Source organism: Phyllopteryx taeniolatus, chromosome 15, assembly GCF_024500385.1.
Source record: "Phyllopteryx taeniolatus isolate TA_2022b chromosome 15, UOR_Ptae_1.2, whole genome shotgun sequence".
NCBI lineage: Eukaryota > Metazoa > Chordata > Actinopteri > Syngnathiformes > Syngnathidae > Phyllopteryx > Phyllopteryx taeniolatus.
In genome coordinates, this window is record NC_084516.1 from 18,259,242 (window position 1) to 18,547,599 (window position 288,358).

Here is a 288,358-nt window from a genome sequence, read left to right on the forward strand (position 1 = left end):
ACTCGCACTGTCATTCCCATGTTGCCAAAATCAGCCTTGCAAAATAAAAACTCCGCACACAGCTCTCTAAACGTCTCAAAGGACAGGAAGTGAAGTGTTAGGCCAACACGGAAGGGGCCGTCGGACTCACTTAGCCCATAACGTACTTGTATGTTTGCATGTGTGTGTGTGTGTGCGTGAAACGATGAGATACAGCCTGGGGAATCCAAAGTGCCAGTTGACTTTTTAAAAACTGTCTTCTCACCTCACTTCTCATCCCTCCTTTGGCTTTCATTTCCCTCCCTGTTGTTTTTACAGTCCATCCTCCATCTCGTCTTTTTCTGCATTCCCTACTTTCCTTTCTGATGCTCTCCCATGTTCCCTAAATGGCCCTCTCTTTACTTCCTGCACCTCCCCTCTCTTCACACATCAAACCACATTTGAGATACAGACACATCTATTCCTTCTTGCCTGCATCTTACTCTTCATTGTATTCCTTCACTTATTTTCCTCTCCTGTTCCTTTCACACTGCGCATCCTACATTTCTTTCTTTCCATCTTCACCTTGGTATTATAAAATTTTGTAAATGCTAAGGTTATTGGCCTGCACTCTGTATTGTAGCTACAGGTGTTTTATTCTATCTTAATTTGTGCATGTGTACCTAATTTTATGATGGATGAGTGAATATTCAATATATTATTTATGTTTTACAGTGGACTTACCGTATTTTCACGACCATGAGGCGCACTTCAAAGTGTTACATTTTCTCCAAAATGGACTGGGCGCCTTACAATGCGGCACGCCTTGTGTGTGCACCGAGTTCCAAAATCTGTAAATGTTGTTGTGAGACTTTGATGAGCGCTCCGCTTGACTGACTGGGAGCATTTCCTGCTGACATGCTGCTTATATAGAAGAAAGGCGGACGTGAATGAGGACAGGATGCGGACATTAAAGGGGGACGGGTGTGCGTGAAAGAGGACGCTAAAGGCATGCCTCCAATAGGTATATATTGGCTCAGGACCCCTAAAAACGGCACCTACGGAGAGACACGCTTACGAAGCACAGTTTAATCTGCAAGCTATCAGTTACGCGGAGGAACATGGGAATCGAGCAACCGCGAGAGAATTCAGGATCAACGGATCCATGGTTCGCAAGTGGAGGAAGCAGGAAAACGCCGGTATCATTGCTGAGGAGCCGCACGGCAACGAGACTGACTCCGACAATGACGAGAGGGAACCGGGCGTGTTTGTTAAAGAACTTGCCCAGCTGTTCATTTCGGATACAGAAGATGAGGACTTTGATGGATTTGTACATGAGGATTGATCAAAACATAACGTGAGCACATTGTTAAATACTTCAATAAAGTACAACCGAACTCAGTTTTGCGCCCGCTGCCTTTTTAAAAACATTGTTTTAGCGTGCATGCATGCTAGCGTATGTTTTAAGCTAGCGTATGTTTTACCATGCCCGCGCCCAATAATACGGTGCACCTTATGCATGTGTTAAATACAGAAAGAGACCCCGTAACTGAGACTGCGCCTTTTAACACGGTGCGCCTTATGTTCGCGAAAATACGGTACTATAAATATACCAGAATATGTCTCCTTAGCAACCACTGCAAGAAGAAGAAGAAGGCCATGCTGGATTTTCTTTTCAAAAAGTACAGAGATAAGCCACAGAAATTCCGTGAAGGAGATTTATAGACTGATGAAACAAAAATGTACTTTTACCAAAGTGATGGAAAGGATGTTTTGGGAGGGAAGGAAAGTTACTGGCTCATCTGTCAAACTCATTGCAGGCCTTTCATGGCTTCTTCTGGGACAGGCTCACTCATCTTCATTGATGATAGCAGGGGCAAAATGACCTCTGATATCTACAGAAACATTTTGTCTGTCAATTCAAAGAAAGACACATCCAAACGGATCGGGAGATCGGGGATTGGGGGGAAAGAACTGGAACGTTCGTCTCTACAATGAAACCCTCTACAACATGCATTTTACCTTCTAGAGGAGTCGAAAGGGAGACACCCCCCCCACCCAAACAAACAATAACTGAAAGAGGCTAATGTGAAAGCATCACAAAATAAGAATCCAAAATGTGATTTCAATGGTCACAGACTTGATGCAATTATTCCAAGCAAAGGATTTGCACCTAAATGAATAATTCTTAGACTATAATCTATTTGTTATCTGTTAAAATACTTTTGCTCACCTAAAACTTGGTGTTTGTTATGAATAATGCTATCATTCAAGTTGTTTATTTAGCTCCAGATGGAAATAGCTCAAACAAGATGAAATGATGATTGATCTCTGATCTAAGTGTCATCTTCTGATGATAAGGATCGTATTCAGTATTTCAGTTTTCATTCGTAAAAACAGTATTGATGTCAAATATTTCTCCAGTAATTGTAAAACCGTCACATCAAAATAAAATGACATTTTATCGGAACTTACAGTTGGGTCATTTTTTTCTTTGTCCCCTATCTCATTCTCTTTTTTCAAGTGTCCAGTTCTGCGTCTGAGCTGCGAGACTATTGATCCGTCCACTCGCACCAATCTCCAACCTTAACCAGTCCATGTTCCCGCCAGTCACATCCTGCTGGCTGCCGTTGCTCCCGCCGAGGTTCTGCGTTTAATAGACCTGAGGTATCTGCTCAACAGAGATTTAGTGGTTTGAGGTGACAAGCTTATGTTTCTACTTTGTGCCTGTGGACACGGACGTTTGTTATTTGCTGTTTATTGTTTTTGTTGTTGGTTCTTATACTGTATTTGCTCTGAGGGGAATATTACGGTCTATGATTTATTATTATTATTATTTTAATTTTTTTAGGAGGTGGTGGCATCGCATAATTTTTCATTTATCTGTTGGAACTTACAATAGACTGTATATCATATATACTGTACATATGACCCTTTTTTTTTTTTTTTTTTTTTTTTACAAAATTGACCTTTTTTTTTATACTTTTGGTGTAATGCAAAATCTGACTGTCAAAATTACTATCATACATAAATACAACCATACGAGTTGTATTTTACAGTGGTGTTAAAATACTCGATACTAAAACTAAAATAGAAATAAGCCAATTGGTGCAAATTCAGATAAAAATGCCGAAAGACAAATTTTGTGATTTAAAAAAAAAAAAAAAGAAAAAAAAAAAAAAGAAATGACAACAGACCAGTTCCTCATGCTATTGACTAAAAAATGGTAGACCAGCAAGACAAAAAGTAGCATAGAGTAACAATACTGTGAATGGCAATTTCTTCCACTTATGTTATGTTTTCTTTCTTATGTTTATGTGACACATCCATGACAAATTGTGCAGATCTTTTCCATTTTTTGAATAGTTTTGATGCATAAAAACAGTTGCGTCTCTGGGGAAAAAAATCCCCCTCATTTAGGCGCTACAGAAAAAACACAAAATTGTTTGACTTAGATAATTAGCGGGTGCCGTGGCTCCTTGTGCCCAGGATGCTAGATGGTACCGACTTGAATAATCCGCTTCTCTGCTCTTCACTAATTGAAAACTCACCCCTACGGAACCCCTACACGCACACGCACACGCACACACACACACACACACACGCACGCACACTCCTCAATTCCCCATCCTCACCAACTTCAAGAACAAACTCCAAGCTTGTCGGAGCTACACGCATACAGTCACGTTTTTGATCTCCCTCTCGCCCGGCACTTAACATCGACTTTCTTTTCGTATTTGCTTTAAACGTTGACACACAAGGACTTTGTCCCACGCTTAAGTATGCACAGATACTTTCTCGGGATTAATGAGAATTTAGCAGGTTGGAGGCTGCCATGTTGAGATGTGTCAGGAGGCGCTGAGAAAAGATGCGGATGGATAAGGGCAGCACTTAAAACCGTTTGTAGGGATGAAGATCTTTAAGTGGGCGGGGTGAGTGTTTTAGTCCTGAAATAAAATTCAAACAAGTGGAAATGAGAAGTGAAATGCGTGATGTACTGTCGGCTATTAATTTAGAATTTTAGTAAAAGAGTAAAGGGAAAGTGCAAAATAAAATAAAACTGTTTGGTTGTATGTTTTAAAACTGCCAGTATAAACCTGAAAGTAGTACATTTGAAAAAGGATCTGTTAAAAAAATAAAATAAAATAAAAATAAATAAATCCTTCCTCTCTGGCCTCATCTTGTACCTCAAATTAGATTTTTAGGGAACCAGCACATCGGATGAAAAACAACCAATCAGAGACAGTAGTTGTGACCAACAAGCACGTGCACTCGCAGGCAAACCCCTGCAGCCTCGCACTGACTAGTTTCGTTGGGCTATTGGAGCTTTGCTGAAACTCTTCGCCTAAAATCCACCTCAAATAAGGAACAGAAGTTAAAAAGAAGGATTTGGACAGATGCTGAGACAAAACAAAAGTGATCATAGGAGCTGCTGATGCATCTTGATCAGTTGCTTCAGACCAGAGGATGCCCCTCGGTTGTAATGCAGGGAGAGCCTCAGCCCGTCCAGTACCCTGGACAGTTCTCTCGGGCGTGCTGGTAGGCTGGTGGTGGACTACAAGCTGGATATTCTTGGTTGAACTAGTATTTTAAAGTGCCCAGGGAGCAAAGATTGACTAAGACATCAATGGCCAGATGAAAAACCAAAAAGACAAAAGCTTGAGCTGCTCACAGGAAGTTTACGCAAAGCTTTGAACAAACAGAGAGCAGAGATGTGTGAGGTGTTTTGTATTTTAAAGATGGTGGTATTGAGGAACCAAGAGGAAAGCTGAGCACGCCATCACGGCATGTGACTAAAACGGACCAATCACGAGAGACTATCTCCGCGACGTTCTGTGCGGTGTGCGCGTCAAGTGTCGCACAGGGGCCGCTAACATTCAATGATCCAGTCACGCACGGGTCACCGAGTCCTTTTCCGCATATACTGTATGACATCACAATGCAAGACTATTTCTGGCGCTTTTAAAGGGTATGTAATAACTCCATTGGACAGGATTGAAGTCAGCTCTAGTGACGCCTAAACTACCAGAGATGTGCCATTTTAAATGCTCTCGGGGTACGCCGGTCCACGAAAGTACCAAAACCGGGTCTAGCCTGCCTCCTCGCAGAGCGGGAGTAGACTAATACGCGAGCTCCGAGGACATGTAGGGTGGATCAGACGGATTTGCTTCATAAATATGTGAACAGTGGATATCGAACCCTCTTAATCCTTGTCGAAATCAGTTCACTGAACACATCATCATTATTAGCCCATTTTTATTTCTTGAAGTCACCCCACAGCACGCAGCTATGGGGGCGGGGGGCACATGCCCGAACGATCGTGCATTGCTGGGGAATCACCAGCCAAATCAATTTAATGTGACAATGCGTCGCACACGGATCACTCTTTCAATGCATGCGAGGCCGTCAGTGCGCCTCACTTAAAGGGAATGGATGAATTAAGCCACTTTTAATTGGTGGCGAATAAAGTTGGCTGTGTTTACGCCCACCGGCACAGACACGGCCCCTTTTTTGTTAAATCCGCCGGCTGCACGCGTCTGCGAGATTACGACAAGTCGGGTCTACGCGCCGGATTTGTGTTCGTCAGGAAAATAGAGCCCTGAGCGTCATACTAAAAAAAAGCACACTATCACTTTATGTGCATATCAATAACATAACCCGGTCTTGCTTGCTTCCCTCTACGCTATGCCGGTCCCCAGTCTTGTCATCTCCCATAGCGACTGTTGCGACCCTCTTCTTGTGGCCTTCCGCCACAAGTCCCTTCGTAAGCTTCAACTGGTCTGGAGCTCAGCAAAACCCCCCTCATTCCATCACATTACCCCCATCCTCCGGGAACTTCCAATGCTTCCCGGTCAAAAGGAGGATTCAATTCAAACTTCTTCTTTACACCTTCAAGGCCACTCACAACACAGCCCCCTCCAAGTTTGTCTGACCTCCTCCACCCTCTCTAACTTTCTGCCACCTCACCTCCACAACTCAGACTCTCCAATAGCCTTCATATCCAAACTTAAAACACTCGTTCGCTTAGGTCACCCTCCTTTCTTCAACTTGTTCCACCTCCTACCCGTCTGATCACCACGAGGTTCAAGAGGCTTCGGCTGCTCAACCCCCAAACTTTGGAAAACTCTCCCACCTCACATGAGGAACTCGGATTCTCTCATCGCATTCAAATCATTACTCAAAACGCATCTCTTTAAACAGGGAAATGCTTTCTTACTGGTTTGGTTTTATCTACTTTTATATTGTGTTGATTCTTGTGTTTTGTGCCAATCTCGAAATCGATGGATTTAAGACACTAACAGTGAGGTAAAGATAAAAGAGAAAAACGTTATTGGTAGTCACTGATGTCGTAGCGGCACATTCGCCTGACTTCGGTACGGGCAGCGTGGGTTCACTTCCCACTCAGTGACGGTGTGAATGCGAGTGCTTGTCCGTGTCTGCGGCTGACTGGCGACCAGTTAAGGGTGTAGTCTGCTTTACGCCCCGAGTCAGCTGGAATAGGCACCCCTGCGACCCTGAACAAGATAAGCAGTATTGAGTTTTTTCACACCACAATTGCACAATATTCCATAAAGTAAAAGTTGTGCGTCTGTGTGTACATGCACCGCCGTGGCATTCGTATTTTGTAAGTCATCAATGTGTGTGTGTGCGTTTCAGCCTTCAAATGTGCCACCCATGCCCGACCAAATGCCCATTCATTGGACTCGGTCTGGCGCTGACGCTGCTTTTAATGTAAGGTGACCTTGAGTGACATAAAAGGCGCCCCAAATAAATGCATTACTGTTATTATTATTTTAATTGAGTTGTATTTTTTTTTAATTTGAAATTGTTTAACCAAGAAAGCCTCATTGAAATATAAAAATCTATACAAGAGTGTCGTGGTCCAGGACAACAGGTAGTCATGCCACACAAACAAACAATACATCCATCCATCCATTTTCTGAGCCGCTTCTCCTCACTAGGGTCGCGGGCTGCTGGAGCCCGTCCCAGGTATCTTCGGGCGGGAGGCGGGGTACACCCTGAACCGGTCGCCAGCCAATCGCAGGGCACATAGAAACAAACAACCATTCGCACTCACATTCACACCTACGGGCAATTTAGAGTTTCCAATTCATGCATGTTTTTGGGATGTGGGAGGAAACCGGAGTGCCCGGAGAAAACCCACCCAGGCACGGGGAGAACATGCCAACTCCACACAGGCGGGGCCGGGATCCCCAGAACTGTGAGGCAGATGTGCTAACCAGTCACGGCATAAACAAAACAAAATAAGTAAAAAGTAAAAAGGCACATCAACATACAGTAACATGACAATCTGCACTTCAGTGTGTTAATACACTTTGTCACCAACTTTGACCTCCAGAGTGAACCTCCTTTTCTTCTTAAAATAAATAAATAAAGGGATGGACCATGGATGGCTGAATACTCCAACCCCACACTCTGATTTACTGAGATTTTCATTTTGACAAAGGTCTTCACAGCTGATAATTTCATTTGGTTTCAAAGTTGTAATATTTAGAATAATTCCCCCCCTCCTCATTTGTTTTTTTTTCATTTACTCAATGGTAGGGTCAAGTGCTTAGGGCGTGACTCTCATAAGAAGTGAAGAACAAAATATGTGAAGGAACAGACGGGTTGTTTTTCTACAGACCATGTCAGTCACTCCTCCTACACGCACACGCGCACACACACACACACACACACTATATGCCCTGACAGCATAATGAGCAGGTCACAGGTCAGAATCCTGACCCAAGGGGATACAGGGACGAGCGTCAGAGCAGGTCGGTCTAAAAAGACAACCCCAACCCCCTTCCCCCCTTTAATTCCTCATACCGCTAATGTGCTCAACCTGCCTTTGCACCTAAACACTTGACCCATTATCATTTGTGTTACTGCAGACCATATCAGTTCTTTGACAACATGTAATAACCCGCAGAACCTCTTTAAAAACGCATCATCTCCTCCATAGACCCACAAATTCCAGCACCTTAAATGCTGTTAGTAACGTTAAGCCGACTCTAAGCTGCAGTGTGGCTAAACAAAGAATTGATAATTGAAAGTAAAGCGGCAATGATTATTTTTTGACAGCACGGTGGTTTTAAAAAGAAGGCAGCGCCTTCTTTACGGAGGCGCTCGCGTACTCCCAGCAGTTGATGTGAGAAACCCTGGTGAATCAAAGCTCCGGCTGGGCTCTCGGGGTTTCTACCCGTCCATCCTCCATCGCTCGGCTAGGTTTTAATGCCCACCTGAGGGACTAGAGGGGAGGGAAGCAAAGGGAAACCGAGGTTCTCTGACTCCACGTCGATACTTTTGCTTTCCAGCTGAGCAGAATCACAGCCTCTCTGCTCTTAACTAATCGAAATCTAAAGCCCACCCCCTCCACTTCTCCCATCTCTTCTTCCTCTCGCTCCACTTTCTCTTCATCCTCACCAACTTTAGGAACAAACTCCGAGCTTGTTGGAGCTAAACATACATACAGTATCCTTTTGATCTCCTTCTCGCCCGGTACTTAACATCGACTTTCTTTCGAATTTGCTTTAAACGTTGACACGCGAGGTCTTTGTCCCACGTTTAAGTATGCACAGATTCGTTCTCAGGATTAAAGAGAACTGAGCAGGTTGGAGGCTGCCATGTTGAGAAGTGTCAGGAGGCGCTGAGAATGGCAGATAAGTGCTGCACTTAAAGTAGTTTTAAAGGTCTCCATGTAGGCTGCAATGAGTCTGTTAAACCTCAGGCTGAGTCCAAAACACAGCGCAACACTGTGCTTATTTTATAAAAATAAAATAAAATAAATCAGTGGAACCACAGTCGAACGCCTCTAAGGTCGTACAATTTGGAATTCGATGAGTTTTCTGGGGGGGGGGAAACAAAATGCCTGTAAAAACAGATTGTCACATGCAACTTCATGCATCTCATAAAACCTCAGTGTCAAACTCAACCAAGTTTGCACGTGCATCAACTATAAACTGGGGTTACTAACTTATTTTGACACTTCAGTCTCACCATTTGTATAAAAAACAAACACTGTATACAGCTCACTTTCAAAACAACAGTATAAAAATTACGTATTTATTTCATATGAAAAGGTTTTGAAACAGACCTGCCTATGAAAATTGTCTTCCATAAATATTCCCCATGCAAACCCCTGTAAACCATCAATAGCTGTAAGATAGTATTGATTGACAGTATATCCTTTGCTAATCTTTTTATCTTCACAAAAAAATAAGTCGTAATGCTGCAACTTTGGGAATATCAATAATTGAAAAATACACTCTCTCAAACAACTTGCCTTTTGGATTTGAACCAAAAGTCTGTTCCGAGTCCCATTGAGAGAAGGAGGACAAAAAATAAAAATTCTTCATGGGGAGTGCTTTAAAATAAGAATGAGAAAACAGTGCAACTGGGTTGGGTGCTACGCAAAGCACACATCATCCAGTGCTTGCCAATAAAAGGCAGTACAGTGCGATGAGGAACACTGACCCTGTGAACCTCTTTCATTTAACACCCTTTCAAGTCAAGAGCCTACATGTTGTCTACACTTAGTTGTGTTGTTCATTGCATGCCTGCATGATGGAACGGATACACTTGTGCACTAATCCATATATGTTGACACTGGGCTGCACAAATACGGGAAGCCTTTAACTAAATAAGTAGGGAAACCGAGAGTACTTCTACTGCGACAACCCACATTTAGTTTGAACATGCTTTCTGAATTACACTACAGGTCACGTGGTCATTCTAAGTGTTCATACATACAATAAATAAATGCATTAAACACTGTCTTCAATTAATAGTTTCTACTCAACTGGTTCACAATTTTACAAATTTGAAAAGAAAAAAAAAAGACATTTAATTTCTTGCAGTGTTCCTCACTGCTCTGTACCAAGTAAACATGTCATCTTGGCGCCCGAGATATCGCCCACGGCCAATCAGATCAAAGCTGTTTTCTATATTTAAATTGAGAACATAAGTGATCCAATCAGTGCAAAGCTTATTTACATGTCACATATTAATGAGAAAGCCGGATGTCCCAACTGCGAGGCATAAAAGACCAACGGGAATAGCTTGAAAAAGGACTTTCTGGGCATTTCCAACCCAAATTATCTTGCAACCCTGACAAAAGGAATAAGTGGGAGACAGCATTGTCCTCCTTTTTCGAGGAATTAAAACAAGCAGCAACAACAACAACAACAAAAAATCGAACTAGCGTGCTATGCTGCTTTTCATATAACAAATAAGAGCACGAGACACCCAAAAGCTGAACCGGTGACTCATGAGCCGCATGCTGGCCACCCTTGGGTCAAAAATATGAACCGTAATAAATAAATAAATAAATAATGTTACCCAGGAGACGTCCGGCGTCGTTCAACCATTAACAAAAGTGATTTTGTGCTCCTTTATCTGTATGTTAGCAGGCCACTTTCAGGTTGATGGAGCTTGACATTAGGTGGTAGGAACATACCAGTTTCGATTCTGATGCAGCACTATGGCAACCCATTGTGACTCAAATGACAAAGAGAGACATTCAAAATTTTTTGGGGTCTTCTTTTGCCTATCTGCATGCAAGTTACCAGGCTACTTCCTGGTTCACACATGACCGGGGGAGCATCTCGCAAGAATATCCAGATGCACAAAGACGATCTGTCTGATGTCCATCTTTATTAGTCACATGGTCAAAACAAGAACACAGCTTAGCACTACACATTTGATACACAGTGGATTCAAACTGTTTCAGAGAGGGTCACAACATGCATGCACTATACACACACGCAAGTTAATATTCTTACAGCACATGAACACGATAGTCACGAGTCACTTAATAAGGTACACCTATACAGTATAATACAATGGCCCTAAATGAATCCTCCCTTTACAATATGTTTGTTACTCTCAAACACGTAACAATAGCAACTGAGGCAAGGTGATTAAAACTAAACATTAAAATCCTCATGAGTGGAGGCCATTATATTTTACTGCACTCTTATTACTTATTTGAAGAGGAAGGTCAAAGATGACATTTTGATTATGTAATGCAAATCTTTTTTTTTTGGGGGGGTCTTGACAATTGAGCTGAAGGTGAAGAAGCTGTCAAACAGAAATAAGTTGCTAAAAATGGACTTAAAATGTTCATCATCTTTGCCAAAATAATCCAGTTGAATGTCATAAAATGATGTTGTATTAACCCTGACGATTTCTACCACATTGCATCATGCCACTTAAGCTTTTTCGGTTCACCACCTTCACCAAAGAATGTTTTCCTTTTTTTTTTTTTTTTTTTTTGGATGACTGATCTTCCTCACTTGTTACTTACTCTTCAGCTTTTGCCTTCGTTTTCTCACCTTCGCTCCCTTGAGAGGCCGACATAAACAGCTTTTTTCCAAACCTTGAGCATGCTGGAGAAAACCGAAGAATGAGATCTCAATGCTCTTTGGACCTACCGTCGATATAAAAAGTCTACACACACCTGTACAAATGTTTTTTGTTTTTGTGAGCCCCAAAAAACGAGAACAAGATTCATATTTCAAGACTTTTTCCACCATAAATGTGACCTATAATCTGTACGACTCAATTGAAAAACAAAATAAATCAAATACTTTTTGGTAGGGGAGTAAAAATAATGTGGTTGCACAAGTGCGCACACCCTCTTAAAATTAGGGGTGTGGCTGTCTTCAGAATTACCCAATCAGATTCAAACCCACCATTTAAACTCTCTGATTAATACAGTTCAGATGTTCTAGTAAGCTTTTCTTGACAGAAATTACTATTTTGATCATTTTTTGACATCACAAAAACCTGGCATTTGAACAAGAGTGTGTAAGACTTCTTATATCCACTGCATTGGTGAGGAGGTCTCAAGCGCAGTCTGATGAGCTACTGGATGCCCCCACCCCCCCCTCCCCTCTAAATTGAGAAGAAACTTGTGAAAAGCTTTAACACTTGTGTTTACAGGTGTGTAGCACTGTTAGAAGCTTTCTGACACCACCAATGAAAACTGACAGGAGATCGAGGAAGGAACAAGGACAGTAGGGAGAGTGGAAGGGTAAATGAGCCATATTTCCAAAAACTAAATTCACACTGCTTAAATTGGATTACAATTAAAACGTAACCATCACTTGATAAATCGATCGTAAATCCATGAATATATTCCTCTTTGTGCATAAAACTGCATGTAACTGAACTGTGAGGCAAATAGATCCAGACCATAATGATTTGCCCCACACCACCCAAAAAAGCAAAAACATGCATGTCATTGCATGCAACACGTGTCACAGGATCATGGTGAGCATTAATCAAAAAGACATTTGACTTTCTTTTATGTGCTTCATGCACCAGGTGTGGTGGGAAGGCTGCCAGTAGCCCACCGTGAGAAGCAATGCATGTGGAGGGCCATACTTCAAAAGCTGGATTACTTTCTTTCCAATGCATAACCAAACTGACTGACTTCGGTGTGTGTACCATTTTCATCTTTCCGTTGTAGGCTAGTAGTATTAAGCAGCAAGTATGCCGAGTAAAGCTGCATTGGCAACTGACAAAGACATGGTGAGAAGCTATTTTAAATGTAATTATGTAGTCCAATTAGTGCATTTGTTTGTTTTAACGCAGAAACTCACTGATTACAAGTAAATGTAAGGCAGGCGTTCAGACAATCACATATACCACAAGAGACAAATCGGACACTGTGCAAGATATATACTAGACTACGTTACAAGGCAGCTCGACTATAAATACTGTACATGTAGAGATTTAATCTACTGAGCAGAACGGATGCCGGTGCAATGAAAAAAATGAAGTGGGAACAAGGGGAAGTATGTGCCATCGGCATCATAAAACACCATCCCATTTCCTTGAAATATCTGAACATCCAGCAATATTTGTATACCATTGACATGCTGTTAACTGTGTTTGTTTGAGGGCTGGTAATGTACTAAAGTCAAAATGACTTTTTTTTTGGTTTTGTTTTTTAATACGGGCTAATATGCAAATGTGTTAAACGGCAAATATTCCTGTAGGATGCATCTCACTCATGTTTTGACGGCTTGCCATGAAATGTCAAATAACGGTAACATGGACTCGACGTGTTATGACAATGCTTTCTCAGTTACACGACAGTGACAGTTTTCACATTAACGTGCCCTATCAAGAGCAACTAGGGTTTAGTTTACATGACTTTAAGAGATTTAAGAGATGACCACGCTACAAGCTGACCCATTCTGCTCCATTGAAGAAGGCGCAATGATAACCAAAGCAACGGATGATGCCATGAGAGGATATGGCATCAAACCACAACTCGTATTTTAACAGCACCCACTTGCAACGAACTGTATCTACTCGCATATGTCAAGTGAAATGATTTATCCAGTTATAAAATAAAATTGCTTCCTAAAAATTCAACACAATGAACCAAACATAATTTGCTAGTATAATCAAGACTGACATTAAATAAATAGCAATGAATGCCGGGACCCGCTAATGGCTCCAATTGTGACTAAGGGGGGAAACAAACAAATAATTAGGAATGACTAGAAGTTATAAATAATTAAAATGACATGGATGCAAATTAGAACGTAAGCGTTGTGTTTCAGTAAATACATATATCAAGTGAGTTCCTTCATGAGTATCACTGTGGGAGATAAAACAATACTATATACACAAATAAACCTACATTTAGAGCAGGATCTTTCTTTTTAAAATGGTTTGGTTGCTTTTATTAAGCCTTCAATCTAAGCCTGATTCTACATGATTTTGAAAGTAAAACGTCAGTGCCCAGAGTAATCGCTTCTTCACAGTAGGTCCACAATAACCATGAAGCTAGACGCTGGATGTTGGTGTGATCCATACAAGAACTGGAGCTAAACTTCACAGTATCCCATTCAAACCATGAAGCGGTGCTCCTTGCCGTCATGTGCCATCAGGATGACGTTCCGGTTGGACGTCCAGATCAGGCGGGCGAGCTTCAAGTGATTTTGGGAGCCAGGAGATGCCGGCTGGACCGGAGGCACCTGGTAGGTCTTAATGCAGCGCAGCTGAGGGGCCGAGTTCAACATCCCGATGCTGCCCAGCAGACTGGTGTTCATCTGATGTGGGCAATTTCAAAACGATTTCTGCTTTAGGTCTCCTAAATGGCAATTCTCAAATAAAAGGTTTTGCCTGCCTCTTGGAGGAGTAGCTGTTTGTCCTTATTGGAATGTCGTTAGGGTTTGTATGTACTTGCTTTTGACACGCTCTAGAGCAAGCAACTAAAAAAGAATATAGATCAAGATTAAAAATACCTTAACTTTTATTATTGTCATTAGCAAATTATTATTAAATATTGTCATTAGCAAATAATGATATAACTTCACAGTGATAAAAATAAATATTTATACCCTCGTTGAGAAATAAAACTTTAAAGTCCAATTCCTATGAAAGAATTTTCTGAATTCTTATTTCGGTTGAACACTTATGCATTTCATAAACAGTGCCGTACCATACACGCAGTCCCCTTTCTCAAATTCTTTTGTTTTTGCATAGCTTTCCTACTTAAATGGTAAATCATCAAACAAATGTAAATATCAGACGGTTATAGCCCAGGTGAACTTCAAAACGTCACAACTTACAAAAGCCATTTCTAAAGCTTTAGGATTCGAGTGAACCATAGGGAGAGCCATTATCCTCACATTGAGAAAACCAATGAACTTCCCAGAAGTGGCCGGCCTACAAAAGATTTTCCCAAGAGAATAGTAATGACTCATCCAGGAGGCCAAAAAGGAACTCAAGACAACTTCTAAAGAACTGCAGGCCTCCCTTGCCTCAGTTAAGCTCAGTGTTCATGACAACAATAAGGAAGAGACTGGGCAAAAATGGCATCCATGGCAGAGTTTCAAGGCAAAAACCACTGCTGACCAAAAACAAAGACATATTATATGGACTGACGAGATGAAAGTTGAGCTTTTTGGAACATGTGTGTCCCGTTACATTTAGCGTTCATGCTCAAAAACCCATTTTTGCTGAATTCAAACAATTCTGCAAGGAAGAGTGGGCTAAAATATCGCCACAGACATGAAAGACTCATTGCCAGTTATAGAAAACAGTTGATAGCAGTTGTTGCTGCTGAGGATGGCCCACCAGTTATTAATTAATCATTACTTTTTCACACTGGGCCAGGTAACTTCAAATAGTTTTTTTTTTCCCCTTAATACATGAAATCACCATTTTAAAACAGCATTTGAAGTTCACTTGGGTTATATTGGTCTGACATTTACATTTGTTTGATGACCTTAAACAAAGTGAGGAAACAATGCAAAATTCATAAATAATAATAGAAAATACAAATTTTCACGGCACTGTATAATAGTGCACATTATTAGGTTGTTTTTTTTTTTTTTTTTTTTTTTTTTTTAGACATTCACTGTTGCGGATTTATTTTTGCAACACTGCAGCATTAAATGATTTTGTTACTTTTTATTGCGTGCGCACCTCGACAAATCTCTTCATGCCCATGTAAAAGCAAACAATTTGTACATACCTGCCAGAAGGAGATGTGACTGTCAGCGTTGGAGTATGTTGCCAGGTAACGCCCATCAGGGGCAAATGACACCGCTGTGATTGGGCCCTTATGACCATGGATATTCTAGAAACAAACAAGAGATGAAGTCACAGTTAAGAATGGAAGATGTAACACTTGTGTAATATGTGCTACTAAGTAGTAATTTCAAATAATTCAACCAGGTAATGGTGGGGGACTTTTTATTGAAGTACCCTTAATGTACCCCTATTCCATCCCGTTGTGAAAGGTAAAATCTTCTATCAGGAAGAGACTGAGTTGAGAATAGGACATTGTATAGTCAAAAGTGTTGTTTTACAAAAAATTTCTCTCACTCGCTAACATGTAACACAATTTACAAACAATTTCTTTGTGTTTTGGACATTGTCACGCCATCTTAACTTCACACTTGAATAAATTCGATTTTGCTATAATAAAGATGGGCCAAAGAACAAATGTTGGCCCTTGCTCAAATTCCATTGAGACAAAGCAGAAAATCTCAGGTATTTTTCTTGACAGTAAATGTTTGGTTTGAGCGAGATAATTCCATCAGGTGAGTGGCAGCTTCTGGTCCAACAGATGCTGCCATTCGCCACCAGAACTCACGGGACGAAATAAAGCAACGCTGCACTGTGTGTAACCAAATAAAGTGTCCCACCATATGAAGGGTGCGTAACGTAATAAAGGGTACTCGCAGAAATCTCCATCCCGACCTTGCCTGTGACTGGGATTAGAAACGCTCACCACTAGATGAGATTAAGGTACGTCGCCTTGGGCGCCGACGACCTTGAAATTATAGCCCATCTGTGACAATTAAAGCAGAAAAATATAATACCACAATAAAATAAAAATCTTATATTTTTACTTGGTTCTCTCCCTCATATTGGATCCCAGTTGTGTTGGCTGAATTATTAGATTTTTTATTTTTTTTCCCCAGCCTTCCAAGCCAATGTTTGTCTTGCCAAACAATCAATTTTTCAATCTTTTCATGTTTCAGTCTTTGGCTTCCATTGCCTGCTCCTAGGCAACATCGCAATCCCTATTTCTCATGGCTTCATCCCTTCAACGCTTCTACATTATCATTTATCAGTTATGTCAAAACAGCTGAATGCACATAAAAGTCTTGAACTCAAGTTGATTTTTCTCATGTTTGTAAAATTATTTTCTCACAACAGTGCTACATTTTGTGGTGTTGGGGGTGAGTTAATAGGCTCTGATAAGAACACTATGTTATCTTCAACCCTGATGAAATATTAAAATCAAAAAGGATTTGGCTAACATTAAGGCCTTTACGCACTGCATTTAGCAGAGCGCAGCTCACCGATGACAAACCTATTCATTGTGTGTGTGTGTGTGTGTATGTATATGGGCTTTATCCATCGCAGTGCCAAGCCTCAAATTGAAAAATGTTCAATTCGGGAGTGGGATCGCTGTGATGTCAGACGGCGCATTCAAGAGGAGAGTTGTGGGCGCAGTGATTTTAGAGTTATAAAAGCATTACATTTTGGCAAACTTGTACAGTCAACGGCATGGAGAAAAGGGAGGAAGTGATAACAAATGCAGTGACACAAAATTTGGGACAAGAAATGACATAAGGTCTACTTCACATCCAAACCAGTGGGAAAAGCCTCCAGGCTACTTTCTGGTTGGGCGCTAAGCAACACCTCAGCCAAGAAATATAATCATTTGCAGATGTTTTCACATTAAAATCCTTGTTGACACAATACAATCAATCAATGTAGCCTTTCTCAAAACCACTTTTAAGGTGTTTGAAAGTTTGGATTAAGGGTAGGACTGAAATTAACCATTTGTCCCAGTTTGAGTTTCTTTTCACATGGTACAAAAATGAAAGAATGCATTCCAATAAATCATGAGAGATTGCTCTATTCTGTTGTTGGTTGGAGTAAGCTCTGATTGCGGCGTGAGTGAAAACAGCACAATAACTATTATCTGGGCAATCTTCACTTTAAGGTGAATAAACTGATAGCAAATTATCATCCTTCTACACAAGCAGCAGCGACCAGACACCATGTAAACAATCTCTTCTCTGCGTTCTTGGACCACTTGATTTGGCCTACAACAGGGTTCAATTACGGTCTTCACACTGCACTGAAGGAACCAAGGCACCGAGGGTGAAAATGAAATGGATTTCTATGAAATCAGATTTTCATGGTTCTTTAGATTGGCATGAGGAGGAGCGTAACCCTGGGAAATACATATTTCACTCAAACTTGTAACTGAAATGGGTGTAAAATCAACTCGCAAAGCAGGCATTGTTGGTGCAGTTATGTATATGTTACTTTTTTCTTTTGCATGTTTGTGTTTGCATTCATCAAAAATAAATATGTACATGTTATTCTGTGATTCATTAAATGCAATTAACACGTTGGTTGACAACGGTGGCAATATCACAATCAGAATCAGCTTTATTGGCCAAGTATATTTGGAATTTGTCTCTGGTAGTTAGAGCCACTGAAGTATGACCCAAAAACACTATATAACAAAATATACATTTAGGACATAAAAACACGAATGTGGATAGTCATTGAGCAATGAAAGTGTGCCACTAGTGTGGTGATGCTGACATAATAGCAGTTGTGCAAATTATGCAGTCCTCAAGGAATTTAGAGCAATTTAAAGTGACTAATAGTGCAATGATCTGGTACAGTGACAATTGTGCAAATGGTGCAGAGCGTTCTCAAACACAAAGTGGCCAGCAGTAATCAAAAACAGTATGCAAATAGTGCAGTGTGATAAAACAGGGCGTGTATGACTAATTCCCGTTCCCAATTACACGCTTCCATTAGAATGTACCAAGTACTTGTATTGACGGGTAAAGCCTGAGTATCACTGAGTGTGAGTTAACAATAAAAACTTTTTACCAAATGATTTGGAATGGGTTTCTTCCTATCTGTGAATTTAAAATTGGATGAGGGGCTCAGTATCGAAGATGAAAAATAACTGTTGATTGGCTGTCTTACAATAAGTGTGTACAGAAATAAATCAGCCCATTAACAGAGTATAGTGAAACCCAAAACATCTGAAGCGCTTCGTACTTCAATACACATTACGTTTGTGTGTGTGTGTGTGCGTAGCTGCTAGTCACTGCATGGCCATCTGCCACCACTTTGATAAGCTTCTGTAACCAGGCCTTTGTCAGATACATTACTCTGCATTTGTGCATGTTTGTGTCCAGCTGCTTCTTTAACCGATTCTTCTCAGTCTACTTCCCGTTCTCGCTATCCGCTTTATTTTTAACCTTGTCGCGTTGTCTTTTGACGTAGTACTGCAAATACCTGACCGGCAATCAAGTTATTTTAAAAAAAGAACATGTCAGCGGTGTGGGACAGACAACAAATAATGCCTGGATCAGACAAAAAGATGTTTCAGGATTGCACTGTCAGACTACTGCAATAAAATCTTGTATTCCGATACCACCGCATCCCGTCTTTTACGATCCCTGGGCTTTATCCTGTCAACTCAAACGCGACAGGATACACTCGTTACCATGGCCACCGTCAACAACAATGGATCGCGTAGTGCATATTATAAGAACAAAATGGGGAAAAACTTTAATTCAAGGATGGCTTGAGGTATGTTCAGGTACTTTTAATACGATACGGCTCGCAAGCAGGCAACAAAACGTCATGTTGCCTAGCAAGCTAGTGCTAGCACTAGTACGTTGTACGGAAAAATGCAGGCGTTCTATCGAATCATGCTCTAAAGATTCGGTGTGTGTGTGAAGTAATTTAATTACAATTAAGTAATTTAATTACAGTAAGTTAGCCCCCATTAATTCTGTCATGTTGTAATGTTGGTTTGACCTGACTGATTAGAATACACGACCCGAATAGAGAACAATTCAACACTATACAGTACACAAGTATATACAGGAAATGAACAAGTCATTTAAGAAGACACACTGCTCCATCTTGTGATCGGATTGGTGTTCGGTTATTGTTTTTTTTTTTAAACTCGCTGATCGGCCCCAAAGCCAACTGCTTACAAAAAAGAACACAAAAGTTAATTTCACACTTGACAAGAAAAATGATTATCCCTGACATTTTTTTAGATATTCTGTGGACTAGCAAGTCAAAATGTTAATTTTTTGGAAGGTGTGCGTCCTGTTACATCTGCCATAAAAATAACACAGAATGTGATAAAAAAGAACAATATGCCAACAGTCAAACATAGTGGTGGCAGTGTGACGGTAAGTGGCTGGCTGCTACTTCAGGACATGGACCACGTGCTGTGAAAAACCTGCAGGCGAACCTCTGGCCATCAGTTTGTACCCTCAGGCTTAAGCGCTTTTGTGTAATATAGCAGGACAACAACCCGAAGCATACCAGAAAGTCCACCTACTATATGAATGGCTCCCCCAAAAATAAATAAATAAAATAAAAATCAAAAAAACGTTGGCGTGGGAAAGTCAAAGCTTGACCTTAAATCCAAGCTGTGGATTGACCTTAAATGGGCAGTTCATGCTCAGAAACCTTCCAAAAGGACTGAGTTAAACCAATTCTGCAAAGAAGAGTGGGCCAAATTTCATTCACAGTGCTGCGAAAGGCTCGTCATCTGATATCGCAAATGACTGATTTAAATTATTGCGGCCAACGGTGGCACAGTGTGGTACTTTTCCACATAGGCGAAAAAAGTTGAAGTCCATTAATAAATACAATCAAGTGATCAAAACAGTGCTCACAGTCATCTCTGTATGAAAAATACATTTAAAAAAAAAAACAACCAGTGGAAAAAGTGAACATATAAAAGATGATGATTTATGAAAACAGTCAGAAAAGGACCAAAGCCAACATCCACTAATTTCAAATATGTAATGAGGTAATAGATGTGGAAACAGCTTGATTAAATTGATGGACGAATTGATGGATATGTCGAAGAGGCGGAAGCTTGATTGGGTCTTGGATGTTTATTTTTATGGTCTAATTGTGTGGGGCACAGGTCTCTTAACGTACCTGGCATTTTCCAGTGCGAACGTCGTAGAGGGCCACTGAACCTTGACGAGCTCCGACAGCAATGCGGTTACTGCGGTCGCAGTAACCCACCATGTAGAACCTGAAGATGTTGCCAATAATCGAACATTAACACCCTGAAAGTGACACTGAAACAAATGCGTAGGCTTAGTTCACTCCCAACCCAACTTACTTGCAAATAGCAGGAAAACACTCTTGTAGCCCTTTCTTCTTTACCAGAGAACCTTCAATACAGTACATGATTATATCCATCACCTGAGGATGAGAGGATAATGTAAGGTGGTGAGGAGGTGCTATAAACTGTGTGCCTTTATATAATGGACATGAAAATTAAATAACCCATGATAGGCACAGCAACCTAGAATTTTTTTGTTTTTTTTTTTTTTTTTTAAATAAAAAAATAAAAAAAAATCTAGTCATCTTGTGATAAATATCACTGTTCACAAATGAAAACGGCTTAATATGATTACCTCAACAAGCAAGTCGACAACATCTCCAGGCATCTTCTCTATCAGGATGTCAATCACTCTCAATATTTCAGTCTTGGCTCGAGCCAGAGTGGTGGTGTGAACGTTCTGCTGTGACTGAGAGTTAGCCTGGGCTGCATTGTATCGGTGGACCTGCAAAAATAAGACATAATAATATATTTATTCTAACAAAACTAATAATGCCATTGCAAAAAGAGAAGCCATTTCTAGGATAACAGTTAGTACTAGATAATTCCAATACATATATTTTATAAACATTTCTTCAGGCATTTTGGTTTCATTTGGTTCACCTCTCTTGCAATGGTGGTGATGAAGGCAGGCGGCCGGGCAGTTGCAATAAGAGAGAGGGCGTGTCGGGCTGAACGAGCCGAATCTGCTGGTGGGTTGAGCGGCAAACCCATGGTAATACTACAGATGGAAAGAGAGAAACAGTTTTGATTGCAATATTAATACTGGGACAGTTTTGTTGAGATTGTGAAGATGAAAAGCAAAAAATTTAAATTCTGATTTTTTGGGAATACAACAGGATTTTGTACGAAACAATTACTTGTAATCAGCAGAAAACTGACATGGGCTTTTTCTTAATGAAGGATTCTAATAAAAAAATTAATGGATGGATGGATGGATTATATATTGTACATAATTATAGCAGCATGTCCATATCGCTGGCATCTCCAAACCATAATTTTTCAGGAAACCAAAAAAAATTAAAAAAAAACAACAAAAAAACAGCATGTTTCTTGAGCCAATAACATTGCATCACCGAAGAGTAAGCCATTTCACGCACTTCAGATTGGTCAATAATTTGTAGAAATAACAGATTTACATGGTGATTGACCAATAGTATCAATTTGTGAAAAAATATTAAATAGAACAATTTTGGACATAGGCGGTTTCTGCCTGAAAGTGAGTCTATATTTGTATATTGATTGATAATTGTGGACTGTTTTTATGAGCTGGTTTATTTCATAGTGGATGCTGCTACAGCAGGACTGTACAGTTGAGTGAAGGAGACTTACAAATATATGAAGTGAAGCGATTAGTGGGTAGCTTCTAATGTCAAGGCTGAGTCAATGGAAGCCATTCACCAGACAATGGCATAATAGACTCCCACAATGCAACGGGAATTAGACACACAAAACACTCACACACTAACAGCTGGCCACTCACCTCTCCAAGTATACAGTGGGTAGAGCAAGTATTCAGACCCCCTTAAATTTTTCACTCTTTGATATATTGCAGCCATTTGCTAAAATCATTTAATTTCATTTTTTTCCCCTCAATGTACACACAGCACCCCGTATTGACAGAAAAAAATATAATTGTTGAAATGTTTGCAGATTTATTAAAAAAAAAAACTTAAATATCACACAGCCATAAGTATTCAGACCCTTTGCTGTGACACTCATATTTAACTCGGGTGCTGTCCATTTCTTCTGCTCATCCTTGAGATGGTTCTACACCTTCATTGGAGTCCAGCTGTGTTTGATTATACTGATCTGACTTGATTAGGAAAGCCACACCCCTGTCTATGTAAGACCTTACAGCTGACAGTGCATGTCAGAGCAAATGAGAATCATGAGGTCAAAGGAACTGCCTGAAGAGCTCAGAGACAGAATTGTGGCAAGGCAGAGATCTGGCCAAAGTTACAAAAAAAATTCTGCTGCACTTAAGGTTCCTAAGAGCACAGTGGCCTCCATAATCCTGAAATGGAAGACCTTTGGGACGATCAGAACCCTTCCTAGAGCTGGCCGTCCTGCCAAACTGAGCAATTGGGGGAGAAGAGCCTTGGTGAGAGAGGGAAAGAAGAACCCAAAGATCACTGTGGCTGAGCTCCAGAGATGCAGTAGGAAGATGGGAGAAAGTTCTAGAAAGTCAACCATCACTGCAGCCCTCCACTAGTCGGGACTTTATGGCAGAGTGGCCCGACGGAAACCTCTTCTCAGTGGAAGACACATGAAAGCCCACATGGAGTTTGGAGATGAGACCAAGATAGAACATGGAGATGAGACTTTTTGGCCTTAATTCTAAGCGGTATGTGTGGAGAAAACCAGGCACTGCTCATCACCTGTCCAATACAGTCCCAACAGTGAAGCATGGTGGTGGCAGCATCATGCTGTGGGTGTGTTTTTCAGCTGCAGGGACAGGACGACTGGTTGCAATTGAAGAAAAGATGAATGCGGCCAAGTACAGGGATATTCTGGACGAAAACCTTCTCCAGAGTGCTCAGGACCTCAGACTGGGCCGAAGGTTCACCTTCCAACAAGACAATGACCCTATGCACACAGCTAAAATAACGAAGGAGTGGCTTCAGAACAACTCCGTGACTCTTCTTGAATGGCCCAGCCAGATCCCTGACTTAAACCCAATTGAGCATCTCTGGAGAGAACTGAAAATGGCTGGCCACCAATGTTCACCATCCAACCTGACAGAACTAGAGAGGATCTACAAGGAGGAATGTGTGAAGAACTGCTTGCATCATTCCCAGAAAGACTCAGGGCTGTATTAGCTCAAAAGGATGCTTCTACTAAATAGTGAGCAAAGGGTCTGAATACTTATGGCTGTGTTATATTTCAGTTTTTCTTTTTTAATAAAACTGCAAAAATTTAAACAATTCCGTTTTACCGTGGGGTGCTGTGTGTACATTAATGAGGAAAAAATTAACTTAAAGAATTTTAGCAAATGGATGCAATATAACAAAAAGTGAAAAATTTAAGGGGGTCCGAATACTTTCCATAGCCACTGTATATGTCTGACAGAAAAAAAGGTGAGGGATTGCGAACAAGGCCATCTTGTTAAATGAGTTGGGGAGGAAAGAGTGAGCGAAAGCTCGATTCATCTCCTCTGATTACGGATCGTAATATATTAGCAATAAATCAGCAATGCTGAAATGTTTAATTTCATTTATAGTGTTGGCTGTAATTGGAAACAGTCACAATGTTGATATAAAGCAGCAGTGCAAGGAGCTAATTGTAATGAAAACCAATGAGGTTAATGACCAACATTAAGTACATGTAATGAAATAATCAGAATTGTCATTACCATTGGTGATCACGTGATCTCACACACGCGCGCACACACACACACGCACACACTGATGTCATCACTCATGGTACACTCCAACACTGAAGGAAGAATAAAATATGTATTTTTACAGTTTGTCTTGATTATCCATCCAACTGTCAACAATTTCAGACTTATTTAGAGCAGAGGTACTTACATATTTATCATACATTCAACTAATGTCTTGGAACATCACAACAAAATTAATACACGTCCAACCCTTGACAAACTCAGTAGGAGTAAAGTGAAAGGTGACACACACAATAACTGTACACACTAAGTACCGCTACACAGCGGCTGAAATAAGCATTTAACATCACCATTTTTCCTCAAATATATTTCCGAAGGTGCTATTAACATGACAATTTCACCAGATGTAGGAAACACCCCAAGTAATCCATACATACAAAGAAAGTAGAACAAATAAGCTCAGAAATTAAGTTACGTGTAATAATGAAAAAGTATTGAACACGCCAACTGGTATTTAATAAAGAGGACCACCAATTTAACAAATAATTTGTAACCAAACAAAGATGAAAACATGTTAAATCTGGATGTAGTTTGTGAGAACTTTTATCCACTTGATTATAACTGAGCGTCGTAACGCTGTTGCCGCTTCACCACCTGCCATGACGTGGAAAGATTCCTAAATCTCCTTACAGCCATCGATCACTGGTGACATACAGCTGAGGTCAGGAGACGACACGAAAAGCATGATTGAGATACAAAAAGATGAAGAGCAGGACGACAGGCGAAAAACATCTTCCACATCATCCACCTCCACGTGATCAGTTTCAGATCAAAAGAGTATGAGACAAAAGTTCAGAATTACAACTTTTATTTAATGGTATTTACATCCAGATGCGTTAAACAACTCAGGACAGAGCACCTTTTTTAAGCCACCCAATTTTCAAGTGAGCAAAAGTATTGGAAGAAACTATTAAATTAACTTAAAGTGAATAACAATATTTGGTGGCATAACCCTTACTTGCAATAACTGCATCAATCCTGTGACTTTACTGCAGCCTCTTTCAGTTCTTGATTGTTTCTGGGGTTTCTATGTTTAGTCTCCTCTTCAGGTGGTAAAATGGATGCTCTATTGGGTTAAGGTCCGGTGATTGACTTGGCTGGCAAAGACCTTCCACTTTTTGCCCCTGATGAAGTGTTGTGTTGGCATTGTGTTTTGGGTCACTGTCTTGTTGCATGATGAAGCTTCTCACGATTAGTTTGGATGCATTTTCTCTGTAAATTGCCAGAAATTTTTTTTTTTGTAGACTTCAGAATTCATTCTGCTGGTACCATCATGAGTTACACCAACAATAAAGACTAGTGAGCCCGTTCCAGAAACAGCCATGCAAGCCCAATCCATGACATGACCTCCACCATGCGTCACAGATGAGCTTCTGTGTTTTGGATCATAAGCAGATCCTTTCTTTCTCCATACTTTGGCGTTTCCATCACGTTTGTGAGGGTTAACCTTGGTCTCATCAGTCCATAAAACTTTGTTCCAAAACGTTTTTTACTCATCTCTGTACTTCTTTGCAAAATCCAATCTGGCCTTGCGATTCTGTTTACTGATGAGTGCTTTGCATCTTGTGGTATGGCGTGTATATTTCTTCTCTCAAAGTCTTCTTCAAACAGTGGATTGTGATATCTTCACTCTTGCCCTGTGGAGGTTGGCAGTGATGTCACTGACTGTTGTCTTTGGGTGTTTCGTCACAGCTCTCACAATGTTTCTGTCATCAACTACTGTTGATACTCTTGGCCGAACCTTTTCGATGTCTGTTACTCACTAGACCAGTAGTTTCTTTCTTTTTCAGGACATTCCAAATTGTTGTATTGGCTATGCCCAATGCTTGTGCAACAGGTCTGATCGATTTCCCCTCTTCTCTCAGCTTTGTTTTGCTTTCCTCCCATACAGCTCTCTAGTCTTCATGTTTGCTAAATAGCAAATGCAGTTTTCACAGGTGAAACCCAAAGCCAAAAACAAGCACTGTTTAAGCAATCAATCTAAATGGCAACACCTGAGCAACCTGAAACACCCATCAGTCACACGTTCCAATACTCTTGCTCATTTGAAAAGTGGGTGGGTTCAAACAAAAGGTGCTCTGTTCTGAGTTATTTAACACATCTAGATGTAAAAACCATGAAATAAAAGCTGGAACTGATTCTGAACTTTTGTTTTATGTTCAGGTTTTGATCTGAAACACAAATGTCTTCAGAATAGAACAAAAAGAAAGGAATTGACCTTGCCATTCTAATACTTTTGGAGGGGACTGTATATTCACCCGCGAGGGGTTCGGAGACGGGGAGACTGAGACAGTTGGACTTGGCACAGCCTACGTCATATCGAAGCGACGGACCGCTTTGTTGTAATGCTGAATTCCAGCATTAGGGGCGCCAAAAATCACGGATTATAGCTTTAAAGTGTGCTTTTAATTTTAATCTATGACACATAATGTTTTAAATGTTAAATGGCTAACTATGATTGCTATTTATAAAGGCTTGGATTCCGTGAATTTTTTCCCCCACCAACCTGACACGGAGTGATGACGGGCAAGGTTGCAAAGCTTGATGTTTTTTTGTGTCACATGAACTCAAAAAACATTAACAGAAACCTATGCTAGCACAATTTCAAAAGCACATTTAAACCACTTTTTATGCTAAAGATTAAATTCCAAATGTGAGCGTGTCTTATTTCTATGTGCTGAGGTGAGAGGCTTTCGTTTCAAGTTGGTGTGTCTGGAAGTGTTCCAAAAATATTACCAAAATGGCATAGCCTTTTTCTAAAAGGTCTTTTTAAAGAAATGAACGCGGTAGGTAAAGCGTCAGTCTGTAGACTAGTGGCCTGGTATTGACAATGTATAAAATGAGTGCAAGTCTTCCACAACAGGGGCTTTCTCTGCGTACTGAAAAAAGGATTATCACTCTCACTCACACAAGGAGCTCTGTAAGGAGTGTATTGATGACTAGTAGTGTGCAACAGGGACAAAGAACCTCACTGCGATTCAGCTGCATGGAAATACAAGCTTCTGTGTGCACGTGCACTTCCTTTCAACCGGTTGCACAGTCAAGCCCTTATATTTTGCCTTCTCCTTTTCCTAGTTCAAATTAGAGGAATAGTGAGAGAAATTAACCAGGTACACCCATGCCTTAAAAACGGATTGCAAATGGCCACAGTATTCTGCTAAAAAATGTATTTTTCAAACTAAATTATGTATAACCTCAGTAATAATGCACAGCAGAGTGCTGTAAGTCTGTGTACCAGATGTAAAATATTTCTATTCAACAACTTTATGACAAAACACTAGGAGGAAGAGGAGTACAAATACTTTTGACTCATTACATTATTATATTATGGCAGCATGTGGCTAGGTCTCCCTCACAGTTAAAGGAGTTTGCAATAGTTCCTATAATTCTCTGGATCAGCACCCTTCCCCACCACTAAATTGGCTATTGGTGTGAGTGAAGGGTTGTTTTTCCATGTGCTTGACGTTAGGAAATGCATAGATGGACGACAAACGATATCTCAAAGAATCCTCTGCAGTTTGTATATAGAACTAAAAGCATTACTTGAGGAAAATAATTTAAATCCAGGCATTTATGTATTTTTTGCTATATTCCTGGCTTTTAAAGCGGTCCGTAGTTTGAAATGTAATAGACAAACTGATTTGTGCACGCACGCACGGACACACGCCCACGCCCCCCCACGCGCGCACACACATACACACACTCTCTCACACACACACACACACACACACACACCACAGACATATCCATACTCATTAAACCAGACTCGAGGATCTTGGGTTTCAGCCTTAACAAAATCAGTTCTTGGAGACTATAGTGATTTCTGACACTGACTTATCTTATGTATGATGCACCATACACAAGATGAGGCTTTGTAAAATGCATTCCTTTCCAACTGAAAATTGAATTAATTAATTCATTCATTCATTAATTTTGCCTGTCTAGAATGTTAAGTCATCCAGGTCATGGTAATCCGCAAAGGTTAAATCAAGGCAACAGGACTGTGCTTGTTGTTTAAAGACGTTTCACCTTTAATTCAAAAGGCTTCAGTTCTTTTTAGGAGTGGAGTTTCTCTATTTATGACTCAGTAGTTGTGTCCCCTGGGGGTGGGTCAACAATAGGGTGTTGTTGTTGTTGCCCGGCATGGTTAGTGAAATGACCATCCTGCATACGAGTCAACCGTTCACTGGTCTTGTGGTAAAACAGCTCGTTGGGACTACTCTTCCCATTGAATAAGCCAATCTTTGGGGGGGGGGGAGATGTTACTGTTTTCTGTCAACATCAATATTGAGGTTTCTGGCCTCCCCTGTCCAAACCTTCGCAGTCCAAAAGGGACACTGTGCCGTATTTGGACTACAAGGTGTGGACAGGGAAGCACTGATACATTAATTTTCTACCACTTATCCTGTTCAGTGTCACGGCAGAGGTGGAGTGTAGATGACTTTGGGTGAGAGGCAAGGTATATCCGGCAATGGTTGCTAGTCAATCGGAGGGAACCTATCGACAAACAACCATTCACACTTCACACCAATGGCAAATTGGGCACCAATGGGCACTTTTCAGTAAATCTAACGTGCATGTTTATGGAATGTATAAGGAAACCAAAGTACCGTAATTTCTCATGTATAATACGCTCGAGTATAATGCGCTCCCCCAAAATTGACTCCAAAAAACAGAAAAACCCTTCTTCCTATGTATAATACAAACCCATGACTTTCTATGCATTGATGTTTTTCTGCAATAAATGGTGGTGGTGATGCCCTACTAATTTGATTTTCAAATTAGGTCTGTGTAGTACTATTATTAATACTATTTTTTGCTTGTTTTTAGTAATGTTTGTATTACTGTGGCATACGATAATGTTTCTTGTAACCCTGCAGCTTTAAGGAGGTATTTTCCACCTCCCGTGTGACCACTGGCACATCAGCCCTAAACCTGCAGTGTTAAAACTAAACATTAGGGTGCACCACAGTAATACATACATTACTGAAGAACTTGTAACCCTTACTATTAATAATAATACTGCAGTGTCAAAATTATACACAGAGTTGCATCACATCCGCAATACTTACACACAATGAAGGAGTAGATAAATTATAACATTTTAAATGTGAACCTAAATAATGTGAATTTATAAATCATATGATTTCAAACTAATTGATGGCTTTTCTAGAACATCCACTCATATATTTAATTTCACTGTGAAGGAATTTTCTTTTACTATACCCATGTATAATGCGCACTATTGTCTTTTGAAGATTTTTTTGGGGTGAAAAAATGCACAATATACACGAGAAATGACGGTACTTCAAGGAACCTGCTTTATTTTAACCATAAACTGATTGCTAGTCGGATTGACATCCTCTCCACCACTCTCTCACTTGACACTACAAAAATCCCTAATCATACTTTGTCCGACAACAGTTGTTTAGACAGATTTGTACAACACTGATAGATGAATGCCAGCTTCAGAAAATTTCTCCATCATAAAACCATGTGCATCATTTGAGGAAGTGGTCTTTTAACTAAGACAGATGAACACCGAAAATGGCTGACATGTCAGTGCAATGCAGACAATGCAACATCACTGTAATGTCCTGCAAACAGATTAACGTCTAGAGCCAATGTTTTAGTGTCAGCTATATGTTGCTGAAGTGTTGTGGGAAGCTAGTCACTATACCATATCACACAACACCACATTATACTATGCTCTATGCAATTCAGTCAAAGTAACAATGAATGAAACACTTTGATAAAGGTCATGAAAAAGTATCCAAGACAATGGTGTGTATGTTGTAATCCATCCATCCATCCATTTTCTGAGTCGCTTCTCCTCACTCGGGTCGCGGGCGTGCTGGAGCCTATCCCAGCTATCATCGGGCAGGAGGCAGGGTAAACCCTGAACCGGTTGCCAGCCAATCGCAGGGCACATACAAACAAACAACCAGTCGCACTCACATTCACACCTACGGGCAATTTAGAGTCGTCAATTAACCTACCATGCATGTTTTTGGGATGTGAGAGGAAACCGGAGTGCCCGGAGAAAACCCACGCAGGCACGGGGAGAACATGCAAACTCCACCCAGGCGGGGCCGGGGACTGAACCCCGCACCCCAGAACTGTGAGGCAGACGCTCTAACCAGTCGGCCACCGTGCCGCCTGTATGTTGTAATGTATTTTTTTATATTTTTTTATTCTTATTATTATTTACTGCATAGTAAAGGGAAAACCAGGGTTGAAGAGCATTGATTTTAATTCTCCAAAATTAGTGAGGACAACAATGTCTCTAAAATCAATCAGAAGTAAATTTAGACCAGCTCCAGCGCATGTTTTAAAACTTATACCGGTAATTGCAATTGGAAGTGTGTAAGGTCAAGTCCTTGTTAAACTAAGTATTCAGAAGTATAGGCATGAGAGGCAGTCATACATCAAAACTGTAAGTGAGGGGAGGGAAGCTAAACCAACAAGTTGGTTGAGTCTTGAAATGCCCTACTGACATTTATCAATGCATACAAAAAAATAAAAATTTGAATTTAAACAAATTGGAATCACCACTATTAAATCTAAAAATAAAGCACTTTGGAAAGAAACAGTTATGAAACAGTGAAATTAATAAAGTCTATAAGGAAATGTCAGCAAACGCTCATCTCTAATGTGAATAAAGAATTGTTTATGTTTAAGAGTGCATGCAAGGACTCACTTGGCCAGCTGCTTCTCTGCATCAGCACAGAGCTCCAGCAATCCCATGAGCACCGCGGACACGTCCATGTATGGCTCCCACACGGTGAAGCCTCTACCGATCAGATCGATGGCAGTGCGGCGGATTGTGCTGTGTGGTGGCAGCTTTTGGCTGGGGGGCTGCAGCAACAGGAAGGTCAATGCTTTACCTGAGATAGTAAAACATTGAAAATTATTATTTCATCAGTGAATAACATGAGTTAATATTCCAGTAAAGGCAACAGGCCATGTTATTTGACTTAGATGAGTAAAAAGCATGTCGTTAGAGTGTCTGGCACACAACCGAGAGGTTCTTGGTTTGATTCTCGGTTCTGGCTTTCCTGTTTGGAGATTGTATGTTTCTCCTGGTACTGGTAACATGCATGTTAGGTTCTAGACTAAAAAAAGCATTTTTTTTGGCCTATTTTTTTATTTTTATTTTGAAACTACTAATATTGTACACAACGTTTAAAACCGCCAACAAATCTGAAACTATTGAAAAATGTAGTGTTTTCACCAAGCATCCATTATATGTGGAGAGTGTGGCAGCAGTACTGCCATTATCTTTGAGTCAAAGGGACATTACTCCAAAAACGAACATTTTATAATTGATAAATGACAAATTACCTAAGATTAAATTGATGTGCGAGTAGAAATATAACATGCTCACACAGGATGAAGCAACTGAGTGAGATGGAGATTATTTCATAGCTGACCTGACATTTGAGCCAGTCTCTGTGGGGACGCACTGACCATTAAGGTTCCAAAAAATATCCCCTAACCTTCAATAACGTCCTCCTCCCCCAAGCACACATAACACACCCCATTGGCTATCTCCCAGGTGACTGTCTGTCGATCTCACCCAGTGAAGCAGAGCCCTGGCAAAGTGATATAGAGGGGATGTAGACAAAACGTGGCAGCTCAAACACCAGAAGCTGGTTTTATAGTGCTGGTAAATGTTAACAGAAAACAGAGTAAAATACCAACATAAAAAACTTTTCTAACTTGAGAAGGCAAGATAATTCCGCAGAGGGGCCAAAGCCACTGCTGCTATCGTCGTCAAGACAGTAATTTCACTTAAACCAGTGGTTTTATCAATATAATAACTGGGACACTCTAAATATGTGAACAGATATATCTTCACGTGATTACACATGGTCACAGATCAGGTTGGTTTTAATCCATGCTTTCAGAGGCTTTTTACATGTCATAAAGATGGGAGATTCTCTGAATGAGAGTGGTAGGCTGTTCCAAAGCTCGCTACCTTCATACGACATGACATTTTGTCCAAATTCAGTCCATCTAAAAGGCAGTTCACAATCATCTCTTGAGGGGCTCTGATATTTCAAGTTTTAAAGAAGTTAGTTATTTTCTGCTTGATGAAGTCATTCAGTGGCGGATGTGCTAGTCCACCCAAAACTTTGTATGTTGTGCATGCAATTTTTAATATTGACATTTTTTAAAAACTGAGCAGGTTGTACTTTGAAAGGATGTTGTACTGAGGCTGAGAGAAGGATTTTCTTTCAAGATTTTCAAGGCTTTTGTGGATCGGGGGAGTGAAGAATCATTTAATGTAAAATGGGTCATTTAGTTTCAAGATATAATCCGCGATTTCTGGCGACCCCTAATGCTGGAATTCAGCATTACAACAAAGATATGACGTAGGCTAAATGCTAGTCCGGCCTCCTCCTCCTCCTTCCAAACGTGCATGCTTTTTCCTCTCTCTATGGTTCAGTCGACCTGCATGCTGTCAAAATATAGGCCTGCCCATTCGCAGGTAAAATACGTCATTTTACTGAAAATTCAGGCATTTTAGAGCACCACCAAGTGATGCAGCGCGGGAATGTATAGGATAGTCACTAAATATAAAAAAAATAATATTGAAAAATATAGATGTGTCAGAAGCTAATGGGCATTCTGTCGTTTACTCTTGTAGTGGCTTGGGTGAACATGACTTTATTATTTTTTTTTTTTAAAACAAAAAACAGTTGTTGATTCTAGATTTAAGTATGAATTACTTCAAAAATGGATGTAACTGTTATGATACACAGAACCAATGTAATCAGCTGTATGTCCTGGCATTCCATCATAAACCTGACCTAAATGGCAGAGGACCTTCCTTATTGGTTTACATCCATACACAGGCCGTGGGGATATATGGTAAGCAAAGATATAGCTGGACAGAAACCACATTTGCAGTGCTCAGTTCAACAGTTATATCATACCTCATTACTGATACGTACAACCTTAACAGCTTTTGTCCTCTTGTTGTGCTCATGTTGATGAGAATGTTAGACAGCAGCATGAAGATTGTCAGCAGTGTTACATTAAGCATGATGTTAAGACTGCTGAGGCTAAATAAATATTTCATAGAAGAGGGCTAAAATTCTAAATCAGTGGTGTAAAGTAGAAATAACCTAACTTTTCTCAATGACTGATTTAATTAATTCCAATACTGACTAAACTAAATTACTCATACATCAAGTAGGCATTTTGATACTGAAAAATATTAAAAAGGCTGTGATTGTGACCACAAATCTCCTGAATTACTTTGAAACTTACTTCTGTACTGTAATAATTGAGGGTATATTCAACATCATGGGAGTATAATTATGTTTCTTTGAAATGCAGAACTTTGATCCAATAGTGAGAATTTGCCTTTTCTGATGCATTTTTGTTCAGTTCCTACAACTAAACTCAAAATCCTCATCAATGAATCATTCTGCAAATGTATTCTGAAGTCACCCTACTTTCACAGAAATATTAATTTTAAATTCCTTTGAAACGTGTATCTTAAACCGGGCTTCTTTATTGAGCCATTCCTGGTCATTAACATTTAATTCAGCCAGCCACAATTTATGACTATTTTGGATTCACATGGCAAAAAACATGGAAATGTTATAGTAGTAGCTAATAACCTCTTAGTTATTTGTTGATAACAGGCAAGATGAAGACTAGCCTAATCTTGCAATACATAATTAAATAATTGTGAAACAACAAAACCAAAACTAATAAGCTCTTTAAACAACGAGCAATTTTGTTCAATGCCCATGTAGTTTGTGTGTTAAATATGCAAACATTCATTTGCTAACTTAATTGTTCTCCTGCTACTGACAGGAAATCAATGTGAACTCCAGAGAGCGATTAGTTTCACATAAACCGATAACCAGTATATAAACTGGATGGTTGACAGTGTGTGAGGCCTTGGGGGTAGGAGCACAACGTGGAGGTCATGGAGCAAAAGATCACTGGTCAAAGTCAAATCCCTGATGTGAATACGTATGCGGATGCTCTCCTCATAGTGAAACAGAAGAACCCACCATGCCACCACAAACATAGTAGAATAACATGATGTGATTGATGAAGGTGGTGGGTGGGCGGGGTCTATGTTTGTATCTACATGTACATAGCTGCAGAAAGTTTAATCTGATATTCACTTTGCAGCCTTTTTTGTTGAAACAAACAACAAAGAAGACTAGAGGCTCAATTAGAGCTTGTCTCCTGACATCAGTGTAGAAAAGGTGAGAGTAGTATACACAGGTCCATTTCTCTCAGTGGACATCTTTATTTAAAGAAAGGCTCTAGATTCAAATGACTTAATATCTATTGACAAAGCATCAGTTGGCCATTAATGGGCTGTTCGTTAGGGTAATAAACATGTCACATTAACACCAAGAGGGTAATTAGAGCAGGGGTTTGGTAGGAGGAAACAAAGGGAGGGAGGAAAGAGTGAAAGAAGAGACTGAAATAGCAACAGATTGGTACATTTTAATTTACAGGGCCAACTCAACTGCCTACACAACAGGGTTTTAACTTTTTTTCCTCCACCTGCCACCCTCTCTTTGTCTGTTTTACTTGAGCGAAGGTAAATCAATGTTAAGGACTTAGTGGATTAAGGCTGGATCAGAATGCCTGCAAGGAGTGAAGGTCTTGTCTTTTTATTCATGTATAACGCTTCATCCTCAAATGTTATGACATACATACGACAAGTGTACACCTGATGAAAACTGTTGCATATTTTTTTTAATGTGTTTTAAATGATCAGAATTAGACAAGATGAGCTAAAAATTCATTTCAGTTATATGTAACAATATGATCTCAAATTACTGATATGCAATTTAAATGATTAAAATATACTTTTACAGTATTTTGTAAATGTATTTTTATTTTTTATGGACTGTGTTGTACACCCCCACCCCTCCCACTGTCCCCCCCAAAAAAACACTCAATTTCCAATCAGCTCTCATGAATGTTTCAAAATGCCACCATTCATGATGAATGGACCCCTGCAGGGACTTGCAGTATTTTGACATTTACGGCAGAGATATTTGTCCAGAGAAAGAACACAATAGACAGTTTGTCTCTTGTATCCCATCCAACCATTCCTTTGTCATCATCTGTCCGTCGTTCTTTCCATCCTATACATTTCTTCTCCCACCATATGAAAACATAAATCTATACACTGCTGTGTAAACTACTGTACCCGCCTTCTCGCTGGGTAGACAGCTCTCATTTATCACATACACACACACACACACACACACACACACACACACACACACACACACACACACACACACACGCACACCACTGTATGTCAACAACACCAATCCATCTTTCAATTTCATGACAGAGACAGGTGAAGTAGGAGATTGGGTGGACAGAGAGAGAAAAACAACAGACTGAATGAGAATAGGCTGAAGGACAGACAGAAAGAATGAGGCTAAAACTATCGATGAGCCCTTAAGAAAAATCTAGAAACAACATTTTCACATGCATTCACAGTTTTCTGTAACTATTTTTGAGAGGAATTTACTGGAATTTGATTGGAAACATGGACATTCTCTGGGAGGAGACAACTTTACTACTCTAAAATTACGTTTACTCTGTGACGATTTGTCGCCAATCACGTTTTAGGCTTTAGGAGGAGTCAGAGGAGCATGAAATTCGTCCATCACTGCAGTAAAAGGGGCTGACTTATGAAACGACCCCACAGTGGATGAGCGGATCCCTTAGCTTGCTAGCTCGTTAGCTCCTGGACTAGGCAGCGTAATAAATTGTTAACTTTCCCTTAAGTGCTTCTGTTGTGTGGATGGACACGTAGTGCATGGAGCAAGTTTTGCGGAGCATTGGACGGAGCCAATGCCGGTCTGCCGCTGGTCCAATAACTATTAGTGTAGCTGCTAGTAGCAGGCCACTTCACAGTAGAGCACCGTCCAAGTCGCCGGTGGCTCGCTGCGGCTTGTAGGCGTAGCTTCATAGCTAAATGCTCAATGTAGTGGTGGTAGAAATGGGTCAAGCTATGATTACTAAGTAACTTGAAATACTGGCGAATAGCATTAGACGGCACTCGTTAGTTACAATGGGCTAAAAAAGTATTTAGTCAGCCACCAATTGTGCAAGTTCTCCCACTTAAAAAGATGGGAGAGGCCTGTCATTTTTATCATAGGTATAGCTCACCTACGAGAGACAAAATGAGAAGTAAATAAATAATTTTAAAAAAAAAATCCAGAAAATCACATTTATTTTCAATTTATTTATTTATTTATTTTCAATTTATTAGCAAATTATGGTGCAAAATAAGCATTTGGTCAATAACAAAAGTTCATCTCAATACTTTGTTATATACCCTTTGTTGGCAATGACAGGTCAAACATTTTCTGTAAGTCTTCACAAAGTTTTCACACACTGTTGTTGGTATTTTGTCCCATTCCTCCATGCAGATCTTCTCGAGAGCAGTGACGTTTTGGGGCTGTCACTGGGCAACACAGACTTTCAATTCCCTCCAAAGATTTTCTATGGGGTTGAGATCTGCAGACTGGCTAGGCCACTCTAGGACCTTGAAATGCTCCTTACGAAGCCACTCCTTCACTAGGTCCCCCCGTGTGGTTCTGGGATTTTTGCTCACCGTTCTTGTGATCATTTTGACCCCACGGGGTGAATCTTGCATTGAGCCCCAGATCGAGGGAGCTTATCAGTGGTCTTGTATGTCTTCCATTTTCTAATAATTGCCCCCACAGTTGATTTCTTCACAGCAAGCTGCTTACCTACTGCAGATTCAGTCTTCCCAGCCTGGTGCAGGTCTACAATTTTTGTTTCTGGTGTCTTTTGACAGCTCTTTACTCTTGGCCATAGTGGAGTTTGGCGTATGACTGTTTGAGGACGGGTATCTTTTATACTGATAACGAGTTCAAATAGGTTCCATTAATACAGGTAACGAGTGGAGGACAGAGGAGCCTCTTAAAGAAGTTACAGGTCTGTGAGAGCCAGAAATCTTGCTTTTTTTTTTTTTTAGCTGTCCAAATACTTATTTTCCACCATAATTTGCTAATAAATTCTTTAAAAATCAGAAAATGTCATTTTCTGGATTTTTTCTTCTTCTCATTTTGTCTCTCATAGGTGAAGTGTACCTATGATGAAAATTACAGGCCTCTCATCTTTTTAAGTGGGAGAAATGACTAAATACTTTTTTGCCCCACTATATATAGTCGGGGAGGACCTCATGCCTGAAAGTATACGCCGCAGCCCTCTTTTGTCACAGGGCTAGAAAATTCAGCCAGCTGAGATGGTGAAGGGTTTTAAGCTATATCTCAACAATTCAGTAATAAATCGTTCTTATTCTTTGCACGTTTTCCACACTTACCTTCAAACACAATGTATTCAGAAACAAAACACGAAAATAAGTGCGACTTTAATTGATTTAAATTTACTTCAACTACTGAATGTGCAGCTTTGGTAAGTGAGGGAGAACCAGTAAAGGGGGCGGGGGAGCGGAAAGACTGGCTTGAGCAGTAATTTGGGCATTTTTTCAGGCCACATTACCAAAGTGGAAGGAGAGTGGGGAAGTTTTTCTAGTGGACACTAAGAGGCCCATGATTATTTTCTAAATATTTGCAGAACTAGATACGGTGGTAGGCCCCGAACAACAGGTTTCCCCTTTGATCAAGTTGTGCACGTTAGCGGTAAGCACATCGAGAGAGAGAGGATTTTTTTTCTCTGGCTGGAAATACCGTCACGCGCCAGTGGATGCCTTCACCCAGTCCATGCTCCTGTGAGTTCGTTCAGGTAAGCTAACCACTGTGTCCACTATGGATCACAGCCTATCAGTGAGCAGACAGGCACAGTCTCTGGGAGGATGCCCCCAGAGACAACCAATCCTAACTCAGGAGTAGCAGGATGGAAGAGCAGCTCTACTTAGTGTAGGTTTGTTGCCCACTGAGGTCCAAGCGCCATAGGCACAGTGTGGCACAGGCTCAGATCAATCTGTGTGCGTGTGTTTATTGCCAAGCTCGTTAAAGTGTCAAGCTTGGCAGATTAAAATCACTCTCTTTTCTCCCCCTCGCCTTTAATCCATCTGTGATTTTGTTACATTTGTTCTGTATTTCTGACGAAACTGTTATCGTATCATATAAAAGGAGCTGTTCGACGTTCGACCAGCATCCCTGGTTGGATTATGGTTGAATTTTTGTGCTATTGTAAATAATTAAATAATAATAATAATAAAACAATAATTAAATAATGATTTCTTTAACACTGGAAAAAAACAGTGCCACATTTTAGCTAATTAAAGAAGTGTCCCAGTTGAGTGAAAACGTGAGTGGAAGATGGTATCACCAGCGATAAAGCTTTAACTGCTAACTGAATCTTTGCTCAATTTATCACAGGAACTGGGTCCATCTTAGCACATAAGTTGTATTTTAAGGTCCAAGCTCCAATTCAATATAAACAATTCTTACAAACTCCAGCTAAACTTTGGATTTGATGCACCACACAGCTCTATGAGAATGGTAACTTTCAAGGAGGGAAAAGGCATAATATTACAACGGTTTATCCCTACACTCATGTTTGTGGTTTCAGTTACTTACATGTGTGTCTTGCAAGGGAATAGTTTGAGGAACCGCCACTTGTTGGTCCAAAGCCTTCAGGGACCTGTCCGCCGGCTCGAGTACGTGCTGCACCTTTTGGAGGTTCAATCTCGGCCCCAAACTCAGCCCCGATGACACCCAGCAGCACAATGGCAGTGGCCTGTTTCCGCCGCTCCTCATATGAATTTGAGATCTTCTTGGCATTCGGTGGAAGGTTTGAGAGGCAGCCTTGTAAAGAGAGACAAATGGAACTTAATTGAGTTTCTGGGCAAACGTAGCCTTTCTTAAATTTAGCAGAACTCTTCAATGTTTTGACTTCAATTTATATATTACATAGATGCATTTTGTTTCTTGGGGACTACAGAGGAGTTATATGTAAACTGCTTGTGGTGAATCTTTATCTTTCTGAAAACAGTCTCACTGTAAAACAGTACAGTGTTCCCTCGTTTTTCGCAGTTAATGGGTACCATAACCCCCCCGCGAAAGGTGAAAAACCGCAAAGTAGGATTAACACCCCCCCCCCCCCCCCCCCAGGGATTTTCGTGGATGCGGGGTACCAGAATGTTTGAAATATGTAAACAGTATTTATACTTTACATATATGAGACAAAGATTATACCAGTACACATTTACTTAAATCTTTAATTCTAAAACCTTATACAGTAATTAATATTTATTATACAGTAATTAACATACATCAACATTGCCTTCTGAGAGGCAAATACAGGCCATACAGAGGCACGCTTCTGAGGCCGTATCTTTCTTGAAAATTTTCAAACCAGCTTTTGCTGGCTGAAAAGCCTCGTCCTCGATGAGGCGAATCACTCCTGGCAGCGCTAGTACTGGCTTGAGGTTCCGCAGCACCTTCTTCAGCCTCTTCCTTGTCGTCACCGGGCAAGATTTAGTCGTAGAAAGCATTGGCCTTTGTCCTGCTAATATTAGTGTCCAAACTCACAGTCTTTTCCCTGCAATCAGCAATCCACAATGCCAATGTGGCTTCCATTTTCACAATTCTCTTATTACGTGAAGTTACCACACATTTCGCTTCCTTATTAAAGGTTATTGAAGCAGTTTTGCGGATGTTTGCTTCCTCTTCTTTATATACCGCACTGTAGATTCATTAACGCCATAATGGTGTGCCACAGATGCATAACTTCTGCCCTCTTTGATCAAATCTAAAAGTTTCACTTTTTCTCTGATGGTCATCTTCTTCTTCCTCTTGGGCGCCCCGGAGGAAGCTTTCGCAGGGGCACAGCGCTTCGGCGGCATTGTAAGGGCTTGGTTAACTAATCAAAAAAATGATGGCTTAAACCAAAAAGGTTATTGCGAACACAACAGCGTGGACGAGACTGGCGAGACACAACAAAGGAAGATGCTGGGTGAGGCTGCGATGATGTGCAGCCAATCAGCTCACAGGATAAATCCACTCGTGCTCTCATTGGTCGATGTCGCGCCGGGAACCAATCACGCGCCTTGTATGAGTGCCCGTACAGTACAGGCATGTACAAAGCCTCTGAGTCAACTCATCTCTTTTTTTGGCATGTAGGGAAACCTTCTCTTGCGCGCATCAACATGAAACAACGCGTCTTTCCACAATATGGCTGCAGATATGGCTGTATTTTTTATTTTTTTTGTAATGAATATTTTGGAAAAACCCGCGAAGCACTTTAGCCGCAAAACGTGAAGCGCGAAGTGGCGAGAGAACACCGTATAAAGAATATATAATGACAAATCTGCTCCGTGTACTCACAATGTACATGTTCATTAACAAGACTGAACTAATCAGTTTCAGCAAAATTTAAAAATATAAATATTTTATATTCGACAAATGCTTGAAATCTGCCTTTACTTTTCATTTTTGATTAATAAACATTCATTTACATAATAAAACCATAAAGCCGCAACTAAAGGACCATTGTTAACATTTTCAAATTCTTCTCGATATGAAATATGTTAAAAATAATAATCTGCAGGCCTGTGAATCAGCATGACGCTGATAATAGATTAAGGGGCACACTTCTATTTGCAAGGCATTATCCATTATTTATACCCATCAAATGGAGGCACACACATTGTTCGAATGAAAGCCTTTTGTTACAGTGCATAATCTGCATACATGTTTATACAGTAATTTATTTTATTTTTATTTTATTTTTAGAACTGTGTAAGCGTTTTTGGATGCGTACGATTGGGGACATTTTTGCAATTTCTGTCTTGAATATTTGTGTCCCTATATCATTCACAAACACCTAAAAAAAAAAAACAAAAAAAAAAAACGTGTGCATGTGCGTAAAGTATATAACAGAGCCTGCACAGCGGGGAACTGCAGCAGCCTCGTATGTGTGACAAAATCACAGTGGGAGGTGAGCGCTTTTGCAAAGCTCAAATGCCCAATAAAGGCAACATATAAATTATGTGTGTGTGTGTGTGCGTGCGTCTGTATGGACTTGCTTATTACCACTAACACATCTGATTTTAATGTCTGATTTTCTCTGTCTTTGGATGAGTGAGCAAGTCACTGCAACAAATTTGTGTTGCAGAGAACAAAGCGCCTGCTAACCACACCCACCCACCCACACCCCACCCTCCCTCCTACACTATCAGCAGGAGGTTGTAAAATGAACATACAAAGAGAGGTACCCACTGTTTACGGTCTTGCTCTTCACCTTCCTGGATTTGTTGCATTATTCTGGAAACTATTTATTATACGGCTTGGAGATTATAATATACAGGAGCTTCTAATTTCTTTAAACTGATAAAACAAGAAACACAAAGCATTTTAAATTGTAGACGTGGCAAGCTATAAAACCAAAAGTATCCAGAGTGCGGGAGAAATGGTTTACCTCACCTATGAGAGACAAAATGAGGGGGGGGGGGGGGGAGAAAAAAAGAAAGAAAGAAAGAAAATAAAGAAAATCACATCGTCTGATTTAAAAAAAATTATAATTAGCAAATTATGGTGGAAAACAGGTATTTGGTCACCAACAAACAAGCAAGATTTCTGGCTCTCACAGACCTGTAACTTCTTCTTTAAGAGGCTCCTCTGTCCTCCACTCGTTACCTGTATTAATGGCGCCTGTTTGAACCTGTCAGGATAAAATATACCTGTCCAAAACCTCAGTCAGTCACACTCCAAACTCCACTATAGCCAAGACCAAAGAACTGTCAAAGCACACCAGAAACAAAATTGTAGACCTGCACCAGGCTGGTAAGACTGAATCTACAATAGGTAAGCAGCTTGGTGTGAAGAAATCAACTATGGGAGCAATTATTAGAAAATGGAAGACATACAAGACCAATGATAATCTCCCTCGATCTGGGGCTCCACGCAAGATCTCACCCCGTGTGGTCAAAATGATCACAAGAACGGTGAGCAAAAATCCCAGAACCACACGGGGGGGCCTAGTGAATGACATGCAGAGAGCTGGGACCAACGTAACAAAGACTACCATCAGTAACACACTACGCCGCCAGGTACTCAAATCGTGCAGTACCAGACATGTCCCCCTGCTTAAGCCAGTACATGTCTGTCTGAAGTTTGCTAGAGAGCATTTGGATGATCCAGAAGAGGATTGGGAGAATGTCATATGGTCAGACGAAACCAAAGTTTTTGGTAAAAACTCAATTTGTCGTGTTTGGAGGAGAAAGAATGCCGAGTTGCATCCAAAGAACACCATACCTGCTGTGAAGCACGGGGGTGGAAACATCATGTTTTGGGGCTGTTTTTCTGCAAAAGGGACCAGGACGACTGATCCGTGTAAAGGAAAGAATGAATGGGGTCATGTATCATGAGATTAGGAGTGAAAACCTCCTTCCATCGGCAATGGCTCTGAAGATGAAACATGGCAGAATGACAATGATCCCAAACACACCGCCCGGGCATTGAAGGAGTGGCTTCGTAAGAAGCATTTCAAGGTCCTGGGGTGGCCTAGCCAGTTTCCAGATTTCAACCCCATCAGAAAATCTTTGGAGGGAGTTGAAAGTCGGTGTTGCCCAGCGACAGCCCCAAGACATCACTGCTCTAGATGAGATCTGCATGGCGGAATGGGCCAAAATACCAGCAAGAGTGTGTGAAAACCTTGTGAAGACTTACAGAAAAGATTTGACCTGTCATTGCCCACAAGGGGTATATAACAAAGTATTGAGATTAACTTTTCTTATTGACGAAATACTTATTTTCCACCAGAATGTGCTAATAAATTCTTTAAAAATCAGACAATGTGAGTTTCTGGATTTTATCCCCCTCATTTTCTCTCTCACTTGTGAGGTATACCTATGATGAAAATTACAGGCCTCTCTCATGTTTTTAAGCGGGAAAATTTGCACAATTGGTGGCTGACTAAATACTTTTTTTGCCCCACTGTATTTTATTCATATTTCAGTTTCAACTATAAGATTTAATTGAATGGATTTTATTAAATAAATCCGTCTCTCATCAAGCCTTGTCAGTGCATTACACGAAAAATCTTATTTTCCTCCCTACTAGTGCAGTTGTGACTTTACTGTCATAATCGCCCTCGGTACAATAGAAAACATGCATTTGTTCACTGGCAAGTGTGTGTTCAGTAGCAAAAGAAACCAAGCCAATTAATTGAATGTTACACTATCACGGGATGACTGTGAGCAGGGCATCGAGTAAGAATCTGTAGCACATCAGAGGCCCAAAATTAAAATATATCAACCACTCCACACCAGGGTGGGATGCTAATACACAACTAGAAATGCAAACAACGGTAAAATTATCAATCAAACATTATCTCTTTGAGGCAGAATTTTTGATACAGCTCCAATGATAGTTATACATTATATTACCATGTTGACATCAAGTATTGATATTAACACACATTTGAATTGGATGGAAGTAAAACTGTGACGTGTGTTCCCCTGGGATTACCCCGATGGCATATAATTTTAAAACCAATCTGTGTTATCATTCTAAAATGAACTGACAAATTGTTATTTACAGAAAAGTTCAAAGAACATTCAACTATGGATGGTAACAGAATTAATGATGTTGATCGACCAATACCATAAACCGGCTTGACATGGTAATTAAGAGAATTTGTTGACCTTAATTACAAGACATTGTATTTATCCAAATGATTATAAATAATGAAAAAAAAAACACAATTTGCTGAAATTAAATTCCATGAGGACAAAACTCTTCATACAAATACACTAAATGAATATTGAAATAAGAAACATCAAAGAAATTAAAATGGCCATCTAAAAGATGTGGTTCATTTAAATGTGGGTGAGTAGTCATTTGACCACTGTTTGTAAGTTACTCAATTTTTCAGACCCTCAGAACCCCCTTCCCCCATATTTTCATACTATATCCTGGTGCTCTTTATAATGAGATTGCTCAAGGCCAGCTGTCATTTGGAAGAAGGCCCAGTGGCTGGCTCTGATAAATGGATTACAGATGGCATCCATTCCCTGGGCCAGACTGGGCCAGTAGATAACAGAATTAGAGATAGACTTCCAACCGGAATCACAAAAAAGTTCTGATTTACACAAACAAAAAAAAGTTATGGCAGCACCAGAAAAACAAAAATCTGATAAGTTTATCATAAAGGTTTCATAACACAATATATTTCAAGGTATGGTAAATTAAAGAAAACATGACATTGGCTTGATTAGACTGAAGTCTCCCCTTCACTTACAACGTACAGTTTTGACTTGTCTTTTATGATGTGCTGAAAATCTCCCCTGAAAATGTCCCCTGACTGACCAGCTGCAAATTTGATTTCATTACATTAAGTTTTACGATGCAATCAAAATATAACATGTACGGCGGATGACTAATTATTGACAGTCAGACTTTTATTTTTAAAACTTCAATGAGATTCAAAACTTTACAGTTGTGTCTATGGTGACCATAAAAAGAAAAAAAAAAAAGAAAAAAATGATAACGTAAAAGCTTTTTTTTTAGACTGGCAGAGGCTCTGAACTTCACTTATGAAATGAGATGTCTGCGGACAGTCGTCGGGTGAATCACATGCTACCTGTGGCCTCTCCGTCCGTGTGGAAGGAATGATTGATTTTTGAAGGCCATCGATCTCCTTCCTTCACGACCAAAAGATCTATCATAATGACATTGTATCTAAATCCTATTTGTTGGTCAACCTGCTCCCAAACTTAACCCAATAAAGTAAAGAGGGGCACGAATACGCTCTCCTCTCCGTTTGGCTAAGTCGTCAACGAGAGAGGGATTGGAATTTAAAAAAACAAACAAAACAAAAAAACCAAAAACAAAAGCTATTTAGCTAAAAAAAAAACATTATCCTGAAGAGAAAGATAATTATTTAATGCAACAATATTTAAGGTCAGACGGACGGAGAACGTGAGGGAGAAAGGGCAAGGATGGATGGGTTAATGAAATTCCAGGAAAGGCTGGGATGGGGATTTCAAATATATTTGAAAAAAAAATAGTTAATTTTGTGCTATTGTATAACAAATACTGAAATTTACTTTAAGACATCCATTCATGACTTCACATTTAAAATGCGCACAAATTAATCTTTAATATCAATTTGTTCCCAAGTTAATGCAATTCAGTTATACTTTTCTTCCGGGGTCAAATTGAGAGGGCAGCCTCAGCAGGCAAAGCCAGACTTCCTTCTCCCTTCATCCAGCTCTTCAGTCTCTCCAGCACCTCCTTGGTCTTCCCCTGGTCCTCTTCGCAGTGGCACATGACCTATACACCTCACAAGGGAGGCGTCCAGGAGGCATATCCTAACCAGACACCCGAGTCATTTCTTCTGGCTCCTCTTGATGCGGAGAAGCAGGAGCTCTACACTCAGTCCCTCCTGGATGAGCTTCTCTAAGTGAGACCACGGACAAGCTACCGAGGAAACTGAATCCGGCCGTTTGTATCTGTGATCTTGTTTTTTTGTTCACTACCTACAGCAGCGCCCAGTCGTCACTATAAACAGTGTTGATTGTGCACATAGTCTCTCCAGCATGTCTTGGCTCATCCCCGGGGTCTCCCTCCCAGTGGGACGTGCCCAGAACACCTCACCAGGGAGGCGGTCAGGAGGTGTCCAAATCAGATGCCCGACCCACCTCATCTGGCTCCTCTCAATGCAGAGGAGCAGCGGCTCTACTCTGAGCCCCTCCGGGATGATGAGCTTCTCACCCTCTCTCTGCGGAGGAAACTCATTTCGGCCGCTTGTATTCGGATCTTGTTCTTTCACTCATGACCCACAGCTCGTGACCATAGGTGAGGGTAGGAACGTAGATCGAGTGGTACATTGAGAGCTTCGCCTTTCGGCTTAGCTCCTCCTTTAACACAACGGACCGATACAAAGTCCGCATCACTGCAGAAACTGCACCAATCCGCCTGTCGATCTGTTCCATTCTTCCCTCACTCGTGAACAGGACCACAAGATACTTGAACTCCTCCACTTGGGGGAGGATCTCATCCCCGACGCGCAGAGGGCATTCCACCCTTTTCCGACTTAGGACCATGGTCTCAGACTTGGAGGTGCTGATTTTCATCCCAACCGCTTCACACTCGGTTGCGAACCACTCCAGTGAGAGCTGGAGATCACGGCTTGATGAAGCCAACAGGACCACATTGTCTGCAAAAAGCAGAGATGCAATACTGAGGTCACCAAACCGGACCTTGCACACCAGGTCGGGCTCCTTCCCTGCCAGAGAGGTGACATTTCACGTCCCTAGAGCCAGCTTCTTTGGGGTTCGGATCGCCAAGGTCCCTGCCTTTGGTCACCGCCCAGCTCACAATGCACCCGACTCCTATGGCCCCTCCCACAGGCGGTGAGCCCATGGGAAGGGGGACCCACGTTACCCCATGGGTGCAGGCGTGGCCACCAGGCGCTCGCCTTCGAGCCCCACCTCCAGACCTGGCTCCAGAGGGGGGCCCCGATGACCCGCGTCCAGGTAAGGGCAAACTGAGTCCATTTTTTGTCGTCATCATAAGGGGTCTTTGAGTCGTGCTTTGTCTGGTCTCTCACCTCGGACCCGTTTGTCATGGGTGACCCTGTCAGGGGCACAAAGCCCCAGACAACTTAGCTCCTAGGATCATTGCGACACACAAACCCCTCCACAACGATAAGGTGACTGCTCAAGAAGGGGCCATTAGAAACTAATTACTGCAAAACATAATGGCATTGGTTACAGGCACATATCTAAGCTTCTGAATGTTCCAAGTGAGCATGATTGGGGCCATAATACGTAAGTGCAAACCCAATCATACCACCATAAATTTGCCTCGATCAGGTGCCCTCCAAGATTTCTGACAGAGGAGTGCAAAGAATAATCAGACGACTTGTTCAAGAGCCAAGGACCACCTGTGGAGAGCTTTAAATAGACCTCGAATTAGCAGGTACTGTTGTCACAAGGAAAACAGTGAGTGCACTCCACCGCCATGGTCTGTATGCACGCTCACCACCAAAGACCACATTTCTGGAAAAAAAGCATGTCAAAGCTGGTTTAAAGTTTGCTGAACAACATTTGGATAAGCCAGTTAAACACTGGGAGAATATAGTCTGGTCTGATGAGAGCAAAATTGAACTGTTTGGATGCCATAATGCACACCAAGTTTGGAGGAGAAATGGCACTGCACATCACCCGAAAAACACCTTACCAACAGTGAAGTTCGGAGGTGGGAACACAATGGTGTGGGACTGCTTTTCAGCAAACAGCGCTGGTAAACTTCACATTACTGAAGGAAGGATGAATGGGCAAATGTACAGAGATATTATTGAAAAAAATATGCTGCCATCTACGAGGATGATGAAAATCAAATGAGGGTGGACATTCCAGCAGGATAATGATCCAAAACAGCCTGCCAAGGAAACTCTCAATTTGGTTTCAAAGAAGGAAAAAAAAGCTCATAGAATGGCCCAGCCAATCATCTGACTTGAATCCAATTCAAAATCTTTGGAAAGAACTCAAACTTAAGGTCCATAAAAGAAGCCCACGGAACCTTCAAGATTTGAAGACTGCTTGTGTGGAGGAATGGGCCAAAATCACACCAGAGCAATGCATGACTCGTGTCTCCATACAGGAGGCATATTGAAGCTGTCATTGCAAACAAAGGCTTTTGTACAAAGTACTAAATAAATACCAGTTGGCATGTTCAATACTTTTTTACTGTCATTTCACATGATTACAGACAACTTAATTTCTGATCTCATTTTTTCAACTTTCTTTGTATGTATGGATTACTTTGGTTGTTCCTAACATCTGGTGAAATTTTCATGTCAATAACACCTTTGTAAATATATTTAGTGAGGAAAATGGTGAGGTGTTAAATACTTATTTCAGCCGCCGTATAGGATGAGCACATTAGTCCAATAACAAGCAACACTCGGATTCAGGTCTGGGGGGCCGTTCCTCCCAATCACGCTCTTCCAAGTCTCACCGTCATTGCCAACGTGAGCACTGAAGTAACCCAGCAGAACGAGGGAGGCCCCAATGAGAGCTTTCCCCAGCACCCCTTCCAAGGACTCCAAAAAACGTGGATGTCAATGTCAGTGTCATGTCAATAGCACCTTTGGAAATGTATTTGAGAAAATGGTAACGTCTTAAATACTTATTTCTGCCGCTGTATTGACCATAATGAACATCATGTTCAAGTAAAAGGGTGCCAATATGTGCTTTTGGCACTAGGACACCCGAGGCCGCAATATGATAATCGACATTGTGGTCGTGTCCTTGGACTTGTGGCTACATGTCTTGGAAACTCTGGTATGGAGAGGGGTGGAGCGTCAACTGATCACCACCTGCTGGTGTCTTGGCTAGGATGGTGGAATGCCTACCTGGCAGACCCAAATACATTGTGAGGGTCTGCAGGGATTGCTGGTACACACCCGTCAGGAGGAGTTTCAACTCTCACCACCCAGGTCATCAACTTCAGTCACCACCCACTTCACATGTCACCCAAACCCTTTGGCCCCTCCCACAGGTGGTGAGCCCATGGGAAGGGGGACCTGTCTTGCCTCTTTGGGCTGTGCCTGGCCGGGCGCATTGGGTGCTCGACCACCGTCAAGCCTGCATCTCCGCGCCTGGCTCTACATGGGGGCCCGGTGACCCACATGCAGGCAAGGAAAATCTTTAATAATTATTAGTCATCATAGTAGGTTCTGAACCATAGCTGGTTATGGACCATGCTTTGTCTGGTCACTGGGTGACCCTACCACAGGCATAAAGCCTCCAAAAGCTCCTCAAAACATTGGGAGACACAAAGCCCTCCCCCGGTAAGGTGGAGCAGTAAGGAGGGGCAATTCAGTTATATTGGACCAACGGAAAATATTCATGGAATGTTGCGTAAAATGTACCTGTGTTAGAAAAGAACAGACAATTTATGGACATATGATGATACAACTGAACTATCTTCCTTTTTTGGGAATCCTGAAGGGGAACTCATACTAACACGCTTCCCAAACCCCACTTCAAAAGCAGTAACCCTATCAACCTCCAATCCTAAACCATGGCTCTGCATCCTTTGGTAATCAATAGAAGGCTGGTAAAACTTGATCACTCGGGACTCAGGGAAGGGGATCAATATCAGCAGGAAACTGATGTGAGAATGAAAGCAGGGAGGAGGCAAAAGTAAACAGTAGACAGAAAAGTCTGTGGAAAATATTCTAGAAAAGAAAATACAATCTTTAAACAAAAGTGTGCTTGTGCTAAGGGATAAATGGGTGGTCAGTGGTCAAGGATACACGTCATCCTTAGATTGAATGTCAGGAGACAGTAAAGCTTGGGAAATAATTCAAAACACAATTATAATAATCATTTTAAAAAAAAAAAGCGCCACAGGAAAAACAATTGGAAATACTGAAATGGTTACTACCCTTCGAAACTGCCTCGGTCAGTCTAAAGGTTAAATGCATTTCATTGTCTTAGGACATAGTAAGTAGTATCCATTATGATACAGGTCAATGGGTGGGGAGTGGAGGATTTGCGATACAACCGAAAATCAAGACAAAACAAAAATAAAAACAGCTAAAAGCTTGAAAATAAAAGAGTCAATACAAGGACATTTTTTGGTTTGATGTCTGATAAGTTTTAAAATGATCAATTCAACTGTTTCTACATTACAATTAGAAGGCATCAATATTTGGTCCAATGGTCAACAATCCAAAACAATGGCAAATCCTGCAGTAAAATAATCCACAAATATGTCAAACATGGCCTACATGTTGCCATAATCTGCTATAATGCCAACAAAAGTCCATATTGGTTGTTTAAATTGACTTGTTTTGTTGGTTAAATTGTGTGGGCCACTTTATACTGACTTTCACCAATATGCAATTGTGTAAATAAAATGTATTGACTAAATGTATAAACATACTCTTTGCAACAAAAGCATTAGATACTCTTTTGGGGATGGCCCAAAATATTTTAACATTTGTGCAGAGGGAGAAGAAGAAGAGATGTAATGTGTCTCAATACACGGTCAATATACAGTCATGGCCATGAATATTGGGACATTGACGCAATTCTCACCTTCCTGGCTCTAAACACCACCACCACAATGGATTTGAAATGAAACAAACAAAATGTGCTTCAACTGCAAACGTTCAGCGAGAATTTGAGGGTATTTATCCAAATTAGGTTAATGAAGTAAGAACAGTTTGTATAGATGCCTCCCACGTTTTAAGCCAACTAAAGTACGGGGACACATTAACAACCATAAATCAAACCTTCACTTTTGAATACTTGGTTGATTGGACTGTGCACACAGTTCCCTTACTCAAGACAAAACAGAAGTGAAAATGCCCTCAGAACAAGCAGGAACTAAAGACAGTTGCTGTAGAGGCCTGGCAGAGCATCTAGATGGTGATGAAATCCAGGATCTAGCCATGTCTATGCATTCAAGAGTTCAGGCTGTAATTGACTGCAAAAGATTTGCAACCAAGTATTCAAAAGTGAACATTTTATTTATGATTGTTAATTTGTCCCATTACTTTTGGTCCCTTAAAAAGTGGGAGGCATATACTGCATACAAACTGTTGTAATTCTTACACCGTTAACCTGATTTGGATGTAAATACCTTCAAATTAAATCTGAAGGTGTGGTGTTTAGAGCCAAAGAGATGAGAATTGGGCCGATGTCTCAATATTTATGGACCTGAATTTACAGTCCCATACCATGTCCATCATTAAATTATTGAGTATATCACCCATAGCAAATAACAGGGTTCTTGTTATTAGTTGTCATAAACGAATAACGTTAAACTGAGCTTTGCTTGACAGGCTCCAACATAGTAATACAACACCGACACATTGATGACGACAGAACTCTCTCTCACTGCACTCTCCTAATCGTTGCCTCCTTCCATGATACTTTATTAAAGGCACAATGGATATTATTTAGAGACAGATCTTATTTTCCAATCCCACATTTCCAAGTACGTGTTTGTTTTTTAATTTATCCATAATCAGACAGTTTTTGTTTTTTTTTCCCCAATACAACCAATTATTTTGGCACACTGTGGTTGCCACATTGTAGCCGTACATCTATAAATTATATACAGCTGTTGGACAATGGCATTGGATGTTAATTTCCCTTATGCAGACACCGAAGACCGCACTTGAATATTTGCACATTTAATAAAATTCAACATCTCAGATCATCACGCCAATTTTAATATCTCACAATGACAACCTGAGTCAAGATAAAATGCAGTTTCGAAATTATGATTTTATTCATTAAGGGGGAAAAAAACAACAACATCCAAACCTATGCGACCCTACACAGAAAAAGAAAATTGCCCCATGAACCTAATAACTGATTGTGCCACCCTGAAATCAAGCGTTTGCAATAACTAGTGATTTATCTTTTGCATTGCTGAAAAGCTATTTTGTCCCAATCCAGACTTGACTTTGCCACTACAAAATCTTCATTTTGTTTGTCATTCAGAGGTGAACCTCTTGGTTTGTTTCTGGTCATTGTTCTGCTGCATAAAACAATAGTGCCCAGGACTGAGAGCACAAATTGATGGCCGGACGTTTGCCTGCAGGATTTTCTGGTGGACAGCAGAATCCATTTTTCCATTGATCACAGCAAGCCGGCCAGGTGTTGAAGGAACTACACAGGCCCTGACTATCACACTGTCACCGCCATAACTGACTGTAGGCATGAGGATGATGATTTTGTCAAATGCTTTGTTATATTTATGCTAGATGTAAAGGGCCACACACAACTTTTGTCTCATCAGTCCACAGAATATTTCTCCAAAAGTCTTGGGAACCATCAAGATTTTTAGGGGCAAATGCGAGACCAGTGATTGTGTTCTTTATGGTTACTGGTTTTCACCTTGGAGGTCTTCCCTAGATACCTTTTATGCCCAGTGTCTTTCTTATGGTTGAGTGGCTTGTAAGGCTTGCAGCTCTTTGGATGTTGCTCTAGGTTCTTTTGTGGCCTCCTGGATGAGTGACCACTCCTGTTTCAAGTTTTCTCCAATTGTGGATAATGGCTCTGATCGTGGTTCGCTTGGCTTTGCAATGGTTTTTCAGACTGGTATACTGTAGATTTCAAACGCTTTGTTTTTCATTTGTTCTTGAATTTCTTTGGATTATGGCATCATGAGTTTCTTTTTTTAGATCTTGTAGCCTATTTAAATTTGTCTGACAAGTATTATTTGAATGATTTTCTGATTCAACTATTCTAATCAGTAATCAGGCCTTGGTGTGTCCAGTGAAATTGAACTCCGCTGTGCTAAAAACTCGAGTCATCACAGTCAAGGAGTGGATTACTTTATCATACAGGGCCTGATAGGTTAGGATTTTGTATTCACTTGTGTTGTCTTTGAGATATTAAAATCTGATTGATGATCTGAAAGATGTGCGAATAATAAATAAATACACTAAAACAAACAAATAAATAAATCTGACCCAGCTGCATAGAGGCGGGGTACACCCAGAACTTTTCACTAGTCAATCGCAGGGCATATAGACAAACAACCATTCGAACGCACAGAGAAAAAACTAACTGTTCAAACAGATTCAATTTAATTTTAGTAATATCATACTTTTCCAACGCTGTCTTAGAAATAAAAAGTAACAATATATGATTTTGACTTTGACTTCTCCCCACTGCAAAAAAAAAAAATTGTAAAAAAATAAAAATAAAAAAGCAAGCTGATTTAAATTTGGAAGTGCACATTGAATGCACATGAATGAATGAATAATAATAATTTTAAAAAATTAGACAGCACCTTTGCAAGGACCCAAGGACAAATAATAAAGAGACCACAATGTTCCACTAGTGGCAACAATGAGTCACTGGAATAGTCTGTACACTCACACAAAGAGATGATGTCCCAATTGCCAGTTATGTAGTCTCTGTAATATGATATAACACAAGTATCCATTAAGTATACTCTGTAGTATAGTGTACAACACAATATTCCACAAGTGTTGTGTATATTCGGGGAACAACAATCCTACACGTTCACAAGTAACATTTTTAGAACAATAGCTCCTCTTTCAAATATAAGAAAAGTCCCATAGAGCAATGGTGTCCCTCAATGTGTAAAAGCTACGCAAATCCAATCATCAAAAACAATCAAGAGGGTTTAGCGTCACCACTCTGAACATGCATCTCTTCGTAGATTCAATCTGTGCTGAAGAGAAATGTGAGCTGACCCAAACAACCTCCAGGCTCAGATATTAGATTAGCAGGGGAGGGTAGCATTTCGGCTAACCGAATCACAACTGGGCTAATGACACTGAGAGGTGAGGGTCAGCTTGATCTTTCACCTCTGACCTCTATCTGTGCCACCGCAAACCCTCTCAAGGGGTGAAAGGTGGAAACGGGAAAATGAAGAGTTGAGAAAAGAAATGCAACATTTTCTTCTTTTCATTCATGTTCCTTGATTAGATTGATGTAGAATTAATGGTTTATTAACTCGTACACAAAATGCCCTTCAAAAGAGAGTACAGTAAACAATTATGATCTAATAAAAGCATCAACACATTTTCAAGTATTTGTTAATACACTGATCACTGGCGAACTACTGTGCATCTATGTCACGTGGATAAAAGCTTTTAATCTGAATCTATCTATAAAATATTTGAAAGAAGAGGAAAACAAAGGTGTGTTTATATTTTGTTCTAGGGTGTCAGGTGATGGGGTGATGAGGGCTTGTGTATGGTGGAGACCTTTGACCTCCCTGAGGTACCACCCATCAACAGAGACGGAGACATGATGCCCTCTTAAGGCTTCTTCATACTCGCGCGGACGGCGACCGCGCTGACGTCACTGCGGCTGTCCCACGGGTAGTTTGCCTTTATACTCGAGCGCAACCCACACGCGCTGTTTTGAAAGTGTGCTGCAGTTCTCCGCCAAGCCGGGGGTGTCGCTACGGCTGGTATTGGATAGGACACCACAGGGTGGAGTTTCCTCTGTATTTTTTTTTTGTGCCATTTCCGGTACTTACGTAATGGAAATCAGCATTATATAATTACTGTATTGAAATAATTTAAAATACAAAGAACAAAACAAAAATCCAACCCTGTTACGTCAATAAATTACTTGATAAATGTAGAACACTATTGACTCTATAAATAGTTGTAATTTCTTGAATAAAGATGTACAGTACATGATGTTAGTACCGTATTTTCACGACCATAAGGCGCACTTAAAAGTCTTAAATTTTCTCCAAAATGGACGTGGCGCCTTATAATGCAGCGCGCCTTATGTGTGCGCCTTAGATGAGCGCTCCGCTTGACTGAATGGGAGCATTTCCTGCCGACACGCTGCTTATATAGAGGAAAGGCGGACGTGACTGAGGACAGCATGCGGACATAAAGGGGGAAGGGTGCGTGTGAAGGAGGACGCTAAAGTCACGCCCCCAGTAGGTATATAGTGCCGGGGTGTGCATTGTGCAAAAAAACATCGGTTTGGCTAAGGACCCCCGAAAATGGCACCTATGAAGAGACATTCTTACGAAGCACAGTTTAAACTGCAAGCTGTCAGTTGCGCGGAGGAACATGGGAATCAAGCAGCCGAGAGAGAATTCAAGATCAACAAATCCATGGTTTGCAAGTGGAGGAAGCAGGAAAACGAGCTTCGCCAAGTCAAGAAGACAAGGCTGAGTTTCCGCGGAAACAAGGCGAGGTGGCCCGAGTTGGAAGACCAACTCGAGCAATGGATTAATGAGCAAAGAACAGCCGAGAGAAGCGTCTCTACCGTCACCATTCGACTGAGGGCAATAACACTTGCAGAAGAAATGAAAATCGAACATTTTCAAGGAGGTCCGTCTTGGTGCTTTCATTTTATGAAATGGCGCCATCTATCCATCCGGGGAAGGACTACCATGGCGCAGCAACTTCCGGCGTATTACAAGGAAAAGCTGGCCATCTTCCGCTCCTACTGCAGTAAAAAGATTGCCGACAAGCACATCCAGCCCAACCACATCACCAACCGAGGTTCCGCTCACTTCCGCACACTTTCGACATCCCGGTGAACCTTTAGAGAAGAAGGGGACCACCACGGTAGCGATACGCACAACGGGGCACGAGAAGTCGGCTTTTACTGTTGTGCTTGGTTGCCATGGTAATGGACAGAAACTCCCACCTATGGCGATTTTTTAGAGGAAGACGCTGCCTAAAGAAAGGTTTCCAGCCGAAGTCATCGTTAAGTCCAATCAAAAGGGCTTTTTTCCACGCGTCACCGTCCCTTTTGATCTGTGACTCCATGCGCACCCATCTCACAGCCGCTGTGAAAAACCAAGTGCAACTAAGACTGGGAGGAAACGCCGGCGAGTTACGCTACCATATGTGAATGGATTGTGGATGCTTAGGCTAAGGTATCTGCTTTGACTGTAGTCCGAGCTTTCACGAAAGCCAGCAACATTGCTGAAAAGCCCCCCGGCAACGACACTGACTCCGAGAGTACGAGAGGGAACCGGGCGTGTTTGTTGGAGAACTTGCCCAGCTGTTCATTTCGGATACAGAAGATGAGGACTTTGATGGATTTGTGGATGGGGATAGATCAAAAAATAACGAGTACATTGTTAAATACTTCAATAAAGTACAACCGAACTCAGTTTTGCTCCCGCTGCCTTTTTAAAAACATTGTTTTAGCGTGCATGCATGCATGCTACCATATGCTTTAAGCTAGCGTATGTTTTACCATGCCTGCGCCCAATAATACGGTGTGCCTTATGTATGTGTTAAATACAGAAATAGACCCCGTAACTGAGACTGCGCCTTTTAATACGGTGCACCCTATGGTCGTGAAAATACAGTATTTTTGTCGGGTACGCAGCAAGCGGCGCAGATGTGCTGCGTGGGGCAATTCGTCGTTCATGTGATGCAATGCGGGCGTTGTCGGCTGCACGACCACGGGAATATAAAGAGGCCTTCACTGTCGGTAATACGGTAAGTGCCACCGCACACGGACCGATGCGGCCAAAACCGACTGAACTGTCAAAATGTAACTTGACTTATGTGGTTTTTGATTGAACTAGTTTTTGATTCAGTAAATATAACCTCCTACTGTGAATTTCACTAAATGACTATTTTTAGGTCTTTATAACCTGCCAAATGTCTTGAAACTCTATTGTGCGTAATTTGTAACACTGCATTTTAAGTTTCTTATTTAAAAAAAAAAAAATACCGTTATCAATGGTGGGTTTATCAAAAACATTTGACTTGCCTGTATATTTTGATAGTTGTTGACTTGAAAATTATACCATTTGTATCAACTATTTTGGAAAATCTGAGAAAAATATAATTTGGAATACAGTGTATTTTTTTCATGATTGTCCAATTCAGTCGCTTTTTAAAATGGCTTAAAAAATGACCCTAAAAGTACTGTAAGTATGCAATCAGTGTTAGCTTAAAGGTGATGTGACCAACCAGGAAAGCCAGAGAAATGAACCTCAAGAGGTGGGTGGGGTTTGGTGTTCGATGCCTTGCTCAAGGGAACCTCGATAGTTGTCAGGATGCACAACCATTTGCTAAAACTAGATCGAATTTCTAACATGAGCAGACATTTTTAATGTATGACGATGGTATCCAGCACAAATAAGTTAATACTAAATGGCACTTCGTGTGCATATGAATGCCTTCATCGATGCCACTGATTCAAATTACATTCCTTGATACTGTTGGGGACAACTACAACTCTTAGACAAAACAAGTGTGTTTGTGTGCGCCTGGGGGATGGCAGAGTAGACTCAGGTGCTGTGGTAACAGCCCGAAGCCAAATCACTCTGTTGGTGTTGAGACTTTTTCCCCTCGTCTTCTCGTCCTCGTTCTTTTTATTTTCCGTTTTTGTTGCTCTCGCATTGGCTTTTCCCTTTCCTTGTCTTTTTAACACTTCTTTCACCTCTAATTGACCTTCCTACCCTCCTCTTCTGTGACAGCATTTCTATCACTGCCTTTTTCTGCTTCCAAGCTTTGCCACATAATCTTGAATTCAGTGTTCAATAGAAACAATTATTACATTATATTATAGGAGCTTTCAAGTCGTGGAAATGTTTTTTTCTTCCTCAAACTGGACGCACCCTCTGTTTTATTTTCTTGTTGCACTATTCAGAAATTAGCGCGAATATGCGACAAAATTAATCGTACTCTTGAGTCCTGCCACGTCAAAAAAAAAAAAATAATTCATGGTGGATATCCAGCACCACGCCAGAGTACTAAACCATAGCACTGGATCAGAAGACGCAGACTGATCGTATTTTATGCCTCCCTGCAAATTTTTGTTTGACATGGGACGCACATCAAACGAGATTCCTAGGATATTACGAATATTAAAAGTTGAAAGTTTTCTTAAATTTCCTCAACAGAATATTTCATTCTTTGTCTTTGAACAATTTTGAAGAGTTGATGCTACACAGAAAATGAAAAATACTGCTGTCAATACAGGAAAAAAAAAATAAAAATGACCTGCGTGAAATGACAAATTGTTAGCTGTGCATGTTATATTGATTGGTCTGGGGATGGGGACAAAAGAAGGAAGGGAGGAAAATGGGACGGTAAAGGTGTCAAACCATTTTTTAAATCATAAGGTTGGATGTATGAGGTTGTTTTGCAAAAAAATATACGTCATCAGAGAACTGTAAATGTGTGGAAAGTTGCAAATGTGCATGCGCCTAAATACGCCTAAAAGCAGAAATTGTGTATGGAACAGTGGGCGGCACAGTGAATCATAGATGTGTATCCGCTGTTGTTCTAGCCATGATGTAATGACCACGTAAATATTGTTTTGTAAAATACAACCAAAATACTGAAAAAAAGATTATAGTAACTAACATTAAGTATGACTTCTCTTACATTTAAATGTAAGCAGGCTGCAACAATCTTACACCAAATTGTAAAACAATAAGCAGATGGATATACCCTAGGTAAAAAAAAGAAAAATAAATGTGATGGAAAATGTCATTAAAGAAGTGTATATGGCCAAAAAAAATGAACAGTACTGTAAATGTGATACTGAACACAACAACAAAAAACATTTAAAATATTTTGCTTCTGCAATAGCGTCATTCTTATCCATCTGCCCATTAGTTAAGAGCGTATCATGAAGGAACGTGATAGAGGAAATATGTATACTGAGCTGCAGTAGTCTGCTGTTTGAAGGAATTTCATTTTTCACATTCCTAAATGAGTTTGGGTGACCATTTAAAGGCAATACTGCTCTAAAACAAACAAAAAAAAACTGCCGCCCTAAAATGATAAAATTTGCTTCAGTCGTCCACTAAAGTTCATTTAAATTAAACCACGTTGCTTTTTAGGACAAATATTGTTATACAATGAAAACGATTGATTGAGATTAATTCATTACAAAGCCTCTAATTACTTAATTTTTTTTAATCGAGTCCCAAACCTAAAAAAAATGAAATAAAATAAAAGATTTTGAGGAAACAAAAATTACAGTTTTTACCTGATACTTTCTTGTGTAAATGAACCCATAAACCTCCACACACATATCTTGATATCTTGAAAAGGCATGCGTATAATGTACTTCTATTGAATGCCTCATGTACAGTACATTGGATCCCTAACCAACATTTTGACTATACAAACACGTGCAATGAGTACCTTACCACAGATATTGTGAGGTTTTTTGTTTTTTTTTGGTTAATGTTGCATGATTATTAGTACCTGCAGTGATGTCGTCGTCAGTTACGTCCATTTCTTCTTCAGGAGCCTTGACCTCAAGTGGCTGAGCTTCAGTAGGGGGCTGGGCTGGAGTTGAGGGTTCAGTAGATGTGCCAGCTACAAGACAGAAACCAGACTTAATTAAAATGCAGGGGTCTGAGTTGTCAGAGTTTGTGTGGCCGTTAGTATTATCATCACAACAGATTTCACTTTGATTTTTATTGTCCTGGTTAAGTAGCTAATAAAGGTTTATTGGACCTCCTCGTTATCAAGAGAATTAATAGAAACACACCCCAATACAAACACACATGCTACACTTAGTGCCTTCATGAAACCCTTATCGTTCCATTGCCAATTAACAGTGCTTTTCATTAGCCAGGCTAATGAATGATTATTCCGTAATGAATGGACTGACAAAAGGTAATGGAACTGATGCTGGGCTAATCTCTGGTTAAACAAATTAATTAACGAAATCCACACAGGGACTCACAACACAGTGCAAGAAAACAATCATCGTTCCCATATGTTAATTGGAGTAAAATGAGACAAACACGACAGATAGGGACAAATAATTATAAAAATAATGCAACACAATGACGTTATCTCCTTCGGTAGAAAACATTACATATATTTAGAGTTACAAGAGACAACACCTGAAACTATATTACTACATCACCTCCACAAAATTACATTATATGTATTAATAGAAAAAATAATTACACTGTTTTTGATTACAGTAATTCATCCTAGTTAAGACTCGGCTGTTCCAATTAACTCGCTAACGCACAGTGCTGGCTGTTCTTCATTCCGAGTCTGCAAAGCTTTATATTACAAACATGAATACAGACTGACAGAAAGCTGATACACAACCCTTGGTGCATATATTAAAGTGATAAAAATGCAATTGGACTTAATTAAAACACAATTGCTTCAGTGTGATGGAAATGAAGGCAGAGCAATGCTTTTGCATTAACAGAACTCTCACTAAATTCAATTAGATGGACTAATCTTTACGGACATGAAAAACATGGGACGCACATGTGAAACAGTCACTGTAAGGCTGTTTTCTGACAATCCTAAACAATGCCAGGAAAATCAAAAATGCCCATTTTAGGTCCTGGTTTAGATTACTATCTCACCACCATGGCCAAGACCAGATAGCTGTCTATGGACACCAGGGACAAAACTGTAGACTTGCACAAGGCTGGGATGAGCTACTCTACAACAGGCAAGCACCTTGGTGAAAAGAGATAACAGTTGATGTAATTATTAAAAGATGGAGTAAATACATGGCAACTGACAATCTCCCTTGACCTGAGACTCCATGAAGGATCTCACTTTGCGGGGTATCAATGATCTTGAGAACGGTGAGGGATTAGCCCAAAATTACATGGGGGGGAACCTGTTCAATGGCCTGAAGAGAGCTAGGACCACAATTACAAAGCTAACCATTCGTAAGACATAATGCCATCATGGATTCAAATCCTGGAGCACCCGAAAAGTCTCCCTGCTTAAGCCAGCACATGTTCAGGCCCATCTAAAGTTTGCCGGTGACTGTCCGTGATCCAGATGAGGAATGGGAGAAATCATGTGGTCAGATGAGACCAAAATAGAACTTTTGGTATAAACTCCACTCGCCGTGTTTAGAGGAAGAAGAATGGTAAGTGTCATCCCAAGAACACCACACCCACTGTGAAGTATGGCGGTGGAAAGAAAAGGAAAAAAAAAAAAAAAAAATATCATGCTTTGGGGGGGGTTCTTCAAAGGGGACAGGACAACTGCTCCGTAATAAGTAATGGATGAATGGGGCCATGTATTGTGAGATTTTGGGCAAATATCTCCTTCCCTCAGTAAGAGCACTGAAGATGGAACAAGGCTGGGTCTTCCAGCATGACAACGACCTCAAACACACAGCCTGGGCAACTAAGCAGTGGCCCTGTAAGAAGCATTTCAAGGTCCTGGAGTGGCTGAGCCAGTCTGCAGACCTCAACCCAATAGAAAATCTGTGGAGGGAGTTGAAAATCTGTATTGGCCAGCGACAGCCCCAAAACAAGACAGATCTAAAGAAGATTTGCATGGAAAAGTGGGCCAAAATACCTGCTACATTGAGTGCACACTTGGTCAAGAACTACAGCAAACATTTGACCTTGGATATTGCAAATTTCATTACAAAGTATTGAGTTAAACTTTTAGATTGTCGGAATATTTTCCAAAGGAATATACGAATACATTTGAAGTTAAAAAAAAAAAATAATAAAATAAATCATACAATTAGATTTCCTGGATTTTGTTTTTGTCATACCTCTTGGCAATACTGTGGCGCAAGACTGTAGTAGAACAGTGAACATTGAAGAATTGAGTTAAACAATGTTCTGATCATTAAAAAAATTGCATTTATTGAAGGTTTAGGAAAACATATTTAGCTGGGATCTTCAGGAAGGGAATTTAATCCATCTGATATACAGAACCCCTTTCCACTGGAACTTCCACACCGTTACTTTTCACATAGTTACAAAACGTGACCAACCAGGCTTATGAACTATAAGTCAGCTGGTGGAGAATGAAAGCGTTGCAACCCGCTGCGGGAGAAAGAAGAGGGGGTTGCTTGGTAGAATGGAGGACTGAAGGTGGGAGGGGGTTAGGATGGATGTGAGGTGAGGGGGAGTGGAAGGTATTCTAGCCTACTCCAAGGTCAAGCTTGTCATGTCAGCCATGACACATAGCTCCCAGCATGCCTTGTTAACCTCCTGGACCGTTTCCTCCTACTCTATTGTGTCCGTTGCTCTCTATTCCTCTATTTAAAACGCATACTTCCTTTCCTGTTAAATTATAGTGCTCAGCTATTTTGTTATCTCGACTCATCTTATTGTGACAATTACTATATTTGTAATCAATAAAGACCTTTCTAACTACTAAAACTACTTAACTTCCAAAAACACAAACAAGGGGGACAAAAGGAAGAACACAGCAGCAGGTGAACAATATTGGGGAAAATAGAAAAGAAATGGTGATTACTATTCCGTGATCAAAGAAACAGCTTGCACACACACAGCTTGGAGGGGGAAATTGTGTGTGGGCATGAGTATGTAGGTGTGAATAATGCTGGTGATAACCTCTCTTTCTTGCTCGCTGAGTCCTTCTCAATTCGCTTGAGTAGTTTCTACGTTTTTGTGAAAAAGACATCTTCAGATCATATACAATCCCCTCCCAATGTATTGGAGCGGCAAGGTCAATTCCTTTTTTTGTTGTTGTATACTGAAGACATTTGGGTGCACAGTAATTCGGTGCCCTCCAAAAGTATTGGAAAGGCAAGGTCAATTCCTTTGTTTTCGTTGTATACTGAAGACATTAAGGTTCCAGATCAAAAGATGAATTTGATACCTGATTTCATGGTATTTTCATCGACGTGTGTTAAACAGCTCAGGACAGAGCACATTTTGTTTGAAGCCACCCACTTTTCAAGTGAGCAAAAGTATTGGAACAGACATTAAATTAACTTAAAGGGAATAACATTTAATATTTGGTGGCATAACCCTTACTTGCAATAACCACATCAAGCCTGTGACCCATTGACTTCACGAGACTGTTGCATTCTTCATTTGAAATGCTTTTCCAGGCCTTTACTGCAGCCTCTTTCAGTTCCTTCTCAGTTTGTTTCTCGGGATTTCTCCCTTCAGTCTCCTCTTCAGGAGGTAAAATGCATGCCCAATTGGGTCACATTACCTTCACCATGCTCCACAGATGAGCTTGTGTGTTTTGGATCATAAGCAGATCCTTTCTTTCTCCATACTTTTGCCTTTCCATCACTTTGGCAGAGGTTAATCTTGGTCTCATCAGTCCATAAAACTTTGTTCCAAAAGATTTTTTACTCATCTCTGTACTTCTTTGCAAAATCCAATCTGGCCTTCTGATTCTTTTTACTGATGAGTGGTTTGCATCTTGAGGTATGGTCCTTATAGTTCTTCTCTCAAAGTCTTCTTTGAATAGTGGATTGTGATACCTTCACCCCTGCACTGTGGAGGTTGGCAGTGATGTCACTGATTGTTGTCTTTGGGTGTTTCTTTACAGCTCTCACAATGTTTCTGTCATCAACTGCCGTTGATATCCTTGGCCGACCTGTTAGATGTCTGTTGCTCAGTACACCTGTAGTTTCTTTCTTTTCAGGACATTCCAAATTGTCGATTTTCCCTCTTCTCTCAGCTTCAAAATGGTTTGCTTTTCTCCCATAGACAGCTCTCTGGTCTTCATGTTTGCTTAACAGCAAATGCAGTTATCACAGGTGAAATCCAAATCCAAAAACAAGCACTATCTAATGTTTAAGCTATCAATCTGAAAGGCAACACCTGAGCAACTAGAAACATCCATCAGTCACATGTTCCAATAATTTTGCTCACTTGAAAAGTGGGTGGGTTCAAACAAAAAGTGCTCTGTCCTGAGTTGTTTAACACATCTAGATGTAAATACAATGAAATAAAAGCTGGTACTCTGAACTTTTGTCTCACATTCATCTTTTGATCTGAAAACTTAATGTCTTCAGTATACAACAAAAACAAAGGAATTGACCTTACCGTTCCAATACTTTTGGAAGGGACTGAATTACTGTGCACTTTTATCCCCATTCAGCCAATGTTTACATTCGTATGTAGTACCTCCAAAACACTATTATTGCTACTGCAATAATCATGTCATGCTCACAATAACGAAAAAGTGCACTGAGAAATTGTTTCACTAATTTAACAGAATTTACTGTCATATTTTTTAAAGTTATAACATTAGAAATTGCTGCTACTATATCATTAAAATTACTCACTACTAACAGTGAACTTCGAGCCTTGGCTGCCGCAGTAGTGGGAAATGGGAACAACACAATCTCTTTAACATTTCCTTTTTATCAAAAGCTAATAAGTTCAGGTGTTCTGCTTCAAACTTCAGCCATGCAATGCTCAGGTGGAGGTGGCGCTGAAAGAGGGACAAGACAAGGGAACAAGGGAGAAAGCTAGCGGTTAGGTGGGGTTGTGTGGAGGGGTATTATAAGGAAGACTTGTGTAATACAAATGGACAATTAGATGTGTCAACAGTGTCCCATATCTACAACTCCACTTACGGTACACTCATCCCACATTAAGGAGATGCATTACACTTTTATAAGGGAAATATTTTGGATGATCCTCAACAAAGCAGTGTCTTTAGACTGACACATACTTGCTAACATTGACCTGAAAGTTTCATGTGAGGGCCAGGAGAAATCAGGAGCAAAGCTTGAGAGTAGAACAAGTTAGACATTATTTTACAGGATGAAAAAGGTTTGAATACATTTATATTGGGATTTAGGAGTTTTTTTTTTTTTTTTTTAAATAGCTGACGGCTACCAGCACATGATCGTGTGTAAGAAGCATTATTTGACTTTCTCATAATAACCCAGCATTTCCAGGACTGGAACAACCCACTTTTTTTTGTCTGCTTCAGTCTTGTTGTGCTGTGCATAAATCAAATTCAATGACCCTATAACCTCACTCTATCTTGCCCTCTGAGTTCCCTCCCCCATCTGTCCTCCCTCTTCCCCTGGGGTCACCCGTCCATCACTTCCCTACCTCCCCCGCCTGCGGTACTGCTGTGGTAACACAACACTGACTGTTACCCATTTCCATGGCAACTGTTCCCCTGAGGAACACCCCCCCCCCCCCCGCCCCCCGCAACTACAAGGCAACTCCTGAAAACAGATACAGTACATATACAGGCATGGTATTTTAGATGGCCGTTTCTAGTAAATGAAGGTGAAGATCAACTTTTCTTCCCATCGTAAGGTGTAACTATGGACGGGGAGAGTGGTGAATGCATGGGGAAGAAAAAGAAACAGGTGGATAGGATAGTGACAGCACAACAAAAAGGCAATGTTATCTGATTTCTGATGAGGTCACTGATGCTGAATAAACTTGATCAATCAGGTCTCAGTAGGCACCATAAAAAATAATCGCAAAAGAAAAACTGAACGCAATGGCAAGAAAATTTGAAAAATTGCATTGTTCGTGCAACTAAACTATGTCCATTTAATTGTAATTTATCGATGGTTAATAAAGATGTAAATATGCATGTTGCCGCCATCTCACCCAGTGCCGTTGCTATGACCACAACACAAACAAACCCTCTTTTCCAACTTCACAGGACGAGGTACAGAACCTGGCGAGAAAAAACTGTTCTCCATTGCTCCCCCATCCCTCTGAAACTTACTTCCCCAACACATCCACAACTGCACATAACTAGACACCTTTAAATCACAACTCAAACCCACCTGTTCAAAATCACCTTAAATTCTTTACTTATTATTATTTTTTTTAATGCTATCTAAAGCATATCTGGCAGTAAGTCGGACTCGTTTCCGGTGAGGGTTGGACTCCGCCAAGGCTGCCCTTTGTCACCGATTCTGTTCATAACTTTTATGGACAGTATTTCTCGGCGCAGCCAAGGAGTAGAGGGCGTCCGGTTTGGTGGCCTCAGTATTCCATCTCTGCTTTTTGCAGATGATGTGGTTCTGTTGGCTTCATCAAGCCGTGACCTCTAACTCTCACTGGAGCAGTTCGCAACTGAGTGTGAAGCGGCTGGGATGAGAATCAGCACCTCCAAATCTGAGACCATGGTCCTCAGTCGGAAACGGGTGGCGTGCCCTCTCCAAGTCAGGGGTGAGATCCTGCCCCAAGTGGAGGAGTTCGAGGAGTTCAAGTATCTTGGGTCTTGTTCACGAGTGAGGGAAGAATGGAACGGAGCTCGACAAGCGGATCGGTGCAGCATCTGTGGGTCGTGATCCCGGATACAAGCGACCGAAATGAGTTTCCTCCGCAGGGTGTCCGGGCTCTCCCTTAGAGATAGGTTGAGAAGCTCGGTCATCCGGGAGGATCTCAGAGTAGAGCCGCTGCTCCTCCACATCGAGAAGAGCCAGATGAGGTGGCTGGGGCATCTGATTCGGATGCCTCCCGGACGCCTCCCTGGTGAGGTGTTCCGAGCACGTCCCACTGGGAGGAGACCCCAGGGACAACCCAGGACACGCTGGAGAGACTACATCCTTCGGCTGGCCTGGGAACGCCTCGGGATCCCCCCGGAAGAGCTGGATGAAGTGGCTGGGGAGAGGGAAGTCTGGGCGTCCCTGCTAAAGCTACAGCCCCCGCGACCTGAACTCGGATAAGCGGTAGAAAAAAAATGGATGGATGGATGGATAAAGCGATTTTGAACACTTTGGAGCTCTATATAAACCTAATCTATTATTACTATTTCGATTATGATGATGATGATGATCATTATTATTATTTATGTCATGTAATGTCTGAGTACTTACGGGAGCTGACTGTGTCCACATATTGAGGCAGGTAAGGTGCCCACAAATCAATGGTGTCCTTACGCCCTGATTGGCCGATCCTTCTCAACTCAGCCAACAGTAAAGCTTGTGCTGCTTCGCGCACCTTTGCAAAAGAACAGTGGTTTCAATTGGTGTGCAGATTGATGCTCTCACATATTTCAGTTTTCTGCAGAAGTTTAAGATTGTATGCATATTATAGAAGTTTTAGTATTCTTTTTTACAACAGTGTTATACCTCCAGACAGCGGTCCTGCCATCTCCTGGCCAGCATTTCTAGTAGCGGAGGTCTAAACTTATCCAGACCCAAGAGGTCAGGCAGCATTACACAGTGCATTGCTGCCAGCTGGCTCCAACCTGCAAATACAAGCAAGGTAACTTCTTGGAATTTTTACTGGCAGGCGTGGGACAAAACATTACATCAAATGAACAAACATTTGCTCACAAAAAGACTTGCTGTTCATGCATGGTCTGCTTTTTACATTGCTATAATGTCAGACAAGACAGATGTTAGACCAACTGAATACTTGGAAATACCAAATATAATTACATTTTCCATTAAAATGTAATTTTGTCAACATTCTTAAACACCCCCACGTGAATGTGAAACATCATTTTGAAGATGCCCCTTCAGTGTGACAGTTTTTTTACATGACAGCAATGATGCGCTCACATCCTTGAAAACACACACACACACTGACACACCCGCCCACACAGGTAAAGTTGATTAGGAGGGATTCCAACAAACTATCAGCGATACCTCAGGGAGAGTTTTGCTATTGTTTCAACGTGCAAACAACAGACAGAATTTTTTTTCCGATAAGTAACAGTGCAGTATCTTTTACTTGAAGACATCATTGAAGTGGATATTTTGAGCAAATCTAAACCCCTCAAACTAACAATCAATAGGGCTCCATACTGTCACAGTCTTTATTTATCCATATACTGTACATTTACAAAGCCAGAAAACTTCGTAAGTATGAAAGGCGTCACTGATACCGAACATGCACAAACCACCTTATTTATCCAAATATATTGTTCCAATGTATGGTTTCTGGAGATTTTAAAAGCTGCTTTGTCAGGAACACAAACGTAAACTTACCTCCACCACTTAAATACACACAAAGGCTAAATTGTTAGTAAAAGAACACTGTACCCACTGTGAAAGATGGAGAATATGCCATTTTTAAATGAAAATGGAACTTCTCTACAGAGTGGTTTACAGAGTTGAATTTCTTTAAATAATTCATATATTTATATCACACACCAATGCTAAAATCAACAAAATCAACCACCTTAAAGCTATTGAACATCAAATCAATTGCAATTAACACAGTTAACAAAATAAGGCAATTGGCTTGTGTTTATAGGAGCTATTTCTATGGCCAAATCATGGTGGTTGCAAAAGTAATTTCCGTGTAGATAGGCTCTTGATATGGTGATAGTCAAGAGGAAATGTACTCAAACTTTTCACAATTTGAATTTGTTCTGCAAAACTACATTGCACTTGCAGCAGTGTTTATGGTAACTGTATAAAATGTGGTGATTCCCCTGTGTCACCCTACTGAAATGAAAACCACACTTTGCAATGTGAGCAGGATTTAGCATCTGCTCTGAATCAAAAACATCTGGTGATTGGTTGTGAGGAACATACAGTATGTGGAAAATGTTGACATTTGAGTGACCAAAATATTTCATGTTTAGGAAGTCTGAAGAAGACTGAAGACCTACAGAAACAGGGGACTAGGGGCAAATCCTGCCTTGTCTATAGCCTACTCCTACTGAAATTTGGAAACCGGATGGTATTTAAAAATTAAAAAAAAAACACTTAAATGCTGACATTTTAAAAAAGAGTGCATGCATTGGGTTGCTCAAACAGCATTTGGACCATGTCAAAGAAGCACCGATTAAGGAAACAGTATCCTCCACATCCTTAATTGCTAAGTGAGTCCACAATTAGTCAATTACTTCTGCTGACACTGTCTGGTGAAAAGAAACATGCATGCAAACTGAGCAAAAAGAAACAGAAAAGGTCCAACATGCAAAAGACAGAAAGAGAGAAACATCACTTAATAACAGTACACTCACTGTGCCTTAACAACTAAACACAAAACACCAGTCAACAGAGACAATGGTCAATCCACTCTCAAATAATGTCAAGAAAAGTTTTGGTTATTTGCAAGTTCTCCAAAGCTGGGAATTTGAAAACAATAGCATGAACACATTTGAATTCTTTATTAGTACTGCATTTTGATCGCTACGCAACTGAGTGGACTGAAAGTGAATTGAACACACCTACAACAGACTCAAACAGGTAGACAATACAGTTCGGCAGACACAAACAATGACGAAGACGGGGGGGAATGACCGAGATGGACACTCGAGAAAAGCAGGAGGTGAATGGTATAGCTTAGACTGAGACGAGAGAGGCAGAAAGGTGAACAGTAATGATGGATGGAAATGGATTCAGGGGATGTCAATAACTAATGGCTTTAAAGGACAAAAGTTCAAATTACACCAAATAAAACAGGACATGCTAGTTTAAAAAAATAAAAACTATATATGAGGGAGAATACAAACATCAGAAAAGGTACAGAAGGGAGGGGACAATAGGAAAGGAAGAAGAGAATCTCCAAGGATAAGTGGGTGAATAAAGAACAGGGCTGTCAAATTTCCTGTAAGTTGTACCCATCAGTTCAGTCAGTACCTTCATTGACTGAGGGGATGCTATGAGAAGCAGGACCAGGGCTGGGGGAGCCAGGGGCCCTCTGAGGAAGAACCCCAGGGGCCCCCGGAGGCCCAGCAGTTGTAGCGGCAGCAGAAACGGTGCTGGCTGTGGTGGCTACAGCAACTTGTAAAAGGAAGAAAAGGAGAAAAATAGTGAAGAGTGAAGGAAGATGTTAGAAAGATGTTAACTGTATACATACAGACACAGAACATAGAGGGAGGAGAGAAGCAGTCAAGTAGCGTGGATGAATATATTAAACTCAATTACAACACAGCAGCAACAGCAAACAATGAAATCGAGCAAATTACATATAAACTGAAAGAAAAGCTGTTGATCCAGTCTGGGAAAAAAAGGCCACATTGAATCAGATACTGTAACTCTTATTTGATTAGGAAGTACAGAGCAAGGCACAGAGCAGACAGGCGTCAGGAATGTTGGTAACAGTTTTCAGAATGCTTCTACAGTCCCATCCAAAAGTATTGAAACAGCTAAGCATTCCTTTATCTTTGCTCTAGACCAGGGTTCGGTCTGCAACCTTTACGAAAAGAGCCATTTGGACCAGCTCCCATTTGGACCATCTCCCACAAAACACTGTGAGCCACAAAAAACGTCTGACATCGAAGGTGAGTTGACATCAAAAGTGATAATAAAAGTATCACTTGTTTTATTTCCATCTGTATATAACAAACTATAGTGTTGTATTTATGAAATCAAGTGAACTGCATGAAACAAAAACATTTTGAACCAAAAATAGAGCTTGGTTGAACTTTATTTTCAAATAAAATAGTCAACGTCTATTTGAGTCTTCCTTGTATTAATGAAATAAAAGCACAACTTAAATTATCCACCTGCAGCAGACCAAAAATTCTGTCTGCTTTTGTGTTCTGTCATTTTATCGCTTATTGAGTGTGTAGTCAGCTGTCAACTGGAATTAAAAAGGACTATTACACTTAATGATATAAAATAAGTAGCTGTAAAATAATATGTAATTAAAATATTTATTTTACCTGGTTAATGTGATTTTTGTTCCTGAACCTCAGCACATCACGGCAGTAAGACATATGTCGCACGTAGCATAAATGTTCTGTTTTCTTCAGAAACTCTTATTTTCTTAGATTTATCCACGCTTTACCTTCCGGGGGTCAAATATACCTCAATAAATCTTAGTACCAGGTGTCTCTGTGACACATATTTTTTTTTTAATATAATAATAATAATCACATTTAGAATTAAGTTTGAAAAAACGAACTAAAACAAATTGAAATTAAATATTCATTACTTATTTTCTTAAGTCACAGGGAGCGTGAGCAGAAGGATGAAAGAGCCACATGCAGCTCTGGAGCCACGCAGGGTTTCCCACATATACATTTATTTGTGGCAGGATGCCACAAGTGAATTTTGGCCACCACCAGTAGATTTTGCCAGTATCTTTTTGTCCTTGCTGTGAATATAGCGTGTCATTACACGTCGCTCAGTAGGTGGCGATATGCATCGCCTCCGCGAAGACGAGCGGTTTGGGCAGCAAGAGAAAGCAAGCCGACAGCTGCCAGCAGAGCCTCCAGTGTGAATCGCGAGGGACACGAACACGCGAAGGTAAACAAGTAACTCAATCACAAAAAAAATAATTTAAAAAAAAATTAAGAGGGATAAGAGGTCTATGTGGTTGTTTTTGGCACAACTGTTGGTGGGGGAGGGGACATTAATTTCTGTATTTCATGCTCCACACAATAGACATACAATATATACAAAATATATAGGTATGTTATGACCAGTGGCATTTGTATGCCTATTTTACCAGGGCTTCAGAGTATTAGGCACCATTTCCTCAACATTTTCAACATTTAGACCATAACCAGGAAGGAGAAATCTTCACTTTTTACAGTTGAGCTGAGTAGCTTGGCAAAAGACTCCCCAATCATTTGGCCAATCACAGTGGCGATTGTTTGATTGACAACCACGTGACCAATCACAACCAAGTCGGAATCGATTACCGGCTGCCTTGCACTTGATTTAGTTTTCATGAGTGGGAAAGGTAAGAATGAAACTATTTTTTCTAATCAACAGCACAATAATTCCACAATACGAATTGTGGCAAGGCACAGATCTGGCCAAGGTTACAAAAAAAAATGCATACAGATATGGATTGACCATTCAGGCACAGGACGTGAAACATGTCTTTAAACAACAAAAGATCAACAAAGCGGCAGGCCCGGACAGTATGTAAGCCTCTAGCTTAAAAGTCTATGCGGACCAGCTCATTCCAGTTTTAAACAGATCTTCAATAGATCTTTGGAACTGTGTCCCATCCCGTCTCAAAGGCTTCATCCCAGTCCCTAAGAAACCTCCACTTTCAGGACTGAATGACTACAGGCCTGTCGCCCTGACATCTGTGATCATGAAGTCCTTTGCTATGAACGCCTCATGCTGGACCACCTCCAGTTTGCCTATAGAACAAACAGGTCTGTGGATGACTCAGTCAACATGGGACTGCACTTCATCCCAGAATACCTCGACGGCACAAGGACCAAAGCGGGGATCCTGTTCTTGGACTTCAGCTCTGCGTTCACCAACATCAACACCGAACTCCTCTCCTCCAAGCTTCTCCAGCTCAACGGCTCACCTGGCACCTGCCAGTTGATTTACAGCTTACTGACGGGCATGTCACAGCAGGTGAGGCTGGGGGACACCACCTCATCCACACTCACCACCAGCAGAGGGCCCCCCCCCCAAGCATGTGTCCTCTCGCCGCTGCTCCTCTCTCTCTACACGAATGACGTAACCTCAACCCACCCGGCTGTCAAACTCCTGAAGTTTGCAGACAACACCACAGTCATCGGCCTCATCAAAGACTGTGACGAGTCTGCTTATTGACAGTAAGTGGAGCGGCCAACACAACCTGGAGCTGAACACGCTCAAGACGGTAGCGATGATTGTGAACTTCAGAAGGCATCCTTCGCCACAGCTGCGTCTCACACTGTCCAACTGCCCTTTGTCAACTGTCGCAAATTTCAAGTTCCTGGGAATTACGGTCTCTCACAACCTGAAGATGGAGACCAACATCAACTCCTTCCACAAAAAAGGCCCAACAGAGGATTTACTTCCTGCGGCTTCTGAGGGAGCACGTCCTGCCACAGGAGCTATTGAGGCAGTTCTACACAGCAGTCTTTGAATCGGTTCTGTGTTCATCCATCACAGTCTGGAAGGAGGACAAGATCAGACTGCAACGGATAGCCAAGGCTGCGGAGAATATATTTGGTACCCACCTATCCACTCTTGAGGATGTGCACGCTGCCAGGACCAAGCCAAGGGCATGAAAAACCCTCTTGGACTCTCCACATTCTGGTCACCACGTACAGTGGGTACGGAAAGTATTCAGACCCCTTAAATTTTTCAGTTTGTTATATTGCAGCCATTTGCTAAAATAATTTGAGTTCATTTTTGTCCTCAATGTACACACAGTACCCCATATTGACAGAAAAAAATGTGCCCTGCGATTGGCTGGCAACCAGTTCCAGTGTGTACCCCGCCTCCTGCCCGACGACAGCTGGGATAGGCTCCAGCACGCCCGCGACCCTAGTGAGGAGAAGCAGCTCAGAAAATGGATGGATGGATGGATGGATGGAAAATTAAATCCTGAAATATCACAGAAGCATCCAGACCCTTTGACACCTTCATTGGAGTCCAGCTGTGATTGACTATACTGATTGGACTTGATTAGGAAAGCCACACTGCTGTCTATATAAGACCTTACAGCTGACAGTGCATGTCAGAGCAAATGAGAATCATTAGGTCAAAAGGAAGTGCCTCAAGAGCTCAGACACAGAATAGTGGCAAGGCACAGATCTGGCCAAGGTTACAAAAAAAACAATTTTTGCTGCACTTAAGGTTCCTCAGAGCACAGTGGCCTCCATAATCCTTAAATGGAAGACGTTTGGGACTACCAGAACTCTTCTTAGAGCTGGCAGTCCGGCCAAACTGAGCAATCGGGCGAGAAGAGCCTTCTAACTCCATGCTTAATGTGGGAATGGTGTTCTTGGTGTCAGTCTGAATTCCTCTTCCTCCAAACAAGGTGAGTCAAATTGATTCCAAACAGCTCAATTTTTGTCTCATCTTTGGGAGAAGGTGATGTGGTCACATTACCTTTTCTCAAATCATTATTATTATTTTTTTTAATCATTCAGGTGTTCATTGGCAAATGTGGGACGGGCCTGTACATGTGTCTTCTTGAGCAGGGGGACCTTACAGGTGCTACAGGATTTTAATCCATTACGACTCTAGTGAGGATAAGCGGTAAAAAAAAATAAAAATGGATGGATGGATGGACAACGTAGTGTGTTACCACCTAAGGCTTTCCGTAAAAACAGCCTGGAGAAAAGGCATTCAAATCCATAAATATAGCCACTGTGTTTTCAGATTGATACAACTTGGCATAGTAACCTATATATAATTGATTTAATATCGAATGACAATATTGCAATGGGATCTTTCAATGCAGCTGTAGATAACACAGAACGTGCTTAACAGCAAAAATCAACAGTTTTGTGACCCTACCATAGTTACCATATAGAAGATGTAGCAAAGGGCAAAACATTTACTGTTGTTGCAGAGAAAACAAGATAATACAGAGGAAGATAGAAAGTTGCACATATGAACAGAATAGATTAAATGAAAGTGCAGTGAAAGAAACACTTAAACACTGTACAATTAATACAAAAAATAGAGATGGCCTAATACATTTGTAAAACACATGGATAAGCAAGGCATAAGACTGTCATACGTTTATGTGTAAACCACAAAAACTATTGAAGTCAATGTGAGGTACTTTTGTTGGCCAATCTACTGATTGCTGGTAATTCCTTGCTTAACCTTTGGCAATCAGGACAACACTGAAGAAAATGTTTTGGAATAAGTGTCTCTGTGGAATATGTTTAGAAAGTACTAAATGCAAGAAGTAGGAAGAAAAATCACTGTTCTTTAACTACTGGTTGAAGTAGGACTTTAGGGGGCTTTTTTTCACAGGAAGATTATGAGCAGTTATTAGCGCGCGCGCGCACGCACGCACGCACACACACACACACACACGCACACACACACACACGCGCACACACACACACAATTGATTTGAGTAGACTCTCTGAGCAGAGATCATGGCCAAGTAGTCCCTCTGATTGGACACGAATAGGAGTGTGGGGCGAACCAGTCCACGCGCTAGTCACGCTTCACCCCATTAGAGCATGACAATAGCACAAAACCCCATTCCCTCCCACCAAAAACACAAGTGTGCCCTCCAAGGCAAGTGTGTGTGTGTATAAACAAATGTGCAGGTATTGTGCTAGACAAGTGTGCATATGTGCACGTGTGGTTGGCAGATGGTGACAGATGGTTACAATGTCACCTATAGTGAACCAGAAAAAAAGTTAACACTTTTTCTTTTGTAAATCACTGTTTTGCAGTTTTTGGGGGGTAATTCTTCCTCCCAATAAAAATATTTATAACAAAATTCTTCTCCTAATACACTTAAAAGACACCTAAATTATAAGTGACACAAATTTCAAATGTTTTATGTTTTGTCTGTGGCAGACTTGCGTCATGACAGACTCTCGAGGCAGAAGAATGCCAACAAAATATTTTCTACACATTTGTTGGCAGACATATAACCATACAAGTTAAATGTGAAATGAAAAATAATATTAGAGCTGAGCTTTTGAGATGAAAAAGTAGTTATGAACAGTACTTTACTGGTTTGGTGAATAAATACAATTAAGAAAAGCATGCGTTCAATAAAAATGTGGTGCACAAGAAGACTTAGATGTAAATTTTTGAGTGGTTTGGTTTATAATTTCAGATTTTATAAGAAAAGCAATTGATGGTCCAAAAGGCTTTCTCAGAAATAATTTTTAGGAGGTTTAAACTCCAGCTGTTAGACCTCTAACATGTCAAAAATGAGAAGAGTATTTAAAAAGATCCACTGAACAAGAAAAAACCAGCAGCTTCCTTCTGTGATATTTTTTTGAAGTCTCTGTGGGATTTATTGCCAGTAGCTACATTCTGAGCCCCAGCCTCTCTCCCAATGTCCCCGCAGGGCCCCATGGGTGTGCGAAACAAGCGCCCCCTCCTTTTGTAGTTACCTTGTTTGATCTGGGCTTGTAGCGCCGGGTTGGAGGGCTGAGGGGGTGTGGCCGGCGTCCTACGAGGAGTCTCCGGGGTTCCTCCTGGTCTGGGAGGCCTAGAGGACGATCACAAAGACAAGGCATGAAATATTAAAGGAACGGGCAGGAGAAAGGTGGGAGAGCACAAAAAAACGGACGCACACACCGTCCACACACACACACACACACACACACACACCCAAGAGGGCATTTGTGTGCTCAGTCTACTGAATTTTTAATGAGGGCACACTCCTGTGCCTGAACATACCAGAGGAAACTAACTTTTAGAGACATACAAATATCGAGTATGACGATTGACGAACAAGGATGTACACATCATATTAATGCAAGTCGAGTGATGGCAAAACCTATGAAAGACATTTATATATTGCACATATTAAAATATTTCTTTTTTTTAAAGTAATTGAAAAACCTGAAATCATTATAACATTATAGTCCTGTGACAAAGAGGATCCAATCAGGATTTGTAGCTCAGATAAGTTTTCATGTGGACTAAAACAGGAAAAGAAACAGTGTCTAGATACAGTATGCAACGACTTTGCCTCATTGCCTTTAAAAATAATCATCCATATTAAAATGTTTCTTTTCATTTGACTATGAATGACATTTCAATATGATGGTAAGAATAACAAGGCGTGGTGAAGTTCAACCAGAAAACAGGTCTTTGTTTTTGATATACAGGAGGTGTCTTCCAGATCAGAAATTTTGACATCAATATTATAAAAGGACCACTGATGAGAATCTGGAAGTCTGAAGATAGTCTAATTTTGTATCTCTTAAAATAATTGAGACTGAATCTTTCAACAGTAGTCAGAGAAGCTAACCAATTCTTTTTAAAACAAACAAAAAAAAAAATTCTTGTCCAAAAATGTTATGCTTCTTTTGTTTCCATTTTTTTTTTTTTTAAATAATAATAAATGATATTGCGCAAGAAAACATTATAATTTGTATTGCTTTTCCAGAAGCTGTAGTGTTCGCGTCCTACCACCTCACACAATGCATTAAATGGTTAGGGCTGTATGTAATCTAAACAAAATCAAAACAATTCAATCAAAAATTCCACCTAAACGCAAGAGGTAAAAAAAAACAAAAAAACATAGCAATTATAGCACTAAATACAGTTTAGTGAGCAAATCAAGAGCTTTTTTTGTCAAACTACAAAATTGATCCTCAACTTAGATTTGTGGGACAGATGGTAGAGTAATGAACATTCAATTCACGGGCAACAGCTCTGGTGGACATTCCTGCAGTTAGCATGCCAACTGCACGCTCCCTCAGAACTTGCAACATCTGTGGCATTGTGCTTTGTGATAAAACTGCCCATTTCAAAGTGGCCTTTTATTGTGGCCAACCTATGGCACACCTGTGCAATAAACATGATGTCTAATCAGCATCTTGATATGCCACACCTGTGAAGTGGGATGCATTATCTCGACAAAGGAGAAATGCTCACTCACACAGATTTAGACAGATTTGTGAACAATATTTGTGGGGAAATTAACTTTTGTGTATGAAGAAAAAGTTTTAGTTCTCGGAGTCCAGCTCACGAAAAATGGGGTGTTGCGTTTATATTTTTGTTGAGTGTATGTGTACAGCCTCCTGTGTTTATGTACTATGAATCCAGTGTTTTAGCAGGAGTGAAAGATTTCTTTTTCCTTCTGAAATGTAATCAGTGGTGTAGACTGCTTGCCTGTTGCAGCTCTACACCTAACTCACATCCCCAGCATGCAAGACACTGCTTCAAGTAATCAGGTATAGTATTTGTTTGAGAGCGTCATTTGGGTTTCTTTGCGTTACCTGGATGGTGCCTTCTTCATGTGCTCGCCAACAAAGGTGGCATTGGTCATGCCCATCAGAGTGTTGGCCAGAGAGATGACAGACAGGAGGTGCTGCGTAGTTACTGCCCTTGACACACCGTATGTCCCCTTGCCAACAATGTCTGACAATGTCAGCTTCTGACCTGTTGCAAGGGACAACTGCTGCAGCAAAGACTCCTAACAAATGGAGAACAATAAATGAACCAAAAGCAGGTAGGTGATGGTGAGAGCAGATCAAAGGTTATTTTATCAGCTCCCAATAGCGCGACACTTTCTAAATAAAAAAAACACTGGTTACACTTTAGACTAAACCTTATTCAAGATCACATTTTACATATAAAATACGCACGAAACATTTGCAACCTTTAACAAGAATTTTGTAATCATAATTTTCCAATCGGGCCTAAAATGGAGCAGCACTGCGGTCAAGTGGTTAGCACAGCCACCTCACAGTTCTGAGGAACTGGGTTCAAATTCAGACTCTGTCCTTTTTGTGCGGCGCTTGCATGTTCTTCCCATGCTTGTGTCACACTTACAAAAATCATACATCTTAGGTTCACTGAAGACTAAATTGTCCTTAGCTGTGAATCTCAGTGTAAATGGTTGGTTGTTTACATGTGCCCTGCGTTTGGATGTTGACAGTCCAGGGTGTACCCTGCCTCACGTCCAAGTCGGCTGGGATAGGGTTCAGCTCAACCTGCGACATAAGGATAAGCAGTATCGAAAATGGATGGGCCTAAAACTTAGTTCTACCATTGTTGCAGTCAGGCGGCATGGTGGAAAACTGGTGAGAACATCTGCCTAACAGTTCTGAGGACTGGGGTTCAAATCCCGGCCCCGCCCATGTGGAGTGTGCATGTTCTCCCCGTGCCTGCATGGGTTTCTCAGGGCACTCTTGTTTCCTCCCACATCCCAAAAACATGCAGGGTAGTTTAATTGAAGACTCTAAATTGCCCGTAGGTGTGAATGTGAGTGCGAATGGTTGTTTGTATGTATGTGCCCTGCGATTGGCTGGCGACCAGTTCAGGGTGTACCCCGCCTCTTTCCCGAAGATAGCTGGGATAGCCTCCAGCACGCCCGGGACCCTAGTGAGGATAAGCGGAACGGAAGATGAGTGAATGAATGAATGTTGCAGTCAATTACCGCATTATGTGATATAAAGTGATTATGTACTATAAATTTGTCGACACAATTTATGTTCTACCAATCCTGACCAACATAAGGGCAAGTAATAGTTGGTGTTTCTTGATGTTTTCCCAACATAGGACCATTACACAAACAAGGGGTAGACTGCATGATTGAATAATTTATCAATTTATTGATCAATTAATTGATTGTTTAGGATGTGAGTTGAAATTGTTGATCAATTGCGTCTGGAAGCAATTTGAGAGCACTACTTGGTTGCAACCAGCAGATGCATTGTTTATTCAGTCAACTGTTAAAACATTTAACAACATCCAAACAGACTTCTGTTATGGAGTAACATTATCTTGCTCAATACAACACTGGCATTTAAACAGGGGTTGGGACAAATGGATACCATATGAAAAAAAATGTATTCCTCGATTGCTTAATGGTTAATTTTCGCATAATCAATCCAGGATATTCAGTCAATTCGATCATGTTAAAAACCCATCCGTAATGGGGGGAAAAAAAATGTTAACACCGAAAACAACGTTTTTCAAGGAAGATTTGCCCGGTGTTAACTACACAATGGGACAGATTGGTACATACCTTAAAGGTGGGCAGCATGAGGGACATGTGACCTCCTCTGGAGATTAGGCCAAAAGAGATGGGGCAGTGTGGCCTGAGCATGCCGAGTCTCTCCAGACAGATACCGTCCAACCGCTCGTTTAGGCCCCAGGCATGCAAACAGGACATGAAGAGTTTGGCTGTGTCCATTGTCAGGTTGTACTCTAGAAGACTCAGAGACTTTGATTTCTCCTCGCGCCTCCTCATCTCCTCCTCCTCTTCCTCATCTTCGTCCAGCAGGTGCTCCTTGATGGTCTCCTTCATTGTTTCCTTTACCTATTTTTTTTTTTTTTTTTTTTTTTATATATATACACATCAACACAAGTGTTTTAAACCAAGTCTTTAAAGGTCAAGGTACTTATTTGTCGTATGATGTAAGAGGTCTGCTCCAGACAGTATATGTAGCTCCAACTAGTCTGGATTAAGATCCATTTATTCATTCCATCTTTGTATTTGGTGATTCATGAGACCTAAGCAGTGCCACTTAAACTATGTAGTTCATATGCAGCCAATTGGCACTTATGCACCTTAATTGGCACATTGTGGCGGTCAGTACACTTGTGAATTAGCAGTTTCGCTAAAATGGGCATAGGTTCACTTTTACTTGTGTATTTTGTAGTTGTTGTACAATATCCCTGCGATTGGCTGGCAACCAGTTCAGGGTGTACCCGCCTCCTGCCCGATGATAGCTGGGATAGGCTCCAGCACTCCCGCGACCCTAGTGAGGCTAAGCGGCTCAGAAAATGCATGGATGGATGGACAATATCCCCAGTCTATTTTAAACAGATGATGTGTTTACTTGATATACAGAAATGTGATATTTCAACATGAAATTTTAAGCTAGAAGTCAAACATAAAATTGTTGAAACTGTAAAATGTTAACAATTCTGGATTGTTGCGCGTCTCTTCCTGACCTGCTTGAAGATCTTGTTGGCCAGGAAAGAGCCTCCCTTGTCAGCCCCAGCCTGGCTTTTCTGAAGCGTCTCAGGGGACACCAGCATGGGATTTGGCCTCTGAGCTTCTTCTGTCAGCAACTGGATGATCACTGCTTCCACGTCAAAGAACAGCACATGCATGTCTGGGTCCGTGAGGTTGGTCTTCATTGCCTGGACCACCAGTGCGTTATGGGAGTATTTGGGTAGGTTTCCCTAAAGAAAAGGAAAAGGTTGAAAAATCTAATATTTGTAAAACCAGTGAATAGGTGAGACATAGGAGATAAATCTTTAAATGAGTAAGACCATATTGCGGTCACTCGTCTGAAAACCCCAAACAAATGCTCAAATCGAGAAACTGTTTCCATTACATTTTGAGGAGGTACTGTTGTCTTAAAAGCATGTTATTTATTGCTTACTCACAATCATAAACCATAACTGGCACAATACACACACAACCTCGAGTAGACTCTCTTTTCCCAGAATTCGGAAAATGATGAATCCGTAAAATCAGCAATCATACAGTTATTACCCATGAAAATATGTATTTTTTTAAAAAAAAATAGTTATTTTAGGCTGAAAGAACACACAAAAAAATAAAACAGCATTCTCTTCCTGGTGCCTGTGTCAAAGTCAGTGTGTTCCAGTGGATGAACATTACCACCTAAAGGCGGAGGGTCCTATTGCACACATGTATGGACATAACGACGCGTACAAATGAAGAATACATAATTGGGTTTTGATGGCCTTTTTTCATTGTATTTATTTTGTGCACCAGAAACCAGAAGAAACTCTATTGTGGTATTGTAGTAATGTCGTGTTGGTTAGGTATCAAAAGTCACAATACAATCAATAGTTCACATTTAAAAAGCTCGGTCATGACACACTTAATCAAATATTATCCATTTTCCATGCACATCCTCATAATTAGTGTGCATATCAAATGATGAATTACAGATATTTAAAAAAATTGTATGAATAACTCTGACATTAATAAATGGATGATTAATGAATCAATTGATACTTTATTTTTACATTGCCAGTACTTGCAGATCTCCACCTGTGCCATGACTCTCTCTGACCTCTGTAGGATGTCTGTTCCTTATGTTTAGGATGTATGATCATTCTTATGCTGTTTTACTCTTTGACTGTTTTGAAAATCCCACATGGCCCTTCAAAGATCAACAGCTGCAGGTGTATGCAGGAAACTGAGCAAATGTGGTGGAACAGACAGTTCTCAGGACGTTTTCCAAGTTCCCCCTCGAACAATGCTACCACTGTTTCATGGGGGAAAAAATCCACACATTCATAGCATGTACAGTTTCAACATTGCCACCATTACCACACTTCTGCTTGGTTGACACACACTGGTAAATCTAAAATCCATTTTAGTAGCCAGTGTATACAGACTTTGTAGCACCAGCACAAATGCATTACATTTTTAAGTATTTTCATTTTTGTGTATTTTGGTTAATTTTACGAAAAGTTATTACATTTCAGGGTGAAAAAAAGATATTTATTGTATTTTAAATCACTGCTCAATGTCAAAATGGGTCAAATTTGACCCAAACAGTACATCGGTGTTAAATGTGGTAAGTTATCAAAAAGTATTCTTTTAGATAACATGTGAAAAGCGCATAGGTGGGACTTATAATGAATTAGTTATTTAAAAATGATTTGTGCATGGGCCCATTATCCTACTGAGTCCTTGTGATACACAGCAGACAGAGAAAACATCCAAAAAGAGAATTATGTCCAACTAGTTAGTGTGAAAGTGTCTCTGAGATATCATTTATTATTTAGGTTAAAAACTGTAATAAACTCCAACTTAGAATGTGAAAATGTGAAGCTCTGAGAAAAGGAGAGCCAAACACAGTACGGTTCAAGTCCCACCAACATGGTGTGCCAGTATGATTAACAGATTAATTGAACTATACAATAAATATACAACTATACACTGATTTTTTTTAACAAGCTCATAATCAAGGTTTACACACTTTGCTCAAACTAATTTTCAATGATGTGACTAACTCATGTCCATTTGACAGTAACAGAGAACTAAAACAGCATAATCAACCATAAGATGATTAAACCCAGACCAAAAAAATAAAAATAAATCTATTGATTATCTTATTCCCAACTCTAGCAATACTGTACTTCCTTCAAACAAAAAGAAAACAAAAACACAGTTCAGCAGAAATACCAGAGGACAAATTCAAAGTCACATATTGACTTCCTTATCCCTGAATAAAAGGTATAACTGTAAACACAGATGATGGCTTGCAGCTGACTGGGTGTAGTGTTTGTGTTGATAGTATGACATTTCATCTTTCATCACACAGCAGGGGAGCACACACAGCCACTCACACGGGGGATGGTGGATGGTTTTGACCCATGATGTTTATAGTTATATGACAGAAATGACCCTGGGGTGGGAGGCAACAGCAAAAACAACAACAACAAAAAACTGATGTATTTCTGATAGAGCAAGGCATGAAAAATGCAGCTGTTGTGCGCTGGCCTTTTCAGAAAAGAACTGTGATTATGAGGTGTTATAAGAGGAAAATCCAGGGAGCCACCTCCAATAAACATACAGTGGAAGGAATATGAAAAAGATACCCAGCAAAAGGAAAATAAAGGACAACCCAGAAGAGGAAAAAAGCCTATGGTAAAACAAACTGTACATCGAGGTAAATGAGTGCAATAATAACAGGCAGCCGAAAACAACACTGTATTCCTGAACAATTTCCAGAATTTGTTTTCAAAGCACAAAAGGTCAACCTCTTCATCAGTAAATTATCAGGGGTTGTGTGAGACCCAAACAGACATTTTGGACAATTCTCTGCTGAACAGACTGGAGAATATCTTGTTTTGTGTCAGCATTTGTGCCACAATAAATGAAAGCTAGGCCCACAAAGGCATGCTTGGATGAGTTTGGTGTGAAACAACATTGCTGGCCTCCACAGATGCCTAAACTCACACTCATTGAACACCTTGAGGGTAAACTAGAATGGAGATTGTAGAAAAGGCCTTAAATAAGCAAATTTTAAAATTGTCCATATCGTTAAGTTTATGTATGTGTTCCAATATTTTTGTCCTGAGTGTGTATCAGGGACTTGCTTTGTGGTCAACTACTTTGTATTTTTAACTATATAAAAAAATAACAGCTATATGCTGGCTAGTACTGGGAACACATCATCATATGATGAGTTCTGTAACAGACGTGTATCATATACCATCTAGCTAACTCTGGATCTAGCAAAAACTACTTTATGGTGGAAAATTAGGGCGACCTCAATACACTGTTATGTTTCAAAGTGTTGCAACGATATACAAACAACAACAACAACCAGCATCTCTCTTGAAATTGTTGAGAGCGCTGCTTTCCGAAAGGTCAAGTTCTTGGATATCCATCCATCCATCCATTTTCTGTACCGCTTATCCTCACTAGGGTCGCGGGCGTGCTGGAGCCTATCCCAGCTTATCTTTGTTCGCCAACCAATCGCAGGGCACATATAAACAAACAACCAATCACACTCACATTCACAATTTAGAGTCTTCAATCAACCTACCACGCATGTTTTTGAGATGTGGGAGGAAACCGGAGTACCTGGAGAAAACCCACGCAGGCACGGGGAGAACATGCAAACTCCACACAGGTGGGGCCAGGATTTGAACCCCGTTCCTCAGACCTGTGAAACAGATGTGCTAACCAGTCATGCCGCCAGTTCTTGGAGATGGGCTTCACAATTGATTGATATGTAAGCGTGACTTTGGCTGCAACAATTCAATGAGCCTGATCGTCGGTGATTTTTTAAAATGAGGCCCTGCTGCATATGGAAAGTGCTTTAAAATAATAGCTTTTATTTCCATCTCAGGACGTTAGTAGAGAGCCGGCGGGCTTGTCAAGGTAAGATACTATTAACAATCGTCGTAGCGGCTGGTTTGACTTTTTGGCTTGACTGACCGCAGTACAAAAACACTAAAAGTAAATACAGAGGGAAATCACAACTGTCAAGTTCTTTGCAGTTTGTGACACAACTGATCAATCAAGCAGAACAACGGAGACGCACCCTTCCTTGACAATTCACTCTACTGATGGGGATTTTCATATGAAAAGTCAGTAGTTACAGCCTAATGTTTTAGCGTTTTATGCATTAACTGTATTTGCTTGCATGAAGTTGCAATTTGTGATTAAAACTCCCATTACATTGACTATTATTCTCCTCTAACATGTATTCATTTAGTATCCTCTATCATTTATTCTTATTAATTTTGCACTGAAAAGTGCAGAGTTGAAAAATAATGCAATAAAAATACAATATTTTTCCCTAACATCAACAATAATCGTGACTAATAATCGTGATTACAATATGGATCAAAATAATCGCAATTATTATTTTGGCCTTAATCCAAGACTGCGCCTACAAGGTGGACGCCTCGGTAACGTAGTGTCCTTGCTTTTGTCTTTTTCGTTCGTCTTAGGAGACATTACGTGACTTCCTTACATGAGGCAAGACTTGCTAAGAACTGGGGAGTACACTCCAGACCTTTTTCTGCCAACTTTCATAAATCAAGGTTTTTTTTTTGTTGTTTTTTTGTTTTGTTTTTATAAATCGGAGTTACTCACCAGCAGAGTGACTGCACTCTATGGTGCATGGAGAAGGCATCGACGCGGCCACAGAGGGAACAGTGTCGGAATGGAAGTTACAGTAATTTCTCGTGTGTAATGCAATATTTTTCCCCCCAAATAAACTTCAAAAGTCAGCAGTGCCTATTAGGGGCAGCATGGTGGAGGGCTGGTTAGTTCTGAGTTAGTTTTGAGGACCTGGGTTCAAATCCGGCCTTGCCTCTGTGAAGTTTGCATGTTCTTCTCGTGCCTGCATGGGTTTTCTCCGGGTACGCCGGTTTCCTCCCACATTCCAAAAACATGTATAGCAGGTACAATGAATGCTTAAATATGAGTAGGTATGTGTTTTAATGCAGCCCAATGGGGGGCACAAGCCAGTGCAAACTGTAGGCTGGTCACAAGCCCGGATAAATGCAGAGGGTTGCGTCAGGAAGGGCATCCGTCTTAAAACTTTGCCAAACAAATATGAGCGTTCATCTAAAGAATTCCATATCGGATCGGTTGTGGCCCAGGTTAACAACGTCTGCCCCCAGCACTGTTAACCTGCAGGGGTCCGGTGGAAATTCAGCTACTGTAGGTTGAAGTTGAAGACGAAGGAGAGGTGGAAAGTGGGTTCTTTGGGAGAAAAAGAGGAGGAAAGCACAGAGCCTAGAATTCAATGTGGGGACTTTGAATGTTGGGACTACGACAGGAAAATCTCGGGAGTTGGTTGATATAATTAGGACAAAGGTTGATATATTGTGTGTCCAGGAGACCAGGTGGACCAGGTGCAGTAAGTCTACAAGTTTAGGGGTAGGCTTTAAATTATTTTACCATGGTATAGATGGGAAGAGAAATGGAGTAGGGGTTATTTTAAAGGAAGAGTTAGCTAAGACTGTCTTGGGGGGGAAAGGAGTATCAGATCGAGTGATGAGGCTGAAGCTTGAAATTGAGGGTGTTATGTATAATGTGATTAGCAGCTATGCCCCACAGGTAAGATGTGACTGAGAGTTGAAAGAGAAATTCTGGAAGGAGCTAGATGAAGTAGTTCTGAGCATCCCAGACAGAGAGAGAGCCATGATTGGTGCAGATTGTAATGGACAGGGGTGATGAAGAAGTGATGGGTAAGTACAGCATCCAGGAAAGAACCTTGGAGGGACAGATGGTGGTAACTTTGGAAAAAGGATGGAAATGGCTGTAGTGAACACTTTCTTCCAGAAGAGGCATGAACATAGGGTGACCTACAAGAGTGGAGGTAGAAGCACGCAGGTATATTGCATCTTGTGCGGACGATGTAATCTAAAGGAGTTTACAGACTGTAAGGTAGTGATAGGGGAGAGTGTGGCTAGACAGCATAGGATGGTGGTGTGTAAGATGACTCTGGTGGTGGGGAGGAAGATTAAGAAGACAAAGGCAGAGCAGAGAACCATGGGGTGGATGCTGAGAAAGGAAGAGTGTTGTGTGGCTTTTCGGGAAGAGCTGAGACAGGTTCTTTGACAGGAGGAGCTTCCAGAAGACTAGACCACTACAGCCAAGGTGGTCAGAGAGACAGGCATGAGAGTACTTGGTGTATCTTCTGGCAGGAAAGGAGAGATGGAGACATGGTGGTGGAACCTCACAGAACAGGAAATCATACAAGGAGAAGAAGTGGGACACTGAGAGGACCGAGGACAGGAGAAAGGAATACACTGAGATGCGACGTAGGGTGAAGGTAGAAGTGGCAAAGGCCAAACAAGAGGCATTTGATGACATGTATGCCAGGTTGGACACTAAAGAAGGAGAAAAGGATTTATACAGGTTGGCCAGATAGAGGGATAGAGATGGGAAGGATGATGGTTAGGGTGATTAAGGATAGAGATGGAAATGTGTTGACTGGAGCCAGCCCAGCAGCGTGCTGTATAGATGGAAACAATACTTTGAGGAGTTGATGAATGAGGAAAATGACAGAGAAGGAAGAGGAGAAGACGCAAGTGTGGAGGACCAGGAAGTGGCAATGATTAGTAAGGGGGAAGTTACAAGGGTGATGTGCAGAGCTGTGGGAACTATTGAATAAAGTTGATGAGCCACACAATGAAGTTATGGGAAAGAGTCGTGGAGGCTAGACTCAGGAAAGAAGTTAGTATTTGCGAGCAACAGTATGGTTTCATGCCTAGAAAGAGTACCACAGATGCATTATTTGCCTTGAGGATGTTGATGGAAAAGTACAGAGAAAGTGAGAAGGAGTTGCGTTGTGTCTTTGTGGATCTAGAGAAAGCCTATGACAGAGTACCCAGAGAGGAACTGTGGTACTGCATGCAGAAGTCTGGAGTGGCAGAGAAGAATGTTTGAATAATACAGGACATGTATGAGGGCAGCAGAACAGTGGTGTGGTGTGCTGCAGGTGTGACAGGAGTTTAAGGTGGAGGTTGGACTGCATCAGGGATCAGCCCTGAGCCCCTTCCGAGAATCCCCGTGGACCATGATTTTGCAGATGACATTGTGATCCGCAGTGAAAGCAGGGAGCAGGTGGAGGAACAGTTAGAAAGATGGAGGCATGCACTGGAGAGGAGAGGAATGAAGATGAGCCAAAGTAAGACAGAATATATGTGCATGAATGAGAGGGGTGGAGGGGGAAGAGTGAGTCTACAGGGAGAAGAGATAGCAAGGGTGGAGGAATTTAAATACTTGGGGTCAACAGTCCAGAGTAATGGTGAGTGTGGTAAGGAAGTGAAGAAAGGGGTTCAAGCAGGCTGGAACGGGTGGAGGAAGGTGTCAGGTGTGTTATGTGACAGAAGAGTCTCTGCTAGGATGAAGGGTATAGTTTATAAGACAGTGGTGAGGCCAGCCATGATGTACGGAATAGAGACAGTGGCACTGAAGAGACAAGGAAGCAGAGCTGGAGGTGGCGGAAAGGAAGATGTTGAGGTTTGCTCTAGGAGTGACCAGGTTGGATAAAATTAGAAATGCACTCTTCAGAGGGACAGCTAAGGTTAGATGTTTTGGAGTCAAAGTGAGAGAGAGCAGACTTCGATGGCTTGGATGCATCCAGAGGAGAGACAGTGAGTATATTGGTAGAAGGACTCGTCACATAGGGTGTTGTTTCACCAAATCACTTATTTCAATGTTTTGCAACAGTTTGTAACTATAGCTTAGCAATGAGCATGGCTTTGACATGCTCTTCACCTATCCACTCCTCGTCGTCCCTTCGTGACACTTTTGTAAGAAGCATGTTAAGAAGTGTAGCTGATTCGCTACCATGGAGACTTACCATTGCATTGACACTGGACGCAAAGAGAACATTTGCCTACGCGCCTTGGCAGTCAGGGGGGCGTATTAAAATAGCATGCACCATCTGTACAATGTGGCCGCGCTGGTAATGTCAGAAGCTGCATTTCCCCCCCCCCCCCCATTATCCGGAACAATCAGTGTTACGGCCGTAACAAGTCAACATTCAGTATGTTCCATAACAAAATACAGACATTCCATTACATTTTGTAGCTCTGAAAATTGTGTACTAATGAGCTCAGCACACATTGCAGCGCAGACTTGGAGTCGCTGTTTTTGAACTGTAGTCGCCACGCGAGATTGCTTCAATCACACTCGCTGGTGTTTACATCCCCCACAGGCTAACACAAACTGAGCCCTGCAAATGCTGGCTGACCAAGTAAGCAAAAAAAAGCACCCACATTCACCCCTCATTATTCTTGGGGACTTTAACAAAGAAAAACTCAACCATGAACTCCTTGAACATTTTTGAACCATGAATTGACTGGTAAAGTCACCAGGGAAAGCAACATTCTAGACCACTGCTATACCACGCTCAAGGACACGTACCGTGCTATTCTCCATGCAGTTTTGGGCCCATCTGATCACGGTCACTGTTTTTCACTTAAGAGCAACATACAGGCACAAACTTAAAAGTGCAAACAAAGCCTGTGGTGAAAACAGTAAAGAGGTGGACGAATGAAGCTAAGATAGAACTTCAAGGGTGTTTAGACGGCACAGACTGGAGTGTCTTTGAAACTTCATCTGGCAGCTTGGATGAATATACGGACACTATTACAGCCTACATCAGCTTCTGTGAAGATGTGTCTAGTGACTTGTCAGAGCAACCCCCCACCACCCTAACAACTTGATAAACGGCATTCTTCCAAGCTGCCTCACTGCGCAAGACGACCACAAGAATCCTTAATTTATCTTACCAGGACCTTAAACTAATTAACAGCTCCCCAACAAATCTGGATTCCAGTCATCAAATACCCTTTTGATGTGGAGAACTGATAGTAACCAAAAGGTTGGGAGATTCTCTGTCCACTGGAATGCAGATGACACCCACTGGCGGTTGAGAGTTACTGCAAACCTGTGAACTCTCATTCGAAGTTTCTTTAACTGAAGATAAATGTCTGTTTTGATATTTTACGAACCCTGCAGTAATATTCCAAATGTATGCCTTGGTGTCTGTGTCACCTTTACAGGTTCAGCTGCGAAACCTTGAGAACTGTTCGTCTTGATTTGATGCCGAACAGTACGAAATGTTGGATTGAATAATAAGACTAAAGTTTAAACATTCATTCATTATGCTTGATCAATGAGTAAGAGTACAAAGTTGGGAGTATTTTATATTAATATATGATTTTTACATAATTTTTATGGCTTAATTGTAGACCAAAATTCAAGTCAATGGGCGTGGTCTTCTCCAGTTTCCCCGTCTCTTAGACATGCCCCCTGGGTATTGAACTCGCGCCTCCTCTTCTCTGTTGTCTCTGGCTTCTTGGCTCCTGTCCTTCATGCTGAGGGTTACCTAGGCACAGCTCTCCCCCCTCCCCTTTTCTTTGTTCGAACACGTAGTTTGGCCAACACGAACCTGGGATGTAGACTTGGCTTTCCGGCCTACGTGGGTCACCACTAGGCAATCAGAGCAGCGACTACTAAGAGTACCAGGTACACTCCCAGCCAAGCGTGAGCTATCTGATGTGCCAGCGGATCCCGAAAAAGTCAGGAGGAGGAACGGTCGTATTCTCCCACCGAAAGCGTGATGAACAACTTCCCTTTTTCTTCTCCTGCCTGTTTTTGTTTTATTTTGTGCATCCTTTTTTCTTCAAACAAAACTGCCTCAGTTCTCCTAAGATGCAAAGAGAAAAACCATCCCCCATAGACCAGCAGATCTACAGTCTTGAGTAACACAACAATGGTTGTCAGAATGTATAAGATTAGTTCCTTATAATTTTGGGGAAAATACTATCTTCATGCAAATCCCAACTTTGCTCTCTCTCGCTATGCCTCAACTCATTTCACGGTCACATTTTCATTTTTAGCCCAGCAACACGAAGTCCTATTTCCCTTTTGGTATGCCTATTTTTCTTTCTGTTACCAATGTTTGCCTGTCCTTTGTTCTGTAGTTAAATCCCTCCGTGAAGATTTCCGTTTAGATATAATTAAATCTATAAAATTCCACTTCTTGTGTTTTGCATGTGTTTCGAGTTAATAATAAACCTCTGTAATCAAAGACTCGTATTTCATAAATGTAGCAGCCTTCTAGATTATGAGACTGATGAAGGTTTTTCATCCCGTTTTCCTCAATTTTACACGTCTAAAAAGAGACGTGGTTCCCCTTTACGAGACAGAGAGTTTGATTCTAATGCTAAACGTAAATCAAACTAAACCGGAAGTAACGCAGGCGTTAACCTCTGGCTTATTCTTTGTCCAAAATTAATTACGTTTTTGTCCAAAACCAATATACGCTACACGTGGGCACAATACTTTAAAGAAAACATGAAGGGCCAGGTGAAACACATTTTATTTTAATGGGATTCAAATTAAACTGTCAGCTTTCAGAAAAGCATTATCATTAAATAAAACACAACCATAAAAAAAATAATGCTGGTTGTTGTTCAGTCATCAGTCGTATTTAAAAAAAACAATATTTCAAAAATTCTGCCTGGGGATGTATACTTATAATGAACACAACTCTATATACTCTACTTGATATACATGTGTATATGATGGCTGTTTGCCTTAAACTTCTTCATTAAACTGTCAGGTTTACTTTTACACACCCACGGTGTTCAATTCCACTGCAAAGTTCAATACTCTCACGGTTGAATGGCTAGTTCAAAGTTTCAACCTGGACCTCTATGTACAAACATGATAACTTGTAGCTGCTCTGCATGAGCATCAACTACTGGGGAGAGAGCAATGTGTTGGATTCACATACCAAATTGAAATCTCTTTAACAGCGCAGGGCGAGCGTTTTCATTGTTTCGAAATGGAGTAACAATCAATGAACTACCGTATTTTCACAACCATAAGACGCACTTAAAAGTCTTAAATCATCTCCAAAATGGATGGGGCGCCTTATAATGCGGCTCGCCTTGTGTGTGCAGAGTTCCAAAATCTGTAAATGTTGTTGTGTGACTTTGATGAGCGCGCCGCTTGACTGACTGGGAGCATTTCCTGCAGACACGCTGCTTATATAGAGGAAAGGCGGACGTGACTGAGGACAGCATGTGGACGTTTATGCATGCTAGCATATGTTTTAAGCTAGCCTATGTTTTACCATGCCTGCGCCCAATAATACGGTGCATCCATCCATCCATTTTCTGAGCCGCTTCTCCTCACTAGGGTCGCGCGCGTGCTGGAGCCTATCCCAGCTATCATCGGGCAGGAGGCGGGGTACACCCTGAACTGGTTGCCAGCCAATCGCAGGGCACATACAAACAAACAACCATTCACACTCGCATTCACACCTACGGGCAATTTAGAGTCTTCAATCAACCTACCATGCATGTTTTTGGGATGTGGGAGGAAACCGAAGTGCCCGGAGAAAACCCACGCAGGCACGGGGAGAACATGCAAACTCCACACAGGCGGGACCGGGGATTGAACCCGGGTCCTCAGAACTGTGAGGCTGACGCTCTAACCAGTCGGTCACCGTGCCGCCACGGTGCACCTTATGTATGTGTTAAATACAGAAATAGACCCCGTAACTGACACTGCGCCTTTTAATACGGTGCGCCTTGTGGTCGTGTAAATACGGTAAGTGAAATCGCAGTCCCAATTTCTCGTCTAAAAGTATTGAAAAAACTTTACAAGAAGAAATGTCAGTTGAAAAGGTGGGAATGTCTATTTCAACGAAACAAACCAAAACGTCCTAAAAAAGTAGACTTTTTTTCTAGGTTTGAATACTGTACATTTACATATAAATAGATTTTGAGCAACGTTAATAGGTGTTGAAAAGGTAAGGATTTTGCACATTTAGTATTGGAACAAATCTAAATGATCAGTATACTATCTGCTAATTGTCTGAATGCCAGTCTAATTACTGTACAATACTAATTACTCCCAAGTTCCTACTCTGCTGTACTTTATTGAAATGTAACCGTACCTTGTCAGCATTGTCTGCCGCCAGCAGATTGGTGGCAAGTGTTTGCAGTTTGTGCTGAGCCATGTTCTTTAGTGCCGCCAGGCTCCGGCGAGTCATTGCCTGCTTCAGGTTCACTGCCGAATGGCTCAAGGCGTCCACAGTGGCCGGAGCCAACTCATCACAGGCATTGAGAATCTCTACAGCAGTTATACCCATCACACAGCGATCCAGGGCCCCTGCAAACATTAAATAAGATTATAACAAACCAAAGAGACTTACTGTAGATTCAGGAAGCTTAACAGAACATTGAAAACATAAGAAGATGAAGACCCTTGTTTACCAACATACGGGATCATTTTCTATCCAGTTATGCAAAGACAGAATCCTGGGTAGAAATTTAGATTGCAGTGATTTTGGATTTATATACCTAAAATGATTGTTGGATCAAAAACATTTGAGTATCTTTTCAGCCAGTCTAGTGTACTTTTGGGTTGTATATTTGTTAATTTTAATCCAATAATCATTGTAGTAGGGGAAACTTTCTTGTGTCTGTTGTTTGTGTTTCTCTCACCTCATTCCTGTCTCACACTGTTGTTATCTGTTATAGTTATCCATCTCTATCAATCCTTTGTTTCTATCAATACCGAATTTTATTTCAGCACCCATACCTCGATTTAGCTCATCATAATGCTCACTATCATCATTTACTGTCTTGAATGTGATTCAGATAACACTTCTCTCTGGCTGCAACAATCCTCTGCCCTTACAAAAGAGAGACGTTTAGAGGAGACCCCATTAGCTGCAGACAGACCTGTTATCAGGATTGGCTTTAAGTATTGAGTGAGAAGTGGCACCATTATGCTGTGTGTCAAATAGAGTGAGTGTCTGTCTGTGTGTGTGCGCGCGCGCATATACTCAGGCAGCAGACATGTAATGGTAGCATGCCTCACAGACACTCAGAGTCAGAAAGTCTCCCTTTCTGACTGCACTCTGCCTCTCTCTTTCTCTCTCGCTCTCTCACACACACACACACACAAACACACACACGCGCGCGCGTACACACACAGTCTTTCTGAGAGAAATAATTACAACCCCAATTCCAATGAAGTTGGGACGTTGTGTGAAACATAATTAAAAACAATGATTTACAAATCATGTTCGACCTATATTTAATTTAATACACTACAAAGACAAGATATTTAATGTTCAAACTGATGAATGATCATTTGCTAAAAACAACCAAGTTTAACTTAGAATTTTATGGTTGCAACACGTTCCTAAAAAGCTGGGACAGGGTCATGTTTACCACTGTGTTACATCACCTTTTCTTTTAACAACCTTCAATAAACGTTTGGGAACTGAGGACAATAATTGTTGAAGCTTTGTAGGTGGAATTCTTTCCCATTCTTGCTTGATGTACAGGTTCAGCTGTTGAACAGTCTGGGGTCTCCGTTGTCGTATTTTACGCTTCATAATGTGCCACACATTTTCAATGGGAGACAGGTCTGGACTGCAGGCAGGCCAGTCTAGTACCCGCACTCTTTTACTACGAAGCCACGCTGTTGTAACACGTGCAGAATGTGGTTTGGCATTGTCTTGCTGAAATAAGCAGGGGCGTCCATGAAAAAGACGTTGCTTGGATGGCAGGATATGTTTCTCCAAAACCTGTATGTACCTTTCAGCATTAATGGTACCTTCACAGATGTCCAAGTTACCCATGCCATTGGCACTAACACAGCCCCATACCATCACAGATGCTGGCTTTTGAACTTTGCTTCCATAACAGTCCTGATGGTTCTTTTCCTCTTTGGCCCGGAGGACAAGACGTCCACAATTTCCCCTAAAAAATTTGAAATGTGGACTTGTCGGACCACAGAACACTAGTCCACTTTGCATCAGTCCGTCTTATATGAGCTCGGCCCCAGAGAAGCCGGCGGCTTTTCTGGGTGTTATTGATGAATGGCTTTTGCTTTGCATAGTAGAGCTTCAAGTTGCACTTACGGATGTAGCGCCGAACTGTATTTACTGACATTGGTTTTCTGAAGTGTTCCTGAGCCCATGTGGTGATATCCTTTACACATTGATGTCGGTTTTTGATGCAGTGTCGTCTGAGGGATCGAAGGTCACGACATGCAATGTTGGTTGTCGGCCTTGCCGCTTATATGCAGTGATTTCTCCGGATTCTCTGAACCTTTTGATGATATTATGGACCGTAGATGATGAAATCCCTAAATTCCTCGCAATTGTACGTTGAGGAACATTGTCCTTAAACTGTTCGACTATTTTCTCACGCACCTGTTCACAAAGAGGTCTTTGCTTGTGAATGACTGAGCAATTCAGGGAAGCTCCTTTTATACCCAATCATGGCAACCACCTGTTCCCAATTAGCCTGTACACCTGTGGGATGTTGCAAACAGGTGTTTGATGAGCATTCCTCAACTTTCTCTGTCTTTTTTTGCCACCTGTCCCAGCTTTTTTGGAACGTGTTGCAGCCATAAAATTCTAAGTTAATGATTATTTGCTAAAAACAACAAGGTTGATCAGTTTGAACATTGAATATCTTGTCTTTGTAGCATATTCAATTAAATATAGGTTGAACATGATTTTCAAATCATTGTATTCCGTTTTTATTTATGTTTAACATCGCGTACCAACTTCATTGGAATCGGGGTTGTATAAAGCGACATTCAAACCAAAGTTACATTTAGGCTGACATGCACATTAAACTGTGAGGGCATCCAGGTGATATGTTGAACTAAAATAATTTCCAGAAGTAGCAAAATTCAGTTTGAAGAATAATTCTAAAATACTGGAAGTCCTCGATTTACGAACGAGTTCCGATTTTCCGCGTCACTCAGATTTCACCATTAAAGTAGAATTTTACGGCGAAATACTTCTGTTACAGATATTGTCCCACGTAATTGTGACAGCAAGTTCAGTGTGTGTGGGCGTGTGCGTCGATGTGTGAGAGAGACGGGACTGCGAAGGAGGAAGGAGTGCGCGCCGGTGTGAGTGTGTACAGTAGCAAGTGTAGTGACGGCGACCGGGGAAGAGTAGCGATTAGCGGAGGACCCGTTGACGTTGAATGTGCAGAGGAGCTAATAAACCCATTAAAGCAGCAAATCGGTACTTTGTGCCTTCTCAGCTGTGCAACGAGAGAAGGGAGTTAACCCCCTGCGCCTCCCAACCACGGTCAGGTAACCATAGCAGGAAAGGTTAACACTTTGTATAAAGAAACTAAAATACATTAAAATAAAAAATTAAGATGCCGCACTTACCATTACTGCTGAGAGTGTGAAAAAAGGAGGGCGAAAAAGGCAAAGATACTCCCGGTGCGCAAACACAGACAAGCACTATGCACGAGCTAAGCAGAAACACTATGGTGCTAGGACAAATTGGCGGACGAGGCACCGGCGTCGTAAAGTCGAAACATCGTAGGGCGAGTGTGTCAAGCACTGTAATGGCATGGGCATCAAACCAGGTTTTGGTGCTTCTGGCGGAACGGGCAGGGGCCAGGTCCTGCTGGAAGATGAAATCTGCATCTCCATACAGATCCTCATCAGAAGGAATCATCAAGTCCTCTAAAACATTCTGATAGACTGTTGTGGTGACCTTGGATTTAAGAAAGCAGAGTTTACGAACACCTGCACTGGACATTGCACCCCAAATTATGACTGACTAGATATTTCACACTGGACTTTAAGCAGCTTGGGTTCCGTTCTTCACCCGCCTTCCTCCAAACCCTTGGACCTTTATTCCCAAATAAAAGGCACGCTTTACTTTAATCTGAAAAGAGGACCTCAGAGCACTGGCCAACAGTCCAGTCCTTCTTCTCCATGGCCCAATTGAGACGCTTCCTACGTTGGCTCAGGCTCAGAAGTGACCCGAGGAACGAGACAGTTGTAGCCCATCTCCCGGATGCATCTGAATGTGGTGGTTTTTGAAGCTGTGACTCCCGCCTCATTCCGCTCTTTATGGATCTCTGCTAGAATTGGAATCTTCTTTGTTTGATAATCCACTGAAGCCCACAATCATCTCTTTTGCTGGTGCATCTTCTCCTGCCACATTTTGTCCTTCCACTAGACTATCCACTGATATGCTTGGACACAGCACTCTGTGAACAGCCAGCCTTCGTAGCTATGAACTTTTATGGCTTACCCATCCTATGGAGGGTATCAATGATGGTCTTCTGGGCAGTTGTCAAGTCTGCAGTCTTCCCCATGGTGAACCCAACTGAGACAATTGAACCAAACTGAAGCAATTTAATGACGCTTCGCGGACATGGAATACTTTTTTTTTTGCTTGTTGTCCTGCTCTGCTTCCTCTTTTCCCATCTCGATCATGCTTTTCGTGTCACGTCTCCGGACCTCAGCTATATCTCACCGACGCTCAATGTCTGTAGGGAGATTCAGGTTGGCGCGGGAGCCAGCAGGGAGAAACTGCATGTCGTGATAGGTGGTGAAGCGGCAGCAGCATTATAATGCTCAAAGTTATAATCAAGTGGATAAATGTTCTCACGAACCATATCGCTGGGTCACTAGCAAGTTAACGTGCAAACACGTAAAAAGAAATGAGACAAGGATCAACAAAAGCAATAAAAACAGACCAGTAAGGACGAGAGGCGTGCTGGGTCGTGACCACCCACACAGTAACTGGGAGGCAACATCTACCTCAAAAAGAGGTAGATGTTGCTCGCTTGCTGCAATTCTTCATTTACACAGCAATTATTGTCTATCCATCCATCCATCCATTTTCGATACTGCCTATCCTCACTAGGGTCGCAGGCGTACTACTGGAGCCTATCCCAGGTGACTTCGGGTGAGAGGCAGGGTACCCCCTGAACTGGTCGCCAGCCAATCGCGGAGCTATTATTGTATGATTATTTTAGCAAGATGTTACAGGAGCTGACAGGCTTAATCAGCATTGGGCCACCTCCTCTAGTAGTGGCAAGGGTGAAAATTACTTTTGTTTTTTTTGTTTTTTAAACAAAAATAGCTGTGGATTGCAGGTTTAATCCTCTTCTGTTTTGTGTCCATTTTACAGTAAACAACTCGAAGTGACAAATAGCTTTGCCTCTCTGTTGGTGAATTGTGCGAGCTAGAGAGTGAGAACAGGCTCTAAGAAAAATGTGTGCAAGCGATGAAACAATTTTTTAAAATGTTTTAAATGGTCTCTCTATATAGCCGACTTTCACCTACTGTCTGGAACATATCACTCGCGATTAAAAGGGTTTCACTGTAAGACAACACTCACCTGTATCCATCTGCCAGACATAAACAGAGCCATCAGAGCATCCAACAACAAGGTAGTCATCTGTGGGGCGCCACTTGATGACTTGGATTGGGAACAAGTGCCGCGATGCAAGCATGATGCATTTCCTTTCCCTAAGACTGAGCAGGCCAACCGAGTGGTCGCTGGCAACAGAGCAGACGCAGTGTTGCACCCGAGTCTGCAGAGAAAACAAGGCCAAAGTTGTTTCAATTATTGACAACAGTGTCTGACATCAACGGTGGCCCAGTGGCCCCGGGACCACTACGCCGCTGTGTCGTGCCACCATCTACAAATACATACCCTTTCCGAAAGATTAGAATATCATGGAAAAGTTCATTTATTTCCATAAATCTATTCAAAAAGTTAAACTTTCATAGATTATAGATTCAGGGCCCCCGATTTAAACAATTTATTTGTTAATTATTACATAATTTGGACTACCTGCTCATAAAAACAATGAAATCAGGAATTTAAAAAATTTGAATACTATGAAGAAATCAGCCCAAATTTTGCAGGCCATAGATGTTTTAAACTGAGCGTCACACACTAATCATCTACTAAACGCAAAGCACCTGCACAGGTTTCCCCAGGTGTCATTAAATTGCTTCAGTTTGGTTCAATTGTCTCAGTTGGGCTCAATATGGGGAAGACTGCAGACTTGCCAACTGGCCAGACGACCAGCATTGATACCCTCCATAGGATGGGTAAGCCACAAAATTACATAGCTAAGGAGGTTGGCTGCTCACAGAGTACTGTGCCCCAGCATATAAATGGAATGTTTAGTGGAAGGACAAAATGTGGCAGAAGATGCACCAGCAAAAGAGATGACTGTGGGCTTAGCAGATTATCATACAGAGAAGATTCAAAAATCTAGCAGAGATCCTGAAAGAGTGGAATGAGGCGGGAGTCACAGCTTCAAAAAAAACACCACATTCAGACGCATCCGGGAGATGGGTTACAACTGTCGGGTTCCTTGGGTCAAGCCACTTCTGAGCCTGAGCCAACAAAGGAAGCGTCTCAACTGGGCCAAGGAGAAGAATAACTTTTGTCCAGTGGTCCAAGGTCCTCTCTTCCGATGAAAGTAAAGTGTGCCTTTCATTCTGGAATCAAGGTCCAAGGGTTTGGAGGAAGATTGGTGAAGAACAGAACCCAAGCTGCTTGAGGTCCAGTGTTAAATATCCAGTCAGTCATGATTTGGGGTGCAATGTCCAGTGCAGGTGTTGGTAAACTCTGCTTTCTTAAATCCAAGGTCACCCCAACAGTCTACCAGAATGTTTTAGAGGACTTCATGATTCCTTCTGCTGAGGATCTGTATGGAGATGCAGATTTAATCTTCCAGCAGGACCTGGCCCCTGCCCATGCCACCAGAAGCACCAAAACCTGGTTTGATGCCTATGCCATCACAGTGCTTGACTGGCTGGATCTAAACCCCATTGAGAATCTTTGGTGTATCATCAAGAGGAAAATGAGGGGCACCAGACCCAAAAACGAAGAAATCGGACTTCCATAACTCCCAGGCAATGCCACAGGCTGATTGCATCAATGCCACGGCGCATAGAGGCACTAATTATAGCAAAGGGATTCCCAACCAAGTATTGAAGATTAACATATTATTTTGAAAGTACTATATTTTGATTGATTTAATGTGACCCTAATGTCTTTTCTTTTTTTTTCGTAATTTTTTTTTAATTACTGATTTCGTGAGTTTTATGAGCTGGAAGCCCAAATTATGTAAAAATAAACAAATAAATACTTGAAATTGTTTAAATTGTGGGGCCTGAATCAATAATCTATGACAGCTTAACTTTTTGAATGGAAATATGGAAATAAATAAACTTTTCAATGATATTCTAACTTTAATTTGGAAAGGGTCAGTCGATACTGGCTCATCTGGGCCAGTACACATTTCGGAGTCACCGAAAACTGGATTTTCAGTGTCAGTCTGAAATTTGTGTATCACTGAAACATCCCATCCAAGACAGGATGATGTGATGACAAGGATAAACTGCGACCAGCACCGTCTGACTGGATAAGCGTGCACAAATTTGGGTGAGCCTCAAGACGATAACCAAAGCTAACGCCGGGAGCCTCATACACCAGCTCGTATTTTGCAGCCTGTAAAATGTTAATCTGCCATCACTGAGCATGCTTTCAAATGTTTATTAACACCCTAATTGGAGTTACCTGTTAAACTAAGCGCACAAAAAATATATATATCGTTATAAAAATTACCAGATACATTAATTAACAGTCAATGGAAAACCCTATTGACAGGCTAGCTAATATGAGCATTTGGTCACTGGAGGGATTTACCTTCAAATAACAAATATTCACACAAACGCCGTAGTAACACGTACAGGCGGGTAATATAACAAATCTCACAGGCATATATTCTTCCTAATCTGTGAAAAACGAGTGTATTAATGACATTATGTTATGACTTTCTTCTTCTACTCTTTCTTAGCTTACAGTAAATGAGTAGCTCCATTCATGCATTGGAAAACACTGCCCCTAAGAGGCCAAGGCGCACACAGCAGGAGCAACAGATACAGTCTTTGACTGTATAAAAAGACGTGCTTTTTCCTGACTGTGACATGAAATCAGACCAAACTTTTCCTGTTTTAGGTCAGTTGGGACAATTTTAGCCATGAATGTATTCATTTTTCTTCGGTTTTCTATTATTTCCAATTTCTATTATTTTAATATATTATTATTGTACTTCTTACTAATTTATTTTCTGGTTGTTCTTTTACGTTATATTTGAAGTTAAGTTTTTGGAATGTCAGTGCTAAGTAAATATTTCAATTTTTTAATTGATTTATTCTTTTCAGCATTATTATTAATTTTTGCAATTACAATGCCTTGATTTTAGTGAGGTTCGTCCAGAGTCATTGCCATGAATGCAATTGTAATAATAATTTCTTAAAGTGGTTTAAATGCAAAATCACAAAAACAAGGTATTTTATCTGGAATATATGGGGCCAGTACAAGTTCTGACAGGGCCACCTCAACTTGGCTCATGGTGACCCGACAGGGCCACCACTCAAAAAGGCTTAACGTCGGACCGTGGACGAGATCCTTTTTTTCAGAATCAGAACCCTCTTTATTTGCCAAGTATGTCAAATACCACTTTCCTGTTTAAGACTACACTGGTAGTGGTATATGCTGCTGCCTTTTTTGTAGACAGCATGGGTTTGATTCGTGGCCGTTTTACATGGGTTATGAGCAGAAACCGAACCAGTGGCAGCTGCATGAAAGTCAGTAGTTGAACCACTACATTAACAATGACCCTCAGAAGACCATTCATTAATTTTAAAGGCAAACAGAAATATGGGGGATAAAGAAGTAGAAAGCTTAAAATATTAAGCACTTTAAAGACAATTTATTTTCTATATTATCATGGGGAGACTGAAAAGCATGGGTCTGTATCTTATGGAACAAAAAATTAACTGAAGGACTCACACTGCAGTTTTCTGGTGGGACAATGAGCTGAGTAATCTCTCCTCCATGGACGCAGAAAATGTGCTTCATCTCTCCAGTGAAAATGTCCCACACAATGACAGAGAAGTCTACCCCTCCTGACACCAAAGAGCGCTGGTCGTAGCGAGGAGATATCTGGTACGGATACAGGACACATGTCACCTTATTCCTATGACCTCGGAGTGTACGGTGGGGTGGCCATCCTGCAGAGAATGTGTAAACAAAGTTTAGAAAGGTAGAATTGTTGCCTTTCCTAATAGAGACCTTAGATTTGAGAGGAGTTAATGAAGAAAAACGGCTATTACATCTGCCAAGAATATTATGTTATAATCAATGCTTTTGTTATGGTTAGGCTTAACACAATTACCTGAAAACTAAGGATTGCCACAGAATGTGGGGAGGATGGGTAGGACATGGACCAAGGAAGAATTTCCTAAAGACAAAATACAGACATATGCAGGAGCTGAGCTTCTATCCATCCATCCATCCATTTTCTTTATAGCTTATCCTCACTAGGGTTGCGGGCTGCTGGAGCCTATCCCAGCTATCTTCGGGCGGGAGGCGGGGTACACCCTGAACCGGTCGCCAGCCAATCACAGGGCACATAGAAACAAACAACCATTCACACTCACATTCATACCTACGGGCAATTTAGAGTCTTCAATCAACCTACCACGCATGTTTTTGGGATGTGGGAGGAAACTGGGGTGCCCGGAGAAGACCCAGCTGGGCATCTATGAAGTTCCAAATTAGTAGTGATTGTCCTTGGCAGAGGTTTGCAATCAACCAAGTGTCATTCAAGTCAAGTGTGAGCAGTCTAAAAGGGCTCCCAATTATCTCTCTTGCTTCTCACCTCTTCTAAGCATGTGTTCTCCCTGTAGCAACTGAACAATGGCAGTCTGAGTAGCAGGAACCAAAATAATGCTGCCATCTTCTCTTCCACACACTAGTCGACCCTGGGAGGGGATGTACACACTAGCCGTCACCTGAAGGAGGAAAACATGAGCATTTTAATGGAAGGCAACGTAATTATATTCCAGTGGATATTAAAACGTAAAACACTTGTGTGTGTGTGTGTGTGTGTGTGTGTGTGTGTGTGTGTGTATATATATATATATATATATATATATATATATATATATATATATATATATATATATATATATATATATAAGTATTCTTGCATTAACTTCAACCTTAATGGGTTCCTCTTTGCTAGGCAGGATGCTGAGCTGGTCAATGATACCAGAAGAGACAGGAATCAATTTATCAAAAGCCTCTTGGAGGCTGATGGTGGATGAGACCTGCAGTTCTAGAGAAGGGGGAGATATACATTGTGAGTTTCGATAATCTCAGTTGGCTAATACAGTTGCATAAAGCAGTGGTTCTCAAACTGGGGTCGACGAGCCATAACTTGGGGGTCCACAAAATAATCCATCCATCCATTTTCTTCCGCTTATCCGAGATCAGGTTGCGGGGGCAGTAGCTTTACCAGGGAAGCCCAAACTTCCCTCCCCAAGCACTTCCTCTAGCTCTTACGGGGATATCCTGAGGCATTCCCAGGCCAGCCAAGAGACGTAGTCTCTCCAGCGTGTCCTGGGTCGTCCCCGGGGTCTCCTCCCGCTGGGACATGCCCGGAACACCTCACCGGGGAGGCGTCCAGTAGGTATCCTGGCTCCTCTCAATGCGGAGGAGCAGCGGCTCTCCTCTGAGCCCCTACCGGATGACTGAGCTTCTCACCCTATCTCTAAGAGCGAGCCCGGACACCCTGCGGAGGAAACTAATTTTGGTCGCTTATATCCGGGATCACGACCCACAGCTCTTGACCACAGGTGAGGGTAGGAACGTAGATCGACCGGTAAATTGAGAGCTACGCCTTTCGACTGAGCTCCTTCTTCACCACAAGGGACCGATACAAAGTCCGCATCACTGCAGATGCTGCATCGAGCCGCCTGTCGATCTCCCGTTCCATTCTTCCCTCACTTGTGAACAAGACCCTAAGATAATTTAACTCTCATCCCCGACCCAGAGAGGGCACTCCACCCTTTTCCGACTGAGGACCATGAACTCAGATTTGGAGGTGCTGATTCTCATCACAGTTGCTTCACACTCAGCTGGGAACCGCTCCAGTGAGAGTTGGAGATCACTTTACTCCGCAGCGCAGTCGTCTTTGTTTGAATCCAAAAGCCAGTATATTTTTAGCCTTCGCACGTCTTGTGACGTAGTACTGTCAATAACTGACGGCCAATAAAGTTCTGTTTTTAATCTTGGTGAAAAAACATGTCGGAGGTGTGGGACTTTTTCGCGGTGTCTGAGACAGACAACACGAAAGCCATTTGCAATCTGTGCAAAACTGAAGAACCTCGTGGGGGAATGTCCTCTAAATGCTTCAACACAACAAAATTGATCAGACCCCTGAAGAATGTACACAAGGAGGAGTATGCTGCGTTCAAACAACGCAGTATGGAAAAGGAAAATCTAACAACCAAACAGACGCTAACGCAAACAACGCTGGACAACACCTGTCCATATCGCCGGGGCAGTGGGAAAGTCAGAGTTGGCACGTGGAAGCTGATGGAGTTCATTTTGCTGGCCGACCTCCCTTTTAATGTTGTGGAATTTTGACAACTCATTTACCCTGACCTGCCGGAGTGGTCAGTGGGCATGGAGGCGAGGAGTCTGGCATGCTCCAGAGAGACAGTCGGCCTGCAGAGTCTCCCTGGATCAGTAGCTTATAGAAGGGCTCCCGTCGACCAAAGAAGAGGCGAGTCACAGGAGGACAAATCAGGAGCTAGAAAGTGGCAGAAGGTGGAGGAGACTTCTGAGGCCCTGTGTAACCTGGTGCTCCAAAGCACATTATTGACACATGCAAAGGTTAAGGAAGCTGAGCCCATAACTAATCAGACGATACACCTCGTATTTAGTTATTTGAACAACATTTTGGCCTGCTGAGATACAAGTCTGTGGGCCCTTGGGACATTTTCCATCTCATGAGCATACTATAAGTTTTTCTATCCCAATATATTTTACCATATGACTGACCACCACTTTGATTTATACAGGTATATAGAGTATTATACTTGATTTACATTGTGTTCCAAATTATTAAGCATATTCTGTTTCTGTTCAGTCAATGCAATTTACAGCAAATGCATGTTTTGATCAACAATTATTATTTCTAATTTCTTAATTTTCTAAAATATGTGGATTTTATTGCACAAAACGACCATAAAGTCTTATTCGGTACAAAATTACTCAGAATACAGTGCTTCAAATTATTATTATGCACAGCCATTCCAAAAAAATAACAAATAAATTCTGGCATGGCATAGATATACAGTATATACCACTCAAGTTACATTAAGATAGGAACCTCAAGTCGATGTCAGCTTTAACAAACTAATTCCATGGAAACTATGGTTTCTCTCCTCTATCTCATTTAAGGATGCGTCGCTGCTGCTGGGCACGGTGTGTGTGGAGTTCTGCCCGTGCCCGCGTGTGTTTTCTCCTGGTACTCCGGTTTCATCCCAAATCATACATAATAGGTTAATTGAAGACTCTAAATTGCCCGAAGGTGTCAATGTGAGTGCAAATGGTTGTTTGATTATATGTGCCCTGCGATTTGCTGCCGACCAGTTCAGGGTATACCCTGCCCCACGCCCAGAGTCAGCTGGGATAGGCTCCAGCACACCCGCGACCCTAGTGAGGATAAGCAGTACGGAAAATGAAAAGCAAGAAAGACAGAAGAAAGAATTAAAGAAAGAAAAAAGAAAGAAAAAGAGACCAAGAGAGAGAGTGGGAGAGAGTGAGCGAGAGAGAGAGAGAGAGAGAGAGACACGGCAGCAGTGTTAACTCGTGAGGAATACAAAACAAGTCTGTGGAGTCTGCAACACGCTATTTTTGGTACAGTAAAATATTTTTGTCAAGCCGTTCGCCTTTTGCAACACATTCCAAACTAGGAAGCACACTAATTCCTCGCAGCTCATGAAAGCGACTGGATATAATAATTTGTAACTGTAGATTTACATGTCTGGAGTTAATAACTGATTTAAACAATAGTAATAACCAGTATGTTCCTTTGCAGCAGAGATGTTTTCAGTACAATTTCTATACATGGGCACTTAAAAGCCATAATAATCATCATTTCGTCTATTGGGATGCGGTTTAACCTTTAGCAGGTATGAAACAATACCTTCGTAACTGACCTGTTTGTCTGTTAGATTCTCTAGGCTGTAGATCAATGGCGGAATTGAGCCTTCTTTTTTGCCCACATCACTTCGGAAATGTACACTAGCAGGTAGACAGCTGGGAAACAGATAATATAAAAAAAATAAGAATAATAAATTAAATTATAAATCAATAAATAATATCTGATTCTGAATATTGTTGGTCTAGAATGATCTCATATGGCTTTTGTTGGGCTATGTTGATGATGGTAATGATGATGGAGTTTGGTTACTTGGAACTATACCTGGCTGGTAGGTTGTAGATGTAACTGCAGCCGTCTTCAGTCCAGATGATGACTTTGTCTGCTGCAATGAACTCTCCCCCAGCCCAGGCCTTGTCAATGTCACTGGGCACGGAGCAGAGCAGTGAATAGTCAACTGCATCAAAAACCTAACAGACACAAACATATTTGGGATTCAATTTAAAGGCAAAGTGGAGCTGTGCTGCACTAATCTGCAACTACTATGATCAGCACTTAGTTAGGTCGTCAGCTCTTACCCTCCAGAACTTGGAGCAGACAACCAGCAGGCTGCTCTGAGTGAAAGTACAGAACGAAATACTCTGACAGCCCTGACAGTAGATGGGCTTGGACTCCTCTTCAAACACCGGGTCCAGGTCCTGAGGGGATGTTTTTTCTTTTCATTAACATACTGTATTTATCATCATACGTTTGTGGATACAAAAAATAAAGATGTTCTCTTTTTCTGAATGACCAATCACCACTACCTGCATCCTGTTGACCTCTGCTGTGATCATCCAGACTTTTAAAATGCCTGTCACTGACACTGCCACGACTGTGTCCTCTGCAGAAAAAGACTCCAGTCATAATGTATGCTTGGATCCCTCTAATGAAATAGCTGATGTGTGTAGTGTTAGTTAGCCCTACTGTTGTGCAAATTAATTTGAGTTTCCAGGACATCTAAAGACCATTCATAGCACGGATACACAATTGTAATCACGATTCTATTTTAATTCAATTTTAGTTGTGATTGCAATTTTAGCTGCTACAATTAAATGAGCCTGATCATCTGCGATGTTTTGACATTTATAATGCAGACACTGCTGCATAATTATGACAAGTGCTTCATATGCTGCAGTGCCCGCAACCAAGTCAGCCAGCCACCACGGGGCGAAAATATCTAAAGCGTCATTGAGCACAGCCAACGCGCTACAGGGCCAACTTCAAGATAAAGGCCAAAAATGGCATTGATGTCCAATGAAGTAATACATGAAGCTTTTATTTTGAAGTTAGCCCTCTCAGCACGTTGCCGGAGAGGCTGTGTGTCACGGTAAGACACTATTAATCGTTGTAGCGGTTGGCCTGACCGCAGTGGCGGAAAAAAAAGCACGGGAGAAAATAGAGAGGGAAATCACAACTGTGGAGTTCTTTGCAGTTTGCGACTGTGACCGACTAACCAATGATCAAGCAGAACAACAGAGACTTAACTGTCCTTGACAATTCACTATATTGACGGGGATTTTCAAATGAAAAGTTCTTGCTTACAGACCAATGTTATTGCCTTTTATGCATTAACTGTATTTGCTTCCATTAAGTTGCAATTCGTGACGGCACTTTTTAATGGCATATTTATTCAGTTAGCCCTTGCCCTTGGTAAACGAGAATTTTTTTGGTGCATTTATTTTATTATAATCTATCATTCATTATTATTTCAAGATTAATTTTGCACAGAAAACTGTTGCATATTGTTTGTTGAAAAGTACTGCAATAAAAATAAAGATTTTTCCCGAACATGGGGACTAATCGTGATTAATAAACGTGATCACAATATTGATTAAAATAATCAGTATTATTATTTTGGCCATAATCGTGCAGCCTTAATTCATCACAAGCAGTCCGGATTTCAGTCTATCCAAGTAAACATCACTGAGGGCAAATATTGGACAATGTAGTTCAAGGAAGTCTAACAATCCTAAACAATAATTTGCATGCTTAAAGTGCAAAGTCTTGCAACACAGAAGGAGTAAACAAAAAGTATAGACCCATTGCAAGTTTGCCCAGAACATTACATTAGGGGAAAAAAGATAATTAGGAGTTAAACCTTGTGTGCGGTGTGATCGGATAATGCTCATGGAACTGATCCAGTCAGGGGAGATTTTGGACACCAGCGAGTACAGCACCTCCAGACTGGTGGCATCTACCACAAGAATCTCAGGGTAATGGCCATTACAGAGCAGACGACCTTCTCGCTGAGTGCCAATAGTGAACTGATAGAACTATGGAATCACATGGGAAAACAAACGGGGAAACCAGATTCAAAAGGTGATGAAAGCTGGCAACAGAAGTAGTTCAATCAAATTAATGCTTGCCAGTCATTTCAACACAAGTGTCTTCCATGGTACATTACATGACAATCTATGTTAATTGTTAGAAAGAGACTTACGTTTCTATTTACAAATAAACAATATAAAATGGACAATATCAATTAATTTACCTGTATGCCAGTGTGAGCGCAAGCCAGTTTGGTAAATTCAATACAGCGACCATCATTTACATCCCATAAACACATCTCCCTGGAGACACAAAAAAAGTGATTATACACAAAAAAATGGCAAGATTTCTGAATGCAACTAAGGCGCTCGCCAATGTGTTCTCCTTTATTGTTGATTTGCCATCTATGACCTAAATGTCTGCAAAATATTAACACTTCACTGTATGAACTAAAATACTTTCTTGTACTAACTAACCAGTAGAAAAAGCTCACAAATTAGCAGAGGTGGCAAACGTATTCACATTGGGCCTCCTTCACTCATTGTGCATACGCACAGATTTGCGCTTAGATCACGCATACGTACGTTTGACGCACAAACCTATGATTTATCAATATGCTCGTACTTGTGTTCATACTCTGCAAACCAATTTAGAACATCCTCAGGCCATGCTTACGCACAAATAATGCAGGATCAGCCATCATAAATATGTCAAACATATTTGACCCATGATACACAACATATTGGAACTCTAGTCATTCATAAAAACAATAGTAACAACTTTGGCAATAATATCGCAAAAAAACAGAACTTTGCTAATGGGTTGACTGTCTTAAATACCAAATAAAAGAACACTTTATCACTTATCCTCATCCGGTTCAAGTGTTGCGTTGTACAGTTAGGATTTGTGCATTTATGTGTCACTCGCCTGCGTGCACTGCTGACGTTTTTACGCAACGAGGAAGTGCGATCAGACCGGACGCATTTCCTAGTTTTTCCAAGGCTTCAGTATTCTTTCTAATCCCTGCGATAATCTTCCTTCCATCCTTCCATTTTCCGGGCCGCTTATCCTCACTTGGGTCGCTATCCCAGCTGTCTTTGGGCGAAAGGCGGGGTACAACCTGAACCGGTCGCCAGCCAATCATAGGGCACATATAAACAAACAACCATTCGCACTCATATTTTTCAGTGATTTTGCATGTGCAGATGTCATGCAAACTGCAAACTCATTCACACACATACACACAAAGATGCTGGCGCCAATTATGACGCACTCTGGTCGACATATGTGTCTTGTACAGAGCTGCCAAGCTATAGAAATTCACTCCCAGTACAATTTATCCAAATTTGTCTGAATTTCGGAGTCACTGATGGTGTAGTGGTCCGCTCACCTGACTTTGGTGCGGGCAGCGTGGGATCAGTTCCCACTCAGTGACGGTGTGAATGGGAGTGTGAATGGTTGTCCGTGTCTATATGTGCCCTGCGACTGACTGGCGACCAGTTCAGGGTGTAGTCCGCCTTTCGCCCGAAGTCAGCTGGGATAGGCTCCAGCACCCCGTGACTCTAACCAGGATAAGCGGTGTTGACAATTGATGGATATCTGAATTTCCATATTTTCAGAATTTTGTCAAGAACATTAGCACAAGACAGTTATTGCAGTATATTATGTAATCCGACAAAAAATATTCTGCATACTATTCAATAGCACTAGATAATCATGACTCTATAATCGTAAAAGTTATTAAATTATGGCTTCAATATTTGTTATTTTAGTGTTTTTATTGCATCAAGCTTGTAATGGCGGACGCAGTTGCAGTCTGAATCAAAGTATCGTCAAAATTCGCATTTACTAATTCTGTTTTGAACCTACTCCACACACACCGAACCTTTAGAGCATGCTTCGACATAACGCCGGCATGTTTACGTACAACCGTTAGTGCTAGCACTAGCTTGCTAGGCTACGTAACATTTTGTTGCCTACTTGCGAGCCGTATCATATTAAAAGTACGTGAACATACCCCAAGCAATCCTTGAATGAACGTCCTCTCCCGAGCACCAGCGACCACCAGCACACATTTTCCCCTATTGAGTTCTTACAATACACATGATGCGATCCATTGGTGTTGTCATCGCCATGGTAACGAGCGTATCCGGTCGCGTTTGAGTTGACAAGGTAAAGCCCCGTGATCGTAAAACACGTGATGCGGTGGTATCGGAATACAAGATTTTATTGCAGTAGTCTGACAAAGAGCAGTCGTGAAAGAACAACTTTGTATTGTCGTCTGATCCACACATTACGTGTTGTCTGTCTCAGAGGTGTTGTTTGTCGCACACTGCCGACGTTTTTTTTTTTTTTTTTTTTTTTTTTTTTTTATAAATCACTTTATTGGCGGTCAGATATTTACAGTACTACTTCAAAAGACACACGACAAGGCTAAAAAATTTAGGTGAATTATGACAAAGCCGATCAGCATAAAATGATTAATTATCGGCTGATACCGATCAAGCCGATCAGATCTGTGTAAAGTCTTGCTGTCAGAGGACGTTTCCAGTGATATATTAATTCATTTCCGTTTGAAGGGGCGTCTTGTGACACCGTGAATTATTTTACATTTATATCTCCATATATATTATATATCTATTAATTGGCTTGTTAATTTGTTGTTCAAACTTGGTTATTCTCCTACAACGCGATTCCAGCCAGAGCTATGTGACAAGTGTATTGTATCACCCAATCACTTATTTCAGTGTTTTGTGACTTCATGACACAATAGTTTAGCAATTAGCCTCATGCTTTTTCGTCTTTGCCTACCCACTCCTCACCCTCCATCCGTGATAACTCAAACAATACAAAGAAGCATGGTAAGAAGTGTAGCTTATTTGCTACCATCGAGCCGATGATTCGTGACCTACAATGCGTTGACGACGGACTCACAGAGAACTTTCGCATCCGCGCCTTGGAAGCTGGGTGTGCGTGGTGGGGTGTTGTGTAATAGAATAATATATCCCTAAGCAGCTTTTTTCCCTCTCTTCACTGACAAGTTAATCTTGGACGCTGGTCTTTCAGCGACCTCTTGAGGGGGGGAAAAAACTCTCCTTTTAAAAAAGGAAATAGGGGCGGAGTTCAATGCCCGTAGAATGAATTGTTATTCATCAACATATGCACATGGGTGTGAAGAAAATTGGCCAGTACACACGTGTCATAAATCTGACGGTAACTTTGCGTATATATTTGTGCGCAGAGTGATAACATTTCTACGCATTTATTAGTGAATGAGGCCCATTGTGTACTTAAGAATGAGTACAGATACTAATGTGAATAAAGATTCATGTAAAGTATTGATTCAACCCCTGTGCTTAAATAATCATTAAAAAAAATTAAAATACAGACTGAAATTTATACAAGTACAAAATTAAAAAGTAAAATACATATTAACTGTAAATTATATAAACTACTCCTTTTTATAACTTGGCACAACGGTGGCGGGGGGGAGACTGCACACAAAATAGTTTCCCTCTTTAATTGACTTACATTGTGCTTAAATTGAAGGAAAAAAAACATGTCGCATGTTGTTTAAGAGCTAGCTATGATTGGCTACACTTCCATGCTATCAAAACAATCTCTTCCCATAGCTTTGCTAATGTTGTAAATTGAGTAAAAAAAAAAAATAATTAATTAGCTAATGTTTACAACTGAAAAATACAGTCCCCTCCAAAAGTATTGGAAGGGTTAGGTCAAGTCCTTTGTTTTTGTTGTATACTGAAGACATTTGGGTTTCAGATCAAAAGATGAATATGAGACAAAAGTTCAGAATTCCAGCTTTTATTTCATGGTATTCACATCTAGATGTGTTAAACAACTCAGGACTGAGCACCCACAAAAGAGCTTGACCTTGCCGTTCCAATACTTTTGGAGGGGACTGTACATCTAATTTGTATGTGGCTTTTCAGATAAGATGGAGATTTTTTTTTTAATGCCATAAGTAATGTTTTTAAGGCTGGCACAAGATAAAACATTTGCAACAAAAAATTCATAGAGCTGACAAAAAAACAATTGTCTTAAATAAGGTCATGGGTTGGAAACATTTTGCTTCTCCGAATCTGTGAACGTGAACTGGGAAGCATTAACAAAGATTTTATTATGTTGCTCTTTGCTAATGTTTCGCAGTTCACAGTCCTCCATGTCGCTGCTGTCCCTGTTTTGTTTTGTTATGAAACCCCAAGATCTTAAACAATCAAGATGGGGTAAAAAAGCAAAAACAAAATTGAAAGAGTAACAATCCTATTTTGTCATGAGTATAAAGTACATACATCTGTTTTCAAATGTAAGGAGTAAAAGTAAAAAGTCGTACTAAATAAATATTCAAGTAAAAATACCTGAAAAATCTACTTCAGTACAACCAGATTGGATTGTTTTTTGTAGTCACATCTATAAGACTCAGATGATTCACCTCACAAACCCAGTATTGTTTCCTTTATGTCCATCCATTCATATTTACTTTTATTTGTATTTTTTTTGTCCAGAAGTCACGTTATGACTTGCGTTTGTGCGTGTGGTAATGATGCTCCTTCACACGAAGTTGCTGAGAGATTAATGAATTTATTTAAATTTGATTCAATATTTACGGGAATGAAATGTATGTGCCTATTTTTTGCTGGTGGTTGTTTTACAGCAATTCTAGAGGCACATGCACAATGGGGGGGGGGGGGGGGGTGACCCCATCTAAGCGTGCACGTGACGGGTGAGAGAAAGGTGCTGAATTGTTTTCTTGGATGCACTTTTGCATTGACAGAAATGCTAAGGTTTAATGGTTAAAGTAATAAAAACTATATTGAGGCCTCGAAATACAAGTACTGCCTGTAACAGAACAACATTTTGCTTCGATTTATTCATATCGCCCGTGTGAATCAGAATCAGAATCATGGAACTTAAGATATAGTATTCTATACTCACCCACTCTCTGATGCGCTGACAATGTACTGTTTATCACTGCAGGCGCTGGCTTTAGACAGACAGGTGATAGAGGCTGTGTGACCAAATAACATGGCCCTGGGACAAATCTGGGAGAACGGAAACATAAAAACAATTAAAGCTGCAAGCAGCGATGAATGGGCCCTCGAACCCCCAATGCCTTTGGGGTCAGCAAAGTTCTGGCTATGCAGCGGAGGACCGCTTGCAAATCTACAGCTTTTGAAGATTAGAGCCTCCAATGTGGAGTTTTGATACATTTCTGTCAGTTGGGCACCTCACTGAAACAACTGTAAATGAGTGACTAAGATCATCCCAAATAGCAGGCGCCAAATTGTGTGTTCACTCACTCTAACAGAATATGCACACTGTTGGCACTAGGTGAAAAAGTGGTGGAGGCTGTCCTATTTAAAAGAGGGTTTTGCGCTTTTAGGTAGCTCTGATGGTAGAACATTTAGGAGAGACCTGCAAGTGCAAAATGAAGTTTGAGGTGATGAAATTAGAAGCGTTCGTGGAAAAGGCAAATATATTATTGAATTACAGAAAAGAACTCGATCACCCGACAATTTTAGGGAGGCCAGCAAACACATTAAAAACATGTTTTATATGATTTAACTTGCCCTGAGTGTCTAGTAAGGTATGTGGCCATCCTGGGTAACATTGCATTTAAAACTTGGGATGGTACACCCAGAAAACTGCTCTGAGAGGCCAGCAACAACTGCCACTGTGGCCTGAAAAGAACCAGACAGGAAATGCAGACTTAAAAGGGGTTTTGCAAGGTGGTATGGTATAACTGTTCCTTGTGACTTGCTCCAAGTCAGCCATTAGATCATTCAGAAGCTCCAAAATTGCATTTCTGAATAGATATGTCGCAATAATTTTCGGGTTTCAAAACTCTTTACACGAGCAGAAAAGGTCAACCCGCTGCTTCTATTGTGCCTGCGCTATGTTGATATCATTTTGCGCGCTCCCTTTCAGACATGGTATTTAAATTCAGCCATCGTGATTCATCTCAGATTTGATAAATCATATTGTGTGTGCTAAGTTGATCTATGTGCATATGCTCATCCAAGAATGCACAAAATAAACTGCAAAGTAGACGGGCGGGTATGCCCAGTTAGTGAATCTAGTAAAGCTTCCGCATCCGTTTGCGTGAGCAATCATGTTTGCACCCATTTTTGCACATGCAAGCCTTGAGTAAATCAAGCCAATAGTCCTTACCCACAGTATGAAATTTAGAGAAAACAAGAACGTAGTTGACACCATGCTCTCCCATATTCATTGATTAAACTCACTAGATTTAGAATCTTTATTAGCTTGTCTCCTGTCCTCAATTTGTATTATATACACTGTCAGAATCTTAAATTGTAATCAAATAAACCTTCTTGAAGGAGTGGCTCACTGTATAAGGCCCGTAATTTTTTGATTTGATTAAGATCTGACCGTGTGGAGCTGTATTATGAGTTTTTGCTATTAGCCATTTGCCATGCCAATGATACACACAACCATGAACAACACCTATGCGATCTCATCACTACCTGCAGCTCCGATGTCATGTCCCAAAGGCAGATTTGTCCATCATGGCAGCCAGTGATGATTGTGCTGAAGTCGTCCATCACCAACAGGCTGCTGATACAGTGGGTCGGAGCCGTGCGGCCCCATAGAACAATGGGTAGAACCAGATTGTTCCCTGACATTGTGCTAATTTGTCTGGTTGGGGTTGAAATAAAAAAAGGTGTGAGTGAACACTCAAAAAAAATTCACATATTTCATTGTACAGTACTGTGTTCCAACATTGTCAGATATAAATTTAAGTGATATCCCATTCTTAACCCATAGGGTTTAATATGACATCATCAGTACCCCCTTGGCAACATCTTGAACTCTTCTGGAAAGGCTTCCCACAAAGTTCAGCAGTGTGTTTATGAGAATGTATGACTATTTTTCCAGAAGCACATTTGTGAGGTTACACACTGACGTTGGACGAGAAGGCCTGGCTCTCAGCCTCTGCTCTAATTAATCCAAAAGAGTTCTGTAGGGTTGAGGTCAGGATTGTGCAGGTCACTCAAGTTCATCTCCATCAAACTCTCTCAACTGTGTCTTTATGAACCTTGGTTTGTGCACAGATATGTCGGAGGAGGAAGGGGCCATCTCCAAACTGTTCCCACAAAGCTGGAAATGTCCAAAATATAGGCCCCTGAGCTCCAGTGAAAGGAAGTCTGAATGCTTCAGCATACCAAGAGATTTTGGACAGTCAAACAGTTTGGGGATTAACCCTTCCTGTTCCAACATGTCTGTACACCGGTGCACAAAGCAAGGCCCATAAAGACATGGATGAGAGAATTTGGTATAGCTGAACCTGACAGGCCTGCTCAAGAGTCAACCTCAAGACCTTTGAGTTGATTTCAAGTGATTTCAAGCCAGGCCTGCTCGTCCAACATCAGTGTGTGACCTCACAAATATGCTCCTGGACATCCTCCTTGTTGAAAGCCTTCCCACAACAGTTGAAGCTGCTTTAGCTGCAAAGGCTCGACCAACATCATATTAAACCATATGGATTTAGAATTGGATATCTCTTTAAATCATGTGTGAGTCAAGACAGGTAAGCTAATACTTTTGGCAATATAGTGTATGTTGACCAACATATATTTTGAACACTGTACAGGCAATTGCCTTATATAACAGCATTTGAAAAGATTACTTGCAAATCCAAAGATCGTATTGTCAAGGAACTTGTCATTACCATGAACATTTTTTTAATTCTTACGTTCAGATGACATCATTTTGATGACATTCCCATGGGGGTTATGTCAATGCTGTTTTTGTTCCAAGGTAACTTGATTTCATGACATAAAGGGATGGCGTACACCAACAAAAGCTTGACAGTCGCGTTTGGTTATTTGGAAAATAGCGTAGATGCAAAAACTTGTCGTGTGTTCCCAACGTGACCAACAACGGCGAGAAAATGTGTGCTGACATTTGCGATCACGCTCAAACGTTTACATGCAGCATATATATAACATTCCTGTATTCCCCTCTCGCCACGCACACCACCCAAAGGACTTTGATCATTTTGTCATTTGTGCAGACCTGCACAGCAATGAACTTAAGAGATAACACACAGCATATCGTTAAATTGAGATGTTTTGTTTCGGTGTTGTAGTGACGTACGATTAGTTCCATTTCAATTGCGCAGAGCCGTTACGTTACGTTACGTTACTAGAAGGGCTGAATTTAATTGACCGACTGGGAAAGAAATGTTGAATCTTCCCGAATTAAACCGAAATGTCAGCGATTCGTTTACGATGAGGATAGTTTACGTGTGCAGCAGTGATCAATGAAGTGCAGCTCAGGTACAAGTGCGTATGAATGACTCAACGAGCTGCCATGGGTGATTCCGTAAACTATACATGATTGCATTTTCATTATCCCCGTATTTTTCTTTCGCGTTAGACATACAAAACCCGATCGCTTACAAAGACGCTTTGCGTCACCTAAAGCCAAACAACTGTAATGTCGGGACTTCCGGGATGCTAAAGCAGCTCATAAGATAAAAATGTCACGCTTAAAGTCGTGGATACGCACCCAAAAAAAAAAAAAAAACGGCAGATCACTGTAGCATCTTCTTCGTGTTGAGTGTAAACAAAAAGATCTCAGTCGGTGATAAATAAAAACAAATACGCAGCTTGTTTTGAGCTTGTAGCTCAATCAATCCGTTGGGTGACGATCTGTCGCCATATCACGAGACATAGTGTTGATGACCCCCCCAATAACATCCGGGTGTTTCTTGTCAAAGTAAAAGCACACGGCTTGCACCAAAGCCGTATAAAAGAAAGTCAGGAGATTGCCAGGAGAGGGCGCCATCTTGTTACCCAGTCTGACATAACGTCACATGACAAGGCAATGCAACGCAACTAAACTGGGCTGGAATTAACAAGACAAGTTTTCTTGATATGGATATATTTAATACATGCTACAATTCATTTATTACAAGCTCACAATCAATTCATTTTCTTAAGATCTATAAAAATAAACACATATTTCCCAGGATATGTAGTAGATAATTCAAAATGTTAACACTATTGTCATGACACTGGAAAACAAAAAAAATTAAAATAATCATCAACAACAAAATCAATGACTTCCTAATTTAAAAAAAATGTCTATGACAGTTGTTTCACTACTGACCTCATGCTCGTTGATTTGCTGCCCATTTTGCCACCTTTAAGATTCACATTTACTAGTTATTGAGTTATTTGGGTACAACTTTTGTGTGCAATATATTTTTATTACTGTAAATCATTATTTTAGTAGTACTTTTAATTTTCCTATAGTTTCCTATATATCCATGTTACAGTGGCTTACAATAATTAATATCTTGGGAATACAACCTCTGCCTCATTTCTGATAAACATTTAAACATAATAGGCGGCACAGTGGCCGACTCGTTAGAGCGTCAGCCTCACAGTTCTGAGGACCCGGGTTCAATCCCCTGCCCCGCCTGTGTGGAGTTTGCATGTTCTCCCCGTGCCTGCGTGGGTTTTCTCCGGGCACTCCGGTTTCCTCCCACATCCCAAAAACATGCATTCATTGGAGACTCTAAATTGCCCGTAGGTGTGACTGTGCGTGCGAATGGTTGTTTGTTTGTATGTGCCCTGCGATTGGCTGGCAACCAGTTCAGGGTGTACCCCGCCTCCTGCCCGATGATAGCTGGGTTAGGCTCCAGCACGCCCGTGACCCTAGTGAGTTGAAGCGGTTCAGAAAATGGATGGATTTAAACATAAGTCACAGTATTTTAATGTTGGTCATTATGGTGGTACTTGGAGAGCAGAGTATTTTTTAGGTGGTCTTTTGGTGTAAACATTTTGAGAACCACTGCTATAGTGCTGTATTAGAAATTCATCTTTTCCTCATTTTCATGACTGAATAATTTAGTATCTCAACATCTATTTGGTTGTTGCATTCTTCATTTGAAATGCTTTTCCAGGCCTTTTACTGCAGCCTCTTTCAGTTCTTGTTTGTTTCTGGGGGTTTCTCCCTTTAGTCTCCTCTTCAAGAGGTAAAACACATGCTCTATTGGGTCAAGGTCCCGTGATTGACTTGGCCAGTCTAAGACCTTCTTCCACTTTCCCCCCCTGAAGAAGCCCTTTGTTGTGTTGGCAGTGTGTTTTGGGTCATTGTCTTGTTGCATGATGAAGCTTCTCCAAATTAGTTCAAATTTCTGTAACTTGCCAGACAAAATAGTTTTGTAGACTTCAGAATTTATTCTGCTGCTGCCATCATGAGTTACATCATCAGTAAAGACTAGTGAGCCCGTACCTCCACCATGCTTCACAGATGAGCTTGTGTGTTTCGGATCATAAGTAGATCCTTTTTTTTCTCCATACTTTGGCCTTTCCATCACTTTGGGAGAGGTTAATCTTGGTCTCATCAGTCCATAAAACCTTGTTCCAAAACTTTTGTGGCTCATCTGTGTACAACTTTGCAAAATCCAATCTGGCCTTCCGATTCTTTTCGCTGATGAGTGGTTTACAACTTGTGGTATGGCCGGTATATTTCTTCTCTCGAAGTCTTCTTCGAACAGTGGACTGCGATACCTTCACTCCTGCCCTGTGGAGGCTGGCAGTGATGTCACTGACTGTTGTCTTTGGGTGTTTCTTCAAAGCTCTCACAATGTTTCTGTCATCAACTGCTGTTGATACCCTTGGCCGACCTGTTCGTTGTCTGTTGCTCAGAAATCCAGGAGTTTCTTTCTTTTTCAGGACATTCCAAATTGTTCTATTGGCTATTGCCAATGTTTGTGCAATAGCTCTGATCGGTTTTCACTCTTCTCTCAGCTTTTAAATGGTTTGCTTTTCTCCCATAGACGCTGGTATTCATGCTTGCGTAACAGCAAATGCAGTTTTCACAGGTGAAACCCGAAGCCAAAAACAAGTAGTCTGATGTTTAAGCAATCAAACTAAAAAGCAACACCAGAGAAACTAGGAACACCCATCAGTCACATGTTCCAATACTTTTGCTCACTTGAAAAGTGGGTGGCTTCAAACAAAAGGTGCTCTGTCCTGAGTTGTTTAACACATCTAGATGTAAATACCATGAAATAAAAGCTGGAATTCTGAACCTATGTCTCATATTCATCTTTTAATCTGAAACCCAAAAGTCTTCAGTACACATCAAAAACAATGGAATTGGTGTTTGCGTTCCAATACTTTTGGAGGGGATTGTAAATTAACAAAATAAAAGCTAATGCTACTAGTGTTTACATTTTCAACTCAAACACTGAATCTGTCTTTTTGTGGCATTTTAAATTGTATTTAAAAAGAGGCAGAGTGTCTGTGGCCTCAATGTTTTGAAAACAGAAAAATCTTTTTGCGCATACAATGTTCTGTGATTCTTTGGTGAGTTGCTTAAAACCAGGTGTGTCAGCTATTGTTGGAGATCCCTGAACTAACATAACCTTCTTTGCCTTCTGCAAGTAGTGCAAGATTTTAATTGAAGGAATCGAAGACAACAGTAAAAAAACAAGGAAATTTGTTTTTGAACTATTTATCGGCATTAAAAAAATGTATGATGTTGCTACAGCTAGGAGTTGCCATAAAATCAGAAAGGACACACATGCCTTTGAAAAAGGACTGTTATTTACAGGGATTTTAATTTGAATTACAATACAAATGATTTATAGACTGAGAGTCTCCAGAGACTGCTAATCCTGTAAATCAGGAGTGTGTGCGTTGTGTGTGTGTGTGTGTGTGTCCATGTGGTGTGTGTCAATGTCTGCTTGAAGTGTGGCAGCTTTGGCAAAGGGAAAAGTCCTTCAATGTATCTGCAAGCTCCTCTTTCCCCCATTTGTCCCGACTCAGTGACTCTCTCCTTTCTTTCCCACAACCTGCATGAATAGACCATCCATTTATTAGTACAACAACAAAAAAACACTTAGATTGTTTTGGTAGATTCTTACCCTTTTGAAATCATTCATGTTGGTGGCCTGTACTGGAGTACCAATGAATGTCAGGTAGTTTATTTTTGTTGTCTCTTCATCTCCTTGGTTTGATTTGATGAACAACTAGTGAATGAGGAAACAAAAGAATGAAACTAAGATACTGATATGTTTTTTTTTTTTTTTTTTAAGCCAAGTGAGGCACTACACTATATGTTTTTGTGAGGCCACAAGCGGCAAACAATACTGTTCTTTATGATGGAATGAAAAAAAATATTGATTATATATTATTTATAACCACACTTTATTTATAGTGTTTTAATATCATACATCAGACTGGAAGAATATTCTTCATTCTCAATAATCTACAGTGGGTACGGAAAGTATTCGGACCCCCTTAAATATTTCACTATGTCATATTGCAGCCATTTGCTAAAATCATTTAAGTTATTTTTTTCCCCTCAATGTACACACAGCACCACATATTGACAGAAAAAAACAGAATTGTTGAAATTTTTGCAGATTTATTAAAAAAGAAAAACTGAAATATCACACAGTCATAAATATTCAGACCCTTTGCGGTGACACTATTCTTTAACTCGGGTGCTGTCCATTTCTGCTGATCATCCTTGAGATGGTTCTACACCTTCATTGGAGTCCAGCTGTGTTTGATTATACTGATGGGACTTGATTAGGAAAGCCACACACCTGTCTATATAAGACCTTACAGCTCACAGTGCATGTCAGGGCAAATGAGACTCATGAGGTCAAAGGAACTGCCTGAAGAGCGGAGGGACAGAATTGTGGCAAGGCACAGATGTGTCCAAAGTTAAAAAAAAAATTATGCTGCACTTAAGGACGTTTGGGACGACTAGAACCCTTCCTAGAGCGGGCCGTCCAGCCAACTGAGCAATCAGAAGAGAAGAGCCTTGGTGAGAGAGGTAAAGAAGAACCCAAAGATCACTGTGGCTGAGCTCCACAGATGCAGTCGGGAGATGGGGGGAAAGTTCTAGAAAGTCAACCATCACTGCAGCCCTCGGGCCTTTATGGCAGAGTGGCCCGACAGAAGGCTCTCCTCAATGCAAGACACATGAAAGCCTGCATGGAGTTCGATAACAAACACCTGAAGGACTCCAAGATGGTGAGAAATAAGATTCTCTGGTCTGATGAGACCAAGATAGAACTTGTTGGCCTTAATTCTAAGCGGTATGTGTGAAAAAAAAACAGGCACTGCTCATCACCTGTCCAATACAGTCCTAACAGTGAAGCATGGTGGTGGCAGCATCATGCTGTGGGGGTGTTTTTCAGCTGCAGGGACAGGACGACGTGTTGCAATCGAAGAAAAGATTAACACAATTTGTCGCTACATCTACAAATTTGGCCGCACGGTGGACGACTGGTTAGCACAGCCGCCTCAGAGTTCCGAGAACCCGGGTTCAAATCTGTAGAGTTTGCATTTTCTCCCCGAACCTGCGTGGGGTTTCTTCGGGTACTCTGGTTTCCTCCCACATCCCAAAAACATGCATGGTAGGTTGATTGAATACTCTAAATTGTCCATAGGTGTGAATGCGAGTCCGAATGATTGTTTGTTTATATGTGCCCTGCAAGTGGCTGGCGACCAGTTCAGGGTGTAACCCGCCTCTTGCCCGGAGTCATCTGAGATAGGCGCCAGCACGCCCACGACCCTAGTGAGGATAAGCGGTATAGAAAATGCATGGATGGATCTACAAATGCAAGTTGAAACTCTACCATGCAAAGCGAAAGCCATATCTCAACAACACCCAGAAATGGAGCTGGCTTCTCCGGATTCAAGCTCATCTGGGCCGGAGCTCATCTGAGATGGACTGATGAAATTGGAAAAGTGTTCTGTGGTCTGACGAGTCTACTTTTCAAATTGTTTTTGGAAATCATGGACGTCGTGCCCTCCGAGCCAAGGAGGAAAAGGACAAGCCGGATTATTATCGGCGCAAAGTTCAAAAACCAGCATCTGTGATGGTATGGGGGTGTGTTAGTGCCCATGGCATGAGTAACTTGCACATTAAACCCATCCGTTTAGTGCCACGGACGTATTAATACGTTTTCAGTGTTTTTTTTAATACATTGTATTAGAGGGTTTGGCGCAGCTCCACAACAAGTATCTAAGGGTTGGGAAGGATTTTAGTATGTTAAATCGACACCAGAGGGCAGCAGTGGCTTTGATCAGAATTTTGTCAGCACGTCAGAGGAAGACTATCTCCCTCTGACTGTATTACTGACTATATTTGACGGTGGAGCGTTACAGTGCCGTGGTTGAGAGAGAGAGAGACACGGTGAGCCAGTTAGAGCGTAAAACAATGGCTAAATAAAGACAGTTTACTCTAAAACAGAGTTTTGCTAACGTAAAAAAGGATAATGTACCATCATCATTCTTTTCCCCCAAAAGAAAGAGATGACAACGAACGGCGTGTAACGCTGGTCGCGTCAAGCATTCGAAGGCCCGCGGTGAGATTGCGACCATATCAAAATTGTCAAACATGGTTGGCACCTGGCTCTCACAATTTCAGAAAAACGGCTAGCATTAAATGCGTTAAACATCTTGTCTTTGTATTCAGTTGAATATCGGTTCAGTGTTCATGCTGCCCATTCGCCACCTCACCTATGGCTAAATACGCGAATATGTTAACGCTAGCAAATCAAAATCATCCACTTCAAAAGAGCAGCCTCATAAAAGTTAAGTTGAACGCTCTCATCCTGATGTGTGTTGCCAATGTTAGTGGTTTAATTTTTCCCCCGCTACCCAAAATGCTTCAATTTGTCACCGAGTGCGAACTCGGGATAGCTCCCGTCCAGCCGCTGCTCACTAAGCAGACATGCTCACGGGGTTTCCCAGCAGCAGGGTGCGGCACATCAGGGAAGATAAGACCTGATTCTGTTTGGCGCCTAATTGAAGCATATTACCGTAACGTACGTTTGAAATGTTGTTGGTCAATGTGTCCTGCAATTCACATTAGTTCTTGCAGCTAGCTAGCTGCCGTCTTCATCAATGCACGAGCCATTAATCCGACTTTGGTTGTCATGGCCCCCCACCCCAACATCAACATTAAATTTAGTTCCATTTGGACAAAAAGTGAGTTACGTAATTTAGACCATGTTGTCCTGCTACTAATATTTATCACCAAAGATTTAGAATATTAATATCTTCAACTAAAATTCTTCCATTTCATGAGCTAGATAAACTCTTTAAAGTCCTTCTTGAGAATGACTAAATAAAAAGTGAATCATCTCAACAGGTTTACTGTTGAACAGAATTGGTGCCTTTTACATACTTTTTCAAGAGATTGGTGCAAATGTGACCCAGCATCTTAAAATCCCCTTAAAAGTATTTCTTTATTCTGTCTGCAGCTTTATTATGGCATAGAAGTACTGAGAGTGTTCTGATCCTTACCGTTACACTCTGCACATTCTGAAACTTGACGTAGCGCAATGGAATGATTCCATCATCTTTGTAGTCTTCCTCTGTCAGCTCCAGAGTTTGGGTGGCCTCATTTCGCTCCGCATCATCGAAACCCAAAGAGCGCGGGAGATTGATAAATATCTTCACCACTTTAGGAGCTTGGGCTGGTACATGAACAAGAGATGCAACATGTAGCATGGGTGGAAAGAGAAAGGAGAAACAGAAAAGAAGACAAATAGTTATCCAAAAAAAAATAATGTGGACCAGTCTTATGAACAGATTGAATGAAGTAGTGCAAAAATTCTCACCAAAGTCTGAGGACTGCAGTTTCATGGAGAAGAGCTTCACAGGCTGGTTGAAGGCGATAGTTATCAGCAACTGCAAAGAATATATAAAAGCCATTTTTTTTAAATAATGAAGTAGCTTAGCACACACAACTAAAATATTCTTCAGGGGGAAATTAAATCAAAAACTGAAAGTTTTGTTCGTTATTATTGCTTGCCTATAACACATTGAATTTTATTTTTAACCTTTATTATTAAGTTACTCAGAGTAGAGATTTGGCGGCAGCTACATCCACCAAAGGTTTGGGCCACCTCCGGCTCTACTTATCATTATCTGACCATCATTGAACTTTTGGATGGGTGGGTGAGTTTTAACAGCAAATGTGGTATTCAGGGCAACGATATACCAGAGAAAGTTGGAAGCCTCTCTTAAACCCATCAAATATGAAGAGAAGAGGCAGAAAAGACAGATTATCCTTCCTACAAATGTGTGGACTATTTCAGGGCCCGACATTAACGGTGGCCCGATGGCCCTGGGCCACTAGGGGGCGGTGTGGGGCCACCCATACTTTACAGACGCTGGCACGACCGTGCCAGTACAGATTTCATAAATAAATAAATACAATGAAATCCGGCGGCACGGTGGCCGACTGGTTAGAGCGTCAGCCTCACAGTTCTGAGGACCAGGGTTCAATCCCCGGCCCCGCCTGTGTGGAGTTTGCATGTTCTCCCCGTGCCTGCGTGGGTTTGGATGGATGGATGGATGGATGGATGGACAATGAAAATCCATCCATCCATCCATTTTCTGAGCCGCTTCTCCTCACTAGGGTCGCGGGCGTGCTGGAGCCTATCCCAGCTATCATCGGGCAGGAGGCGGGGTACACCCTGAACTGGTTGCCAGCCTATCGCAGTGCACATACAAACAAACAACCATTCGCACTCACATTCACACCTAGGGGCAATTTAGAGTCTCCAATTCATGCATGTTTTTGGGATGTGGGAGGAAACCGGAGTTCCCGGAAAACACCCACGCAGGCACGGGGAGAACATGCAAACTCCACACTGGCGGGGCCGGGGATTGAACCCGGGTCCTCAGAACTGTGAGGCTGACGCTCTAACCAGTCGTCCACCGTGCCACCTAAGTGAAGCATACATAAGCTTAATTGTATTTTTAAATATTTTGGTTATCATCAAGAAAACCATTGAAAATGGCTAGAGCTTGATACCAGCTCTTGTATTAAGCTCTTATGAGCTATTTTTGTTGTCATTATATTTGTCCAAACAAATGTACTTTTAGTTGTACAAGACATGGGTCTATTTTTTACCAAACCAAATTATTGATTTATATTTACACAATTTGCTTTACTCATACATAATACTGTATAAGTTTTTAGTGTGCAGTAATCTTGTATTTGACTGCATTAGATTTCTCCCATTGGAAACAATATATGTGCACCCACTCACTGGCCAGCCGGCCAGTGCTGTTTTTCATTGCGTACGGCGCCACGACACTGAAAAGTGGACCTTCTGGTTCCACTTGGATAGTAAGTAGACTTTACACCGATCTGATCGGCTTAATCGGTGTCGGCCGATAATTAGCATTTTATGCTGATTGGCTGATCGGCTTTAATGTCATAATTCGCTGATCCGATTCATGACGTCATTGATCGGCTCTGCAATCATTTACTCCGCGTCGCCATCGTGCACAGTATATTTGAATGCAAAAGCTGGTTTAATTTTTAGCCTTGTCGCGTGTCTTTTGACATAGTATTGTAAATATCTGAAAGCCAATAAAGTCAGCGGTGTGGGACAGACAACATGTCTGGGACAGAAAACACATAATGCGTGGATCAGACAAATTCGGTCTTTCACGACTGCACTATGTCAGACTACTGCAATAAAATCTTGTATTCCGATACCACCGCATCCCGTCTTTTACGAACACTGGGCTTTATCTTAACTCAAACGCAACCGGATACACTTATTACCACAGCGACGACAACAATGGATGGCGTCGTGTATTATAAGAACAAAATGGGAAAAAAAATGTGTGCTGGTGGTCACTGCTGCTCGGGAGAGGACTTTAATTCAAGGACTGCTTGTTCACGTACTTTTAATACGATACCACTCGCATGCAGGCAACAAAACATTATGTAGCCTAGCAAGCTACTGCTAGCACTACCGGTTGTATGTAAACATGCCGGTGTTCTGTCGAATGAAGCTCTAAAGTTTTCGGTGTGTGTGTGAATCGGTGTGTATCGATGCTATCGATCTCCTGCTTGCAACGCCAACTCGTGTGCATTGTGTTTGCCTAACAGCACAGGAAAATCCTGAATGCGCATTATACACGAGAAATTACAGTAACACTGACTTTGCTTACAGAGCCTTGTGAACTACGGACTCTGAGGTTACGTCCCGGTGGCTAACGCTAACACATGCTAATGTGTCTGTAGGAGGCAGGATCTAGTCAGCAGTTTGAAGCCAGTTCATTCTCCCGGCTCCCACACAGTCAAAAAAAAAAAAAAAAAAAAACGATGGAATAGTGTCTTTAAATTTCCTGCCTCTGGCATTTTGTATTTTAGTACAATTTATAATTTGAGGAAAGGAAAACAAAGAACTATAAAATACACGTAAATTAAAAAAACAAGTAATTGTTTGAGCCAGTGGGGGAGCACAGCATAAGCACATGTGTAAGTGATCACAATGGTGCCACCTCTGCCTCAATTTAGGCAAGGAGAACATGCTGCAATGGAATAAGCACTGGTACCAATTACAAGCTGCTGCTTTCTTACATCTATCTTCAGTCAATATCTAAAACTGTGTAGTTAAAATATGTTGTCAATATCACTGTAAACCTAACCAGTTTAAAAACTACAGGTGCTTATCAATAAATTAGGATACTGTAGGAGAGGTTATTGTATTTCAGAATTGAAATTACAAAAGTACATTTCATAAATTATACAGATTCATTCAACACAAGAAAATACTTTTTAGACGGCCAATTCCAACAACCTTGCCATATTAAAATCTTTTTGACTGTTTCTTATGAGACATTCTAATTTCTTGAAGATGGAAACATTTTGATTTTTCTTAGCTGTAAACTGAAATCGTCAAAATAATAAAATAAAAAAGTGTATTTTCTGTAGTGAATCTATGAGTTTTCAAAGTTTTTAATGATAATTTGTTGAGATGGACCTATATACAGCTGCAATGTTTATAATAATACAAATTCCTAATAGCAGCCACACCAATACAAAACGTTGCTTGTTGATGGCTGATTTTGGTTAATATCCTGACAATGTGGAATTATTCCTCTGGTTATTGTTTGTTGTTATGTACGTTACCTGTTCATCACAGTCTGACTCCAGGTAGGAGGAGTCTTTATTTAAACAGTTGTCAAAGCCACAGTCATCGCTCTCGTTGAGGCACTCGCAGCCGGCTTTGTTTACAAAAGGCACAAGGTCCATCTGGAAACAAGATCGAGTACTGTATTTCAGATTGATTTTATAGTCAAAATAAATGCCTGCATTCCAGTAAATCCTGCAACTTTGTAACAACCATTTCTATGTATGACAATGATGCCCACTTACATATCCCTTTGGAATGTCAGAATCCTCGCTGTTTCCTGGATCATTCTCTGTGAACTGCTTTATCTTCTCCTCCAGGCCTGCAGCGTCTGCCCCTTGATACTGGTCCAGCCGATCCCGGTTCCTGAAGAATAAGAATGTCGGTGTGGCTGATATGTTGTTGGCTGCCTTTGTTGCCTGGGGAAGATAGAGATAAATGATTGCCTTTCATAAGCACAATCCACAACATGTGAACATCTAAACAGTTTTTCCAAAACTTGTTTTTTTTCTCAATAACAGTATGGCAACTTGGGTTTAATCTACATATTCATCTCTTTTATAACATTCCTTTCTGTCCTTTGTAATGCAAGGCAGGATATTTTTAGTCCTCAATTTCCACAAGGCTATGACTTGTATGATACCTGGCAAAAAATAACAGCCTCTTTTATGATACTGCATTTATCTCGTACTCTCAAACAAAAATGGCTTTACTGTAGTAGTGGTTTCAGTACGCCTTAAAAATTTACTTTTACTTAATTTTGTGGGTAACAAATTGACAGAATAGTAACTTTAGAAAATAATGCAGGAAACACTAAATTATTTCATGCATAAACATCACAGATTAAAAAAAAAAAAATAAGCCATTACGGTTGGATGAGAAGGCAAAACTGTTTTACAGATACATTGTTTTCAAAACACATTTCTTCAGCTCCTTCAATTATTTGCAAATAATTTCATTTTATTAAAACAAATTAATTACAAATATGCAATATGTTTTTTTTATTTCCCCCTCCCCTGCACATGGTGTGTTTGAGATCAGACTGACCGGACAGACATGTACATCAACTTCAAGGAAGACAACCTGAGGATACTTGTTACTCAACATGTTGAACGCTGGAGCTATTCTGACACACGGCCGGCACCTGAGGGACAAGCAAAATGTACTATTAAATTAAAGGACTATAACCTTACTTAATACAACAAAATATTTTGTCTTGCAAATAGCAGAGCTATATTTTGTTCCGGCCTAAATAAAGTTTGGCTGTCATATTCCAGATTTGAGTACCTGACCGATATAACCACAGTTCATCATTAAAATATAACAACTCTGTCAACAATTGAGTTAGATTGAACTGACTAACTACAATATATACAAGAGGCAAGAGAAAACGAACAATTTCTTATACGAGATACCTTTTCAGTGATGATGCAAGATCAAGTCTTTATTTCTACAATATATATTATATCAGCCATCCCACCTTTGGATATCATTTTACAATGCCAGAACGCCAAATCAATGTAATAGTGCTATGTCATTGTAAGCAACTCAGCTACAAAAGCTAACGCTAGCATAATGCTAACCTACAAATACAAGCTATTGTTTTCAGGTACAGGTCTACAGCGTTAATGGAATTTCTTCAAAACAGTTGATGACTACTCTTAACTATACAATCTGCGTAATGAGACATAGTTGTAGGACGGCCTCCAAGGTGTGTCTTACCCGGCCATTGTGAACTTAACCACCGCAAGCCTGGAGCTGGCGGCCGCTAGCTCCGGTAGAAATTCCGGATCACTCCCGATCACTTTAACGCCGACCATGGTAGACTTACAGAAGGACGATATAGGCAACGTGGCCTTGTTACTCTGGATATATTCTTGGAAGAACACTATTATACTCAAATAATGTAAATAATATTTGTTTTGTTTTTAGCTTTCCATCAAAAGTAGCTAAATTCGTTGTACTCCAGACACCGCAAGTGAATCGACATGTGACGTTCTGATTGACCAATAGCAGTGGGTAAAGGCGTGGTCTGTGTTTTATTGCAGTCATATAGTTAAGAATTCTCATTATCGCCATCTTACGCATTGGAGGAGGAACATTTCAATACATTTTTCACTTCTGCTTGATTGTGACCGTGTTCAGTTTTTCTGCAACTTCAACTGCAAGTTCAATACAGTCAATTGAATTCCGAAGAAAATTACGATGGAACCAATCAATAAGACAATTTCTGAGTATATTTTCTGGAGAGGTATCAACATTTCATTTATAGTAAAAAGGCTGACTTTGGAATTACTTTGTCATGTAAAATTTTTTATTAGAGTAAGGGAACCCCCATTTATCACAAAGGATATGTTCCAGACCAACCTGCTGTAAGTGAAAATCCGCGATATAGAGGGAGGCCATACAAATTTTTTTTTGTATAGTTCTACACCTCACACACACACACACTTCAAACAAATTTAAACTTACACTATTAAAACACATATTGTAAACATATTTGGATACAAGCAATCGCAAGCGTACATGTTGTACTGTCTATAAAATACTGTAGCAGTATAAGTGGTGTGTACTGTGAATACTACTAGATGACTGTCATGCATGCACAAGGTATGGCGTTCCATAGCAGGTTATGTTAAATTGAGTCGACACAGTCAATGGCAGTTTTCGGTATGTGCATATGGTAATTTTTGATGTAATATTCATCCAGGTTTTAACAATATGCATACTGCAGTAAATATAGCACATATGATTGACATGACAATTTAAAACACCATACAAGTTTATCGCATTCACTTTAAAAAAAGTAAATAAATAGTGGAATACCAAATTACATGCTTTATATTGTTGTCCAACCAGTGGTGGGAAGTAACAAAGTACAGATACTTAATGTACTTTAGCAGATTTTTCCAGGTATCTGTACTTTATTTTCATACTTTTCTGACAACCTTTTGTTTCCCCTACATTTGAAAATATCTGCATTTTCAACTCCTTACTTCGTCAAAATAGGCTTGTTACTTTTTTCAACCTTTGCAGATGACGACATGCCGTGAGAACGACTTAACTAGAGAGACGTAAAGTCAACCGCAGTTGAGTTCATTGAGGTCTTCTAAGGCAGAAAAAAAACTGCGACAGCAGTGACATGGTGGAATGTGTGGCACAATTGGTTATAGTCTGATGTAGGACTGGACCCAAAAGCAGGCGGAGGTGGAAGGAGTAGATGGAAATGGTTTATTTGGAGGAAGCTCAAGGTGTGCATTTCCGAGGCGTGATGGTGGCTCGCGGGAACAAGGAACAGTCAGGAGACTGTAGCGGGAGCAGGTGGCAGGACTTGATGGCACGGTTGGAACGGGCATGGACCCCCATTCAACAGAAACCTTACCGGCTTACGCATTGAAACATGAAATGTCGTGTGGATCTTGAGAGATAGGGGAAGTTTTAACTGTACCGAGGTGGCATTGATGATTTTACTGATAAGAAAAGGGACCAATGAAGCATGGAGCGAGCTTACAGGATTCAGTTTAGAGGGGGAGATCACAGGAAGAGAGCCAAACCATTTGCCCCACCTTTTATTCAGGCGCGGGAGAGCCAAGAAGATCTGCCAGCCGCTTATTCTTTTCAGCTGATCGCATAAGAGCAGCCCTGACAGCCTTCCAGACAGCTTTGACTCATCAAAAGGTTCTCGCTTATGCTGGGAACAGCCACCGTATGTTGTTGTTCCTTAAACAGAGGTTGTTGGAAAGCATAACATGCCATGAAGGGAGACATACCTGTGGTGGCGCTGGTGTGGGAGTTGTGGGCATATTCCACCCATGGGAGAAAGATGCTCCAGGAGGCGGGATTGCAAGCAGCAACACAGCGAAGAGCAGATTTCAAGCTTTCATTCTCCCACTCCATCTGGCCGTTGGATTGGGGGTGATTCACCACGACGCTCCTGGGTTGTGGTGAGCACGGTCTTTTCGGTTTGAGGGTGCAAGTGGCGATGAAGTGACCTGGCTGACCACAATAAAGACATAACTGTTGACGTTTCAGGGGATTTAGTCGCATCAGCCCCTCCAGTCTGGTGGGAGGTAAGGACGTTCAGCGTGACACAGATTGGCTGGATTTGCTGTGCCTGCAGACGGTGTCAAGCTGCACGTTTCAACCCCCTTCTCTCTATTTCTTGGAGATGATTGTCTATCTTAATAGCTACCGAAATTAATTCCTCCAAAGAGGTGGGCTCATCCCGGGCTGCGAACTCGTCTTTGAGCCGTATTTCCAAAGGTGTGATGATGGCCCGGGGAACAAGGAAGAGTCAGGAGACGGTAGGCGGGACCAGGTGGCAGGACGTGACGGCGTGGTTGGACCCGGCAGCGAAGCTGGAGACACGGTAGGAATCCTGGAAGCGGAAGAGCACATATGACGGTAAGTATCACTGCAGATAGTTCGGAAACAATTAGCAACAAGAGATGATGCCGTGAGAGCAGAGCTGTGTACCAACAATAGCGAAATAGTCTGGCGCTGGAGTTCTGGGTGAGGCAGGCTTAAATGCAGGCAGAAATCAGTGTTGCTTGAAGACAGGTGTCCAGCCCAGGTGATGCTGATTGCTGGGGAGAAGAGGGCGGGAGAGGTAGCGACAAGGCGCAAGGTGCCACCGAAGCTCCAACAGAGGAACTGCAGGGCATGGATCATGACAACGTGAACCGGCAGCATTAACTGCGACGGTAACAAATTTGGAAAAGCAAGATATTCCCCATCCAGGGTCTTAAGGAGTGGATGCTGCGGGCTACGGCTCATAAGATGATTCGTGGCTCGTGTCAGCCTAAAAACTACAGGCTTCTGGAGTTCATAAATTATCCGTCTAATCAGAATCAGAATCATCTTTATTGGCCACGTACAGGTATGTTAAAACACACAAAGAATTTGTATCCTGTAGTTGGAGCGGTGAACGACTGGTTAGCACATCTGCCTCACAGTTCTGAGGACCGGGGTTCAAATCCCGGCCCTGCCTGTGTGGAGTTTGCATGTTCTCCCCGTGCCTGCGTAGGTGTTCTCCGGGCACTCCGGTTTCCTCCCACATCCCAAAAAACATGCGTGGTAGGTTAATTGAAAACTCTAAATTGCCCATAAGTGTGAATGTGAGTGCAAATGGTTGTTTGTTGATGTGTGTCCTGTGATTGGCTGGCAACCAGTTCAGGGTGTAGCCCGCCTCTCGCCCGAAGATAGGGCTGGGATAGGTTCCAGCACGCCCGGGACCCTAGTGAGAATAAGTGGTACAGAAAATGGATGGATGGATAGTTGGAGCTACTCTAGCATGACAACAAACAGCCACTATGACAAAATCTAAATTTAGTACAGCTATGCAATTAATACAAAATAAGGCACCAGCAAGAATGAGCGTGGAAAAAATGTTAAAAGATTATTATTATTATTTTTTAAATGTCACAACATAGATGTGCAAAATTGGCATTACATGTCACAGTGGAATGGAAAGTCAACTGTTTAAGAAGTTAATGGAAAGAGGGAAGAAGTTGTTAGAATGCCCGCTGGTTTTAGTCTGCATTGTTCGAAAGCGCCTTCCTAGGGAAAAGAGCTGGAAAAGGTGGTGACCAGGATGTGGAGGGTCCAAGAGAGCCTGACCTTGTCTGAGTTGTGTCAGCGTGCAAGTCCCCAAGAGAGTGTGTGTGTGTGTGTGTGTAGCTTTTTGTGTACCAAGTTATCAAAATGGTTAATGTATATAATTAACAGTTGACAAAACAAAACATTCATTAATTTTCCATACCACTTATCCCAGCTATCTTCGGGCGAGAGGCGGCATACACCCTGAACCGGTCGCCAGCCAATCGCAGACAAAACAAAACACATTTTTTTCTTCATATTTTCTCCAGAAACTCTGGAATTCTGTATGTTTCGCTGGATCACCTGTATGACAAATGCCAATGTAAAGGGAATGCTTCTTCAGGCCCTACTCTGACCACTATTACAACATAGGTTTGGTGTAAAGTCACAGCGGAGGTGCAGCAGGAGTTTGTATTGAAGAAGTACTGTATATTTTATTTAATGCAGCCCTATGGGGGGCACAAGTCAGTGCAAACTGTAGGCCGGTCCCAAGCCCGGATAAATGCAGAGGGTTGCGTCAGGAAGGGCATCCGGCTTAAAACCTTGCCAAACAAATATGAGCGTTCATCCAAAGAATTCCATACCGGATCGGTCGTGGCCCGGGTTAACAACGTCCGCCACCGGCGCCGTCAACCTGCAGGGCGCTGTTGGAAATTCAGCTACTGTGGGTCGAAGTCGAAGTCAAAGAAGAAGAAGAAGAAGAGGTGGAAAGCGGGTTCTTCGGCAGAAAGAGAAGAGGAAAACACAGAGCCTAGAACTGAATGTGGGGACTTTGAATGTTGGGACTATGACAGGAAAATCTCGGGAGTTGGTTGACATGATGATTAGGAGAAAGGTTGATATATTGTGTGTCCAGGAGACCAGGTGGAAAGGCAGTAAGGCTAGAAGTTTAGGGGGAGGGTTTAAATTATTTTACCATGGTGTAGATGGGAAGAGAAATGGAGTCGGGGTTATTTTAAAAGAAGAGTTGGCTAAGAATGTCTTGGAGGTGAAAAGAGTATCAGATCGAGTGATGAGGCTGAAATTTGAAATTGAGGGTGTTATGTGTAATGTGATTAGTGGCTATGCCCCACAGGTAGGATGTGACCTAGAGGTGAAAGAGAAATTCTGGAAGGAGCTAGATGATGTCGTTCTGAGCATCCCAGACAGAGAGAGAGTCGTAATTGGTGCAGATTGTAATGGACATGTTGGTGAAGGTAATAAGGGTGATGAAGAAGTGATGGGTAAGTACGGTATCCAGGAAAGGAACTTGGAGGGACAGATGGTGGTAGACTTTGCAACAAGGATGCAAATGGCTGTAGTGAACACTTTTTTCCAGAAGAGGCACGAACATAGGGTGACCTACAAGAGCGGAGGTAGAAGCACACAGGTGGATTACATCTTGTGCAGACGATGTAATCTGAAGGAGGTTACCAACTGTAAGGTAGTGGTAGGGGAGAGTGTGGCTAGACAGCATAGGATGGTGGTGTGTAAGATGACTCTGGTGGTGGGGAGGAAAATTAGGAAGACAAAGGCAGAGAAGAGAACCATGTGGTGGAAGCTGAGACAGGACGAGTGTTGTGCGGCTTTTCGGGAAGAGGTGATACAGGCTCTCGGTGGACGGGAAGAGCTTCCAGAAGACTGGACCACTGCAGCCAAGGTGATCAGAGAAGCAGGCAGGAGAGTACTTGGTGTATCTTCTGGCAGGAAAGGAGAGAAGGAGACTTGGTGGTGGAACCTCACAGTACAGGAAATCATACAAGGAAAACGGTTAGCTAAGAAGAAGTGGGACACTGAGAGGACCGAGGAGAGGCGAAAGGAATACATTGAGATGCGACACAGGGCAAAGGTAGAGGTGGCAAAGGCAAAACAAGAGGCATATGATGACATGTATGGCAGGTTGGACACTAAAGAAGGAGAAAAGGATCTATACAGGCTGGCCAGACAGAGGGATAGAGATGGGAAGGATGTGCAGCAGGTTAGGGTGATTAAGGATAGAGATGGAAATATGTTGACTGGTGCCAGCAGTGTGCTAGGTAGATGGAAAGAATACTTCGAGGAGTTGATGAATGAGGAAAATGATAGAGAAGGGAGAGTAGAAGAGGCAAGTGTGGTGGACCAGGAAGTGGCAATGATTAGTAAGGGGGAAGTTAGAAAGGCATTAAAGAGAATGAAAAATGGAAAGGCAGTTGGTCCTGATGACATTCCTGTGGAGGTATGGAAGCATCTAGGAGAGGTGGCTGTGGAGTTTTTGACCAGCTTGTTCAATAGAATTCTAGTGCGTGAGAAGATGCCTGAGGAATGGAGGAAAAGTGTACTGGTGCCCATTTTTAAGAACAAAGGTGATGTGCAGAGCTGTGGCAACTATAGAGGAATAAAGTTGATGAGCCACACAATGAAGTTATGGGAAAGAGTAGTGGAGGCTAGACTCAGGACAGAAGTGAGTATTTGCGAGCAACAGTATGGTTTCATGCCTAGAAAGAGTACCACAGATGCATTATTTGCCTTGAGGATGTTGATGGAAAAGTACAGAGAAGGTCAGAAGGAGCTACATTGTGTCTTTGTAGATCTAGAGAAAGCCTATGACAGAGTACCCAGAGAGGAACTGTGGTACTGCATGCGGAAGTCTGGAGTGGCAGAGAAGTATGTTAGAATAATACAGGACATGTATGAGGGCAGCAGAACAGCGGTGAGGTGTGCTGTCGGTGTGACAGAAGAATTTAAGGTGGACGTGGGACTGCATCAGGGATCAGCCCTGAGCCCCTTCCTTTTTGCAGTGGTGATGGATAGGCTGACAGATGAGGTTAGACTGGAATCCCCGTGGACCATGATGTTTGCAGATGACATTGTGATCTGCAGTGAAAGCAGGGAGCAGCTGGAGGAACAGTTAGAAAGATGGAGGCATGCACTGGAAAGAAGAGGAATGAAGATTAGCCGAAGTAAAACAGAATATATGTGCATGAATGAGAGGGGTGGTGGGGGAAGAATGAGGCTACAGGGAGAAGAGATGGCAAGGGTAGAGGACTTTAAATACTTGGGGTCAACCGTCCAGAGCAATGGTGAGTGTGGTCAGGAAGTGAAGAAACGGGTCCAAGCAGGTTGGAACGGGTGGAGGAAGGTGTCAGGTGTGTTATGTGACAGAAGAGTCTCTGCTAGGATGAAGGGCAAAGTTTATAAAACAGTGGTGAGGCCAGCCATGATGTATGGATTAGAGACAGTGGCACTGAAGAGAAAACAGGAAGCAGAGCTGGAGGTGGCGGAAATGAAGATGTTGAGGTTCGCTCTCAGAGTGACCAGGTTGGATAAAATTAGAAATGAGCTCATCAGAGGGACAGCCAAGGTTCGATGTTTTGGAGACAAAGTTAGAGAGAGCAGACTTCAATGGTTTGGACACGTCCAGAGGAGAGAGAGTGAGTACATTGGTAGAAGGATGATGAGGATGGAGCTGCCAGGCAAGAGAGCTAGAGGAAGACCAAAGAGAAGGTTGATGGATGTCGTGAGGGAAGACATGATGGCAGTTGGTGTTCGAGAGGAGGATGCAGGAGATAGGCTCTCATGGAAAAGGATGACGCGCTGTGGCGACCCCTAACGGGACAAGCCGAAAGGAAAAGAAGAAGAAGAAGAAGACTGTATATTTTATTTAGAAAACACTATTTAATTGGTATTCTTTTGCTTTCATCATTTTAATTATTTTAAACTATTTATTGTGTTTAATGGGGGCACGGTGAATTACTGGTAAGTACATCCGCCTCACAGTTTATAAATAGTTTGGCGTTGCAAGATTTTGCATGAATTTGCATGTTCGTTTTGTGATTGTGTGTTTTCTCAGTGTTCTGCAGATTTCTCCCACATTCCAAAAACATGCATGTTAGGTTAATTGAGGACTTTTAATTGTCCCTAAGTGTGAAATGTGAGTTTGAATGGTGTTTTGTGTACATGTGCCCTGTGATTGGCTGGCAACCAGTCCAGTGTGGCGCACGCCTCAAGTTCGAAGTCACGGCTCCAGCACACCAGAGTGACTTTAAGAGGATATAAGCGGTTCATGAAAATGTATGGATAGAATGTGTTTTATGTTTGATCTTTATCACTTTGTTACAACTTAGGTAGCTACATTTCAGATCTGTACTTAAAAAAAAAAAAAAAAAAGCAAATTAGTTGAATTAAAACTACTTTTACCAATCTTTTTTTCCACAGGCATATGTACTTTTATTTTTGCCATCACGTCACCAGTGTATGGTTGTATTTTTACTGTCATAAGAAGAGTATTTATTCATTCATTCATTCTTTTAAATGAACGACCAAGTCTACAGACAAATTACTAGCTTATTATTATTTTTATTTTTTTTACTTAACTAAAAATAGAAATACAATACAAGAATAATACACAACACTAAGAGAAGTCAGCACGTGAAATTAAATAAAATGAAAGCAAAAGGCACATGAAAGAAATGAGCTCTATATTATTTCTCTAATATGTATATTACATTCTTTACATATTCTTTTGGTCCGAACCGCCAGATGCAAACAATAATGCAAATTTCCTAAATTAGACAACAGTAACATCCTGAACACAACATATGATTGCTGGCTAACTTGCAAACTTTATACAACGACCATGAAGCCAAAATTAAGATAAGGTTGACAACATACTATACAACAACAACTGTATTTTGTCAGCTCAAATAGTACATGTGTAATCGTATTTTTCATGGAGGTTTGAAATTTGGAATAGTAATTCATGAGGTCCGGGCTACCACGTGACGTGGTTAATACACTTCGTCACCTACCTGGCCAGTGCTGACTTCACTTCATTCCGAGAAAGCTGCCCGTGCAGTCCCTGAACGCAACGCTGCTTTTTAAAAAATATTTGTATTTTTTTTCCTCTTCCTTTCCACGGGCCAAGTGTTTGTAGTGTGGAACGTGTTAAACCGGTCGTGTGGCTTCGTGAGGGCCGGACAGGTGAGGCTACGGTGGGGTGGAGGAGGAAGGGCGGAGTGCTGTGGTGTCAGAACAACCAGGAAGGAAGAAACATGGTGCGGTGACACAGCAGCCGGACACCCACGGACAACAGTATTCATCCTATTTTTATCAAGTTGTTCCCACCCTTCAGCAAAGAACACGTTGTAAGTACAGTTTAAGATAATCTAAGACATTTTTACTTGGTCCGTTTCAGTTTTGTGTTAAAGAGTTTTTTTGTTTGTTTGTTTAAACACCGTCAAGGGAGTGTCAGTGCCTCACCTGGCGACTGCTCTTGCTCCATCAACATATTTACCTTTTGTCAGTAGTAAAGTATAATGTGTGTGTGTTTTTTTTTTTTTTTTTTGGTATCTATGTCCCACTGTATCTGAAATGTATTCTCCCTATCAGAACTGGAACTGTGTGCTTAAGGGTTGTAACTGAGCCAAAATTGAACAAAAAGTTCTAAATCTGTTATCACTTGTCAAGCCACCAGACAAATGTATTTTCCAACACTGTTCCCAAACAGTCCAAATATTTTAATTTTTTTCCCCCCACACTGGTTGAGCGCTTTCCTTGCAATAAAAGCACACACATGGGCAAATGTTCGTATTTGATAATATATGCCAAATCAAAGATTCCAATGCACAATTTAGGAATTCAACAATGTGTTTATTATTATTATTATTAGGTTGCAGTGGTGCAGCATACTGAGGCAGATCTAATTTCTGACGAGTTTGGTTACCTTCTTTAGCTACTTGACACTAGCAAAATGTATGACCCTGTAAAGTTGCACACCACTGCAAAATGCAACCACAATAACTAATTAAACTAATTGTTGATTTAGAAACACAGCACTCTTATACAAAAAAAAAAAGACCAAATTTAGTTTAGATACAGCTAATCTATTGGACCCCATTAGCCAATTGTTGCCCAGTGAGTGTCTATACACACATACATAAGGTGAAACCAATTCCTCTTTAAAATATTTGAACCTTTTGTAGCATTTAAATAGTACTGTATATAGTTAGACATTTTACCTGAGAATAATCCTCAAATCCTTTCATTCAAGTAGTGATTTCTAATTAATCTTGAACTGTGATTAGTGAGGAGTTTCCACTCTGAGCAGAACGTGCAATTACTTAAATAGGCTCTTTCTTCGCTATCTAGCTACAATATATGAGCAATATTTTGGTGATGTACACCATAAACTATCAGAACTGAACCCCAAGTTCCCCCAGAATTTTGACTCTTTATTTTAGTAAAAAATGCTGGCTATGTTGTGTTAACAACTTGGAGAAGGCCCTTTTTGCGTGTGCACAAAACAAGGCAATATCCCTTAAGGCATGTTTCAGTGAGTTTGTTGTGGAAGGATTTGCAAAGAACCCTGATCTCAAAAGCCCATTAAACACTTTTGGGTGGACTAGAAGAGAACCAGGTAAACCAGGTCCTCTCTCAGGTTTAATGTCAGTGACCTCACAAATGTTCCTCAGGATGAATAGACATAAGTTCCCACAGGCACTCTCCAGCACCTAGAATGTCTTCCCAGAAGTGTTGAAGTTGTTATAGCTGCAAAAGGTGCTGGGTAAGGGTCCAACTCTACATCGTCTTCTGATTTAATTTGCTGTATTAGTATTGTTCCAATGCTCCAGTACTGTTGTGTTGGCTTACAACTAGCCTGTCTCTATTAGCCTGTGGTGCCTTCCAATACAAATCTTTCAATAACCTATATGAAGTTAGTTAAAAAAAAATAGTTTTTCATTTTCATTGTTTTTCGGAAGTCTCAGTTGGTCACAACATGACAGTGTAATCAGCAATCAGAATCACTTAAGACATCACAGCACACGCCGAAAATGGCTTTACAGTACATGCTTCGAAAGCTGTAATCTTTAATTGTTGAACTACTACTTTGGTTGAGGAGGATGTTGTATCTTAACACAGTGTGGACTAGGTCTTCCAAGCTGCCCCACTGTTTATCGTATCCCTTATCATTAATTAGAATGGAGATGAGCTAAATTAATCTTCAGTGTTTTATAATTCAATTCCCACTCAAAAATGGGAAATCAATTAATCAAACACAACATTTTAAGCAGTAATTAAACTGTCAATTTAAGGGATGTGCTTAATCAATGTTAAGAGTTCTGTAAATTATGTTGAATCAATTGTTGCTCAATCATGCACAGAAGTAAGGTAAAATGGATTTCACTACTTGGCTGCTGTATCATCTAAACAGGAGTTAACTATTATTTTCTGCTATCGAAAGTCAACATTAATGAATTGACAGTTTTAAAAGACTATTTCTTATTTGTAATCCGCATTGCTATTCGCATGTTCAGACACTGGTTTCCTACTTGTCCTGTTTGAACCCTTATGCTAATAGTGTTATAATGTCAGTAAATGACAGTTTGACTACCTGATCAATAAGGTTTGTCGCTGGAAATAGACTTCTCTTTGTTCGCTGAGATGAACATGCAGCGCATAATAATTTCTTGGTGCCATGCATGGGAGACCAGGCAGCATCAGGTCTCTGTGGACTGACATTAAGTGGATTTTATTAGTTTGATTCCTGCTGTGAGAACAACTAGAGAATCTCAATTATGACTCGACTCAAAGTCAACAGCCTTCATTTGACACAAACACTCAATGGACTGGAATAGTCACCTTCTCTACCGTATCACTTCAAAGGTACAACTATTTTTCAAACATAGCACACTGAACAGTATTTGGTTTATTCAATGAAACCTTACCTGTGGGGGGGGGGGGGAAACACATTCATCCTAACTGAAATGAGCAAATCACAATAGTCATTTACTAAAATTAGATGGCTAAATTGATAATTTTCCAATTGTTGTGCTTTATAAAAGTGGAATTTTTATTTATTTATTTTTTAAAAAACAACTTCTGTAACCAATTTTCAATTTCATAGACAAAAAAAATGTTACTTTTTTTATAAGGGGGATGAAGAAAACAAATATTAAAATGTCGCCTGTGACTGTCTGAACCAATTTCCACTTGAAAACCTTTTCTGTTTTGTGAACTTCTCATTCAGTGACAAAGACGGATTGTTGACTTCATTACTTGACAGTTGTTTTGTCATGTAACTGCTGTGGTTTAAATTGTAGAAGTGTGAGTGAGGCCATCTATGTAAAGGTTGCGAAACAATCTCTAAACAGTGGAGAAAACTTATAACACCACCTGTCTCCCACATACAGTATAATGCGGTCCTTTCATCCCTCCAAAAGATATTAAATAATTTACCCTCTAAAAAATAAACGAAGAACTGTATAGATTATTAACGAGGGTGATTCCACCTAAAAGACTGTCATTGGCTGGCAGAGGCCCCTCTAAAATCTATTTTAATGTGTCTGTGTCTGTTGTTTAGCATCCCAAAAGGGTGAAACTTTTTTGGGGGCGTGCATCTTATTTAGAGGATTAATACTTGGGTTTCCACACCAACACTCAAGCTAGCGATGTCCTACCTTGCCTTATTGCATGAACTGATGAAACCTGCTTGGATGAGAGGCAGATAGTCTTGTCAGACGATCAGAATAATCAAGTTGGGATCCATTCAATGCGAGAAGTTGTCGACATTTTTCTTGTCGCACAATGAACGTTCCTTCAGGAGTTATACTTCAGTTTGACAACACTTTTAACCTCCACCAAGCACAAAAGTACAAAGACAAGTTCAGTGGCACATTGACGCAAAGAAATTGCAGTTTCCATGAAAATTTGTGAACGGATTGCACATTTAAAATTTGTTACATTCTGCTACAAATTTTGGTGTGGCAAGAGAAAGTTATTTTCTTTTTCTTTTCTTTTTTTTTTTTTACCATTAGAGTCACTATGGAAGCGTTCCCATGCCTCAGAATGGAAATAGTAGTTCCTATCCATCTATTATTAATAAATACAAACTTGCGGACAGGCATTTTAACACAAATATGGCGCTCCACAATTCATTTTTTATGTGACACAGATTTTCTCTTTTTACCCTTGTCTGAATATAAAATCAAATGGGTAAGTCATTTCATGTCCTCCTCTGTGAATCAGTCAGTGGCCTGCTAATATAATGAGAGACGAATAAACACAAATATAGTGCATGAGTGTCATTCACTGCCATCTAGTTTCTGTCCATCAACTAAGATATCACCGCTCAAGAAAAAAAAAAACAGAATTGCTGCTCACTTGGTCACTCTTTTAGAATGGCTTTGAAAGTTTGGAAAATGATTTAAGTGTAAACTTGAAGAGCCGAAACACTGTCACTGGTGTTTATTTGATTAGTAATTTTGCTTTATAATGTAAGTCGTCATACAACTCTAGCTGTAGCAATAGGAATGAACCTGTGCAGTATAAATTATTTGCGAGCAGGTTTATACTTGCTTACAAAGTTCCAGAATAATTTCACTCATGACAAGTGGTGAAAAGTTCAGAATGGGCGATCTGGTGTGGTGGGATTAATGTTGTCGATTTCTGTTGCACTTCCAAAAAGAAGTAACCATTGTGTCTTTTGTTTTCTCGTTATTGATTTAAAACACTGACAAAAGACCCTCCGGTATTACAGAGATGGTCTGCGTCGCCCTCACTGCTACATTACTCTCAGTTGTCACAGGCCAGAGGCCTCGTGCAGCCACAACCATGCATACCATGGAGAGCCTCCATTGCGGAAGCTGACTATTATTGTGTGCTGTTCTATGATTCAATCAGTATTGAATCATTGATAGAATATAATTGGGATCTAATTTAAAGCCTATTTATACATGTATCTGGCTGCACATTTGTATTTTAACTGGTATCTTTTGTTGGTTTCTATCAAAATTGTCTCATAGTGCCACATTTTATGCATGTCAGCTGGCAACTGATTCCTTCTGCCGTTATTTGTTTGCTGAGTGGCACCTTATCTGTGTCACTCCTTGTGCTAAGTTTCATTTTTCTGCTCTTCGCCTTACCTGTCTGAGCAAGAGCTGAGCCCCCCCCCCCCCCCCCCCCCCCCCCCCCCCCCCCCCCCACTATCAGGTTTCATTGTCGTCATCACGGTATGCTCTCCTCTGTCCCACTCTGGAGATAACTTACCCCGCCCTCCCTCATTGTTGCCATAGTTACATCCCATAGCCAGATACCACCAAACCTGTTTTCTGAGTCGGGTGATGCTACTGCTGAGGTGGTTTTTCATCTAGGATGTTCTCAATTATTTTGTATCAGTATGTTGTCTCAAGCAATGCTGTTAAACTACCGGTAATTCATTTTCATTTCTAATTCATTTTAGGGGGAGATTTAAAGTTAATTTAGTTAAACTTTAAATCTCCCCTAAAACAACACCAAAAAATGCTACTTCACACCTCTTAATAATTTTTACGAGTTTTTTTTTTTTTTTTTTTTTTTTGCATTGTCACACCAGGTAGGGCATATTCTGATGGTACCGTCCATCAATTGTCTGAATTGACTGTATCATCACATCAAATTTATTTGACACTGCAGGTAGACGATATATAAAAACAATGTCACAATGCCACTGGGTTCTAGTGTTTTTTGTTTTTGTTTTTTTCTTCAAATCACATTCAAGGAAGAATCAGTGTTGATGTGTGCGTGATAACTTATTTCTACAAGAGTATTTAAGGGTTGTTTAGTCCTCACATGTGCGATGTTGTTCAACTGGATGATGACGTGGGCTCAATTTAAAAATACCTTGCATTTTCAAGTCACCTTTGTCCACCTCTGTTGCCACACTGAATACAATAAAACATGCAGGTATTTTGCCCTGAAAAGAAAATAGGCCGCCCTCTTCCTCAGTTCCATAGTTCAATTATGACGCCCATGTGTCAATTGTAGTTTATGGTGTTTATGGTGTATCACTAACACTCCGTCTCGTCTGTGGCAACATAGCCCAAACCAATAGTCAGTAAAAGCTATGAGCATCTGCAGTATGTTTGTAAGCTTTTCTTTCTAAAGGAACAACTTGTTACGTCTTGCTCATGCAATTGCACATCTGTGGGGAAGGAAGAAACAGGTTATCCTTAAGTTTAACAGTGAGCTATGCCCATTATCCCGCTCGACGTCTTTCCAATCCAAAACTACTTTGAGTGTTTACCTGTTGCAATTTAGTGCTTTTACTTGCTGGGAGCACATCAGTGTAAATGATTCTAAAATCGGAATATTTCTTCTTTCTCAGAAGTACCTGCGGTGTCATAATGAGTATGCGCGTGGGCACCCACGGGTCTGTGGGGCCCAACGATGAGGTCATGCCATACAGTGATGATGAGACAGATGATGAGCTGGACGTGAGCACAGACGAGGAACAAGAGGAGACGCCAGGAGCCCCGCAGCCCGCTGTGGAAATCAGACCAAGTGGTGAGGCACTAGAGACCATCCATCCATCCCATCCATCCGGTCGACGAAATATCAAATACTGAAAATAAATGAAAAATAAATCAAATACTGTTCGAGGAGTTGACAGCCTTAATCAGCATTGTGTCGTATCGTCTAGTAGTGGATTGGGTGAAATTTGTTTTTAATAAACAAAAAAAGTTACGGATTGCAGGTTTGTTTTTTTATGTCGTCATGTTTAAAATTCAGTATAAAAACAAAAGTGTTTCACACACCACCTTCAGGAAAAGTAATAATAGTAAAAAAATATAATAGTAAATATATTATAAACTAAATTTTCAAGATACTTTTCAATACTGTTATTCAATATTGTGGTTGTGTAGAAGTGTGATGGGTACAATTGCTTGATTAATTGTTACTACGAGTAACTAAATGAGACTCAAGACTATTAATTTTTATTAATAATTATTAATTAATTTTAACTATTTTATATATTTCCATGACCACATTTTGGACAACCTTATACAAATATGGTAGCAGGAATAGCTGACATTTTGTGATGATACTCTTTCTTCTCTTTAGAGATTGGCTGGAAGGTGAAAGCCAATGACCGACCTTACCACCATCTGCCAGAATTTAATAAAAAAGTATTCCTATGCATCAAGAAGAGCAGATACTCTGTAAGTGCTACATTCAATGAATCATGAATTTATCTGGCCAATATATTGTGAAACAAAGAGAGAGCTTCATTATTTGTCAAGTATTCCACATTATAATTAGTATATAGTCCTCAAACCTTCTTGTAAGTCTTTTACTGTAACGTGATCGTAAAAAACCTGATGTTGTCACTGTTGCATGCTTTTGGATATTTCCTCTTCCTGGCTTTATGCTCATCAACATTCGCCGTTGTTTCAGGGGAACGCCATCAAGACATACAAATACAACATCCTTACATTCCTTCCCCTCAACTTATACGAGCAGTTTAAGAGAGTTGCCAACCTCTACTTCTTGGCTCTTCTTATCCTACAGGTAAATATCCCAAGCAATAACATAGTGTCATAATTACAGTAAATGCAACCCCAATTCCAAAGAAGTTGGGTTAAACAAAAATAAAAACAGAATACAATGATTTGCAAATCATGTTCAACCTATATTTAATTGAATACACTACAAAGACAATATATTTAATGTTCAAACTGATGAACTTTATTGTTCTTAGCAAATAATCATTAACTTAGAATTTTATGCCTGCAACACGTTCCAAAAAAGCTGGGACAGGGTCATGTTTACCACTGTGTTACATCACCTTTTCTTTTAACAACATTCAATAAACCTTTGGGAACTGAGGAGACTAATTGTTGAAGCTTTGTAGGTGGAATGCTTTCCCATTCTTGCTTGATGTACAGCTTCAGCTGTTCAGCAGTCCGGGGTCTCCGTATTTTACGCTTCATTCATTCAGACAGGTCTGGACTGCAGGCAGGCCAGTCTAGTACCTGCAATCTTTTACTACGAAGCCACACTGTTGGAAGACATGCAGAATGTGGTTTGGCATTGTCTTGCTGAAATAATCAGGGGCAACCATGAAAAAGACATTGCTTGGATGGCAGCATATGTTTCTCCAAAACCTGTATGTACCTTTCAGCATTAATGGTGCCTTCACAGATGTGTAAGTTACCCATGCCATTGGCACTAACACAGCCCAATACCATCACAGATGCTGGCTTTTGAACTTTGCGTCCATAACAGTCCGGATGATTATTTTCCTCTTTAGCCTGGAGGACACGATGTCCACAATTTACCCAAACAATTTGAAATGTGGACTTTTCCACTTTGCATCAGTCCATCTTAGATGAGCTCGGGCCCAGAGAAGCCGGCGGCCTTTCTTGCTGTTGTTGATAAATGGCTTTTGCTTTGCATAGTAGTTTCAAGTTGCACTTACAGATGTAGCGCTGAATTGTATTTACTGATATTGGTTTTCTGAGATGTTCATGAGCCCATGTGGTGATATCCTTTACACATTGATGTCGGTTTTTGATGCAGTGCCGCCTGTGGGATCGAAGGTCACGGGCATTCAATGTTGGTTTTCGGCCTTACCGCTTACATGTAGTGATTTCTCCATATTCTCTGAACCTTTTGATTATATTATGGACCGTAGATGACGAAATCCCTAAATTCATTGCAATTGTACGTTGAGGAACATTGTCCTTAAACTGTTCGACTATTTTCTCTCGCACTTGTTCACAAAGAGGTGAACCTCGCCCCATCTTTGCTTGTGAATGACTGAGCAATTCAGGGAAGCTCCTTTTATACCCAATCATGGCACCCACCTGTTCCCAATTAGCCTGTTCACCTGTGGAATGTTCAAAACATGTGTTTGATGAGTATTCCTCAACTTTCTCAATCTTTTTTGCCACCTTTCCCAGCTTTTTTGGATCGTGTTGCAGCCATAAAATTAGTTAATGATTGTTTGCTAAAACAAAGTTTATCAGTTTGTAGTGTATTCAATTAAATATAGGTTGAACATGATTTGCAAATCATTGTATTCTGTTTTTATTTGTTTAACACAACGTCCCAACTTCATTGGAGTTGGGGTTCTATAAAGCAAAGCAAATTTATTTAAATAGCACATTTCATACACAAGGTAACTCAATGTGCTTCACATGATCAAAAGCATTTAAAAACAAAGGGAAAAAAGTAGAAATGCTCTACTGTCGCAGTGTAGCGACTTTAGAATTGGAGTAATATGCTCTAAGCTATTTGTTCTGGTCATAACCCGAGCAGCAGCATTCTGAATGAGCTGCAGTTGTTTAATGCTCTTTTGGGGGGAGTCCAGTCAGAGGACTATTAGAATAGTCAAGTCTGCTTGAGATAAAAGCATGGATGAGCTTCTCCTGGTCTTCTTGGTACATGCAAGCCTTCACTCTGCAAATGGTAGGAGGCAGTTTTAGTAATTGATTGGATATGACTGTTGAAAGTCAGGTCGGAATCTATCAGTACACATTGTTTTAAGCTTACGCATTACACAATTTCTGCCCCAGAGAGTTGTTCAAAGTAATGATTAGCAATCCAGTTGCATGCCATTTATGCTCATCTTGAGTGTGTATAACTTCACCACAACTTTACATTATCTCCTGCTTCATTTCATGCATTTCATTTTTGAAATGTAGTCCAACGACCAACAAATCACCACAAATATTTTTGTCTTCTTAGAGTATTCCAACTATTACGACTCTGCCTTGGTACACCACTCTGATTCCTCTGGTTGTGGTTCTGGGAGTAACTGCCATCAAAGACCTGGTGGACGATATTGTAAGAAAAGCAACTTTCATCCTGTTCCTACTGAAACAATATAGAATTTAACATTTACATAATGTATCTGTGATTAGATAGCAACTACTTGACATTCAGTATTTTCAGATGATGTCTGAAAACCGTGACACCCTTAGAAACGTTCTGTTGAGGGGGATAAATGGTGCTCATTTTTAAGATTTATATTTTCTAAATCTTGGAAGATTTGGTTATTCCATTTTATTCTCTGTTTAACTCACGGTCCCTTCTGCTTGCATTTGCCTTCCAGGCTCGACACAAGATGGACAAGGAGATTAATAACAGGAAATGTGAGGTCTTGCTCGATGGCAGGTCAGAAATTGTTCAAGTTAACTTGCCATTAACTATTTTACTTTTTGATGTTTGGTGAATATTTAATAGAGAAACTAATCTTAAAATAAAAAGCCTGCTGTAATCTGTTCCGTTTGGTTCAGTTGTTAAGAATACCAGGGTCATTTTTCTCAAAAAGATGTAATTCATGCATGTTGAGTTTCATCCATTTGAGATCTAAATATGTTTTTGTTTTTTTCGATTGACCTATTGCAACAACATTCTGTTTTTATATTCATTGGCTCAGATTTCAGGATTCAAAGTGGAGACACATCGAGGTTGGAGATGTAGTTCGTCTGAAGAAAAATGATTTTATTCCGGTACGTGCAAATTGCAAATAGGTGTGAATGTGAGTGTTGAATGATTGTCTATAATTTGGCAACCGGTGCAGGGTGTACCCAAAGTCGGCTGGGATAGGCTCCTGGTAATCTGGGAACCGAATGAGGACAAGCGCTATAGAAAATAGATATGGATGGATGTCATTATTTTATTCATACTGTAATAATTTGTCATGGTATTGTTTTTAGTTTCGCATTGATGCAAATGGTAATTGATTATGATTGCCAGAAGTAGTCAGTGTGCTGTTACATATAACTGTATTCCCACATGCTCAACAATTAGTTTGGAGATTTTGTAAGCAAGGACGTGCTATGCAATTTGAAATGTTTACAGAAAGCGTTGTCATTGGTATTGGGGTTATTTTTGAGCTTTTGTTGACCTATAGGTAAGGTCTACAGTATATTGATTTCATAATGCTATAATTAGATTATAGACGATTTCAAAAAGGTCAAGTGTAGATACACTGAGAGATCCTCTGCAAAAGACCATTGAGAATAGTGTTTCTGTGATCTGATTGAATTTAACGGTGGTAGGAAGATTTAGATTTAGATTTAGGTTAAGCATTTTGCTACATTAGAAGAGGTACTGTGTAAAGATGAGACGCCGTGTAGGGTCCTGTATTCCATTTAACAACCATTTTACCCCGTTTGTTAAATTTAAGCATTATAATGGACTGACTAGAAACGGTTTTGTACAGGCATGTTGGATGACTTGACCAGTGTCTCATTGTATTGTTTTTTTATTTTTGTTTGTTTTCAGGCGGACATTTTGCTGTTATCCAGCACAAACCCAAACAGCCTGTGCTATGTGGAAACAGCAGAGCTTGATGGGTGAGGCCCCTGTTTTTAATTTAAAAAAAAATTGTATCTCCTATTAAAAACATCTGCAAGATGCATATGCAAAAATACATACTGTAGTGAAGGCACTTAAGGCTATATTCTCCCATTCGTGTGCAAGTTTTTTTTTTTTTAAACACATACTCTCCTGTCCAGACTTCTGGCCCATCCACTTGTGCATAAACGTGAAACGTGTGCGCAAATAGCCCATTGAAGTCTGAGGCTGGCTGTAAAATCATGGAGCATTGAGTTTTCCTGAGACTTAAATGCCATAGAAATCCATTTGGAACACTTTATATCTGAAATTAACTTCAATAGCGAATATATGTCATCGCCAGTAAGACTTGCATGCTGTTCTTCAAACACATAACACTTTGAAGGAGCCTTTTGTGTGTTTCTGAAATAAATTAAACTACTTTAATCAGAAAACTGTGCTTATAACTGCCGGTCCATATCAGTTTGTGCCACAGACCGCGGGTGAGTTACTTGCAGTATTTCCCAACCAACATAAATCTAATTCGCCATTTTGCCATTACGACGACTGAAGTTGAGTCATGCATCTTCCTAAAAAACTCCAAGCCACCAGCAGCATGTACGATTTTATAGGTTGACGTTCTGTAGTTGGTGTAATGTGGTAGACACATTAAGGCCGTTGGGCAGACAGTGAGCATAGGCGAGTGTTATGGGCCAGTTGTGCCCCGCACCGTCAGCAGACTCAGCCGTCGCGTCAGGCTGTTGACGGGCAGTTAACTGAATCAAAATATGCGATGTGATGTTTCACCTGTACGAGACAATAGACTTAACAACAGCCTCTAAAGTGTGGAAAAGGTGCTGAAGTCTACAGGAGACTGCGCGCATAGCCAGAATTGCCAGAGAACGGCCACATTTTAAGGTTGCTCCACTGAGAGTGCGTACATGGCTTGTGGGTGAGTAAATGACAGATTTGAGTTGACGGGTGAGCACGCGCAGCCAGAAAAGGGCACAGTTGTGCGCCTTTCCTGACTTTTATTCAACAATTGTAGTCAAATCAGAAATGCTCAAATATCTCCAATGGATACCAAGTAGACGAAAAGAACTGTTGCAAGCCATTCTTTTCTTTTCCGTTCCATTTTGCTCATCACTGAATTCTCGTTAGTAACCATCAGTCTTTCTTGGAAGTTTGGCAATACATTTTTGTTTATTGTTTTTTTCTGTTCAGAGAGACCAACCTAAAGTTTAAGATGGGACTGCGAGTAACTGATGAAAGACTACAGGAAGAACGTCAATTGGCTCAATTTGATGGTAACTCGTGCACAATTCTTTGCAGTTGCATGGTATACATTTATACTGTGAGGTTTTATACGCAACCTTAATCTTTGTCAATATTAAATTTCATCAGGTTCCTAAACTTATATTTAATGTAAATCAGTTTAGAAATAAAAATGAGTATGTTTAAGCTAAGAATGAATATCTATTTATTTTATTTTTGGTGTTTGTGCATTTTATGTAACAGAGCTGTACAATAACTAAATGGTTTGTAGGATTATTATTTTAGCCATAGTCCGAAAGTCAGCATTTACGTTTTAATTTAAAAATAGCTGTTTCCTAAACGCAATAGAAATACAGTACTATTTATTTTGCCCACTTCTCTTTAATAGCTCTGATTGAGTGTGAAGAGCCCAACAACCGTCTGGATAAGTTCACAGGGGTGATGCACTGGAAGATGGACCAATATCCCCTGGACCTGGACAACATGCTGCTCCGAGGTTGCAAGATCAGAAATACTGAAGAATGTCATGGACTCGTCATCTTTGCAGGTCTGGATGCTGGTCCACACGATACATCTTCTAGCAGTGGAATTTCAATTTGACAAGAATATTTCTGGACCTGTATGAAGGGCATTAGATTGGTGTTACGCTGAAGAGTGAACAAGGTTCACCATTTTCCTATCTTTTTTTTCTTCCTGAAGGTGCTGACACAAAAATCATGAGAAATGGTGGAAAGACAAGGTTCAAAAGGACCAAGATTGATGAGCTAATGAACTATATGGTGTACACTGTGAGTTAAAGTTTAATACACTTATGATTGAGTTTATGATTTCATACATTGAGACATAGTGTGCTGTCTCAATGTGTGGGATGGGCATTTTTATTGATGATGAAATGACCATGTGGGATTTATTGTTGATTAATATTCTTGATGGCATTAAGGCGTAATACTGTGGATTCCCCTACTTTGCCGCAACCTGTAGAGGCACTGTGGATTCAGTCTCAACTCCTTTCTGGTGTAATGAAAAAGAACATTAACAATGCCAAGTTAAACTCCCCCAAGCACCATTATTCACTACTATACTGTACAAAAAGGCATCAAAAGAGAAGTTCCAAATCTTTAGAAAGATGTTCTTTCAGCCCTTAAAAATGAGGCATAATAGTCCATTTATTTTCACCATATTCGAATAATGTAAAGCCATCTAATTACATCTTAAGATGTGCTGCTTATAAAGAGATACAAGTACTTTGAGACAAACCCTGTGAAAACAAGACAAGGTCACGAGTTCAAGCAAGAGAATGTATTGCTTTGGCTTTTCAAACCAAGCAGCCAAACTCACTAATTATTTGAACACTTCCCTGAACCATAAGGGACATGCAATTGCATGATCTTCTGTGTATTTTTATTGAGCCCAAGTTAAAAATGTGTTTTTGTCTCTCAACTTTGTAGATCTTTGTCCTCCTGATCCTGGTGGCAGCAGGACTTGCCATTGGTCACAGCTTCTGGTATGAGGAAATCGGGTCCAACGCCTGGTATATCTATGACGCTAGAGATGATAGTACCTCCTACAGAGGATTCCTCAGCTTCTGGGGCTATATCATTGTTCTGAACACCATGGTGCCTATTTCACTCTATGTGAGGTTAGTAAAAAAAGAATGTTAGCATTAATTCTTTGTTTGAAAGCAAACTGTTTCATTGTGCTAACAAGACCACTAAAAGAGTGCATGATTATGGTGAAACGATATAACCTTTTCTCAATAAACAAAAACAAAAATGAAATTGAGTATAGTTTAGTGGAGGGGTGGGCCATGGACCAAGGATGAAACCATTACAATATATTTTGCATACGCTCTCAAATCCCTGTGAGCTAGAACGAGAGCAGACCTCATTAAAAGTCAAGTGGACTTTTGGTAATACCAGAACCAAAGAAGCACAAAAGGTTATAGACTCATGAACCCAAGCTTGTCGAAACTCACAGGTACTGTAGCCATTTACCTCAAGAACACAGTATATGCTATTGTGTCATTTATGTTTCTGATCACATCAGTGGAGTGCTTGCCCCTACAGTATATTTCGGTTAATTGATAATTGTTTTGGCCAGTGAATTTTACAGTATGTTACATATTGGGAGGAATGAGAGCCACAGTCGCCGTTTAATTAACGCCAGGAGAACAGTAAAACACAGTGAGCAGACGTGCAGATGCTGCTGTCGGCCACATCTTTCACACACAGACTCAAGCAGACTATCTGACGTCAAGCAATTCAGCCATGCTTCTCTCTCCCTGCCAGTACTCTATGTACAATAGACAATAACCATCATCACATGGCTGCCACGTAGGCACGGGACGTGCGTCGTTGGGAATTGGATCTAGTAATATTGTATATCTGTGACCCGGAAATACATCAGTCCCATTCTCTGCATGCATTGGGCCATAGCACCAGTAAACACTAGCGGCCAATTCTGGCCCTAACAGACTGTGTCAAATGACATTTTAAGTGATAAATTGAAACTATTTTTGGACACATTGTTTAGTCCCCAAGGTCCGTTTTATTCGATATGCGTTATATTGGGGTCCATTTGATCAAGGTTCCGCTGTGTGTGTAAATATATATATATATATATATATATATATATTTTTTTTTTTAGATTGTCTCAGTAACGCGGATTTCTATCTACTGCGCGTGTGTGGAATGTGTTCCCCATGGGGGTTCCCTATATTTCAAAGTGACAAGCTCTACAATAAATAATTGTTGATGTAAAAGTTAACACACCAATGTGTAAAACCACTCTTTTGTTGATCTATGTTCAGTGTGGAGGTGATTCGTCTAGGCCAGAGTAAGTTCATCAACTGGGACCTGCAGATGTACTATGCAGAGAAAGACACACCAGCAAAGGTACACTTGTAGTGCATGATTAGCCGACAATTGAAACTTGTTGGGAAATTATTTTATTCCAGTAGGTGTAACCTGAAAGTTTGTTATGTCTGAAACTATGCATGTTTACCAAAGGTGTGGAATGGCCCTTTACTCTTAGGATTAGTTTCTCTCTCCTGAGCCTCAATAGTGACGATCCCTTCTGAACCAATTCTTGACAGGCTCGAACCACCACCCTGAATGAGCAGCTTGGACAGATTGAATACATCTTCTCAGACAAGACAGGAACGCTGACACAAAACATCATGCAGTTCAAAAAGTGCACCATCGCCGAACGCAGCTATGGTAACTGTAATATTTCAAGCACATTACATACACTTTTGTCATAAAATTATATTACATTGACATTTTACCTTAATCTCAACAGGTAACCCAACTACTGCTGAGGGAGTGATTCTGGACCGCGGAAAGGTAACATAATACTAAAACTTGTTAGCTTTAGCCATTAAATTCCACTGTCCAGAAATACATCAAACTATCGTTGTCAACTTTACTTTCCTAAAAGCCAGTGGACTGGAGCTGGAATCAGTATGCTGACAAAAAATTCCAATTCATGGATAATTCCCTTGTTGCCTGTTTGCGATCCAAGAAGGATAAAGATGCGCTTGAATTCTTCAGACTCCTCTCCCTTTGTCACACTGTCATGGTGGAGAACAAGGATGGTAATGATGACTTATTAAAGATGACTCTTAGTTTAAGGAAAATGGTAGCAGCACTTATGTTTTGTATTAATTCAAATTATAAAAATGTAATTATCAGGCATGTATTCTATCTGAAATTATTTTCCCTTATTTCTTTTAGGCGAGTTGGTGTACCAAGCAGCGTCTCCAGATGAGGGTGCACTAGTGACAGCTGCTCGGAACTTTGGCTTTGTCTTTCTTTCCCGAACTCAGGACACCATCACCATCAGAGAGATGGAACAGGAGAAAACCTACCAGATGTTGGCGCTGCTCGACTTCAACTCTGATCGCAAACGCATGTCCATCATCTGTACGAGTACTCACGCAAACACATAATTTTGATCACTACTGTTGTAGTTACTATGATAGTACTGTGGTACTAAGCAGAGCAATTTGAATCTGATTAAATGTTTATCTCTTACCCTTTCAGTGAAGTTTCCAGATGGTCGTATTCGTCTATACTGCAAAGGAGCTGACACAGTCATCTACCAGCGACTTTCGCCCAATTCTAAGCACAAGGAGTCTACTCAGTCTGCGCTGGATGTGAGCTCATTTTGCTTAACTCTCATTCCAACAAGTAACATGTATTTTCCGTCTAATATTGGGTATTTGAAATGCTGAGAAGTGTTGTGAATACTGTGCTATTTCCCCTGCAGAAATTTGCCAGAGAGACCTTGCGGACACTGTGCTTGTGCTACAAAGACATCAGCAGTGGCGAGTATGAAGCCTGGTCCAAGAAACACATGGATGCTCAGGTGACACTGGTCAACAGAGAGGCTGCCCTGGATCAAGTTTATGAGCTGATTGAGAAAAACCTTTTGGTGAGTGGAAAATGTTGAAGCTTTTGTTTGAATAGTGAATCCATTGTCTAAATTTATTGGCTCTTTATCAGTACAACTGTAATTGTATTGCCACCCATGTAAATTCTCTCATCTATGGAAATGGTATCATAAAAGTTAAACCTGATTCTATTCCCTTTTGAGAAACTCTACAGTAGTTCAATGCAAGTATATTTCTTTCCATTGACCCCCCCCCCCCCCCCCAAATCCTCAATGAAACGCTTTGCTTTTTCATAAAAATCGATTAAAGTAAAATGTTGTCGAAAACATAACTGTGTCTTTCTGTCCAGCTGATTGGAGCGACAGCCATCGAAGACAAACTGCAGGATGGCGTACCAGAAACCATCGCCAAACTAGCCAAGGCCGATATCAAGATCTGGGTTTTGACTGGAGATAAGAAAGGTACAGTGGAACGTCTGGTTACAAGCGCCTCTATTTAAGAACAATTCGGGTTACGTAAAAAAAAATGTTCGTAGAAAAATTACTTCTGGTTATGTATTATTTTCGGTTTGCAAACGGTCTTAGAATGGATGACTCTGCATAACGCTTGGATGTAAGTTGAAAACCAAGTAGCCTGCCCCGCCGCGGTGTAAGGTGGAAATCTGTTCTAGGCGGAAATTCCGCCTCAACATCCTCGATCATCCAATCACAAATCTAAATGGTGTTTGTGACTGACATGGTAAAGGAAGTCCAGAAATTATTTTATTTTTATCAAAATATACTATTTACAGTATGTATGTTATTTATTGAATTGTAGCGTATCTTTAATTAAAACAATAAAGGGTTAATTTTGGCGTAATCACATCAAAATCGGTCTTTATGGAAGTTCCACCTATACGCACATTCAGCCAATCAGATGGGACCATCAGCCACTGCATTATCAATGAAGACTGAAGGAGGTGGACTATCGTCGTGCAGATTTGAATAGCACCAAAGATAAAAAGAGAAACTGGTAAAGATAATGTTAGGTAGCGCTTTTCATATATGAGCAGAAAGATTTGTCTGTCATGTCATGCAACTAAGGTAGGCACTGTATCTTTGTTGATTTCTTTTTAAAAACAATTTTTGATGAAAATGAGAAGGCGCTTGCTGGTGATAGCATGAGTGAGGTGAGGCACAAAAAAAAAAGGATCAAAATTATTGGAAAAAAAAAAGTGCAGCAAAGTGGCCAAATGACAATGTGACGTCCTGCTTTCTGCCTTTTTTTTTTTTTTTTTTTTTTTTTTTTCTCGGTACAGATTATTTATTAGAAATTCAATAGGACACGCGGCAATAAGAAGACTCATACAAGCAATGAAAGCTAATGCACAAATAAAACTCCTAAAAGATTTTTTTAAATGTAAATGTTTGTTTTCTTTATTGGCTGTACCTTCTTCCAGAAACTGCGGAAAACATCGGATTTTCATGCTCACTTTTGACTGACGACATGCACCTTCACTATGGAGAGGATGTCAAGTGAGTTGATTATAATGAAATCATCTCTCTGTGTTCCTCTACTACTCCCATCAAATAGTGGCAAAATGTGAAAACTTTATTTAACACAATGTGTAAACACATGCTGACTGCCTTACTTTGTACACCATAGTATCAACACTGTCACGCCAGTGTCTCAAACTCATTTTCGCTCTGGATTTATTTGTTGTGTGTCACCAGTGAGAAGCTAAACCTCCGTCAGGCTAAGAGGAGACACGAGCCTCCGACTGAGAGTCGAGGCAGAAGGAAACCTGGAGAGCCATTTTTCCCTGAACCGGGCAAAAATGGACTTGTTATCACTGGAGGATGGCTGGTAATTTTTTATTGTTTTTACCAATACATTTTCATATTTCATGACACGTTTGCCTTCATTTTCTCAGAACGAGATTCTGTATGAAAAGAAGAAGAAACGCCGCCGTTTGCGTCTTCGTCGTCTGGGAAAGCGACCGCCTCCCAGCAGCCCTCAGGATGGACAACCAATGAACGACTGGGAGAAGGAGATGAGACAGGTTGAAATGATAATAATAATTTAAAAAAAAGCTAGAATTCAAGGCACAGTTGAATTTCAATGGAATGGTTTGCATGATGACAAACAAGAAATACATTTTTCTTTCCAGATTGACTTTGTGGACATGGCCTGCGAGTGTGAATCAGTGATTTGCTGTCGTGTCACACCAAAGCAGAAAGCTAACGTGGTCAGTTTGGTGAAGAAGTACAAGAAGGCAGTGACGTTGTCCATAGGCGACGGGGCCAATGATGTCAACATGATCAAGAGTATGTATGCCAATAAACATTAGATGGACCCCCGCTGTTCACAAGGGATGGGGACCGAGCCCGATTGCGAATAGCGAATTTCTGAGAATTGATGCGCCCCTAAAAGTGATTATAATTGCCTATATTAATACTTTGAAACATAAATATACCACAAACTATAATCCTAAAGCACGTTAATGGCATTTCAAATGCATACAAACATCTTTGAATATTGCTTTACCCTTAAAAAAAAAAAAAAAAACAGTACAGTAAATAGCTTAGCCCAAAACATGCGCTTTTAGTCTTGTATTGCTGCCTGCGTTTTTGCGGTCTTCCCAACATTAACTTTTGTTCTTGTTTTTCCTTCAGCTATTATGTGTAAATAGAGTTTGGTGGTTGCAATCTGTCATATTCTGTATGAAGACATTAAATCAGAAGCAGTGGCGGTTCTAGACCAATTTTAGGGGGAGGGGGGGTTGGGGCGGGGCAGCCTGGTGCCAAGTGTTTTCTCAGAGGGGCTGCAATTTGCGCACCCTTAGGACTACAGTCATTAAAAGTCAGGCATCATCAGCGAAAAACATTCTGTAGCCATTAAAGTCAGCCCTTCAAAATAAAAGCATACCAGTATTGCACCACACAGTCAAAGATAACATGACAGAGACGTGCTTTATGGACATCAGAAATGCTCACCACGAGTTTTCTTCGGACCTCCTGAACTGTTGCTTTCTGCGATGCTGGGATCCCACCAATCCCAGTCAGTTACTATCGGCAACTGAGCTTATCCTTTGGTGAACTTCTTGGCGTCCCACGAGTAGCTCTTGCATGTCTGAGGATTATCCGGCATGCAGCTATAGCATTGAGCCCGAGTCGACGAAGGGGCCATAAGGTGACGTAACCAAGGCGACAAAGACACTGCAAAAGAGGCGGGCTATATGCTAAGCTAAAGGTGTTGGCTACAGACCACTAACAACATTCAGTTAAACAGTGAGTGTGCAGACGTTCAGATGACTGAGGACTACTGCTCACTTGAAGTGCTGATGGGGCAGTGTAGACCTTTTTATCTTCTAAGCGAGTTCAGTGTTGTGTTCATGCTGCCTGCTTACATCATAAACATACATGACATAAACACAAGACTGCAAGCCCAGACATTTATTTATTTTATTCTTTTTGCAACGGCACTTTACAGAAAATCCACCAAAAGGTGAATTTGTGAATTTGAATGGCTAATTTGTTGGGGTCCACTGTACACACATTTAACAACACACTTTCCCATGCATCCTCAACACATCTTTCCCCATTTGTCGTCCTTCCAGCTGCAGACATTGGTGTTGGCATCAGTGGTCAAGAGGGGATGCAGGCTGTGATGTCCAGTGACTTCGCCTTTGCTCAGTTCCGTTACTTGCAACGACTCCTGCTCGTGCATGGACGTTGGTCTTACATTAGAATGTGCAAGTTCCTTCGGTTCTTTTTCTTCAAGAACTTCGCCTTTACATTGGTCCATTTCTGGTACTCTTTCTTCAGCGGATACTCGGCACAGGTCAGCATCTTGTCTTCCTGAAGTTAACATGAAAGTAGGCCCTGACTTCTTTTTTTCATTGTAATTGTTCTCTGTCTTTAGGTGGCCTATGAGGACTGGTTCATCACGCTCTACAATCTTTTTTACAGCAGCTTACCAGTTCTTCTAGTTGGACTGCTCGACCAGGTAAAAACAGCCTTGTCATAGTGATTGTACATATAAATTATACAACAAATCCGCTCAGAACCATGATGAGCTGAGGTCTGAAGGATAAACTGTTTAGTTTTATATATGGTTTAACAGATACAAAATGCTTACCGTGTTAAGCCACCAAGCGGTATGTGACAGTACAGTTTGGAACAATAAAAACTTTTTCACTGTGGGGTGTGTCAGCTAAGTATATAACTAGGGTGACATCATGTTAGCATGACTCAGTGTAACGCACCAATGAATTCAATGTGTGCTATGTGTTCTTCCCATAGCATGGTGACGCACAAAGAGAACATGTTTTGTCAACAAATAAACTGCATTGTGTCTAACCTGTTGGTCAAAGGTGTTCACTTAAAATTTAAAGAGGTCCATTTCAGAAGAGAATGAGAGAGAAGGGAGAGTAGAAGACACATGTGGTGGACCAGGAAGTGGCAATGATAAGTAAGGGGGAAGTTAGAAAGGGACTAAAGAGGATGAAAATTGGAAAGGCAGTTGGTGCTGATGACATTCCTGTGGCGGTATGGAAGCATCTAGGAGGCGTGGCTATGAAGTTTTTGACCAGCTAGTTCAACAGAATTCTAGCGGGTGAGAAGATGCCTGAGGAATGGAGGAAAGGTTTGCTAGTGCCCATTTTTAAGAACAAGGGTGATGTGCAGAGCTGTGGGAACTAGAGAGGCATAAAGTTGATGAGCCACACAATGAAGTTATGGGAAAGAGTAGTGGGGGCTAGACTCAGGACAGAAGTGAGTATTTGCGAGCAACCGTATGGTATCATGCCTTGACAGAGTACCACAGATGCATTATGTGCCTTGAGGATGTTGATGGAAAAGTACATAGAATGTCAGAAGGAGCTACATTGTGTCTTTGTAGATCGAGAGAAAGCCTATGACAGAGAACCCAGAGAGGAACTGTGTTACTGCATGCAGAAGTCTGGAGTGGCAGAGAAGTATGTTAGAATAATACAGGACATGTACGGGGGCAGCAGAAGAGTGGTGAGGTGTGCTGTAGGTATGACGGAGGAGTTTAAGGTGGAGGTGGGACTGCATCAGGGCAGGCCTCTTCCATGCACAATATCGCCATCGGATTCATGACGTGGCGGAAATGAAGATGTTGAGGTTTGCTGTCGGAGTGACCAGGTTGGATAAAATTAGAAATGAGCTCATCAGAGGGACAGCCAAGGTTAAATGTTTTGGAGACAAAGTTAGAGAGAGCAGACTTTGATGGTTTGGACACGTCCAGAGGAGAGAGAGTCAGTATATTGGTAGAAGGATGATGAGGTTGGAGCTGCCAGGCAAGAGAGTTGGAGGAAGACCAAAGAGAAGGTTGATGGATGTCGTGAGGGAAGACATGAGGGCAGTTGGTGTTCGAGAGGAGGATGCAGGAGATGGGCTTACATGGAAAAGGATGACAAGCTGTGGCGACCCCTAAAGGGACACGCCGAAAGGAAAACAAGTCCAGAAAAATATTTTAAAGTTGAGTGACAGAGTGTCATAATGCACAGCAATTTAGTCACAAATATTTTTTTCAGAGCAAACAGTTGTACCAGTATGACTCTGTCGTTCTAGTCACTTAATTGTGATACAAAATAAAATGTATACCATTCTATAGTATTTATACAATATAGATTGCTGATTTTCACAGATAATTGGAGGAAATAAGAGAATACCAGTATTTATTGAATATTTTGTTTTTTAAAGTGCTTTTTAACAGAGCATCGTAAAGTGCTGCAAAATAAATGTGACTAAATATAAAAACCGATTATCTGAGCATTTCAAGTTGGTCCATTCTTTATTCATATAAACACTACAGATCTAACTCATCAGTTATTAATTAAAAAAAATACCCATTGTTTTTTTTTTGTTTTTTTTGCTGTGTCCCTATTTTGAAGTACATTTTCTTTTTGCACTGAATTTGCTTCTAGAACTGTCTCTTTCCTTACAGCTTGCTTGCGTTATTCACATTTACTGTGTGGTGTACATACTGTAGATTTCCAGCTGCCAATGACAGAAGAAGCTGCCAGAAATAGGCACAGGTTAAAATAAGACAACAGTAAGGTTATTTGTAAATAAATATAAATGTAAATAATGACATGATAGATCAGGGTCAGTATAAAGTGACATGTGGATAAGGGCCTCATTTTGCCTGTTGATTACCTCTGCTTTTAGATCTTTCACCACTGAGAAATTGTTTTTATATTCACAACTTTGCACAATTGAAACAAAAAAACAAAACAAAAAACCTCTAAACATACGATATGAAATTTCACTAAATTGTCTTGCTTGGTGGAAGTAACTTCAGACATAGTAAACTCTGAGGTTCTGATTCCACTAAGTTTCCCAACCTTTCTTGAGCCAAGGCACATATTTTACATTAGACAAATCTTACGGCACACCACCAAACAGAAATTCCACAAAAACTATATACAGCATACCATATTGAAATATTGTCTCAATTTACTCTAAAGATTACTTCATGTGCTATATGGGCCTGTTTAGTTCAACGCAAAGCTATTTTTCTGTTGTATGAATGCCGACAAGTGGATACACGCGTTAATTGTACATGCCGTGGAAGAACATTTAATTGTTCTGCATGTCACTACGACACTGGCATAGGCTGGTGAACAAAGATATATTTTGTAATTAATGACTAATAATCTTTGGAGCAATTAAGTGAATTTGAATAATTTCCTACGGGACACCAGACTATCTCTCACTGCACAATAATGGAATGACTGCACTAAGCAATAAAGTTCAGTTCCTCTGTTGTCAGGTTAGGATTTACTATTTCAAACTGTACTGGTTAATGGGGAAAAAAATCTCGATCTCCTTAAAATGACCCCCTTCCATTTGCATTTGCTGCAGGACGTTAATGACAGACTGAGCCTCAAGTTTCCCAAGCTATACCTGCCCGGTCAGCAGGGGACGTTGTTCAACTACAGGAACTTCTTCATCAGCTTGTTCCATGGCATCTTCGTCTCCCTTATTATCTTCTTCATTCCTTACGGCGCATTCCTGCAGACCATGGGGCAAGATGGAGAAGCCCCCTCAGATTACCAGTCTTTCGCCGTCGTCACTGCCTCATCACTGATTTTTACCGTCAATCTACAGGTTGGTCACTCATAGGATGGCTGGGTTGTCTGCAAAGACTGACTTTGACACTATAATTTATATGTACTGACTATTTTATTAGCTATTGGCATAATTTGATGAGAGTTTTACAGTAGCTGGCTAAAACGAGGTCTTCCTTTTAGTAGTTTAGAGCTACTTTTCTCAGAGAGGAATTGTATGTTTACCTTTTTGTCATTGAGTGTAACTGTAATAATCTAAAATGTTATCATTCTTGTCACCTTTAGATCTCGCTGGATACCTCCTACTGGACCTTTGTCAACTGTTTTGCTGTTTTAGGAAGCATAGCCATCTATTTTGGCATTATGTTTGACTTGCACAGTGCTGGAATTCACGTCATCTTTACCCCGTTTTTTACCTTCACGGGTCAGTGGGTCTCGTAGCACCTTCATTCTCTTTCATGTTGGTCCTCGGTTTAGTATATAAAATAATTTGCATGCCATAATCCTAAACAATACTAAGCAGCTCAAACCCTGTTGTCTTTTGTCACTAACCATGTTAATTATGTTACCGTTCATGTAGGGGCAGCCTCAAACGCTCTGCGTCAGCCTTACTTGTGGTTAACCATAATCCTCACAGTGGGCATCAGCCTGCTGCCGGTCATCTGCATCCAGTTCCTCCATAAAATCATCTGGCCTTCCGTAGGAGATAAGGTAAGCTCACTGAATGTCAAACTTGCTGGCCCTACCCAGTCTCGGGCCTCATTTATGAAAACTTAAAGTGAACTTAGATTGAAATGACAAATGCATTTAATTATACAACTACTGATCTATACTACTGAAATACATTGGAATGTACTTATAAATTATACCCATGTTAAAAAACGATTTTGTTTAGACCATAATTTGATACACTGTCGCCGCTATGTTTTAGCGTGTGCAAAGCAATCTGGGAATGATGTAGAATGGCTGTTGTTGCTCTCTGCGGAGCTAAGCGAGCCACTTGCGAACAACTTTTATCATCAGCGAAAATAGTTACAAATGCCATACTGCGCTGCTTCGGGATGCAATTTCCAATCAGGACGGAATGCAAAAAAAGGAGGGAAGCAGTCATAACTTTTCCAAAGAGATAAAGTTGGGAAAACGGTGTGAGGATGCAGTCAGACGAGTTGAGTTGCCGAAAGAACCGCGGTTGTTCGAAGCCTTTGATCGCCCCCAGCTCATGAGAGCGCTCACCACTTTAGCGGCAGCAGCCATCACCATCGGACACTGAGTTAGCAGTAAAATAGGTATACATATAACATTAGTCTCAGTTATGACTGAATACATTGATAACATCGGGCAAAACGAACAAGTACCGTGGGCAGCGGCAGAAATGAAACCGAGGCACATCCCCATTTGACGTCACTACCCAGAATGCACTGCGACGAGAACACAATGGCGGCCTATGTTAAAATTACGTTTTGTCAAAATGTCTAAATCTGGAAATTATTAATGAAAGTTGTATCTTATGTTACTCAAGTCGAAAGATCATATATACCAAACATGTCATTGCAATCGGAGTTCACTTTAATACTATCTGAAGGTGGACCCCACTTATTTTCTTTTCCATATGTGTTGCTCTATATTGTTTTCTTTTTCTTTTGACTCTTTTCTTGTAGAAACATGATTTTATAAAAAAAGAAAAAAAAAATTATACTTGGGCATTAAACCAGACAAGGTGTACATTTTCTTCACACATAAGAATGTTTACCCTATGTAAAGTTATGGTATTCATTTAATGTTTTTCTGCCGTAGATCTGTTGTCTTTTGCTGGTTTGTATTTTTATTTTTTTATTTTTATTGGGGGGGGGCGTTTTTTAAAAATAAATTATCTAGCCTTGACCTCAGCTTCTTTCGAGGTCAAAAAGTACATGTCATTGATGTTAAAATGTAATAACACAATGTATTGGTTCCATTTAATAGCAACTCTATTTTTTTCATCTGCCCTCAAGATCCAGAGAAATAGAAAGAGGTATGAGTTGGAAATGCAACAGGAGGCGAAGAAAAGGACACCGGGCTTCCAACGCGGTGCGCGTTCCCGTCGCTCTGGCTATGCCTTCTCCCACTCCCGAGGATATGCAGACCTCATCGCTTCTGGGAGAAGCATTCGGAGGCGCCCCGCGTCCCGGGTTGGGCCCCAGAGCAGCATCAGGGAGGTCCCCGAAAGAGCTGAGAACATCTGATGGTTGCAGACCTGGAGACCGGTGAAAACTGACACTGTGGCGGTATTCCCAATTCTGGGATTACCGTTTAAAGGGGCTACTCTGTGACGACACTGCAGAGATGCTCAAGATTGGTATCTCAGCAGGGAAATGACATTATTAAATTTGAGAGGATATTTTTGAAAGGATATTTAAGTGCCTTTGAAAGTAACAGAAGAACCGAGGCACTTCTTCATCTTCTATGCAAAGACTCTATGCAAAACCAAAGAGAAACAACTGATGTTTTTAGTCATGCACTGACAGTGTGATTGACAATGTCATTTAATTTAGGATTGTTTTTAAAACAAAAAGTTTTATTTTATAAAAGATTAGTTGAGCCCACCTAACCCACATTTCCTCCTCATCGCTACCACCGCAACTTCAAACTGGTATGGCTCCATGTCCATCGGGCGCTGGAAATTAGCATTTTGTATCAAATTTGATTTAAATCAATGATTAAATGGATCCATTTAGTTCTGTCTTTTGAAACTCATTCAAAAGAGAGCCTCAATTTTATTATCATAATTTTAATATTTTATTGTCAAAGGAGGCGTGTTACATTCTCAGGGTATGCAAGGTGCTTAGCCGTTAAGTGTCTTATGTAATTTAATTTGTGAACGTTGTTTCTCCAGTACTGAATCAAGTGGCTGAGATAGCACATGCGATCACTTATTTTGGAAACTCAAATTTGTTTCAACCAAAATCTTTAGTTTTCATCATAAATTGTACACCTTGAAAAAATAGGCTCCCCCCCCCCCCACCCCCCATCTCCATCATGTAAAGACTCTTAATCATCTTCCCGTCTTTCATTTTTTTCAAGCTTTTACAACTTTGTTTGTGTCTGTGTCCATGAAAATGATGTCATTTCTATAGTCCTACAATTTATTTAAGATATCTGCTGTGAGATTCTAAGCCAAAACTGAGACATTGTTCTGTTACTGTATGTTTTTATTACTTAATGAATGGAGGCAGTTAACCCAGAAATGCTCCTGTAGTAGTTGGGTTGAGTTGATATTTCATCATATTGTTGCTAATAAAAGCCAAGGGTATATGTATTAATCTGAAACTATGTTGTTGTTTTTTGCGCTCCGCTCTTTTACTGTGCAAAAAAGTAATCCTTTGTATTCCACATAATCTGTTCGAGGTCCCACGGAAGTTTAAATAATTTTCAACTGATTTAGAGTGACAGGCAAAATATACCCAGTAACAGGACTCACACATACATGGTAGATATTAACAACTACTTACACTCACGTTCACATTTATGGCCCAATTAGAGTCAGTTAACGTAACAGCACAGTGTTTCCTGGCTTTTATCGACCCAACGTGTATAATTTACATTGGAAAATTATCACAGCGTGCCATCAAACAAAAATATTTAGTACAGAAGTTATGACAAATTGTGGTGGTAGAAGAAGAGCATTTAATTGTTCTGCCTGTCACTGTACGTCGCAGGCACAGCAAGATGAAGCAAATGTTTTCGGTGCAGTTGAAACCAAGTGAATTGGATAATTCCCATAGGACACCTGATGATCTCTCACGGCACAAGGGTTGGGTATCACTGACAACTTTTTTTTTAACCAATCGGATAAGAGAAGCTAAGCAAGTTTCACTGTCTGGCAGAAACCAATGTCCAAATTGGTTCAGATTCATATTTTTTTGCAAATCTGTAATACAGTATTGGTCGGTCGCAATGTGGATTTTTTTTTTTATTATTTTTTTTTTTTTTTTTGAATTATTGAAAATAACTTTTCGGTTTCCTGAAAAGTGATAGTTTTGGGAGATGTGAGGATTCTTTCTGACACCAGCCATGTGAAATCTACACAGACAGGCCAACATTCAAATACTCGTCCAGTGTTTCCATGTTCCATTTTCAAAATTTCTTCTTTCTCGTCAGTTCTTTGCCGATTGCAAATATCTCTCACCGCAGGGTTGCAGGTTTGGTCCTCGGTTCCCAATTGACTATGTTAGGATCCTTCATCAAGAAACCAAATTGCTCTTAACTATGGGGGCTGCCAGGGATGTAATTCATGATTACCTCTTACGCACACCAGTGAAATGCTCTTATAGACGCTAATAACATGCTCTTACATACACTACGGAAATATTCTCATAAACCTGAAAGTGTATTTCAGTGCGATGTGTGAAAAGATTTCAGTGGTGTGAGTCAGACTTCCAGTCACTAGTAAAATCCTCTCATACTCATGAATGAAATGCTGTCACGCACTACTGGAATCCTTTTGCACGTTCTACTGAAATGCACTCATACAATTTACTGAAATAAGTGTTTCAGAATCAGCTTTTTTTCTTTTTTTTTTTTTTTTTTCTCCCCCTCCCCAGTTATGTAAAAGTGTTACACTGCTGTCTATACAAGCATTTCACTAGTGTGTGTTAGAGGCAATCCTAAATTATGACAGACAAAATTTGTAATGACTAGTCCTGTCCTTAAGAAACCATTAGTTCATGGTCCCAACTACCTATGGCGGTACCTGGATTGGTTTGGGGTTGTGTGTGAAGATCCCTGGGCCAAGGTAGATAATTTATCCATCCATCCATATCTGTAGATATCGCTAGGTGTCTGTCGAGGACAAGGTTTTATTTCTTGTATTTGACTTTCGCAGTACTAATTGCAGACTGTGGGTGTCGCTGCAAGACAATGCTCGCCAACTCAAAAGAGTTCATCGTGCCTTTACTGTGCGGGTGCGCGCACGCGTCTTTTCTCACGTTGTATACGCGTGCACAAATTCATATAATAAGGATTATTTAGTCACAGTTCTCAAATGGCTAATCGAGCCACAACTGTTAAGTATCTACCCCTTCGCCACGAAGTCACACTTGGAGTAAAATATCTTTCCAACAGTAGTCACTAAGTAATGAGGCATTTAAAGTGTAATTAGGCAGCATTCTTCTCGTACATTTTTCCATTTTTTTATGACTTCCCAAATGGGTCCCGCATTCTATGGGATCATGTGACGGCAGCAGTATCTATATGAAGGAAGTGACACATTAACACACATGATAGCATGATTCAATCAGATGTGTATTGATACACCTAAAATAAACTTATTGAAATGTCTACATGTCACGATTCTGTTTCAGTTCTTATGTCAGCCAACCAGCTCCTTATTTAGGACAATTTTAACCAATGGGTAATGTGGTATTTTTTTTCCCTTCACTGGTTTCACACCTCCAGGGGGAGCTCAGGTACAACTGAATATTAGGGCCAAGCATAATTATTATTATTATTATTATTATTATTATATTTTTTTGTGAGAATAAAGTGTTCATTGAAGGTCAACAGTCTTAATATTATAACAAAAAATGTTATATTTTTTCAGAATATGAATAACAATAGAAGGATTAAATTAACAAGTGAATGTACAAAAGTTCTTACATCCATAAACACAACAGCCTGAGATGAGCAGCCACTACCATTAGTGCTTGACACTGATATTATGAGTTTATTCTAAAATTCAGATCTTTTTCTTGAAATATGAAATCTTTTTCCTCACCAAATTCTAACTTTAATCTCATGAAATCTTTCCTACTTTATTCTCATAGTGCGCATCTTTTTTTCCCCCAGTGTGGCCTATATACACATTTATACTTAGGAACTATAATAAATAATACTGCGGAAACCAGGATGGGGGTAAAGTGCATGCCTACTCCAAGGCCAAACAATGCTAATCTGGATTATCAAATGCATGGAAACCCACCCAGTACATTTGCCTTTATCATCAAAATTCTCACGATGATTGATACACTATTCTCTAATGATCTAAAAGAATTTTAGATTGTTTTTGTCCCACCCCTCCAAATAGTTGAATCAGTTGTTTGTGTATAAGCCTTTTAACAATGAAACATTCTGCTGACTTTTTAAAAATTGGTTTCCCCCATTTTTGTTTCTTAAGGAAAACATTAGGACATGACACCCAATCTGGCTTTTAAAAGTTTTTCATCAGTTTGTCAAGTATTTCATCATCCAACAGTATTACTGTTGCCACACTGTTTAGGGCATGTTAAATGATTTTTATTTATGTTTTTGGCTACTATCTCTCAGTGTCTCTGTCCAATCTGCATCAGTACCACATCAGAAGCCTCTAGGCCTACGTAGATAATGCTCTCCATATTTACAGTTCTGGGAGGATTAAGGGGTTTTGACTAGATCCCATTTGTGTGAACCTATTAGTGCCTAGTGCTCCAGGCTCCCTCTGATTCGCTTCTGAGATTAGGTAAAGGTATTATAGTAAGAGGATCGGCTCGCCTCTAGCTGAGGGTCTCGTCTATACAGTGCGGGGAGAAAGAGAGGAACACACACAAAGACAGAGACATGCTCTTGCAGATTGGTCGATGCTACTTCGAATATGAACGAGAACACTTTTTGAAAATAAAAATCAAGACAGAGATACCTGTCTCTGTCCATTTGGCCCGTTTGTTTGTGTCTTACCTGATGCGTCGATACGATGTTACCATTACGTTTGTTGAGAATCCTCAATTTGATAACCTCATTAAAATATGTCAATGCATAAATAAGTTGTCGCCGTGCGCCCCTCCTCCAGCAGAGGAAAGATGAGTGCCATGTCATAATTGATGACTTAAAAAGCATACATTTTTCAACACACAGTGGCAGAGATGGCACTTCATGTTTATGACAATCATTTCCTTCGTGAATGATTCATGTGGATGTGGCACATGAATCTTTGAAGGAACAAACAGAAACACTGACGCTCAGCGATTTGGACGCCTCGACTGGATGGCTGCTGCAGCAAATACTCGCTGTTAGGGAACTGACAACATGGACAAAGAAAGTGTCAGGATAACAGTCAAATATAGCTACAGTCGCTGTACGTACTCGATGTATCGTATGGTCAGATTTTGCCAGAAGAAATTTGAATTTTCAAATAGCTACTGTAACTATTACTAAAGGAATCCGACATCACCTCCACTTTTAGAAGTACTCTAGATTTGAGCAGTGTTTCTCACCTGGTGGATCTGGACCCAAAAGTGGGTCACGGACCCATTTTGGGTGGGTTGCAGACACCTAGTAAAAAGATTACATGTATTCCTATTCTGATTTTTCCAGTACAATACAGAGGAAAAGTGACAAGAAAAGTTATTTCCTTGTTCTCTAGCTACTAGTTTAGTCTCTAAACAAACATGTTTTTAAGCAAACAACGAAATCTTTATTGTTCCTAACTTCGATGAAAGTGGGTTGCAAATCGCGACTTTGCAACAATAGTACAATGCGGCTCCCAGGGTGACGACACTTAAGAACAATTGGTCTAAAGGGTCAGTCGCTTATACCTATAGCCACAGAGTTGCCACCTTAGAAAAATGTCTTAGAAGTGCTTCCAACTCTTCATAAAGAGGTGAGCTGAAGTAATATCTCCATTTTGTATTACTGTGCTCTCATTCTCCATGATATGATCAGCTTGAAGGCAGTGGATCATGGAAGTAAACATTGCAGACAAAAAAATAAAATAATAAATCACGTTAATATTTGTTCATATCAGAATACTGGAGAGACCACTCTCACAGTCACCGTGCTCCTCTGCACAGTGGAACCATGCCCTCCTTTAAACATCACATTTATCTGTTGCCTGGAAGCTGCAGTAGCCTGGTGGAGATCTTTCATCTTCCCTGTGTAGTGCCCATCACAGGGCCCTACTGGCTGTTTGGATTTTAGCCAAGGTTACTATAGAAACGCAGAGGGAGAAGTGCTGAGGGCTGGCTCACGGAAATGAAAACTGGCCTTCCAAGGCCCTACAAAACCTCCACAAAATGACAGTTTTGTTGTTGTTGTTGTTATTCTCAATTGATCCCTTACAGACTTGCTTATTTATAAATGACACACAATTATAATTAAAGCCCAATTTATTTGAACATTTAACCACGGAACATTGAAAACATGCTAACATTTCTATTTCTTTCTTTCTTTCTTTTTGCTGTTTGTCTCCAAATGTTGACAATATACAGGTACTGTATGTGACAGATTTGCTCATGTGATTTGCATCAATCCCAGGTTTGACAGCACAGCGTTTCTGAATGTGCACCTTTTGTTTGTGAGTGCCACGGGAGGCGCATTATTCTCTTTGAGGTGAATTCGATATTCATGGAAGACATCTGCACAGATCAGCACTGAAAAATGTAAATTGCTTTGACTGCGAGAGTATGGGAGCATTACACGAAGGCATGAATGTACATAGGACTGAACTCAAGTGGTGATCAAATGTATTAAATGAGTTTATGTTTGACTGAAGTCAACTACATTCTGAATGCATGTTAAATAAAATCATTGAACACAACATAGAGACATGGGTGAAACTGAAAAAACAAAATTGGTGGCTTGATAGTAATATAGAGCATTCAAATGACACTGGTTTAGAACTCCTTTTGAAATTCATTTTGAGAGTCATTTCAGGTTGAGTCAAATTTTTTTCTGTGATTGGCTGGCGACCAGTTCAGGGTGTACCCGCCTCTCGCCCAGATAGCTGGGATAGGCGCCGGCACGCCCGCGACCCTAGTGAGGGGAAGCGGTACAGAAAATGGATGGATGGAGAGATAGTCCAATCACATCCTATCCAGTTTCTTAAGGGAGATCAGGGGGGCTGGGACACAGGGGGTGCCAATCCAGTCTTAGGGGGGCACTGGTCCCCCCTAGAACTGCCACTGATTAGATGTGGTCATTCATTTCTCAAATAGTAACTGAAAAACATGCACTGAGGATGAATCATAGCTGCTTCAATGCAGCCCATTACATGATGATGATGCTTAAGGCTTTATGTTTATCCAGTTATAACTATAAATGTCTTAGATAAAGCCTCATTTTGACTATAATAAATACCTGGGCATGTTTCTTCCCTTAAGGTTGGTCTTTTTTTTCTTTTGTTTATTTTTTATAATATATTACAATGGCTTAATTATGATAAAACATCATTAACATTTTATTCCATTTACCTGGATCCTTTTAGTGCTCATTTTAGTGCATTGCACTGGGAGTTGAACCCTCACCCAAGCAGTGCTAGTGCCTTGCATTACGGATTCTAGACAGTATCAGAAAATTGTTGCATAAAACTTAAAAAAATAAATAAATAAATAAATAAATAAAAAAAAGAGGATACACTCGAAATGGATAAATCAAAGTGACACTGGATCATTATGCAAATTTGAACCTGGGTGGGCCACTTTCACTTCGAGTGGTTTTGCATACGCAGGCGCGCGCACACTCACACGTACGCACGCACGTGCGCGCACACACACTGGCTGAGGACTATTTGATCAAGACCTAGCCTGCTGACCAGGTTTTCAACAATGTTCGCCAGAGAAGTGCATCATCAAATTAAAACAATAAAATTACCATTTTATCACTAGTGGAACACTGCAGGGTTTTTCTTCTCCTACGTTTTTATTCATTATGATTAATTTTCTTCTCTTTTTTAGTTTTTTTCCCCTCCACGTTGGGGGCCATGGTGATGGGCCTGGCATAAGCATGCCCAGAGGCCTCTTTTCCAGGACATTATGCACACACACACAGGTAATGCGTTGTGGGGACCGGCGGCACATAAGTATACTTGTGTGGTCTTCGTTTGACAGGGCATCTTGTCATTGGCTCGTGCTGTCAAATGCAAATTTTATTAAGGACCAGCCCACTGCCTGGGGTTTAAACGCTACCTTGGTCGGGTGTGAAGAGCATCATTGAACACGCAAACTCCACGCAGGCGAGGCCAGATTCGAATCTGGGTCCTCAGAACTGTTAGGCGGATGGGCTAACCAGTCGTCCAATGTGCCAACTGAAGCCATTAATGAAGAAACAACTAAAAAAGTAATAATGATTTTTTTTTCTAGGAGTGATAAACTCCTAGAAAATTAATTTTTTCATGAAAAAAAAAAGTTCTTTTCCTTCCACTTTGGGGTCTGGTGAAAGCCCGCCCACTGGCATCCTTTCCAGGACACTGAATTTGCATGCACACATACAGCTACTAAAATCCGAGTACTACTCACTGAAGTTGCATTGAATAAAACTAGCTATCTTTGGGCGAGAGGCGGGGTGCACCCTGAAGTGGTCACCAGCCAATTGCAGGGCACATATAAAACAAACAACCATTCGCAATCACATTCGCACCTATGGGCAATTTAGAGTCTTCAATTAACCTACCATGCATGTTTTTGGAAGATGCGAGGAAACCGGAGTACTCGGAGAAAACCCACGCAGGCACAGAGGAGTACATGCAAACTCCACACAGGTGAGGCCGGATTTGAACCCTGTGCCGCTGCAGTAAAAACTATTAAATGTAAAACAATAAAACCAACCGTTTAAAATTTGATTACGATTTATTGGTGAACGGCAAAACATTACATCCCTACATATGACGCATCATGGACACCATCATTATATTTCGATCCTTTTTTTTAGGGGCACTCAAGCAGTACTCCTCAAAAGGCCTATGGTAATAATAGTAATGATAATGCACTTTATTATTATTTTCAGACATAGTCTTCTACCAATGCGAGACAGCAAAAAGTGTGACACACTTTAATACATATATTTTTAATTAAGTCTAAACCTGCCAGTTAGTATACTACAGGTATATCTGCATGAGAATACCAGTGTAAATAATATTAATAATAATAATAATAATAATAATTATATGTGAAGAGACCAATCTAAGGATAATTGATTTCAAGCCATTTTTTTCTCATTATGCTCCCATCGCAAATATCTGACTCGTAATCGTGTCACTTGACCCGTGTGAACCTTCTAAAAATATTCAGTTTAGGCCAAAATGATTAATACACCGGCCAAATCTTGAGTTAAAGTGATTTTCTTTTAAGACTGAAGGTTATATTGACAGAAGACAGAAGCAAAAGACTGTAAAACGGTTCTTTTCCCTAATTTTATTTTCAAATGTATTATTTCTTATATTTATGTTTCTTTTTAAAACTGCATTGTGACGCTGAGAGAAAAATTCTGTTTTTCATTCTATCTGTTTGTCTTGTGTCCAGAATCGCAACCTCTCTTTCGCTTACACGCACGCACGCACGCACGCACGCATGCACGCACACACGTACAGACACACATGTTCAGTGAAGGATACAGAAACATGGAGCTTCTCTCTTTCCCTCTTCAGCATGTCAGAAGCATTTTGCCGGGTGATTAAACACTGCGGTGAGCGTTCAAGCCCTGTGGTTGGCCTGGGGGCTCCGCCACGATCCTTGCACCTGCCACTCTGATCCACTGACCGACCTCTCTCCTGCCCCCTGTGCAGTGTGCGCACACATATACACACATTCAGACACAAATATAAAGCAAGAATAACACTCAGTCGAGCAGGGGTCCCCAACCTTTGATCTTTTGAAACTCAGAGCTACTTCATGGGTCCTGATTACTGCGAAGGACTATCAGTTTGATGCACACTCCTGAAATAACAAGTTTTCTCAATTCACTTTTGAGTATATATCATTATTAATAATTAATAATAATTATCTACATGAAGACACTGATTATGTTCATGATTTCTCAGAATAATTAACAACAACTATTTAATAATGCAGGAAACAGATGAATAGGAAACAGTTCATTTCTGTACATTTCAAGTTAACATTTTCAAATGATCACTTCTGCAATATTCCTATTGGAAATCACAATGGCTCATGGCGAGCTATTTTTAGAACAGGTTTGCAGGCACTAGGGGCCTACCTGGTGTCAACGGTGACCCCTGTAGCAGAGTGAAGACAATCAATTGTATCATGAATAGTCAATTGTACACCTTCATATAGGTGACACTTTTCATAATGAGCACGATTACAGTAGATACCCTTCGTAATCAGCATTTCTAGATGTATTTATAATTCAGGGAGACATGAAGGAACAACTCTTTAAACCAAACTCTTACCTTTACACTCTGCTACTCCACTGCATGGCATATAAATATCGACCAAACAATTCGTTACATTTGACCTTTGAAGAAAAAAAATTATACTATTCCATGAGCTGAAAGTCTGAGAGTTGAAAATCACACACACACACACACACACACACACAAAAGCACAAACAAACCACTCACTGTAAATGATAATGAAAGGTCCCAGGACAGGTGTCACAAAAGATAGATGACAAACCTAAACTGCAAACTAGGAGTTTTCCCCTCCCTTCAATGTGGAGCTGAAGATCAAGCAGCAAGTCTACAAAGAGATCCTGAGGCATTTGCTTCGTTCAGTGTGCGAGAAAAGGCGAGCGTTATGGCAGAACAACTCGTGGTCGCTTCACCGTGACAACATGCCTCCTCACAATGCCCTGAGCATCTGACAGTTCCTGGCCGAGAAGAATATCGCCATGCTGGAGCAACCTCGCTAGTCACCCGACTTGGTCCCATGTGACTATTTGTCCGCTTTCCCGAGCTCGGGGGGCGTGGGGTGGGGTCTTCGGGGCGGATCCATTTTGAAGACGAGAATGACATCAAAATGCCTGTGACTACGGAGTTGGGCACGACCATTCCAAGAGTGCGTGTAGGTATGACGGAGAAGACTTGGAAAGTGTGTTCGAATCTAAGGGAATTTACTTCAAAACGAGAATACCTTATATTGGGATTTGAAATACATATTTTGCGACACTGGTCCTGGAACTTGTCTGACACACCTCATGGTATAAGTCAAATAAGGACACAGTGAAGGAAGAATAGCCGTCCTCTTTCAAATGGTTTTCAGTTTCTCTTTTTTGTCGGATTGTTTAATTATATTGTTACAGGAACATTTTACTGGTTTAAACAGACTTTCTTGTTCCGTATGCCTAATGCAGTCCATTGAAAGCAAGTTGAATGTGAGAACGTTCAACGATGCAATAAGTAGTCAAATGTTTCTTGGCTGGAGGGAAGGAAAGTTCCAGTTGGCCTCTACTACATATGGAGAAAAAACTTTATAGAAACAAGTCAAAGCTCCGCTTAAAACACAAACCCCGCAACCCACTAATATAATATCTCCCTAAATAATGCTCAGTCTATGTGTTCTTTACTAATTATTAGTTTCTGCACTTTCTCCATGCAGTGACAGCCTTTGTTCTCTCACTACCTGTGCTGGAGGAGGGCGAGCATGTGTCTCAGGCCCACACTACATCTGTCATACATTCTGTGTGTGTGTGAGTGTGTGTGTGTGTGTGTATGTGTGTGAGAGTGTGTAGCACCAAAAAGCATGTGCTTACGTGGTTGTATATACTCTTGGTGGTGGTAGGGAGGTGGTAATGTGCAGGAAGCAGATGCCATTTGTTCTGAAGTCAGCAGCTGGATCCAAAGTTCCCAGTGGGACATGTGTTTTGTCTACACCACAAACACACACACACACACACACACGCTTGCCCATGTGTCTGGCAGATATAGCAGACATGACACCTGCAGGTAAAGTGCTGGTGAGTTGGTGTGTGTTTGTATGGATATTAGCTTTATAGGGATCTTGGCCAGGGCTGAACTAGTGACAATTAACATATGGAGGAGATCACCTGCATATATTAACCACAGTTTCCACACACACACGTATGTTTAGCCAAACAATATGTATGTGACCTGCGATTGGCTGGCCACCAGTTCATGGTGTACCCCGCCTCCCACCCGGAGATAGCTGCGATAGGCTTCAGCAGCCAGTGACCCTAGTGAGGAGAAGCGGTAAAGAAAATCAATGGATGGAAGGAATTTACAATCACTTCTTACTGTTTTTAAGTTCTAAATGGGCACTTTTCAACAATAGTGTGGCATTCATGGAAGTATGTTTTTTTACGAGCACCCAAAAACAAATGTAAGTGTAACATGGCTGAAAAAAATCTTGGTTGTTTCATTTAAGTGTAGTTAGTGAAGCTTGGGGTGTAACTAATTTTCTTGTCAAAAATAGGCTTCAGTCGAATAATCTTTGAATTTATGCCCTTTTTTGAAACCAAGTCAAAGTGCTAAAAATCCATTAACAATCCATTAAATCTGAAGTGTATGCCAAATACCCGGGACCATATAACTCAAATATTGGCATTACTTAACATGAATAGTAAGGGTGTGTTTGACAAAATTTCTGTGATTGACTATGCAGAAATTTTTAGTTGTCAGAAAAAAGGAAGGAATGCATTTTCCCCCATACAAAGTCTCTCTGAATGTTCTGAACTGCTGTGTCCATGCCAGTGTCATATTGATATCAGAATATTTGTAACATGGAGGAGTTGGAGGTCTGCGTAGATGTAGGCCTCAACAATCAATTCCACACACAATTCAATTGTCACAAAAACAACTATGCGGACAAGTTTTTGCATGATTTTTTTATTTAAAACAAGTTAGTGAACCTGAGCCAGTCCGCCATGCTGAGTCATAATTTCTGATGTCGAAAAAAAGTCCATCATTGAGAGAACAAACTCTTTGGATTGAAGTAACCTTAAAATGCCCGAAGAGTTTCGCCTGGTAGCTAGGCACCATATGGCCGTCTCATACAAGATCTACCCTCGTCCTGACAATTAAGACCACGGGCTAAAGCGCTGCCGGATCTGGAGCGTGGCCAAATGAGAGAAGGAAATGAAAGATAGAAACTATCAGGCAGAAAAAGAGACAGACAAATTCCAAACAGGCAGAGATAGAGATAGAATAGCTAGTTAGTCGTGACAAAAATCGACACAAAAAAGTAATGAAACGACTTGAGTTTTGTCAGTGCATCGGAGCGATGAGAGGAGCCGCATAAGTGTTGTAGTCATAACTGTGATATAAAAATAAGAAGAAGAGAGGAGGAGGAATGATGAAGAGAGCTAAACAATGTTCAGCCAATTAAGCGTTGCAAAGGAATCGATGTGTACAATGAGCCAGCCATGACTGAACGCAGAGAAGCAGAGCTGCCTAATTACAGCCTGAAGGGACAGTCTCCATCCCAGTGGAAACTGAGGAAGCAAGAAAGGAGCTAGGAACCAAGGAAGGACGTGAGTAAGGAAAGGACAGGAGCAATGACATCGAATGTAATATCTCGCACATTCACTGGCCCTATTTCTAGCCCTAATCACCTCACTGATAGAATTTGATCTATTTTGACTTTAAAAAAAAAAAAAAGATGTCAAAATTCCGCACAAGCAAAGCAGATATCCTATTTCTTATGAGAGGTTATACAGTAAGTTATAGAGAAAAAAAATGACAAAAACAACAGATGCCCAATGGAGACATTGCGTGCTTTATTCTGTATAATATTTTGAAACTTGTGTTTGGTCATTGTATTTTATTGTGATGTTGTACATATTTTGTCTCTTTTTGTTTTTGTTTGAAAAAGCTCATGTGGATATGTTGAAAATGAATTTGGGATTTGGATTTGCAATTCTACTGGTATGTGCACATCAAGTAAGGAAAGACACTTGAAAAATAATGAAAAATAGGAACTACATTCTATTCTTTATTCCCAAAAAATAAAATAGTGCCTCTAAAACAAAATTGAATGAGATGCAGTATGATGTGATGTCAAGCTAAAAAAAATAAATAGAATAAAATCAAAACGTGTTAAGCAAAGAGAGACTAGTGATAACATAATCACTGATTGAAAGCAGTTAAAAGTCACAACATTCAATGCTTGTATACAAAAGTTTGAAAAATTACAATAAACATTGATTATTACCATTGTTTACCTTTTCATCCAAAAACACACAAAAAAAGTCAGTTTTATTGGTTGTAGGTAGGAAAAACAAAAAATCACTAAGGCCCGCCAAGCACTGAGCGACATGGTCGAAACAGACTGAACTGTCATGTAGCGTGGCGGTCCGGCAATTAGTTTTCGTGAGTGTGCTTCCTTCGGCCACTGGTTATGCTGCTGTAAACGTGAAATGTGCTGGCGAATGGCGTCGCTACGTCGTATGTGTGACAAGCCATCAAAAATATACATGAGCTTTCCCCTACACCGAGAACATTTCCCGTTTCTAAGCGTGGGCAAGACTCAGCCCGATGGCAGATACAGTATATACAGAATCTACTGTATAATACAATTTCATATGCACCTGTGGCTTGAAAGCAAATCTGTGAATCTCGCTGAAATGCACGGGTGCATTAAATACATCATTGCCAGCAGCATCTCAAAACTTCCACACTCTCTCCTTTACGATGGCCTCTCTTTGTGGCAATCTGCTTCTTACTTGACAATCCTGTCATGTTTTCGTGTTTCGACAAAATAATAATACAGTACAGTGCAGTATTCTGTACGTGGATCTTCAGCAGCTGGTACAGGTCACAGTTTCTCCTTTGCAGCGTGCCGGTAGATGTGCAGTGTTGAATCGGCAACACATTTTTTTTCACAATGGTCCACATCAATCGCTGTCGATCAGTGTGCGGCGGACCTACATTTTGAGATACATGATTTCAACACGTCAAAGCTGCTGTAACCCGGTCGGTCAATCGTTGCATATTGAGCAGAAACACATTTACATGGTGTTTGCGTTGTTGGTGTGAATTTAACTTGTTTCTTAACACCTCTGGCCTGTTTCTTATTGAACGACACGAGAGGGGCGAAATAGAAGATGCACTGACTGTTGGTAACGAATTCCTCTGTGAAAGAGTCCGTCAAAATTGAGCATTATTATCTTTGTAAAGCCAGAAGAATGGTTGATAAAGTTCTTTCTCGTATTAGATCTCATTAGATTGTGGAGCACTTAAACGTTGTGGCTGGTGAGTGTAAATGAATTGGTTCTCTCACTGTCTTACTGTTGATAGTTATGCAGTTGTCCACTGGCCAAGAGGGGGCGCCATAAAAATGTCCTGTATTTTCTGCTGTGTTGCTTGGCACACATGTTTACCCTCGGGGTGATGGTGAGCAGGAAGTATTTCTAAAAACAGGGCAATTCTAGAAAAATCCCTGGCAGCGAAAAATCCTTCCCTCCCCCCCTCCCCGACCCCCCCTTAGATGTCTTTGGCTGGGTCATTGCATAATTTAGTAATCAACTAAATTAAGGTATGGAGAGATGAACTTTCAGCATGTGAGCATTTGTGTCAAGTCTTTTTGCGGGAAACCGAGGGAGCCACTACACTTTAATGAATCTGAAAGTGCCTCCGATTGTCATCGACAGTAACGACACACACACACACACACACACACACACACGAGCAGAGGGAACAGGCACCATTTGGTGTTTATGTAAATGTGCAAAAAACAAAATGGCTGACTGCCAAATCCAGTCAGTAAACAAAGCTTGTGTGAGTGCCAGGCAGAGTGTTGTTAAGGTGGACCACTCAGGATAGTGTCTGGGTGGTGGGTGGCCCAGTGCAGCTAAAAGACCTTAAAGTAGGCCAGCGGTGACCACGTGAAGCAGCCATTAGCTTGTGTTAGGATGGAAGACCGCAGGTCTGCATCACTAAAAACAACGGGCCTTTTTCACCAACAGATTGCCATGTTTATATTTAGCAGATTTAGGCTGGCGTTACACGACGTTGGTCAAATAACACAATTCCAAAATGATTCTCCCATATGACCCAGTTTGGATATGGGTCATGGTCGTGTCAATGCGTTGAATTGGAATCAGGGTTGACCATTAAATATGGTGCATTCATATTGCTTTAAATAAGGGAAACAATACCTGCAATTAAATCAATGGCTGTCCAGTCATGGGCCTTCAGAATCATCCCCACTTTTTTTCTACTTTATGGTACCCCTGGTTATAGTTACCCTAACTGCTTGATTGACACAATCACTTTTTGTATTTTATCATGTCATTTTATTTTCTTAAAAATCCGTTTTGCTTCCCCACATGTAAACACATTTGGAGGATTTGTTAACAGTGTGAATAGGTTTTCATTTTTGTAAATTGCGTTCATACTTCTTGGCCACCTTAGTTTGTTTTACTAAAAAGCAGAACAATCAGCAAACAAGGATTACGTTTTTGTCGGGCCAATTAAAGCAAGGGGTTTGTTTGGGCTAATTATTTGGACATACACTGGCTAATTATTTTTGAAAAATGCAATTAAGAGCAGCAAATTTTGCATTAATCACAAATGGAAATGCTAATGTCAGCATATATGGAGATTTGAAGTGTGGCTTTCCTCGATAATATGAATTGTGCAGTAGTCTCTAGTGGCAGGTAGAATCATTAATCTCAGTTTTACCTCACAGTGATTACATTGTACATCACAACATCCTCACATTCTATGAATACTTTACTTCATATATGTTTGAATTTGTATTGCAATACGTGCAGAGATCATTTTACACTTAAGACTATGTGAGTCCCAGGATGCACATGTCATGGAAGCAATGAGTCCCAGCCCCGGAACAATGACTCCCTGCAACTTTTCATTGCGGAATACAGATACAGTAATCCGGTTTTTGCTTCGCGGCCCCACTATATTGCAGATATTTATTGCAGTTGTTACTCTATCTTTTATACTGTTTGTACAATATTTTATGTTATTCATTGTTCTTGCGCATTCTCAATATATGTGTTTAGGCCTGCCATGATAGCACATTTTTTTAGAAGGATATACAGTATTTCTCCCAAAACTTTCATGATATGTTTTTTTTTTTGTTTTTTTGTTATGCCAATGATATAATGATATTAGAGCATAATAAAGAATGGTACACATCTCCCAAATTCTGCCCCGGTAATCAAATATATGAGCACAACTGTGTAATGTTCTCTCATTTCCTAAATAAAAGTAGGGCTGCATATCACAATAAGAGCAAGTAAATGAAAAGAGAAAGTTAAACATGTTCAAATAAAGTGCTTAACTTCCAAAAAATAAATGTTAGAATTTCCCCTTTTTTGCTGGCATCTTGACATAATAGTGAAGTCTCAAACAATTTTATGTATTTCTATTTAACTCTTAACAACTGAAGCATTTTAGAGGTTATGTTTGTTCAAAACCTTTGTTTAGTTTGAAAATGGCTTTTCACATATATGCACTTTTAATAAGTGCTACTCATGGGACCTTCCCACTGAGAAATACAAACTATATTGCAGATTTTGATTACAGTTGTTATTTGATTTTTTTATACTGTTTGTACAGTATTTTTTGTGCTATCCATTGCTCTTCCTCTCTCTCAATATATTGTTTTTAAATGTTTGTATTGTTTTAGGTGTGTTTATAGGCCCTTTTTAAAAAATGTAAATGCAACAAAAACATACCTAGGGTGTATTTGAATAGGGTATTTCTATTTCACGAATGTCACTTATTGCGGAGGTGGACTGGAATTTGAACCCCCCCCCTTCCCTCCTACAGACAATCAGTTTATGAATGGATAGCCAATTTATTGGCTTATAACTATTTTATGAACAGATAATCAGCTGATGAAAAAAAATACCTGGTTATTTATACTTTTACACAAAAGGACTTTACTATTGAGCTCAGGAAATAGGAGAATTTTCTCATATTCACACGTTTTAGTTGATAATCAACATTAATATATTACTGGACAGGGGGAGAATATAAAAATGGTTATGTACAGTAACTTAAGCTGTCAGATAATTGAAAAAATTTTAAAAGCAGGAAAAATGTGGCCTAAATGACATACAGTTCCCGCCCTTTGTTTGTTAAAACTGAACTAAAGTACAATACTTAAGTTCATGTGGATGTGAAAGGCCCTCCTGAAGTTTGCAGATGACACCACAGTCATCGGCCTCATCAAAGACGGTGACGAGTCTGCGTATCGACAGGAAGTGGAGCGGCTGGAGCTTTGGTGCTGCCGACACAACCTGGAGCTGAACATGCTCAAGACTGTAGAGATGATCGTGGACTTCAGGAAACATCCTTCAACACAGCTGCCCCTCAGGCTGTCCAACTTCCCCGTGTCAACCGTCAAGACCTTCAAGTTTCTGGGAATTACAGTCTTTCAGGACCTGAAGAGGGAGACCAACATTAACTCCATCCTCAAAAAGGCCCAGCACAGGATGTACTTCCTGCGGCTTCTGTGGAAGCACGGCCTGCCACATGAGCTATTGAGGCAATTCTACACATCAGTCATCGAATCAGTCCTGTGTTCCTCCATCACAGTCTGGTTTGGTGCTGCCACAGAAAAGGACAAACTCCGACTGCAACGGACAATCAGGACTGCCGGAAAAATCGTCGGTACCCTCCTACCCACCCTTGTGGACTTTCACGCTGCCAGAACTCAGACAAGAGCATGCAAAATCCTCTTGGACCCTTCACATCCTGGTCCCCGTCTCTTCCAGCTCCTTCCCTCAGGTAGGCGCTAGCGAACAATGCAAACTAAAAGCAGCAGACATTCCAACAGCTTCTTCCCTCTTGCCATTAAATTGGTAGAGGCTAAGTGACTCTCCGTTGTGTGTTTTTATGTCTCAAAGTATTTACTGCCCAAATGGCTGTCTACTGACATAGTAGAGCGGCTCCACCTACCGGAGACAAATTCCTTGTGTGTTTTTGACATACTTGGCGATAAAGAGGATTCTGATTCTGATTCTAAATAAATAGTTGATTTTCCCCAAAGTGTCCCACTTGTGTGCACCTACGGAGCCAACACCTTTCCGCTAGTGGCTCGCTGCTTTTGTGAGCGGTGCGCCGGGTGTTACCACCACAATGACAATTCATCGAGTCCTGAAAATAGGCTCCGATGTATTTATGGAACGATAACCCGCCCTCCTTTGCCTCTGATTGGCTACTGGCTAGCACCAAGACAGGACTCGTACATTTAGTGAATAATGATTCCCTGAAACCCTTCAGCAACGCACACACATACTGTACATGGGTAAGCAATTCTGTGCATCTGTGAACACAGATTCACCATGCTTTATGCGTCCCTGCTTATTTTTGTGCATCTCAGACGCAGGACGCACATCAAACGAGAGCCGTGAGCTGTGTATATTGACCTCTTACAACAATGACCCACAACTGTCAGTAACACACACTGACATATCCATATCCACTATGAAGTGATGGGAGAAGTTTGATGACAGGAAAGGGTCAGAGTAAGAAATAAGATAAATGAAAGGAGACACAGAGGAACATGGTTAAACAATTTACCACATGCCACAGAAAGGAAATATTCCATAAGAAGTAACAATGTTGAGAAGGAAACAACAAAAGGAAATGGATAAGTGAAGGAAGAGAACAGTTATTGACCCTGAAAATTGAATAGAATTTCATTTTTATCAGACATCTCCTCTCATGACAACTCCTACAACAATCATCCACTGCGCAGACCAAGGGCTATATCATTTGCAAATGTACTTCAAAGCCACCAAATGTGGCAACATTTTATTATTACCTTCGGCAGTCGCCAAGAAGTAGACTACTTTCAAAACCCAAGTCCTTACAGATGAGATATTGCCACTCGTTTTGTATTCTTATACAGTATTTGATTGTAAAGTCTCGTGATTCACTGGTGACAAACCGAGGGTGTATCCCTCTTACCTCTTACCTGTGACCCTGAACAGGATAATTGATTTTGAAATTCTAATGATAAATAAGTTATTTGCCCTCATTCATGGTGTAACACAGCTTCACTTACAGCAATTACGTAGCTTCGATTCAAACCTTAGCACCCCTAAAATTTGAATACATTTTTATTAACTGTATGTAAATTTGGAAACAACATAGAAAAGTGTAAAACCACAGGACTTGGTTGTAACGGAATATGAGTCCATTTTGGTGGGTCCCCCAAAATTATTCCCAGCACCCCTAACCCTCTGATCCTACAATTGCCCCTTATTCAAATTACTGGCCTGATAAGCAATGAGCAATTTATTTGTATTTCAAGAGTGCTTTGAAAAGTGTCCAAAGGGGGGGGGGGGGGGGGGGGGGGGGGGGGGGGGTGGAGGGGGGGGGGGGGCGGATAATTAAAACAACAAATGCTATTATTGCAGCCACTGCCACTAAAAAAAAAATCATCACTGTAACAAGTATGTATGGTTTCATGATGCAAAAAAAAAAAAAAATTTCTGTGCAAGTTAAAGTGAAAGTTTGTGCTGGAAAATGTAGACAGAGGACAGTCCAAATTATTGCAAAGATGCAGCAGGGACAGCTTGTAAGTTTTCTTTGACAGAAACTCTTGCAACAGGAACAAGTAAAGAAGTGACACACAACAAGGCTAGCTTAACAATATGACTGAACAGAAAAGGACAGGCGATGCACAGCTGTTAGAACTCAAAGAAAAGACTCAAGAGGTCATGGCTAATGAGACAAACAGAAACTAATAATTTACTTAATGTAGACTGGAGCTTGAACGGATTCCTTTCAAGTTCCTGATGTTAGAGCTTTACAAAATGACCAATTTCTTCCAATAGAGGCTGGTTTGGGTCTGAAATGTACCTCTTGCATGCACTGAATCGAACAATCAAAGAGAAATATCTAGTAATTTAACCATCCATCCATTTACTATAAAACTTATCCTCATTGTAAGGCAACTGGAGCCTATCCAAGCTGACATTAGGTGAGAAGGCGGGTTACACCGCCGTCGACAAGTTGTTAGTGAATCGCAGGGCTACAGTTTAAGGTCAGTGACAACACAACAATGGGTGATTTAGAGTCTCCAATCAACATAAGAAGAACATGAGCATCCAGATAATACCCACGCAAGCACAGGGAGAGCTCCAAACAGAGATGTTTTCCCAATTTAATTGAAAAAGAGTTTTTGTTGAATAATGGCTGAACAGTCTTCATTTGGATTGGCACAAATTCACACACATTCAAAGATAGCCACTCCTTGCTCTTTTAGGGTGGTTAAATGGCCAAAATATGAAATCTCACTGTGTTACATTGTTGGCGTCAATGGGGGGCATTCGCGGGCAAAGCACCCCCAAATGAGTTACTGTGCCCCCCCTGCCGCCGCTCCCTGCACGATAGCCTTTATTAGCCAAAATTAGATTTTTTTTTTAAAACGTTTAAATCTTATTATTTTAGCTACTAACAGTGAGATAAAGATAAAAAAAATAATTGAAAAAGAAAAACAATGTACATCATTTTCATTAGGTCACGTCACTTCCTGTCAAATTACTGTAGCTATAGGCGAACATTTGCAATATGCGAGTATTCATTCTCTAATCTGAGAAACGCGTTTTCAGACCACAGGTGCACAATGCGCCATAAAATAAAAGGCCCGGTTGGTTCAGTTCAGCGTTTGAGAGACGCTACCAGAAAAAGCACCGGCGAGTGGAAGAACACCGTTGCATACAGAAAAATGTCCACACTCGCTGCCTCGACTCTTCAAAAGCTAAGCCATATGTTTAACTTACCCAATGCCCGCTGTCGCATACCTGTTTATATAATGCTTAATGTGGTGTGTGTTTCCCAGATGTCTGACGCTGCTGTGTTAACAAAAGTAGGGTAAAAATTCTCATTTATATCTTTATTGCGTGCCACCCCAAATTGAAGTGGGTTCTTTTTTGCACAATGCCCAAACTCTCCACATCGGTTTGGGGAAATTGGTTTCATATTTTGTTTGCATCAACCTGCTCTCTAACTACCAAACTTCTTGCAACTTCTTGTAAGAAAATAAAAAGAAAAGAAGAAATAAGTCAGAAGATGATAATGTACTGTATTATTCTTGAACAGGTAGAATCAAAACTACATTGTCATGTATTATCTTTGATACACCTACAGTTCATTATAACACTGCATACTTTAAACTACAGGTTTTGAAAAATATACAGTTTAGCTCATGTAACTTGACTGCAAACATTAAGTCAGACATGATCTCTGTCATGCTCCTTTGAACGTCCACCATTTCTGCCACAGACAACCCCCCCACCCCCAGAACCCCCCCCCCCCCCCCCCCCCCCCCCGATAAAACGGAAAACTAAAGACAAAAAAAATACAAATGTTGCGTCACCAGCAGTCGGATGTGAATCTGATATGCTTATTAATCACAGACCAATTTTTCCAGATGGGGAAATCCAAATGTCAGGGTGTTGGGACAGGAAAAATGCCAGTCGTCATGACAACCAGTCAATATTTTAGAATGGATTCTAAGGAGTGCAGACCTGATGGTTGAGATTTCCCTCACACACTTGTGACCTCTGTCGGTCGAAGTCTCACAGTCTTATTAGTCTGTATGTATCCTCAGTCTCTTCTCCAGTCATCACACAAACACTTAAATACAGTAAAACTTGATTTTCAAATAACGAAGTTAATAAGGTTAGAGTGACTGATATGGTTATCAATGTGTTTCATTCAAAATAACACTTCTCTTTGTCATTTTCACATGGGAAAGGAGCCACTATGCAAAATGTTTCACTCTTGCTGTGCTGTAATTTCCAAGATTCACAGACTTGTGGACAGATTTTCTGCTTTCAGTGATGCAGAGCTTTTTAGTCATCTGTTTTGGGTTGATGGGGTCACAAAATGATTCTAAAACGCAATATTATTAGGAGAAGACTGACTTTATCCATGCATTCGACCAACCTTAGCTAAAGTTAAGAAATAGATTTAGTTGTCATAAATTTGCATTTCCATGACTTTATTGAATCATCGATATTTCCTGGATGTCAGTCTCTACCATATATAACTTCCTTTCTAAAAGATGCGGTTTGTGTGGCTGCAAAGATGGAGGCAGGTTACAGGGGGAGCAGGTTTGTAAATATGCACAGCTAACTTCAAATTTTTGGTGAGGTTAAGCCTATTAGCCTATTAGCCTATTAGCTCGAGGCGAGGTATACCCTGGATTGGTCACCATGAGTCGATCGCAGGGCCATTTAGGCAAACAGCCATTCACACTCACATTCTCATCTATGGACAACTTTTAAGGTCTTCAATTAACTTAAAGATCCCCTATTTTGCCAAACCAACTTTTTCTAGTATTTGGGATGTAATATTGTCTCTATGGTGCCTCAGTAAACATGTGAAGTATGAATTAAAATTGCATTCCTGAGTTCCAGACGTTTTACTACTGATAGGCCTGAAATTTTTCGAGCTTATCTACGTCATTAACGAAGATGTCCGGCAACCTCTCCGCCCGAGCCAGTGTGCGCTCACAAGTGGGTCTTCTACAGCGGATCCAAAACTTGGTCAAACAGAAGTAGCTGTCAGAGGGGCCTTTATGTTTTGTTTGAATTAAATTGACACTTTTATACTAAGTCCATGTTAGTGAGTCACTATGGAGGTCTGAATAGCCATAATATGGGACCTTTAACATGCTTGTTTTGGGAATGTGGGAGGAAGCCGCAGTAACTGAAGAAAAACCCACTCTAGCACAAGGAAAACATGCCAACTCCAGACAGGAATGAGCGAGTATAAAAATCCAAATGAATGAAAAATTAATCACAGGAGAGATGAAGAGACGAGGTTATGTATGAGCAAGGGTGAGAGGAGCAAAACCACAAGGAGGGGGGTGTTCACCACAAACATCTGGCCCGACTGATGTAAAAGGACTCCCTACCATAATCTCACAACACACGCACGCACACGCACACACACACACACACACACATACTCAAAATGATTTTTTAAAGTTTAAAATATAATTGTTGTTATATAGCAAAGCAAAGCAAATGTATTTATATAGCGCATTTGTGCTTTACTATGGTGCTTTACTTGATTAAAAGCATTTAGAAACAAAGACAAAAACAGATTATAAACATTTAAAACATCCATCCCTCCATTTTCTGAGCCGCTTCTCCTCACTAGGGTCGCGGGCGTGCTGGAGCCCATCCCAGCTATCATCGGGCAGGAGGCGGGGTAAACCACACTGAACTGGTTGCCAGCCAATCGCAGGGCACATACAAACAAACAAACAATCATTCACACTCACATTCACACCTACGGGCAATTTAGAGTTGTCAATTAACCTACCATGCATGTTTTTGGGATGTGGGAGGAAACCGCATTGCCCGGAGAACACCCACACAGGCACGGGGAGAACATGCAAACTCCACACAGGTGGGGTCGGGGATTGAACCCTGGTCCTCAGAACTGTGAGGCTGACGCTCTAACCAGTCGTCCACCGTGGCGCCACATTTAAAACAAAGAGGAAAAAAATCAAATAAAAATACAATTTAAACAACGTATAGTGCAAGAAATATCATTTAAAAGTGGAAATACTCGAGAAAGCATGGGAAAAAACCTGGACTTAAAAACATGCACACTTGGGGCTGATGTCACCTTTGTTGGCAACTTATTCCATTTGTGTGCAGCATAAAAGCGAAATGCTGCTTCACCATCTTTGCTTTGGACTCTGTGCTCCACTATTTGACCTGAGTCTGTCAATTCATTAATTTCATTCATGTATTCAAGACCTAAACCGTTTAGTGATTTATAGACTAGGAGCAGAACTTTCAAATCTATTCTAAAGCTGACTTTACGATTGGAGTTATATGCTCTGAGCTCTTTGTTTTGGTCAGAACCCGAGCTGCAGCATTCTGAATGAGTTGCAGTTGTTTAATGCTCTTTTTAGGGAGTCCAGTCAGAAGACCATTACCATAGTCAAGTCGACTTGAGATAAAAGGATGGATAAGCTTCTCCTGGTCTGCTTGCCACATGCAAGCCTGCACTCTGGATATGTTCTTCAGATGGTAGAAGGCAGTTTTAGTAATTGATTTGATATGACTGTTGAAAGTCAGGGGGGAATCGATCAGAACACAAAGATTTCGGACTTGGTCTTTGGTTTTTAAAGAGAGTGACTCCAAGTATTTACTAACAGCAATCCTCTTTTCTTTATTGCCAAAAACAATTATCTCAGTTTTGTTGTGGTTTAATTGAAGAAAACTTTGGCTCATCCAGATATTTATCTGTTTTAGACAGTGACACAACACCTCAATTGAACTGCAGTCATCTGGAGACCCTGCTACATATGACTGTGTGTCATCTGCATAGCTATCCATCCATCCATCCATATACACGCTGAACAGGATGGGTCCAAGAACTGACCATTGAGGGACCCCATAGGTCATTGCCATTCGATGAGATTGAACACTTCCAATGGTTACAAAATAACTCCTTTCCTCCAGGTAGGACCTGAACCATTTCAGGACTGTTCCATTTCGTCCTACCCACATTTCTAACCTGTTCAAATACATGAATTTTCAAATTTACTGTTTACAAAAAAAAAAATAATAATAATAAAATATTAAGACATTAGTTTTGCGTTATTTTGCTGAGCACGGATTGCTGTCGATTAGGAAAGGAGCATCCCCAATCATCGAGGAGCAGGCAGTTGTGGCAGGAAATCCCGGGAAAATATCTTGGGCTGTAACAACCAATCTGAGACGCACAGATAATATTAGTACTTCAACTTGCCAAAAAGTTGAACAAAAATCAGTGATTATGCAGAATAAAGGAACACTTGTGTTTTTAATTTCCTTAACTCAAATCAGTTCAGGGTGTACCCCACCTCTCGCCCGAAGATTGCTGGGATAGGCTACAGCACGCCCGCAACCCTAGTGAGGATAAGCGGAACGGAAGATGAATGAATGAATGAAATTTATTTAGACTTTGACAGGGTAGGTGATTGCTAATGCTTTGTTTTATTTGGGAAATAGTTTGGAAAAAATAAAAACAAGATCTCCTCAAAGCTATGTTTGACTTTCAGGTTCAGGCCATTTTGACATTGAAATTAAAGGGAGGCCTGCTGGACTATTCATAACGCAATTAAAGTTGACGTTAGGAACAATTGGATTTATTTGCTGTCAGGCAGCATGGAAGTAAATTAACAACAACTGCCTTGTAAATTGGAAGAATAAGTGTCACCTTTTTTTAGTCAAAAATTTACATTTAATCATATTTGGAACCCAAAAGGAAGATGAATTGTGAGATTTTTGAATGACTGCACCAAGAACAAGGTGCATACATTATCACAGCTGTCCCTGGGCTATGCATTTGGAATTTTGACCGCTTGCGCACATAAACACTGTGTTTGTTTTGAACAATTGGCAAATATCACAATACATAACAGGAATATCTGCTAAAATATTATGTTGATGGCAAAAATGAGAATTGCTTTAATTTTCCCATAGATAGATAGATAGATAGATAGATAGATAGACAGATAGATAGATAGATAGATAGATAGATAGATAGATAGATAGATAGATAGATAGATAGATAGATAGATAGATAGATAGATAGATAGATAGATAGATAGAAAGATAGATAGATAGATAGATAGATAGATAGATAGATAGATAGATAGATAGATAGATAGATAGATAGATAGATAGATAGACAGACAGATAGAGAAAGAGATAGTTAAAATAGTCACTTTTGTCACATCCCCTGAATCTCCTTTTCCCTGATAGACTGATTATTGTCATTGTTTGAAGTTTCATGGTGCTAGCTGCCAAATGGAATTAAAATACAATTATTGGTAAATGAAGTGTCTGAAGCTGTGTGTGTGTGTGTGTGTGTGTGTGTGTGTGTTCTGGAATCTAGCCTAGACCAGAGTCATCCATCTGGCATCCAAACGCCATGACAACCACTCATGTATGGAGTCACATCCTGTGCATTCAACACACACATCTGCACTGTAATTTCTTCCTGGAAGGAGCATGTGTTTCCTTTTGTTTGTCAATATGCAATATGCGGCATGCATGCGTGTGTGCTTTCATATGCATAGTATGTACATATGTTCATATGGTACATATGCATTTTAACATGCAGGTGTTTGTGTGGGTGGGTGCAGAAATGTATGTGAAGGCAGATGCCTTCTTTCGTGTTTGTCACAGTTACAGACTGACAGGTGCACAGGTTTTGGATGGTGAGCATACGTTTTAACATGGCAATAATGATGAGCTCATACGATGAGCATTTAAAATATTGGACGAAATACTCTATGAGTTATATAGTTTATTTGTTTTGCCTGGGAGCAAACTAAGTTGTTCTGGGACGAGTCTTGAATTGCACTTGTCGATAAATTTAGTATAATCCAAGCATGTTAAAATAGGTACAATAATAGAAAAACAACTTATTTGAGATCTTAAAAAATAAATAAATAAATAAATAAATAAACCAACCAACAACAGGATTCATTTGGGTCACTAAAATAAATTATAAAAAGTAAATTACATTTATCATCATTGCAATCGTGTTGGTTGTCATCTAATAGTATATTATTATTATTATTATTATTATTATTATTATTATTATTACCATCCATCCATCCATCCATCCATCCATCCATTTTCAACACCACTTATCCTGGTTAGGGTCGCGGGGCGCTGGAGCCAACCCAGCTGACTTCGGGCGAAAGGCGGACTACATCCTGAACTGGTCGCCAGTCAGTCGCAGGACACATATAGACACGGACAACCATTCACACTCACATCCACCGTCACACCGTCAGTGAGTGGGAACTGAACCCACACTGCTCGCACCAAAGTCAGGAGAGTGTACCACTACAACATCAGTGACCATTATTATAACCAGTCGCCCACCGTGCCGCTGGAGTCAAATTTTCGTACAATAAAAACGATGCTTACATGATGCTTGTATTAGTTCAAGGCAAATGTTTTATTACAAAAGTGAAAGATTGTTAAAAAAAACCTAATAAAAATAAAGTGTCTGTACAGTGTAACACACATATACATCTTTACATTAGTATTGCCATCATCAAATCGAAGAGTTGCATTTGCAAATTTGAGAAGTATTGCATCATAATGTTTCTATCTACACTATAAGTATAATATATATTTGTGCGTGTGTTTATGAAGGAGTGGTGGTAGGCAGGGGTATATTCCTAATAGAGCTGTTTTTTTGAAATTGTTTTGTAATTACACCTCCAAGGGGGAACCCGTTATCTGCGTAGCAAGAGGCCAGCGGCAAACACTTTGAAATATGACTCCTCTTCAGAGCAGCGACGCCAAACTACTGCTAATAAATGCTGATAAACAAGACGAGTGTAATTGCAGCTATTTGCATTTTTAAATATGGCGTCTGAAAAATATGTGGTATATGTTTCCCGTCAGCTGTGGCTGCTAGGTGCAACATGCTTCCTTGCAAGTTTTTGTTTTTGCTACTGAGTTGTTTTAATTTCTAATAGTAATCTAGCTCTTTGAGTTGATTTATTATGAATGCAGCCCTATGGGGGGACAAGCCAGTGCAAACTGTAGGCCGGTCCCAAACCCCGATAAATGCAGAGGGTTGCGTCAGGAAGGGCATCAGGGTTAAAACTTTGCCAAACATATGGGCGTTCATCTGAAGAATTCCATACCGCATCGGTCATGGCCCGGGTTAACAACTTGAAATTGAGGGTGTCATGTATAATGTGGGCGGCACGGTGGACGACTGGTTAGAGCGTCTGCCTCACAGTTCTGAGGACCGGGGTTCAATTCCTGGCCCCGCCTGTGTGGAGTTTGCATGTTCTCCCCGTGCCTACGTGGGTTCTCCCCAGGCACTCCGGTTTCCTCCCACATCCCAAAAACATGCATGGTAGATTGATTGACAACTCTAAATTGCCCGTATGTGTGACTGTGAGTGCGAATGGTTGTTTGTTTTCTATGTGCCCTGCGATTGGCTGGCAACCAGTTCAGGGTGTACCCCGCCTCCTGCCCGATGACAGCTGGGATAGGCTCCAGCACGCCCGCGACCCTAGTGAGGAGAAACGGCTCAGAAAATGGATGGATGGATGGATGGATAATGTGATGAGCAGCTATGCCCCACAGGTAGGATGTGACCTAGAGGTGAAAGAGAAATTCTGGAAGGAGTTTGACGAAATAGTTCTGAGCATCCTTGATAGAGAGAGAGTCGTGACTGTACAGATTGTAATGGACATGTCGGTGAAGGAAATAGGGGTGATGAAGAAGTGATGGGTAAGTACGGGATCCAGGAAAGGAAGTTGGAGGGACAAATGGTGGTAGATTTTCCAAACAAGATGGAAATGGCTGTAGTGAACACTTTCTTCCAGAAGAGGCAGGAACATCGGGTGACCTACAAGAGCGGCGGTAGAAGATGACGTGTGTAAGATGACGCTGGAGGTGGGGAGGAAGATTAAGAACATAAAGGCAGAGCAGAGAACCATGTGGTGGAAGCTGAGACAGTAAGAGTGTTGTGCGGCTTTTTGGGAAGAGCTGAGACCGGCTCTCGGTGGACAGGAGGAGCTTCCAGAAGACTAGACCACTACAGCCAAGGTGATGAGAGAGACAGGCAAGAGAGTACTTGGTATATCTTCTGGTAGGAAAGGAGTTAAAGAGACTTGGTGGTGGAACCTCAAAGTACAGGAAATCATACAAGGAAAAGGGTTAGCTTAGAAGAAGTGGGACACAGGACAATGGAATACATTGAGTCGCACATAGGGCGAAGGTAGAGGTGGCAAAGGCCAAACAAGAGGCATATGATGAGATGTATGCCAGGTTGGACACTGAAGAAGGAGCAAAGGATATATACAGGTTGGCCAGACAGAGGGATAGAGATGGGAAGGATGTGCAGCAGTTTATGGTGATTAAGGATGGAGATAGAAATGTGTTGACTGGTGCCAGCACTGTGCTGGATAGATGGAAACAATACTTTTAGGAGTTGATGAATGAGCAAAATGAGAGAGAAAGAAGAGTAGAAGAGGGAAGTGTGGTGGACCAGGAAGTGGCAATGATTAGTAAGGGAGCAGTTAGAAAGGCACTAAAGAGGTGGAAAAATGGAAAGGCAGGTGGTCAAATGACATTCCTGTGGAGGTATGGAAGCGTCTAGGAGACGTGGCTGTGAAATGTTTTACCTTTCTTGTTCAACAGAATTCTAGCGGGTGAGAAGATGCCTGAGGAATGGAGAAAAAGTTTGCTAGTGCCCATTTTTAAGAACAAGGGTGAAGTGCAGAGCTGTGGGAACTATAGAGGAATAAAGCTGATGAGCCACACAATGAAGTTATGGGAAAGAGTAGTGGAGGCTTGACTCAGGACAGAAGTGAGTATTTGTGAGCAACGGTTTTGTTTTCATGCCTAGAAATAGTTCCACAAATGCATTATTTGCCTGTGAGGATGTTGTTGGAAAGGTACAGAGAAGGTCAGAAGGAGCTACATTCTGTCTTTGGAGATCTAGAGAAACCCTATGACAGAGTACCTAGAGAGGAACTGTGGTTACTGCATGCGGAAAACTGGAGTGACAGAGAAATATGTTAGAATAATACAGGACATATATGAGGGCAGCAGAACAGTGGTGAGGTGTGCTGTAGGTGTGACAGATGAATTTAAGGTGGAGGTGGGACTGCATCAGGGATCAGCCCTGAGCCCCTTCCTGTTTGCAGTGGTGATTGATAGGCTGAGAGATGAGGTTAGACTGGAATCCTCGTGGACCATGATGTTTGCAGATGACATTGTGATCTACAGTGAAAGCAAGGAGCAGGTGGAGGTACAGTTAGAAAGATGGAGGCATGCACTGGAAAGGAGAGAAATGAAGATTAGCCAAAGTAAGACAGAATATATGGGCATGAATGAGAGGGGTGGTGGGGGGAAGAGTGAGGCTACAGGGAGAAGAGATAGCAAGGGTGGAGGACTTGAAATACTTGGGGTCAACGGTCCAGACCAATGGTGAGTGTGGTCAGGACGCGAAGAAACGGGTCCAAGCAGGTTGGAACGGGTGGAGGAAGGTGTCAGGTGTGTCATGTGACAGAAGCGTCTGTGCTAGGATGAAGGGCAAAGTTTATAAGACAGTGGTGAGGCCAGCCATGATGTACGGATTAGAGACAGTGCCACTGAAGAGACAACAGGAAGCAGAGCTGGAGGTGGTGGAAATGAAGATTTTGAGGTTCGCTCTCGGAGTGACCAGGTTGGATAAAATTAGAAATGAGCTCATCAGAGGCACAGCCAAGGTTCGATGTCTTGGAGACAAAGTTCGAGAGAGCGGACTTCGATGGTTCAGACACGTCCAGAGGAGAAATAGTGAGTATATTGGTAGAAGGATGATGAGGATGGAGCTGCCAGGCAAGAGAGCTAGAGGAAGACCAAAGAGAAGGTTGATGGATGTCGTGAGGGAAGACATGAGGGCAGTTGGTGTTAAAGAGAAGGATGCAGGAGATAGGCTTACATGGAAAAGGATGACACATGATGGTCAGTTTCATTACCTCTGCCAGTGTAGTTTCTCACATCGTGTAGTAAGGGGGATTCTCTTTATGTCCCGCCTCTTGCACTGTCTCTGTCAAAGGCTGCTCGCCATGGCAATCATAGCAAACAGGCACAGTGGTTGATACCTTGTGCCTCTTAGTCGGTGTTGGTCAGTTTACTGTATACGACAATCATTACAACCCGCAAGGACTACCCCGGCATCATCTTCCCAAAGAGATTAGCAGGTCTGCCGCAGGACATTTTCTAATTTCACTTGGTCGGTCTGAAAAGTATTAATGTCTCTAAAACCTGAAAAGAACGAGGAAAGAATATTTGGATAGGGTAGAATATTTGATATCTTCTACAAATAGTCTGTGGCAAAGCATGCCAAGAGGCTTGTAATTGTCCGTCTTTTAATCTGTGGCTGTTAAAAAAAAAAAAAGTTATTTTATTTAAGGAAAAGGGAAAACCGTCTCCTTAAGATTTTTGTGTCTTTAAATATCACGATTGTGTTGTTGTATTACATTACATTCATTCAGGGTTTCTCTTTAATAATCTCAATATGATCATTTTGATGAAATACAATGTGACCAAGCCTAGTAAGAAAACATCTGAAGTGAAGTGCACAGACAAGATATATTTGGCACAGTTCTACTGTGGGGATGGGGATACGTTTTGCTTTTGGTACATTTCCTTTTTAATATGAATCGTGAATTTATACAACAATAAAGGGTTTTCAAAGAACAAAACTCCTATTATTGCATTATTGTAATCAAACAGTGGCAGGAATCCAGCGTTTGCTCTGTGATTTTACATACATGCTTTTGTTATCAAATTAGGCAAAAACAAATGTTATATTAAAATAATCCAAACACACAGTTTGCACATGTGGATATACAATAAAGCTGATTCATATGAGCAGAAGCAGCCGCTTTTATTATTAGCAGGTAAGAAAAACAAGCGTGATTGCAGAGCAGCATTCATATATCAACATTATGTCTCTGTTTTTTTTTTCATTACAGTTTTCTATTAATCTAATCTATTTTTCAATGTTTCTTTCCCTCAGATCTCCTCATACCACACAATTTCTCTTCTCTCTGTCTTGATCTGATTCTGCTCTTCATCCTGTTTGTTCCAATTCATATTTAGTATTTTTAGTCTTTGATGGCAACAAGTTTCCCAAATAATTTTTGGGCTAAACTGTGTTTCTCAATGTGTCTCTCTCCCTGCTCGTATGACGGGGATGGCGTGTTGTGTGTGGTGTAATTAATACCGCAGCTTCTCCCCGCTCTGCTCCCCCCTTCGGCTCTGGACATTAATCAGAAGTATTTTCGGGCAAACCAAGGCGACACAGGTGCAGATCGTCAGGGGCAGAGAGGGAGAGAGATGATGTATAGAAATACACGGAAGACCCTGATCCGGCCAGCCAATCATCATCCATCACCAGCCAGTCGCCAGGCGGAACAAGCTGTTCGCACCAATAAAAAGAAGGCCAGAGACATTTACATTCGTCTTTACCAAGACAAACAAGGTGCATGATTTGTAAGTAGTAAGTGGGAAGCAAAAAAAAATATTTCAGCTTTATTTGACACAAAGGAAACAATTTCCTGTCCTGGTGCTGCCTGTTTACAGTCCTTACTCCATTTAAGCATTTTCTGAAACAAAAGACAAGATTTTAATTTTGAATTTTTTTTTTTGGTTGGAAATAGCCTTGACCCTGAAAATTGTGAGTATAAAACAGCTTTATTTATAGAGATGAGCTAGCTGCATCTGCCCAGTGGTCAATTCAGCATGGTTCATACTCAGACATATCAGCGGACACTTCATTCATTTATTTATTCAAATGTGAGCCTTTGACATTATAATTACAATTGAAGACAGTAAATGACTCCACACAGATAAAATAGTTTCTCAGGATGGGCCTTACACAAGTTATTACAATATTACAGAGAGAGAATTAATTGCTGATATGACTAATGAGCATATAAATGATAATGATGATTACAGAACAATGAAAGGACAACAACCACCATGCCACAGATAACCAGAATGATAATTGAAACTGCAATATTGTCACTCTTATCTGATTAAATATGATAATGTTGTTAAACATAGCCAACGCAACAGCTTATTTCTCAAAGCATGCGTCATTAGTGCATCCTTTTGATTGTTACCTCCACAAAAAAATGTATTGTTCTTGAACGTTTGTGTTAGTCAAATTTGTGTGCGTGTGTTTGTGCGTGCGTGCGTGCGTCTGTGCGTGTGTATGTGACAGCATCACTTTTGCCAATTACCGGGAAATTTGTAAAAAGCTGGCACACTGAGAAAGGTAAAAGTAAAAGTGTTATTCATCTGTGGTGCATTTTTACATTAATTTTATTGACGAGTGAGGTTTAAACTAAACGATGAATACAATTTGAGACAAACTAAATAGATAAATATTTTTTCATGTACATGGACTTAAAAAGAAAAAAAGAATACAATTTTGGTTTGCAGCAGACCAATGTGGTTTTAGTTCCGCCTCAGTGAACACTGTGAATGGGTGTCTACAGCCGCAGTAAACTAAGTGTACTGTCCCCTGTGATTGACTGACGACCAGTCCAGGGTGCTTTCTGCCTTTCATCCAAAGTCAGCTGAGACAGTAGCTCCATGTGACCCTGAACAGGAAAATTCATTGAGCAACGAAACAATTTAACCCAAGAGAGTTAGGATCCGAGCAACCAGTTTATAATGCACTTCGCACAAAATTTCAGGATTAGAGTGGAGCAGAGTTGACAACAACTTTTAACAGTCTGTTTGATATTTTGGGGGGCAGGGGTTCAGGGGGGGACAGCAATTTCAAGGGGGTCACCACGGTGAACCCTTTTGAAGATATGGCCGTGATGACGGAGCTATGAAGGACCCCAGAAGAATCCTTTCCTGGACTGCATGAAGTCATGGCAGAGAATGCTGGGAAAGCGTGTTAGACTCCAGGGGGATTACTTTGAAGGAGAAAAGCTGTAGTTTTTAGTTTGGATTTGAAATATACCTTTTTGACACCAGGCCTGGAACTTTTCTGACACAGCTCGTAAATGATCTTTATTATAAGTGCCTTCAGTGAAATGTCATGTGATTTAAAATAACATTTACAAATTCTTTACACAGATTAATCCAAGATTTTGGTGGAAGCCGAATTTGTTCACGTATTTAGAAACCAATAAATGTTCATGTTTTATCTTACTGGGTTTTGGAATCCTTGAAAAGGTGTTTTGTACATGCTCCCTCTGAATCTATATGTTTGACAGCGCTGCAAATTTCATACGCTGTTATTAATTAGGAGGGAGGCTATCCTCATTAGGTTATTTCAACAGGGCCGCTAATGCCTATTCTGGCTCTCATTTTAATTTAATTACACTTAGTGGCGTTAATATTTCATTAAAATATTAGCTCAAAGAATCCGTTTTTTAATCAGACTGGTGCTGCAGCTGCAGCGGCGCAATGTAGCAGCGTTGAGCGTTGTCCCTCTCATGCCATCAGCTGCTGGATGCTCATCCATTTACTCTTGAGACTTCCTCATCCTTTCATCCCCAACCTGTGACAGAAGCTGCAATACACGCACCCCCCCCCCCCCCACACACAGCACACGAATGCAAGACTATCTTTTAAATTCACAGCAGTGCATGTAAATGAGAGGTTTTCTGCGCAACAATCACAATGAAAACACAAACACACACACATACAGAGCTCGTGCTTTCCACAGGCCAGAGCAGATGTCTCGTGTCAATGTGAGCGAACGTCAAACGAACATCGCTGTCATATTTTCATATTTAACTATTCATTTCATTCTAATTTATGGAGTCAGTAAGTGAACACTCTGTGAGATCCAACAGACACATTAAAATCTTGCAGGATACCTGAAGGATTTTCCTTTTCTTATGACCTTAAATGTTTCATCGATGACCTGCAAACCATAGACTCCAACACTGTCCTTTAATTTTATTTGCATTGGTTATTTTTTGCCAACTGAAGGCAAAGTAATAAACTTTAGGACGTATACTAATTGCCTGAAGTTCAGTGTGACCACCCACCAACCTGTGCATTCAGTTTTGCATTCCCTCACTCCCTACAAGGTGTAAGTCCACATCAATGAGGTGGCACCTCTGTATTAGTGCATCCAGAGGCGGCAGAACCAGCGGGGCACTGTGTGGGCACAACGTCCCCCCCCCCCACCCCCACCCCTCCATACACGCAGTGGTGCACTTGAACGAGTTCAATGAACGAAAGTATTAAGAATGTAGTAGTAAGAATGTATTCTTCGGTTGTTCTTTTGTGATATAGTATATAATTGTAAAAAATTAATCCTAGGAAAATTATTTTGTGTATCAGAAAGCTCTGATTAAAACTGCACGATCACACTGTCATGACATGGATTAGATCAAATAAAATATTTTGTTAATATAGTAAGCCAGAGCTGCGAGAAATACAAATTTATTATCAATGTCCCTTCACCATCGTTCTTATCATTCTGTGTTGTGTGTTTTTGTGCACATTCAGGACAAAAGTCCTGTTTTTGTTTTAATTCCTCATTTAAAAAAAGACTATTCAAGTGTTTTCTGTTGGCATGGAGAGCGACTGGTTAGCACATCTGCCTCACAGTTCTGAGGATCGGGGTTCAATCCCCGGCCCCGCCTGTGTGGAGTTTGCCTGCGTGGGTTTCCAGTGGGTTTCCGGTGGGTTTCCGGTTTCCTCCCACATCCCAAAAACATGCGTAGTAGGTTGATTGAAGACTCTAAATTGCCCATGAGTGTGAATGGTTGTTTGTTTATATGTGCCCTGCGATTGGCTGGCCGCCAGTTCAGGGTGTACCCCTCCTCTCGCCCGAAGATAGCTGGGATAGGCTCCACCACGCCCGCGACTCTGTGAGGATAAGCGGTACAGAAAATGGATGGATGTTTTTTCTCATGTTTTTGAGATTGTCGGGTGAAAGCTGCCGCTGGCTAGTAGTGTGGACTCAACGTGTGGCAACAATGCGGAAAGCAAATGCCAGTATTTTGAGGGTAGTAGCCTGTCAGCAACATATAGAGAAAAAACAAAAAAAAGCTATGACCTAGTTCATTTTGAATGGGAAACTCAAAATTTGGAATTATGAACCGTGCACTGCACCAGTTAATTTTTGCAACGGTAAACTGAACTTTGAACTAGTTCGCATAGAAAATGGACTTTCCTAAAACTGCACACACCCACCCACGCGCGCACACACTCACACACTTTTTGGCCTGCCTATGATGTGGCCCATCAAAGTGATGTGTTTTTAAGCATGGTTGGCCTCTTTGATGGAATTGCCGCCTGAGCACTCTGCCCCCCCCCCCCCCACTCCACAAGTTGTTCCGCTGCCTCTGAATGAATCAGTTTGGAAATCGAGACATAATTCCATATTTTTGCTAAGACGCGGCCCAGCTTAGATACACATCAGAGCAGCAAAAAAAGAAAATAAAACACATTGGATCAAATTAAAAGCTCTTTTTCAAAATGAGATAAAAGCGAATTCTCCAAAATCTTGCCATGCCAGTCGATTGTGGATTGACTCTATTAACGTCTGTTGAATATGTTCGAATTGAGCCAGTGAATTCTTTTCAGTGGATCAAATTAATATTTGTAAAATTTGTACGAGTAATCGTGTTTGGTGATGTCAACGCTGTATGCGCCATATTCATGGACTTCCACACAATTGCCTCCACGACTGAAAATACAATAGCTACTTTTATGGGGGGCTCGTGTGCGCCAGTGTACGCTTCAGCCTCTATTTTTTTTCCTGAGACTTGCAGCTTGTTTGAACACAAGTAGCCACCCACGAACTCCGCCCTTTGTCATCCTGGTAAAGGTGTACCCCTGTTGCATCACCCCACAACAAAGGGCGGCTGGGTGGGCAGTGGCTCATTTGCATGAGACAAAATCGCCCCGCCAAAACTTGAAATTTGATTTCAAGATGGCTTTTAAAAGAGGATAAGTGTTCTCTAATTCATAATTGTTGTCATTTTTACCAAAGCATGTCAAATAACTTATTAAGACACCTGGGTTTTAAATTGTTAAAAGAAATTCACATCATTATGTCGTTACATTAAGGAAAACGATCGCAGACAGAGGTAAATGGAGTCGACAGTGTAAGTCCAGTTCATAAAAACTCAGAAGAAGGAAGAGAAATTTGAATTTAACAAAGCATTTGTGTAAAAAAGATTATGGTAGATTTCCTTCTATGTAGCCTTAGTGAGTGGTTGGTGCCCCCAGAATTGAAAACTAAAAATAAATTTTGGAGACCATTCACCAATTTACTAATTAAATGACTAATTAAAGCCTTAGGTGATAGTGGCCACTCATTACTACAACTGCTTACTGCTGCATCACTAATTAACCATTCAACTATAAGTCCTGTTTAAACGCACAGCCCACCACAAATAAAGCATACTGTTTAAAAACCAGACTGGATAATTGGCTCGTAGACAGGAGAATGGTCACTTCTAATGTGTGTGCATGTGCATGCTCGTGAGAAAGTGTAAAGAAGCATAGTTTGTTTGTGGTGGGTGTAAAAATGAGACAAACCCTAGATCCATATGAAAGGTTTCTGTTTAAATGTGTTCAGCAAAGTGAGAAGAAGAAAAAAACAGTAAACTGAGTTTAAGCAAGTGTTAATTTGAGAGAAAAAGTGTGAGCGCCAATTGCTCAACTTTGTTGTCTCTCCAAGTTCATTTTACAAACAGTGCTGGATATGTCCATCCATCCATTCATTTTCTTCCGCTTATCCGAGGTCGGGTCGGGGGGACAGTAGCTTTAGCAGGGAAGCCCAGACTTCCCTCTCCCCGGCCACTTCATCCAGCTCTTCCGGGGGGATACCAAGGCGTTCCCAGGCCAGGAGACAGTCTCTCCAGTGTGTCCTGGGTCGTCTAAGTCTCCTCCCGGTGAGACATGCATGGAACAACTCACCAGGGAGGCGTCCAGGAGACATCCTAATCAGATGCCCGAGCCACCTCATCTGCCTCCTCTCAACGCGGAGGAGCAGCGGCTCTACTCTGTGCCCTTCCTGGATGACTGAGCTTCTCATCCGTTCTCTACAAGAGAGCCCGGACATCCTACTGAGGAAACACATTTCGGCCGCTTGTAACCAAGATCTTGTTCTTTCGGTCACGACCCACAGCTCGTGACCATAGGTTAGCTCCTTCTTCACCACAACGGATCGATACAAAGTCACTGCAAACGCTGCACCGATCCGCCTGTCAATCTCCCGTTCCATTCTTTCCTCACTCATGAACAAGACCTCGAGATACTTGAATTCCTCCACTTGGGGCATGATCTCATCCCCGACCTGGAGAGGGTACTCCACCCTTTTTCCGACTGAGGACCATGGTCTCAGATTTGGAGGTGCTGATTTCCATCCCAACCGCTTCACACTTGGGTCCGAACCGCTCCAGTGAGAGTTGGAGATCACGGCTTGATGAAGCAAACAGAACCACATCCTCTGCAAAAAGCAGAGATGCAATACTGAAATTCTGTCCATGAAAGTTATGACCAGCATCGGTGACAAAAGATAGCCTTGACGCAGTCCAACCCTCACCGGAAACGAATCCGACTTAATGCCAGCAATGCGGGCCCAACTCTGACACTGGTCGTACAGGGACCGAACAGCTCGTATCAGGGGGTTCGGTACCCCATACTCCAGAAGCACCCACCCACAGGACTCGCCGAGGGACACAGTCGAACACCTTCTCCAAGTCCACAAAACACATGTAGGGTTGGGCAAACTCCCATGCACCCTCGAGGACCCTGCCGAGGGTGTAGAGCTGGTCCACTGTTCCATGGCTTGGATGAAAACCACACTGCTCCTCCTGAATCAGAGATTCGACTTCCCGACAGACCCTCCTCTCCAGCACACCTGAATAGACCTTACCAGGGAGGCTGAGGAATGTGATCCCCCTGTAGTTGGAACACACCCTTCGGTCCCCCTTCACCATCGTAAAACCTTTATTTACTTTACAGGCAGGGGTGTTGCTCGGGAATTATGTATCATCGGAAGACCCATGCCAGTTTTGAATGGAGTACAATAGAGTAATGGTTGTAATGACTGGGACCCAGGGTCAGCTGCGTGCTTTCACCAAACACTAATCAGCCTTCACCTTAAACCAGGTTAATATCAAGTCATTTTCACACTTCACAGAAGTGTGAAGGAATGTCTTTACACTGACACTGTTCACTGCATTTTCTATGGAGCCCCTGCTGCTTGTTAGCCATACTGCTGATCACTGATAATTGGTACACATCTAATAATAAATGACAGGTACCAAATGTAGGAAGAAGAAAAAAGATAAGCTCTGTTAAATTGACAGCGTGATGTTGATAAGACATTTTTTGTGTGTTGTTTCAAACTTTGGTGTGAAACAGTGATTATGTGATATAGCTAACAATATTTGCTCATACATTGATGGTTTCTGTTCCTACGATGCCAGTTCTAATGTTAGATGAAGTTCTCACAGTGCGTTTTTCTTTTTTGCATTATTGTGGATTTTTGCCTGTAAAGAGCTGAAGTGACTGACGTGTCGACTGACAATGTCGCACGCTTCTAATTTGATATGTACAATGTGTAGCAGGAGGAGCCAGTATGTGTTTGATGTGTCTGACAGAAGGTCGCAGGCTATAAAGCGCCAGTAAACAATGGAGGGGCATCACGCTGCGACAGAGGGCCGATGTGGAGTAACAACACCAACTTCGTTATTTCCCACAAAAGCCATAGACATTACATCACTCTGTGGAAAGTAGTTTCAGTTTTCTCTATTCAAGTTGTTTTACTGTAATAGTATTTTATGGGTGATTACATGTGTGGCTTGTCTAATCCTGAGTGCGATTGTTAATGGAACTAGGACGATGAAATATTTAGACCTGCTATAACTATATATAAAATTATTATTTTTTAAATATGTCATTAAAGGTACAACACTGGATAAGAAAAAAAAAACTTATAATAAAATATATATATTAGCATCACTATATATAATACAGTGCAACACATACAATAAATAATATTTATGTATGTACAGTATATTGAAAGATATAGGGATCTAGTTTCCTGACTCAAGCAAATTCGGTGTAACTGTGCGAGGGAGTGGGTTAGACCAGGTTGGCGTAATCTCGCAAAAACGCGCAGCCGATTTATTTGTCAAAAGGGTCTTCCTGTGCCAGTGGGCGTAAGTGCCAGTGTTATTCACCGCCAATCAAAGCGACTTATTAAAGTGAGATGCAATGATGGTCTGGCATGCATGGAGAGAGTGATCCGTGCTGACTGGATTGGACTGCATCATGTCACATGGCCGGTGTGGCAAAAGACAACGTGATTAAATACAGTATAAGCTGGTGATAACCGCAGGTGACTTAAATATTTCCATGGACCCCGTGGCGCTATCCACACCCATGCGTGATCCTTTGTGCATGTGCCCCTTCTTCCCCATAGCCGCGTGCTGGCCAGTGGGGTGATTTAAGGAAATAAAAATGGGCTAATAATGATGATAATAATGATGATGAGTACAATGAACTGCTTTCTATGATTCAGAGGGTGCGATGTCCGCTGTTCACATATTGATTGTGTTTTTCTTTTAACAGCTGTTAACTTCTATTTAGAATACAATGACCATCAGAAGTGTTGAATGGTTTCAAATTAAACCAGTGTCGCAAAACATATATATATATATTTTTTAGACTTGTGAGGTTCTACTCTACAGTATGTGTAGTAAATATTAAATGTTTCAATCGTAAATGTTTATTTTTTTAAAATTTTAATCAGCCTGACATAGCAAAGAAATGTGCAAAAAAATGTTTGCACGTGTAAGTGTTTTTACTCACTTAACTCACTCAGACACACAAATGCACACAGTCACACCTTTTTCAGTTGAAACCTGGCAGAGATTGGACGTGCCTATGCGTCTACTTGGCAAAATCGAAGAATCCCTCATCTCTCACTGCCAAAAGACTTTGTTAGTGTGCCAGAGGTTTAGCACATCTTAAATCTCTCAGCCTGTCCTGCTCTGACAGTGTGTACTGTGATGTTTAATTAGGAATAATAGTTTCTAATATTCCTTCAATTAGGGCGGCCTCCTGCCTGTCAGGGGATTTGAATTAAGTGAAAGGGAAGCAGGATAAAAGGAAGGAAACTGCAATAAAATGACTGCAGTAGTATTGCCAAGTCAGTGCACCCATAGGGTTATCCACTCCAGCATATAAACTGGCAATGCTCATGGATTTCCGACTGATTCATTTAAAAATTTCTCTTGGGAGAGCAGAAATTAAAGCAAGCCTGTAAATCCAGAATTAAAAAACTGTGTTTCCAAGGAGGAAATGTACAAAGGGATTTCAAGAGAAACATCTGCGAGTAATATTGTTGCTTTTGATACATCAGTCCATACAGAGCTGGATGGTGAACTGCATTGTTAAAATTTACAAAAGCTGTAAAAATTCACGTTCCCCATACAAGCTACCATGCATTTAACATTTTCTTGCATAAGATTAGGTTGGCTTGGATTTGCATTATTTCTCAAAGCATTCAGAATGTGATATGTCACGTATCAAACTGTAATTAAATTAAACTGATGTGGTACAGACTAACAACTAAAACATTGTTGGTCATCATCATTAGCTGTGTTATAGGCCTAACAGTTACTTTTCCTTGGTGGTTCATCTCTACCAGTCTTACTGCCTCTCTCTTTAATTTGTCATTCATATATACCGTACAAGATATTTGTGTTATCAAAGCATGAACAAAACTACAACAAATTATTCTCAAATCCACTAAACCATACAAAATTCTCCAAATGGTTATCATCCATCAAATTGCATCGGTTTCAGGGGAAGAATCAGATTTGTCGTTTTGTTGTCTTTTATGTATCGGATGGCGAAACAGAATGTGCTGATGAAAGTAGCAGAGCCGCTAACAATGCAGATTTCCGTATCTTTATTGGGTCACTGAGGGCTTTGTCCCAGTAAATAGGACCCCGCACACATGCACACACGCGCACACACCATGTCCACTAATGTCTACAGCAACAGCAAAGGAACAAACAAATAAAAGAAAGCATCACCCCCAACAGATTTATCAACCCACTGAGAGAGAGAGAGAGAGAGAGAGAGAGAGAGAGAGAGAGGGAAAGGACGGTGTGTTTGTGTGATTATGTTTGTGTGACCTACTTTAATGGCCGTCCCAATGCATAACTGTGCCCAAACTGATCCAGATACATGATAGCACAACAACATAAAATGTTTCAGTGATGTGTTTTTTCCAAACATGAAAATGAAATTGAAAATTTAGACAGTCATATCCGCTTTCTCAGTACAGTCCTCAGTTCACAAACGTAATTTGTTCCGAGACTCGTTCAATGAACCAAAGTTATTTTTCCTATTTAAATTAATGTAAATAGGATTAATCTGTTCCAACCCCAGAAACAAGTTTTTTTTTTTTTTAAATCTTGTTTTATTGGTTTACTTAAAAAGAAATATAGAACTAAGTTAACCCTTTATTACCTCTTTGTTCTTAAGATGGAACCAAACAGACCAAAATAATGTCTTGTAAAGTTGACACGTCACAGAAAAGAGTCTTGTTAACAAGCCGGACAATCAATGAATGAATAAAAAAAATAAATTCACCAAGTATGTGAAATCAGGCTTCAAAATGGTCAAGAATTTAAGCATTCTTTCAGTTTACAGATGCGGTGGGCGTGCCACTGAATGCTCTGAAAACCTCGCCACACTGCAACTTTCAGCTGTCATTCAAATACTGTATGTGCCTTTTTTCACGGCTCCTAAGCGGGGAGAGGAGAATTCCCAGCGACGGGGCTTGCAGACGCTCTCACGGACTGCAGAGAAGCAGCCTCTGGGTCGCTCCTTTCCCTCCTTTGAAATTCAGCGGGACACCGCATTTCTGTAGCCGTTAAAGGGTTCACCATAAGCGGCCACGGTAGCGTGACGTCCACCGGTACCCTTGGAAAATGTTTTCCTCCCCTCCTCCACCTCGCCCCGCAACGTGCGGCCGGTATCTGAGGCTGACAGCCCTAACGCTGTTGTGCGGGACCGCCGGCGGCTTCTCGAACCACTGTTGGGCTGGGAAGAGGCCGCGGTGCGACAGATCCCGTCCAGTTCACCACTGCCTCGGAACGCAATACACGTGGGGCCAAACAACAGAGACACTGTAGCCCAAATATCACAAAACACATTACACTTCAGGAATATTTTTTGAGTCGTCTGCATAGTTTAGCCAATTGTAATCTCTACTGGTTGTAATGGGTTCAGGTTATAATGAATGAGGAAGTTGTTATCCCACCGAATGGCCACTGCATGGAATGAGGGTGCTTGGTGTTTATACTGTATGTATAGTGAGGGAGGGCCTCATGCTAGAAAGTATAGTAATAATAATAACTAGTATTAGAACTGTTCATAATTCCCTCAACCTTGACTAAGATCACATTATATTATAAAAGACAATCTTATTTATTATAATATTAATAGGTTACACACAGTCACTCGCAAATATTGTAAACATCAACCTGCAGACAACAGTAAACCACATCAAATCAGCTTGGCAGGTATATACTGTATATAAAGGGTAGTTGTATTATTGTTTATTGCTCTCCAACCTGCTTGGGCAGAAGAATGTTTGATGGACTTCCAGACGCTCTTATTTTGTCCCCAGAGTTGACAACGCTGCGACTTGATAAAACAAAAAACAAACAAAAAACACATAGCGAGTGATACAAAGCTATATATTAATAATATTATCATATAAATGAGTCATACCCCTTCCTTGAGCCGTCACCTTATCGTGGTGGATGGGTTTGTGTGTCCCAATGATCCTAGGGGCTAAGTTGTCTCGGGCTTTATGCCCCTGGCAGGGTCACCCATGACAAACAGGTCCTAGGTGAGGGACCAGACAAAGCACGGCTCCAAATACCCCTATGATGATTGAAAACAGGAAAACATTTTCCCTTGCCCGGACACGGATCACTGGGGCACCCCTCTGGAGGTTGATGCCTGGCGTAGTCATTGCCCCCTCTGGAGCCAGGCCTGGAGGTGGGGCTCGAAGGCGAGTGCCTGGTGGCCGGGCCTGCACCCATGGGGCCCGGCCGGGCACAGCCCGAAAGGGTAACGTGGTTCCCCCTTCCCATGGGCCCACCACCTGTGGGAAGGGCCATAGGGGTCGGGTGCATTGTGAGCTGGGCGGTGACCGAAGGCAGAGACCTTGGCGATCCAATCCCTGGCTACAGAAGCTGGCTCTAGGGACGTGGAATGTCACCTCTCTGGCTGGTGTGCGAGGTCGAGAGGTTCTGACTAGATATAGTCGGACTCGCCTCCACACACAACTTGGGCTCTGGTACCAGTCCTCTCGAGAGGGGTTGGACTCTCTTCCACTCTGGAGTTGCCCATGGTGAGAGACGCCAAGCAGGTGTGAGTATACTTATTGCCTGGTCTGGCTGGTATGGGAACGCCTCGGGATCCCCTTGGAAGAGCTGGAGGAAATGGCTGGCGAGAGGGAAGTCTGAGTCTTCTCTGCTGAGGCTCCTGCCCCCGCGACCCGACCTCGGATAAGCGGAGGAAAATGAATGAATGAATGAGTCATACCTTGGACCCATCCTGTTCAGCCTGTATATGCTACCCTTGGGTCACATTCTTCAGAACTTTAATTTTGACTATCATAGCTATGCAGATGACACACAGTTATATCTAGCAGTGTCTCCAGATGACGACAGTTCAATTGAGGTGTTGTGTCACTGTTTAAAACAGATAAATAACTGGATGAGCCAAAATGTTCTTCAATTAAACCACAACAAAACTGAGATAATTGTTTTTGGCAATAAAGAAAAGAGGACTGCTATTAGTAAATACCTGCATTGACTCTCTTTAAAAAACAAAGACCAAGTCTGAAACCTTGGTGTACTGATAGATTCTGACCTGACTTTCAACAGTCATATCAAATCAATTACTAAAACTGCTTTCCACTATGTGAAGAACATATCCAGAGTGAAGGCTTTCATGTGCCAAGCAGACCAGGAGAAGCCCATTCATGCAGTTATCTCAAGTAGACTTGACTATTGTAATGGTCTTCTGACTGGACTCCCTAAAAAGACCATTAAACAGCTGCAGCTCATTCATAATGGTGTTGCTTGGGTTCTGACCAAAACAAAGAGGTCAGAGCATTCTACTCCAATTCTAAAGTCTTTACACTGGCTCCCAGTCAGCTTTAGAATAGATTTTAAAGTTTTTCTACTGGTCTCTAAATCATGAAATGGTTTAGGTCTTGAATACATGAAAGAAATGCTTCTGGAATATAAACCCAGTAGGGCTCTGAGATCGACAGACTCAGGTCAAATAGTGGAGCACAGAGTCCAAAGCAAACATGGTGAAGCAGCATTTAGCTATTATGCTGCACACAAATGGAATAAGTTGCCAACAGAAGTGACGTCAGCCCAAAGTGTGAATGTTTTTAAGTCCACGTTAAAAACTCTTTTTTTTCTCATGCTTTTTAGAGCATTTCCACTTTTAAATGATATTTTGTGCCCTGTACTTTTATTTTTATCCTCTTTGTTTTAAATGTTTATAAGTTGTTTTTTCTTTGTTTTGAAATGCTTTAAACATGTACAGCACATTGAGTTACCTTGTGTACGAAATGTACTATATAAATAAATTTGCTTTGCTTTGCTTCGCTTCACTGACTTTCTTAATATTTCCTCCATATTTCAATCGTCCCACCTTGGTCCTATCTATTGCGTTGAAGAGGTGTACTGTACATGTCAAACATTCAGTGAGAGTCACTCGGTAAAGATTTCTGCGCCCCAGATGGGAAATATATCATGAAATCAGACAACCGAGATGAATTAAACACCTTCACTTATAATAAACTATATACTATTTAACCTGCTCATCTAAAAATAGATACACACATTTATAAATCTTTTAATTTTAATATTTCATTTTCATAATTAAATTTTGTTTTATTCAAGTTGACTCAGCTGAGTGGTGGGTTGGCGCTTGTGCCCTCTATAATATTTACCAGCCGCCACTGTTTAATCGGATGATTGTTGAGAAATTAAATACATTTTAATAGATTATCTATGAGTTGTCTATATGTGCCTTCTGATTGACTGGCAGGCAGTCCAAGGTGCAGACAGTGTCTTGCCTACAGTCAGCTGGGATAGGTTCCTGTTCACCCCTAAACATAATCAGCAGTACATAATGGATGCCGTTCGTCTAACATCATCATCATTTATGTATTTGGCTAAAGACATTGTAAATTTAGTCAGAAAATTAATTCTCCATATCCCATCTGTCCACTGAAAATCCAATCACCCATCCATCCATTCATACACTATTTCAAGCCTTCAACCCATTCATGAATTCATTATTCACTATCCATCCATCAATTCATTCTTCCATCATTTCCTTGTCTATCTACAACATCTTTTTTTCAACAGCCATTGCACCATTTTTTTCAACCCTCTCATTTTTGGCTCATGTCAATTTTCCTTATCCCAACATTTAATGGTATTTTTGTAAGCTACTGCGTGGTGAGAGCTGTTGCTTCTCACGCTAAGTCATCTGGGATAGGTTCCATTTTCCATTTAGTGGTATAGAGGATCGATGGATGTCCACCTGTGGGTTAAAATTAGTTAAGCTATTTTTTGTTCTCTTTTTCCTCCTCTTCCCTCATCGAACAGTGTCTTCTATGCCCATTCTCAATAATTCCTGAGATGGTTCACCTTCTGGTTCCATCCATGTTCAAATCATCTTCCCTCTGTGAAACCTTTTTTGTCTTGTCTTCCTCTTTTTACTTATTTTCCTGCTTCCTCGACCTCCTGCCAACTCTTACTGCTCTCTCCTTTCTCTAGCCTTTAAAAACTCTCTTCCCCATTATGCATATTCATAAACCTACAAGCATTCCCATCCAATAGCATTTAATCTCACCGCATTAGTTTGTGTGTTTTCATTCCTTAACCTGACACACACACACACACACACACACACACACATACACGCACACACACGCATTCACGCACGCACACACACTTCCTTACAAACATCTAGCAGCTGGCCGACAGATGGGGCCCGCAGCCAAAAAGCAGCAGCAACACAACAAAAATAAAAATGTACATGCATGCCAATTGAATATATTTAAAGGCAAGAGGAGGTGGAAGAGCAGGGATTAGTGGAGGGGAGTCACTCCTCCTTGACTGCACCTTCTCTTTCTCCCCTTTTGATGCCTGGCGTAGTCATTGCCCAAAATCTGGTTGTAATTGTTCATGTTCAACATGAAGTTCAGTCAAAACAATTACCATCATTTGCACACAGAATGTGCTCACTCCTTCCTCTGCAAATTCCGTGAGTAAAAGTCAGGCCCAGAAACATTACAATCCGTAAAATGTGCTCAAATCAAATCAAATCAAATCAAATCAAAGTTACAATATCACCAAGTTAAAGGGAACATCTAACTCATAATGTTTTTGAATAATTCATCAGAATTAATTATTAATTGACCTAAAATTCAGATGTGTATGCACAAATGAGGGGGGATATAGGACAGGAAAGAATATACAATTTGTTCAAAAAAGATTTTCTCAACCTCATTGTTTTACTCATTTACGTGGAAGGAGAACAAGTGGATGAAAGGGAAGTAAAAGAGAGGTTGAAAAGGAGGCAATGGAGGGAAACCCAACCCAGAGGAGCTAACAGGAAGTAGACTCATCCCAAGGGGGCACTGTTTGTCCTCGCAAAACTGCACGTAACATGCATACATAATCGTGTGTCTGTCAATTCAGAAGATGTAACATTTTAAACTGTCATTCTCACTTAATTACTCGATCGGAACAATAAAACAACCCCTCACAATAACAATGTCTCATTAATAATAAAATCATTTAAAAAAAACAGTTTTTTTATGTGATTAGCAACACCACCTCACATCTGTTTTGCTGTGCATATGAAATGGAAGCAATTAGATCTTTGTCATTCATATAAGGTATGTAATCTCACAAGACCTTGAACAAAGTTTTAAATGAAAAGCATATCCCGGTAATGCTGTTCCAAAAATGGCCAGACTAAAGAAAGCATAATTTTAATCATTAGTGATGGCTGCTATGTGCAACATGCTTTCCACTTACTGAGGGTAAGTTTGAAGACAGCAAGACCCACAACAAGTAGCAAGTGAAGGGTTGGCAAAGCATCCGCAGGGAGGAATTTTGTAATATCCATGTTCTCCAGACTTCAGGCAGCCCATCCATCCAACCATTTTGTTTACCGCTTATCCTCACTAGGGTCGCGGGCGTGCTGGAGCCTATCCCAGCTATCTACGGGTGGGAGGCGGGGTACAACCTGAACCGGTTGCCAGCCAATCGCAGGCCACATATAAACAAACAAACAATCGCACTCACATTCACACCTACGGGCAATTTAGAGTCTTCAATCAACCTTCCACGCATGTTTTTGGGATGTGGGAGGAAACCGGAGTGCCCGGAGAAAACCCACGCAGGCACGGGGAGAACATGCAAACTCCACACAGGCGGGGCCGGGGATTGAACCCGGGTCCACAGAACTGTGAGGCTGACGCTCTAACCAGTCGTCCACTGTGCCGCCTGCACCAAATATACCTTCTGGAATTACAGCCAAACACATTTGCCACATGCGTTTGGGAGATTTCAAAGCTTTCGTCTTGTCGCCCTTCCCCATAGTCTAGACATACGAAGAAAACAGGAGATTTTTGTACATGTACTAAACTGTACCTTTGGACCTAACTGTATCTGTTTTTTAGAAGTGTCCATAAATCTGACTGAAGAGCTCACCCATCACGTGAAGCCGAAAAACCACACGAATGAACAATTGCATATGATTGGACAATGTTTGTTTCACATTCCAAACTAGATTGATACTTGTTTAGAATAGGTCTCAATCAGGGTCGACAAATACCAAGTTAGATTGTCATAGATTGTACATAAACAACCAAAAGTGCAGTACATTTAATTATTTATTGTTGCCGTGAACGCCATCACAGAAGCATGACTGTTAAGTAACGTTACAATTTTATTTTTAATTTTCCATTTATTATACTAACTATAATCCCTGAAGGGATGTATGTTTTGAGAAAGAACACAGAGAACCATATAACACACGTGCAGGCATGCAAGGAGAGATGTCAGAGTGAAGGGGCACGCAAACAGTGCCGCACCTGTTGAGAAAGGGGTATAGGTTTGGTGCATTGCTCAAAGGCACCTTGACAGTAGTCGGCAAGCAGACTAGGATCTTTCCGTCTAGTTACCATTTTGCCTTTATCCGCAGTGGGACTCAAACTGTGACTCTCTGGTTTCAAAGCCCAAGTCCTCACAGATGAGCTACTGCCACCCCAAAATCCAAATCCAGTGATATCAGCTGCGTTTATTTTGGAGACCTTTTAATCCATTCCCCCTGTCACCCACCTGCGTACCTGACATCACTTCCACACACATTCAACATACCTAGTGCACACACATACACGCACACATGCAAATGCGAGCACGCACACACACACACACACACGCACACACACACACAAGCACACACAAACACACACCTACTTTTATGTCCCCATCTGGTCACTATCCAGTAGGAAGTGCTCTCTCTCTGTAGCTGTTTCATGGACCAGATACTCTCACAACCCTGAAAAAGATTTATCATGCATAATTTCACATTTTGGTCTTTGACGGGTAATGACCTTTATTTGGGAATTATCATGAACTGTACCAAACAACCGTGATGCATGAAGGAAAATGCCAAACTAAAGGTAGAGTGTTTAATTGATAAACTTAGCAATGTGCATTGTGGAAAGGCAACTGGGTTAGTAGTAAAAAAAAAAACCTCAAATTATAATTCTTAATGTAAAAATGCCCATTTTGTTACTATCACCCTAAATTACATCCTTTCATTTTCAATACCACTTGAAACTCCTTTGGGTTATAGGTGATCTGGAGCCTTTCCAAGATGACTTTGGGCAAGAGAGAGGCGACACCCGAGACTGGCTGCCAGTCAATCGCAGAATACATTTAGACAGACAAACATTTATACTCAGATCCCGACCTATCTGTCATGAGCTGTGCCCTGCAGTTCCTTTGTTGGAGCTTGGTTGGCGCTTTGCGCCCCTCTCTCTCTCTCTTCCCAGTAATCAGCACTACCTCGGCCGCTCACCTGTTGTCAATCAGCCTTCATCATTGGCTGCATTTAATCCTGCCAGATCCAGGACTCCACTGCCAGAGTATTAGCGTTCATTTATGGTACACCGGCTCTCTACTCGCACGTAAGCTGCACTACTTCTCACAATTGTTCTGAGCTACATGTTCTTCCTGGTCCTCAGTACTCCTTCCATGCTCCCCACCTTGCTGATCTCTCCAGCCACGCCATCAAGCCCTTCCATCTGCTCACGTCACCGCTTCCCCCATGTTCTTTGTCCCGACGGTCCGCTATCACACCTTGGAGGTCCAACTCTGAATGCAATCCTAATAAACCATTCTCCACAAACTTCTTCTGCCTCCGCCTGCTTCTGGGTCCAGTCAAACCTGATACAATTGTATCGTGATACAATTGACAATGTTGACCCTTCAATGAACCTAACATGCACGTTTCTGGGATGTTGGAGAAAACCCAAGCAAGCACTGGAAGAACATGCAACGTCCACAAAGGAAGGCTGTAGTTGAGATTCAAACGACAAACCTCAGAACTTTGAGGCAGATGTGCTAACTACTCCATCACTGTGTTGCCTCAACCTGTATTTGTTTGCTGAAAAATGGTTTACCTCGAGTGATATGTTGAATCACAGCGCTTAAAGGTCAGAGGACAAAGATGTTAAATTTGTTTTTGAAAACTCGAGAACCCCTTTAAAAACCACATCTGCCATTTCGGAGGGATTATATAGCTGATATACAGCAGTTAAATCGATAAATATGATTCAGAATGCACCTTCTGCTTTTTGCATCCAGCGCCTTCCGGTCTTCGGCTCTATTCGGCGCTGTGACGTAACACGAGCCAAAGAGCCTGTTCATTCGGCATTGTGTGCTATTGTTCCATGCTGTTGTTCCCGTCCTTTTATATTTGTTGTCTATGATTTAGTGATTTCACGATGGTGCATTGTATAGCATTTGGTTGTACAAATGGTTCAGGCAGTGGCAAGAGTTCATTTGTCTTTCCAAGTGATAAGTGAATATGTGACCAGTGGATAGGGAAAGTCAATTGACAGGGTAAGAAACGTGGTTAGCTATGAGTGCCGGAGTGCTCAATACGCATAAAAATAAAAACCTCAATTTTACTTAAACTATAGTTGACAACTTGCTGGAAGTGACTTGCATGTATTACAACATATAAACAATGCAAATATACATTTTAACTGACCCCATAACATCTTTGTTCTCTGACCTTTAAGTCCTCAAAAGGGTTTTTGTGAAGATAATGATCTGAATACCATATGACTACTTGATTATTACTTAAAACAACTTCACAAGCACTATGACTGCAAAAACCCAAAAATAATAATAACGTACGTGCTAAAGAGACAAACATGCATCTGTGAGTTGGAAAAGGTGACACATACATACCATAAATATAAAAAACGTAATTCAAAGCCAGATGCTTGTTGTGGAAAATGTATTTATTTATTTAAAAGGTGTCATCGCCTTATTAGAGAAAAGTAAGCACTTTGCCAGTCATATGAGCACTGTGGTCTGTTGACACTTTCACAACAATACGATAGTTGGTAGGAAAATTGGAAGAAAGATCTGTGGTAGAGCTCAAACCAGCAGCTCACATCACATTTTTTAAAACTGTTCCTTCTTTATTATCACCAGACACTCCTCCCTTTTCTTCTTTTCTCACCCTCCTCCCTTGCCAAAGGTGAAAATGTATCCAAAGGGAGTCTCTCTTTACCTCCAGCCCTCCTCCTCTTGTCTTCACACATTCCCTATCAGCTCCTCAGAGTTACCCGCTAAGATGTGAACGCTGCGGGAAATTAAACCAAGCTATAACAAAGATTCTATCACCTGCTGAAAGTGTCTAAATTTTGATTCGCAGGTGCACCACACACATTCCACGAAATTACGAGGTACTGTAAATTTCCCCATGGCATAACTCTATAGTCTATACAGGCTTGAAATGTTAAATACCCCTCAGGTCATAACATTTGGGACATTGATCAATATTTTTGAGAAAAATGTACGAAATCTCTGTGGTCAAATGTGAGCATTAATCTCACAATTCTTCAATGTACCTCACAAGACTTCAGTTTAGCAACCATCATTGGACTGACTGTACATGTTCTGCCTTTTTCTTTATCTTTTAATTGCTTTATTTGCAGCACTCAAATAAGTCTCAACATGGGCCTTTAAGAGAAGAACGTGAGAAGAGAATTACAAGAATTGACCACAAAGGTTACTTAAGTGGACACACATTCAAAACAGTAAGAATCATTTGTCTTTCCTTATCAAAGGAAGTGGAAAGTGTTTTTTCAAAAAATGTATATTTGCGAATCAATAAATATTTGCATGAGGTACATTTGTGTCCCTACCAATCTTCAAATTCCGCTTTTGTCGTTAATCTTTAAAATTGATTGGTATAGATAAAAGATATAAAATATGAAAATAAATGTCACCCGTGCGAGGAAAATGTATCTAATGGTAGGAGTAGAGGTTTTTGTGATCCTTCAATAATAAAAAAAAAATCTGAGTCGGCTTTATTGACCAAGTATGTTACAAGACACACAAGGAATTTGTCTCCTGTAGTTGGACCCACTCTAGTATGACAACAAACAGCCACTACGACAAAATATACATTTAGAACATAAAAGGATATATAATATATAATAAAATAATATGGAGAGTCATTGAGCAATGAAAGTGTACCACTAGTGTGGTGATGCTGATACTGTATAATGGCAATTGTGCAATTGATCCAGTCCTCAAGCAATTTAGAGCAATTTAAAGTGACTCATAGTGCAATGATAGGCAGTAGCAATCAACAACAGCGGCAAATAGTGTAGCGTGATAAAAGAGTGAGTGTACGAATAATATAGAAGTGTCCCGACAGAGACACAAAATTGGCAGCATGTTACAATGACATTGTAAGTCAACTGTTTAAGAAGCTAATGGCAAGAGGGAAGAAGCTGTTGGAATGTCTGCTGGTTTGAGTTAGCTTTGTTCCATCGTGCTTACCTGAGGGAAGAAGCTGGAATAGGTGGTGACCAGGATGTGGAGGATCCAAGAGAATTTTGCATGCCCTTATCTTAGTCCTAGCAGCGTGCAAGTCCTCCAGAGTGGGTAGGTGGGGACCGATAATTTTTTTCGGCAGCCTTGACTGTCCATTGCAGTCTGATTTTGTCCTTCATTGTGGTAGCACCAAACCAGAATCTGATGGATGAACACAGAACCAATTCAATATCTGCTGTGTAGAACTGCCTCAATAGCTCCTGTGACAGGCTTCCTCTGCTGGGCCTTTTTGAGGATGGAGTTGATGTTGGTCTCCCACATCAGGTCCGCAGAGACTCTAATTCCCAGGAACTTGAATGTCTCAAAGGATGAAAAAAGGGCAGTTGGACAGCGTGAGCGTCAACTGTAGTGAAGGATGTTTCCTGAAGTCCACGATCATCTCTACAGTCTTGAGCATGTTCAGCTCCAGGTTGTGTCGGACGCACCATAGCTCCAGCCGCTCCACTTTTTGTCGATACGCAGACTCGTCACCGTATTTGACGAGGCCGATGACTGTGGTGTCATCTGCAAACTTAAGGAGTTTGACAACTGGATGCGTTGAGGCGAAGTCGTTTGTGTAGAGATAGAAGAGCAGCGGAGACTGGACACATACTTGGTGGTGCTGATGGTACGTGTGGATTAGGTGGTGTCCCCCAGCCTCACCTTCTGTCTCCTGCCCGTCAGGAAGCTGTAGATCCACTGGCATTTGGCAGGCAAGACATTGAGCAGACATGCCCGGAACACCTCACCAGGGAGGCGTCCAGGAGGCATCCTAGCCAGATGCCTGAGCCACCTTATCTGACTCCTCTCTCTCTCTCTTTTTTTTTTTTGTCCTGTTCAGCTGTTAGTTCAAGCAGAATGGAGGATCTGTATCCCTTTTATGCCGGAACAGTTTTACTGTGTCACAGTGGAGTTTTTAAGCTTCCGCTGTGGTTCCTTCGTATTATAATTGAAGTTTATAGAGAATCAGATTCGATCAGTCGAACAGAACAAAGCTTCTAGAGGAGAGAGAGAAATGAAGACGAAAGACAACACACTAATCGTAAACAGGATTATCTACAACAATGAAACATTAAATATGAGTGTTACATGGGGCTGTAGTGCTACACCCTGTGAGGGAAGGACAGGACAAGCTAGAATAGGACAAGGACAGGAGAAGAAGTATGCAGGAAAACGGTCGTGAACCCGGCTGTACAACTGAAGTGTGGTGGGATTGACTATGTCAATTATAAAAGTCTATAGGACGAGAATATGAGTGAGGGGATACACAAGCAATTCATAAACATTGTGGAAAGCCTTCCCAGAATCATTGAAACAGTCATAGCTGCAAAGGGTGGAGCAAGGCCACATTAAACCAGAATGGGATGTGACTTAAGTTCATATACAGTATGTGAATCAAGGAAGGTGAGAGAATAGTTTTAGCAATATAGTGAATATTAAATCTTTGTTACTCTGCCTTTTACTCTCTTCACTTACACCACTTACATCTCTTCAACTTGACTTAAGAGTCAGTTGTAACTTGTGACCTATGAGGTCTCAGAGGTCCAAAATAGGTACGTGAAAAAATAATCTTTTTACTTAGCCCGGATGCTAGTAACCTAAGCTACACCGCTGGGTTCCTAAGATGATCAGTAAATTACTGTCACTGCCAAGATCCCTTCAGTCCACTTGGCCAGTGAGTTTTAATCAATAGGAATTAAACAATATCATCCATCCATCCATTTTCTATATCGTCTATCTCATAAAGTTAGCTGAAGCCTTTCCCAGCTGACTTGATGACAGGTGGGTAAGCCAGACTGGAGTGGTTGCCAGGGCACATACAGCCAAACAGCCATTCACACGTAGGACAATTTAGACCATATAAGTCAAGCTGTCAAGTGGCCCACGCAGCAATTCCATGCAGCCTGCAGGATCAATTTGAAGTCAGCGTGACATTGGCTCGCACAATGGCATCAGCCAAACATCCATCCATCCATTTTCCTCACTAGTGTCGCGGGCGTGCTGGAGCCTATCCCAGCTAACTTCGGGTGAGAGGGGAGGAACACCCTGAACTGGCCGCCAGCCAATCACAGTCAGCCAAACATGTGCACGTAATTCCATGAGCAGAGTCTTCTTATTTGTATGAACTATACTATGTCGGGGGTGTAGGGATTCAACAGTTGGCCAATCAGGCCAATCACTTTTCTGCAAGCCGTCAACCATCCCACCGGAGATCGTGTCTTGCGTTGGTAGATAAGAACGCTGACCTGTGAGCTGACCTGCCAGCTCAGTGTCCAATACCCTCTTTAAGGATTGGAGTGTGAGGTTTCTTGAGGTACATCCGCAAAGGCTAGCTGGCTCCTGTTACACAGGTACCAGTTTCAAAGGAGCCACATGGCTACTTATGCACCGCTCATGCATTTTAAGTACTAATAACTGTCATGCTAATTTTGGAAGCTCTGTTTGTTGTCGATGAATGAAGACGCATTGCCGAAGAACTTACGGACGTCTACAAGAATACTTTTCAGATTCTTATGGGGTGAGTTTTCATTAACGTTATCTAGATTATCTTAGTGTTTATTTGAAGTTTTGACAAATAAGTAGATGTTCTTCGTGGTTGTAATAGCACAAATCTGACTGCAAAAAGTGTTTTCAGCACTGAAAATCACACGTTTATAGGATTCCGACACAATAGAAAACATTATGGACATGATTCAATATTATTATTCTTGTTTTCTGAGAACGCTAGCTATCTTAGTTAGCTCAGCAGAACTACTTACGGACTCAAAATCACTAAATGATCGCAATTTCAGCAAATGTCGGCGATCATGTACTAAATTACTTTGGATAGACTATTTTTGGTGTTGTAGGCAAAGTATTTTGGTGCAAATATCAATGACGGTCTCAAGCAGCAGCCGATGCCAACATCCCCATTAGCTTGTGGCGTAGCAGTTTGCTAATCTTTCTGGGGTCCACATATAATCAACAGTACATATAATAGATTAGTACATCACATAGTACAGCAATAGTGTAGTTACACATGATTCAGCACGCCTGTGACCCTAGTGAGGATAAGCGGTACAGAAAATGGATGGATGGATCTATAATACAATGATCAGGCAATGAAACATGTATATCGCTCCACAGTCTTGCTTGTGAATTTTTGGTATTCCTTTTTTTTTTTTTTTTTTTTTTTTTTTTTTTACTGAACACGTGAACTTTCTGGTCAACAACATCCGTTTTACTCTGGAAGACATCAAAGAGTACGCAGTGCTGTTCATGGACTGCGAAATGTGGACGGAAGCCGAAATATTGAGGTCTACATAAAATCTAGCCACACATACCAGTATCTACTTTTTGAATCACATCACCCACAAGCTAGGGGTTTGTCAGAAACCCTAAAGACTGACCAGATAAGATCCCAACAACAGATAACCGAAGGCAGAAGGAATAGACAACACACATCAGAAATGATCTACCTATCTGTGGGTATGCTATCTCGGTATTTGTCATTCCTCCAAGAGAAGAAGGTCCACTTACCCACATTTGTACCAAAAATGTGGCCCATGAGACAAATGAATTTGACACCCCTGAATTTTTGAAATGTGGGAGGAAGCATCCGTAAAAAAACCCACACAATCCCAAGGAGAACATCTACGCAGGAAAGCTTGAGCCGGGATTGGAGCACAGGCCCTCTTGACTGTAATGCAGATGTCCATCCATCCATCCATTTTATGAGCCACTTCTCCTCACAAGGGTCGCGGGCGTTCTGGAGCCTATCCCAGCTATCATCGGGACTGAACTGGTCGCCAGCCAATCGCAGGGCACATACAAACAAACAACCATTCGCACTCACATTCAAACCTATGGGCAATTTAGAGTCGTCAATTTACCTACCACACATGTTTTTGGGATGTGGGAGGAAACCGGAGTGGCTGGAGAAAACCCACGCAGGCACGGGGAAAACATGCCAACTCCACACCGGCGGGGCCGGGGATTGAACCCTGGTCCTCAGAACTGTCAGGCAGATGTGTTAACTATTACTGCAGCATGCTGCCACAATATCAGGTAATTTTGACAGACAAAATTTCTCTGCCTTGTTTTGGAATAGGTTTGCATCTGTGCCAGTGTGTGTGTGAGGTTGCAGCAGTTGGAAGAAATCTGTATTCCATAACAGTTTCTGGTTTACCCACAGAATCGGCTCACTTCTTACTCTGTTTTGAGTTCACTGATGTTTCCAACCTGCAGCTCAGCAACATCTGGTTGTTCAAAGGCCTGCATATGTGTGTGTGTGTGTATGTGTGTGCGTGAGTGTGTGCGCGTGTCTATGTGTGTGTGTCTGTGTGTGCATTTCTGTATTGCTTTGGTGACTTGTACACTAACTCAGACAAACGCACATTATTAAAACCATTAGTTGCCATGAAAGAAAGTTCTGCCTTAGAGCAGTGAGGGATGTATGGAGAGGGGAATTGGGGACAAAAATATTTTTCAATCAAGCCTGCCTTACTTTGAGTTTAGTATTTCCCTGTGTAGCTCATACATATGACCGTATTGTTCCGGTTTGATAACTGCAAAAAGTTTTTTCAGGAGAAGAAAATGTTTCACAGCAAACACGCGACACACAACTGACACTCAAGCCATGTATTTCGTCCACATGACCAAAGAGACGCCTCCTATCTTTACTCCCTTTACTAGAGACCGGTTTTCACTAGGTCCATTTTGGTTAGGTACGCTACAACCTGATTTAGTTTCTTGTTTGTCCTTTGTCATTCGTGAGTCACCAGCTTTCAATAGTATGTACTCGTGACTCCATATGGACCTTTCAGACCAAGGAGCTAAGGTGGGGCAACAAGAACAGCTAATCCTGTCTTTGCTGACGTCATCAAAAACTGACAGCATAGGTGATAGAGATAACATGTCAAATGCCTGTTCTTTCATCAACCACCTTCCCTGAAGCTCACCACAGTATTTTCCCCACGTTGTCATCCTCTCATGGGAAGGACCATATCATCGATCCTGAGCTTTTTTCATACGACTTTGAGGCTTGTCGTGGACTTCTATTCAAGTGCTGTCTTGTCTTCTGACAAAACCTCTCTCTTTATGCATTAGATAAGACAAGATACATTTTAGTGACAGGAATGTTAAGGGGGAGCGCATGTTCGTGAGTTGACACGTTGGAGGTAAGCAGTTCTTCAGTTGATGCTAAATGGAACGAAGCTGTGCTAGACATTCATTAGCAGGCTTGATGACCAGTAAGGGGGAGAAAAGAGATGACGATACACAGGGCCCATGAATGAAAGGGGCCCTTGAATACAGTATCTTTTTTTTTAATTGCGGTAATAATGTGGACGGGTCCAAAGTAAGATTAATTTCCCTGGGTCGTAGATCCCTGTAGGTGCTCCTGTTTACCACTATAAGATGAAAAGAAGAGCCAGCCACGTATGAGGAGCCCGTATCCCTGAAGCCGCTTGTTATATATAACACTTGCCGAGAACAAGGGAGAATGAATGGGAAGCCACCTTCGCCCCTGAGAACAAAAATGTACACCGCTGTTTTATAAATGACCATCTGAATTATTAAAAGAAAAATAAAACAACACCCACATAGTTGTATGTATAGATTCTGATTCATACAGGTCAGGGTAATCCGCAAAATTGGAATTGAGGCAACTGGACTCTTCTTGGTTGTTAAAGATGTTTCACCTTTAATCCAAAAGGCTTCCTCAGGTCTAAATTTTAGGTGTGGAGTTCCCCTATGTATGTCTCTCGTGGGTGTGTCCCCTCGGGGTGAACACATAGAAGGAAATTGACGCCACAGAGAGGAATACCCAATATTTACAAGGAAGATGCTCCACTCAGCCCACTCATCAGCAGCATTAAATCCTTGCACCCTTACAACATTTCCAAATAATCTAGCCATTATTTTAACACAACTGGTTGGAATTACCCCACACTGCTCCAGATTAAACCCTAGTATCATTCGACTTCCCCCATGTTCACATGTATACCCACCAATGAAGCAGTGATGGAACGACCTAAGGAATACTCCAGTCTACAGGACAGAACCAACCTCAATCCAGACCAGGTATGCAGTTTACTTCAACTTTGCCTTAGCGCCACTTACTTTCATTTTAACAAAGCTTTTTATAAAAAAAATAATAACAATAATAATGGGATTGCTATGGGGTCACCCGTCTCCTTCCCTGCGGCCAACCAATACATGGAAGAAGTGGAAAGAAAAGCACACGACTTCTTTTGAGGAACTAAGCCCAGCCACAAGTTCAGGTATGTGGATGACACATGGGTTAAAAACAAAGCCTGTAATGTAGATTTTTTTTTTTTTTTTTTTTTACTGAACACATGAACTTTCTGGTCAACAACATCCGTTTTACTCTGGAAGACATCAAAGAGAACGCAGTGTTGTTCATGGACTGCCAAATGTGGACGGAAGCCGCAATATTGAGCTCTAAAGAAAACCTACCCACACATACCAGTACCTACTTTTTGAATCACATCACCCACTAGAACAAATGCCAGGGGTTTGTCAGAAACCCTAAAGACTGACCAGATAACATCCCAACAACAGACAACCGAAGACAGAAGGAATAGACAACACACATCAGAAAGGATCTACCAACCTGTGGGTATGCTATCTCGGTATTTGTCATTCCTCCACTAGAAGAAGGTCCACTTACCCACTCTTGAGAATAAAAACAGAGGGCAGAAAGTGGTGAATGTGTCTGGTTTGTCAGAGAAAAGCAGAAGGATTTTCTTCAAACATAATATACTGATGCACTTCAAACCTAGCAACACACTTAGTCAAAAGCTGGTTCACCCCAAGAACAAAATCCTAAGAAGTAAATGCAATAATATTGTTTATGCAATGCAATATAGTAAGGAGTGTAGTGGCAGCACGGTGGACGTATGGTTAGAGCGTCAGCCTCACAGTTCTGAGGACCCGGATTCAATCCCCGGTCCCGCCTGTGTGGAGTTTGCATGTTCTCCCCGTGCCTGCGTGGGTTTTCTGTGGGCACTCCGGTTTCCACATCCCCAAAACATGCATTCATTGGAGAACATGCATTAATTGTGAATGTGAGTGTGAGTGGTTGTTTGTTTGTATGTGCCCTGCGATTGGCTGGCAACCAGTTTAGGGTGTACCCTGCCTCCTGCCCGATGACAGCTGGGATAGGCTCCAGCACGCCCGCGACCCTAGTGAGGAGAAGCGGCTCAGAAAATGGATGGATGGATGGATGGATGGAAGGAGTGTAGTTACCCCTACATTGGAGAGACAAAGCAAGCCCTAGACAAACACATGGCACAACGAAGGAGGACAACCTCTCCAGGTCCAGAGACAGCAATTCATTTGCGTTTCAGAATAAAAGAACATTCCTTTGAGGACAACAATGTACACTAGACAGAGTGGACCGTTGGTTTGAGAGTGGTGTTAAAGAAACCATCCATGTCAAACTAGAAATACCCTCTTTCAAACAGAGGAAAAGGTTTTTGCCATCACTTGTCAAGAATGTGCTGATAGCTCTCCCCAAAAGATTGTCTCACTCCATGGGTAAAGTAGCCATAAACGAGCAATAACAACAACAACAACAACCTTCATGTGATCACTCTCAGAGGACGCATCCACTGAAGGCATACTTTAAAGTGGGGAAGGCCACACCTTAGATTTAGAACTGAAGAAGCCTTTTGGATCAAAGGCAACATGTCTTCAATAACCAAGAAGAGTCCATTTGAGGTCACTGGTGAGCTGAAGCCTTTTTCAGCTGACCATGGTCAAGTGGAAGGGTACAGCCTGGTCACCAGGCAATCACAGGACGCATATGAACATATATATATATATATATATATATATATATATTTTTTTTTTTGCTGATGCGGTATTTCACTGGTGTCAAACATGTTTATCTTACAGCATGTTTGCGACCAGTGTTCTCACTTTCAAAAATAATTATTCCACATAGCTCTTCGGACATTTAAATGGTTATCTGAACCAAGATGATTGGGGGAACTGAGGTCAAATTTTCTCATCCAGAAAATTTTGTGATCTCATTAACATTCAAAAGTTGATTTTACAAGTCTGTACTCACACGTCAGAACTCAACTACTTTCAAAATGGAATCACGAAACAGCAAAAGATTAAATGAAAAATTAAATATACTGAATATTGTTATTGTTGTATAAGTGTAAATGTAATTAAGTATCATGGGAATGTGGGGACGCATGGTCAGAAAAGGGGATCAACAGCAGATTATATTTCAATCTGCTCTATGACACACATATGCACTCACACACATGTAGATCTGATTAAATTTAGGGAGCTAAGCTTTTCAGTGGTAAATGACCTTTTGTTTAAATATCAACACACAGAAGGTGGTCATACTCATTGCTGCCAAACTCATCAAATCATGATGAAGATGGTTGTTCATTTATGAGAGTGATTAGATACAAATGAATATATTCTGTTTGTGTCCAACTTTGGATGACCAAGGCTATTTCATTATGGCTAATTCAGCTGCAAATGTGTAACTCATATTAGTACGGCAAAGCAGCGAATCTTGTAAAAGTTAGACTTCGGTGCCACTCTAACGGTTGTATTTGTCATAAAGGGAAGAGGTAATGGTATACTAAGTAGGTGACCCAGTATGCACAAGAACCACAAGTTCAGGCAGAAAAACATTCATTCATTCATTCATTCATTCATTCATTCCTTCATTTTCCATAATGCTTCTCCTCACTAGGGCCGCGGGCGTGCTGGAACCTATCCCAGCTATCTTTCCGGTGAGAGGTGGGGTAAACTCTGAACTAGTCACCAGGCAATTGCAGGGCACATAAAAACAAACAACCATTCGCACTTACATTCACACCTACGGACAATTTAGAGTCTTCAATTAACCTTGCATGCATGTTTTTGGAATGTGGGAGGAAACCGGAGTACCCAGAGAAGACGCACGTAGGCACGGGGGGAACATGTAAACTCCACACAGGTGAGGCCGGATTTGAAATCGGGTTCTCAGAACCGTGCTAGCCAGTCGGCTGCCGTGCCACCGCAGAAAAAACATCCATCCATCCATCCATTTTCTGAGCCGCTTCTCCTCACTAGGGTCGCGGGCGTGCTGGAGCCTATCCCAGCTGTCATCGGGCAGGAGGCGGGGCACACCCTGAACTGGTTGACAGCCAATCGCAGGGCACATAGAAATAAACAACTATTCGCACTCACAGTCACGCCTACGGGCAATTTAGAGTCTCCAATTAATGCATGTTTTTGGTATGTGGGAGGAAACCGGAGTGCCCGGAGAAAACCCACGCAGGCACGGGGAGAACATGCAAACTCCACACACGGGGATTGAACACCGCACCTCAGAACGGTGAGGCTGACGCTCTAACCAGTCGGCCACCGTGCCGCTGCAGAAAAAACAATTTATGTAAAAATACTTTTCAGGATCATTCAATAACGAACAAAATATCTAATTACGTACTCAACAACTGCTTACAACATCACAACAAATAAGTTTTATTGCGAAAATACATTACTTTCACGGGTCAGTTCTAGACCCACACAAACGCTGACAAAGCTTTGCATAACACCTGGACGTACAAGATGGTGTGCATGACTGAGTGTTTCTTTGCAAAATAACATACGCCTTTGCAGTTCTTTGTGAATGGCGATTATTTTGAAAGTTTCCATGAGTCCTTCCATTTTCGACACTGCTTATCCTGTTCAAGGTTGTGGGGAGTTGGGACATATCGTGACTAGACCCTGGACTGGTCACCAGCAATCACAGGACACATTCTGTATACACAAACACCCAATAACTCTCACACAGTCACTGATTGATGATTGAACCCACGCTGGCTGCATAGAAGTCAGCCGAGTGAACCACAACACAATCAGTGACTTAATTATATCAAATACAAAGGAAAAAAACATTTGTATTTTTATTAGATCATCTTCGTAAACACAGCTTCAGAGTGTATGAAGAAGAAACCAAAGATAAACTTAATTAGTAGAAATATTCTAAAGTGAAACTGCAATTTGAGGAAGATTAAATACAGATTCAATGCAATGATTTTGTTAATAAACTGTCAATAATTTCCATCTGCATTTGTTGCAAGCTAATTTAACATTATATGGACCACATAATTATCCATCCATCCATCCATTTTCTGTACCGCTTCTCCTCACTAGGGTCGCTGGCGTGCTGGAGTCTATCCCAGCTATCTTCGGGTGAGAGTCGGGGTACACCCTGAACTGGTCGACAGCCAATCGCAGGGCACATATAAACAAACAACCATTCGCACTCACATTCACACCTATGGGCAATTTAGAGTCTTCAATTGACCTACCATCCATGTTTTTGGGATGTGGGAGGAAACTGGAGTGCCCGGAGAAAACCAACCCAGGCACAGGGAGAACATGCAAACTCCACACCGGCGGTACCGGGATTTGAACCCCGGTCCTCAGAACTGTGAGGGAGGTGTGCTAACCAGTCGTCCACCGTGCCGCCCCAGATAATTATATGTCAGTAATTTGCAGTGAAACACCTGCTTCTACATTTTCACAGGTGAGTCTATTACACATGCATATCGAGTCTCTCTCGTGGAAACGAACCAATGGCAGGTTTAGGCCTCTGTGCGTTTCCCTTTCTTCCTCTCTCTAAAGATCATCATTCCATCCTCTACTCTCGCCTTCCTCTCTATCTCCCAGATTGTCTTTTAACTCTCCCTTCTCACCATTCTGATTGCTGACTCAGCAACATTACGTCCCTTTTAAATGCCTCAACATATACACAGAAAGCCATGTTTCCATCATTTTTATACGGTTAAATAACTAATGTATTACTTTTACCATAAGAAAATCTTCAAACCAACTTTGCAAGCTAAATTTACAATATCATAATATGCTTCAAATCACTGAACCAGATTTACTTCCACCAGCTACAGCATTAAGTGTACCCGCAAGATCTAATGAGACAAGAGTGGTATCAAAAATCTTGATTTAATAAAGATAATAATGATCAGTTATGATTTGTGTCAGAAAGGGATCATCCATTTTTTATGCATCTTATAATTAGGGTCGCTGGTGAGCTGGAGACTCTCCCAGCTGACTATAGGCGAGAGGCAGAGTACACCCAGGGCACATATAGACAATCACTCACACTCACATCTATAAAGATTTCAAGACGTCAATTCACCTGACATGCATGCTTTAGGATTTGGAGAGGAAGCCAGAGTACCCGTTGAAAACTCACCCCACACAAGGGAGAACATGCTAAGGGCCCTATTTTAATGAACAGCGTAAATCCGGCGCAGCAGGTGGTGCAACTGTGTGCCGGAGGTGGGTTAGACTGGAGTTGGTAATTTCGTAGACAAATGCAGCGCGGTGGATCTGACTGCGAGTGGGCTGCGCCACTGTTCTAAATGCTGACTTCATTCACTACCAATCAAAGTAGCTCCTGTCATTCTCTTTAAATTTGGCGCAACTGACGGTCTTGACGGAGACATCTCTGTACAGAAGAGGATGATTCGTGAGCACAGCGATCCGTGCGTTGAGTGGAGAATTGTCACTGATCTGGCTGGTGTGGCAACAGACAATGTGAGCGAGTATACAAAATGAGCTGCTGAGAACCGCTGGCGACTTAATATGTCCGCGAAGCACAGTATCTGTCTGCCAGTGCCCCGATCAAATTCACATAAATCATGTTAGAACAGCAGTCTAGCCTGCAGTTAGATGTGGTCTAAGCATGCGTGCATTTAGATTGACTTTCTGCCACCAAATTGTCACTCTGCCAGGCGCATGTCCAAAGACACACCCTCTGCTGCGCCAGAGCGGCCATCTGGGCGCAGAACGGTAAACACGTGCAGTGAGCCTTGCCCTTGCATGAAAATCCACTGGCATTTGCGTCCCGCCACAGATGAACTATCCATGAAATAAAGCCCTAAGTGTCTAACGCAACACAGGAAGACCTGAGCTGTGATTTAAACCCCACAGCTCAGAACTGAAAGAACATGCAGACGTGCTAACCAGTTGGCCACTTTGTACATTAAGATAAATTCTCCCTAATTTAATCCGAATGCAGTATAGTTACTGCTCTCCCATAGTTTCACAGTTCCTTGTCCCCTCAGCAGAAATTGAAGCCAAACGCAGCAACCTACATTTCAGGTTAATAAATCAAAAGAGCTAAAAATAGTCAAATGTTCTTTGGGTTAAATAGCATTTTCAGTATTTTATTTGCCCATTTCATCATTATTAGAGTGGACTCAGCAGACATAAAGGCAAGCATACTTTTTCAAAATATTGAGACAAAGCAGAGCAACATATTTCTTTCACTGGAGAATGTATAAATATAGTTGGGGACATAGTGCAACTTCTGAAGATGATGGTGATGGTGATGGTATTGATAACAAAGATAATTATGAACCCTAACGAGATGATGATGACTGCTGATCATTGGGTGTGATATTGGTGAAAATGAGGCTGATAAGGATGTAGGGAGGATACAAAAGATAGTGATCGCCATGACAACAAATGAACAGTGAGATGATGATTATTATAACAGAAATAGCAATGATACTTTAATAGTTATATACATACGGTATAAATAATGGCAATGAGTAGGTCAATGATGACATTAATTAGCAGCATGATGATCACAGTGACAATGAAGATACTCTAAGACGTTTCAATTCAGAGGTAGGGACTCATGGAGGATGGGTATGACAACCATAACTAATAAAGACAGTGATGACAGCAATGGTAGAGAATCTGATAACTTGATCATAAAGATGTTCATGAGTGATTATGAGGACGACTTTGTATTACAATGAAACTGTGAGGGTGTTGGTGATAATGATTATGATGAATAAAGGTGGTGAGCAAAGACAGATGACGAAGATGATGATGATGATGATGATGATGATGACAATGACGATGAGGATGAACCACAGGCTTAACTGGCACATCAAAGTTCAGCAAAGGTGTAATTAATTAAGATATTGCTCTGGCCACCTAACTCCACTTAACGTATTCAGTTTGAGGCTTGTGGTATTGACTGTAACGGGACAGAGGCAGCATTAATATTTAAACACCTGTACTTCTAGTGCCTCTGACTGAAGTGACCTTTGAAATTTTGTTCTTTTTTTTTTATGGCAGCATTCAAAAATACAGCAGGAATGTATGTAACATAGTAGTCACAAATCCTGCCAGAAAAAACAACAACAACAACAACCCTGAAAAGATTTGATCAGTGAAATAACATTTAAAAGACGCAGTACAGTCATTTTCATATTTTTTTCCTCAATACATTAAATATGTTTGAGGGCAAGTGCTGAAAACATGTACAAAGACAGATAAAAATCTAGCACTGAATTGCTGAGATATTTCATTAAACTCTTTTGCACCTCCACAGTTGTCCAAATTGTTTTGGCAGGACTAAAACAAGGCCAGATAATGCAACTATGCCTTTGGCGTGAGTTCTCTCTCCCCCACTATATGAGTACCAAGTGACTTAATTCCATGTAGTAGATAATCGGCGCAATTGCCACTTCCTTATTCATATTAACTTGGCCCTTTTTTACCATTACAGCGTGTAGTTAGGCATCAAGCCAGGCCCACAACCGGAAAAATACATATTCCCTTAAGTGTTGTGTGTTTTGTGTTATTTGGGCTACAGTGTCTCTGTCGTTTGCACCCACGCACAGTGCACATAGCGAGGTAGCGGTATACCGGACGGCTCCGCCACCCCACGCCATCCTGCCTGCGGCCAGTGTAGCCACTTGTGGTCCGCTGCAACGGTGTTAAGGCCGCAATGTCGTGGGGCAAGAAGGAGGAGGAAAGAAAATATCTTCCAGGGGGACCGGTGCATCCCGCTGCTTCAGGCATAGTAGCTTCTCACCTTATCTCTAAGGGAGAGCCCGGACACCTTGCAGAGAGTACTTATTTCATTCGCTTGTATCAGTGATCATGTTCTTTCGGTCACGACCCACAGCTTGTGACCATAGATGAGGGTAGGAACGTAGATTGACCGGTAAATTCAGAGCTTTGCCTTTCGGGTCACCTCCTTCTTCACCACGACAGACTGATACAGCGTGTGCATCACTGCAGATGCTGCACCGATCCACCTGATGATCTCGGGCTTTATTCTTCCTTCACTCGTGAACAAGACCTCGATATACTTGAGCTCCTCCACTTGGGGGAGGATCTATTCCTCGAACCAGAAAGGGCACTCCACCCTTTTCCTGAGTGAGGACCATTGCCTCAGATTTGGAGGTGCTGATTTTCATCCCAGCCGCGTCACACTTCGCTGCAAACCGCTCCAGTGAGAGTTGAAGATCGCAGTCTGATGAAGCCAACAGAACCATATCATCTGCAAAAAGCAGAGACACAATGCTAACGTCACCAAGCTGAACCCCCTGAATGACTCGGTTGCGCCTACAAATTCTGCCCATACATGTAATGAACAGAATTGGTGAAAAAGGGACCCTTGGACGACTTCATCTCTCACTGTACACAAATCCGACAGCTATGCGGGCCCAGCTCTGACACCGGTCATATAGGGAAGAGCCTTTGTCAAGGGTTACGGTACCCGATACTCTCCGGGAGTCTCCACAGGACCTCCTGGGTGAAAACGGTCAAGCGGTTTGTCCAAGTCCACAAAACACATGTAGACTGGTTGGGCCAACTCCCATGCACCCTCCAGAATCCTGCCAAGGGCGTAGAGCTGGTCCACTGTTCCAAGGCCAGGACAAAAAACCCCACTGCTCCTCCTGAATCTGAGATTCGACTTCCTAATTGACCCTCTCCAGAACCCCTGAATAGACCTTACCAGGGAGGCTGAGGAGTGAGATCCCCCTGTATTTGGAACACACCTTCCAGTCCCCCTTCTTAAAAAGGGGGACCATCACCCCAGTCTGCCCATCGAGAGGCACTGTTCCCGATGTCCACGCAATGTTGCAGAGGCGTGTCAGCCAGGACAATCCTACATCATCCAGAGCTTTTAGGAACTCTGAGCAGATGTTATCCACCCCCAGGACCCTGGCACCGAGGAGCATTTTAACCACCTTCAAACATGTATAATGTATTTAGAAACAAATCTATGATTTAACATTTCAAGGACTTGAAAAGAATTGAAAGCCCAGGTATGAAATGCCCAGCCCATCACTGCTAAAAATATATTCGATACCTACTACATGTCAAGAAATAGTACCACATGCACACTCAGAGAAGCTCCATTAAATTACAAATGTTTCAATCCATTGTTCTTCATCAGGGTGAAGACATGAGAGACCCTGGAGCACCTCACATGGTAATGCTGTCATTTGCCTTGTTTTTTTGGAATCCAGCTAACCTCTTCAGTCAAATAGGCCGTAAAATGATTGCTCAAACAACCATCCTTGGTATGTATTTAAAAACATTACAGTTCTGGAAAGGTAATTGGAGACCACTGCAAGATTAAGCAATTAGACAAAATAAACAAATAAGAGGACTGCAAAATCAAGGATGGACTTTGGCGCCAATGCTGCTTGCTGTGCTGAGTACAGTATCCTATGAATGTCAAATTCAGTCACACCAGATTACTCATTTTCTTTTCTTTTTTCCCTAAAAAGACAGTCGTGGCCTGGACTTGACCATAGCTGCCTCTTTCAAGCCTCTCCCACACACACACACGCACCCATATATACACTGCTGACACCTGTGTAAACCACTATGCACCACCTGCTTGGCACTCACATTCTTATTCCCAAACTTGTAAATTGCTCTGTTACAAGTTCAGGAAACATTTAAATACTGTATGAGAAAAATTCAAAGATTCCTGACGTTTTTTCATTTTTCATTAATTTTACTGTCGCCAAATGTTAACTGGAAAAACTGTCAGACAAAATTTTAGATGAAGTAAAAAGCAAATCAACAACGGAATACGTTAATAGTAATTTAAGTAATTTGAACGACGAAACAAAGTGTGGAACTATATATATGAGCAAGAAGCCATCAAATGGGGATATAATTGGACTTGGTGAAATACGTCAGAAAGGTGAAGCTATGTTGACTCTTGATAATGGCCATCTATTCTATTACAGAGGATCAGAGAGCGGATGCAATGGTGGAGTTGGTTTCGTAATTAATAAATGTATCGCCAATTACATTACCAGCGTCAAAAGTGTTTCCGATAGAATCGCCGCATGTACCATCTCTATTAGAAAGCGTTACTCGCTTCAATTGATACAAATATATGCGCCGACCATCAGCCACACCGACGATGAGGTGGAAGCATTTCACGACGCTTTATCCCGTCTTTATAGTGAATCGAAGCACACATTTCGAATAGACATGGGTGACTTTAACCCCAGGATTGGCCTTCACGCTGGCGAGAAATCAATTGGGTCCTACGGAATGGGATCAAAGATGAAAGAGGAGAGCGCTTAATAGAATTTGCTGAACAAGAAGGCTTATACATTATCAATTTGTTCTTTAACAAGAAATGGAGCAGAAAGTGGAGATGGACAAGCCCCAAATGTACCACTAGCATCACAGCCTACTTCCTGTCCAACGACAAAGGGGTATTTACGGATTGCACCACCCTAAACAAACATCTATTTAGCCCAACTTGTAACAATGGATGGAAATACAAGCACTGAAGTTGAACGCCGCATAAATCTTGTCTGGCAGGCTTATGGAAGGCTTAGTGTTATATTCAAGAACAATCTTCCCATCCATCCATCCATCCATTTTCTGAGCCGCTTCTCCTCACTAGGGTCGCGGGCGTGCTGGAGCCTATCCCAGCTGTCATCGGGCAGGAGGCGGGGTACACCCTGAACTGGTCGCCAGCCAATCGCAGGGCAAATATAGACAAACAACCATTCGTACTCACATTCACACCTACGGGAAATTTAGAATCTCCAGTTAATGTGGGATGTGGGAGGAAACCGGAGTGCCCGGAGAAAACCCACGCAGGCACGGGGAGAACATGCAAACTCCACACAGGCGCGGCCTGGGATTGAACCTGGGTCCTCAGAACTGTGAGGCTGACGCTCTAACCAGTCAGCACCAGAACAATCTTCCGATTTACTTGAAAAGAAAGGTTTTCAATCAATATATTCTACCAGTCCTCACTTACGCTAGTCAAACTTGGACTACGAATGCCAAAGTTACACAAAGACTACGTGTAACCCAAAGAACATGGAACTTCAAATGTTCCGTGAAGAAGAGGCCTTCATCCTGCAGTGGATAGATAATGGCTGATGATGATTATGAAATATATATATATATATATATATATATATATATATATATACATATACACACGCACACACACACACACACACAGTGGGTACGGAAAGTATTCATCCATCCATCCATTTTCTGAGCCGCTTATCCTCACAAGGGTCACGGGAGTGCTGGAGCCCATCCCAGCTATCATTGGGCAGGAGGCGGGATACACCCTGATCTGGTTGCCAGCCAATCGCAGGGCAAACATAAACAAACAACCATTCGCACTCACATTCACACCTAGGGGCAATTTAGAGACTTCAATTAACCTACCATGCATGTTTTGGGGATGTGGGAGGAAACCGGAGTACCCGGAGAAAACCCACGTAGGCACGGGGAGAACATGCAAACTCCACACAGGCGGGGCCGGGGATTGATCTAAAATCTCCGATTTTACCCCTCATACAAGCAGTCCATTCCATGCGCCGTTCCAGCACGTGTATCCAGGAGCGCCCGAATGGCATGTAAAAGCCCACGTGATCATAACAACAGTTTGCTAAGGTGCTAACATAATAGCAAGGAATAACAGTGAATGTTGCTTGCTTAAAGTCGTCTATTGCTGTGATCTTTGAGATCAGAAATCGGTCTGATGTGAGCCAAAAAACAAGGATTGGATCGGACTGGATCTAAAAACTCCGATTTGACTACTCTTATACAAGCAGTCAATTCCATGCTGCACTCCAGCACTGTTATCCAGCAGCGCCCGGATGGCATGCAGACCCCATGTGATCACAACTACAGTTTGCTAAAGGTGCTAACATAGTAGCAGTAAGACTGAATGTTGGTTGCACTACACTGCAATGGCCTCATACAAAGATGGTTTTTTTTTGGTATTTTTTTTGTTTTGTATTTAACAGTATTTTATCTTAATGAATTGAGTTACAGCTCATTCGTCTGTGGTGGATGGTCTGAGTGTTTTTCGAAAGAGGAGGGGCTTAATGAGTTCAGCTGTGGAGGGCGGATAGCAGAATGTTCCAGAATACTGATACTGGGGACTGAAACACAAACATGTGCACACACACACACACACACACGCACACACGCACGCACGCACGCACAAGCACACTCTCTCTCACACACACAAATTGAGCCAACACTCATCAACTCTGCTCTTTCTCTCACAATCTCCAAAACCACTCATACTTGTACACACTCATAAACATACATAGAGACTTATACACACCCACACACACACCCACACACTTACGCACACTCGGTGATCCGGGTGGAATCAAAGGGTTTTAGCTGTTTGGTGTTCAGTTCCCCCCGTTCTTTCCCAGCATTCTCCACAGCTGTACGATTACACAGGTGTTTGGCAAAAACACACTGTTAGAGACTGCGGAGGGGCTCCGCGTACGTGTGTGTGAGTGTGTGTGCGTGTGTGTGTGTGTGTGTGTGTGTGTGAGAGAGAGAGAGGGAGAAAGAGAGCGAGAGAGAGAGAGAGAGAGTGAGAGAGAGAGAGTGAGAGAGAGAGAGAGAGAGAGAGGAATTAATATACATGTGCAGTTGCATGTTTTGTGGGTGCTTGTAAAACCTCCCAACAGGAGAATGTGTGTGAATGTGTGTGTGTTTTTGTGTGTGTGTAAGTTTTTGTATGTATGCTACCATATGTTTCTGTATTTGTATTTCAATATCATTCAATCGTCCTAGTGACACAACCTCAGTATTTCCTGAACCATCCCCTCATATTTAATTGTCTTGAGCCAACTATAGTTTTTACCCACTAACATTGCTGTGCTTTTTCCACTTCGCACTTTTGACTCATCATTTTGCAGCGGAGGACTTCAAATATGGCTGTCTGGGGGTCAACTGTGGTAGCTGGTGGTCTGATTTTTACGATACAGGCCTTTTTAAAATGTTAGTCAGCTAACTACTGGAAAACCACAAAGTGTTTTGTAAGATTTTATTCTGAAGTGCATGGTGAGGGCCCAGTGGTTGAAGCAAACAGCTGCACCAGCTTCCCACGTGTTTTTTCTTCTTTTGCTGGACATGGCTTCTGTTACCAGGAGCATGTCCAAAAGAACTTTTTCCATGTGCCTGAGAATGCTATGCGGTAACAGTATAAGTTGTACTATGCTTGAAATGTGGCATTATTGAATTTCAACAATACTTCAAAAATAAAATGATCTATAGCAAGCACATATTGGCGCAGGGGGTGTCTTGTAACACACAAGGAGCAACTTTTTTTCAGGGCTTTGATGCCTTCCTCAAGGGCACCACAGCTGTGGGTGTGGACCAGAATCCTTAAGATGGCAGGCATTTTTTGGAACCACTCGGCCACAGATGCCCTTGATATTCTCCAACTTTTATATGAATGTGGCAGATAATTCGTTTCAAACGATTTTGTTTAGTATATCCATCTTAGGCCGAGAAGGTGAACGACTGGTTAGCACATCTGCCTCACAGTTCTGAGGACCGGGGTTCAAATCTGCCTGTGTGGAGTTTGCATGTTCTCCCCGTGCGTGCGTGGGTTTTCGCCGGGCACTCTGGTTTCCTCCTACATCCCAAAAACATGCATGCTAGGTTGATTGAAGACTCAAAATTGCATTCAAGGTGTGAATGTGAGTGCAAATGGTTGTTTGTTTTTATGTTTTATGTATATTTTGTGACCTTTTGAAAATGTTTATCGGTTGTTCCCCTTCCAGAGCAAGAAATTAAATTACAACTCTCTGCTTCTGACAGGCATCCAACAATGATGTTATTTCCAAAATGGCTGGGAGGAAGAGCAGAGACATTACAAAAAGTTGATTTTTAATAAACCTTCAAACAAGTATTTAAACTACAAACTTTGAAAATTTCTGAAAATGTTTTTAATGATTAGTCAGATAAATTTACATTCGGCTTATTACTTTTTGATTGCCCCTCATACCATCAGTGAATACTTAAAGGAGGACTTTAATGCATTATTTTCTGATAATTTAAAACAGTTTCCAAATGGCTTTTGACGTGTGTGTCCTGTGTGTGACATGATTTGTCAAAATAGAATTACAGCACACTTTTTTAAGCTTGTTATTTAAGCCTCCCGATATTTAGCCTGTTTTAAGGGGGCGGCCCTGTCCAATGAAAATGAGCGACTGCTCACTCCGCCCACTCTACTGCAGAACTTACCATGACGAAATGTAGGGCGCTTGAACGAGGCAAGCAGCTTCTACTTGCAGAAGAGAAGCCCAGAGAGAGGAAAAACGTGAGTGCCCGTAAAGACATTATAGGGGATCCTCTGTTTATCTACCGACATATGACATTTCAAGGTTATGAACGGCCGCAATTAAGAGTGAGAATATGAGCGGAACAAGAAGGTATGCTCAGGTACTTCCATTCTTACTGTTCTTCACTGAAATGTTTCATATCTATGACCTATGAGTGTTTTTGCATACAAATACCGAAGATACAATACAGAAACCCAGCTATCTCTACGGCTCACATTTAAACTCATGTTACCGCTAAATGAAAAACAGCCCCAAAGAGGGATTCTGCCACCACCATGCTTAGCTGTTGCTATGGTGTTCTTTTGGTGATGAGCAGTGTTGTGTGTGCACCATATATATCTTTACCTTGTGGAATTATGGCCGAAAAGTTCAACTTTGGTTTTATCGGACGTGAACAAAAGCTCCAAAACGCATGTGGGAAAATGTGTTTTAGTCCTCATGATCTTGCTCTCAATTTTTATATCACAAAATCTTTGCATTTGAACAGGGGTGTGTAGACTTTTTATAGCCACTGTATATATTTTATATCAACTGGAAACCTTGTAACATTACTGAAGCGGCACTAAAGTTACATATATTTACTCAACCCAACTGGTGTAAACTACCTGCAGCAAAAAAATAAAAAATAAAAATCACCAACAAAGGTGATTCACAGGTAAAAGGAATCTTAGAGCTTTCAAATTAACTTCATGTTGATCACAATGTCAGAACAGCTACACTTTAATCCTATGTTAGCTTGGATATGCACCCACTTCCTTAGGACCCTGAATAAGATAAGTGACAATAAGATGGATGTTGTAAAAGTCCCAAAACAAAAGTGTAAAATTGCAAATCGTGTAACTTTGACACCTTGGGCTAGGTAATCAAGTAAATTGTCAGGGCAATCTGTGTCAATTTCAAAAGCTTGAGATTGCAGCTATGTGTGCCATTTTGTCGTGGAAGCAAACCTGAAACACATTCCCCAAATACGTAAGTGGACCCATGCATAGCAGCTTTCCCCCCTTTTTTTACTTGAACAAAACTGGTATTACTCTACTAATGGACGCACAATGAACAGAACTGGAGATTTTTTTTTAAAAATGTCTCTGTGTGTGTTCCAACAAGAAACACTGCCTAATGGTCAAACTAGTGCAACGTAATTCACTCTTCAACTTGTTGGCTTAATTGGCCCTTGATAGTCTTCACTCATTTAAATACTTTTTAATTGCATGCTCTGGTCACAGCCACATGACAGTTATATGAGGGTGTACACACTTGTGCAACCACAGTATTCGACTCGTTTAGTATGACTTCCTCCTCTCAAAAAGATGATTTTTGTTGTGGCTTTAGTGGGTATAGGCCACATTTTCTATCGCAAAAAGCAGGCATTTGAACAGGGGTGTGTAGACCTTTTATATCCACTGTATGTGAGACCAAAACTAAACTGTTTTACAGTAACTTCTATCAAGGATGATTTTTAGCTGCTCAGCTGTGACCCAGATGTGACAGACATACTTTGTTCTGTGTCAGACCATAACTGTTTGTTCCTGTTCTTTGTCAAGGTTAACGTGGCACACAGACTAAACGAGGATACATTGTTTTCATGTTATATAACTCTTCGCCCTGTTCACACGTTGATAATGAATAGAAGCAATGAGAGGTTGAGTGATTTTTTTTTTCCTTCTATTTAGCAGAATCCGTCACCAGTTACAGTATTTAGCTGAATTACATCTAAATCAATGTAATCATCTGCAAATATTTAACTTTCACGAAGTTTGTGTATTCAAGTGTTCCAGTTATAAATGAATGATTTAAAATTAGCTCTACAGTTGTTACCCTGACAAGAATTTTAGAGGTTTGGACCACAGTTGTGGAGGTCATGTAAACCTCAACTTATAAGATTAATGTGATATACACGAAAACCTTTAAGGTTGAACGCAAATTGTTCCGGTGTACGAGTTTACCTCTGATTGTTTGAAATATGTTTCCCCATGGGACATCATGGAAATAAAAGTCATCTGTTCCGGGATCCAACTGTGGTCATCATAGCATCTTAGCAGTCATACAAGTGTTAAAACAGGTTAAACAAAAGGTAATGCAAATAAAAGAAGAAAGTTAACCACTCTGCTTTAACTTAAAAAAAAAAAAAACAAGTGGGAATTACGATGGTGGTTTTACTGCTTTAGATATACTGTAAGTCTGTCACGTAACCTTTAGTGTATATTATATTTCTTTGTCTTTGTCTAAACACCCCTTGTTTGGGATAGTCCTTCTTTTAGAATAAGTGGGAAAAAAGACCCCCCCCCCCAAAAAAAAAAAAAAGCCAAAGAAAAAGTAAAACACATAGAGCAAGTAAGCCTGTTGATGCTGATTGAATGGGGGTCTAGACGTCTATGCAAATAATTTCACCATAGATCAGCACAAAATTGAGAACCTTTATAGACATCCATGCCTAATCTTTCACTTCATGTATTAATCACTCCTGTAAAGTCAAGAAACAGGATACAAATTTAACTAACTAACTAAACTTACTTACTTAATTACTTACTTACTTACTTACTGACAAATACCAATAAAAACATCACTCTCTGATTCAAAGGGGACAACTTGCCCAAACCAATGTTTTCTAGTATTCGGGATGTAATATTGTCTCTATGGTGCCTCAGTAAACGTGAAATATAAATTCAAGTTGTCCACGCATTCATGAGTTCCAAATGTTTTTCTGTCGAGAGGCATGAAATCAGGTCATTCGAATTTTTCGAGCTTATCTATGTCACAAGCAAAGATCTCCGCTTTCCCTTCCTGCTCCCGAGCTAGCGCTGTCAACACAACAAACACGTGCTCTCACAAGTGGGTCTTCTACAGGCAACAAATCAGTGGAAAAGGGGCGGTCTTAGCCAAATATGGACAAAGCAGATACAAAACTGGGTCAAACAGAAGTAGCTGTCAGAAGGGCCTTTTTGCCAAAAAAACAAGGATTTTTTTTGTTTGTTTTTTTTAATGAAATTGACACTTTTTACTAAGTCTTTTTACTAAGTCCATGTTTGAGAGTCACTTTGTGGAGGTCTAAGTCGCCAAACTATGGGACCTTTAAATTGACAAGGATTTGATATATTAAATTTTCTGTACGACTAGAAAAATTTAATTGCACATGTATAATGAATCAATATGGACAAAAATGAGTTCATGTGCAGCTCCTCATTATCAGTTGTCTTATATTCCTTTAGTGAGTTTAATGCATTGTAAGTAGAATTATTCGTATTGTGCAGCTGCGCCCCATTTTCAGAGTGTATAATTGGTCTTTACTGACAAATGGAAACAATACAACAAACAAGGACAAGGGGCCAAGATAACCCTGGGTGGCTGTGCCTCTGTTGGGAAAAGTGTAACACAAAATTGACCAATGAACTGTCATCTTTTCATTTGGAATTTTGGGATTTGGGAAGTGTAGTCTATCAGTATTCAATATTGTAAGTATTTGTCAACGCTGATTTGTATGACTTCTGAAAAGAAAAAACAAATCTCTCAGAGGACATGATTAAAATACAATTAATCCATCCAGAAGTATGGCGTAGTACCAAGACTGGACTTGTCAGACCTGTGATAAAAAATATTATAATCCGAAATGTATACTGTATGTATATATTCTAAAGGAGCTCATGGATCTCTGCTAGGGGCTTTCAACAAGTTGACATTCCAGTTTGTTTAGGAGTAAAAGTGCATCCTTTTCACATGCTAACAGATGAGACTGACTTTATGCTGCCCATTATTTTCCTGTCTGAGAAACTTGCACATGCAGAGAGTAATTTGCTGAAATAGGTCAGTCACTTTCTACCTGCAGGCTGTTGGTGATCAGGCCAGGATGACGACACCTCTTCACCCCCCACCTACTATCTAAAGTCTACACAGATTTGGGTTTGTTCAACCATTATGGCCATTTTGAAGACATAAATGGAGATGATTTTGTTAGCTTCGATCCAAATTTTGGTTCAGTAAAACTAAAGGAATATACAGTATCTGAGCCTATACAGGCTTGCTGTGAGATACTTGCGCACCCCTGCTTCCTCGCTACCGTGTGAAAAGGTTTTCTCCAAACCATGTCAGGTCATTTCCAAACGCTGTAGAGAAAATATTGTTCCTTAGTAAAATGTACATAAAAGTCTCCATCACTCTAGCATTGATAAACACAATCAATGCCTCATTCAAAAAAAAAAAAAAAAAAAACCTGCAATAGTTAGAAGTGTTGGATTTGTTTGATTCATGCCCACTACCTACAATACCATGAATCATAAATAGATTAGAACATGAACCAGCCATGATCTACCTGTAATTATGGTCTTTTATTATTAGGTTGTGGCCAGCAAGGAGGTTTGTGTGCGAGTGAAACCTTAAGAAATGAACCTTTTATAGCCAATGGATATGGGAAGCCTCACAGCTTCATTAGCCCATCACTACAAACGGACTAAACCAAAGCCTCAAACGGACTAAACCAAAGCCTCAAACGGACTAAACCAAAGCCTCAGGTTATGTATGGGTCAGGGGTGTCCAAACTGCAGGTCGTGGGCCGTTTGTGGCTGCCATCCATTTGAAACTACTATTTCATACTAAAAATAACATTTGAGGTGGCCCTCATCGCTACTAAAAACATTGAAATATTAATTTTTTTTTAAAGTGGAGGGGGCAGGGTGAAAAGTATGGGTGTCGAAAAAGTGTGTGTGCATGTGTGTGTGTGTGTGTGTGTGTGTATATGAGACGTGTGACACTCATATCATTCATGGGCATCACACCCTTGACAACTATGACAACTCCTACTAAAAATAATTATGGTTTTTGGAGTAGTGGTTCTGAAAGTTTTTACACCAAGTACTAGCTAAATAAATACTCAGCACACCATAATGAGCAATATTAAAATACATTAGCTTAGTAGGCCCATGTGTTTATTAAACAACAATGAGGTTTTATTCCTAAAAAACTATATCTAATATTGTAAATATATTTGGACATTATTCAGTTTGAACAATAACTGTGCTTAAATATAGAAAAGTAAAAAACTGCAATTAATGATTCCATTAAAATGTATTGCACATAAAAGTTAAATAAAAATGATAACCAAATAATGGTTGTCAAAGAAACAGTTCTTAAACATTAAATGTAAATGTTTTGAAATTAAAGTTAAATAAAACTGAACTGCATTTAGGCAGTGCTTCTTTCGTGTACCACTAGAGGGTGCTTGCATACCACTAATGGTACTCGTACCATACTTTGAAAATCACTGATATTCTAGATATGCAAAGATGCAAAGACGCTATTTTGCAACTAGAAAAATAGCAACAATTCTCTTGATAGCACCTCAGTGAAATTCAATTTCAGAAGCAAAAATGCTTTGCTCCACTTTCTGCTTTGTGTCAACATCACATTAAGGGACTGCTTAAAAAAATTGCCAGTTTACTGCACATTGTTTTTATTTTGATTCTGAATGTGGATCCGGTTTTCAGCTGCCCCACTGAAGTGGTGGAAATATTCGGGTGGAATACAGGGCCGGAGACCACCCAAAAATTCGTGAAAAATCCCAACAGCTGTATTGCTGCAGCAAACTTAACGGAAAGCTGTGATGTAGCAGTTTCTCAAAAATAACAATGATTTATTTGAAAAAAATATGATATAATATAATAATATACTGCTTGTTTAATAAATGAAATTTGAAGACTTTTGCCACGTCTAATCTGGTTTGTGACCCCCTGACATCCATGTCAGGCATTGTGTGTAATAGCAATCACCTACATGAAAAATGTCAGGCACTGCACGAAAAGCACAAATGATTATGCTTATGTCATTTCATTTTCTCTCAAGCAAAGAACCAAACGTGGCTGGCTCGTTTAGGTGGCCAACGAGACTTTTTGGTTTTTTTGTTGTTGTTGTTGTTGTTGTTGCTGTTGCCCCCCTTGCAGATTGTCAGTGCGTGCCTACGGTCGCAGCAAGCAGTTCGGCGCGATGGCGTTAGACGAGGACGTAAGCTAGGTGGCCGCACCGCCACGCGAATCACAGCGACCGAGGCTGCGCTGCCCGCACGCGCATGGGAACCGCGCCGAGCGCCCGGGCATCTGCAGCACCCGCAGCCGAGCGGAGGGAGCCCTCACCCGGCCACCAGAAGCACACACTCCGCCCGGACTCTCCCTCTTGACTCGCACACACACACACACACACACGCACACACACGCGCGCGCGCGCGTGCGCACACACGCACACACACGCGCGCCAAGTGAAAAGTCGTTCTCCGTGCTTCTCCCCCGGCAGGCTTGCGAAGGTGTTTTAGTCGCTTTATTTATTTATTGGAATAATTTGTTCGAGGCTGACAGTCGAACCGAGGCGCTCGAACTGCGTCTGGAGGCGGAGAGCTCGGACTTCCTTGGCTGGAGGGCGAGAGAAAACACACACACCAAAAACAGTCCTTTCTGTCACTTCTTCTTTTTTTTCATTTTTCTTCTTCTTCTTCTTCTTTTTTTGGAGGGGGGGGGGGGGCGGTGTCCAACGACTTGAAACCGGCTCCTCCGCTCGCTTCCCCGCTGAGGATGAGAGGAAATTAGACGTGTCGATCGAGGCTTTGAGCTTGTTTTACTGGATTTATTTTGGCTGTGGCGAGCGAAGACCCGGAGAGGAGCGGAGCTGCGCGTAAAAAAAAAAAAAAAAAAAAGGAGAAAAAAAAAGGAAAAAGCGAAAGAGGTCTTTCCTCCTTTCTCCTCATCTATATCGCCATCCAGATACAGTTGTATCTATCTGTCTGTCCATCTATTTCTCCGTTTGTGTCCATGTTTTAGGGCCCGTGCGATTTTGCTAAAATGCATCATCAACAGCGGATGGCAGCTTTGGGCACCGACAAGGAACTGAGTGACTTACTGGATTTCAGCGCGGTAAGAACGTTATTTATTATTGTTTGGAACAAATGAGTGTGATGATAGGAGAGGCTGGAGATAAATGAAGCACGTCCTGTTAGGCTTTCACTGTTTACATTTTAAATTCACAAGTTACAAGGCGCATACACTGCATATCTTTCTTTGAACTGGACAAAGTGTGTGTTTATTTAGAGTTAACTTAAAAAGTGAGTGCATATTTGTGATGTCTTTTGTTGTTGTTGGGATGTGTAGATATTTGTGATGCTGCATTAGTAATTTTGTTGTCTTATAGATGCGAAACAGCGATTTGAAAATGTTCCCATCATCAATGGTAGTATATCTCATTTTAAATCCTTCTTCCCGCTTTATGTGTAGCCTTTTGCCTATGACAAAAAATGTTTTTTTGTTTTCTTTTTGTGTACATTTTCAATTACAATGAGTGCCACATTCACAGTGTACGCAATCGTTCAAATGCATAAAAAAAAATAATAAAAAAAAGACTTTTTGAGCATGAACCTGCGTGTTGCACATGTCCCGCTCGTGCAGCATTCAGTGTTGCAAGCGCAAAGTTATAATCCCGCTTTAAATGGAGCCCCCACCCCACCCCACCCACCCCCCACCACCAGTTCCCTTGGAATAAAAGCCTGTGGTGTGAACTTGAGGGACAGGAAATAGTGTTCAATGCTCTCGGCCATGTTTTCTGTGCCTCTACCTCCCTCTGGGAGCAAGTTTGGTCACAAGAGGAGGAGGGGGATGAGGGGCGGGGGGGGGGGGGGGGGGGGGGGGGGAAATAGATACAGCCCTCTATGAGGAAAATAAACGGATTCTCATTAATCCTGGTATGAAAAGAAGATATGTCGGATTAGAAGGTGCAAAAAAGGGCAGTGGTGCTTGCATGTGCAGAAATCCTTGAACAGAAGAAAATAAATGCACCCTTTCAAAATTACCCCTTAATGAGCACAACAATGCAAATGTCATAAGAAAGTAATATATTTCCATAGTTTACCTTATTAAATCAGTTAAACAGGTAGATCTTCATAAAATTCCCCCGACGGGATATTCATGCATAAAAACTATTATGGGATGCCAGACTATATTTTCAATTTCAAAGCCGTCAAATGTAACACACACGCTGAACCGCATTGCTTGTCAATGTTAAATAAGCAGGCGGAAGACTGCTACTTTATAGAGGCTGTGGCTCAAATGTAGTTTTTTTTTTTTTTTTTTTTTTTTTGTGTCCTATGGGACTGTTATTGTGAGATGTTCAACATCGCAAAGTAAGTCATGAAAACAAAAACAACAATTGATGATTAATTGTAATAGGATGTGCTGCCATTATCACAAGACACTGTATTGCACAAAGGATTATACACGATATTAGTCAAGTTATTATTCAAGTGTCAGATAAATGGTCTGAAAATTACAGTCATGCATAAAATGTATTATTACAAATGTAAGACTGAACAATAATATTGTCAAACACAAATGTACGTAAGCACAGCAGATTTATTCTTACATTTGTGCTGTATAATGCTTCACAAATTACAAATTACACCGTACACACACTTTCAGGCCTCTGCCCATTAGAATAATTGAAAATGAAAAGTTATATTTGATATTTTTTTGAGTAATGTGGGTTGTCCTCATGGTTGACTCATTGAAAATATGAATATATGAATAAACAAGCATTTTGACCAAATAGAGCGCCAAAGCCCACCGATGTTTCTCCTCCTAGGACCATTAAAGCAGGCCGGACATTAATTTATGCGATCGTAGGTCTGTGAACGCCCACCAGCGGATAAAGTACTCAAAGTGCTTCTTTTGACAAGCGATAGATCCGCTAATAAAAAGAATTCATCGCAGCTCTGTGGGTCATCGAACACCGGCGCGACCTCCGTCGCCGACACCTCGGGCCCAATCGGAGGCACAATGTCAACATGTCAACGTTAATCTTATCAATCACTGTCCATATCTGTCTCATCTCATGACTTTCAATTTATAATAATAATCAGAAAATACCTCATGGTGCATGTGAAAGTTTGACGCTGAGATAGCGCTCACTTCGGCCTGATGCTCCACACAGATTATGTATTGGGGGTCACATGATCTGTAATATGGTGAAGGCTCATAGTCACTGGTGTAATGAGACAGCTTGTAACATAGTCGGAGTCGATTTCAGCTTCAATATGCATGTAGTGATCACTTACTGTAGATTACCTTCAAGTCAGATATTAGAAAAATTTCAAAGGTTTCATTCCTAAATACAAATAAATAAAATAACAAATCACAGAAGTGAAACTGATAGTGAACTGCAGATTAATAACTTTCCATTTCAAGTTTTAGAACAGGCAAGTAGGGTGCTCATTTGTTACCGTTGTAAACATGTAGCCCTTGTAATTCAGTTCTTGTCAGAAAAAAAAAAATATATATGTTTACTTCTTAAAAAGCAGCTGTCACCTTTACATTTTGAGGCAAGGCCTGATCCACTTTTTCCAGCCAAATGTCTCCCCGGTGTATTGGAATGAAGCTTTTCATATGTAGCTAGAGTCATTTTCTGCGTGCTCTTATTGGAGCCTCTGTGCTCTTGGAGGTAATGTGTGCTCTATTTGTCTTGTAGATGTTTTCCCCTCCTGTTAGCAGTGGAAAGAATGGACCGACCTCCCTGGGGAGTGGACATTTCTCCGGCTCAAGTATGTCATCTTTTTTCTTTTCTTTCAATGAGCTGTATGTTTTTCTCTCAATTTAAAATGCTCCCATACACCTGTTTACTGCTGCTTTACTTTTGTTCTGTGTGGGTAACCACGTTCTGCATATGTAAGTTTTGGGGGAAGGATATTTCGCATTGTAGTTATTTTTTTTTATTTTTAATTTATACATGATATTCCACGCATCAATGTCTCCTGATTATATGCGGCTATTAAAACTACACTTAAGGAAATACTAATAGGGTTCACGAGTGGAATTGAGCAGCTACGACTTCGGGGTCACTTGCACAATCTGATTAGATCCAGTACAGGAGCTGAGGATTTAATTTGCAAATACGTGTATTACATTGTTTGCCATTGTGCTGACGCACTGCATTGTACTGAAGCATTTCTAAAATTGTATCCACGATATTAGATAGACACTAACTGGTCAATTCATTCTCACTTGCTCACTCCAATAAGATTCAATTCAAGCGCTTGAGTTTCAGCTTTGAATGATACTGTCACACAGCTGTTTATTTTATTATTGTGGTATTTTACAGTGGCGTACTGAACTGCGTCATACTTAGAAGTGTTTCTTACACTCCTTTTGTATTGGATTTTATTAGATTGTATACATTCAAATCCACTGAAAAACCACAGGCGCTTTAATTCCAGATAATTAGTATAGTACATACTAAATGTAATATGGTGATATTATGTCGGTTTTTACAATTTGAAGGATCACTTTGGTTTTCAGCTGTTCACGTTCATTCCTGAGAGAGACATCCTGTTTTTCTGATTTGGTGATGTCACTCTTTCCTGCCTGTGACTGTACAGTGAGGATTAGCTCACTGTGGTTCCATACAGTGTGGACCTTGTGGTGTCAAACTGTAGTGAAACATGCTAGCACTGAAAGTGAACATTCGGTTTGCGAAGCAAAACTGCGTTTTTGACTTTCGAGTCAGGCTGTGAGTTGGTAAGTTTGTCAGGGAACATTGTGCGAGTGTGATTGACATTAATGAGATAATTCCAGCACAGTGTGTAATTTATTCGCTTAATCCTATTTGGCTTTTGAGTAAAAAGTGGTTAATTCCTTGTCTTCCATTTATACATTTTGTCATCATGCAGTAGGTGAGTCAGGTGCACTGTAGCGCTCAACTTTTTGATGCTCCTTATGTGTGCAAGTGATACACCGTTCACACTGAGCCACTTGCTCATTCATGCTGTCACTCTGCGAGTGGCAGGCAATAAACATTCGATATTATCTCTATCATTTACTAATTCAGGATGTAGCCAGCATATTACCAATTGAGAGTTGTGCGTAATATGTTTAGCTTGCTTTAAACAGTTCAGATGCTGAGATCAGTACAATAAAAGTGCTGATTGTCCCTGTCGCTGCCGACAATACCTCCTGAACAGCTGCTTAGATGCAGAAGAACAAGAGCTGCAGTATGCTTTACATTCAATTCCTTTCTGTACCAAGAAGTAGATCCGGTCAAGTCCATATTTCTTATTTCTTATTTCTTACTTCGGGTACTCTATCTTCCTTCTACTTTCCCCCCAAAAAACAACAACAGTATAACATGCTTTAAGAATGCTTGTTCGTCAATAAAGTATGTGCCTTGCGACTTTTTGTTTTACCTTTATTAAAGACTGTTGTTGGCGTATGGAAGATGGCGAGGAAGGGAGAGAGAGGAGAGGTCATTGTTTGGAAGTAGAAGCCCTGCTTATCTAGGGTTACTTCCCTTTATTTTTCCTAGCACAAGGATCATTTTGGGAGGCACTGAACTTCTGTTGCGCAAAAAAAAAAAAAAAAAAAATCGCTCAGCGATGTGTACATCTTGGTGAGATTGACTATGCGTAGGCCATTTTCGTAAATTGCTACGAGTTATTTCCTGAATTGCATCGTGTTTCTAGCCTGTTTATCTAAGCCCTGGCACTCTGAACTTTCTTTGGCCACATGGTTACCTATTTAGCAGTTGCACTCGATAAACAAGCATGAAAATCTTTTGAAATGCTTCGGATGAACATGAAGGATGTTGCTCATTCAACGAGAGAACACTCAAACAAAGTTACGCATGTGCACGGGATGCTTTGTGTGGGCGCTCGATTCTAGGAAATGAGTGGCCAAGTTGAGTTTTGGTACAAAAACTAAGCGTATGTACAAAACCTGGGACAAAAGTTTGATGAAACAAGCAGGACAAAATAAATCGCACGAAATCTAGTGCATACGAAAACAGAGGGTCCACGGTACCTCACTAAATTTGCTCAATTCAACCACGGCTTCACGAAGAGGGTGAGACGTACAATTGTTTACCTAGGATTGTATTTATATTGCGAACATATTCTCGTTGTGTCTGGTCTTAAAGCATGTGAATTCATTTGCACCTGGATGCACAAAGGCAACACAACATGCTAACATCCGTGCATGGATTTCTCGAGGCAGTCAGTGAGCGTATTAGGGCCTTATACAAATGTTTTCATTGATGGATTAGACATGTCTTGTGCACACTGATATAATGTATGTATATATAATATCACACACAAACACACACACATACACATACGATATATAATTACATACACAGATACACAAACACACACATATGTATATATATATATATATATATATATATATATATATATATATATATATATCGTATATGTGTGTGTGTGCGTGTGTGCGTGTGTGTGCGTGTGTGTGTGTGTGTGTGTGAGGTGGCACGGAGGACGACTGGTTAGCACATCTGCCTGGTTAGCACATCTGCCTCACGGTTTTGAGGACCGGGGTTCAAGTCCCGGCCCCGCCTGTGTGGAGTTTGCATGTTTTCCCCGTGCCTGCGTGGGTTTTCTCCGGGCACTCCGGTTTCCTCGCACATCCCCAAAACTTGCGTGGTACGCTGATTGGAGACTGTGAATTGGCCTTAGGCGTGAATGTGTGCGCGAATGGTTTTTTGCTTCCATGTGCCCTGCGATTGGCTGGCGACCAGTTCAGGGTGTACCCCGCCTCTCGCCCGAAGATAGCTGGGATAGGCTCCAGCACGCCTGCAACCCTTGTGAGGATAATATGATATATATGTGTGGGTGTATTTTATTTTTTACAATTTGCTCCACCAATACTCAACATCAATCAGAGACTTGCAGTGTCACATGTAAGTCATAAAATGTGACATCGTAAATCAGCTAACTTGTGGTTACTATATTGTGGATTGTGTCTTCGAGGCAATTAAAAAGCATCAAGTTATAATTTGTTCCATAAGGAGGGTTGAAAATGATTCCTGTTCTCCAAAAGTTTGCATAATCCAATTTGTAATGCTGGTCACCTAACTTGACTTTTACTGACTTCTGTTTAATATTTAATGGTTGTTCATTTGAGATTACAGCATTTCATTTAGTTGAAATAAAAAAAATAACATCATGTAGATAAATGTCCAATTAGGCCAATTTTCTATTAAACCTTTGTGCATAATATTTGGAACACTGTGTCAGTTGGTTGTTAAGTCAGTGAGTTAGTCAGACAGTTGGTACAACATCAGTATGAGCCCGCTTGCAAAGGAATTTTGCACAAAAAGTAATGAATAAACTAATCATTTTCTGAAGTATTCTTATTCGCAAATTATAGTATTGCTGGAAATTATTTACTTTTGCTGCTTTAACATGACTCACTATTCTTGAAGTTAATTGCTGTAACGAGACGTACTGTATGCAGAGCACGGTGATGATTGACAACGTTATGAAGGGTTGGATGACAGCGGTAGACAGCGGATGACCACTCAAAGAAGTTTACAGTGCTTTTTATTTATTTATAAACAGATGGCATGTATGCGAGTTGGCGTGTACCCTTGTACCCTTTTTGCCCTGCACGAAACACCTTATACAATATTATATAAACCAGCCTAATTAGCGCCATGTACATGTAGCATAATGTCCTGTGCCATATTGAGGGAAGGGGAATCCGCAATCATCCGAGCAGAAGGAATCGGTGTGGTTGAAATCTTTCCTGCAGGGTTTTTGCAGACAAGCTCCGAGGTCATTTCTGTCGATCCTGCTCCTGTTCCTGAGCCATTTTGTTATTTTCCTAAAAACAGCACATTGCAGACGTCCTCTTTGTTTACTGCTTGTTTGTGTGCCTTGGTGTGGTTTGCTCCCGTGCCGCACATGCAAATGTGATGCAAGACAACAAATTTGATGAGTTTGGGGGGAAAAGGACCCAGTTTTGGTTGCATTTTCAGCAGCTGTTATGCTTTGGTTTGCTATTCCGTGTCTATCTTCACTTTGGAATTATCTTCATGCACAAAATAAAAAGCAAACACCCAGCACTGTCACACAAATTTGAAAGTACACACACAAAATCACTTTTTTTCCACCCACATGTACAAGATTCATCACGCACACACATTCTGCTCACCCCTGCTGTGGCTTTCTGCAGGCCTCGGCATTTTGATGAGCCCGGCGCTGTTTGTGAATGCAGCTAATTAGAACTCTATAGACCCACACAGCCATGAGAGCAGCAGTTTCCAAAGGAAGGGATGAGGCCAGAGGCTCGGACATGCTGACACTGAACCCGGTCCTCACATTGTATGTTTAGTTCTGCTCAGCAGTCATGACTTTGGTTTAGATTTGGGACAAGTTTTAGAAAATATGCTGCTCTGTAGTTTGACCTCCTAGCATGGGGCTAAATCATTACATGAAGAGTATTTTCCTTCCGCTATCGTTTGAGTAGAGCTGTTGGATTGAAATACAACAAAAGTTCAAAATATCCAAATTAGAAAATATACAAAAACCTATTCACAGCTAGTTGCTCAAAATGACATTTGCATTTCACGAGTTCTTTCTCTAATGCTCTAAGATAGCGATAAAGCCCTGACTAATAGGAAAGTAGCAATTGGTGTCAAGAAAGTATGTTCAAGTGATACTGTACATCTCGACTGATTTATAGCAAGATCTTTGCATGTCGAGCAGGAGCTAAGTTGGCCGTGGTTATTAGCGGAAGTTACGAAGAGTTTCTGCCACATGAGTATGTTTTTGCTTTGCTAGGCTATTCAAAAGCTCAAGCTGTCATTATTGCTTGACACTTTGATGATGCTATTTTGATGGGTTGCGATGGTGACATCCTTGCAATTCAATTTCATTTTAAGGCTAATGTAAGATGAGTTTGAAATGATTAAAGTGTTTTAGGCTCATTGTTGTCACATATTTTGGGTTGAAACTATTTATAAAGACAATAATAAAAATTTTTAGGGGGGGAGTCAATTACTTGCAGTTCTTTTGCTAGTCGCGACAATCCTCGGTCCGTATCCCCCAAGAATAGTGAGGTTTTGCTGTATTTATATTTATTGCTATGTATACATCACAAACCAAACTTAAAAAAAATGTAGATCACATCATAGCATGTGCATAAAATGTATCAGACGTGCGTTCATCCAATTATTTATTACATTACTTCACCGACGAACCGAGTCTGCAGTGTTTCTGATACACTAAGACTGCTGACTTGAGTCGGTGAATGAAATCATCTGAATGTGTTGTCGCTCCGTGAGTCCGTTAACTCGATCTGTGGACTTAGCAGCAACCAGCGGGTTTCAGTACGAAGATTCGAATCATGTGCATGGGTGATTCAGAACACAAACAGTTCTAGAGTTGTCATGATGGGGGTTTGCACTTCCTGACTGTTGTCTAGTTCCTACTTTTTAAATACAAGCACTATACAACAGTAATTGACAGCTACCAAATGTATTTCCTATATATTTTGCCAGAAGAACTGTGTGGAGGTGTCAGACACTTGTCATGGAAACCATATCAACAGAAATACTGAAAAACAAAGCATACAAAGCAAATGTAAGGGAACACGTCAAAGAAATTTACATTATTAGATCTGTTAAAGATGTATTTTGGACACTTGCAACAAAACTATAAATATTTGTCTAGGGTTCTTACAGCTTAGTGGATGCTAAGTCCTCATATTTTGGGAAATCAATTCACCTTTATACTGTACGCAAAGTCCCACATGACATCCTCAGCCCACGGTCATCAGCAAGCAGGAAGTGGATTAACTATTTTAATTATTGGGAGATTTTGCCTCGTTGTTGTTTATTTTGGGATCATCCCTGGAAAGATAATGCACACGTCAAACTCTGTGTGTGTTCCTAATCTCCTCCTGGATGAAGCCGTTCAGAGAGCAGCTCCACTGTGCTTGTCACCACCGCCACTCGTCTATTTCAGGTCTTGGCTGCTTTCGGTGTAACCCCCCCCCCACCACCCGCCAACACCGTTCGAACCCCTCAGATGTGCCGTTTGTTTCCCTGTCAACAGTGTTGGAAGGGGACTGAGGTGTGTGAGTGTGAAAGTGTGTAAATGAGAGATTTGAGGAGATTTCACAAAATTGTGCGTACGTGTGTATGTGCCCGTGTACTAAATGTGTTGGTGGAAAAGCAGGAGGTAAAGCTGAAGGAAAGACTCAGCATGAAATACATCATAAAAAAAAAACAAGATGAAGGAAAGCATAAATGAAGAGCCCAAATAGATATATATGAAAGATTAAATAAATCGAAACTACACTGGATGTGAAAGCTTTTTTCCAAATGATCTCAATTGGACCTGTGTAGACAGCAGTAGCTCACTCTGAAAGGAATTTGTCTCTGTGTGTGTTCAAGGTTAAGATCCCATTGCCGATGAGGAAATATGGTAACTGAGACTGGTTGTTGGCGAGGTGCCGTTTAGCAAGCCAGACGTAAGATGAAGCAGCTCCATCACTATGACGCATCTCCTCCGTTTTTGTGTGGTGTAATGTAAAACATGTAAAACATGTGCGGGAGAGTAGAACTAAACATACAACATTTCATGCATTTTATCCTTGGGCTGTTAAATTTGCTTCATTGCACAGAAAACATCACATTTGGATAAGCATGCACACTTGGCAGTTGTGGTTGTCGACTGAGTAGGACACACCGCACGAATATAGTGGAACCTCTGTTTACAAACATACAAACATAATTGGTTCTTGAACGGGGTTTGTAAATTGAACATCATTTTCCCATAAGAAATAATGTAAACATGAATAATTGGTTTCAGCCTGGACCAAATTCCTCATTTTAGTAAAGGATTGTTCACTTTGAGCACAATACAAAGCTATACAGTACTGTAAATAGAACATGACAAGGTGTGATCAATCAAACATCTCATTACTAACCGAGTTAACAACATCAACAAGCGGAATTGTCCTGATTCAAATGCAACCGCCCTGCCGACACGCACCCAAACAGTCTCACAAATTCCTCTGGTGCATTCACAGCCAGTCGGAAATCACAAAACCCCTTAACTTGAACAATCAGGTCGCTACAATTATGAAGAATAAAAACTGAAATCCACTTGACCTTGACTTCTTGGCTTGCAGGTTCTTTTCTTGACAAAAAGTCTCGCCTTATCGCAAATGCTAGTCTCGGAAATGCTCTTACCCGTTCGCCGTTTTTCATTGATCCAAACGAGGACCAGCTTTTGTTCCAGAAGTTTCTCTCGGTGCTTTTGAAGATATGTCACTCCCTTGGCCATGTCAGCAGCAACAAAAACTTTGTACTTGCGAGTAAGCTTTGCAATGCGTGCGCCGTTGATATAATCCTCACAAATAGTCTTTAGGTTTACAGTGAGTCCCTCCCTCTTGCCACGCTGGCTTTTCTTGTACCCAGACGGAACTACCAAAATGCAAAAATAAAGAAATCAAAGCGAAAAACACCCCAAAAGTTCGACAATGATGCGCTAAGCAAGTACCGAGCCATGAGCCTGAACAGGATAAGCAGTACAAAATGGATGGATAGATGGATGGATGGATTACCTTAGAGTCGTTATACGTTTTTGGTGGGGAAATTTGGACTCATGGAGCAGATTCATTTTATTTCCATTTTATCTTTTGGGGAAAATTAATTTTTAAATCGTCCCCTGCGGTAGCATATGCTTCTTCACACATCTGCAGAGAAATTTAGGCAACCGTAGATACAACCGCGTTGGCATGTTGGATTTTTGTTCCTTTAATTGGTATAGCTTAGTCAGTCACAGTTTACAGCTGAGAGGAATAAAAAGGGGTTTGCTTTAATAATATCTCCTCTCACGTTTGATTTGATACACTTGTACCGAAACAGATAATGCATTTCAACGTGGTTAACAACGCCCCCACCGCCACCCTCTTGTCTCTATTCAGTCAAATCAGCCTCCGTTCCGCCCGTCACTCAAACTCATCCTGGATGATCGCTTTCAAAATAGACGTGGCAGGCAGAAGCCGGTTGCTCAATACCTCACCCTCCTACCTTCTCTCTTTGTCGCTGAGGCTGTTAAATTGTCTTGTTTCCCTGGCAAAAACACCCAGCCATCCTCTTAATTGAAGTACGGATTAAGAATTAATAGGCGTTTTTAGTTATAATGGCAAATATTATGAGCTCCATTTGCTTTTCAAATGCTAATAATGACTGCTAATAATGACAGAGATTTCAATGTTCATGTCTGTGGCAGGGATTTAAAAAAAAATGTGTTTTTTTGGACAAAGCTCTGGAGATTGACGTTAGCTATTGCTTCAGCAAACCGACTTACTACTGAGTTGCACTCCATATGTTTTCCCCAAAGGCACACAGCTAAGACTAGTTGGGTTCCGCTATAGTTTAGAATAGCTTCTTTTTTGTTCACTTTGGTCTGTGACACTCACTTGTCACTTTTGTGTGTCCTATCCTATATGTGTCAACCATCAGTGTTTTTTGTTGCCTTCTGATGCACTCTGTAATAGACGACTAAACGTCTCCTGTCAGACAAACTGTCAGTTTTTAATTGCTGGTCTTCATCATCTTTTTTTTTTCTGGAGTCACAAGTGCCTTTTTTAGACGCATCTGTTGGACACCTGCAGTAGGTAATATGTCGGATTTATACGCAAGCCCGTCATTAACTGTGGAGAGTGATTAGGGATGCAAGACAGGCACCGAAATTGAGTGCATAGATGTCCATACAATTTAGTGTAAATATGTCTTGCTGATGTGTAACGTACTTCACATTTCATTTCTACACTTTTTCTGGGACGGAAATAAATGTGATAGTAATGATAGGTAATGACATTTCTTTCTGTCAGAAACACATTTTCACCATTACACTGTCACGATGTTACGAGTAAACTTCTCGATCTCCAAACTTGAATATGACATCCACCTCAAGATCGTTCATATTGTATTATTTTTTCTGACTTATTGTTGCCAATAGCCATATTTGGCTGAGCAGCTTGGACAGTGAGCAATGTTCCCAAACAACTGACCACAGGGCTACTTTGTGCATTATTTGGAATCCCATGCACGTTCCTGGCAAGACACACCCCGCTGCAACATGATTGGCTCCTGGGAAGGGCAGGCTATGCAGATGTAACCAGACGACCATCCAAAATGTATCACATTTGTACGAAATAAAAACAAAGTTTGTTATGGTTAGGTTTAGGGCTAGGGTGGTTTAGGATGGGTTAAGTTTAGGATAAGGGTGGCTTAAGGTTAGTGGGAAACAAATTAACGCTGCCACACTTAAGTCACATACTTCTTTTCCCGTCTGGAAGCAATAGGCCGTGTTTTACCGGGATACAGCAGCGAATCATAGTGCAGCGTGGCGTGTCCTGGAGCCAGTAATATTGGAGCAGGGTATGTCCTGCCGGGAACGCACATGGAATTCCTAGTAACGCGTCAGAAAATAGGCCCACGTGCATTTAGGGTTTCGGGTTTCTGACCCGGTATGCATACTTCGTTTTTCAGTCATTTATGGAAGTGAATGGGAATTTGTTAACTACGTTGTCGAATTTGTTAACTATGTTGTCCTTTGTTTCTATTTCAAACTTGTGCTGTCCTGGTATCCATCCATCCATCCATCCATCCATTTTCAACACCGCTTATCCTGGTTAGGGTCGCGGGGCGCAGGAGCCTATCCCAGCTGACTTCGGGCGAAAGGCGGACTACACCCTGAACTGGTCGCCAGTCAGTCGCAGGGCACATATAGACACAGACAACCATTCGCACTCACATTCATACCGTCACTGAGTGGGAACTGAACCCACGCTGCCCGCACCAAAGGCAGGCGAGTGTACCACTACACCATCAGTGACTTCACTGTCCTGGTAATGTACCTTAAATTCAGTTTGTAGCTAATTTCTTTTTGTAGCTTTTTAAAAATGGCATAATGTGTTTTTGATCTTTTATTCTGCTTAGCCACACATCCTTCTTTAATTCAACCCCTCTTGTCATCTGATAGCACACACCTCTCACTCAGCCCCTTTTATATCTTTATCTTTCAAAGTATTCAGTGCAACTGCAAAGCTGCAAGGCTAGATGTCATCAGTAAACATTCTTCATCCTCCTCGCTCTGCAGCCAATATGTGACGTCATGACAGGTTTGCACCTGTTAGCTCAAAACGGAAGCAGTAGCATAGAATCGCATTCAGTGCCTAATCACCAAGTCCTTAGAAAATAGAGACAGTCAATGTCAAAAAGCTTGGCTTGTAATTACACTAGTGCTCAGCAAGACCTTGCACAGTTACTCCTGTTGAAGGCAATGTATTGTTTTTTTTTACCGTACGTCCACCTTTGTACGTGTGAACTTAAATACATCTTACACCTCATCCACTGTACATCAGAAAAAAATGAAAGAAATATAAGAAAAAATAATTTAGCCAGAGCAGCTGACTCCTCACACTCTCTAATTTTGTGCCCCATATACAGGCCTCTTTATCCTCTTCATTGTCAGAGTTCTTCTAATTCTTAGAATTCCTCTAATCCCTCTTTACCTAATTGTTTTTATTTTATCTTGTTACTTATAATTGTAAAAAGTGCTCCTCATTCAACTTCATTATTATTTTCCTTTAACCTGTCTCTTTCTTCTCTTTTTGGCTAGCAAACTGTTGCTGACTTGCAGTTGTCCTCCCAATGTTGCCAGTTTCTTGCAGGCAACTTTTTTTCTAAATTTAGAAACCATATTTTGTTTTTTTGTTTTCTTTGCAAAACATCCTGTGATCATGTGATGTTTTTGTTTGTTTATTCATTTTTACTTAGTATTTCCTTCCAGCCATCAACATCAACTGTTTCTTCCTGCTCTTATTATTCTGCACTTCCTTCTTAATCTTACAACAGTTGCAGCCATTGACCTCAGAGCAGATTCTGTTTACTTGTGTGAGGTATACTTTAGACAGAATCTGTCTAAAATAATAATTAAAAGAATACAAAACCAAAAATTGAAACAAAAACACAAATGAATGAAGAAAAAACAACATCAGCATCAATAACAACTTCAAATTGTACAGTATTTCCAAATATAATGTTCCAAAAAGGTCAATCATCACATAAGTTGTCTCACTATAAAGGGTAAAATGTCACACTGGATTTTACAACTTATAAAACAAGGACAGAATTATTGTTGTTCTCCTTTTTTACTTGAAAGGGATCATTGAAGTCAAGCACAGAAAATGTTCATCATTAAGCTTGAAAAAGTCTTTGAACGTAACCATTGAATATTATGCAAAATGCACTGGATTAAAGTCCTTACAAACTGCTGGCACATAGGACATGACTCATTCTCAAATGCCTGTTTTACCATTTTTGAACTTAAAGTACAAGATTAAAAAAGAAAGTTTTGTTTCTTGATGAAAATACATGTGACAACTAACCCCAAAACATTTTGTCCCAAGCTACCATGTTTGTCAATGCTAACTCTATCTTAAATTTAGCTTAAAACAGAAGCCTTAATCTCTCCTCTAACAAGTACACACATATCACTGCTAGGATTTTTATCTGGGAGAAGCTTATTTTAAAATATATAAAATTAACATTTTTTTTTACTTTGTGTTGTCCAAAAAGGTTGATGGGCGCTCATCTCAGGTCACGATGTGTGATTCTCTTCTCGGACAGGGCACGACCCTCTGACCACGTTAAGGAAGAAAACTAGTACCGTAATTTCTCGTGTATAATGCGCATTCTCTACTCCCAAGAAATGTCAAAAGTCAATAGTATGCATTATACACGGGTATAGGAGAAAATGAAAAAGACTCACATTTTATAAATGTATGCCGCCATCTAGAGGTTATGAAATGCTGTACACTTTCATTCCACTATTCCACCGCCCCCTAGAGGTTATGAAAAAGGTGTAGACTACACTTTCATTCCAATATGACAGGTGTACATCCATCCATCCATCCATTTTCTTTACCGCTTATCCTCAATAGGGTCGTGGGCTGCTGGAGCCTATCCCAGCAATCTACACCCTGAACCGGTCGCCAGCCAATCGCAGGGCACGTAGAAACAAACAACCATTTGCACTCACAGTCACACCTACGGGCAAATTAGAGTCTTCAATTGACCTACCACGCATGTTTTTGGGATGCGGGAGGAAACCGGAGTACCTGGAGAAAACCCACCCAGGCACGGGGAGAACATGCAAACTCCACACAGGCGGGGCTGGGATTTGAACCCCGGTCCGCAGAACTGTGAGGCAGATGTGATAACCAGTCATTCACCGTGCCGCCACAGGGGTAATATGACTCCATATATGCACAATTGTGCTCATAAGTTTGCATACCCAGGCAGAATTTGTGAAATATTGTTGTTTTTTTTAAAATACAACTGATGATTGAACAACAACCATCACTTATTTCTTTATGGTTATGTTTTGTTTAATGATAATGCTTTTCTGAAATGCTTGACAGTTTAATTTGAATCCCATTAAAATAAAATTAAATGTGTTTCGCCTGATCCTTCATGTTTTCTTAAAAGTACCCATCTTACAAATTCTGCCTGGGTAGTCAAAAATGAGCACAACTGTGTGGTTTCTTATTTACTAAATAAAGGTAGGGTTGTGAATTTAAAAGTAAGAGCAAGTAAATAAAACTAAAGTATTATGTGTTCAAATAAAGTGCTTAACCAGAATAATTCTTTGAAAAAAACAAAAGAAATACAGATAATACTTCATGTTTTGATCATATGGATAGAAGCAAAATCATGGATTATAAAAATGTTGACCTCAAAATTTCCAGAATTTTGAGGTCAACTTTGGGGGTGCGCATTATACACGAGAAATTACATTATTCTACTTTTTTGTTGCAACTTCTGGTGGAGAAGATATTTGCAATGTGACAGCTTACCCAAGTGACGACAAGCCCCGGTCGCCCCTACTGTACCAGAATTACATGTAAAGACAATTTATTTTCTCTCAGAGGGCTCGCCAAAGCTACATATCTTGACATGTCTGTTTTCAAAAAAGCATTTATTTCACACACTCACATAGATTGTGAAAGGGCCAAACTAAAATATTTGCAGCGAATTATACCAACAAGTAGACGAGTAGATGGAACTTTTCTGTCCTAGCTTGAAAACAATTTAGTCTCTTGCTGAAGCCAGTCCAGAGAAACGTACAAACATCCGCCCTCTCAAGAGAAGCCTTCAAATTGTATTTCTCCTGGGGCTACCTTGGTTCAATTTCATCTAAACCACATCTGGAGAAACTAGCGATGGCATAATAATCAATTAACTGATAAAGAATGATGTTGACTGTGTGGATTTAATTGTTGATTAATTGCATTTCGAAGCACTTTAGGCATAATGGAGTACATTGAGTGCAACTAGCAGATTCACTTTTGATGCAGTCGAAACAAGTTTGTTGTCTATGAAACTACTTATTGACATCACTTCTGGGAAATTGAACCACAGTACATCCATGCTAAGTCAATTTCTTGAGGCTGTTTTATTCTGCTTAATATGATACTGGAATCAAAAAAGGCATTGAATTGAGACAGAAATCAATTTGTATTCAAACATTTAATATTTCAAAAATCACAAGTCATTGATTGACTTTTATTTTCCTCAATTGTGGATCAATTGTACTTCTTCAAAAATTCCAAAAACATGCATGTTAGGTTAATCAAAGAATCAAAAATTCCCATCAGTGTGAGTGTGAATGATTGTTTGTCTATTTGTATGGTATGAATGACTGGCGACCAGTCCGGGGTCTATGCCACCTCTTATCAAAGTCTGCTGGGATATTTTTTTTGTTCACCTTTAAGTGTTGCAGCAACATGGAAACAGTGTTTTATGACCCCGAAAATGATCACTCAATAAGTAGAAGGCTAACCAAACCAGGACACATTAAACTGCTTACAGCTTCTGCATGTTGCGACAGACTTCATCCATAGTTGTAAAACACACATCGATCACCATTCACCTAACTCCCAAACACATAGACACAAACAACAAAACAGCATATTTTCCCCCTGTCCTTTCTTTTTGCCTCATTGCATTATGATGGCGACCAATTCAGGGTGTACGCCGCCTCTCGCCCACAGTCAGCTGAGATAGGCACCAGCACGCCCGTGAGTCTAGTGAGGATAAGCGGTTCGGAAAAAGGATGGATGGATGCATTGTGATGGCTGCATTCTGTGAAAATTACCAAATGAAGCAACTTTTGCTTCTCTTTATCATAGAGGCAGTATTGACATAAAATATACTTAAATATGATTTAATGACATAGTAAATTTAAGGCTTTGATACTGATATTTATCATTCTACTAACATTAACTGTATAGAGCTGTTATAAATACGAAGTATGCAACATCATGTCCGTTATTTTGGAATATATCATTTGACACGACTCTCTCAATATTTTGTTGGAGTTATCCAGACTTAAATGTGCCCTTGCATCAGAATTCATTTTTTTCCCACTGTTTTATGCGTTTGACATCGACTGTATGCCGTTGGTTGATTGAACGCAAAAAGGGATTAAACATCAGAAGACCAGATCCGATTTCCGTGTGTTTGTGAGGTAGAAAGTTAACACGACATTCCCCAGTTTTAAAGGTCAGAGGACAAAGATGTTAAAAATGTTCTTGATAACTCTAGAACCCGTTTACAAACCACATGTGGCATTTCGAAGTGATTATATAGCAGATATACAGCAGTTAAATCGATAAATATGATTCAGAAAGCGCCTTCTGCCAGTGTCTTGAGCTTTGGCTGGGTTCGCGGAGTGCCCAATACGCATAATAAAAATAGAATTTTTTCAGCTAAACTTGACAACTTGCTGGAAATGATGTGCATGTATTACATAACATAGAAACAATGCAAATATGAATTTTAACTGACCCCATAACATCTGTGTCCTCTGACCTTTAAGTGAGCGAGTCTACAATAATACTATACTATACACATCATTTATGACGTGAAAATGCAATAGCGAAGCTTGCAGTAACTGTTGTCCCAAGGTTCAAGTGAATGGGAGCAGAGGATAAGCCTAAACCACAAAATATCCCTCTCTTTTAATTTTCACCCATGTCCCCTTTCAGCTCATGTCACCTACGTGTGAGTGGGCCAACAATCCAAGGCTTGGCGAATTCTTCTTCACAATGATTGTAAGACCCCACATGGAAGTATCCAAACGCAACGTTGCTATGAATGCTTGGCTGCCCCAAGTCATGAGATGCCGTGATACCGACAAGGACCAATCAGAGCAAAGCTGTTTTCCATAGTTAAAGAATCGTAGCGATCCAATTAAAGCAAAGTTTATTTCCATATTGAAAAAGGAAAAGGCCAACCAGAATAGCTTGAATAAGGGCATGCTGGGCATTTCCAACCCAAATTATCTTGCAAACACAATAAAAAGACATCAGAGATTATTAGACATAACATTTACAAAAGTGATTCCGTTATTTTTTCCATTGCAAACTTTGCCGCTCTTTTTGTTGTTGTTGGAGTTAGCACACAGCTGTGTTTTCAGTTGTTCAGTGTTTTTGAGTGGATAGGGATATTTCCGGTTCGATTTTTTAAAACAGAAAATGTAAGTAGAAAACAGTTCTGTTTTGACAGATATTTTTTTGTAAATATAGCTATAAGAGGTATGCTAAATATAACAACATGTAGTGAATTTGGATTTGGATTTTCAAACTTTATCCCGATTGGAAATTAACTATAATGAAAAGTATCATGATGCTACGACACTTTGAAGAAAGCACATGAAAGATGAGCATGTGCTAACATTCAAGGGGTTAATTACTGTGGGATCCAACATTTTGTTGCGGGAAAAATGAGGGGAAAGCAGCATGAAATGATGTGAAAGAAGGAATGGAGAACAAATCACATGCTGTCCACAACAGGGACAGATGTGATCGTACTTGGATATTTTTAATTTGCCCAGATGCTATCTTTTACCAGCCTACATTTTACAGATTCAATGAAAATATTTTTAATTTGAATTAACTGGACAGTGATTGCCTGGCGACCAGTCCAGGGTGTACTCCGCCTCTTGCCTAGAGCCAATTGGGATGGACTCCAGCACACCCATGACCTAATGAGGACAAGCAGTGTAGAAAATTGATGGATGAAATAAGCTACATTTCATTTCAAAGTCAGCCATGAAACAAATATTCTTATTTAGGAGTGTGTATTGCATAGCGAATCTGTTCATTGAGTGTAGTAAATGTACTAATGTTATGTACGCTGACTTGCCAGAGACACAGTGAACCTTCACACGACAGAGACTAGCAGATGAAACCATCTGGTTCAGAGTGAGAGGTGGGACGGAGCAGGGAAGCTGCACAATGGTTTGTCCCAGCTTTTGTTTTAGTCTCAGGCTTTGGCAGCGCTGGCACCAGAGTGGCATTGCCAATTCCAATTCCCTGTGTGTGTGTGTGTGTGTTTGTGTTGTGCGTGTGTGTGTGTTTGAGAGAGATTTTTTAAGCAAGCCCCTCACCCCTTTTGCTACACACACACAAACACACGCTTACTGACATACATGCACACTCACAAAGATTGTAAATTGTCTGGAACACCCCAAGTGCCATCTGGTCCTGTGATGGGGCAGACAATGTGTGTGTGTGAGTGTGTGTGTGAGAGAGAGAGAGAGTGTGTGTGTGTGTGTGTGTGTGTGAAAAGAAGCATTGAACGGAGAAAATGAGAGTATATGCATGTGTGTATACGTTTTATGGTTGTGTGTATTATGTTGTGTTGTTATTGTTCATATGTGGACACATAGAAGAGTAAAGATACAACCAAAATCAATTTTTCACATTTATCAAATAATCGCTGCCTTTTGTGAGTTCATTTGGTTTTCCTACCCTGATGATGGCCTGGTATTTAAAATGAAGTGAAAGTAGTTTATAAATTATAAGGAAAAAGTATTTTCATTTTTGTAGGGTTTTCAAGACGGTTTTGTATGCACATCAAACTGTACGTGCGTGCGTTTGTGTGTGTGTGTGTGTGTGTGTGTGTGAGTGTGTCATCGAGAGAGACACATTGATCATCCCGCTACATTCCATTCTCTCTGGGCTCTGAATAGCAAGAAACCCTCACTATAAACATTTGTGCCGTTTTCTCCTCCACTTCCCCCATTACGCCCATAAAATTGATCCATTGGAAAAATGTCCAGTTATGTTCAAACTGTGGGTGAGTCCCGTGTTTTTGTGATTAATATCTCATAACTTGTAACTTGCATTGATATTTTACGTGAAAATGAGCATGAATAGTCGGCAAATTTATTAAAAATAAAACAAAACAATACAGTACAATACAATACTACACTTTTTTTTTTTTTTTATTAAAATGAAGTAACTGTGACAGGCTTCTTTATACACTGAATAATCTATAATGTGTTGACTTCATTTTAATGAGAGCGTTCATTTAAAAATATTGATAATTTCAGTTTGGTGTAGTTTAGTATTGGCTAAAACTAGAGGCTGGAACATTTACTTCCTTGTGTTTTTGCCTTTGGTTAAAACCATTTTTTAGGAAGGCATTGTTTTATTTTCAGGGGTTTTCTAGGCTTCCATCTTTTCCCCCATTTTTCTAGCCTGCTGTCTGTTGGATGGCCATCGTTTGGCAGCTCGCAGCCATTCAAAGAACCAATTATCCAATAAATGCAGCTTAATGAAGTTCTTTCCCTGCTGCTGTGGTACTGAAAGGCAGAGGTGTAGATCTTATAGATTTACAACACCGAGGCTTTAAACCAAATAATAACCATTCAAAAGAATATAACACCTACTTATGGTAAAGATAAATCAAATGTCATACGCAATTCTGCTTCACTGTCATGGATTTGCAACACAAATTTTATAGTAGAAAGCTGAAAAAGACAACTCAGTACAAATGTGAGATGGAAAAAAAACCCAAAGATCTCAAATTGATGATTTCAGGTATCAGGCATCAGCTTAAAAGTCATTAGGAAAAAGTTTGTACTTTTTATAGAATTGATCCAAAGAATTGAAGGCAAATCAGTGTTGGTAAAACATTTGTCGAGTCTATGGAATTATGCCAGCTTCGGACCAAACTGCCTGACGCAAAATGGTGACAGACAAAACTCACAAGAAACAAACTACACAAACAGAAGGTCACATGGTGCCAATATTCATTGAACACATGGTTTGTAAGTGTATATTCACCTGAGGATCAGGGATGTCCTATAATGTACCACTTGAAAAAACAAAAACAAAAACAAAACATAAAACTTGCCAGTCAATATAAACTGCAGTCCCAGAATGTGCTGAAACCAGCTGCTGCGTTGTGATGTAGCTGCTCCCTGCTCCTCTGATGTGTACTATGTGAAAATTATTGGCTTGCATGGGTCACTATTTGTTTATTTCTGTGTGTGTACCACTACGGGGTGGCGTAGCACTCAATTGTATAAATGTGTTACGGGTTAGTGGGATAACCTTAATGGACGTTCCTGACAGGCTCCCTTGAGACTGTTTAATCAGCTTCCTACCACTTCCAAACTGTTCGTATTAGTTCTTAAATAGTAGCAAAGTGAGTTAAGTATCGTTAAAATAATAGTTTTCTCACACACATAAATAATTTACAATGGGTATCCATAAATGACCTAACAACCTTATAGTACTACATATGCTCCCTGTTCAGATACAGTATGTCTGACTATGTTCTGCACTTTTGCATATTTGGTCAATTTAAGGGCAAATCACATTAAACAACAAACAAATAATCTCTGGACTTTAAGACCACTTCTTCAAATTGTCTTTGCCCAAGTTCAAATGCTGTGTTCACACCTGCCCAAACAAACCACACCAAGGGGTTGCATGAACCAGAGATCAGTTCAGCCAAACTAAACAAGACATCGGGTAAACACCCTCAGAATTTTTTAGCCTTGAAAGGTGGTTGCATGTGCATGTGACAGTCTGACACATATTTGATTGATGGCAATGTCATGCTAAAACATGAGCTTTAATGTGTTGCAATAATAGGCTTCTGTCTAAGTTTTTCAAACGCAAGGTTGGCGTCATAAAATGATAGAACGCTTAGAGGTCAGGAGATCAGTCACAACAAATTCTTTCATCGACTGCCACCTACGTTGCTGGTGTAGTGCAGTAACTTCTGCCATGTCAGCCTGATTTACAGAAATGTTCTAGGGACCTTGGTTGCTATGTGAATGCAAAACAACAATGAGCCACAAGGACTTGGTCCCAGGAACTAGTTTTGATGTACTTGTAAAGTACATTAACAGTCAGTCACTTCAGCAACAGTTTGTGAAATGCTCCACCTTCTGCAAAATGTGAGTTAAAGTGTGTTTGAATAGTCACCGATGATTTACAGTACCTTTTTGTCCTAGATGAATCATTTTCTTATACCTTTTTGTTTTTAAAAAGCAGACGACTGAAGGTAGCTTCACTATATAAATCTTCACTATAGGGCACAGCTGTATTTTCAGGAAAACAGGCGCTCCACTCGCCGTTTCCTCAATAAACTGTTTCCTGAATGGATGTTTAACCTGTAGAGATGGACTCTTATGGTTAAGTTTTGAATTCAACACAAATGCACAAAATATAACAAATAATAAGTCAATAATACCAGATTTGGTGGGAAAGCTAAGATAGTTATTTCATTTATACACCTTTTTTTTTTTTACCTTGTTTCACCAGATCTTCCCACGCTCCTATTTAACAATGATTAATTTTAAGTTAGATTTTGAGTAGAGAGCAAATGCCTGTTTGAAGAATAAGCCTTGAGGTTAGCGCAAGGGAGAGAAGCCAGGGGAGATAGCTGCTCCACTTACAAGTAAAGACAAACATTGTCTTCACAGTGTGACAGTCAAGCTTATGACTTGTTGAGTCTCATCTGTCTGTACTGCAGTAGGGTTTGTATTAATTATCCAACAAGAATTGTTTTTAAAATGTCCAAATCATGGACAGCAAACAAGTATCTTCCCTTTTGATGTGGACATGGCCACCAGTGACCGGTCTGTTTCAACACAGCAATGCTAACACCTATGCCCACCTGAATATTCTTGGGTGACTTGAAGAGCAACACTTTGGCTGACAAATACTTTGACTTATCTTTATGATGCAGAACCACTGCTTCAGTGACGAGGCAGTTTGAATGGGCTTGAGAAAGATCATTGTAGTCTTATTATAATACTGTATTTAAAGGTTGTATGTGCATTAATTTCTGTAGTGATGAAACTGGATCATCCGAGAGGTCGTGACTGACTTCACTCCCCTAATCCATATTCAAATAGATCGAGAGGTTTGAGTTAGATTCTTTGAAACACACTTATATGTGAAATAGTGGTCCAGTAGGGGTCCATATTTGCCGTGGTACCTTTTGCCAAGGTTAAAGTGGTCCAGCTCTATTCCCAAGATCTAAAAGTCCACTTTCAAAAGTCCAAGAGCAATATCTTTAACGATAGCCTACCACCCTAATGAGCCATTGGACCACCTAAAGGAGACAGATCATGGAAAACTGAGTGAACATATTCTGCATATGCCACATACTTGCCTGTATATGGATCGGCACGCAAATTGACAAGTGTAATTTGGTGGTTTAGTGCTGAAGTGCTGGCTACATGAGAAAAATACAACTGATGCTTTGTTTCTATGGGGGTTCACAAGCGCTTCGGACTCTTCCCACTTTGGACTTTTTTTTACACTATTAACTCAGCAAGTAGCTCCATGACTGTCATGATAACAAAAGCCATAGTGGCCCAGCAGTAGAAAGGGTGCAGGGCAGTGGCTTTTTTTCACATGCGATGGGACTGCACCCTCAGAACAAACACATTTCAGCAAGGCTAAAAAAAAAAGCGTGTGAAAAGAATGCTATACATCTTGATCCTTGTGGTATTTTGATGAAATCATGTCACAGATGTTATTAAGACACATAGGAACTGTTTTAAACTGTTAAAACCGTTAAAGTAAAATGAAGTGCTGAAAGTCATTTTGCCAAACTATTGCTTAAAAGTACAATAGTATTAGTATTTTCTTGCTTTAACTAGCTGCAACTCATAAAATCTCAATTATGCAAGAAAGAGCTGACACAGTTGCTTGTGTAGGGTATTTATTAACATAGTTCCAACCATATGAAGGCGTGTGTAAGTCGGAGTCTGTGAGCAGCATGTGCACAGACGGTCTCATTTGGCAGTCTGTCCGCAAGAATGTAACCTGAGACCTACACACACACACACACACACACACACGGGCATTCCCATAGTTCCTCACTCTGTCTCACACACACAGATGTGAGCCTTTTGTCTGCCCTCGACCTTTTTTTTCCCCTCCTCCCCCTCAGTCGTTGCAGGTGTTCATCATGAGGCAATAAAACAAGTAGTGACTGTTCTCCGTCCTTACTGTGCTCTAGACTCATACGGCGGAGACCCAGTCCTGTTCCAGATTTACACAGCTCGTTCTAATTTGGAGCCGTGCATGCTTGTGTGTATGTTTAAGGATTCAAGTGTCAAAGAATATGCATGCAAAAAAGGTCTCCTTGAGCGCAACCATTCAATTACTTTTTTTTTATGTGCTATGATTCTTTTGTCTTTTATACATTTGATGATACAGTATGTGGAATCCTAGTTGTAAAGTCAAACTATCCCAGTGATACCGAGATGAATTTAATGGAGAGAAAATGCATTACTGGCCATTCAAAGGCCAAGAGTTCAACATACAGTAATTGCCAATGGAGCACTTTCAACCATCCATCCATTGCTTGTCTGCGTTAGGGTCGTAGGTGAGTTGGCGCCTTTTCCAGCTGACTTTGGGCAAGACACTCTGGACTGGTAGACGTTCAATCTCAGGGCACATATACACTAGACAACCATTCACACTCACATACAGACAATGCAACAATTTTGAGTATTTAAGCAACAATTTAGAGTCTTCAAATACACATAGCCTACAATGCATGTTTTAGGACTGTGAGACAAAGCTTGGTAGAAACCAGACAAAAATTATAAACATACTTGGCGTCAGTTTTCAGCAACTGTTTTTGAGCAGAGTTTGGGACCTTGGCCTTCATTGACCTAATCCACCTCTTAACAACCCCATCACGTCGCCAAAATAACGTACAAAAACACTACACGTATAACTATGTGTGCCATTAAAGAAGCGACAGACGCATTCCCCATATTTGAGGATGAAATCCATTATTATTAAAGAAAGAAACACAATTAACTTTTTCTTCCAATACATCATCTCCAAACAACTCCAAACCTCTACAGACAATACAGCAGTTTACAACCCATCTATCCATTTTTTGCACTGCTTATCCTCACTAGGGTCGCGGGCGTGCTGGACCCTATCCCAGCTGACTATGAGCAAGAGGCAGGGTATACCCTGAGTTGGTCGCCAGCCAATCGCAGGGCACACAGACAAACAACCATTCGCACTCACATTCGCACCTACGGGCAATTGATAGTCTTCAATTAACCTACCATGCATGTTTTTATGATGTGGGAGGAAACCGGAGTAGCAAGAGAAAACCCACACAGACACGGGGAGAACATGCAATCTCCACAAAGTCGAGGCAGTATTTGAACAAGTTTCATCAGAACTGTGAGGCAGATGTGCTAACCAGTCACCCCCGTGCCGCCCCAGTTTACAATCAATATCTAATAACGTGACAAAAACGTCGAAACCTAAAATAAAATACATTGTACCCACCGAAGATGCTGATGGAGATGCAGCAGACCTCCTTCCCCTCTGTTTGTATAAGCTAACTCAAACATGCTGCTGTGTAAGTGCCCCAAAATTATTTTCTGGGTTGAAAACAAAGCAGGCAGTAATGTTGGTTGACCTAGCCCCACAAAGTTGAGTTTTATTTTAATTTCATTTTTTTTTTTTTTTTGTTCAAAGTGGCCTTGAAAATGAATTTTTAATCCTGTCCAAAATTGTCCTCTTCAGTAAATAAATTCTCACGCACATATTCAGCTCAACCAATCAGAGGACTATTTTGCTGAACCAATCAGAGGGAGGAAAAAATACCAACATGACACAGTGGTGAATCTAAAATTTGATTGGTTCAACCATGTCAACGGTGTGTGTGTGTTTGACCTGGTTGATGCCAGCACTTTGGATTCTGAAGGCCTTGTCTTAAATCTACCCATCCGTCCATCCATTTTCTGTACCACTTCATCCTCACAAGGGTCGTGGGCGTGCTGGAGTCTATCCCAGCTATTTTCGGGCGAGAGGCGGGGTACACCCTGAACTGGTTGCCAGCCAATCACAGGGCTTAAATCTAATTGGGCAGAAAAAAAAAATTCTACGGATACAGCACTGTACACAACTAAAACCAGAGCAAAGCACATGTACACATGCTATGAAATGAAGACAAGACTGTTGGGAATAAATTAATATATATTATAATATATATTATTTTATACATATACGTATATGTTTTATAATACGACATATATTATAATAGATATTATAAATAAACAAATTATTTAATTAACTTTTAGGTCAGTGCTCTGGATGGTGTTTCAGCTAGCAGAAAAGGGTCTGAAGGCCCTCACGGCACAGCACTGGTTTTGAGTGATGTGCTTGTTTGCCCATTTTGTTTGTTAGCTAGCTGGACTAGCCATTACACAACAACAAAAACAACAACAACAACAACAGAAAGACAGCACATTTATCTGCATCTTCATTTCAGTCTGCTTGCTATAGGGGCAATGACCCACCATAGAGCTTTGGCTAAAAAACAAAACAAAACAAAAAAAAAAAAAACTTGCTCTGTGTGACAGTTGGCATCTATTTTGTAATGTTCATTAACGACACATACTGACTGGAATTGTATTACTCAAGTCAGACATGTTGATGATTGTTTCAGTGTGCAAGACTGTGTGATGTAAAAACGCTTCACCTCACCTATCTTTCAGGAGAACCAATGGTAGTCCAGTAGATGGAGAAGTCGGTGGATTATTCTGCAATGTGGGTTTCTGTTTGACTTGTAGAATTGTCCCAGGATGGCACCATCTGTATTGGTAATAAATGTGGCTAGACTGCTTGCTCGTTTCCTTACGCTTTTGGATTCATTCTTGGCCATCAGAATCATAAGAAAGCTGTCAATGGTAGCGATGAGATGCATAGAATCTTGCTGTGTATGAAATAGAAAACACTAACATAAATACGGAAATAGCAGTTATTTTTCCCATCTAAATATACAAGAGATGAATGGATGTGGTTCACAGTATATTGCCTCTTCTTTATAAGATGCCATTGTCTGGAATATTGACAGCGCTCTGAACCATCTGAAAGCTGTAATGAGATCAAGTGAATCTTCCTGCTGAGTCTTTCTGAAACAGGCATGAGGGATGAACATGAAGATAACTTACATGATTTATTCTCAAACAGTTTTTAGTCAGTTTTTCCAGAGAATTACATCATGGTTATGTGAAGTTTTTAGATTTTCTGAATCCTGGGGGCAATTCCAAGTTTTAAATCATGCTATTGTCCCTGTCCAGACAGGTATTATATTATTATATTATAGTATTCCAGCTGACTTTTGGTGAAAGACACCCTACAGTCTGGACGAGTTGCCAGTTAATCACAGGCTACATAGAGATAGACAACCATTCACATTCACACCGTCACCGAGTGGGACACACTAAATGAACCACTACACCATCAATGACCTACATCCATTCCAATTGAAAATATTTTTTTCTATTGTCCATATCAGTCATGGGCCCTTAGACTCTTCATCACATTCCCCGATGCTTACATCTTCCCTCTGTGTACATAGAGCATTGGGGTTGAATATGAATACAATGCAGTTGCCAGTGTTGTACCTGAACGGGTGAACTAGTTCATACTTTGGGCGAACATGAACTTAACTGAGTTCATTTCTGCCTGATGAACGCTATTGAGAATGCCCTCTTTTTGGCGTCTGGTGAATGGTTTTCGAACGAAAGTTCATTTTCATTCAAGAGAATTACACTAAATACTAGCCTTCATATGTTGGGGGATAAACGCCGTATTTGGCAAATGGGATTGAATGTGTTCTTTGTTACTTCATTGTAAAAATGGATTACTAGGAAAATGTGTTAAACTTTTGTTAAAACACTGTACGTTCACACTGTCAGAATATTGAATTGATTTAGTTTTTCATCATTACAATGGAGAAGATAAAATATTGTTAATATAGTCAGCCACAGCTGCGAGAAATGCAGTTTTTTTTATTTTTTCACCACCGTTCCTGTCATACTGTGTTGCATGTTTTTTTTGGTCTTTTTTTTTAAAGACAAAAGCCCTTTTTTCTGTTAATTAAAAAAAAAGACAATTCAATCAAGTTTTCCTCATGTTTTTGAGATTGTTGTGTGAAAGCTGCACCTGGGTACTCGTCTGGACTGAATGGGTGGCAACAATGGGGGAAATGAAATGCCAGTATTTTGGGGATAAAAGCCTGTAGCAACATTGAAAAAAAAAATGAAAACAAAGAACTAAGAACGACTTGATTTTTGAAAAGGTGAACTTAGTTCAAAATTTGGAATTATGAACTATGAACTCAACTTGTTCATTTTCGGAACGGTGAACTGAACTTTGAATTAGTTCCCGTAGAAAATGAACTTTCCCAACACTGGCTGTTTTTGTTGCTTCTTTCTTAACAAGAATCCATTTATGGGACACACTGTTGTTAGAGTTCACTTTACCAGTTTTCCCTTTGATGGCTCTCAGTGTTCCCATACAACCGATGTCACAGATGGATTCTGCGCTTTTTCCCCCCGCTGTCCTCTTGCCAAGGTTATCACATATTGTATTTACATATACTATAAATGCTTGAATGGACCGATTGTGACATTTTAGTGTGGTTATTTGAGCAATCCTGTTTTTCCGCTACACACGAAATTCATATTTTTTTGTATACTTCATAGCCTGTTCAAGCCCATCCAAAAATGATATTCATACTCTGAAGCGTGACTCCTAGGATTAGTAAGATTACTATAATTTTTCAATTAATTTATTCTTCAAAGAAGAGATATCTTCCTGGTGAACAACTTGTATCTCTGATTCTGTGTTAATATTAATCTCTTTTTATTGTTAATTACAGGCAGACAAACACAGATGTTGCTGTGATCTGGTATTCTCTCCTTGCCACAGGTCTTGAATGAGATTTTTTCGGTCTCCATCCAGCTGGCTCGTGCCTGATTTTGACTCATCATATAAGCAATGGAGAGTAACCAGCTGTTTCATATAGCCATATTTATCAGAAGGGTTGGAATGGAGACAGCTGTAACTCAATCCAAAGCTAAACGCAAAATGAAACTCAAAGTCATATTTTACAACGCACAGTTACAGGGATGGAATCCACTTAAAGGTCAGAGGACAAAGACGTTAAAAATGTTCTTGATAACTCCAGAACCCCTTTACAATCCACATCTCCCATTTCAAAGTGATTATATAGTAAATATACAGCAGTTAAATCGATAAATATGATGCAGAATGCGCCTTCTGCTTTTTGCATCCAGCGCCTTCCGGTCTTCGGCTCTATCCGGCGCTGTGACGCAACACGAGCCAAACAGGCTGTTCATTCGGCGTTGTGTGCTATTGTTCCATGCTGTTGTTCCTGTCCTTGTATATTCGTCGTATGATTTAGCAATCTCACGATGATTTATTGTGTGCCTTTTGGTTGTACAAATGGTTCAGGCAGTGGCAAGAGTTTCTTTGGCTTTCCAAGTGATAAAGGAATACGTGACCAGTGGATAGGGATAGTCTTGAGTCAATATGCATAATAAAAATCTCATTTTTAGCTAAACTACAGTTGAAAACTTGCTGGAAGTTACATGCATGTATTACATAAAATATAAACATTGCAAACATGAATTATGACTGACCCCATAACATCTGACATTTAAAAGCTGCTTTTCAATTGAGTCATCTCTGACAGTTGAGTTGGTTGTCCAGCACGTGTCCTGCAGGAACCATGTGCATCACAGTTAAATATTAGTGTTTTATTTCTAAAGGCCGTATTGCTTTGATGGGAGAATGACCCAAGAAAAGCCCATTTGCCACGTCAGGGATTTTACATTATCTATAGGGCTTCCGTCAAAGGTCTTTTAGCTTTGCTGGCTGCTTGATGACTCTGAATAAAGTCTTTATATAATATGCTATTTGTTCTGCTTTCTCATACTTGGCATGTTTGTGTGTATAAGTGGTGATCTCACATGAATGCAGTTATTGTTCACCAAGGTAATTTGCACTTACTTGTGTGCAATCGTTGTGTGTTTGTTGCAGTGTCTACACCGTGTCAAGGTTCTCTTAATGGTAACAATGTGAAATGTGAAACACCAGGTTCTGTTCTCTGTTAATATAATGACTTTGGTTATAAAGTATGACAGCCACGCACACACACATGCACACACACACACACATGCACACGCATATACATACACATACTCAGATACACAGATGTGTTTCTACCATTATGGAGGACATTCTATTCATTTCTTCTCTAAACAGCTGCTTAACTAAACAAAAAAAAAAAACGTCATCTAGCCCCTATCTTATAGGAAATATAGTAAGTAAATTTCCCTCAAATTAAATCTTTTGTTAAACTATCCCAGTGATCAAGAATGTCAGCACACTGTTCAGTCCTATTAAAATCATCCTGTTTGGAGGGGCGTAGTCGTGTCTCATGCATATAAGCCACATCTCACACTGTCCCGCTCTACTGAGGGCCAACGTTGCTCTGTTCCCATCATTACCATGTTGACCGGGGATGGCGCTAGGTGGTTGCAAGTCATTACTTGTACTTAAGTGGCAGCCTCCGAGTCTGAAGAAAAAAGTGAGCCCCCATAAAGACAGTAATTCATCGACAGTATTTTCACTCGTGGAGGTGGAACTTCCACACCAAGCGTCCAGTTAGTGTTGGGATCCATGTATGCGGCATATCTAGCAGACAAATCTAGCTCCCCTTTCTTCAACCCTATATTTAATGACTTATTCCTTCCTCATATAGAAGATTATTGCCACTGATGGCTCATCTGGATTCAGTGCACAAAATGTTGGAGAACTTAACACGACGAACAGTATTTCCCACACGTGGGGAGCTGTAGAGTGATGCAGTTAATCCTGACTTGGAATGGAAATGGAACCTGTAAAGTAAATGCAGATAAGCCCCCCCCCCCCCCTCCCACAAACACTCATTGGAGTAAATGGTTCAGTCAAAACAAAATTAATGTCACAGAAATTCAAAACCTTCATAACCCAACAGTATTAAAATGTGCACACTGTGTAAAGCAATGTGATGTCCAATGAAATTATAAAAATAAATGAATGAGGTGAGTGTGTGACTTGGGAATTACCCTGTGTCACTGTGGCCAACAACACATGTACGCACAAGTGCACATGCACACGCACTCACACACACACACACACACACGCACACACGCAAACACACACACACACACTTTGTGTTCGGCTCGAGTAGCAGAGCTCCAGCATACAGCGTGCCCTGACATGTATTATGTGGTTTTCAAAGGGGAAGCCTTCACTTCAGTGTTTGCCAGTTTGCATGTGCCTATGATGGGTGTGGGTGTTTTCTTGAGATCAATGAGAGTGTTGCGACTTTTTACATAATGCACACACTCACACGCACCAGTGACGCCTGTTCTTAGTCAAGTGACACACTCTGCCCTTCTGACATCTGGTCACTGAAACCTCTGGAGGCCTCAATTTGTGTGCGTGGGAGTGTGTGTTAGGGCATGCGTGTGTGTTCAATTTACTGTCCCTTGTTGATGTGACTGTTGCTTGGCAATTGTGATCATACATGGAAAACATTATTAGACCACACCATTTCAATGCCTTGTACCACTATAGTATATTACCTGAAGAATACAATGATCATTATACAAATGCAATTCATTCCATAATACTTTATGTCCTATTTGACATGCTTGAGCTTAATTGTATTCCCGGTGATTTTGATTATTATCAAGAAAACCATAGATATCAGCGCTTAAATTAAACTCTTATCAGTTATTTTTGTTGTCAGAATTTTGAGTTTCAAACTTTCAGTGGGTGTCCTTTCAGTAGTAATGTGTACATTACTAAAAGCCGTCATATTTCTGAACATTGCTGGATATTTATTGTGTCACTAGTAGTGTAGGGGTTGGACTTTACACCAATCTGATCGGCTTAATCGGTATCGGCTTTAATGTCATAATTCAACGATCCGATCAATGACATCATCGAGCGGCTCCGCAAAAGACATTTACGCCGCATCGCCGTTGTATACAGTATATTTGAATCCAAAAGCTAGTTTATTTTTAGCCTTGTCGCGTGTCTTTTGATGTACTACCTTCAATATCTCACAGCCAATAAAGTTATTTAAAAGAAAAAGATGTCGGCATTGTGGGACAGACAACACGTAATGCCTGGATCAGGCTACAAGACAAATTTGGTCTTTCACGATTGCACTATGTCAGACTACTGCAATAAAATCTTCGCATCCCGTCTTTTACGATCACGGGGCTTTAGCTTGTCAATTCAAATGCAACCGGATACACTCGTTATCATGGGGACGAAACCGCGACGCGTGTGTTATAAGAACAAAATGGGGAAAAACGTGTGGTAGTGGTCACGCTTGGGAGATTACGTTCATTTAAGGATTTACTTGAGGTATATTCACGTACTTTTAATACGGCACGGCTCGCAAGCAGGCAACAAAACGTTATGTAGCCTAGCAAGCTAGTGCTAGCACTAACGTTTGTATGTAAACATGCTGGCATTATGTCGCATCTTGCTCGAAAGTTTTGGTGTGTGTGAAGTAATTGAATTACAATAAAGTAATTGAACTACAGTAAGTTAGCACCCATTATTTCTGTCATGTTGTGATGTTGGTTTGACCTAACTGATTAGAATACATGACCTGACTAGACTAGAGAATACTTTTGAATATACTCAGTATACAGTACACAAGTATGTACAGTCAATAAACAAGTCATTTCAATAGACACTTTGCTCCATCTTGTGTTTGTTTTTTTAAACTCGCTGATCGTTTTTTTAAAGTCGCTGATCGGTGATTGGCCCCAAAAATCCTGATCGTGCAAAGCCTAGTAGTGGTAGAAGTGAATGAATTTATGCAGCCAGCATGGTTGCTGTCTGTGTCTGTATGCGCTCTCCAATTGGGACACATTCAACTTTCTCCACTAGCCTGAACGAAATAAACTTTTAAAAATGGATCGATCAATGGATGAATGGATGGATGGTCACCCAATAATTTGTGGACCAGGCCCGTTCGTTGGACTATAGCTGCACATTCACAACAAAAAGCAATGCTGTGGGAATTATTTATACACAATAGTGCTCATTGTAGCTCTTTTAAAAATAACAGCATGCTTTCATAGAATGGAGAAACGTGTAAGTGTGAATTAATTGGATAGCTGTTGTTTACAGACACACTTTATGATTCTTATCTGTAGTGGGATGGGGAGTTTTGGGTTTTTAGCAAAACAAATCGGTCTGATGGCAATCAAAGTGTAGCAAATTATTACTGAAGATGTTTACCTGTTTTCTTAACAAGCTGCATTCTCACTCTGCTGAACAGCTTTTTCTCGGTTGATTCAAACAGACCAAATTTGTCGGTGTGTTCTTAGAGTGTGTTGCATGTGTCACTCCTCTGGGACCATTACGTCATTATTATCTTCTATTTTGTATTTATAGATTCCCACATCAAAGTAAATTCAAAATAATTTACTGACTGGTATCAAAGTGTTAGCATCAGTAGTAGGGGTGGGTATTTGGGAAAATGAATTCAAATCAACTTCAATGGCCAGAAGAATTTTCTTTATTTTGGCTTCCTCCCACACTCCAAAAACATGGATGCGAGGTTAATCGTAAAGTATAAATTGCCCATAGGTGTGATTGAGGCTCACTATTTTAAATGGATTGGTTTTTAAGTGAGACACTGCATGGATGTTCTAAACTCCTGTTTCCATTGTATTGAACAAAAAGCCGCTACCGCTATATCAATAATCATATCCTTATAATCACTAGTCCTTCCCTGCTGAAGAGGAGTAATTCCTGTAAGTAGATTTCACTTGAACATCATCAACAACAAAAACCTACTGCAACTGACCTCTAAGTGCCTGAGAAGTCGATACTGTTCAGCTTCAATTGATTTTCGAGAACTCCCATGGGGTCTTTTGGTGGCTTTTAAAGTACTTGCTGAGCAAACGAGAAACAACTTTGTTCTGAGATCTGTCACAGGTTTCATTCTGCTGTTTGCCTGTGCACACATATAATGCACTAGAAGCAATGGAGATAGCGTAGGCAGGTGCCTGTCATTATTTTCCCGTTTGAGTTTACACCAGCTGCAACCCGCCTCTTCGAGAGGTGATGACAGAAGGCTTGGTGAGGGGAGGGATAGCGAGGAAGGCAAAAGGAAGCAGCAGAAGCAGTAGCAAGATAAAAAAGTAAATAAAAGAATAAAAGGGAAGGGCTTTGGCTGTCAGATGGAGGAACACTGCGGGGAAGCTGACACAGAAGAGACAGAGAATGACCTGTCTAACGCTCCATTAAAATTCACAAATTAAAGCAGTATTATCTTGAAATATTTAAAGGTTAGATGAATGTTGATAATGGATCTTGGCCGCCATTAAAATGTAATTGCTCTTTGATGCAGTTAGTGGAACTTGACATGACATGCATTTGCAGCAAACAGAGTGAAGGATTTGGGGAAAGGGTGACTGGTGGGGAGGTGGCTAAAAATCCTCTTCTAGCTGACTTCGTACGAGAGCCGGGGTACATCCTGGACTGGTCGCCAGTCAGTTGCAGGTGCCTTAAAATAAGAAAGCGAAAGCTTGGTTTTGTAATTTTATATCTGCCATCGATATCTTGCTCTCTGGGTTAAGTCCTAATTAGGCAGAACCAGAACATGATGACCTCAAAGCCTGTCTTATTGCATAGTACCCAAGTGTGCGCCAATGACTAGTTAACACAAATACTTAAAGGGCAGGATAACAATGCTCAGTAGCAATACTTCATGTTTAAAGTATATTACTCTGGTTTAGGTAGCTGAACTAAAAATAGTCCAGTGACCGTATAATATCCTTAGATTATGATATTGCAGCAACACTAAAATCTATTAAAGTAAACTGCAGATACACTTGAAAGGATTTGGAGTTTGACAGCATTTTCAATGGGCCGGCAATTAATTTTTTTTCTTTAAAACAACACTGGTTTGTAGTCTCTCATGGAGGAATTTGTAACATGAGGAGGTTGCAGGGTTTTGTGAAGAGTGACAGGTCTGAGCGTGATTTTTGAATTTGAGGAGCCTCAGCAACAGGTAGAATTTTCTCTGTACCTTTGCTTTAAGGGTCTTAAGAGAACTTTTTAATCACTTATTATTTTCATATCATATAAACATACCATGCAACCATACAAAACATGCTCTTTTTAATCCCTGAATGCAACAGTAGTTGTGGCCATAATTAATGTTAGGACCTTTTCTGCAGAAAAATAAAATCAACAAGTCTGGAGAAACTGAGAATTTCGGCAGGCGCTATCTCTGTGTGTGTGTCGCTATTTGTTTCTTTGTATGTTGTGGTGCTGACTTTGTGTGGGTGTGTTTGGCTGTTTTGGCCTGTGTGTGTGTCAAGAGGGTTGTTTGTCAGTGACTCTCAAAGTGTGTGTGTGAGTGTGTGTGCATGAGTGAGTGTGTGTGGGTCCCTACAACCTTGCACCCATACAGACATGCTAACTCGTTAACGGCTTCTCACTCCTCATTTCCAGAAAAGGAGGTGCCATCCAGGTGGCAATATCCCACGATGAACCTCTTCCCAGTCTGTAATAGCGGTCGCCGTTGGTAACAACCACGTCAGGGGATGAAACAGGGAATTAACATTTAGGCTACATAGTGGATGGACCCTTCCATTGATCTCACAATATCACCCCTTAATAATCCACCAAAAAATAGTTACGTTTCTGTCTTGTGGATAATTATTTCATTTCAAAAATCAGAATTCTCAAAGTCCATAAAGTGTCAAGTATATAAGAATATAGGTATAGGTATGTGTTCTATGAAGATGAGCTAAGCTAAAATCCAATTTCGACTGCTTCATCGACTGCTTCAACGATTTTGCGTTTTCCCTTGTATACTGTACAGTCACTCTGTCCTTTATTCACTTGATAAAAAAATTAAAATAATAATAATAATAAATTTAAAAAATCCACAGTGGTGTTATTTAATGTTTTAAACTCTTCATCGAGATCTTGATATCAGATATCTTCAAACTAAACATGCTTATGGTATATTGTCCATCGATGATCTTTTCAGAGCGGCACGGTGAGCGACTGGTTAGCACATCTGCCTCACAGTTCTGAGGACCCGGGTTCAAATCTGGCCTCGCCTGTGTGGGGTTTGCATGTTCTCCCCGTGCCTGCGTGGGTTTTCTCCGGGTACTCCAGTTTCCTCCCATCCATCCATCCGGCCATTCTCTACCGCTTATCCGAGGTCGGGTCACGGGGGCAGTAGCTTCAGCAGGGATGCCCAGATTTCCCTCTCCCCAGCCACTTCATCCAGTTCTTCCGGTAGGATCCCGAGGCGTTCCCAGGCCAGCCGAAGGGTGTAGTCTCTCCAGCGTGTCCTGGGTCGTCTCCGGGGTCTCCTCCCGGTGGGCCGTGCCCGGAACACCTCACCAGGGAGGCCTCCGGGAGGCATCCGAATCAGATGCCCCACCCACCTCATCTAGCTCCTCTCGATGTGGAGGAGCAGCGGCTCTACTCTGAGAACCTCCTGGATGACCGAGCTTCTCACCCTATCGCTAAGGGAGAGCCCAATCACCCTGCGAAGGAAACTCCTTTCGGTCGCTTGTATCCGGGGGTCTTGTTCTTTCGGTCACGACCCACAACTCGTGACCATAGGTGTGGGTAGGAACGTAGATCAACCGATAAATCGAGAGCTTCGCCTTTCGGTTTAGCTCCTTCTTTACCATAACGGATCGATACAAAGTCACTGCAGACGCTGCACTGTCGATCTCCTGTTCCATTCTTCCCTCACTTGTGAACAAGACCCCAAGATACTTGAACTCCTCCACTTGGGGCAGGATCTCATCCCCGACCTGGAAAGGGCACGCCACCCTTTTCCAACTGAGGACCATTGATTCAGATTTGGAGGTGCTGATTCTCATCCAAGACGCTTCACACTCAGCTGCGAACTGCTCCAGTGAGAGTTGGAGGTAACGGCTTGATGAAGCCAACAGAACCACATCATCTGCAAAAAGCAGAGATGCAATACTGAGGCCACCAAACTGGACCCCCTCTACGCCTCAGCTGCGCCGAGAAATTCTGTCCATAAAAGTTATGAACAGAATCGGTGACAAAGGGCAGCCTTGGCGGAGTCCAACCCTCACCGGAAACGAGTCCGACTTACTGCTGGATATGCGGACCAAACTCTGATTCCGGTCGTACAGGGACCGAACAGCCCGTATCAGGGGGTTCGGTACCCCATACTCCCAAAGCACAACCACAGGACCCCCCGAGGGACACGGTCGAACGCCTTCTCCAAGTGCACAAAACACATGTAGACTGGTTGGGCGAACTCCCATGCACCCTCGAGGACCCTGCCAAGAGTGTAGCGCTGGTCCACTGTTCCACGGCCAGGAAAAAAATCACACAGCTCCTCCTGAATCTGAGATTCAACTTCCTGATGGACCCTCGCGATGTTGTAGAGGCGTGTTAACCAGGGCAGCCCTACAACGAGCGAATCTCCGGCCCTGCCACCGAGGAGCTTTTTAACCATCTCGGTGACCTCAACCCCAGATATAGGAGAGCCTGCCTCAGAGAACCCAGACTCTGCTCCCTCATGTGAAGGCGTGTCGGTGGAATCGAGGAGGTCTTCGAAGTATTCTCCCCACCAGCTCACAACGTCCCGAGTTAAGGTCAGCAGCGCCCCAACACCACTATACACAGTGTTGATGGTGCACTGCTTCCCCCTCCTGAGACGTCGGATGGTGGACCAGAATTTCCTTGAAGCCGTCCGGAAGTCTTTCTCCATGGCCTCACCGAACTCCTCCCATGCCCGAGTTTTTGCTTCAGCGACCACCAAAGCTGCATTCCGCTTGGCCAGCCGATATAGGCCCGATAGGACTCCTTCTTCAGCTTGACGGCATCCCTCACCCTTGGTGTCCACCAACGGGTTCAGAATTAGGATCCGGCTAATTTTTTTAATATATATAATATATATATACTCACTTTAACCAAATTGAATTATTTCGATCTGGAATTCTTGTTCTGACCCCATTTGAATTGTCTGACCTCAGCAGAAGTCCTTAACCTAGACTCAATGCCAGTCCTTGACTTGTGGATGCAAACAAGTAGTTGCAGACTGAATTTGGGAGAACAGGACATCATACCTATCATCTACTATCTGGCTTTGGGTGGTTTAGAAAGTGACATCACTGATTGAAAAGCTATCATTTGATTTGTTTTATGGTGTTTAAATAGGGATTTATTTTTTTTAGTACAGTACTTGAGTAACATTTGTTTCATTATGGAACTTTAAAGAACAATTATTAAGTTGAATTTGTTTTTGGAAGTGATTTGTTGTTCCCCCCATCTCTTTTGTCCGTAATGTGGACTCAATGAAAAATGATATTAAGAAAAGAATGATGATCAAATAACAACCTCAGATTCTCCCCTGAGAGCCACATGATTATAGCATGTACCCCTGATTACAACCTCATTCACCAAAGAAAAGATGTCACTCCATTTAATTTAAAACACAACACATTTTTGCAACCAACTGTTATGAGGTATTACTACTACTACTGCTGCTAATATTATTATTATTATTATTGTAAGGATAATAATAATAATGATATAACATTTATACTGTATACAACTTTTTTAACACCGCATGCTGTAGGTAAGAGCGAGACACTCAGTAGGAGGAAGCTGAATCTTGTTTCTTCTTTTGAGTGACTGTGTGACTGATTTCTCAGTAAATGGCTGTTAATGCTGTGATGGTTTCGCTGATCTATTATTAGCAGTACAGGCTCAAGCTGATGGAATTCACCTGAGCCCCACTCTCACTTCCTTGTCGCCTACTCGAACCAACTAATGCCTCTGCCCCCCTTCCTGCACAGGTGCATATGAATAAATGTGTGTGAGAATTGCTATTTGTCTGATCCCTCCCTCAAAGATTGCCTATTGATCCTGTCAGACCTGCAGCAGCACATTTGCCCTCATATTTAGAATGCTGGAGTCTGAAACTGCTGTTTTTGTCCAAGGGGAACTCATCAGGAACACCTTGGTTTGTTTTCTTGTGCAGCCATCGTGAAATGTAGTAGAGTGTTTAATGACCCATGCAGCACAGTAGCACTGTATCAAGCATCACTGAACTGATATCTGGATTTAATGGAAACACAAATTTGAAGCACACTTAAACTGGTTCAATTCAAGTAGATTCAAACTTTAAAACTCAACATAGATTCTACATTTTAATTTTAAAAAATTGGCAATTAGGTAATAGATTGACATGACACATTTGAGATATCATTTATTATTTGTGTCCGATTCAAACTAAAATGTACATGTCATATCATTTTATCATGTAATCTAATTCAGTCTAAAGCCATTTAAAGTAACTGTACACCTGATTTCCATCCATGGTTGCCAGTCAATCGCAGGACACACAGAGACAGACAACCATCCACAATTAAAGGAGCATAAAGCCCCTTTTCCATTTTACTAGTTCTACCCCCAAACAGCCTCGTTCAGCTTCTCCATTACACTTTTTCGAGGCCGAGCAGTAAGAATGACACCGCTTTTCAGAAGCTCCTCCAACCTGGTTCTAAAACACAGGCCGAGGAGGGCCGTGACATTTCTTTAAGTGCGGTGACTTGTCACTTGCACAATTGTGGCGTCTAAAGGCTGCTGCACACCGAGCGACGCCGTTGAACCCGTCTGAACTATTGAGTAGTGTGCGTGATTTGGCGACTCTTTTCATGAGTGGTCAATCAGTCTGCCACTGGTTTTGCCATGATTCAAAGTTTGAATCGCCGTCTTAACGTTGCCGCAGGTAAGCGTTCCCTCACGAGGAAAACACATTGTATATGTAAAGCATCAAATATTGTCTTACATCCATCAATACCATGTCTTACTATATCCATTCATCCATCCATATCCATTCATCCATCCATCAAAGTCACTGCAGACGCTGCACCGATCCGCCTGTCGATCTCCCGTTCCATTCTTCCCTCACTCGTGAACAAGACCCCAAGATACTTGAACTCCTCCACTTGGGGCAGGATCTCATCCCAGAACCTGGAGAGGGCACGCCACCCTTTTCCAACTGAGGACCATGGTTTCAGATTTGGAGGTGCTGATTCTCATCCCAGACGCTTCACACTCAGCTGCGAACTGCTCCAGTGAGAGTTGGAGGTCACGGCTTGATGAAGCCAACAGAACCACATCATCTGCAAAAAGCAGAGATGCAATACTGAGGCCACCAAACTGGACCCCCTCTACGCCTCAGCTGCGCCTAGAAATTCTGTCCATAAAAGTTATGAACAGAATAGGTGACAAAGGGCAGCCTTGGCGGAGTCCAACCCTCACCGGAAACGAGTCCGACTTACTGCTGGATATGCGGACCAAACTCTGACTCTGGTCGTACAGGGACCGAACAGCCCGTATCAGGGGGTTCGGTACCCCATACTCCCGAAGCACCCCCCAGAGGACCCCCCGAGGGACACGGTCGAACGCCTTCTCCAAGTGCACAAAACACATGTAGACTGGTTGGGCGAACTCCCATGCACCCTCGAGGACCCTGCCAAGAGTGTAGCGCTGGTCCACTGTTCCACGGCCAGGACAAAAACCACACTGCTCCTCCTGAATCTGAGATTCAACTTCCTGATGGACCCTCCTCTCCAGCACCCCTAAATAGACCTTACCAGGCTGAGGAGTGTGATCCCCCTGTAGTTGGAACACACCCTCCAGTCCCCCTTCTTAAAAAGGGGGACCACCACCCCAGTGTGCCAATCCAGAGGCACTGTCCCCGATCTCCACGCGATGTTGCAGAGGGGTGGTAAACAGGACAGCCCTACAACATCCAAAGCCTTGAGGAACTCCGGGCGAATCTCATCCACCCCCGGGGCCCTGCCACCGAGGAGCTTTGTAACCACCTCGGTGACCTCAACCCCAGATATAGGAGAGCCTGCCACAGAGAACCTAGACTCTGCTCCCTCATGGGAAGGCGTGTCAGTGGAATTGAGGAGGTCTTTGAAGTATTCTCCCCACCGGCTCACAACGTCCCAAGTCGAGGTCAGCAGGGTCAGCAGCGCCCCAACACCACTATACACAGTGTTGACGGTGCACTGCTTCCCCCTCCTGAGACGCCGGATGGTGGACCAGAATTTCCTCGAAGCCGTCCGGAGGTCTTTCTCCATGGCCTCACCAAACTCCTCCCATGCCTGAGTTTTTGCTTCAGTGACCACCAAAGCTGCATTCCGCTTGGCCAGCCGATACCCATCAGCTGCCTCAGGAGTCCCACAGGCCAACCAACGGGTTCAGAATTAGGATCTGGATAATTTTTTTAATATATGTATTATATTAAGGCACCAATCCCTTCCACTTTTGATTGGTGCCTGTTGTAATGGAAAAGTAACGGAGGCCAGGCCAGGTTGTTCTGGAACTTGTAATGGAAAAGCGACATTACAATCAGACCGTCATGGAGGAGGACCTGAACCCACACGGCCTGCATAGACATCAAGCCAGTAAACCTCTACTACATCAACGGCTTCCATCTGACATGGCCAGTCTTCTATTTTTCTCGTGAGAGCAATTTCCAAGTTGCTTCTTCCATATGGGGTGTTTGTGTTCCCCTCTAAAGGGAAATTCTGTTTACCCAAGGCTGACTCTAAAAGGGGAGACAGTCTGTTGTCTCTCATGATGAGTGATGATGATAGTGGTTGTTTGGGGGTTTTGATATAATGCAGGCTGTCGTTGATGTAGACAGTTTTATTTACAGCATATGTTATACAGTACATATTTGCTTCTATGCTTTGTGTTGCTTTTGTGTGTTTTATGTTCAATACTGCCCCCGGATAAACTTGATTAAATAACATGTAGTTTTGGCTTTATCTTTTTTACATGGGATCTCTATATTGAGGCGGCACAGTGATGTGTGTTTTGCACATCTGCCTCACAGTTCTGAGGTGCCAGGTTCAAATTCGGCCTCGCCTGTGTGGAGTTTGCATGTTCTCCCCGTGCCTGCGTGGTGGAACTGGAAAGGGGTTCACTCTGTAGTCATTATTTTAAAATACTTGTTTTACTTTTTAAGGTTTTTATTTTTTTTTTGCTGTTGGTCGTCGGTTGGTTGTTGCTGAGTAAGAAGGGCCGTGACTTTAGGGTGGGACCACAGGACGAGCCGATAGATGGCGAACCACTCTGGCTTGCTGCTCCGTCATGTTTACACGTGACGACAGGAGAAAGAGGAAGAGAAGGTAAAGAGAGAGATGGGTGGGATAAGAGAACCTTAGGTGAGGTAGTTCTGAGGTTTTATTAAGGATGAGCCGAGGCACCATGACACTATTGAAAGTAGTCAAATTTTAAATTGGCAAACGAATGTTGTTTTAAGGGTCCTAATTGTTCTAAACACTATTTGTAATCATGAAATTGAATCGATCAGAAAAAGACGGGACGGGACAAGGCCGTTCAACCAGGCAGTGCGACTGCTTTGTGGTAAAGTGCCATTTACTCCTTTAAGCCTTCTGGGTGCAATACTTGGCCAGTCTTTAAACTTCCAGTGAATATTTATTGTTGTCAGAGCGAAAACAAACTATTTACTGTATTTTAATAGCTACAACTTAGATTCTTGACCAATCTTTTTGAAGTTCAAGTGATTATTTTGTCAGAGGCAAAACTAATCATTTGTTCATTTTAAAAGACAAGACTTTTGAAAGACTTACATTTGAGACAATACATGCGGTCAAACCACTCCATGTTGTTTTGGGTCCAATCAGTAGGTCTGTGCTCTAAATATGAAATGATTTTGTTCTTCTCTCTGGCAAGGCCCCCCCATTTTACTTTCGAAAAATCTCATGACATACCACCAAACAACAATGTTACAAAAAGTATGAATACTGAAAGAATAATGATGTGGTCCCAAATGATTCCCAAATGCACTCACTCAGTGTGAAATCTGGGCCTTTTTAATAACACAGAGCTGATTTACTGGTAGTAGATAGCCATGACCAATTCTTTTTATGAATGGCAACAGGTGGATACACAGGTTTGTTGCACCTCCTGCCATCTATTGCAAAAGCATCTGACTCTTCTGCCTGTCACTATACGCAGCTGGCTTAGATAGATGAAAAATTATGTAAAGTATTAGTAACCGATACATAATAATTTTCAGACAAATTAAGTGAGAAATTGATAATTTCCCGCTGCACCCCTGATCTCACGGCACACTTTGGTGCCACGACAATTAATAATTAAAACATATCAAATCCAAGATTATTTGTTTCAAAGCTCACTTTTTGCATGTGGAAATACGCTCAATTCTGCGACACGTGTATTACCCACAAAAGGAAGATTGTTTCTATTTCTATTGAATTTGTAGGTTTCAGATGCAGAAGATATGCTTGACAAAGATGTTTATTTATGTCCTTTCGTGATTAGTCCCTTTCTCCAAGCCATGACCACGAAATTTGCTGACTTTCAGCAATCAAGTTTTAATTGCCTTTTACCGGCCCGCTTGTTCACACCTTGACAGGAGCAATCTTCTTCTTTTCAGTCTTATTCAAATCAAATTATCCTTCATTTTCACAAGGACCCTTCAGAGTTTCCAAATACTAAAACCCCCAGTTTGCAGCAGTTGACAAAATGTAGGTTTACCATTCTAGACATTTGAGTATAGTAGGTTAAAAGGAAGAGAGTGGAGGAGAAGGTAGGCTGTTTTTTATTTACCCGTGTAATTAAAAGCAGATGTCAAGGTACAAATTTATGAGCTTGTTTAACGCAGCCCAACTGTTTGCCGATTTACTTTCTGCACTTGTTGAAAGACCATTTCGCATCTCCTTGTCCAACCCTTGGACTCTCTCCAGTTTGTGAAAATGTCTCTCCTCTCTCGTGGTATGATTAAGCCTTACCTCTGCTTCTGTTTGCAATACCTCGGAGCTGGCAGGTGTCTGTGTGATAGAGTTTTACAAAACCAACATATACAAATAAACTCCGTAGTGGGAAAGAAGCCTTAATTGAATTGTCAAACACAAATCTACCCAGGGACTAGATCTCTGTTTTTCTCTCTCTCTCACTCACTCGCTTGCTCTCTCTCTCTCTCTCTCTCTCTCTCAATTTAGAGTCTTCAATTAACCTAGCATGCATGTTTTTGGGATGTGGGAGGAAACCGGAGTACCCGGAGAAAATCCACGCAGGCACGGGGAGAACATGCAAACTCCACACAGCTGAGGCTGGATTTGAACCCGGGACCTCAGAACTGTGAGGCAGACCAGTCGTTCAACATGCCGCCCCAAATGAATATATTAACTATTAAATTAGTGATGCTCGGAAAAAAAAACTTACATTCACATCACACATAACATGAGCCAGTAATACTATAATTAGGACCCTTTGACTGAGTGGGTAGAGCACTCATCTAGGATTTGGATGGTTGCTGGTTCAGCTGCTCTCAAGAAGCATATTAGGGAAGATATTGAACAGTTCCTGCTAATGTTGTGTCCCTCACTGAACATCTCAACGTGAATTGACGAATGGAGTTTGGGAACAATGGTCTTTTTCTTTTTGGTTTTTCTCAATTGCTAAAACACATTTCTTGAAACCGTCACCCACTTCACCTTAAACACAAATGCAAGCTCCATTCGCAAAACCCCAGACCTTTCCTGCGACACCAAACTATACACCGACTCAATCAAAATGGAAAAACCCCACTGAACAATCATAACACATGTATATAAAAGTAAAATACAATGAGCACCTGCGTTTCAGATGGCTGTTTGGCAGACACAATCCTGGGAACACTCAGTTAAAGCAGCTTTCACATGTTTGAGTAGGCAATCAAGTTTGTGCCCGTTTTTTTTTTTTGCATGTGTAAAGGCTCAGTAAATCAGGCCCGAAATGTTTTATTGTTTTTAATATTACCAGGGATTTACTTATTTCCACACTTTTTATATTCATTAATTATCTTAGTAGGTTATCCAATAGGTTTTGTGATGTGCCAGTCTGAAAGATTTTATTCAAAACGTGCATAAACTGGAGGTTGACCAACGTCCCATAAGAAATTGTGTTCGACTTTAGATGTTCCACTACGAAAAAATTGGATATAAGCAAATTCTACTTCTTTGTTTCGGAACATACTCATTCAAATGGTTTCTATTATCACAAGTTCTCGTGAATTATTATTCTGCATGTAACATGCTCTCAGGCAGTACCAGAGCTACCAAATGTTACGGAACATCCATGTTTTGTTACGGAAATCACTGAACGTTGACTCGTTACGGTAGTAACACTGATTGTACTGATATTGGAAAAAAATATATAAATCCAGCATCTGACATTCCCGTCACGTCCACATTGAACAGCTGCTTGGTGCACGCTATTTTATTATGCCCCCTGGCTGCCAAGCCACAGAGGCGAATGTTCTCTTTGCGTCCGGTATCAGCGCATTGTAAGTCACTGATAATCACCTCCATGGTAGCGAATAAGCCACACTTATTACCATGCTTCTTACAAAGGTGTCACAAAGGCAGGACCAGGA

General features: G+C 41.0%; 4 protein-coding genes across 19 annotated transcripts in view; 2 read left to right on the forward strand and 2 right to left on the reverse strand.

Annotated features, from left to right (window-relative positions):
- Positions 1-10,597: 10,597 nt before the first annotated feature.
- On the reverse strand, positions 10,598-115,391 carry LOC133489990 (WD repeat-containing protein 7). 3 transcript variants are annotated; one of them, XM_061799389.1, is made up of 31 exons: positions 115,183-115,391; positions 113,136-113,307; positions 111,583-111,689; positions 106,853-106,931; positions 106,460-106,634; positions 105,126-105,202; positions 104,898-105,017; positions 104,644-104,789; positions 104,378-104,477; positions 102,810-102,963; positions 101,369-101,484; positions 101,026-101,158; positions 100,155-100,375; positions 96,675-96,870; positions 91,443-91,657; positions 79,453-79,686; positions 78,521-78,814; positions 76,767-76,963; positions 74,928-75,025; positions 68,779-68,922; positions 66,310-66,428; positions 66,055-66,178; positions 58,731-58,844; positions 38,636-38,863; positions 30,754-30,940; positions 21,251-21,368; positions 20,943-21,092; positions 20,645-20,727; positions 20,455-20,554; positions 15,464-15,568; positions 10,598-14,033 (listed from the first exon to the last, which is right to left on the reverse strand). In XM_061799389.1, exons 2-31 carry the CDS (start codon positions 113,292-113,294, stop codon positions 13,830-13,832), a joined length of 4,497 nt encoding a protein of 1,498 aa, XP_061655373.1. In that variant the 5' UTR covers positions 113,295-113,307; positions 115,183-115,391; the 3' UTR covers positions 10,598-13,829. The 3 variants fall into 3 exon arrangements, with proteins under 3 accessions (XP_061655373.1, XP_061655374.1, XP_061655375.1); XM_061799390.1 differs by having other exon boundaries at positions 102,816-102,963; positions 115,183-115,390; XM_061799391.1 differs by lacking the exon at positions 68,779-68,922 and having other exon boundaries at positions 115,183-115,390.
- A 2,824-nt stretch (positions 115,392-118,215) lies between these two features.
- Positions 118,216-136,175, reverse strand: txnl1 (thioredoxin-like 1). Of its 7 annotated transcripts, none has more exons than XM_061799558.1 (12): positions 135,961-136,175; positions 130,077-130,182; positions 129,789-129,974; positions 129,367-129,592; positions 129,163-129,287; positions 126,644-126,740; positions 125,842-126,015; positions 125,596-125,718; positions 122,276-122,345; positions 121,959-122,131; positions 118,556-118,660; positions 118,216-118,483 (listed from the first exon to the last, which is right to left on the reverse strand). In XM_061799558.1, exons 4-12 carry the CDS (start codon positions 129,397-129,399, stop codon positions 118,454-118,456), a joined length of 930 nt encoding a protein of 309 aa, XP_061655542.1. In that variant the 5' UTR covers positions 129,400-129,592; positions 129,789-129,974; positions 130,077-130,182; positions 135,961-136,175; the 3' UTR covers positions 118,216-118,453. The 7 variants fall into 7 exon arrangements, with proteins under 7 accessions (XP_061655542.1, XP_061655540.1, XP_061655539.1 ...); XM_061799556.1 differs by having other exon boundaries at positions 130,073-130,182; XM_061799555.1 differs by having other exon boundaries at positions 130,073-130,249.
- On the forward strand, positions 130,234-163,305 carry atp8b1 (ATPase phospholipid transporting 8B1). The gene is made up of 31 exons (XM_061799553.1): positions 130,234-130,475; positions 136,077-136,296; positions 142,293-142,471; positions 143,030-143,127; positions 143,363-143,476; positions 145,658-145,756; positions 146,025-146,086; positions 146,352-146,424; positions 147,203-147,273; positions 148,478-148,560; positions 148,917-149,075; positions 149,228-149,316; positions 149,977-150,167; positions 151,338-151,422; positions 151,623-151,746; positions 151,829-151,872; positions 151,967-152,123; positions 152,263-152,451; positions 152,572-152,684; positions 152,798-152,962; positions 153,271-153,382; positions 154,360-154,435; positions 154,634-154,766; positions 154,834-154,962; positions 155,071-155,227; positions 156,520-156,743; positions 156,825-156,908; positions 159,794-160,039; positions 160,285-160,423; positions 160,580-160,710; positions 161,991-163,305. The coding sequence occupies exons 1-31, from the start codon at positions 130,352-130,354 to the stop codon at positions 162,219-162,221; spliced, it is 4,101 nt and encodes a 1,366-aa protein (XP_061655537.1). The 5' UTR covers positions 130,234-130,351; the 3' UTR covers positions 162,222-163,305.
- A 78,451-nt stretch (positions 163,306-241,756) lies between these two features.
- The window catches only part of LOC133465315 (transcription factor 4-like), a 193,873-nt gene continuing 147,271 nt past the window's right edge, over positions 241,757-288,358 (forward strand). For 2 of the 8 annotated variants that reach the window (XM_061748004.1, XM_061748010.1), the window contains exons 1-3: positions 241,763-242,718; positions 242,993-243,031; positions 245,318-245,390. In XM_061748004.1, coding sequence (XP_061603988.1) covers positions 242,647-242,718; positions 242,993-243,031; positions 245,318-245,390 — 184 coding nt within the window. In that variant the 5' untranslated portion in view covers positions 241,763-242,646. Of the gene's footprint in view, positions 242,719-242,992; positions 243,032-245,317; positions 245,391-288,358 lie in introns of all 8 variants that reach the window. The other 6 variants (XM_061748005.1, XM_061748007.1, XM_061748002.1 and 3 more) reach the window with 6 other exon arrangements.

Coding starts and splice junctions, on each gene's coding strand:
- LOC133489990 (XM_061799389.1), bottom strand. CDS start 113,294: ATGTCAGGGAACAATCTGGTTCTACCCATTGTTCTATGGGGCCGCACG. Junction 66,429..68,778: donor CATCCCCTCAGTCAATGAAG/GTACTGACTGAA, acceptor TTGTATTTGCAG/GTTGGAGCCAGCTGGCAGCA. Junction 21,093..21,250: donor TCACCACCATTGCAAGAGAG/GTGAACCAAATG, acceptor TTATTTTTGCAG/GTCCACCGATACAATGCAGC.
- atp8b1 (XM_061799553.1), top strand. CDS start 130,352: ATGCTGCGGGCTACGGCTCATAAGATGATTCGTGGCTCGTGTCAGCCT. Junction 151,747..151,828: donor CATCGCCGAACGCAGCTATG/GTAACTGTAATA, acceptor TAATCTCAACAG/GTAACCCAACTACTGCTGAG. Junction 155,228..156,519: donor TGATGTCAACATGATCAAGA/GTATGTATGCCA, acceptor TCGTCCTTCCAG/CTGCAGACATTGGTGTTGGC.
- txnl1 (XM_061799558.1), bottom strand. CDS start 129,399: ATGCCCACAACTCCCACACCAGCGCCACCACAG. Junction 125,719..125,841: donor CTGACATTCCAAAGGGATAT/GTAAGTGGGCAT, acceptor TCTTGTTTCCAG/ATGGACCTTGTGCCTTTTGT. Junction 118,661..121,958: donor AGAATGTGCAGAGTGTAACG/GTAAGGATCAGA, acceptor CTCATTCACTAG/TTGTTCATCAAATCAAACCA.